Raw genomic sequence first — 268932 nt, 5'->3', positions numbered from 1 at the left:
GTCTCATGGCAGATCTGCTGGAAGGCTCTGAGACTGTGGTGTGTAGAAGGTGAAATGGGGAATGTGCTGGGAAGATCCATCCAGATGGAAGGGCGGGCAGGGCACAGGGCAGGCAGTGGGAGAAGTCATTTCAGAAAGGGAGTTGGCTTGCTTTGCAGCATTATCAGAGACCTGACTGACAGGAAGGCAATGTTGCTAGAAGCAGAGACAGGGGAAAAGTGATATAGCACCTAACAAAAGATGTTCTCAAAACTCTCTACGCATCTTTGATTTTGTTCCTAATGGCTTCTCTGGGCACTGGATACTCCTTTCTCCCCACCCTACCCCCTTTCTCAATAACATAAAAATGGGTGGAATACATGAAGGAATTCCTGGAGGGGTGAAGTTGCTGGGAGGAAGCACCCCAGGCTGCGGCCCCTGCTCAGAACGGAGTGAAATCAGCCTCACAGCCCTCTCATGGCCCGGAATTCCCTCAGCTCCTCTCCTGGTACCAGGACCCTCTCTGTTTCTCAGGTGTGATGTCAGCTAGATGGAGGACAAGAAACATCGATTACTTTTTCAAATCCTTATCATATTTGTGTATTGAGTGTGTTGAGGGGCAGACATGTGGAAGTGAGCGGACAACTTGCAGGACTAGGTTCTCTATCAGGTGGGGTCTGGAGATCCAGTTCATGTTGTCAGGCTTGGTGGCAAGTGCTCTGACCTGATGAGTTGTCTCCTGTGTGTGCAAGTGTGCGTGTGCGTGTGTGACACACACATGTGTAGAAGCCAGAGGATGTATTGGATATCCTGCTTGGTCACTCTCTACCTTGCTTCTTTGAGCATCTTACTGATTCTGGAGCTTAACTGGTGGCCAGCAAACCCCAGCAGTCCACCTTCCACAACCAGCTTTCTACATGGATGCTGGGATCGGAACTCAGGTCCATACACTCACACAGCAGTACTCTTACCCACCGAGTCATCTCTCCAGTTCCTGAAAAACACATTTCTTGTTTGCACTCATCACCATCCCCCACGGGGACCAGGTTCCTACCCAAGAAACTTCCCCTAGTGTCTGCTATGTGTTCCCACGGCCACAAGGGGTCAGTAAAGACCTTAGATGTGGCAGTATCGGGCTGCAGTCAGGAAACAAGCTGGGCTTTGGACCCTTAGATACCCTACCTGGGAGGCTTAGAGGGTAAGGGGCTGTGTTCTCTGCCCTTCATTTCTATTCCAGTTGTTTGTTTTCCTCTGATACACATCAAGCACTGTCATAGCCGCCATGGTTGTGGTCACAAGCCGGAGGAGGCAGTAGACTACTCTCCAGATAGAAATCAACAGCAGCAGCAAAGCTTAGATAACTCAGAAGGTGATAGGAAAATAAACTGAAGTGAAGCATTGGCAGTATTGAGAGAGTCTGGGGGCTAAGGCCTCCGGGAAGGGCCGAAAGAAACACAGCAAGGTTTCCAAGGTCTCCAGGAGCCCTGGGTCCATTCGCCCCATTCTGCAGAAGAGAAAACCGAGGCTCCAAAAGCCAGTGCAGAGCCCAGAGAGGAGCCCAAGTCTCTTCATTTCCAAACGGGTCCCCGAACAGCTCTCCTTCCCATTGTTCCTAGTCTGTTCTGTGCCGTCTTGGACGACGTGCCATCTTAGATGGGGGGGTGGTGGTGAATGTGGATGTGTGTGGATGTGTGTGTGTAAAACTTTCAGATGTCCTAAGAGTAAAAACGACATAAAACCCACACAGTGATGATCAACCCATGGAGTTCTGATTTCGGGTCTTCTGATCCAACTGCAAGTCCTCCCCACATACTACACATTAAATTCTTTCCCAAATTTCAGGGTTGGTGCTTTGCCTATCTGAGGGTGCGGCCCTGGGAAAGTATGTCCTAGGCTCCCTCATCTTTAAATCTGAACCCCAAAGCCACCTCCCTCTCCACACCTCAGGTCATTTGCACAACTGGGTGCTGGGCTGAACCCTGCCGCCTGCTCCTAAACCCAGCCTGCTTGTGCACGCCAGCCCTAAGCCGATCCACACAAATGTCAAACCCAGTCACGCTTGTTTAGACACTCACTGAGACGCTATGATGTAGGCTCGGGTGTGATCATCCTGTTTGCCAACCGGGAACACGCTCCAGCAAGAGAGGACTTGCTCCAATGACACAGCAAGGATTCAGACACATAGTTCCCTTCCATCTCCTCTACTTCAAACTCCATTTAGGATCATGGAAAACACCAAAGCTTCGCTATTTGAGGGAATTAAACTTCATTCCCCTAAAAGTCCATGTAGGTAGTCCAGTAAGTTTCACTTGGTGTGGTACTGCCACCTGCAGAGCAAAGGGTGCTATTGCACCCTACATCAAGCAGGTGTCTTTAGGCCAAACTCAGGTGAATCCATCTACATTTCTTTCATTACTTTCTTTTATTCTCTCTCTCTCTCTCTCTCTCTCTCTCTCTCTCTCTCTCTCTCTCTCTCTCTCGTGTGTGTGTGTGTATGTGTGTGTCTGCACTCCATGGAGCACTCCAGAGACAACTTGTGGAAGTTGCTTTACATGTTTCTAATTCAGGGGATTATTGAGCATAAAACATCAGGCTTGGTGGCAAGTTCCTTTCCCCATCTTGCTGGCCCAAACTTTTCAAATGTTTTTGGTCCAGAGAGCAATCTCAGTAAAGGGACTGGGGTGCAGTTCAGTGGCAAAGAATACACTCAGCATGGAGGTGGCCTTGCTTTGACCCCACTGTTACCTGGGGTGTGTGTGGGGGGGAGGGACGTCTGATGCATGGGCCCCTTACCTCATGAAAGTGTTGAAATACAAATGAGATGCACCCCATAGTCTCAGGTATTTGAATATTTGGCTTTCAGTTGGTGGCTCTGTTTGGGAGGCTTAGGACTGGGGCCTCGCTGGAGGAAGTACAGGCTTTGAGAGCTTAAAGCCTCTCAGAGTTTCTAGTTTGTTCTCTCTGCTTCTTGCTTGCTGTTCAAGATGTGAGCTCTCAGCTGCTGCTCCAGTTGCTCTGCCTGCTGCCTCTGCCCTGCTCTGCTATCTTGGACTCTAGCCCTCTGGAACCATAAGCCCCAATAAACCCTCCCTCCTTATAAGTTGCCAAGGTCACGATGTTTTAACACAGCGATAGAAAAATGACTAATACAAGACAGCCACTTCATTGATCCGATTTCCTCTTTTCTTCTACACCTTGCAAGGCTCTGCCTCTGGCCATCTACACTCTAGTGTCAATAACACATATTATTGTCATCCCAGACCTCACTCCAGAGCCCCCTATACGCACATCTCTTCAATATCAGCCAGGATTAGCCCAACAAATCCATTCTTCTCCAACCTCAGCCAACTCCAAGAGGAGTCATCCTGTCCCCAAAGCCACCCTTCTGTCTCTTTTCTTTCCTGTGGCCTCTACAGCTGAAGATGCATCCTTGGGATCACAGGGTCTGCTTTTTCATAGTGGGCACTGAACTTTCCAGACACAACTTTCCAGAAGAAAGAAAGACCTTATTTCCGAGTCTCTCTCTCTCTCCCTCTCTCTCTCCCCATCTCTCTCTCTCTCTCTCTCTCTCTCTCTCTGTGTGTGTGTGTGTGTGTGTGTGTGTGTGTGTGTGTGTAAGTGAGGGAAGCTTCTGCAAAGTAGCTTTGTCCTTCTCGGTTCTCCTTTTTATGGCTGGAATGTTGATATAGTAGCTAAAGCAGTCTTTGGGACCCATTATGACAGTTTGTTTTAATGTCAACCCAACACAACCTAGGAAGGGAGTCTCAATGAGGGCTTGTGTAGATCAGGCTGGCCTGTGAGTATGTCTGGAGTGGAGACCAGGGGTGGAGGAGATTGTCTTGATTATGTTAACTAACAAGAGAAGACACTTCCCACTGTGGACATCATCATTCCCTAGGCAGGGCAACCCAGACTGTATAAGTTCAGAGAAAAAAATGTGCACTAATAAACATGCATTCATTTATTTCTCTTTGTTTTTGATTATGGATGTGATGTGACTGTTTTAACTTCCTGCCACCTTGACTGCTGCACTACGATATAATCTGAAACAATAAGCTTCTCCAAGTTGGGTATGATGGTTTGAAAGAAAATGTCCTCCAAAGGGAATGGTGCTATTAGGTGGTATGGCCTTGGAGGAAGTGTGTCACTATGCAGGAAGGCTTTGAGTGCTCATATATGCTCAAGCCACACCAGTGTCTCAGACCACTTCCTTGCTTGCCAATCAAGATGTACAACTCTCAACTCCAGCACCATGTCTGCCTACATGCTGCCATGTCCCACCATGATGATAACGGACTAACCCTCTGAAAGAGTAAGCTATCCCCAATTAAATATTTTCCTTTATAAGAGTTTTTGTGGTCATGGTGTCTCTTCACAGCAATAGAAACCCTAACTAAGACACTGGGTTTTTTATTGGTTATTTTATCACAACAATAGAAAATGAAGCTAGAATCCATGAATGCAATCATAAGTAAGGGGACTAGATACTATGACACTATGGATAACACCACCAGTCCTGGACCCTACCTTCTCCATTATATTCAAGCCACTGTACTTTGTCACCGAAAGTCACAAGCCTGTCTAAATAATGTAGATACAGATTTGTGTTCTGCAAAAGAGTACCTGCTTAAATCAGACATTGCATTCTGCCTCTGTCTCTGCTGGCCAAAATTCATTCCAAAATCTTTCTCATTTGTGCTACTCTTCACATACTGCCACTTCCTTTGGGATTTCTTTCCTTCATGCACTTGTGTCTACATTCTACTCCATCCATTCTACGATGTGAGCACCTACTACGTGCCCTGACTTACGGAGCATGCTCCTTATGACTTCTATTTTACAGACAAGAAAACCGAGACTGAAAAAAAAGAAGCTTCCCAAGATGGGTGTTCATAGCAAAGAATACTAAATTTGACAGGAGCAGTGGCATATGCCTTTAATCCTAGCTCTTTGGAGGCAGAGGCAGCTAGATCTTTGTGAGTTCAAGGTCATCCTGGCTTATATAAAGAGTTCCAGGATAGCCAGAGCTACACAGGGAGATCCTGGCTTTAAAAAATATTAAAATATTAAACTCCAACAGTTCTGACTGAAGAAGATGCTTCTGACATCTTCCCAGCCTCACCAAACACCCTGGGGCTTGAGTTTAGTCTCAAGAGAACCATTTATTACCTCTGTCTGTCCAGCAAACTATCCTCTTTCACAATGCCTGAGCTGCTGATAAATATGTGACTGCTACCTAGAAGTCACATTTCCCAGATTCCTTTGCAGCTAAATGTAATTAAATATGGTCATGTGATATGACTGCTAGTCCTCAAAGCCTGTGTGTGCTCACCACCTTACCTTCTTCCTGCCGAGAGCTGGACATGGTGGTGTTCTGTAGCTTCCATGCCACAGAGATAAAAAAGAGATGTGAATGGCTGGTTTGATCTTTGAGCAGTCAGTTGTCTGGGTTCACGGGGTTGGGAGGTCCTGAGCAAGTGATCTAGTTCTGAATGACAGGCAGGGGCCCAGACGAGCCATTTTTTGCTCAATTCACTTAAAACTCTTTCGGCCCTCTTTTCTCATAGTACTTCAGTTAACACTTGGAAGTTGTGTGTGCAAGATTCTACCCCTTCCCCCACTGATTTGCTTTTGTTTATGACATGGGGGTTTCATGTAGCCCAGGCTAGCCTCCAGCTTACTACGTATGCAGTTGAGGATGGAACCTTGAACCTCTAATTCTCCCCTTCCACTTGCCGAGTTCTGGGATTAGAGGCCTGTATCACCATGCCTACTTTATGTGGTGAAAGGCACTGAAGCCAGAGCTCAGTTCTGTGAGGCAAGCACTCCACCAACAGAACCACATACCCAGCCCACCATCCTTTCTTTCCTGAGACAGGGTCTTGATATATAGCCCAGAATGGTTCGCCATGTAGTCCAGGCTGGCCTTAAATTTGTGGCAATCCCCCTGCGTATGACTTGGAAATGCTGAGATTACAGGTGTGTGCCACCATGCCTAGCATAAGGTTCTATCATAAGTAAATTAAGTGTTTGAACTCCGTAAGTTAAATTACTAGGTGTGTGCTCATGGGCAAGTCAGCACACCTTTGCAAAGCGAAGCTCCTTATCTAGAGTGACAATGCGCTGGCTTAGGTTCCTGGGAGGCAGCTGAGATGATCTGAGTCAGTCCTGGCTGACCTAACAAGCAGAGGGTGCATGTCTGGGGAGCGCTGGATGAATCTGTTGGTGTTTGGGAGGGTTTTTGTTGGTTGTTGGTGGTGGGGTTTTGGACTTTGTTTTTGTTTGTTTTGAGGCAAAGTCTCTTTATACATCGTAGGTAGACCTCAAACTAGTAATTCCCCTGCCTTAGCCTGCCAATTACTAGATTACATATGTGTGCTAGCAAGCCCAACATCATCTGTAAATTTGAAAAAGTGTTATTTTAAAATTGTTTTTAAATTTTATTTATCTTTTTGTGTGTATATACCTGTGTGTGTGTGTGTGTGCGCGCGCGTGTGTGCACGCACGCGCACACACACATGCGTGCACACATGCATGCATGCATACCTGTTGTGGAGGGTAGAGGACAACTTTCCATAACTAATTCCCTTCTTTCACCATGTGGGTTCTGAGAGTCGATCTCAGGACGTTGGGTTTTCAGGCAAGCCCCTTTACCCACAGAGCCATCTTGCTGGCCCTCAATAGACAATTTGTTTGTTTGTTTGGTTGGTTGGCTTCGGTTTTTTGAGACAGGGTTTCTCTGTGGCTTTGCAAGCTGTCCTGGAACTAGCTCTTTTAGACCAGGCTGGCCTCGAACTCACAGAGATCTACCTGCCTCTGTCTCCCGAGTGCTGGGATTAAAGTTGTGTGCTACCGCCGCCCGGCTCCTCAATAGACTTTTATACAAAGAAGAAAGGGGGAAGCAGATGAAGCATCACCATTTCAAACCATACGTGGGAAAAATCGAGAATATGGGGATGGGTCTTTCTTCTCCTAACTTTAGAACTCAGCATTATTTTACTTCAAACAACACATAGAGGACAAGGCACACTTACTCAAACCACATGGGATAAAATGATGGAGAAGTGGTTCCTCAGTGGCAATTTGGGGACACCTTCTTGCAGGGGAAAGGACTAGACCTTGAAGGATGAAGGCAGATATCCCTTCTCAAGAACTGAAGGGCCATCTGTATGCGGTGTGGTTTGAAGTCATCTCTCCCATTCCCAGAACCTCTTCTCTAAATGTGAAAGCAGCCCCTGCTCACTCAGTGCAGGCTATTAAGCTGGAAGCTGCTATCACACACAAGGTGCTTATCACATGCCAGGCCCTGTGCTGAGCGCACAGCAGCCGATAGCACACGTGAACCATCGGTTGAGTTTATCTGTATCAAACATACTTCAGATTAAAGAGAAAAGAAAAACCCAGAAGTTCAGAGAACAGCAAAGTGGCAGAGTGGCCAAATACCACACATAGCATTAGGAACCAGAATTTCAACCTGGGTCTGAATGACACCAAGACTCAAGTTTGTCCTTCAACCCCAGCTGTATGTGTTGTTCTCTGAAACAAAGTCTGGGCAGAGACAAATCCCTGCAGGTGACCATGGTGACCCTGAGGCTGAAAGACTACCATCCCTGTCTTTAATTCAAAGAAGCTCTTAAGGGGGGCTGGGACCGTGACTCTGGGTAAAGTGTCTGCCACAGAAACATGAGGACCTCAGTTCAGATTGTTGACACTCATATAAAAAGCCAAGCATGGCCACAAGCATCTGCAATCCCAACAGGGGGAGACAGAGATGAGGGATCCCTAGAGTTTGTGGGCCAGTTAATCTAAACTAAATGGTGAGCTCCAGGTTTAAGGAAGAAAAAACTAAGGTGGGGAGTAACTGAGGAAGAAATCCTACGGAGACTTCCTCTTCCACAGATGAACACACGGGCATGTCCTCCTTCACATGCTCGAGCACATACATAAATGCATATCACACACACACACACACACACACACACACATGCACACACACAAGTGAAGAAAATTAATAACTTCCAAAAGGCAAAAGATACCAGATATAAACTTAAATAACCAGCAATAGTTGTGGAAAGAATATCTAAACATCCCCCAAAGGGTTTTACTGTCTGGTCCAGTCAACTTATCCAGTCTGTGCTGGAAAGGAGGAGTGTGGGTTGAGGAAAGAATAAAAAACAGAAGATAGAGTGGGAGGCATACAGTAAATATTGTGATCAACTCCAAGGTTATTGTTCCCAGTTCTTATATACTCCAATCAAAAGTGGCAAAGGCAAAAGACTTCCTTACCATGACACAAGGGACAGACAAATGCAATCACCTTGTTAATACCCAAAACATCAAGTAATCACACCCTAAACCAAATATCCTGTTGTTTAGGTAAGACATCCATTGGCTATACCTTAGGCCAAGCATTCTGTGGCTTAACCTTGAAGGAGCAATAAGCTCAAACTCTCTGAGCTTAAGTCAAGACAGAACAGAGTCACTTCTGTGGACATCCCCCTTTTACTTGCAAATTAGTTTTTTAATGATTTTTTTATTTCATTTTATGTGCATGGATATTTGCTTATGTAAATTTATATGTACCATGTGTGTGCCTGATGCCATCGGGTGTCATAAGAAGGAGTCAGATCTCCTGAAACTGGAATTACTGTTGGTTGTGAAAATGGGGTGGGTGCTGGGAATCAAGCCTGAGTCACCTGCAAGAGCAAGTGCTCTTAACTACTGAGCCCTCTCTCTCCAGGCCCAAGACCTTGGTATTTACAATATATGAGGATTTCTGAGGTGGCAGGGTCTGGTGACACAGACCTGCTATCTAACTACTCAAGAGTGAGGCAGGAGGAAGGACCAGAAGTTGAAGGCCTGCCTGGGCTGCAGAGACAAGACATGGTCAACCTGAAGAACTTAGTGAGCTCTCAGAGAGAGAGAGAGAGAGAGAGAGAGAGAGAGAGAGAGAGGGAGGGAGGGAGGGAGGGAGAGAGAGGGAGAGGGAGGGAGGGAGAGAGAGAGAGAGGGAGAGAGAGAGAGAGAGAGAATGATGTTGGAGCTATAGCTCTGTAGATGGAAATGTCTTTGGGTTGTCAGCTCACAAGACATGACACAAAGACTTATTATTAATTATGAATGCTTGGCCTCAGCTTAGGCTAGTTCCACTAGCTCTTATAACTTGAATTAACCCATTTATATCATTCTACATTTTATCTTGTGGCTTTTTACCTCTATTCCATCTTGTACCTCCTATTTCTTCTCTGTGTCTTCTGGCATCTTTCCCATGCCTAGATTCATCTCCCATTCTTCTCTCTCTGCCTGGAAGTCACCTAACCTCTTCCTGCCTACCTATTGGATGTTCAGCTCTTTATTAAACCAATCAGAAGGTGCGCCTTGACAAAAACACATCTTCACAGCATACAAAACATTTATTCCACAACACAGCTCAGTGTCAGAACCTATCATGGGGGAGACAGTAGGTCCAATCTCCAGCACTGAGTATAAAGTTCGTACAAACTATTAAGAAAAAGCCACACAATTCCAGCAGAACCCCCCCCAGACAATGGTACAAACACTAATTCACAGAGAAAGAAATACAAATAGACAATATCTTTATCAATGATGAAATAAATGGAAACTGGCTTTGAAATGTTCCTAGGGTTTCTTACACAGAACTGGCAGAGGCTGAGATGGAATTAGTCACTTTACTCCAGGGAATAATTTATTTGCACATATCATCAAGTAATTTCCCTTCTAGGAATTCACACACACACCCCTCACCAAGCCCTTCCCACATGCATGCAAGGTAAATAGCCTTCTAGTAGCATTGTTTCTTACCTCAGATTTAGGAAACATCACTGGGGGCTGGAGAGGCCGATTGCACACAATGCAGCCATTCAAAACAGAAGTTGTCTGGCGTGGTGACACATTCCTATAACCCCAGCATTCAGGGGCCGAGGCAGGAGGATCTCTGTAAATCCAGGTAACCCTGGCTATATAATGAGTTCCAGGTCAGCTGTATGTTACAGTATGAGACCCTGTCTCAAAACAACAAGAATAGACAAAAGACAAGATAAGAGCTATATTTACTGATTTAGAAAGAGTATGAAAACATGCTTGGGGGGGCAGTTAAAGGAAATATTAGTTCAGTTAGTAAAGTGCTTGCCTAATAGGCACAAAATCCTGGGTTTGATCATGTAGCCCAGGCTGGCTTTAAACTAACTCAGTATGCAGTCTAGGCTGGTCTTGAATTCCTGATCTTGCTTCCAGTTCCCAAGTACTGGAATTACAGCCACATGCTATAGCATTGTTACCATAAACTCTTAACCTTCCAGACTCCAAACTGCTCAGCAGGGCCTGCCAGGAGTCCATCCTATTTGACTCTTGCTTTGTGTGGCAGCAGATCTTGAAGTTCAAAGTGTGCAGTCCTCCTTGGTCCAAACCCCAGATGCAGGATAGCTGCTGTTATGGTCCATCCTCAACCCTACCCCAGTCAGACAGTGTTGTAATTTAAGAAAAGCAGCACACACGAGAGAGAGACGCCATGTTCAAGCAGAAGGGTTTTTAATTAGGGAAAGGGATCATAAAAAGGGGAAAGGGTTAGAGGGATACCAGCCTCCGGGGATAGGAGCAGCAGGACAGAGGAGAGAGGGGCAGAGTGGAAGAGGGGCAGAGGGGTAGAGGGAGAAAGAGAGAGAGACAGATGGAGAGAGGGGGGAGAGAGAGGGAGAGAGGAGGAGGATAGGAGGTGAGCAGGGCCCTTTTAAAAGTGAATATGCACTTAGAGGCAGAAGCTGAGGGTGTATCCTGTTAGAACCCCAAGGACAGGACAGGCCCATGCCTGAATACTAATAGGCAGCACTACACCAAATACACACACACACACACACACACACACACACACACACGGTTTATATGGATATCTGTGTACCACATGTGTGCACCATCTGTGAGTCCAGAAGAAGGCATCAGAAATGGAGTTACAGACCCTTGTGAGCCTCCATCTGGGTGCGGGCAATTGAACTCAAGTTCTCTGGAGGAGCAGCCAGAGTTTTTACCTCCTGTGCTTGTCTCCAGCCCCTGACTACATCAATTGCAATATGTTCTCAGGACCCAGCTCATTTGAGTCCTTGTAACATGCAGCTATGTTGGTGTTACTCTTCCCTTGCATGGGAGAAAAGAACCAAGGCCTTGAGAGGCTCAGCCACCTCTGCATCTCACAGGTACGGAGTGGCTCAGGCTGGGGCTCTGGTCTTGTTTCACTTAGATTTAGTTCCTTTGCCAGTCTCAGCCTGGGACAGGCCCTGCAGAGTTAGGGTGTGCCTTGGACTAATTCACTGTTCCTCAGTTTCTTGATCTCTTGAATAGGGACAAACTACCCAGAAAGACTGGAAGACAATGAGCGTTTCCTGGCCTTCCCTGTTAGCTCCTACCATGCTTACACACAGCAGGCACTCACTAGGTGCTGACTGTGTCTTTTAGTTGGCACTAATCCCAGCCCAGCACTTCTAGCATCCAAGTGGCCTGATGAGTTAGGCAAGGGTGGATTAAGGAACTCATGAGGATCACTCAATAATCAGCTAAACCGCTTAAGCTGCCTGGGAAACAGCTGAGATCAACCTGCTCATTAATTTATTGAGCAGTGACTGCTGAGCCCTTAGCTGAGCTGGAAGGGTGACATCCACGATGATAGCACTGCCAGTGAGGTATGTAGAGCCTAACTGTGAGCAGACGTTTGTTATGACCCTGGTGTTTGTCGGGGGACACTGCGATGTGCCACTCAAAGACCCCTTCCATAAAATCATTGCCCTAAGTGGCAGGCTTTTCCTAAACTCCTTCTGGCATGGGGCTTATCTATAGAGGCGTGTCCTACCCAGGGCCATGCCAATTCCAGGCACCCTATATTCCACGATTGATGACAGAAGCATAAAGGAGTGCCGTGGTCTAGCCTGGGTCAACTTTGAAGGGCCCTTCTAGCTTCAGAGCTCTGCCGGGGACTGGCTGGGTCTGCTGTGTAACTTCTGCCCTGTTGGGCTTCCCCCCCTTCTTTGTGTAGTACAGATCTCTTGACAAACAGAACACCTTAGAGTCTGCTTCGTGGGGGGCCCAACCTACAACAGTCTCACTGTAGTGGGATATTCACTTTGTCTCCATCTGTGGCACTGACCATGCCCATTGGGGGGTGGAGACAAGGGCGGAAGTGACCTGTGGAAGGAGGTCTGAGGAGGAGCCAGGAACGCTCTCTTGCTGGCATGACGGAGAGGAGAACATCCGGTGGAACTTGCTGGTGTTTATCTGTCTAGGTTGTAAGTTATTTCTCCCTGAATAAACATATGTTCGGCCTATTTGTTTATCCTGATCCTTTTCTAGGTAGCTAAAACAGCCTCTATCAAGGCTCTAGGATAAAGGCGTCACCCAAAGCCAGGATTCAAGGATAAGAGCATTAAGAACAAACTCTATCATCCTAAACACTTCCTCTACTTTAACTTTGCGTGCGTGCGTGCGTGCGTGCGTGTGTGTGTGTGTGTGTGTGTGTGTGTGTGTGTGTACCTGCCATGTGTGAGGTCACCTGCAGGGGGCAGGAGGGAGTGTTGGAGCCTCTGAAGCTGGAGTTAGGTTGTTGTGAGCCTCCCGATGTGCATGCTGGGAACTCTGGTCCTCAGGAAAGAAACAAGCATTCTTAACCACTGAGCAATCTTTCCAGTTCTTGTTTTGTTTTTTGAGAAAGGGTTTCATGTATTCCAGGCTGGCCTTAACCTCAATATGTAGCCAGCATGACCTTGAACTCCTGATCTCTCTGTGTCCATCTCCCAAGTGCTGGGGTTACAGAAGTGTACCACCTTCAAAACTTGCACCAACCTCTATAACAGCTCTATGGTGGTCGTGCTATTAATTAGGACCCCATTTACAGAGAGGTTCTATTTGTAGAAAACCACAAGGCATTGATAAGAAATGATAAATAAAAATAAGGAGCCAGGTGTTGGCAGTACACCCAGCACTCTGGAGACAGAAGCAGGCAGATCTTTGTGAATTTGAATCCAGCCTGGTCTACAGAGTGAGTTCCAGGACAGGCTCCAAAATAGAGAAACCCTGTCTCAAAAAAAAAAAAAAAAAAGAGTAAAAGAATGTTGATATGGGGAAATGGGAAAAGGCAACAATGATGATTATGAAGAAGACAAGGAAGAGAAGGAGGAAGAGGAGGAGGAGGAACTATCTGGGCCAAGCCTGAGCTGCCAGACTTTAGGAAGACTAAATTTAAACACCGGACCCAAGTAGGGAAGCAAGATACTCAGGACCAAAGGACAACAGTTTGCTTTAAGGGGTTGGCTCCCAGGAAGAGGTGACAGACATCACAGAAAGCTGTGTACTTATACAAAAATTAATACTCAAAGGGTGAGGGGACTTTGTTTGAGGCCAGGAGGCTCCTGGGACTCTTCTTGAACTGATTATATGGCAATGAGACTTCAAATCCATTGCTTCTTCTCCTTCAGCTCCCAGGGCCAGGAGAAGGACCTGGTGAGCGGTCCTAGTCTTACCGTCTTTTGTCCATCTGTCTGCTAACCAGCTTGTCAGTGGTCCCTCTTGGGAGGAAAGCTGGCATTTTTGTTGTTGTTGTTTGTTTTTGTTTTGGTCCTGGGAATTAAACCCAGGACTTTCTACATGCTAGACAGGCACCCTACCATAAAACTGTATCTAGTGTTCCCCCACACCCTGCTTTTTTCCTTTTGATACAGGGATCTTACTAGGTAGCCCAGGCTAGCCTTGAACTCACTCTATAGTGCAGGCTGACTTCAAAGGCAGCCTTCTCTGTGCTGGATTACAGATGTGAGCCACCATGTAGAATTTGCTCTGGTGTCATTGTATTCCCTTCTCCTTGGGAGGGACTGAGAGTTTACCAACTGCTTATTAACTCGTTCCTGAACTGTTCCCCACTTACAGAGAGGGTTGTTGCCTTGTAAAGTAGCAGGGTAAGATTTTTTAGCCTCTTTTTACTGGTGGAAAAGCCAAGGCCTAGGGAAAAGGCAATCAAGGAAGTGTCCAGCCCAGAGTCAAACCTTCCTGTCCCAATTGGATTCCTTGGTTTCTGTCTTGGTCCATCGTCCTAGGCAATGCTAGAACAAACACAAACCACCCTGAGCACAAAGGTCAAGCCAGTCCCTGGCCAGAAGAATCTCTTCCTTTTTCTTTCCATGTGTCCCAGAAGGCCCTGGGATCTAAGAGCAGACCTTTATTCGTCTGCCAAACACTTCCTGTCACCCACTCTTTGCTCATGTTGCTGGCTTCAGAGCTGCTGCCCACACAATGTACCCTGGGATAACTCACAGCTGCTGAAGTCACATGTACAAGCACTTGGCACTAGAGTAAAGGCCCGCCACTTGGAGACAGAAGGGCTCAGTGGTATTGCTCTCTGGTCTCTGGAATTGACTGTCTCCTAGAGAATGCCCCAGTATCTGGCCCTAGCACTGTGGGACTCATGCCTGAGCAGATCTCTTCCTCCTGGCTTTCAGCCTCATTTCCATCCTCTCTCCCACACAACGGGGCATCTTTTCAGAGTCAACAGCAGAGGGTGCACTGGAGGTCTGGACTGGAAGGTCCAATCTTGCCAGGCTTGGGCCAACACCACACCCCTTGCCTGTGGAATGAGGAGTGAGCTGGTCACATAAAGTTGTCAGGAAACCATTAGCTCTTCCTGTCTGTTCTAGATGCTCCTCGCCTTTCCCATAGATCCCATGATCTAGTATGTGGCCCTCCCTTTAATCAAGGTCTTTTCCTGTTCCTTAAACCATTTGTCATTCCACAGTGTTCATCACATCAGATGTCACCTCCTCCCTGAAGCTGGAACAAACCTCCACCCCAACCAGTTGAACATCTCCCATCTGCTTTCTGGACAACTCTTCCATGTCCCAAGAATGTGCACCGATTTTCAGAAAAGCCATCTCTACAGTTTACTGAGTTGACTAACAGTGTGACCGTGTGCGGCTATACTTGTCACATGGATGAAGTGTGTGAGAGGCTCTGGGTTCCATCCCCACCCCCACCCCACCCCACCCCCACGATGGTATCACAACCAAGAACAAGACCACCCCCTCCAAGGAACCCGGAAGGGACAGTGTTGTGGACAAGTGAGAGAGTCTCTGTCCAAAGCTAGGGCTGCCAGGATTTTCAGGTGCCCCCCTCCAGTTCCTGGAGTGGTAGCCGCTGGAAGTCCAATGGGTTAAACTGTCAACTGGCCTGGGCCTCTCAGGTTATGATATGACAATTGCACAACTTCTCAAGACATTTTTAAAAGAAACTGCCAGGCTTCCTGTCCTTTGGGCTGCTGGGACTCATGGCCTCCACCCCACTTTGGGTCTCAAACAGCCTTGGGCTTTTTTGCAAGTTACTCGTACTTGAGAGTAGGGATGAAAAGGAAATGGAAACTCAAAACTGTAAAGCAACCCAGTTTTATTTTGGTTTTAGAGGCTACTGGCCCACTCTGCAGGGGTCAGGTATAAAACCTCCCCTCACCTGGGCCAAAGGCCCAGGGAAGGTGGGGGTTCAGAGAGATGGCTCCGGAGACCCAATCCGGTTAGTGGGCAGCACGAGAAGGTCAGGCAGAGGCCTGCAATGGCTCAGATTGGGGGGAGGGGCGGGGAAAGTGGGCACAGACTTCAAGAACGTGGAATCCAAAGGCTGGTTCAGTCCCCTCCTTTTGTCTTCTGAGGCTTGGGTGAGAGAAGCAAGACCCAATTGTCATCTGGCAGGAGGTAGGGCCTGGAGGCAAGGCAGGCGTCCCCAGTCGGAGCCGTCTGGGCGAGTAAACACGGCGCCTCCACCCTCACGGAGGGTGCGTGTGGGCCGGGCCACCGCTCGCAGAGTCCCTCGTCTCTGGGCGGTCGCGCTCAGCAGCTCACCGAGCCGGCGGGTGTCGCCGACCCCAGGTCCGAGAAGCAGTCGAACTCGCTCTGGCCCAGGAAGAGCTCGGGCAGCTCGCGCACACGGTGCAGCCCGAGCTCGAGCTCCAGCGACTTCAGCGCCTCCTCGTCTATGAGCTCTGCGTCCATGCAGCCCAGGGAGGGCGGCGGCGGCAGGGGGGACGCGGCTCCGGGCGCGGGCTGTAGAGGTGAGGGGCCTCCGGCGGTTCCCGGGGTCGCGGGAATGCGGCCCGGGGATGGCGTGGAGGGGGGCTGCAGGTGCGCGCTACCGGCACCCGGTGGCTGCGTGACGGGGAAGGGCTGGAAGGAGGCCGGCGATCCGAAGGAGCCGTATGCCAGGGTCCCGGGTGGTGGCGATGGTCCCAGCGGAGCTCCCCGCGGCCGCAGACCGCTGTCCAGGCCGGGGCTTGCGTATGGCTGGAGAGTCCGCGGAGCGTGCGGGCCGTGGGCGTGCGGCGGCACCTGCAGCAGGCAGTAGCCCTCGGTGAGCATCAGGTGGTCGGCCATGGCAGCGGGCGGACGGTCAGCGCGCGCCCCGGGTCCCAACCAGCGGCTCCTCTTGGACTGGAGACCGGGACACCGTGCTGTCCCTGCAACTTAGCCAGGCAAAGGAAGACCGAATCGGATTCGTCCACTGTCTCACCTGGGTCTTCCGGATCTCCTTTCTCCTCCACTGTCCTACGGCCGCGCCTGCAGGCCGCAAGAAAATGAGACACTCTAGGGTCGAGCTCCGCAGACGTGCGCACGGCGCCACGGAACCCGGAGACTTCTTATACCAAGAGGCGGGATCACTACGCCCTCTGTCTGTCATTGGCTGGATGAATCCCTTCTGGGCGGGGCACGCGGCCCTCCAACAACTCCTCGGCCCCGCCCCTACCAGAGCCCCTCCCTTTGAGCCCCCAGCGGCGTCCCAGGTTGCCAGTGCTTTGAAGGGGCGGAGTGGTTGACATTTCTCTGGTGCTGTCAGGCCTTCGAGGCTCTGGCTAGCGGGGAATGGGGGGAGGGGGAGAAGGTAGCTTGAATTTGCCAGAAGATGAAGTAGGAAGACCAGTTCCAGGAGCTGCAGGATCTTGAGGTCCATTCAACTTAATTCTCCAGACCAATGCTTACACTGAAGATTTCCTGGAAACACACAGTAAAGCCTTCAGGGTTCAAACCCAGGCCTTTGTATGGCACTCCAGCGAAGCAGGGTCGTTTGGAGAGGTCAGCTCTCTGTCCCTACAATCCCCAGGGAGCCAGTTACTCCTTCTCTGGCTCTCACTGTGCTCTGTCTGTTGAAGCATGTCCCGAGTTGTTATTAAAGTAATTTATGGGCATGTCTCCTGAAGGACTCGTTCATCTCCTTACTCTCAGCACTTGGCCCACAGCCTGGTCCAGGCTGGCTTTCTGTAAAATGGAATGAATGAGCAAATGATGGCGTGAATTGCAGCTCATTCACCACTCTGTGGCTTCTTCCTTTCTAGGAGGCTGGCAAGAGCAGCAGAGACCACACGCGCTTATGGTGAGGGTTAGCGGAGGATGTTTGTGCGGAAGAGAGCCCTCCTTAATGCCTGGCACATACATATGCAAATATTCATCAACTGGATATGAGGTTGGTTCTGATGATTTTCCAAAGGGCGATTTTCACACCTTCTTTGGATAACAATAACCCTAATTTGACCTTTTAGAGGGCTTTACATTCTACAAGCATTTTCCTGGAAGTAGAGTATAAATTTCTAGCACTGTCTAGCAGATAAGACGACTAAGGAACCCAAAAGTGGCTGTGCAGGGGTCCTGTGCAAAAAATTAATTAATTAATTAATTAATTAATTAATTAATTAATTAAAAGTTTCCTACATACTCCAAACTTCACAGGCAGGCCAGGAGACAGGTTTCTTGAATCTTGACTACCACATGCTGGTTTTTCCCTCTCCTGGCTCCCCTCCCCTGCAGCTGCCTCTGGACTTCCTGGAACTTTGGTTTATCTAGCTGGTGTAGAGGGGAGAAGCTTAGCTGGGGTGTTCAGAGGGGCCCAAGTTCTAATCATAGCTCTGGCACCTGCAGGCATGTGACCCTTGGCTGATGGGTGGGGGTGGGAACAACACTGGATTCCACAGGGCCTCTGCTTTCTGCATGTGGGAAGGTCAAATCTTCCCCCTTCCCCAGCCTAGTGTAGTGAAAGCCCTGGGCTATCTTTTCTCTCTGAATAAAGCTCCACACAGAGATTCCTAACCCTGACTGGACCTCTGTCTCATCTGGAGGTGTGCGTGGTTGGAGCCCTGGCCTTCTGACTCCGACACTGAGAGTTCATTTGTTTGTTATTTATTTATTTTAGGCGGGGCCTTGCTATGGAACCCAAGGCAGCACATTTGACAGCAGCAAGCAGGACTGTTAGGACCCAGCAACCACCCAGGGCCTTGGCCCTGCTCTTGTGCTTGTGCCTGCCTCGTGCTTGGGCTGTGGGTGGTTTTGAATCATGAGACCATGTTTTAAAACAATCACCCTGACATAGCTGGTCTAAGGACCCTAGTGTTTGCATCACAAGACAGTTTCCCTTTTAAATAAATGTGTGTGAATAATGCTTTAAAGAGTTCTTTAATCTGGGGCTGAAGAAATGGCTCAGCACTTAAGAGAGCTTGCAGTTCTTCCAGAGACCTAAGTTCGAGTCCCACTGTCCACATTGGGTAGCTCACAACCAATTCCAGATCCAGATGGTTCGATACCCTCTTTTCACTTTTGTGGGTACCCACAGACAACACACAAACACACACACACACACATACACACTTCAAATAAGTCTTCTTTAAAGTTCTTAATTTGGTAAACTAATACCAAATGGTTACCCTACATCAGACATTAATCAATTTGTGACTTTCAAACTTTCAAGGTCATGAAAATTTCTGAGAATCTAATGGAAGCTGCAGACATTGTGGCCACAATATAACTGAACATATATTTGGTGCATTAAGTGATGGAGTTGGGGGATAATACTCATTAGGGTGACTGGGGAATTCTAGCAGTAAAGTGCTTGCTATGCAAACTTGGAGGCTTGAGTTTGGATTCCCAGCACCCACATAAAAACCAGAGAGTGGTGGCATGTGCTTGTAAGTGTGGTACAATGGAGGTGGGATGAGGAGGACCTTGGAGCTTGCTGGCCTGCCAGGTTCAGGGGAGACCTTGTCTTACAAACCAATGTGGGCCAGTGAGACAGCTCAGCAGATAAAGGTGTCTGGGACCAAGCCTGACAAACTGAGTTCAGTTCCTGGGAATCATGGGATAGAAGGAGAGAATCAGCTTCCAAAAGTTGTTGTTTGACTTCTACCTAAACACCATGGCATATATACACATGCATACACACACAGAAGTAAATAAATCGATATAAAAATAAGCTGGAGAATGTTGGGAGGAGACACCAGAAAACCTCTGGCTTCTGCATGTGTTGTATGCACATGAGCACACACTTAAACAAAGATGCACATATGCAAGACATCCATGCACTTAGCTACTTGGAGACATACAGTAAACAACAAAATAAGTAAAATTTTATGCTAAGAAGTGATAGGATGGGAATAGAGAGAATATAAGGGGAAACAGGAGTGCAGGAGAGGTGCAGGCAGGTTGCAGATTCTATGTGGAAGTCAGCAGGAGTGAGGCTAAGCCTCACTGAGACTTCGAAGTTGGGACAGAGGTTAGAAGAAGAGTCAGGAGCATTCATGGCTGCAATCCTGTCACACAGAAGCTGAGAATGGTTGCTGAGTGTTCAAGGTCAGCATGGGCTATAATGTAAGAAAGACCTTGTCTCAACAAAACTAAAGAAGAGGAAATGAAGAAAAGAAAAGGTAAGAGGAAGACCATTAGCCAAGTGGTTTCTAGGGGAGGAGCTACCCAACAGCCATGGTGATGTCATTTCCAGCAAGTTATAGATTTTAGAGCATTTTGGAGTTGTGTGTGTGTGTGTGTGTGTGTGTGTGTGTAGGTCAGAGGTCCATGTTTAGTGTCTTCTTCAGTTTGCTCAGGGTTTCCCACTGAACCTGGAGCTCTCTGATTGTACTAGACTGGCTGGTCAATAAGCCCCAGGGAGCCCCTCCCTGCCCAGTCTCTCTCCTCCCAGCACTGGGATTATAGGCTTGTACCATTACCTTCAGCATTTTTTTCTGGTGTTGAGGATCTGAAGTCTCGGGTTACCATGTTTGCTTGTATGTATACATGCCTGGTGCTCTTGGAAGTCAGAAAAGGGCTTCAGATGCCCTAGATCTGGAGTTAAAGATGGTTATGAAACACCACATGGGTGCTGAGAATTGTGAGGTCCTCTGCAAGAACAACAACTTCTCTTAACCACTGAGCCATTTCTACAGCCCCAACTTTTAAAATTTGAAGTTAATTATGCTCAAGTCTGTGCAAATATTTTAAAATCCAATAAGCTCACAAATACGGAGCAATTCTGATCCCAAGCATGTTATATAGGCAACAGGTGCTACCGTTTCCATTCCACAGAGGAGGAGAAAGAGAATCAAGCATCTGACATCACTCAGCTACTGATGGAGGAGGGAGTGTGGTGCCCCTATCCCCAACACACTGCCTCCGGGGGGGAGGGGGAGGGGGCACTCTCTTTCCCTTTGTTGCCAGCATGCCTGAAGGTCTGGGTCCACTGTTTTGGTGGCTTACTGTCTTAGTTAGGGTTTCTATTGCTGTGAAGAGACACTATGACCTTGACAACTCTTAAAAGGAAACACTTAATTGGGGCGGTCTTACAGTTCAGAGGTTTAGTCCATTGTTGTGGTGGCAATTTGAATGTAGTTGGCTGTAGTGGGATATTCACTTTGTCTCCTTTTGTGGCACTGACCACGCCCATTGGGGGGTGGAGCCAGAGGCGGAAGTGACCAGTGGAACTGGGGGGGGGGGGAGAGAAAGCTCTCTTGCTGGCAGCACGGGGACAGGAGGACTTCTGGAGGCATCCTTGGGAGCAGGAACCTGCTGGTGTGCACCTGTCTATGTTGTGAGTTATTTCTCCCTGAATAAACATCTTTTCGGCCTAATTGTTTCTCCTGATCCTTATTAAACCACAATAGTTGTCCCCAAAAGCTTGTAGGGAATGGCACTATTTAAAGGTGTGGCTTTGCTGGAATAGGTATGCCTTGTTGAGGAAGTGTGTCACTGTGTATGGGGAGGTGTTTTGAGGTCTCATATCCTCAAGATACATCCAGTGTCTCAGTTCACTTCCTGTTGCCTATGCAAGATGTAGAACTCTCAGCTACCTTAACAGGACCATGTCTGCCTGCATGCCACCATGTACCATCATGATGATAATGGACTGAACCTGTGCACTGATTATTGTTGTTGCTGTTGTTATTATTATTATTATTATTATTATTATTATTATTATTATTATTTTGGTTTTTTGAGATTGGGTTTCTCTGTGTAGCCTCTGGCTGTCCTGTAGACCAGGCTGTCCCTTGAACTCACAAAGATCTACCTGCCTCTGCCTCCTGAGTGTTGGGATTAAAGGTATGCTGACATTTTATTTCTTAAAGCATTATATCTGAACACAGTACACAATTCCCTATTTATTGTTTAATTGTTTCTATCCCCACCACATAAAGGCAGGGTATTAGCTATTTCATTTAGACATCTAAAAGAGTGCCAGACATTTCATTAAATATGAACTATTACTAACATATGACCTTACCCTCAAAAATATCTGTGAAAAAAGAATCTATGTGTCTTTAAATGAATAAAATATAGTTATAAGTACTCTGAGTTTTCCAATACAGAACAAGAAAAATTAACCTAGCGTAGTGACTCACATTTGTGAGCCTCAGCTCTCAGGATGCTGAGTCAGGTTCAAGAGTCAGGCCAGCCTGAGCTGCAGAGTGAGACTATACATTAAAAAAAAAAGTTGATTTTGTTCGGGGCAGCAGTGTGCTCAGCTAAACGTGAGACACATGACTGGACAATGAGGTGTGAGCAGAGAAGCCTGTTTAAGCATCCTGGAAGGCTCTTTAAAGGAAGATGGAATCAGGGCTGGGAGGTGGAAGAATGAGGAGTAACTGGTGGGAATAAGTGTCTCTTTTAGCATGGAAAATGTTTTGCTGCTTAGGTATGGATGCTGGTTGCAGGACAGGGTGAATATGTTAAATATCATGGAATTGTTCTCTCTAAAACGGGTCATTTCAATGTCATGCAACTTCCATCTTAACTGGGAAACAGAACATACTACCGCCCAACAAACCCTGTATGGATTCAGCCAGCTCTCACCACCTTCTTTTGAACTTCCTCTTTTCTCATCTGGGGAGGGAGATGTATCAGAGACCCAGTCCCTGATAGTCCTGGGGACTCGGTGTGAACCTGGCTCGGAGGCAGGGAGTGCTCCAGAGTTCCCTGACAGTCAGACTGGAACCAAAACCTTGGTTTTCATTTCCCCTCCCTCTTCCTGCTTCCAGGAAGCTGACCTAAGACACTCATGTGATGGGGTGACTGCTGATGGGAGACTGATGCACACTGTCCCGCTCCACCCACATGAGAACCATGCAGGGGGACCCCTCTTGATGATGGTGATGCTTTCCTTTCTTATTTCATTCCTGGTACTCCTAGTTGCACAGTGACCCACTTTTTCTGGCCATAGCCCTCTATGCCCTAGCCCATCAGACTAGAGTGGAACACAGGCTCAAGTGGGGCTAAATTCTTTCCCTCTGGAATAATGCCTGAAGGGCAGCAGCTAGTGTGAATGTGGCTAAGACAACTCCTCCTCGACTCCCCAAAGGACACCCAGCTTTTGCCACAAGTAGCAGATAAATGGACGATGCTTGTCTATGAAGGCAGAAGGATGAAGTAATGAGTGGAGAGAAGAGGAATGGGTGGGGCAGAGAGGGAGTATAGCTGGATTCTTGATGGCTTACCAGCCACTGCCCAGTCCCTCCTGTGGCCTACTGTCCTGGAGTCAATGATGATCCTAGGCTCCTCCTGGTGCAGCCCTGGCATGCTTCGGCTGGCCAAAGATGCACAAGAAGGAGCCCTAAGATGCAGACATCCATCCTCATTCTACAGATAAGGAGCCTGCTCCTCAGCTCCCAGGAACCACAGAAAAGGATGGAATGAGAATTTGCACAGGGACAAGTTAGTTGCAAGGTCAGCCTCCTTCCACTCCTCCGCCTATGTCTCCAGCACCCAGGCCTTCCACAGGGTATATGTCTGCTGCATCTTTTGGCATCTCTGCTCTGAACTGGCAGAAACTGCTTCCCCAGACCCAGGAGTTTCAGATCTGCTTTTGAATGGCACAAGCATGTCACCTGCCCTTGGAAACTGTTACTTCTAGCCTGGCATCCAGAGTTGTACTGTGAACAGATTCAGTGCCCAGCTTGGTAGCCAGGCTCGAAGAATGCCTCAGAATCCTCGACTCTTCCCTAATGATGGCCTTGACATCTGTTGCTGTGGGTAGAGGAGTCTGCTCCAAGAGAATCAAGCTGATAAATATGTCAATGGAGAGCCCAAACCAGATATGTCTCTTTACCTCCCCCATGCCACAGGAGCTACTGCCTCCCCAATCTGAGTCATATCTATGTCCCTAGTACCTGCTTTGATAACAAGCACAGAATAGATAAAAGAGGCATTGACTGAATAGCTGTCATGCAATCTTGTGCTATGTCCATTCTGTTGCCATGGCAACACTTTGAGCAGGACAAGATTAATGGAGTCACATTTTGCTGTTTTATGTGAGAAGGGTTGGGACAGTGCAGTGCAAGAGTATGGGCTCTAGGAGCATTCTGGAGTCATAGGTTTAAATCTTACCTCAGGGTGTAGGAAGATGAGAGGGCTGGAGTGCTGGCTCAGTGGTTAGGATCATGCACGGCCCCTGTAAAGGACACAAGTTTGATTCCCAGATCCCATATCAGGCGGCTCATAACTGTAACCCCAATGCTAGGGGATCAAATACCTCTGGCCTCTGTGGGCATCTGCACTCTCGTGCACATATCCACACACAGACGCATACACGTGGTTAAAAACAATACAAACAAGTATTTTGTTGTTTATTTGAGACAGGGTATCTCTGTGTACCCTGGCAGTCCTAGAATTCCTTCTGTAGGCCAGGCTAGCCTCCAACTCATAGAGATCCTCCTGCCTCTGCTTCTGGAGTGCTGGGATTAAAGGTGTGTGCCACCACCACCCAGCAAAACAAATCTTTTATAAAAAGAAATATTAGGGAAGTTGTTCCTTCTCTTTGAGCCTCAGTTTCTTCATCTATACAATGGGAGTAATATTAATAACTATCTGATGGAGTAACCAGGGAGATTAAATGCCATACACAGCACTTAGTATTTCTATCCTACAAACTAAGAACTCAGTAAAAAATTTCACCACACTTATATTTTCCATAGTTCCTGGCACAGGACAAAAGCACTCAGAGAAATGCTAGATCAGTTCAGGCTATCCTGAATGGTCCAGCCTCGATCAAGCTCCCCCTGGACTGAAACTGCATGAATAAGTCCAGCAAAGCCAGGTAGATGAAGGTCCTTGCTGAGCCCAGATAAGGTAAACACAGCATACAGAGCTGTCACCTAACCAGTAGCTGGTTCCTGCTTTAAGGTACCAAGATGTTCACCATTGTCAGACAGCAGTAGCTAGCTGATTTTAAACCACAAAGTTAAAGGACACATTGTATGATGGTTAGTTTTCATTGTTGACATGACTGTGTTTGGGATCACCCTGTAAGCGCAACTCTGGGTGTGTCTGTGAAGATGTTTCTAGAGAAGTTTATCCGAGGAGGGGAAGCCCACCCTGTGAACTGGAGACACTGCCCCATGTGCTGGAGGAAGTGAGCAGAGCACCAGCATCCATCTCTCTCTGCTTCCTGACTGTGGTCAGTGTGACCACCTCTCTCATGTCCTCCTGCCACGCCTTCCAGTTGTGATGGGTCATACCTGGTCTCGAACTCTGAAACCAAACAAGCTCTGCCTTCTTTTAATTCCTTCTGCCAGGTTTTTTGGTTTGTTTGTTTGTTTTTACAATAATGAGAAAGATAAAAAGAACTAACATAGGCCAGAATGGAGCTGGTCCTCAGGGGCCAGTGGAATCAGGGTGTTCTTGATGTGTCCCTTGTCTTTGATTCACATACTGTAGAAAACTTTGCCTTCTGTATCTTGCAACTTCAGCTAATGATGAGAACCCAGGTTTTCTTTATATCCCATTGTCTAAGACATCCTTGTGAAGAAACTCACTGGCTCATCTTAGGTCAAGCACCTTGTTGGAAAATTAATGGGTGATGAGATGAGACAGAAGCCAGGTGACACAGGCCAGGTTCTGTGCTGAACTTAATGTATTTTAACTGGCTTTAGCCTCATAACACAACAGGTCAATCAGAGCTGTTATCCTTGCTTCTTAAGAAAATCGAGGCACAGAGAGTTGAAGCATCTTCTCCCAGATCACACAGCTAGAAGACAGTGCATCTAGGACCCTTCCCAAGGCTGCCTGACTCCAGAGCCCACACCTCTCATAAGCATATTACTCTATTTTTCTCTTCTGGGAAGATCCAAAGGGCTGAGGGCTGGGCAGGATGGAAGTGCTCTACAGCACTGGATACTAGCCCAGAGATGGACAGAGTCTAGGGGCTCATAATCAAACTACATTCAGATCGCTGAATGTCTGTCACATGGTGATGGCTTTGGGGGGGGGGGTGGAAGGATCTAGGTGGACATTAGCAGGAAATGATTTCAACTCAATGGAAGGAATTTCCTCAGTCAGAGAGGTGAATGTTCAAGGTTACCCAACAAGCCACTAGCAGATCATGATTTTAACCCTCTGTTGAAGGACTTTTCCTCGGGTTACACTATTAACTATAGGGCCCAAGCTTAATTTCCTTCTAAAAGTGTGGAGAGAGATGCTGGTGGGTGAGTGGTGGGGAGAAACGGCACCCTATCTCTGTGCCCCACCTCTCTGAGGGCCCACTCTCACCCAGCAGAAACGGGCAGGCTGTGTGATCACCTCTAGCTGTCTTATGGATGGGACCACAACTGTCTTCCACAAACGTGCCGATTCCCAGAGGGAGAACCCTGTGCTCTCTCGATGTCCAGCCCAGAGCAGTACTGGTTGGGCTGTAAAAGATGGGCAGAGGACTCCATGTGGTTTGAGTCCTGCTCCCTCGCCTGGCTTAGACTACTAAAGGGAACAGGATTGGACAGTGATGTAGTAGTTTTGTTCTTTGGAGGCCTGCCACCCAGCTCCCAAATAGATACACAGAGACTTGCTCTTACTTATGAAAGCCTGGCCTTAGCTTGGCTTGTTTCTAGCCAGCTTTCCTAAGTTAAATAACCCATTTCTCTTTAACTGTGATTTGCCTCTGGACTTTTTACCTTTCTTTGTTTTATATGTCTGTCTTTCCTCCTCACTCAGTGCTTGACTGTGTGGCTGGGCGGCTGCCCCTGATATCCTTCTCCCCTTTTCCTCTTCTCTCCCCTAGCTTCTCTTTTTAGACCTCTCCTTCTATCTCTTACCATTTATTCTCTCTGCCTGAAAGCATCCACCGTTTCCCTGTCCTGCCTAGCTGTCGACTGACTGACTGTTCAGCTCTTTATTAGACCAATCAGATGTATTAGGCAGGCAAAGTAACACAGCTTCACAGAGTTAAACAAATGCACCCTAAAAGGATGCAACATATCTTTGTACCATTAAACAAATATTCCACAGCATAAACAGATATAACAATCTTAAACTAATATCCTCAGTGGTCGCTTACTGTATAGTGGATATTAGTTCTGAGTCTGCTAGGGGCTACCCTGAGGAGGGATGTCCCGGGTACATCTTTATCAGTTCCTGAAAAAAGACTGCCAATGGAAGATGGTCGCCTTGGGGGGGGGGGATAGGCAAAACTGGGGTAGAATCATTTTGGGGAAGGAAATAGCACTTTCCTACAAGGTGCACCCCCATTAGAAAGTGTTCATGGTGACCGGGGAAGAAGTCTTGGCTCAGCAGGATGACTCCCAGCTCTTTAATCAGAGCTGTATAATAGAAATTTAAATGTGAGTCATATATGCAATTGGAAATGTTCATATGGCCACATCCTACTAGGCACGTGCTTTAGCCAGCTAAGCAAGGAGGCCCTACTGGTAGCTACATCTTAAAAGGAAAAGAGAAATGACTGGAATGGATTTCATTGGCATGTTTAGTTTAACCCCTTCCATCCAAAATATAACTTTATTATAATATATAATTAATATAAAAATAATAATAGTGTAGTGCTGGTGTTCGAACCCAGGACCTTGTGCATGCTAGGCAAGCACTCTACCACTCAGCCACATTCTGGCTCCAGTATATAAAGCTATCATGGGTTTTCGTAATAAGTCTGGAGAGCAGTTGTGTGTTTAGTACTTAGACCACAATTTTTAAGAACATTTATTTGTGTGTGTGTGCACATGTGTCTATGTGTGTGCATGCACATTCACAGATGTGTGGCAGTCAGAGGACAACTTTCACCTTCCACTAAGCAGGTCCCAGAGATTGAACTCAGGTTGTCAGGCTTGATGGTAATCATCTTTTCACTCAGTGAGTCACTCCCCCACCCCCAACACTGCCCCAGACCCATTACACTACAGTTTTGACTCCCCACCTGTCAGATACTCACCACGTGGGGTGGATGGCTGCCACACTGGATGGAGAGATTTTTAGAGCATGCATTCTGGATGTGAAGACCCAGAAGCTTCAGAGTTTTCTCCTTTTAGGGGCTGATCTTGGGAGGACTTCAAGGCCATGTGGTCAAGCTCCTTAGGCACAAGGAATCAATGGCTTTCCTCAAGGAGTTATCTACAATCCTGTGTCCCGTCTCCCCAAAACACCGCTATGCCAGCGGCCTCCTGTTGGGTGGGGTTGTTTGCGGACAGCCACCATCATAAGTTAAAGTGTTAGAGAAGTGGCAGAAGGCTGTGGAAAGGGGCAGACTGGACTGTACCCGGCAGATGCCCTCTCCTCTGTCAATTTCTCCATCCTTGGAAGGAGTGCCATTGCCTGGGCATAGAGTTGTCTGGAAATTTTAGGGTGACTCTCTAGACATGATGGGAGATGGACTAATGGCCCCACCACAATCACCATGCTTTGATGACTCCTGTTTCCATGGCTGTTACTGCCTACGATGAGCTAGCCCCAGCTTAGGAGCTACAGGTCTGAAGATGAAAGCAGGAGGCCCTGGGAAGCTGGGCTATGCTTATATTTCCTGGGCAAGGAGTAGCCCAGGAAATGTCTGGGGAAATGTGACAGTTCTTAAGAGGACCCAACAAGCCTTTTCCAGATACATGGAGGAGAGCAAGGAAAGCAGGTGAATGGAACATTGCCGAGGCTGGGCCATCTGGGGCATCCGAGGCAGGGGTAGAGGAGAGGGTAGATGTGTCTTAACCACCTGGTTTGTCCTCTCATCTGCAGACTCTCACTCCTTTCCCAGCAGCTGGAGGTAGGCAATGGTATCTATATTCAGCAGAGAAGAAAATGAAGGCGGGGGAACTCTGGTGACCTTCTGGGTTCAGGGCCCATTCAATCTGATGTCAAAGGCTGGTCTTTCTAGGTGCTTGTTGACATGTCCTCATGAGGCTATTGCTCAGCATGACCAGGTCCTTGACTGGCACTGTTGCACTTGGGAAGGGGGGATGGGTCCCCTTCACTAGAGTTCCTGGAAAAGCCTCCTCTAGCAGAAGCCACCACTCCGAGGGACTTGAAACTCATATTCTCTCTCTCTCTCTCTCTCTCTCTCTCTCTCTCTCTCTCTCTCTCCTTTCTCTCTCTCATTCTAGATAAGGATGAAAGATGCTCCCAGAGGCCCATGTCTTGCTCAGAGTCCCAGGGAACCTGGGGAGTTTCAGGTAGTTCTTAGCACTCTGTTTCTGGGCAGCTGTGGAAAGCCATGGCCAAACCTGCAGCTTTGCTTTTCCAGCCAGGCAATGGGTAGAACCAGTCTGGTATATTAACCTAGGCCTGGAGCGAGGGGGGCTGGGATAAAGCTGAGAGCAGCATATGTCCAGGACTTCTCCCTTTCCCTATTCCCAGGGCCAATAGTAAGCATAGTACACACCTCGCTGCAGGTTAGTTCCCAGAAGGACCAGGCCAGGATCTGATGTGACCAAAATCTCCAGAGACTTTGGCTTCAACACTCCAAGTCTTACATCCTGAAGATCCCTCAGTGCTGGGTAAACACCATGGCCAGTTACCTGTACCCTAGCACTGAATTCATTAATTAGTTGATGGTTAAGAAACAATGGTTCAGCAGTTAATAGCACTGGTTGCTCTTGCAAAGGACCTGGTTTGGATTCCCAGCACCCACATGGCAGCTCGCATTCATCTGTAACTCTAGTTCCAGGGGCTGGGATGCCCTCTTCTGACCTCCTTGGGCATCAGGCATGCACATTGTGTACATGCAGGCAAAACACCATATACATAAAATAATAAAATTAATAAATCTTTAAATGTAAAGAAATAATGAATGAATGAAATCATGAACTAAATAACAGCAAATGAGCAAGGATGTGGCAAGGGAGGCAGATGGGGATGGTGTTAGGGTTAACATCGCTATGATAAAACACCATGACCAAAGTAAGTTGGGGAGAAAAGGGTTTATTTGGCTCACACTTCCACATCACTGTTCATCACTGAAGGAAGTCAGGACAGGAACTCAAACAGGGCAGGGAGGACCTGGACCCAGGAGCTGATGCAGAGGCCATGGAGGATGCTGCTTACTGACTCGCTCTTCGTGGTTTGCTCAGCCTGCTTTCTTATAGAACCCAGGACCTCCAGCCCAGGGATGGCACCACCCACAATGGGCTGGGCTGCCTCCCATCAACCACTAATGAAGAAAATGCTCTACAGGCTTGTGTACAGCCTAATCTTATGGAGGCATTTTCTTAATTGGGGTTCCTGCCACTCAGATTACTCAAGCTGACATAAAACTATCCAGCTTGAGGACCTCTGTACCCCTCTTATAGAGGAGAAACTGAGGCCCAGAGAAGTTTTGCTTCCAGGTTGAACTTCCCTTTCTCCTGCCTTTCTGTAGTACCAAATTTTTGGAAATTTCCCACTGGATTCCCCCACCCCCAGTTGTCTGTTTTGCAACACTGGAGTAGAATGCCTTGTGCATTCTATGCAAGCGCCATACCATCGAGTTTTCATTCTCAACCTTCAACTTTTTCTTTTGAGACAGGGTCCCACTAAGTTGTCCAGGCTGTCCTTGAACTCACTTCCTTTAAGACTCCCCAGTAGCTGGGATTCCACCTAAACTCTTATAATAATGTTATCATTCCCATTTACAGAAGAGCAAACAATCGTTAGAAGGGACGCAGAAAACGTTTGTTTAGTGAATAAATGAATGAGTGGGCGTGTGAATGGAGGAGCAGGCAAGAGAGGTGCTGAGCAGATGTGGGATGCAGCCCGGCAGCAGGGCGCCTCATCTCTCCTGGGAACCTCCTGACCTGCGCAGCCACTCGGCTTTGCCTGGCAACTGGGGCTAGGGCCTGCCGCTGCTCTCCACCCAGTGTGGGGGCTGGGGAGTTAAAGGGCGCGGGGCGCTTGGGGACCTGCTGATGAAAGGGGCCGCGCTCCCAGAGAGGCCCAGTCATTAGCCCGGCGGGAGCGGCGGGGCGGGCTTATCGCGCTTCGCGGCCTCCCCAGCGGGCGGGCCCCGGACGCTGCTGCCACCGCAGCCGCCCTAGGCGGAGGGCACGGAGGTTCCCACGCTCCGGCCGGGTTCGGGGGCGTTCTCAGGCCGGCGTGGCCGCGCTCTCCACCGCCGCCGAGGCCAGGCTGTAATTAGGGTAATTGCGCGGCTCCGCGCCTAGGGCAGTGCAGGACCCTAGAAGCGCAGCACTGGCCCGGGATGGGCAGGGACTGGGGATGGGGGAAGCTTATTGGGAGTGTCACAGCCTGGTCCTCCAGACAGGTGAGTCAGAACACCTGGGTGGTCCCAATGGGAAGGGGCTTTGTGGGGGAAATGAGGGCAAAGAGAGAGCCTGCCTGGACGGAGCACCTACTGTGTGCTCACCTACTGTGTGCTCAGAGGTGGTGCTGAGGGGCAGCGTAGCTTGGGGAAGTCTGTGAGCAGAAGGGGACATCTATCCTGACCCATGGAGTCCCACCAGAGAGGTGCCCACAGCACAGACAAGCATCCCAAACTGGCAGTTTAACTGTTGGGCATCGGGATGCTCAGAAGGATCAGACCGCTGATATGTCTCAACAGGTATTGGTTTTGCCTCTTTGAGCATCCCAGAGTCACTGCACTAGACAGTCCACTTCTGATCCTTAGGTTCTGGATTGGCCTGTTAAAAACCAGGCCCTAACCTTACTTGTTGAGCATATGTCTTGCATTTAAGATGTGGAGGAAGGAATCCAGCATGGGAGATATGAACTGTCATAGAAGACTACCATCGCCCACAAGAAGAAAGGTGGGGGAGGGGCACGGGAGGAGGGAGAATGTATGGATCTGGACCCTTCACAGTGGCACACATTTGTAATCTGGGCACTTGGGAGGCTGAGACAGGAGGATTACCTAGAGTTTGAAGCCAGCCTCGTGCACACAGTAAGAATAGATCTCAACAAACAAACAAAAACACAAATAAGTACACAAACGAAAGACTTTCAATGGGAAAAAAGAGAATTCTATCTCAAGATCTAAACCTGGGCACCATATCTAACTCCTGAATTAATCTTGCCCTTGACTCCTGCAGTCCCCAGATTGCTCTGGCATGGTCCTTACTCTTCCTCCTTCCCAGACAGCCTCCTATCTGCAGCTGTTGCAAGCTGTTCTTTGAGAATGTGCACACTCGGTTCAGAATATCCCATTTCCAAAGCCACTAGCAAACCCCTTTCACCCTCCAAAGTCAACCGCAAGCCCTTTGTGTTCTGTTCCCTCCCTGAGTGCCTCATCCCCAGACCAGGTCCAGGCTCTCAAGTTGTATATAAGTTAGGGATGGAGTCTAGGAGCAAAATTCTAAGCACAGTTACTCAGTGTGAATGAGTGGGTGAATGAATAGAAGAATGAGGAAGTAAATGAATGAGAAAATAAGAGAGTGAATGAATTATTAAATAAGCCAATGAATAGCTGTGTTATGAGGGTAAATTTTAATGCCCAGTCTGGATCCCTTCCCAAACAGGAAACAATTAGAAAGATCAAGATTTCTCTACCCCCAAATGCCTTGAGATTGGTGTGCTTGCGTGTACGGGCGTGTGCGCGCAAGACGCGTGCGCATGTACGTGTGTGTGTGTGTGTGTGTGTGTGTGTGTGTGTGTGTATGTGTGTGTGTGTGTCTATACCTCAACCCAGAATCAGAAAGGCCTGGAGTCTGATTGTCACAGTTTTTGTCAGCTACAATCAGAGCAAGATCTTTAACCCATGCTGGTCCTTGTGAACCAAGACATGCTAACAATAATGAAGTCTGTTGTGGCACATCCGCCTTGCCTGTGACAGGCTTACTGTTAGATGCTGTATCAACAATGGTGGGAAGACCCCTCCTGACCATGGTGAAGCAGGAAGCAGATCTGTAGGGGAGGGTGCAGCCAGGGCAGGCAGGGAGGCTTCACAGAGCTTGTGAGAATCACAGGGGATTGCTGCTGGACAAGTCAAGGCAGAGGCTGCCACATGTTCAAAGACAACAAGCTGGGAACCAAGGGTTTCCTATGACTGCTGGGGAGCGGGTAGAGTGGGAAGCAGGGGCTGGCATGGGTGGCAGTCACTGCATCAGGAAGGGCCTTCAGGGCAGTCTGTGACGCTTAAATTTCATCCTGCCAGCAACACAGTCACTGCAGCTGTGGGCAGCAGCTAAACCTGAGGCTTCAGGAAATCAATCCTACAGACAGTGGGGAGGACGGCATGGGGGCTGGCCATGGCAGGAAGCTGGAGGTGAGTACAAGAGCCATAAATGACACTGATGACAGCCAACCGTATTGAGTGCCTACTGTGCGAGGCACTATTTAAACACTTGGATATTTCAAATCTGAATCTTTTTAATCCCCATACAGAGTAGGCGTTCTCATGAGTTCCTCCTAGAAACTCACCTTTGCACCAAGTCTGCATGTCTGTCTCCCGCATGGACCTCCCTGCTGAGCCACACACTCAAAAGCCCTTTGGCTTCTCTACCAGGTAGTCAGTAGCATCTCTACCCGCACAGGTCTTAAAAAGGTCCTCCCACACCAGCGACTCCCTCCAGCATCCCCATCTCAGCCCATGGCAACCGTTTTCTTCCACTTGTACTAACATCTCTCTGGCCCTCTCCCCCTACCCCAGCCCCTTCTTCCCTCTGCTTCCTCTGCTGTGGCTCTTTCGTTGCTAGGTTACTATAGTGGCCCTTCCCTACACTGCCTCCAGCCTCCGCTCACACTTGCTCTCCTGTCTGTGGAGTCGCTCAGGGTCTTGGCTGTAGCAGACAAATCATTGCTGCTTTTACCCCTCTTTCCCCCAGTCCCTCATCAGATCTTTCCTTACTCACTCTGCCCCAGCCACACAAACTTGTTGCCATTTCTCAAACTCTCCAAGTATACATTAGCTTCAGAATTATTTTCCTAAAAATATTTGTTTATTTATTTTGTGGGTATGGGTGTTTTGTGTGCATCTGTGTCTGTGCACCACATGTGTGTCTGGTGCCCTTGGAAACCAGAAGAGAGCATCAAATCTCCTAGAATTAGAGTTACAGATGATCATGACACACCATGTGGGTGATGAGAATCGAACCCGGGTCTACTGAAAACATAGCAGTGCTTTTAACCACTGTGCTATCTTCCCAGCCCCAGCCTCAGAAACCAATGCCTGCTATTTCCCATTGGGAATGCTATCTTCCAAGAAAGTCATATAACTTTCTCCTTCAAATATTTTTCAACTCCAGCATCACCCAGTAGCACCTTTTCCTATTTATACCTCAAGCACTTAAAACAGTCTGCGTTTTAGTTAGCATTGCATTTACTGTCCTGTTCTCTTCCTCAACCACAAAGTATGCCAGCTCCCTGAGGAGGGGGGGGGGCTTCTTTCTTTGCTTCATATCCCAGGACATGGGCTGGAGGCACAGCTTAGCAGTAAAGGGTACTTGTTACTCTTATGGTGGACTAGGGTTCAGTTCCTGGCACCCACACGATAACTCACAACCATTGACAACTCCAATCTCAGGGGATCTACCTTAAGACCAGGCATGGAGATGGTTTCTCAGGATGGCCTTTCCCTTGGCTGTAGCCACACTGTCATCCAGAGTTCTCAGATGTCCTGACCTGAGTATTGGAGGCCAGAAAGTAGAATCCCTAGACTAGGAAGAGGGGAAGAGGTCTCCCCACAACAAAGTGCAGCATTGCCTTTGGAATTTGGTGTCAGGGACTGTAAAAGGTACTGCTGTCTGGACATCTGGAACCCACCAGTCAAGATAAGGGACCTTGATTGTCTTGCTACTCCCAGGACACTGAGACTTTGATGGCACTATATAGATAAGATCAAAACCTGGTGAGCAGGAAGTAGCAGGGTCCTAAGTCCCTGTTAAGAAACACAGAGTGGAGATAGAAGATAAGACCATGGAGATGTAAGGATGGGTACCCAAGCAATGTTTCTGGGGGCTCAAAGGTCAGTAGCATGTTACACTGCTTCCTCCAACATGGAAGGAGGTAAATGCACTGTAAGCCCCTCCCACTAAGAGAGACGTATAACTGAAGAGGATGGTAGGACATGGGGTATTGTGTTCCACACTTGGGTGTATAGTCCAGCACGTTTTCCAAGGTATTCAAGAGGCCTCTGCTCAGAGCTGGGTCCAGGTGGTACACTATGCAGAGCAGGCAGCTCAACCCTGCTGGGCCTTCTGACCCTGAAAAGCAGGTTTCAGCCTGATGGGTGTGCAGAATGTTGTGCATCAGGCCACAAACAGCAAAATTATAGGGAAGACCCAGGGCTGGTTTGTTTAAAAAAAAAAAGCTGATAGAAATATAAACTAATATAGTCACTTAGGAATACAGTATGGAAGTTCTTCAAGACACTAGAAAGAAAACCACCAGGTGAACCAGTAGTTTTCTTCCAGGAACATATCCAAGGGAAAGGAAACCATCATATGAAGGGGACATGTATGTGCCCCTCTTTACTACAACCATTCACAATGGGTCAGCATGGATCCAACTGGATACTCACCACTGCATGACAGATGAAGGAGGTGTGGCTACACACGCACACAGGGTCGTATTCAGTCATGAAAAGCCCCAAAGTGGACAGAACCAGAGGACATTATGTTCCGTGAAATAGCTCAGACACAGAAAGACACACATCACAGTTCTCTTTGATATGTGTAAGTGAAAAGAGGCAATCTGGGCCCAGGGAGATGACTCAGTGGTTAAGAGTGTTTTCCATACAGACATGAGGACCTGGGTTCAAATCCACAAAACCCATGTAAGAAGCAGCGTGGCATGCACCTGTCAAAGACAGGAGGACCCTGGGGCTTGCTGGTTGGTGGCCTCACTCCAGGTTCCGAGAGAGACTATGCAATGTTCAGACACTATGCAATGTCTTCCTTTGGTCTCTTGACGTATGCCCACATGTGTGCATTCCTGCATACACATCCACATACAAGACACACACACACACACACACACACACACACACACACAGCATGCTGTTTGCCTTGATGAGATCATTTAACAGCTCATATGGGTGTCAGGTCATTATACTCTGCCGCAGGCAACCGAACATTAAGGGTGACATGGGTCTGTTTCACCTTCTTTCTCCTCCTCCACGTCCTTGGAAATTTGTCACCAGAGGGATTTTAGTTACTCAACAATTCAGCTCCTTTTTGTATGCTGTGATGCAGAGGCTTCTAAAACAGTGACTTTAGCTTGACTTTGGTGTCTGAGTTTTAAAAAACTATTTTCTAATTAATATTTTGTCATTTTTTTCCTTGCAGTGAAGTGGATCTATTTCAAAGCAAGGCATGTGGGAAGAAAATGTACAATTCTTTGATGAAAATTATTTTCTATTTAACAAGTTTGAGTGTTTCACAGAAAAAAAAAGACTTCTATGTTAAGGGGAAATATCAAACAGGTTTCTTGTGGCGTCATATTCTCTATAAAAAGAACTTCATGTATTCAAATAATAGATTTTTTTCTAGGTTTTGATGAATGTAATAGCTATAGAACTAGCACCACACTCAGGAATATGGACACCCCTGTGCTGACTAGTTTAATGCCAACCTGACACAAGATACAGTCACTTGGGAAGAGGGAACCTTAGTTGACAAACGCCCCACCAGACAGACCTGTGGGCAAGCCTGAGGTACTTTTTCTTGATTGATGATTAATCTGTGGTGTCCTGCTTACTGTAGGTTATGCTGTACCTGGGCTAGTGGTCCTGTCCTGGATGCTAAAAGAAGTGGGCTGATCTGCATAGCAAGATCCAGACTAGCCAAGGCTATAGAGTGAGACCCTACCTTAAAAAATAAGGGGGGGGGGAGAAAGTCACTTGCTGAATGGTAGGCAGGTATCACCAGCATGCTACCCTTCTGCAGCTCTGCAATAAGCTTTTTTAAAGCACATATTTTAAAAACTGAAACAGAATCTCATCTATCCCAGGCTGGCCTCAAATTTGCTAATGTACCAGAGGATGGCCTTTTACTTCTGTGTCTGTCACTTCCTCTTCCAGAAGGTAAGAATTACAGGCCCACACCACCATGCCTGGTTTATGTAGAGCTGGAGACCGAACTCAGGGGTTTGTGCATACAAAGCACGCACTCTACCAACTGAACTTCTTCCCAGACAAAAAGAAACATGTGTTTTGTGAAAAATCACTTGGTAGCCTCAGGTTCTGCCTCACTGACCTGTTTATTAATCTTTCCATCAGTTCGGCCCTGCCCAAATCTTGAGAGGAGAAAGGTTTATCTATATCTCATTCTTTTGTTCACATGAGCACACTTGCCAAGAACAAAATTTTATTGTCATTGAAAAATTAAGAGGTTTTGAAGCAAGGGTAGTGACCCATGCCTTTCATCCCAGCACTTAGGAGGCAGAGGCAGGCAGATTTTTGTGAATCTGAGGCTGCCTGGTCTACATATTGTGCTCCAGGACAGCCAGGGCTACATAGGTACATAGAGAAACCCTGTCTCAAAAAAACAAAACAAAACAACAATAAAGAATGAAAGAATGTCCTCTTTTGAGGCCCTATGCCTTCCCATTCCTTATCTAGACATTGTCTGATTAGGGGGAATGATGGGGGACTGGGCTCTCTGCCTCCTGTCTTCTAGAGACAATGCTTTTCTTACTATAGCCTGAGATAGCTTTGTGCCAGCTTTTGTTTGTTGTTGAGTCACTCAAAGCTTGCAGTTCCTAAGACTCCTTTGTTTCACACACAATCCTGCTGAGCATGTCCAGCCAAACCCTCTACACTAACCCTTGTGCACCAATTTATAATACATGCTTTTTTATTAGTAATTATGTGTGTGGCCTCACGCTAGGTATTTTACATGGCAGATTATTATCCTGGCTGCCACCCACTGAGCACTTTTACTGTGGGCTGGCATTGCGCTAAACTGTCTGCATTCTTCATTCAGGCCTTAAAACAACTACTTAAAGCAGGCTTTATTGGCCCCCACTTCACTTGTGAGACACTGAGGTTTTCAGGAGTGATGTCATTTCCCAAGTCCATCAGTCAAGAGGGTAGAGCCAGAAGCTGACCTCAGGGCCCACTCTATCCTGCGTTTCAGTCAGTAGAAATGAGGAAGTAAAGCCAGGCATGATGCCGCACATCCATAAAGTCAATATTAAGGAAGCAGAGGCAGGAGGATCAGGGGTTCAAGGCTACCTGGGATATTTGAGACTTATCTCAAAAAAAAAAAAAAAAAAAAAAGTGACTGAGGACATGGCTTAGGTGGTAGAGTGCTTGCCTACCATGCACAAAAACCTAGGTTCAATGCCCAGCACTATATAACTAGGCATGGTAGCTAACATGTCTATAATACTGGCACTCAGGAGCTGGAGGCAGGAGGATCAGGAATTTGAGGCCAGTCTGGTCTACATGAGACTCTGTCAGAAGAAAATCAATCAATCAATTAGGAGGCTGGAGGAAAGGACAAATAGATGAGAGGAAGCAAGTGTCAGAGAGGTCAAATATTGCTTAAGGTCATCCTGACAGGAAGGAATGAGTATGTGAAGACTCAGGTTTGCCTGACAGGAAGCTGGGCCAGTCCCTCTGAAGACTTGGGAGAGGATTCCCCTAAGTTGATCTTGGGCTTGTACAGGTCTGGGGCAAGTCATGCCAGGCGGGGCTGATGATGCCTATGTTAGGGATGTGTTATACTTGTTTGAGGCAGAATCTCACTATGGAGCCTAGGCTAGCTTTGAACTCTCAGAACTCCTGCTTAACTTTCCTAAATTCTGAGATTGCCAGTACCACTGTGTTGGGCTCTGTTAGAGCCATGGCTCTCAACCTTCCTAAAAGCTGTGACTCTTTTGTTGAAGTGACCCCAACCATAAAATTATTTTCATTGCTACTCCGTACCTGTAATTTTGTTACTGTTATGAAACATAATGCATGTTTTCCAGTGGTCTTAGGTAACAACACCCCCCCTCCCCCCCGTGAAAGGTTCTCAGGTTGAAAACCGCTGTGTTAGAGACTTTTGAATCATAAAGCACTAGTCAGTGTAAGAAGGTGGCGTTGCTGTCGTCGGCCACTCTAGCTTGCCAAGTCTAATTTGGGAGACTGAAGGATGGGCTTCACTGCATGTGCCATTGATTTGCTTACACACAGCAGACATCCACTCCAGCCAGTCTCAGCAAAGTGTCATTCAATATGTGGAGTCAAGGCCATCTTACAGAGCTCAAGGGCAGGCAGGGTACACACAATCTTCCTGGTGGGGGCAGGAAGGGAGTCCTCAGAACAGCCAGCTTCCGGCAAATGCCCACCTTCCCCTGGACTTCTCTAGCATACTGGATCCTTCCTCAATTTAAATGGGGGTCCCATTGGATCTTCTCCCAAACAAGTTCACATGCTCCTTCCTTGCTTGGACCCACAGGTGACTTCCTGGGCTCTGCTTGTCTTAATTCAAAGTTCAGGAGTTGAATGGCAAGCATGGCTGTTGCTGTGGCCCTTTGTGGTCAGATGGCCACATCTAGCTCTGACATCAGAGCAGGAAGGCAGGGGCTGCAGAGAATAGACAGGGTCCCAGAAGCCCGCTCTTGGGGCAAAAAAAGAAGCTTATGGGCTGAGCAGGGACCCAAGAAGGAAGGACTTGAGTGTCTAAAACCTGGGTGGTTGGAAGCCATTTAGCTGCTCTATCTGGCCCAGTCCTCAGTACAGTTTCATTGGGAGTAAAATGCTTTTAGCTGGAATTTTAGTGCCTCTGGAAGTGCGGAATGATTCTGAGAGTTCAATGGAGAGTATGTGGCTCCTGCTTTAAGGGTTGTCTACACCCCTGGGACATGGTTCCTTGTTTGTTATGCTGCCTGCTGCAGGGTTCTTTAACAGACCAACCCTAGGGAATGGCCCACCTCCCCTTCCTGAGTAATCACCAGCTCTGGAAACAGGATGGACACATTTGGTGCTGTTTAATATCCAATACCAGTTCTTTGAGTCTGTCCAGCCTCTTTGTCCCTTACTGTTGTCTCTGGGCCTCAGACTTCTTACAGGGTTAGGAGTGGAAGATCATTCCTGCCAAACCTTGTCCTTTTCTCAAAAGCAGTGATTGGGATGTGGAAAGAAGAGATGAAGGAAAGCAGCTATGCATCTGGGTGACCCAGGCAAATGTGTTCCTTTTAGTGTAGCTGCACTTAAACAAACTGAACTCGTGCTCAGGCTAAATTCATTTACGTAAAACAGTCAAACATGGGGACTAGAGAGATGGCTCAGAGGTTTAAAGTATTGCTTTCTCTTGCAGAAGACCCAGATTTGATTCCCAGCACCTACAAAGTGGCTAATAACTATCTGTTATCTCTAGTTTCAGGGGATCTGAACTGGCTCTTTTCTAGCCTCTGCAGGTGTACACATGTGGTACATGGGCATACATAGACATGAAACACCTTATACATAGAATAATAAGATCTTTAAAAAGTGAAACACAAAAGCAGGAGGTAAAAATCTTTTAGTTTGCAATGTATAAGGCATAATGTTTAAATTTTATAATACTCCAGCAACATAAAAAAAGAAATTTTATAGGAACGACTGACATTTAGGAAACTATACTGATTAATGAGTGAGCAAATAAATAAGTACAGCGGAGTGGGGGGGGCATGGTGGCGCAGGAGGATCAAGGCCAGCCTGGACTACATAAGAACCTGTCTCAAAAAAGCCTTCAAGCAAACAAACAAAAAACACCCAATACCAAACATACCAGGCAAGGTAATGGTGGTGCCCACCTGTGATCCTAGTACTGGGGAGGCAGGAGATTGCTGGAAGTTCAAGACCAGCCTAATCTACACAGCAAGTTTCAGGCCAGCCAGGGCTACAGGAAACAAAACTAAAACTCAATTGTCAGTCTCTTTCTTCCAAGTCAAAGCCATCAAGGCACAACACCCTGGACCTTAGTCCTCCTCCACAGGCAGTGCACTCCCTATATACAAAACAAACACCTCGTATCATGTGCGGGCCTCTTCCCCCAGGTCAGTCAATTCTAGCCTTAGGGATTCTCTCTCTCTCTCTCTCTCTCTCTCTCTCTCTCTCTCTCTCTCTCTCTCTCTCTCTCTCTCTCTCTCTTCCTGAGGCAGGGTTTCTCTTTGTAGCCTTAGGCTGTCCTGGAATTCACTCTGTAGATCAGGCTGACCCCAAGTGCTGGGATTAAAGGTGTGTGCCGCCAATGCCTGGCTTAGAATCTATCTTTAAAGTGAGTACCTAGCGTAGGGATCTGGTTGACCTTCCTCCTTTGGGTTGCTTTAACCTTACCCTCTGTCCTACAGCAAAGAGGGACTTAGGGGACTACTTGGGGTCTATTCCTTTAGCCTGAGATGTACCCCTTCTTCCTGACAAAGCTGTGGGTGTTGACAAGGCAGAGAGGGAATCCCCTGGGTGGGTGTGGAGAAGGCTAAGTCAGTCACCTTGGGTCAGACTCCTTCTCGGGGGCATTCAGAGGTGTCTTGTACTAGAGATCTTCACTCTGTCTCACCAGGGACAGTCATTGTGTACAGGCTTCTGAGCTCCCACACCTTTTTTGGTCTTTGTTTGGTATGTGAGCAGATAAGCAGAGGAATTCAGAGCCTGGAATAACCAGAGAGGAGAGAAGGACACAGCAACATGCCAGGTGACAGACAATTCTTGTCAGATCTGAGATCCTAGAATGTACACAGGTGATTTGACAAGGCTACAAGCTGCATCCCAAAATATTTTGATCTTGAAGTCAGAGCATTCCAGATTCTTCCTCCATCCCATGGTAGAGCAAACATGGGTTTTGGAGCCAGGGATTGACTCTGAGCAGTCATTAACTCCAGCCAGAAGTTTTACCCACTGAACCTCTGTTCCTATAGAAGAAGGATCAGACCTTAGACTCCCAGTACTTGCGAGAGTTCCATAAGATCAGGAGTGACCAGAGCTTGCCCTAGGGCTTTGTGCACTGTGTAGGCCCACTTGTCTCCCTTGTTTGGCCTATTCTTGCTAAGGGACTTTGCACCTAAGAAATCCCACCTAAGCCCTTTGAGTGGGCTTGCATTCTCCCAGGACAAAGCCCTCCTCAGAGTATATCTCTGACTTTTAACTTGTTACACAGCAAGACAGAGAAAGGACTTGTGGGCGGGGGCCACATGTGAGACTCTGGAGAAGCCTGCCAGTGTTGAGAGCCAGCGCTGGAGCTGGCCTCTCTTGCCTAATAACATGCCCAAGATTAGGTGACGTCCTTCCTCCCTTCTTGGACACAGAACTGGGTGGCTTTCCAAAAAGGTTGGCATTGTTCAACATTAGATGCACCAACCAGCAGAGGAAAAAATATCATCGGCAAGGGTTACAGGACAGGACTGAGGCCTGAAGCAGCAGCAGCAGAGAGAACAGGTTTGCTCACATTCTTGCCAGGCCAGGATTCCAAAACTTTTTTTTTTTTTTTTTTTTTTTCTGTTTGTATCACCATCCTGTCAGTCACAAGGTCTATCAGGACGGTTCTACTGTGGGCTCTTCTCAGCACCATGCTTCTCTCCTGCCCTCCTCCCTCCTCACCATCCAGGGGTGGCTACCACTGGCTGCCTTTTGCAGATGAAGAAGCAAGCTTAGAGAGGAAGCCTTGAATGCCTAGAAGGGCTGACAGGAGGGAGTGAAGCCTGCAATGAGAGCCTGCCAGGCCCAGTTCCTACAAACATGCCTCTGCTCCATAGCACAGCAAGGTCCATTGCACATCCAGAGACAGCAAGCAGAACCCCCTGGAAGCTCCTGCTCAGGGCCCAGAGTGATATGGAGCCAAGGCGTGAGTGAGCAGGCCTGTTGGGGTCAGGACCTGCTGTGCTGAGCTGTCAGTCATGGGGAAGAGACTCAGAGATGCTCAGACTCCTAAGAGCCAGCACCACCAGCTCACTGCAAAGCTGGGTTTCTGTCTAACTTGAAAACATCTGCCTTTTCCACTGGACTTCGTTTTCTCCTTGTTTTCTGGTATGGCTAGCTGATAGGGAATGACTAATCAGAATTTGCAAAGAGATAAAGGGGCCTGAACCATTATTGACTGTTTTTCTGGTTTTGTTTGTTTTTTAAAGATAGATAGGGTCTCTAACAGTCAGGTTGACCCGTCCAGTTTGCTGTGTAGCCAAGCATAGTCTTGAACTTCCCATCCTCTTCCCTCTTCCTTCCATCATCTAGTGTTGTGGTTACTGGCCAGTATCTAGTCTATGTGGTGATGAGGATGGGACCCAGGTTAGGGCATGCTAAGTGAGCACCCTACGAACCAAGCTACATCCCAGCCCTGTTACTGTTACTGTTACTGTGGTTCACACTTGTACAGTCACTTACACAGTGGGGCAGCCCTCACTTTGTGCTTATAGAGATAAAATGCAGTCAAAACTCCTCCCCCAGGTCTATTTGTGAGTCAAAATTTATTGTTTGTGACATTTAAATGCAACAAATAATCTTGCATTTGTTCCTTGTTTGTTTTGAAGGACATATGAGGACCATTGGTAAAATTTGAAATAAACTTATAGATTTATTATATTATATAATTCCTAATTATCTGATTTTTTTTTTCTTTTTGAGATGGGGTCTCTCCATGTAGTTTCGCTTGTCCTAGAACTCATTGTGTTCATTAGGCTGGTCTGGTCCAAAGTTCAAGGGTCAAATGGCAAGTGTGGCTGTTGCCTCTGCCTCTTGAGTGCTGGGATTAAGGCACGTGCCACCACACTTGGCTAATTCTTTCTTCTTCAAATGTATTTATTGTTGTTTCATGTGTGACGTGTGAGTGCAGGTGAGTACAAACTACAGCATGTGAGTGGAGGTCAGGCGACAATTTTGTGCAATTATTCTCCTTCCCCCTTTCCTTGGGTGAAGTCAGGTCAGGCTTGGCAGCAAGTGCTTGGCCTGCAGAGCAGTCCAGCTGTCTCAGACTCTCTAGTTTTGATGCTTGTATTGTGGTTATGTCTTTGGGGGCCAATACATATGGAACTATCTTTTTAACTAAAAATATTTTTTTAGATTTATTCATTGTATGTGTATGGATGTTTTCCTAAATGTGTATGTCTGCACCATCTCTGTTCCCAGTACCTTGGGAGGTCAGAAGAGGACATCCAATGGCCTGGAACTGCATCTACTGATGGCTGTGAACTACCATGTAGGTGTTGGGATCTGAACCTGGGTCCTCTGAAGGAGCAACAAGTGCTCTTAATGCTGACCCATCTCTCTAGCCCCCCATACTGAGTTATATGTTAATAACTTTTGTTTTGTTTTGTTTTTGAGACAGGCTCTGTGTAGCCCTGGCTGTCCTGGAACTCACTCTGTAGACTAGGCTGGCCTGTAACTCAGAGATCCGCCTGTCTCTGCCTCCTGAGTGCTGGGACCAACACCCGGCTATGTTAACAACTTTTAAATCTTTCAGGAAGGGCTGGCAGGATGGCTCAGCAAGGCAGAGGAGCTTGCTGTCAAACCTGATGACCCAAGTTTGATCCTCAGGATGAGCTCACATGGAGGAGGGAGAGAAACAGTCCCAAGTGGTTTTCTGACCTCTACATGTGAGTGGGATCCCCACCACAACAAACATAATGAAATACCTATTTCTGGAAAACCTGCACTCATACATAGGAATGATGCAAAGGCAACAAAGTGATACTTTGGGGCAACTGGAAGGAAGGGGAGTTTGGAATTCTTTGCACTATTCTTACAACTCTTCTGTCAATCTGAAATTACATCAAAACAACAAAAATTAGATGACAATATTATTGACTTTTATTTGGAACATTGATCAACTCAGGACTGGAGGTCATCATTAGGCTTTTCATTTGTCACCCCTACTCCAAGGTGATTCCACTGGTCTCTGAGGGGTATTACACATCGTGGATGGTCTGGGGCTTCTGGGCTTCAAGGCCCTGCTGGCTGCCTCACCTTATTCTGTCTTTTGCACCAACTTTTCCTAATGTCACTTTACTGCCGGTGTAACTGGTCCAGACCAGCTTTGTTTGAGCTCTAGTGTGTTTCATAGCTGAAGATTACAATACAGTCACATTGTCAAGGCTGTAGCTAAGCCTCCCTCATGACCCCAGGTCTCTCACGGTCATGTCTTCTCTGGTGATGATGCCCCTGCCAGAAGCTTCCCATATTTAATCATGACCCACTAAGGTCTCAGGGGAACCAGACACTTGAGCAGGTCACAGTTACACCAAGAAAACAAATGACACTGGTTGATTTGTTTATTGAGGCAGGGTCTCCCCCATGCAACCCAGGATGGACTCCAACTCAGGATCCTTCTGCATCAGGCTTCCATGTGCTGGGTTAAAGGAGTTTGCCACCATGGCCAGCTAAGACAGAGGATTTGCCATAAGGAACTGGCAAAATAGCGCTGGGCAACTGGAAAAGACAATGAGATAGCCAGAGGTAGTGCTGTAGGAGACATGCCACTCCAAAGGATGGGAAGCCAAAGAAGCAGGGACTCGGGGGCCCGGAAGGCAGCTGCCAGGCTGGTTTGGCAATATGGGGGTAAACCTGGCACAGAAACCAACGATCATAGTCAGGACAAAAGGCTGCTGCTAACAGTAAAGAGGCCTCCGTCCTCCTCCAGCCTGGCCAGCTCTAGTGCCCACTGTAGGCAGAGGCTACTATGGACTTGGCTGGCAAATGGAGACAGGCTTGATTGAATGCAGAGTTATCTGAAAGTATAGAGAAGGGGTTTGGGGTTGAGAGTTAGTAGTTAATGGGGAAAAGAGAGGGTTGGGCACAGAAAGGTAAACTCTTCACTCTCTAGTTTAGCCACCTTGTCATTCTGCCTCCTTCCAGGTCAGGGCCTCTTTGAGGTGTTAGCTTTTCATGGGCCAGACCCAAATGTCTTTGCTCTGGGGTCCTCTTTCTGTTTCCCTTGGGTATTCTGAATCAGTGAAAGAGGGGAGAGGCAGCCTTAAAGCAGTAGCCACTGCCCAGATGTTCTCCCCTGCCTTAGTTCTCAAGAACTCCTTGTCTGACAGGAACTGCCTCTTGCTTGTCATCAGCTGAACTTTGTCTCCATGAGTGACCAAATTTCATTTCTTGATATACAAAGAGAAGATCAAAATACTTGTTACTCTCTACCTCTTGATTCTTATATTTGAATGACTCTTCAAAGGCAATTTTGGTATCCCTTAAGAGTCTAGTTTGGGGGCTGGAGAGAAGGCTCAGTGGTTAAGAGCACTAGCTGGTCTTCCAGAGGTCCTGAGTCCAATTCCCAGCAACCACATGATGGCTCACAGCCATCTGCAATGAGATCTGGTGCCCTCTTCTGGCCTGCAAGGATTCATGCAGACAGAACACTGTATACATAACAAATAAATCTTTTTAAAAAGAGTATAGTCTAATAACCACAAATAATTAAAATACAAGCCAGTAAGCAGAGGCAGGTAGGTCTCAGAGTTCAAGGCCAGCCTTGGGTCGACATAATGAATTCTAGGCTAGCTAGGGATTTATAGTAAGACCCTGGCTCAAAAAAAGAAAACAAAACAAAAACAAGCATGTGAGAGAACAGATTTTGTTGTTGTTGTTGTTAGCCTGAATTAATAATTCCACATCATAACTGCTCAATCAAACAGAGCATTGTGACCCATAAATGTATACAGTTATTTATACATTAAAATAAAAACTTGCTGGGCAGTGGTGGTGCATGCCTTTAATCCCAACACTCAGGAGGAGACAGAGGCAGGTGGATTTCTGTGAGTTTAAGGCCAGCCTGGTCTACAAAATGAGTTCCAGGAAATCCAGGACTACACAGAGAAACCATGTCAAAAAAACAAAACAAAACAAAAAACAAAAGCACATAAACAAACAAACAAGCAAATGAATACATAACAAATAAAAATAAAATTTAAAGGCTTGAGGGTGCAAGTCCTTAATCTCAGCACTTGGGTGTTTGAGGCCAGCCTACTTTACATAATGAATTCCAGGACAGCCTGGATGACATGGGAAGACCTTGTCTCAAAAAATAAATAAACAAATATAATTGAACAAGAGGGCTGGAGAGAGAGTACAGTGGATGTAGTACTTGCTACCTAACATTAGGACCTGAGTTCTGATCTCCACACCCACACAAAAGATCTTGCATGTAACCTCAGGGGTGGGGATGGAGACAGCAGATTTCAGGGCCTTTGCAGTTATCTAGTCTAACCAAGAGTGGGAACTGCGGTTACAGTGAGAGGCACTGTCTCAGAAAATATGGACTCCTAATGCCAGCCCCTGGCCTCCACACATGCACTCTTAGGCACACACACTGGCACACCACACACACACACACACACACACACCAAAATGAGATTTAACAAAAAGAAAAGAAAAAATAAAAAGAATTGCCAGTGAGTCGGGGTGGGGTATGCCACTGAGCCCAAATAACGGCCATTAAACAGCAGAAACATTTTGGTTGAACCTGTCATGGTAGCTCATGCAGGTAAACCCAAGTGGGAGGTGGGAGGTAGAGAGAGAAGGATCAGGAGCCCAAGGCATAAGAAGTTCAAGGTCAGCCTTGGTTGCAGGAGGCCATGCCTATCAATTTCCTTCCTTCCTTCCTGTCTTAGTTTTATTTGTAATTTTTAAAAATTTATCTGTATGTTTGTCTGTATATATGTGAGTATGTCACCAAATGTGTGCTGATGCCTGCAGCCAGAGGAAGGTGCTGGATTCCCCACCCCCACCCCACCCTACCCCCACCCCTAACCCCCCCCCACACCTCACCCCCACCCCCTAGCTGGAGTTACTGGTGGCTATGAGCCTGGAGACATTAGTGTTGGGAACCCAACTCAGGTCCTGTGGAAGAACAGCAAGCACCCATAACTAATGAGCCTCTATGCCTCCCTTTTCTCTCTCTCTTTCTTTCTTCCTTCTTTCCTTCCTTTCTTCCTTCCCTCCCTCCATCCCTCTCTTCCTCCCTCCTTCCTTCCTTCCTTCCTTCCTTCCTTCCTTCCTTCCTTCCTTTCTTTCTTTCTTTCGTTCCTTCCTTTCTTTCTTGTGAATGGGGGAAAAAAGTAAAACCAAGGGGTAGGGAGTCATGGATGTGATAGGGCACTAAATTATAGCTAGATAAGAGAAGCAAGTGTGGTGCTCAGCTGCAGTAGGGTTATTGTAAATAATAATGTGCTTATATTTCAAAAACTGAGAAGACATGATGTGTGAGACCCTGGGCTTTGTCCTATCTATAATAGTTTCTCAGTCGTGTGTGTGTGTGTGTGTGTGTGTGTGTGTGTGTGTGTGTGTGTTATGATCCTGACATTTCTTTTGTTTGTCTTTTGAGAAAAGGCCTCACTCTGCAGATCAGGTTAACTTTGAACTTATGGCCATTTGTATGGTTTAGTTTCCCAAGTTCTGGCATTACAGGTTGTGAACCACTAGGCCCAGCAACCTTGGCCCTGTGAAGAGCACTGCTTAGGTATTTTTGTAGAATGTCTCCCGAGGCTTTATCTAATGTTTCTCTAAATCAGACTGCGGTTATTGGTTTGAAGAAAGAAGGTCACAGGATGACGTACTCCTCTCCTTGAGTCATGTTGTTGATACATGATAGCAATATCCCTTGTGGCCGTGATGTTAACCTTAGTCACATGGTTCCAAGGTCATGTCTGCTGTCAGGTTTCTTTACTGTAAAATTACTCTTCTTTTCCTTTCTTGAGAATTGAGCCTCTGAGTCCAATCCCCATTCAAGGGTAAGAGAATTGGGTTCTGCTTCCCAGGAGAGGGGTATCAAAGAGGGGACAACTATTAACTACAGTGCTTCAATTAAGGGTTCCAAGAAGATACTTTGAGGTTTATATTCTGTTTCACTGTAACATTTCGTTCTCTTTTTGAGTATTGGTCAGTGAATCTTGCCTACAGCAATTCTTCAAGTACAAGAGAACACTTTTCAACTGGAAACACCACATTATCCATTGTTTGAGGAAGCATGCAATGTCAATAAGACATTATGAAACCAGCCTTTGTATTATATTAACCACAATCAAATCTATACTCTCTAGATGAACTTAAATGTTTTCAGAACTGGGACCCACTGCTGTGACCATATTCAGTCTGAATGAGTGAAATCTTACCTTTTTGCTAAATAGTTCTTGCTCCTGCCCTGCTCAGAGAAACCCAAGCTGCCCTCAGGCTTGGCAACCCTCTTCCTGTCACCCCATAGCTGGAAAAAAAAATAATTTAAAAAAGGAAGAAAGAAAGCTTCAGACTTTTTATTTGTGGCTACATTACCAACTAGCTGTAAGTGACAAGGTCTCTAGCAGGCTAAGCCAATTCAGATTCTCTCCCAGAAGGGACATTTTTATGGGGAAGTAGCATGGCTTGAAAAATTAATTAGCTTCTCTCTCTCTGTGTGTGTGTGTGTGTGTGTGTGTGTGTGTGTGTGTGTGTGTGTGTGTGTGTGTGACAGCATGCTTGTGAAGGTCAGAAGACATTTCAGGAATGGGTTCCTTACCAAGTAGGTTCTGGGGACTAAATTCAGGTTGTCAGGCTTGGCAGCAAGTGCCTTTACCCACAATGATGTCTCTTCAGCACAAAATCTTAATTTTAGATTTGTAGGAAAAAGAGAATTTTGTTGTGTTTATCAGAGAGGTGAGGTCATAAGCTTTGGGATATTGTGCTTCTAGACACACACACACACACACACACACACACAAATACCTTCCTCACCCCTCCCTGCTTGGGGAAAGGGTGTTGTCTACTCTGACAGCAGTCATGAGATGGTGCTAAATTACTTTGGATAGTATCCAAGCTTTGTGTGGACACACAAGACATACTAAGTATCAGTTGACAAGTGGGTTCCGGTATGGATGCATCAGCTCTAAGAAAGCAGGAGTTAGAGCCAGAAAGAGCTGGCTTTGAAATTATATTAAATATAAGTTTTCTTATAGCCTAGGTTCACTTTAGACAACTAGAAGCATTATGATGATTTGAAATAATGGTGGAATGTTTTGAAATATTATCTATCTGGAAAATAACATGTATTCATAAATGGTAATAATAACAACCTAATAATAGTAATAAAAATAAGCCAGGCATAATGGAGTGCTTTTAATTCCAGCATTAAGGAGGTAGAGGAGTATCTTTGTGAGTTTCAGACCAGACAGGGCTATACAATAAGACAAGCAAACAAACAAACATCTGAGGCTGGAGAGATGGCTCAACATTTAAGAGCACTGGCTATTCTTCCAGAGGGCATAGGTTTGATTGCCAGCACCTACAACTTCAGGGACTCCAGTTCAAGAGGATCCAGCCTCCATAGGTATTGTGCACGCAATGTGGTACACAGACGTATATGCAGGCAAAATGTCTGTACACACAAAAACAAATACATAAATCATTAAAAAAAATAGTAACCTCTATTTGCTGGTAACTATATTGGGCACAGAGTAGTCATTGTATGTATTTATTTATCTTTTTGTTTTAGATAAGGCCCCATGTTGCTCAGGCTTGTCTTCAGTTCATTTGTAGCTAAGGATGACCTTCAACCCCTGGAGATGCTCCAGCCCTCACCCTCCAAACATCACAGGCCTTCACCACCACACTTGGTTACCTGTGGTAATTATTTTAATCTTCGCCTAAATGCTGTGAGTTGGGTGCCCTTTGTATTGCCCTCACTCTGCAATAATGAAATTGAAGTTCAAAATTCAGTAACACATTTTGAGCTCACACGGGTGGCTCATAGGTGGGGCTGAGATCTGGATCCAGGTAGCTTGATAACAACATCTTGTTGATAAACACACTGGACTCTTGATCCCCTCTACTGTTTGAAGCCAGCATTGTGGTGCACTCCTGTAATTCCAGTGTTTGGGAGGTAGAAGCAGAGGGTCAGAAGTTCAAAGTCAAGGCCAGCCTTAAAACGCCTGCCCAAAAACAGGGCTACAGCCTTCCAGGATACAATAGCCTATGCATGGCCTGCAGATCAGCTCAGAGACCCAGTCCAGATCTGCTTTACTGTTGAATGAAATATTTGTGATGTCAGTGCCATGGAGAGTTATTTTCATTTATTTGTTTTTAATTTTAAGATTGGGATCTGGAGAGATGGCTCAACACTTAAGATCATTGTTAGCACCCATGATGGTTCCAGGAGAATCTGACACCTTCTTTTGACCTCCAATGTGCATATCCATGCAGATACACAGACATACTCATAAATTTAAAAATCTAAAAAGTTAAAATTGTATTTATTTATTTGCTTAATGTGTGTATGCGCGTGCGTGTGTGTGTGTGTGTGTGTGTGTGTGTGTGTGTGTGTGCCCATGTGTACACCCATGTGTGTGTGTGTGTGTGTGTGTGTGTGTGTGTGTAACTTGCAGAAACTGGTTCTTTTCTTCCACCACATGGGTGCCAGGGGTTGAATTCATGTTGTCCAGGTTGGCAGCAAGCACTTTAGTCCCTGAGCCATATGGATGGCCCAAAAGTTGTGTTTGTTTGTTTGCTTGGTTGGTTGCTCGGTTGGTTGGTTGGTTTTTCAAGGCAGGGTTTCTGTGTGTAGCAGAGCCCTGATCGGTATAGAACTCACTTTGTAGACAGGCTGGCCTCAAACTCATAGAGATCTGTCTGCCTCTGCCTCCTGAGTACTGAGATTAAAGGCCTAGGGCACCACTCCCTGAAAGATTTGTTTTTATAACTCTGAAGAGTAAGACAGGTCAAAAGAAAAAAATCCTGAGCATCTAAAGATTCAGGACAGACAGGGTTTGACTTGGTAGAAATGAGTTAATGAGTAACACTGAATCCTTTCACAATGTCCCTGGATCCCCATTTGAGAGAAATGTCCTCTTTCCGAGATGTCACAACATGCCCTAGAGTCTGTATTTACTATTTATTTATTTTATTATTTATCTTTAGACAGGGCCTCACACTGTAGCTCAGGATGACCTCCAATTGAGACGTTTCTGCCTCCATCGTAGGGCATGACCACAGCCTGTTTAACCTGTCCTAAAGGTCTGAAAGTAGGAAGCTGCATGCAAGAATAAATCAGGCTTTCTTGTTAACAAATAATATGAGTGAGTTAAGACTGGGGTGTAGCTAGGCTGGCAGAGCACATGCCTCGAATCCATGAAGCCCTGGGTTTGATCCCTACCACAGTGTAAAATAGATGTGAGGCCGGAAAAATTATGATATCAGTACTGGGAGTGTAAAGGCAGTAGGATTAGAAGCTCAAGGTCATTCTTGGCTGCAAAGAAAATTTAAGACTAGCTTGGGGTACATGAGGAAATAAACAAGCAAATAAAAGTTATGTGGAATATCCCCTGTGTACACTGATTGGCTGATAGCCAGGCAAAAAGTATAGGTAGGGCAATCCAACTGAGGATGCTGGGAGGAAGAAGGGTGGAGTCAGGAGAGTCACCAGCCAGCCACTGAGAAAGCAGAACAAGTAGAAAATGAGATAACAGCCGGACGATGGTGGCACACGCCTTTAATCTCAGCACTCGGGAGACAGAGACAGGTGGATCTCTGTGAGTTCAAGGCCAGCCTGATCTACAGAGAGAGTTCTAGGACCACCTCCAAAGCTACAGAGAAACCCTGTCTCAAAAAAACAAAAGAAAAGGAAGAAAATGAGATAACAATCATGAACCATCTGACAAAGCATAGATAAGAAAAATGGGTTAATTTAAATGTAAGAGATAGTTAGTAACAAGCCTGAGCTATTGACCAAGCATCTATGACTTATGTTAAGTCTCTGAGTCAGTTACTTGGGAAATGGCTGCTGCTTATTTGTGAGCAGGCAGTCAGGACAGGAAAACTCTGCCTACAAAAAGTAACTCGAGTGAAGTTTTACAATCAATGGTTTTTCCAGAGAGTGAGATGGCATTGGAGGCACATTCTCCATAGCTTACCCTTCCCCATCCCTCACCCTGCCCCTCATCATTGAAGTTCTGGGTTCTGATTAGGGACAGCTCATGGTTTATTGTTTAAAAGGAGTCTCCTCAGTCTTTAGGGCTTGGGATTGAGAATTAAAGTGGTTTACTCCGAGTGTGGATGATCTAGGGCACTAGGAGGCACAGCTGAAAGGTGACCAGGGCCTGGCCAGGTGCCCTAGCAGAGAGACAACCATAGCGTCTTTCTAGCTGGAGCAGGAACTGGACAGTCTATGGGACCGAGGCACGGCATACGGCAGCAACAGCAAAGATAGTGTGTTGTGAGATATTTGATTATACTGTGTAAAGGTATATCACTCTGATTGGCTTAAGAAAATGCTGAATGGCCAATAGTGAGGCCGGATTTCCAGGCACAGAGGATGCTGGGAGGCCGGGATAAGGGCAGAGACGCAAGGAGACGTGGAGGAAGCAGGAAAACAGGATGGACAGTACATAGATGGGGTAAACAAGCCTTGGGGCAGCATATAGATTAATAGAAATGAGTTAATTTAAGCTATAACAGCTAGCTAAAGTCAATCCTAAGCTATTGCCAAAGCTTTCATAATTAATAAGTCTCCATGTCTGATTTGGGAGCTGGCTTGAAGGACAGAGACTCACTACTGTAGTATCAGATGGCTTCATGGCATTTAACTCTTTTGCTCACTTCGGACACAAAAGTCAAATATGTTCCCATCTTTTGGAGTTTAGAAGGCCCGGCTGTACTTGACTGACCCATGATTAAAATGGGGAGATTGGGCATTACCCATAAAAATGGCCTGCTCAATCCAACACCGCACAAATACTTTCCTGGGGCCTAGAGAGATGGCTCCGTGGTTAGATCATTTTCAGAGGACCTGAGTTAGGATCCCAGCACCCACGTCAGGCAGCTCCAGGCCTAGGGGGATCCAACACCTCTGGCCTCTGTGGGCGTCTACAGTCGTGTGTGTGCATACTGATGCCTACACACACACACACACACACACACACACACACACACACACACACACGATAAAAATAAAATAAAATTTAGCATTTTTTTTCCATCATTGAAGTTAATGGTGGTTTCCTGCCACATCACGTCCTGCAGGGGACGGTGATTGCTGGAATGGGAACTCATATAGTCTCCTCTCCATCATGGGGAACCCACAAAGCCCCTTTGTGTATGCCAGGCTGGAGCGCCTTGAAGGCTGGAAGGATCTAGGAAGGACTGGTGTTGTCCTTGGAGGGCCCAGTGAGAGCTACTTCCATCTCTGAGACAAGAGCCAGGACAAACAGAGCCAGGAGGAAAAGTAACCTTGCCACTACAAAGCTCCAGTCTTTTGGAAAAGCGGTGTCACACATGACCGTTGCTCATGCCACACAACGGGGTGTCCATTATTCATTGTGTTTCCAAACAAAAGGGCTTTCTGTTTCCATCTTAAGTCAGGCTATTATGTACCACCTGAGGATGGAAACCAATGTTGAGAGCCCCAAGCTCTGTCAGCCACCTGCACCCACCCTACAGATGACCTAGTACTTCATAGGAGCCAATGGAGATCAGAAACCCTTTTCACAGATACTCCGGGGCAGGTGGAAGTCAGCCATTGTACCCCATAGACCAAAGCTGAACAGGAGTTCTGTTTTCTCCTCCTACCCTCAAGGAATTAGTGGAGACCTTCCCATAGTTCTGTCCACATCTGTGCCCCCTCCCACCTCACATGCTCTCACCCTCCTTCCACAATCCCAAGATCCTTTCAAGGAGACAAATCTCTCCTTGGTTTGTCTATGGTAGATGGAATGGAATATTCTCCTCACAGAGGCTTTTATATTTTGTGACAGGAACTCCTGTAGCTCAGGCTGGCCTTGAACTCACTGCATAGTTTAGGATGATGCTAGACCCATGCTATCTCTACTCCTCAAACACTGGGATTACAGGTGTGCTCCACCACACCTGACCCTGGGGGTGAGGGGGAGCAGTCGTAGCTCTTGAACTTTTGTTCTCAAAGTCATCCAACACAAACTCTGTCTCTAGTATTTGAAAGCAGAAGATGAACAAAAAGACAAGCCTGGGAATTGGTTGACATCTAGAGGGATAAGGCAGGGACAGACAGAACCCTAAACAGTACACGGAGGTCATTTCTGAGGAATTAGCTCTTGGGTCTGGTCTGGTGACTGTGGGGTAAGCCTTGGGTCAGGCCTCCCTGAACTGGTACCTGATCAGGTATCAGCAAATGACTGATAGAGGAATGTCCTTGGGCAGGCCATCTGGCTGCCTGTCAGCCTCTGTTTCTTCACTTGTAGAATGGGGACAGTATTCTCTTGAGTCTCTGGTGGAACCAGTTTGACAGGCAGTGTGGAGAAGGACAACTCTCTTAGAGACTTATGGCAAGGCTGCAAAGGAAGTTAGCCAGCTTGGATGTAACTGTCTTTCTTTCGTTCGGAGTTTGCATGTATGCATGCATGTGCATGTATGTATTTTAAGGCAGAATTTTAAAAATTTACTTAATTAGCTTTTTTTTCCATTTATTTTACATACCAATCACAGTTTCCCTTCCCTCTTCTCCTCTGTGCCCTCCCCCTGACTCCCATCTACCCCTCTCCCCATCCACTCCTCCTCAGTCTCCATTCAGAAAAAGGCAGGCCTCCCACGGGCTTAACAAAGTTGAGGTAGGACCGAACTCCTCCCCCTGCATCAAGGCTGAGCATAGAAGGCCTCTTTTAGCAGCCATGTTCACAGTGAATTTGCAGACGAGGGAGGCTATGTAGATAGCCTAGTGCAGTCGTCCTCAACCTTCCTAATACTGCAACCCTCGAGTATAATTCCTCATGGTGTGGTGACCCCCAACCATAAAAATATTTTTGTTGTTACTTCATGACAATAATTTTGCTACTGTTACAAATCATAATGTAATATCTAATACACAGGATATCTGACATATGAATCCCTAAAGGGGTCAAGGCCCATAGGCTGAGAACTGCTAGCTTAGAAGTTTGGAGAATAGATAGGATGTTATTGGCTGGGAGGGCAACTGGGCCAGACATTCATTGCCAGGCTCATCAGGGCTTGCTGGAATGAATGGGTATGGATTATACTGGGATAGAACCATCACAAGGAGTCCGGCCACCTCTTGGACCCCTCCATCTGGACATGTAGGACAGAATGCCACCTAGGTAAGACCAATCTGCAGCAAGCAGAGAGTCAGGCAAAGTCCTCTTCAGACCCCCATCCCTGTCTATATGCTCTGTGGACGTGCTGACTAGGGCTGTGGTCCTTTCTCCTCCCTCGTCTGTCCCATCACAAAAACAGCCACATCTATTTCCAAGGAACCAGTTTTGGCTCTAACTCAGAAGAGCTAAGCCAAGCTGTCCTAGAGATGGGCCAGCCTCTCTCCCTAGAGGTATACGGCCCACACCCCCAGAAGGATTAGCAACAGCTGGGATAGGGAGCTTTGGAGAGAGGAACACATTTAGTACTGTGTCTTGACTGTGGATTCTGCAGATCCATGTGTGACTTGGGCCTCAGCCACTCTCTAGGTGGATGGCGTCACCAAGTGTACCTGTGTCTTTGAGCCTCAGTTTCCTAATCTGTAAAGTGGTTGCTGGGGACCCAGGGTGGACAGGCTCATGTGCTCAGCACGGGGAACTGGTGGCAGAGGTCAACATTGCTGTGTCCCTGCAGCCCTGTGATATCTCAGGCCAGGACAGGAAGGAAGCAGGGAAAGGTCACAGGAGCTGGACTGATATGGCTACCTTCCTGGGGAGATGAAGGTAAGACCCCTTTCCTAAATCCATGGCCTCTTCCAGTGGGCCATACCCATACATGGTCCTGTCCTGACACATGGCGGCCTCACCCACCCCTGTGGCAGGGTACTCACCCTTTCTGCACAGTGGGTGGTGGAGAACATCTTTCTTATATCCACATACGCACACAAGACAAGCATTCTGCATGCAGATGTGCGTGTGTGCACGCACGCACACACACACACTGACCAGATTCTTGCCAGCAATGAGAATTCGGTCCCCATGTTTCAGATGATTCTCATACGAGGAAACAGAACTTCAGCTCAGGCTGGGACTGAGGCTGGGGCATTCCTTACCTGCCTCATTCAGGGCTCTGTTCTCATAGCCACATACCATTATTATTATTTTCTTCTTCTTCTTCTTCTTTCTCCTCCTCCTCTTCTTCTTCTTCTTCTTCTTTTGATTATTTGAGACAGAATTTCTCTGTGTAACAGTCCTGGCTGTCCTGGAACTCACTCTGTAGTAGATCAGAGATCTGTCTGCCTCTTCCTCCCGAGTGCTAGTATTAAAAGCATGTACCACTAATGCCTGGCTTTATCATTTTTTTTATTTAAATCTCTCTCTCTCTTTCTGTGTGTGTGTGTGTGTGTATATATATATGCATGTGTATGCGTGCCCCCACACACGCAGATGCCTGCAGAGGGACAGAAGAGGGTGTTGCATCTCTTGGAGCTGGGGTTACAGGAAGTCGCATCATTCAGTGTGGGTCTGGGCACTGAGCTCAGGTCTCAGAAGAGCTGTGTCAGCCCTTCACCGTTGAGCCTTTAAAAATAAGATGTTGGAGTGACAGTGTGGCATTCTATGCCTTAGCTAGGGTAGAATTGGGAAACATTTCTCCAGTCCCTCACAGGGCTCTCAGGAAGGCCCTGAAGCGGAGATCGGGAGGGACACTGTTCTTCCCAAGCAGCCTCAGGCCACCAGCTTGTGTGCTCAGGGCCACAGGTGTGGCTCCCCTGGAGCCAAAACAATGCTTCAGGCTTGCCTAGCCCAGGACTCTGTGTTCCCACCTGCTGCCCAGGTCCCCACCCCAGCATGCCTGGCTGCTCCCCAGGAAACAGGGCAAACAAGCTTCCATTGATTCCTGTCACGGCTGGGAGAATACTCCTTTGTTGAGTTCCACACCTCTTCCCCCAGTGCCCATGCCCACAGGACAGGTGTTCAGGGTAAGAGGCAGCCAGGTCAGGAGCCTCTCCTAGGTATCCAAGAGGGATGCAAAGGCCTAGAATGCCCCACCTCCAAGGTGGCATCTGTGCCCTGTGTTCTTTTCTGTCATTTCTCAAGCCTGGCATCTTTCTGTACCCTGCTCTTGGGTAGTGGACCCCCTGGCTGTTCAAAGTTAAACCCCTCCCCATAGCTTGACACCCTGCTGCTCCACCAAGCCCTATCAGGACAGGAGCTATTTTGGTGAGGAAGAACTGTATATTCTTTTTTTTTTTTTTTTTTTTTTTTTTTCTGTTTTTTCCTAATAGCCAGATCTTGGGGAAAAATCTAGATGCCCCTCAACTGAAGAGTAGATTAAAAAAAAATGTGGTATATTTACACAATGGAGTACTGCTCAGCAATTAGAAACAATGACACCCTAAAATTCGCAGGCAAATGGACAGAACTAGAAAAAAAAAAAAAAAACATTCTGTGTAAGGTAACCCAGACTCATAAAGACAAGTACAGTATGTACTCACTTGTAAGCAAAAGATACCCAACCTACAATCCACAACCCCAGAGAAGCTAGAACTCTCTTCCAGAAACCGATGGAAACAGATGCAGAAATCCACAACTAACCAATGGGCCGAGCTCCTGGAGTACAATCAAAGTGAAGGAGGAGGAACAATAATATGAACAAAGGAGTCAAGACCATGATGGGGAAACCCACAGAATCAGTCCAAGCTAGTGAGAGATCACTGACTCAGGTCTGACAAATGGGGAACCTGCATAAGACCGAACTAGACCCCCTTAATATAGGTGACAATGGTGTGACTGGGACAATATATGAAGCCACTGGCAGTGGGTCAAAGAGCTAACACTAAAGCACAAACTGACTTAGTGGAGCCTATTCTATATGGAGAGATACCTTGCCCGCCTAGACATAGGGAGGTGGAGATGGAGAGGTGCCTTGGTCCTGCCTCAACAAGATGATGCGACAGACTTAGTAGACTTCCTAGGGGAGGCCTTACCCTCTCTGAGGAGCAGATGGGAGGTGGGGACCGGAATGGGGGGGGGAGCGGGAGGAGAGGAGGGAGGGGGAACTGGGATAGGAATGTAAAAAAAAACCAAAAACAGAGAGACAGAGCAGTCTGGGAGAACAAACTAAATCCTACTTAGGTCTTGAAAGCTACCCTGGTCTATCACCCACCTCCCAACCCCCACTTGCTCCCTCTCTGTCACTGTGTAGCCCAGGCTGGCCTGAACTCCTGGGCTCCAGCCATCTTTCCCTCCCCAGCCTTCTGAAAAGCTAGGATTATACACACAAAGAACCATGCTTGGGTTTTCAGGGTTTTTGTTTGTTTGTTTTTAATTTTGGGGGGGTGGTGCATGAGTGCCTGTGTGTGAAGGTCAGAGCAACGTTATGTAGTCAGTTCTTTCCTTCTACCTTTATGACACTCTGGGTACCAAACTAGGTTCGTCAGGCTCAGAAAGCCCTTTATTCTCTGAGCCACCTCTGGCCCTCATGAGATCTTTTGGTTCTTAGAAATCACTCAATCGCCTTAGCTTGGACTTTGAAGTACTCCCTAATTTGGGCATAAACCATCTCTTACATGCCTCCTCCTGCTGGCCGTGATACTCCATAGCCTAGCCAAGCACGGCTTCATCTCTATTTACCAAGTGTGCACTGTGTACCACCATTGCTCAAGGGCTCAGGGAACCTGGCCCAGTTCCATCCTTCAAGATCCTCCCAGACGGTAAACTCCCACACGGAGTGCTGTGAGGAAAACCCCAAGGTCAGGGGTCAGGGAGTGAGCAGGAGCATGCATGCAGGGGACAGGGAGGAGGGGACACAGGGAGGAGGGGACACAGGAGGAGGGGAGGTTCAGCAGTGAATTACATCATTTTCCTCCTTCCCCTCCCATGTTTTTGTTTTTGTTTTCAAGACAGTTTCTCTGTTAAGCTCTGGCTGTCTAGGAACTCACTATGTAGACCAGGCTGGCCTCAAACTCACAGAGATTTGCCTGCCTCTGCCTCCCGAGTACTGGGATTAAAGGTGTGCACCACCACTGCCCAGCCCCATGAAATTAAGTAGTCTCTTTTTCTTTAATATCCCAAATGTATGAATACCGCCTGCTTAGTCTGTGGAATGTTACTTGTGTGTTATGGTTTCAGGGCTGACGATTTTGTATTGGTAACCAATTGGGGGCTTTTCCCTAGGGAGGAAGGACTATATCTCCCACTCTCAACATTCCTTTGCTGTCTATAGTTCCTTGTCTAGGTTTGGGGCCACGTAGGACTTCCCCTTTCCATGTTAGCATGTCTGGTGCATCCCCTTTGCTCGTCTTGTTTAGGCAGCCACGTTGATGAGACTTCATGGGTTTAGCTTCTCTGATGTGTCTAAGAGATGCAACCCCACAGCCAATTTCCTGTTGCTTTGCCTCTTACCATCTTTTTGACCTTTCTTCCACCATGGGACTTAGGTGAGAGAGTTGTGTTGTAGACATATCAATTGGAGCTGGGAGCCACACGGCCACTTGTTCTCCGCAGTTTGGTCTGTTGTGGTTTTCTATAATGGTCTCTGTCTGTTGCAAAGAGATGTTTCTTTGATGAGGGGTGAGAACTACACTTTTCTGTGGGTATGAGAGCAAGTGTTTCAAACGAAGTTAGGAATTACGCTGACTTGGTAAAGTGGCAGTTGTAGGTTCTCCTCCAAGATTGGTGTCTTTGCTAGCCCTGGGTAGTCAGCTTTGTTACCAATACCAGGCATGACTTCCCTCTTACTGAGCAGGCCTTGAGTCCAGTTAGAGAGCTTCTTGACCAGAGGTAGCAGGTGGATAGGGAGGCTTAGGAACCCCTGCCTCTTAGGAAAGGGTTTGCTCTCAGGAAACTCAGGGCACAGCAAAGTCACTAATCTCTGTATCAGGAGCTTGGGCGCAGTGTAGGGTCCGCCTTCTTATCGGCTATGCATGTCTGCTCACATTGCTTGCTCTCTCTGTGTCATCATGGTGTCAACCATGTAACGGAGCAATAGTCCCTTCTCTTGGGCCTGCTCTGACAAGGATGTACAGTGATGTTTGTGGACATGCTTTGAAGCCACAGTGTATTATTATCTATTCCTGGGACAGCATGGGTGGGGGAATGCTGGGCTGGACTTACTCTAGGTAGAGAGAGGCAAGTGAACCTATTGCCCAGACAAGCTCACATGACAAGACAGACCCACTAAGTAGGTCAGCTTTTGGCAGGAAAAGCTATTCCTGGACCTGCCTGTCAGTGCAGCGCAGGGGCTGGGAGCAGAGCCCAGCTATTTCAGGGCCGCCAGAGACCACTGCTCAACAGCTTTCTCTTGGATCCTGGCCCTGCCTTTGTGGCTTGGGCCTGAGAGGCCAGGAGGCCCTTGTGAGCTCAGGACCAGTGTTCTGAGGGTAGTCTAGGGCAGAGGCTGTGACCTAGGAGTAACTCAGCATAGCTTTCCATCCCCTAGGTACCACTGCCTAGTAGCTGTGAATGAGTCTGAATGACTGCCCTACAACCAATGACCTCTTGTATAGGCCTGGCTTCCTTACATAAAGTGTGTGTGGTATATGTATGGTGTGTGTATGTATGTGTATATGTGTAGTGTATGTATGGTGTGTTATGATACTTACTGTGTATGGATGTATATGGTGCTTGTGTATAGGGCATATATATGGTGTGTGTGGTATTGTGTGTATATATCCTGTGTGTGTAACATGTATATGATATATGCATGCATAGTATGTTTATGTGTGGTGCTGTGTATGTGATATGTCATATGTGGTATGATGTGATGTGTATGTGGTATGTGATATATGGTATGTATATATACCAATATAGTTTGTGTGTATTGTGTGTATTATGTTGTATATTTTGGGAGTGAGTATGTATGTGTGTGCACTGAGATTAAAAGTGTGCACCACCATTCCCCAGCAGGGTTTTACATTTCACTAACTACTGATCGCACCATGTGCAATGGTACCCATTCACACTTGCGCTTCTAGGACGAGACCTTCCAGGTCATAACGACGACGGTGGGGAGGACAAGTGCTAACACAGGGTAGCAGAAGAGGCTTTACTGGGGAAGCTGGGCTTTAACCTGGTAAAGAGTGCTCTGAAGAGTGTCGCATCTCAGCACTGAGAGTGGAGGCAGGAAATACTGAGAGTGGAGGCAGGAAATGCTGAGAGTTCAAGGCCAGTCCGGGCTCTCCAAACAATAACAAAACTGAAGAATCCCTCAGGCACACAGTGACCTTGAGGTCAGCCTGGCCATGTGAGACTTGCTCAGCTCTTGCAGCTTTGGAGCTGGCAGATTGCCTCAGGTGTTCTGTCTGCACAATGCCCCAGTGAGAAGTGAGACAATTAATACCACACCTGTTATCGTTACCTTATTTAACCCTAACAGCAACCCAGTGAGGAAAACATAAGGCCCCATTTTATAGATGAGATAATGGAGGCTCAGGGGGGCTGAGAATGTGTGCATGGTCTTATAGATGAGAAGCAATTTTACTGAGATGTAAGTTCAATTTGACTCCAAGATTTGCTACTTTAACTTCCATTCACTATGCCGTGTGTGTGTGTGTGTGTGTGTGTGTGTGTGCTCAAGTGTGCAAATGTGTGTGTGCGTATGTATGTATGTATGTGTGTGCACGCATGTGTGAAAAGTGCCTAGCACAGCCTGTTACACAATTAATGGTGAGCAGCTTCTGTGTTTACTGTACTCATTTTTATAACACATATTTCTCAGAATTTACCCAGAAGCGATGAAACTTCAGCACGGCTGGTAAAAGTAGAGGGTTTTCTAAGCTATTAGAAAAATATAACAGTCTCATTCCCAACTGCTGTCAAAAAGAGGAGATACCCATAGGTAATTCCTGGTAGAATTCCCTATAATTATGAAACCTGGAGAAATGTATGTAGCAAACGGTAAAGGAATGGTTATATAAATTATGGTTGATTTCTTTCCTGGAAAATTACACACCCACTTAGAACAATGGTAATATGACTTAATGGAAAGTGTTTGTTATATAATTATTGTTACAGAAAAAGATGCTGGATATGAAAATTCTATTTTTGTTCTAATTACTCCTCTATTAAAAGTATCATTTGCATGTCAAGGAGAGCAGAAAGGGAATATGTAGACAGTTGATGTGTTAAATGCCAGATTGAGGGTTTCTCTTTTTGTAATTGATTCAATAATTCAACCATAACTTATTGAGAACTTACCAAGTGTCAGTCATTAAGTCAGGCATAATTATTAGTATGGGTTATATTAGGCTGCAAGAAAACTTGAAGAGTTAAGAAGGGTTTATTGCCTCCAGAAAGCAGTTCAAAACTGATATGGCATCCTTAACGTACCAAAATCCTCGGCTCTACCAGGTGATGCTGGTGGGCCACACCCACACTCCTGATGGGCAGGCCATGCCCCTTCCCAGGGAAGGTCTGGCGGAAGGTTGAAAGTACTTCACCACCTGTATGCCAATGCACCAGCCCATTCTTGGTTATGTAGTCACCCCAGCTGCAAGTTAGAGAAGGACATTTAATTTCTTTAGCCAGGCTAAAGAGCAGGGCTTTGCTGATGTGGGAGAGAGGGGAGGACTTGGTGTGTGACTTTTTCTGGGAGAGACGTGAACAAAGGTCTCTTCACCCCAGAAAGGAGTCTGATGACAAAGAAGGGTTTCTACTCAACTTCAGATTGGTGAACCAATGAGTTCACTGGTGTTTCTTTGCTGGAGCAGGAGTGAAGAGCATGGACAGTTGAAACCTACCCCATTCCAGGTGACAACTCACCAAGGCTGTTGTACCTCTAAAGTGTACACAACTCCACCAAAGATAGTCTCCTCCTCCTGCCACTCAGCAGCTGTCTAATGCTTTTATAGCCATGTGCATCTGGTGATGTATTGAGTTTCTGAATCTGTTAAGTTTCATGAGTTTTTGAAAAAAATCATCATGATGTGTGTGTGTGCATATGTGTGTGTACATTCATGTGTGTGCATGCATGTGTGTGTATGTGTGTATATGGTGTGTGTGCATGTGTGCGTTCATGAGTGTATGTGTGTGCATGTATGCGTGCATGTGTATGTGTGTGTTTATGGTGTGTGTGTGTGTGTGTGTGTGTGTGCATGCAATTGCATGGGACAGGCATGTGAATAGCACAGTATATATATGGAAGTCAGAGGATAATTTGGGGGAGTTGGTTTGGCGAGTCGGTTCTTTCCTCTTTTCACTAAGCCATCTCACTGGCCTGAGTATGATGTTCCCTATCCCTCCAAGAGACAGTGTATCTGTTTGGAGGAAATAGATATACAACACAACACTCTGGGGACCAAATGTAAATTGAGGCCACATCTTTGAAGAGAGACTGTATCAAGGAGTAACTGTGGACCACCTCTGGAGTGCTGTGCTGGGGTTGTGGGACCCCAGGGTATGAGATGGGGAACTCTGCCTGGTTCCCATGACTGAGCCCCTCCTTCCCTGCTCATACCCAGTGGTACCATGCTCTTTAGAACCTGACTGAGTTCATGTGGGCAGAGGTGAGAGGTCCTTTTGGCCCAACCTGGGACTGGCCAGTGCTTCTGGGAGCTGAGTGGAGTGGCAGTGTCTAGAGCCATGCTCTGACTAGCCTGTCATACTGACAGTTCATCCAGCACCCCCAGCTTTTATCTACCTGTTGTACCCCAAGAAATTCGTAGCTAGCACTCCAGTCCTCACCATCTATTTTTGGCTTAAGGTGGCTAGTGAGACCAAAATAAACTGAGCTAATTCAAGGGCTGAGGTAAGTTAACAAGGCTTCGATTTTCCCAGTGTGATGAGAAGCCAGGAGGGTTTGAAGGAGGGCAGGGCAGGGTTTCCAGGCAGGGAGTCAGCAGTGTATAAATCTGGAAATCTTTTATTTCTGTGAGTGGTTTATTGATTGTACAACAAAATGACCACCAAGAGGAGAAAATACTTAACAAGGCATTAGAGGGCAGGGAGCAGGAGGCTGATGATGGCCCCTGGGGGAAGGGCTGGGAGGCCTGCCATCCAAAAAGAGGTTTGGCTGTGTGGTCCCAGGCATGCCAGCAACCTTTCTGGGACTGTGTCTTCAATTCAGTGAGTTAGAGGCTGGAGGATCAGGTGCTAAAACTTATCTTTGGCTTTTGAGTTCCAAGATAGCTTGGGTTATACGAGATGCTGTCTCATACAAACAAGAAAACAAAACACACACACACACACACACACACACACACAAATACCACCAGTATAACTGAGCTGGGCATGGTGATGCATACCTTTAGTCCCAGCACTTGGGAGGCAGAAACAGGCAGATGTCTGTGAGTTCAAAGCCAACCTAATCTAAATAGTGAGTTCTTGGCCAGCCAGGGCTAAATAGTGAGTCTCTGTTTCAAAACAAACAAACACACAAACAAACACAAACCAAAATAAACCTTGCCTAAATATCTAGGAAGACTTTAATATGCTGTTCTCTCCAGGCCTGGCTCAACCCCATGTCACACTGACCCTTATTCTATCACGATCTCTGTGCAATCTATCTGCCAGCAGCTCCCAGAAGCTCAGCCTGACTGTGTTCCCATTTTCTCGCACTACTCTGGCCAAGCACATTGATAGCCCCTGGAGGCTGTCTCCACTCCTCACCAGCCTTCCTGCCTCCTTCTGCTTGTTATCTCCAGAACAGATACCATGACCTTAAAAACAAATTCAGAGCAAGGGACAGAAGTGAATCTGAAAAGATGACCTGTATCGGTTACTTGCTGTTGCTGGGACCAAACACCAGAGAAACTGAAGAGAGAGTTTATATTGGCTTATGGTCCCAGATGGGAAGCGTAGCAGCAAGGGACCAGCAGGAGGAGGAAGCTGAGAGGTCACATTTTTTTTCACTTCAGATGTGAAGGCGAGAGAGAGAGAGAGAGAGAGAGAGAGAGAGAGAGAGAGAGAGAGAGAGAGAGAGAGAGAGATCGTGCAAACGGAAGCAAGGCACTGCTCTAACCTCTCAGTGACTCCTAAACCTCCTCAAGTAGCACCACCAACCACAGACCAAGTGTTTTCAAACACTGTGATTCTGTGCTGTATATTTTTTACTTAAACCACCATAATCTGTGACTCCATCTATTGGCTGTTCTGGAAAAAGCAAAAAATGATGGAGCCGGCTGAAGGGTCAGCAGTTGCCAGGATCTGATGGGGAAGTGATAGAGAGTATGAGACGTGGGGAGGGCAGTGAAACTTCTTGTCTCACTCTGGCTGCAAACCCACGTCCTACAGCATTAGAACCCATGCACAGCATGAAGAGTAGACCACGGTGCAACTGTGGACTTCAGTCGATAACGGTATCATGTTGGGAGTGATGGGCCACGTCAGTTCAAGATATTGAAATAGTGTGTGTGTGTGTAGTAGTGAGAGACAGACAGATATGAACAAATGTCAGTATTGTGAGAGTGGGTGATTAGGTGTGAGCGGGAACTCTGATTTTACGTTAAAAATTTCCACAAATATAAAACTACCCTGGAAATGGAGTCCTAATAAATGTCAGATCGTATCATTTCTCTGGAAACCCTCCCTGCCCCCTGTTGCACCCATTGCTCAGGAAGTCTCTGTGATGTGGCCCCTGCCTGCTGTCTTCACACAGGGATTCCTTCTGTTGCTACATTGCTCTCATTTCCAGACCTTTGAATAACCTTCGCTTCTGCCAGGACACTTCCTGTAAGCAGCTGGCTGAGAGGCCCCTGACCATTGACCAAGAGCTGCTCCCTGGCCTTCCCAAGCCTCTTCTCACCCACTGTAGCTCCTTCTGTCCTGATCTGCATCAAAGAGCACATTCCCTAAGAACCTTTTCTGCATGCTTGGGTGGGAAAGGAGTCATTTTTTTCCGCAAGTCTTTTGAGAGAAATCTTGGTAGTGGAGGACAGGGTCCAGGTGTTTTCCCACTCCACAGCATCAGAGTTTTTTTGTTTTGCTTTGTGTTTTGTTTTTAAGTGCATTGATGTTCTTGCCATGGTGCCGGCCCCCCTGAAACTGGAGTTACAGACAGATATGAGCTGCTATGTGGGTACTTAGGGTCACTGGAAGAGCAGTCAGGGCTCCTAACCCCTGAGCCATCTCTTCAGCCCCAGCATCAGGTTCTTAGAATGCACTGACTACAAAACACAAGGAGGCAGATTCATGAGTCCAGTCCATCCTGAGCACCTGTCATGGTCCAGACCTGAGAGACAAGGATATAACAGGGAGCAGAGAGCAAAATGGAAAGTAGTTAGGACAATGAGAACTCTTCACTTAAGAGCTGTGCATCCCTTGACTACTCTCCCTGTCTCCTTGTCCATGCAGCAGTGAACGGGGACGTATGTCTTACAGGGTTCCTCTGAGGAGTAGTACCTCGCCTGTACCAAGGGCCATCAGTTAGATGTTATGGTTGTAGTAGATGGCTTTGCCACACAATGGGGAAGATGGGCAATGAGTTGACAAATGTAGAAATAATTAGTTCACTGTGTTTCCAACAAGTGTCAAAGGGGAAGAGCCAGGGTTGGATGTCGTGACACAAGCCTGTCTGGGCCCTCCAGAAGGGAAGGCAGGAGGAGTAGAAGCTCAAAGCTAGCCTGGGGTATATTAGGAGACCTCGTCTCAGGGCATTGTACCGTGGGAGCAAAAAGCAGATGAGCCAGGTTTGACCAGGGGTTCGTAGAAGGGTTCTCAGTGATGAGGAATGAGCAGCTGTGTCCTGGGCAAGGGGGATGCAAAGGCATTCCCTGCAGTAGGAACAGCAGAGATGCTGGGCTCCACGAAGGGAATGTGGAGAAGTGGGAATAGAGAGCAGGACAGGAGGTGAGTTTTCGGGAAGGCAGATGGGGAGGGGCATGGTGAGGACTGGAAGTGACTAGGAAGTCAAAGAAATAGGAGGAAGTGACGACTGGCGTGTGCAGAGGTGAGAAAGGAGCAGTGATGGGGTGTGTCCTGTGCCCACACCACAGTCAGAGCCATCTAGGATGTCTGCTGAGTAGCAGCTGCTCCACAGCGGGTGTTGTCATCCATCTGGGACATGCTGAGCCTGAGGTTACAGATGGGGTTAATCACTTAAGAGAAGTAAAAATAACACACAGAGCCAGATCATACTATATTAAGGATGTCAAAGTAGGTGAGGTAATTATAGGTTGAACTGAGACTTTGGGTTGTGTGTGGGGGGAGGGGAGGCATCATCTGAGTTACATCAAAAAGGGCTGGGTGGGGGATGGGTTAGCACATTTTTTTTTTTTTTTTTTTTTTTATGATGAAGAGATTCGAGTGGAGACCAGTTTTAGTACAAAGGAGATAGAGGCCACAGTGGATTCCTACACTGCCTTTCATGGGTTCTGGTGGGTGGTAAAATAAGTTGATAGATGCCTCTGTTTTCCAGACACTGTGATGCCTCAGAAGATTCATCTATCCACACAAAAATAAACAAATATTTCCTGGTCACTGTTCTTCAGGGCATAATTATGATATGAATCCAAGTCCTTTGTCTGCCTCTGGGAAACACAGACAGCAAGTGTGCCAGTTTATAATTTGACAACAGATCAATTTAGGAAATGATTAAAGAGTCTAGATTGGACAGTGATAAGAAGGCTCTGCTTGGAGTTGTCCTCTAAAGGAGTAACATTGGACTCATATGCAGGTGTGTGTGTGTCTATGCATGCATTCTCATGAGGTAGCATGTATATGTGTGTCTATGCATGCATTCTCATGAGGTAGCATGTATGTGTGCGTCTATGCATGCATACTCATGTATGTGTGTGTCTATGCATGTAACATGGCATTCATATAAGTCAGACATCAACCGCAAACATCATTTCTCGGTGTTGTCTATACTTATATTTGAGGGCTATGTGAGGGATATAGATGTGTGCCATGCAGGCTTGCTATATGCGGAAGTCAGAGGACAGCCTCAGATCCCCTTGCCTTCCAGCTTACTTAAGCTGGTTTCTCATTTGCTGACATTAGCTGGTCAGTGAGTTTCTGGGAATTCTCCTGATTCCACTTCCCTTCACAGCACAGGAGCACTGGATTAAATGTGTGCTACATCCCTGGCTTTACATGGCTTCTGGGATCTGAGTCCAGGTCTGCATATTTGCACGGCAAGCTCCCTAGCTATCAATCTTGTCTTGGAGATAGGATTTCCCACTGACCTGGAACTCCAGGCTGGGCTGGCTGTCCAGAGAGCCCCCTGGATCCTCTTGTCTGCCTCTGTAGTGCTGGCTTGCAAGTGTGTGCTCCCATTCCCAGCTTTTTGCATGGGTGCTGCGGACTGAACTCAGATCTTCCTGTTTATACATCTCCACAGTCCAAAGAAGACTCTATTTCCAATAAAGCAGTTGAGTGCTTGTTTGTTTCTTTGAGAGAGGGGGGGAGAGGAAGAGGGAGAGGGAGAGAGGGAGAGGAAGAGGCATAGCCTTGAATTTGCTATGTAAGTGAAGATTATTTTGAACTCCATTTCCAAAATGCTAGGATTACAAGAGTGTGTCACCATGCCTAGCTTACAGATTTCTGGTTTGGGAATGGATGTAGGGTTACCTTTCTATTTTTAAATTTTTATTTTATTTCAAATTTTTATTTTATTTCAGTGTGTGTGTCTGTGTGTGTGTGTGTGTGTGTGTGTGTGTTAGTGTGGTGGTTGGAGACCATCTTTTGGGAGATGGTTCTTTCCTTGTACACTGGGTTCTGGGGAATCAAACTTAGGGCATCAGGCTGGAGTAGCAATAGCTTTTACCCTCTGAGCCATCTCATTGGCTACACCTTCCTCTTTGTGTGTGTATACATTAAATACTTGCATAAAATATTTAAGGCAATAGAATACACAATTAAAGCCATGAAGATGAACAAGTAAACCAGTAGGAATCAAGTGAAAATAAAGATCAGGAAATGGCATTGAAAACCTCTCCACAAAGCCTGGAGGCAGAAGCTCATGAAGAGCTCTGGGGGACAGCTTAGTGGGGAAGTGCTTGCTACAGGAGCACTGGACCCAAATTCAATCCCCAGCACCCATGTAAAGGTGCCACATGTCGGGGCCTGTGCTCATAATTCCAGCTCTGGGAAGGCAGAGACAGGACTTGCTGACCATCTAGTCTAGCCACCATGATGAGCTCCAAGCCAGTGAGAGGCCTGACTTAAAGAAGGTGGGTGTTGTTCCTGAGGAACATATGAGGCTGTTCTCTGGTTGCCACACACGCCTCACACAAGAGAACAGGCGTGCATACACATACAGGACAGGCGTGCATACACATACACATTTTTTTTTTAAGGAAAAGAATGATACATCTGAAAAACAGGTATGAGCCAGGCAAAGGTGAATGCCTTTAATCCCAACAGCTGGGAGGCAGAGGCAGGTGGATCTCTGTGAACTTGAGGCCAGCTTGGTCTACAGAGTGAGTTCTAGGAAAGCTAGGGCTAAGCAGAGAAATCCAGTTTCAAAAAAACAACAACGAAACCAAAACAAAACAAAGAAGAAAGAAAGAAAGAAAGGAAAAGAGAGAGGGAAGGAGGGAGAGAGAAAAAGAGGGAGGGAGGGAGGAAGGAAAGAACGAAGGAAAGAAGGGAGAGAGGGGGGAGGGAGGGAAGAAGGAAGGAGGAAGGAAAGAAGGAAGGAAGGTATGAGGAACTTCTGGGAACTTTGATAAAAGAAATAGATGATACTGGTAAAACAAAATGTAAAGGTTTTACTAGTTGGCACAAACTACGGAACTGACTAAGAAAGCAAAGAACTTATGACACACCACTTCAGAAGGGCGCTAATGACAAGTTGGCTAATGAGTTCAATTAAGAGAGGATTCAGGCTTGGTCATTGTGCAAGGACACTGGAGATGTGCTGAAAGAAACTCAGAGGCTTTCCCAAGATCAACAGCAATCCTAAGCATTTTTACAACATGACTAGAGTGTGCTGTGAAGCTAACAGAAACTTCTGGGAAATATCAAGAAAAAAAATTAAATAAGCTATGCTGTAGAGAAGGCAGAGCCATCTCTTCTGTCTTCAGAAGTAAAAATTTATAAAATTGTCATAGATGAAAAGGCAATCAATAACAAAGGAGTCATAAATGTAAGAAATCATACAGGCAAATAAGACAAGCAGTTAATAAGAACATAATGCATTTTCTAAAGTCACTGATTGCCAAGCTATCGGTCAACTGTTAAAAAATTGTGGTTTATCTCATAGTGATTTATTCCCTCATTGCCAATAGGTCTTGACATTTATCCCTGCATTTGTCAACTGTTGCACAATACTGCTGTGTAACACACTGCTCCAGGGTACAGGGGCTCCTAACCTCTAAACCCAATTAAGAATTTGCATAGATCTACAGATCTAACACTTTCTGCAACTCCACTCTGTAACACACTGCCCCAGGGTGCAGAGGCTCCTAAACCCTAACCACAGTTAAGTATTTGCCTAGATCTGCAGATTCACCTGGTAGGCTACAGTAGCTGGGGGTTAGGTTATCTGGACCAGGCCACTGGATGGCTCTTCTCCAAGGGTTATTCAGTGTCCTGCAGGAACCGGTGTGCTCAGAGTAGATGGAGGGAGGAGGAGGAAGAGAAGGAGGGAAAAGGGAGAGTAGGAGGAAGAAGCCCTTGTTATTTTGAAGCTCCCTTCTCTCCCTCTCTCCTTACCTCCTTCTCTCTCTCCCCATTTTCTTTCCTTTACACAACTGTGCTGTGAGGAAGATACAGTTTCTCTCTAGAAGCATAAAATTCCATTCTTCTCCCCCTCCCTCTCTTCCTTCCGTGTGTGTGTGTGTGTGTGTGTGTGTGTGTGTGTGTGTGTGTGTGTGTGTGAGAAACAAGGTCTTGATATGTAGCCAGAGTTGTCCTTTACCTCATTCTTGCCTTAGTCTCCTCGGCCCTGGAATTATAGGCACAGACTACTGCTCACACTCTGCAACCTTTTTCTCAAAGCACCCCTCGATCCTTCAAATTATATAAACCCCAGCTTTCCACACAACTTGTGTCTCTGCCTGGCAGCTCTGTTCTTTTGATGGATGGTACCAGGGATAGCTAGAGGCTGACTTCTCTAACAATAGACTTTTCTCAAATACATGATTTATTTATTAGTATTTTGAAATACTTAATACACAAAGTTCTATTCGAGTTAATGTTTCCTTATATCTTTTCAAGCAATTTCATTCATTTAAGGCAGAAAAGGGAGTGTTATTGGAGTCTTTGAGAAAAACTTCAGTTGTCCTAATTGCTTAAATAGTTGGAAAATATGGTGATAGTCATTGTAGGATAAGTTACTTTATAAAAGTAAATTTGATGAAGAATTTAGTGCAACCATTTAAGATGCAAAATCTGATTTAAAGGTGCATGGTCAAAGGAGCCAGCTAGTGGCATACAAATTATATCACCACAATATGTGTTTTATGGCACACTCTCTGTATTGGTTCATGTAATTTACACTTGTAGTTACTTATAGTAATATATCACCTAAATCCAAAGCTCGAACCTTGACCATAACCATGCCATGCGAGTAATGACTAAAAATCCCTGCATCCCATGTGTAAGGATTCAGGCATGACGCTGGCCTGCCCCTGTCACCTCGCAGGATGCACTCAGGCAGTACTCTGGTCAGCCCAGGGTTCCATGAGTACTCGTCTACAGGCAGGTGTAAAGGACCCCTTTAAAAGTCAGACCCCTGCCCACTTAACGCTCTCTTTTTCTCTCTCTCCTGCTTTCGGTCTTTTGCTCTCTCTCCTGCTTTTGGCCACCAGCTACCCCCTCTTCTTCTCTCCCCCCCTCTCTCCCCCTCTCTCCTCTTCTGTTCCCGGTGCCTCTATGTTTCTTCCCTTCCTCCTCACTCCCCTTTGTAAATAAACTCCTCATTCAAGCTCTATCTGCCTGGCGTGTTATTCCCTCCTGCCTCGATCACCCTCACCTGCTATGGAACCTGCTATGCTCTCCCACGTGGTCCCTTACCTTGGGACCCCACTCACTTGGAACCCTCACCTGGGACCTCCCCCACCCCTTCTCCAGCTTTTATTCTTATAACTGTCACTAAAGAACAACATTTTATAACTATAATAAAAGAACAACACCATGCTCTGCTCCCCGTCCCCAATGGAACATTTTTATTTTATTTTTTAAACTTTTTAGTTATACCCTATGGCTTTCACTTCATGCATCTCAACCCCATTCATATCCCTGTCCCTTTGTATCTAGCCTCTGCCCTTGCAACATCCCCCAAAATAAAATTTAAGAGAAAAGAAAAATAATATAAATAAAAATCTCCCTGTGGTAGATGTATGTCACAGTATATACACCCTCTAGTCCGTATATCTTTACGTGTTCATTGCAGAGTCGTTGGTCTGGTTTGAGATCTCTGGTTTCTACTATCAATATCCGGCCCTCACTGGGGCTCCTCTTGGATATTCTGTTGTTGCCCTGTGTTGTGGAGACCCTGCAGCTTTAAATCAACAGGGCTGGCCCCTTCAGGTGCTCTAGCAGATTATAGATGGGGTGGATGCTGAGGTGGGCCAACTCATAGCCCTGGTTCTGGGCCTTGGTGGTTGTAGGGTTGGTCAGTACACCATCTCTCCCCTGTTGGCAGATGTTTCTTTCCTGCCCACCAGTCCCCAAATAGCAGACATGGAGGCTTACATTAATTATAAATGCTCGGCTGATAGCTCAGGCTTGTTACTAGCTGACTCTTACACTTAAATTAACCCATATTTCATATCTATACTTTGCCATGTGGCTTGGTACCTTTTCTCAGTATGTCATGTCCATCTTGCTTCTCTGCCTCTCTTCACGACTCTCCTGACTCTGCCCTTCCTCATTCCAGCGTCTTTAGTTTGGTTGCCCCCTCCCATATTTCCTGCCTGGCTATGGGCCAATCAGCTTTTTATTAAACCAATTTGAGTGACAGATTCGAGTGTACAAGAGGATTAGTTCACAGCACTCCATCATCCTCACCACCAGGGGGAGCTCTCTCCAGCTCTGCCCCAGCTTGTTCCCCCTGTGCAACAAGGAGCAAGGGACAAATGATTCTCCTGCTTTTGTGCCCTCAGAGCTCGCTCAACTACACCTTCACCACTAAGGTCAGCTCTCCTGTGTTGCCCAGGTGAGTTGCAGGGGCCACTCTCCTGAGAGCTCAGTTAATGAGGGACAGGGCCAGCCCTCCTGACCTAAGGACCAGATCTCCACCTGCTGCAGGCAATGGACAGGGTACATCTCTCCCTTGTCCACACCACCTCATGAAAGACAGGTAGCGGGGCCAGCTCTCCCATGCTCACGTTCTTGGCCAGCCCACCTTCATCCCTGTCAACAGGGTCAGCTCTACTGTGTTGTCCAGGTGAGGTGCAGGCCCCACTCTGCTGAGTGCCGCAGCCAGTGAGGGACTGTACAGCTCTATCCTCTCTGCAGGTGGTCACAGGGGCCGTGGATATCGGTGTAGACTGAAGCTGCATCGGAGCCACAGACTTGGACATGGAGCTTGGGAGCAGCCCAGGCCCGGACATAGTCATGGCTCCAGTGGCAAGTGATCCACCCACCTTAGCTCGCTCGTCACTGCCTTCACCTCTTCAGGTCTGCCTCTCTCCATAGGACGTGAACCATTCTGTTTCTCTCTCCCATACCTCACTCTATATTTACTCACCATAATAGTACCTGATTGGCGCCAGGGGGACCTGTGTTTTCTCCTTGATGCCTGGGTGAAGCTGTCCTGGGCAAGCATCTTAATTTTATTTTATCTATTTTTATGGGTGTTTGCCCATGTAATGGCATCTTTTTCCGCCAGTGGACTTGGGATGGCGGCAGCATCCTAGGGGTGTGGCTTTAGGTGTGCAGAGAAATAAGTCTGTGCACCATTTGCATGCAGTACCAATGGAGGCCAGAAGAGGGCATTGGATCTCCTGGAACTGGCACTACAGAGTCGTGTTCCAGAGTTGTTAGATGCTAGGAATGGAACAGTTGTCCTTTGGAAGAGCAGCCAGTGATCTTTAACAACTGAACCATTTCTCCAGCCCTCTATTCTGATTTCATTAATATCAGACACTTTCATCTTTGTAGACCTTTTCTGGCAATGCATGTACACATTCACATACACAAATATTTGTGTGTGTGTGTGTGTGTGTGTATTTAAATCATAGTACTTAATCAGTAGTATATAAAATACTAATCAGTAGTATATAAAATACATTTATAGATTAAAATAACTATCGAGTAAAACATTTTTCTTTGATCTAAAAGCTTATTCTGCTTATGTTAAATAAATTCAAATGTCTCTGTGGTCCCTTGAAAGTATGGAGGGCCGTAACGTGCCTCCTGTGCCCTGAGAATGAATCAATCCTTTCAGCTCTTCACAGGAAGGGCCATTGTTTTGGATCTTGTGGTCATCATCCTTGTCTTCCTCTTTACATAATAGTTTATTAAGCTGTGTATATTCCTTAGAAGGATACGTTCAAAGTTAGCAATTTTGAACTTCATAAGAGAGGGAATCACATATAATCTTTTGGGACCTGCTTTCTCAATCACTACTAAATTGGCAAGATAAATTCATGTGTTTTTAATTCTTTGACAAATTTGTACATGTGTAAAAATGCATTTTGGTAATTTTCACCCCCATTATCTTTCTCAACTTACTCCCACTCAACAGCTTGTTTTTACCAAGAAGTCCGTGTGTGTGTGTGTGTGTGTGTGTGTGTGTGTGTGTGTGTGTGTGTTGATAAATGCCTATCTGAGGCATGTCTCCACAGTTGGTACATCTGACTGCTGTCTACTGAGCTACACATGTGAGCACATCACAACCTATTCATCAAGCTCCTATTAAAGACACTTTTCATTCTTTTGTATGGGGACAAACAACCTTACTATTTTAATGGCTTAAAGAACCAAATGGGAATATCAAGATCTTATTGTTGTTTAGATTGCAGGTTGTATGTCTATGCACCATGTATGTGTCTGGTCCTGGAGAGGCCATAGAGGACATCAGGTCCCCTAGAACTGGAGCTACAGATGGTTTGAGCCACTGTGTGGGGTGCTGAGATCTGAGCCCAGGTCCTCTGTAAGAGCAGCAAGTGTTCTGTTTGTTTGTTTGTTGTATTTTTGAGTCAGGGTTTCTCTGGAGCCTTGTAGGCTGTCCTGGAACTTGCTCTGTAGACCAAACTGGCCTCAAACTCAGAGATCTGCCTGCCTCTGCCTCCCTAGTGCTGGGATTTAAGGTGTGAGCCACCACTACCTGGCTGAGCAGCAAGTATTCTTAACAACTGAGCATTTTCTCTATCAACATGTCTCTTAATTCTTTCATCTTCAGGGAAAATTAATCTGACCACACACACATGCACACACGCACGCCCGCACGCGCACTCACAACCCAGCTCACCCAGCATGGGTGCTGTTTCCTACTGAGTTACTCTGTTCCAGTTCTCCATAGAACTTGCTGCTTCTGTTTGTCATTGTCTCCTTGCTCTTCTTAACTTACTGGTTCACTTTCTTTGAGGTATCTTCAGTTTAACACAAATTCTTGGGGTGGGATGGGTGTGGGGGATAGGGGAGTGGAAGGGTGGGGTGAGGGTATGGGTGAGGGTGGAGGGGGTGTGGGTGTGGAGAGGGGTTGGAGTGTACACCCTTTTATGTGTATTGGTCAGTGCTTGTGTGAGAAAGTCTGAAAAAGGTGCCAGGGTCCTGCTGTCTGCCTGCCTCTTGCCCTTGGGACAGGGTCTCTCAGTGAACCTGGAGTTAGGTGGTGGCCAGCAAGCCCCAACAATCCTCCTGTCTCTGCCCCTCACTGCACTGGGGTTACAGCATGGCCAGGGCTATGCCTGGCTTTTTCTTTATGTGGGTACTGGGGATTTGAATTTAGGTCTCCTGACTGTGCAGCGTTCTGTGTAGTCCAGAGCTTTCTGTTTGAACCGGTGAGTTTATTAAGAACATTGCAAGCAAAAGTAAAAAAATAAATAGCAAGTCGCCGACAGATAAGTAGTAAAACATCTAGCAGATATCCTGGGGCAGCCCAGTTGAGAACACAAACATAAGAACATCAACCTGGGGGCTTCAATCATCCAGCAGAAATCAGGGAATCTGAGGCTGACAGCTGAAGCCCCTGACTGAGGGGGTCGGGGCTGCAGAGTCCTCTTTGTCCTCTCCGTTGATGAGCTGCGGGGCTCCTGTTCCCACTGCCTGCATTTTTATATTACGGGATAAACAGTGCTGGCAACCTTAATTGGGAATGGTTTACTTTCTAGCTGTTCTCAAAAACAGCTTCACTGCTTTTAATATCTTTATCTGTCTGTCATTTTCCTTTCTCCTTGTGTCAGTGTTAGGGACCAGCCTGTCCTTGGACAGGAAATTTCAGGAGCGACAAGGGATAGCCTCCTTGTTCCCAGAGTCCACTTTTGACAAGCTTAAGCAGCACAGGACAGTTTACCAATATGATGTATGCTATACACAGCAAGCACTTTGCCCCAGACCCAAACCTTCAAACATCCTAGCTTCAATTCAGTCCAGTTTATCAATCTTGTGTTTGATAGTAAATGACTTTTAGACTTTGTTCAAGAAATCTTTCTCTACCTCCACACCCAGAGGCCCCTTCTCTATATTCTGCTATGGTTTTAAAAGCTTTTTCTTCATGTAAATCCTTGCTGCTGGGTGCAGTATCACACCCTTGTAATCCCAGCACTTGGGAGTTGGAGGCAGAAGGGTTGGGAAAGTTAAGTCCTCTGTCATCAAAAGAGGGTTTTGAATATTTGGGAGATATATTTTGCAGTTGCTTCATGCTTTCCCCTTCCCTTGCTATAATACCTTAGCCATGTAGCCACACACCTATGTGTGTGGATCTGATTCTGGTCTCTATTCCCTCTACAGGCCGATTGTGTGTCACTATTGCAGATATCATACTATTTTAGTGTGCCTCCAAAGTGGCTCATGGCTGCCCAGAATGCAGCAAGGCACCCTAAGCCATGGCAGAGCTGTAGCCCACACGCAAACACCTGTAGCGAAGTAGGAAAGGTTAGGGATTGGAGATTCCGATGGCATGCCAGCTCTGCCCCTTCTAAACAAGTGGCCTTGGGCACCAGATTTCTCTCAGCATCTTGGCTCTTATGTTTAAGCCGGGAGGAAAGACACAACTTTTGATGTTCAAGTAAAAGGGTCTGTGAGAGATGCTGTCGGCGCCACACCTATCTGTAGAATCTGTGCTCTCAGAATGGAACCCAGAGAATTTAGGCCACGCACTCAAGGTCACACACCTGGCTGCTCTTTGCTGCTGGAATTTGGAGAATTTCTAGATGTTTTTCTGTTTCCCAAGGTTCTTTCTGCTTTGAATTTCTCTAATCTGATGGGAACAGGATGAGTCAGACAAGGGTGTCTCCCACACTGTTGGAGATGAAGTCAGGTTTGTTTAAAATTCATCTTTTTTTTTTTTTTTGGCTCTGTTATCCCTGACCTCAGCCAAATCAAAGCTTAGGGAAATCCAACAGCTATTGGGTCTGAGCATAGATTCTAGGAGATCCCCTGGGAATGATGGGGAATTTGTTCCTGGAACTTTGGATCCGTGGAACTCACAGTAGCCTTGAGAGTCACTTTTTAAAATCAGCATGTGAGGCAAGGTCATGGCTGTGCTGTCCCTGTATCTTCTGACCCCATGTGGCCCCGAGTCAGGGCAAGTTCTCAGTAAAGAGTTACTGAATGAATGGATGGATGAATGAATGAATGAACATGGTTAGAGAGATGCTGTTCTCCTTGGGGAGACGTTCTGACCTCATTCTAAAGGCATCAACAGGGAGCTGGAGAGACAGCCCAGCAGGGAAAACAATCGCTGTGCAAGTTTGAGGTCCTGAGTTAGGATCTCAGAATTCATGTGGGACAAATAAAAGCTTAGCGCGGATGTGTGCCCCTGAGCCCCAGCGCTGGCAGGGTGGGGGTGGGGCATAGGCCGAGAATTTGCAGGCCATCAACCTAGCCCCAGGTTCAGTGAGCAGGGACTCAAGGCCGTCCTCTGGCCTCTGCACGCAATGCACACAGGCTCACATGCCTGCACACGAAAGCATTCATGCGTTCTCACACACACATGCTCACACACAGACATACAAAGCCAGAGGAAGGCTGTGCAGCTCACCAGACAATCCACGGGCCTTAGAGTGAGAAAGGCTGGGGGAGGAAAAAGCAGAGGAAGAAAGCTGATCGCCAGCATTCAATTCATCTCTCTCCTCTTCCCGACTATACACACACACACACACACACACACACACACACACACACACACACACACACACACGCATGCACGCGCGCGCGCACGCGCACGCACGACCAACCACCTCCTGTTCTCACTGCGGTGCCACTCTTGCCATGATAGACTAAATTCTCTCACATTGTGAGGCAAAATAAACCTTCCCTTAAGTTACTTTGTCTCCTTTTTTTTTTTTTTTTTTTTTTTTTGTTTGTTCACAAGGGGAAAAAAGGCAACTATTACATGTGGGAAAATAGGTTTTACAGAAGATGAAAATACATTTTACCCAGATGGCAGTTCATATGTAATATGTTTCCTTCCTTTCCTATCCCTTCCTTCTCCTTCTCTCTCCTTCCTCCTCCTCACATTTCTTCTCTTTAGCACCAAGGATAGAACCTAGGGACTCTAGCTTGTTAAGCAAGCCCTCTACTACCAAACTATATCCCCAACCATCTTTTTACTTTAACAAAATTAATTTAAGCATGGTGGCACACCCCTTTAATTCTAGCTCTCAGGGGGCAGAGGCAGGTGGATCTCTGTGAGTTTGAAGCTAGCCTGGTCTACATAGTGAGTTCCAGGACAGCCAAGGCTACCCAGTGAGACCCTATCTCAAAACAGACTAGTTTTGTTTATGTGTATTTATGTGTGTGCATGAAGTTATGTGCACTGCATGTGTCCAGGTGCCTGCAGAAGCCAGAAGTGGGTGTCAGATGCCTGGAGCCAGAGGTACAGGTAGTTGTGAGCCTCTTGCTGTAGGTGCTGGGAACTGAACCCAGGTCCCCTGCAAGAATAATACACTCTTATCCACTGGAGTATCTCTTGCGCCCATCTCTTTTTACTTTTATTTTGAGAGACGGTCTCACTAAGCTGCTCAGGCTAGCTACTTAGAGTAGCTGGGATTGAAAATGTGTACACTCAGTCCCAGCAAACATTTTTCAAATATCAAATTTGCAAAAAATAAAAGATACCAAGTGTTGGGAAGAATATCCACAGATGTCTGCACTGCTGGCATGGGTGTAAAGTGGAATGTTATTTTGGGAAAAGAATTGTAAATGCCCATTAAAACTTAATGCTTACAGGGCCTTTGATCAAATCAGTGCCATCTGTAGAAATCTATTTTCTGGAAACCCTAGCAAATGTGAGCAAAGATAAATGTGGATGAATTCTCTGCAGCGTTGCTGGTAGTGAGGAAAGACTGGAGGCTCATGGGAGTCTGAGCAGGATGGGAGTTCATGCTCCTGTGTGGCCGGGGAACAGGATGGCAGAAAGAAAAGACATCTGTCTGTCCACACATGCCATGACTCAGTGTCTCAAATTGAAAAGAAAGCTGAATAACATGCAATATGTGTACATAATAATAAATATAACACATTATAACTTGAAGCAGTTTAAATTTTAATATTTCATCATATTTAAACTTGCATCTTGAAAAATTATCTCTTTACTCTTCATATAGTTATTCATAAACACACATATGTATCTATTTGGATAATATATATATATATATATATCTATCTGGAAACTTACACACAAAAATCATAATAATGATTTGGCCGAAATTCACACTGTTTCTCTGTTTCTATATCAGTTGAGTTTTCCCAGTTGGTTTATGTACTCTTGAAGCAATCTTCAGGATGATTTATATGTGTGCATGTTCTGTGTGTGCAGGTGCACACATATGTGGAAGCCAGAGAACTAACTCAGTGTTGTTCCTTGGGTGCTGTCCATTCTGTTTTAGTTTTGGTTTTTTTGTTTTTGTTTTGTTTTGTTTTTTGAGACAGGGTCTTTTAGAGGCCTGAACTCCCAGAGATCAATCTGCTTCTGCCTCCTGGGAGTAAAGGCATGGGCCACCACACCAGACATGGTCTACGCTTGTAATCTCAGTACTTGGGAAGATTGTGGCAGGAGTTCAAGGCCAGTCTAGACTACATGATAAGTTCCAGGCTGACCTGAGCTATAAGAATAAGATCCTTTCTCAAGCAAAGCACACATGCGCGCACACACACGCACGCACACACGCACACTCACTCCAGGAAAGCTGCTTTATGAACACAAACATAGACTAAGTGAGCTTGCCCACTAGGTTGATGGAGAAAGCTGCTATGAAATTGATGCGAGGGAGACAGAAAGATGGCTAGCAATAATTAGTGGGAGGAGGGCAGGAGAAAGGGCAGATTCAGCACACCAACTTACCAGATGATTTTTTTCTTTTTAACTAATTGATTCTATGTATATAATTTGTGAGTATTTATTTATTTATTGAGACAGGGTTTCTCTGTATAGTGCTGACTGTCTTGGAACTGGCTCTGAAGACCAGGCTAACCTCGAACTTAGAGATCTGCCTGCCTCTGCCTCCCGAGAGCTAGGACTAAAGGTATGCCCTGCCTATGGATGAATGTTTTATTTGCATGTATGTTATCTGTGTACCGTGTGTGTGTGCCTGGTGACTGTGGAGGCCAGAAGAGGACATTGGATCCACTAAGACTGGAATTACAGACAGCTGTGAGCTACTATGTGGGTGCTAGGGCCTGAACCCCAGTTCTCTGGAAGAGCAGGCAGTGCTCTTAACCACTAAGCCATTCTTCCTGCCCCCTTACCAGATGGTTTCTTTGATGAAGAGAGGGGCTAAGGGGGCCAGAGTGTTCCCATCTTAGGAGGAGGGGACTAAGGGGAGTGGGGAGGGGAGATGGACGGAGGGGACCTATGTGCCCATATTCCGTCCTGGTTAGTGTTGCTGCTGACACCTGCTGCAATTCACTTCATGGTGGAGATGACAAGAGACAGAAAGCACAGGGTGAAGCACTCATGTGCTCTTCTGTTCTCAGCACCATGGGCCTGGCACAGAGTAGGAGCTCAGTGAACCCTTGAGAAAGAAAGAAGGCAGAAGAGGGAAGGGAGGAGACGAGACGGGGATGGTGGCCCAAGGCCCCTGGTGTCATGATGCTTTGAGGGAGGTTTTTGGAGGGCTGTTTCCACTACATGGCCCCTCCCCAGGTCTCCACACCTGAAGAGGTGGGGGGAGGGTGCAGAGTGAAGTTTGTACCAGTTCAGTGGTTCTGACCTGGAATCCCAGAACCCTAGGGAACTCCCAAGATAGAAATGTGTCCCGGGAGCTATTTCAGTATTTCTAAATGCATGGAATGAACCAAACATTTGCACAGGGGATGATAGTCAGGTGTCCTTCTCTGGGACTCGGATTCTATCACTCATGAGCCATGGGGAAGCTTATGGCTCATGTTTGCTGGCAGGGAGGGCTGGCTTGGGGTAGACAACATCTAGAGATATGCTTTTGGCAAATGGACGTAGCCTCTTTTGGTGAAGGTTTCTTCGGTAAAATGAGGGCCATAAGTGCACCCCATTTGTGGTGGTCACTGGAGCAGCTAGTCCCCACCAATGTGTGGCAGCCAGCTTGGCAGGCCAAAGCAGCTGGCAGTTGCTATCATTACTAATTCAGAATAGGAAGTCTGGACATCCCGTGCTGATACAAAACTCTGATTGGAGCTCCATAGGTATTGATTAATACGTGGTGGAAATGAATGAATTATTAACTATGGAGAGCTTGTTTGGAAGACAGCCTTCAAAGCAGGAGCGCTGCCTAGAGAAAAGTCCAGAGCTGGCAGGAGGAAGGCCAAGCCTTCTGTTAGGTGCCATGGAGTTGCTATTTGTCAGGATCTAACCTCTCTCTCCATCTTGGAGCAATATCTTTTCTTGGAAGACCCATCTCTTGCCAGGTCTTGCTGTACCCTGCTGCAGCGCTTGCTACATGGTGCTGTTAAATTTTGGAACCAGTGACTCATAATCTCTCCCACGTGTGCATCACACTGAGCTTCCACTATCCCCAAGATCAGTAGGCAATGCTAGGTCCTGAGTCTGCATTTCTCACATACTCCTGACAGTCCTGGATGCTGCTGCCTCCAGAAACAGACCTTGAAAAGCACTGGTTTAGACCCTGACAGCCATCAGTTTCCTGTGTTTCCCACTGCACCCACCTGCCCAACCCCAAGAACTCCCAGTCTCAACGGTTATTACAAGGAAAAAGAAACTCAAAGGCTGAGCGGTGGTGGCACAAGCCTTTAATCCCAGCACTCAGGAGGCAGAAGCAGGCCGATCTCTATGAGTTGGACTACAGAGCAGTTCCAGGACAGGATCCAAAGCCATAGAGAAACCCTGTCCTGAAAAACCAAAAAAGAAAAAAAGAAAAAATTAAAAAGAAGAAGGAGGAGGAGCAGGAGGAGGAGGAGAAAAGAAAAGAAAGAAAAAGAAACTCAGCTGAGCCGATGGGAATCTGTACAAAGATTGCTGAAGGCCCTGTGTGCAGAGTTCCTGTTGGATCACCTATCCCTTTTCTGGCTTCACGAGAGTCCCCCGCAGGATTGTTGGCTCTCTTTTAGAGCTGAGAGCGCCCAAGAAGCTACCTGGTTTGTCCAGGGCTCCTGGGAGGTGTAATGGCAGTTATGAACAGGCTAGAAGCAGGGGTTTGAGAATGCCAGAAGTGCCGTGTCCTAGGCTATAGCGCCCTCTGGTGTCAAGAGCTCAGCTCAGCACTTGGCACTAAAGTGTAGGTGAGTGAGAATGGGTAAAGTAAGGCAGCCCCTAGTTGGCTTCCCACCTCTGGTTCCCCACCACACACACACACACACACACACACACACACACACACACACACACACACACACACACACACACTTTTTTGTTTGTTTGTTTTTTCAAAACAAGATTTCTATGTATAGCCCTAGTTATCCCAGAACTCACTCTATAGAACAGGCTGGCCTCCAAATCAGAGATCGGTCTGCTTCTGCTGAAATTATAAAGGCCAGCACCACCACCACCTGGCTGGCTGGTTTTTCCCTTTTAACCTCACCCTTGTCCTAGCCCTGGTCACAATCCATTTGCCCCTCCCTTGATTTAGGCCCTACCTGTGGCTTTCCATTGCCTCTGAGACAAAAAAAAAAAAAAAAGTTCATCACTAGCTATTTACTGGCCGAGGACACTCCTGTTTCTGCCTCAGTGGCACAAAAAAGTGCCTATTGGAAGAGTCTGAGTTCTCCCTGAGGCAATGAGATTTTGGGAGGTCCTGAATCAACTTGGGGTCTCTATATGTGGCTTACAGAATCTAAAAAGGCTACTTATCCTCCATAAAACAAAAACAAGAGCCTCTTGTGTTCTGTCTTGGTCCCTTTTCAAAGCCTTGCCTGGGCCTTACAGAGTCTTCAACTGTTCATTAATTTAATCATCAGCAAAAATACTTGAAGCAGACACTAACCTCAGTGCGGGGTATATGGGGGGGGGGTAAAGGGGTGTGGGTGGATGAGACAAAGTTCTTAGCCTCTGAGTGCATGCTCTGGTGGATGGGGTAGGATGGGGTGGGGTGAGGCAGGGGGATGGTAATAAGCAGAATACAGTAAGAGCTGTTAAGCTGTGCTAAGTGCAGGAAAGGAATAGAGACCAGTGGAAGAATCTGTCCCAGGCAGGTTTGTTAAGGGAATCCTCACTGGAGAAGTGGTAATTGAGTAAAGACTTGAGCAAAGATTGGGCTCACATGTGCATCTAGGGAAGCCATTGCAGAGAGGCCTGTAAGCTTCACCTACTAGGTCAGAGAAGGGAGGACTCTGTGAGGAATCTGTAGTGAGTGCTCCTTTAAGAATGGTAGTCAGGCTTCGGGAAAGACAAGCAAACTGCTGTATTATTGGAGATAAAATCCTGCTGAGGGTGTGTCTCAGGCTGATCCCACAGGAAGTTCGCAGAAGGGTTTGTCCTACCCCAAGGCAGGGTTAGGGGACTATTCCTCTCCATCTGCCCCTGGTGTGGGGCTATCCCAGCCTCTTGCCAGTGCATGTGGGCATTGGCTGCAGCTAACAAGAATGGGGGATTCCCCCTACGGTGGGCACTGGGCATGGGCAGAACAGGCCCAGGAAGCTGGGACAGGAAGAGGAGGGAAAGAGGAGCGGAGGCTCCTGGTTAACACTTCTGTTCTAGTCTATGAGGTGTAGAGGGATCAAAGACAGACTCATCACAGGAGGGGAGGTCAAAGGTCTCAGAGGCAGCTGGGGGTGGGGGCAAGGCCTGACGTCTCTCTAAGGGGCACCAGGCTGAGCTGCAGGTTGTAAGGGGGTGTCAGCTGGAGGCTCCCAAGAAAGTGTCACTTTCGCATCTTCCTCCTTGTTGTTCATTTCTTACCTGGGATGTGAACCCGAGCCTAGATGTAAAGCAGTCATCTTGTAGCAAGGAGGCCATGGGGGAAGTGAATTGAAAATAGAAGGCCTGTACTAAGCCTGGCAAAAGAGAAAGACAAAAGGGGCCAGAGACCCTCTAGAACCCTCTAGAACTGGCAGCAGCAGCCTGGGATGCCTAGCTCCAGACTTTATTTGTGAAAAAATAATAAATTCCTATTAAGTTATTGGCTTTGGGGCGTACTCCTGCCAAAGTGTCTGTCTGTCCACAAGCTTCCTACCTGAAATGAGGATCTGCTCATATTTGAGTCACTGGATGTTATAAATCTTCTCGTTTGCCAATCCTCTGTGGCACCAGGTCTATCTTGCTCTATTGTACAATTATTTAGTAACGAATGCCATTGAGCATTTTATTTTACTTTATTTTTTATTTTGACAGGGTCTCGTGTAGATGAGGCTGGCCTCACACTCATTCTGTAATGGCAAGGATAGCCTTGAGCTCCTGCTCTTCCTGTCTCTACCTTTCCAGAGCTGGGAAGTATGTATCACTACACCCAGTATATACCACGCCAGGGTCAAACCCAGAGCTCTGAGTTTGAGTGCATGTTGGTCATTCCCAGCTTCTCCCTCAGTTTGATTCATTCAAGATGGCATTTTGTGGGGCCATGTATGGTGGTCTAGTCCTTAATCCCTGCACTTGGGAGGTGGGTGGCACTTCTGTGAGCTCAAGGCCAGCCTGGTCTACAAACTGAGTTCCAGGGCAGCCAAGGCTACACCGTGAGACCTTGTTCCAAAACAAACAAACAAATACACACACAAACAAGCAAACAAACTAAAGGTAGTTTCTTGCTAAATTTGAGCTCAGCATGCAGGTTGGCTTCAACAAACCTGTGACTCTCCTCTACCCCTGGCTCCTTGAATATTTGAGTGCTTGCTGGATAACTGTTTATGTGAACTGTGTGTTTCTGGGCTCTGCCTATTGTTATGTGGAGGTTAAAAAAAAAAAAAAGAATTAGCAGGCATTGGCTTTTTTGTTGTTGTTTTGTTGATTTTTTTGTTTTTGTTTTTTTGAGACAGGGTTTCTCTGTATTGCTTTGGAACCTGTCCTGGAAGTCACTATGGAGACCAGACTGGCCTCAAATTCACAGAGATCCACTGTTTCTGCCTCCCGAGTGCTGGTTTTAAAAGCATGTACAACCAAAGCCTGGCAGGCACTAGCTTCTTAAAGTCTGTGGATATTCCTGCAGAATTGAACCTGCAGTTTAACTTAGCATCAATTCTGAAGTTACTTGACCACAGTGCATTCTTTGTTCTGGAATCCCTATTTCTATTAACTGGGACACAACTTTCCACTGAGTGGGCTGTGAATGAGCCAGAAATGCACTGGCCTGTTCACCCTACTGAGGATTTACCACAGCTGAGGAATATTTGAGTACTATGGGGCAGCTCCCTCTAGAAACTTCCTGAGTCCAGTAATAATTATTTTAACATCTCAGTTTTACTCCAAATCCGCTGCTGGGGAGCCTTTGTCATGATCATGGTCACACAGAGGACAGTCCAGGTTGTAGGCTGACCATCTGGTCACCTGTAACATTTCCTAAGTTATGTAAAATATAGGCATTTCAAGTCACAAGAAAGTTCCAGGCCAGCCAGAGATACACAGAGAAGTCCTTGTTTCAAATAACGACAGCAACAAAAAGCTCAGCTTTCAGAGATATTGCCAATATTGGGTTTAATCTTTCAGATTAATTTTTTTTTTGATTTTGTGGTTATTCTAGAAATACCATAGAATTTAATTAATTGCAGAAATCTCTTTTGTTACATTATAGTAGTCTGTAATAGTATGCCTGTCTGCCTTTTGAATGCCTTGCAATGCTTTGCTGAAATTGAAGTTAGGAAGACTTAGAACTAAACAAAGCCTGCGCCTCACTGTTCTGTCACCAGCAGAGTGAAGACACAAAACAGCCACTTCCCTCCACTCTTTTATCCCCAAATGGGTTGCCTATCCAAAGAACAGTTTTGTCATGTATTTATTAGCTTTAGGAAAAAAATGAGAATTAGGGTTCACTCCCACTTCACAGTTTCCTGAAGCCTCAAAATTGACTTAGGACAATTTTGAATGACTTATTTAAAAAAAAAAAAATTCCCACAACTGTATGAGCAGACATATTTAGTGGAAGGTGAACTCGGGGGCTATGAGTCTTTGCCTCTTCCAGGTGACCTCGCCCTTGATCAGTTCCTGGACACACAACCCTGGCACCTGTGGGCTCTCTTGAAGGTAGAAGATCTTTCTTGTGCCTGAGGCACTGGCCTCTGTGGGTGGTGCTGGGCTGGGGACTCAGTGACCCATGCAGGCCTGCGTTCTTATGTGACAGGCCCTGCGCTCCTATGTGACAGGCCCTGCGCTCCTATGTGACAGGCCCTGCCCTCCTATGTGACGACCCTTGACTAAGCACCCTGACAGTGAGGCTAGGGGTGCTCCTCTGGTTTGCAACACTTTCTCCACGTTTTCACATCCCTGTTTGGAGAAGGACAATGAGACCAGTTTCCTCTGGAGTTACCCAGGCATTTCTCCTTTTCTGACTACAATCTCTCCAATCTCTATGATAACTGTAAGCAAGGTGTCACAAATGTTCTGAACTCTGTACCATTCAGGCAACCATTGGGGCCTGAGATATCTCAGGAACACCACACACACACACACACACACACACACACACAGGGTTAATGTGTGTGCGTAACGGTTACAAAGAAAAAGATGCTTTCTAAAGATGAAGGACAAAATTACAAATGCTAATCTGTGAATCAGCTGGAATTATCTGAAACCTAATGTGTCGCAACTACAGACTGTGTCTGTGTATGAAGAAAATGTCAGCGTGACTTGAACACAATGGAACCAACGTGCCATTGTAGTCTGATGCCTTTTGTATTATTCCAAGCAATACAACATTGCATGTTGTTCATGAAAGGCGGGGCAGAGCTGTTAAGTCAGAGAACAATTGCACTAGGCAGGAGTGCTCCGAAGGACCCTAATTCTATTAAGAAGAAAGCCATTCCTGACAATGGCAGGACATGATGGATGTTGCTGCCATTTGCAGGCTCCACAGGCACAGGTTTTTTTTTTTTTTTTTTTTTTTTTTTTTTTTTTGTCAATGCTCATGGTGACCAAAGAAAGGGTAATTAGAAAAACAGACCCAAGGATTTTGTAGCCATCTCAAGCATAAAATCTAATATAGAAGACATATTTGGGGAAGAAAGCTGATTCCTCATTAAACAAACAAACAAACAAACAAAAACCAACTCTGAAAAGCTATTATTTGGACATTTTACCCTAACTGAATATTTACTGACTTCTGAAATGCTTGTGTTTTGTTTCCTTCTATGTGTACTATAAGGAAAATGTGAGCAGGAACGTCCTTTACAGACTTTGACGACTCTAGGGTTTCTCTAATGTGTCCTAAAATGTTTCCATATTCCACAAGTCGCACCCATGATGTGAGAAACACTGGGGAGTACCTGCTGTAAAAAAAAAAAAAAAAAAAAAAAAAAAAAGCCAAATAACAATGGCTTTAAATGCAGAACTTATTTCCCTCTCTGGTAACAACCATATATGAACTATCCCAGGATGATGGGGGACTCCTTAGGAAGTGTTCAGATTACCCTGCCAACAGGGAGGCAGAGAAGACCTTCTGTGTGGTTTTCTTTATTGCATCCAGCATGCATTGTTAGTTCTTTCCTTAGCTGCCCCTACTCTATGTTTCCTGAAAGAGCAGCAGTGCTCTTAGAGCCACACAAATATGTATTGGATCCCTATCTCTGTTGATCAAAGCTGGGGATCTGCCAAGGTGCCTCCCCTTTCTAAGACTCAGTTTCCACATCTGTGAAATGAGAAGAGAGACAGCAACCTAAAAGGCTCTGTGAGACTTGAACGAGGAGCTGGGGTAAAGCGAGCAAGAGCAGAAGGGAGCTTGGGCTTTTCCTCATTGTCTAGCAGAGTCTGTACCAAGTGAGCAGCATTAGTATTTGCAGAGAACTGAAATGAGTGGGCACAGCAGGCTCCAGTAGCAGTGAACACACACACACACACACACACACACACACACACACACACACACACACACACACACACTGCTGCCGCCACCACTGCCACCACCACCACCAACACGACAAAAACCAACCAGATGAGTGAGTGGATTCCGATCCTGATTTGGAGAGTCCTGGAAGGCTAAGGGCCTGGACAGGGAACTCGAAGTTTCTGCCACACTTACTAATGTTATTTTTCTGGCAACATTAGTGAAAAGCCTCTGGGCAGTTCCTACAGGAGCCTGGGGTGTGGAAGGAAGCAGGGTGGAACGGAACTTAGCGAGAATACTTGCTTCTGGGCTGCTGTGAACTTCTGCAATCTTTAGATACAGAGTTCTCCTGGGGCTTGACTGCCCAGCCAGGCACTGCATTTCCCAGTCTCCACTGACGCTGAACTGTGCCTGTGTCTTCGTGCATGTTGGGGGGTTGCCAAGGTACACATGCTACAGCGGGCGTGTGGAGGTCAGAAGACCATTTTGTGGTGTTGAGTCTCTCCTACCTTCACACAGGTTCTGCGGACTGAACTCAGTTTGCCAGGCTTGCAAGGCCTGTTGCCTCTCAGCCATCTGTCCAGCCCTGGTAGGGGTGTTTTGTAGTGGGTGCATTTGGCCAAAGAAAGCAACCCCTACTTGCAGTAGCCTCAGCAGAGTGGAATTTCTTTCTGTCTGACCTCTTGTCCAAGCCTGAGCAGTCCAGGTCTGGTATGTCTGACTGGAAAAGAAGCCACTTGATGGAGTTGCTGCTGTTGTCCTTTGAAGGGGAGATGTGGCAATAGGACCAGTGGGAGGTGCCTGGTGGCTCCAACTTGTCCTTCTTCTGCCACACGAGGTTCCAACCAAGCCCTCCCTCACACAGGCCGCAGCAATAGTCTTTTCCACTGGTGCCCTTTGCTGGGGCTGCTGGGGCTCAGCTGGTCAGGGCTCCCCACCAGCTCCAGCCAGCTCCTGTGACAGCTCCTCGGGAGGCCTGGGAGGACTGTAGCCACCCTCCTCTTCACTTCCCCAGCTCCCACTTGATTGTATGGGGCCTAACTCCTACACCGCCCTACACCCATCCGTGCAAATCAAATGGATCTCATCTCCCTCATTAGTCCCTTGGCTTTTTGTTGTTTGTTTTGAGACAAATCTACTCAGTTTTTCAGCTGATTTCTTGCTTCTTGAAACTTTCTCTTTCGGGCTCTTCTGTTCTCCCCGCTTGTGTACTTCACTCTAACAACAATGAGGTTTCGATGTGGAGGAAAAGCCCCTTTGTTCAGTCCACTGCCTTAACTCAGTGGTCTCTGCACTGTCCTCATTCATGTGGGATAAGTGTTGTTCCCTAAACGCCCTGGGCCTCCTGCCTCTGTGCCCGAGTACACGAGTACACAGCCCACCTCCCGCCTCACACCCTCAGCCCGCTCTGCACTGGTCACTCTCTGGAATGACCTCTGCCCATCCTTAGAGACTCTGCTCTGGCAGGCTTTTAGACCTGAGGGTAGGTAAGGGGGATTCCTGTGGGTCCCAAGGCTCCACTTCCCCCACCAATGGCTTGACCTCTGGATCCCAAACTGTCTTGTAACTTTGGTGATGTAGGCAGTGCCTGGCCCATGGAGGACACCAGTAAGTGCTTGCTCAATGAATAAACAAAATAGACACCCATTCTACTGACTTCTTTGAATTGTTTGCATAGTGACCATTAAAGAAAGATGATTTGATTACCAAAAAAGGAAGAGAAAGCTGGGCCTAGCGGTGCATTCTTGAAATCTCAGTACTTAGAGGGAGAGGCAGGAGGATCAGGACTTCAAGGCTGCATAGCTAGTTGGAGACTGGCCTGAAAAACACAAAAACTAACTAGCCAACTAAACAACAACAACAACTGAGCAAGTGCACAGGTACAACTTACAGGAGTCTATAAAATGTGAATATTACCATGCTTAAAAAATGATTTTCAGGGACTGGAGAGATGGCTCAGAGGTTGAGAGCACTCGCTGCTCTTCCAGAGGACCTGAGTTCAATTCCTAACACCCACATGGCAGCTCACACCTGTCTTAACTCCAGTTCCAAGGCTTTTGACACCCTCACACAGATATATATGTTGGCAAACACCAATGAACATAAAATAATCAAAAAGTATTTTTCAGAATTTAACATTATTCTAAGTTCAAATTTAAAATGAGCCTTGATGAGTGTACCCCTCACATACACCTGAGCCCAGGAACCCCACCCCTACCCCCACATACACCTGAGCCCAGGAACCCCACCCATATCCCTACCCCCCACATACACCTGAGCCCAGGAACCCCACCCATATCCCTACCCCCCACATACACCTGAACCCCCAGGAACCCCACCCATATCCCCACCCCCACATACACCTGAGCCCAGGAACCCCACCCATATCCTTACCCCCACATACACCTGAGCCCAGAACCCCACCCACATCCCCACCCCCACATACACCTGAGCCCAGGAACCCCACCCATATCCCTACCCCCCTCCCCCCCCCCCCCCCCCCCCCCCCCCCCCCCCCCCCCCCCCCCCCCCCCCCCCCACATACACCTGAGCCCAGGAACCCCACCCATATCCCTACCCCCCACATACACCTGAGCCCAGGAACCCCACCCATATCCCCACATACACCTGAGCCCAGGAACCCCACCCATATCCCTACCCCCACATACACCTGAGCCCAGGAACCCCACCCATTCCCCCCACATACACCTGAGCCCAGGAACCCCACCCATATCCCCCACCCCCACATACACCTGAGCCCAGGAACCCCACCCATATCCCCCACCCCCACATACACCTGAGCCCAGGAACCCCACCCATTCCCCCCACATACACCTGAGCCCAGGAACCCCACCACAAGCACACACAAAGGAGAAGACTGAGAAGTAAAACCTGTGACCTTAGAGCTCAAGGTTGTGGTTATGCTAGAGGGGACAGAGGCAATTTCTAGACTTCGGTTAGTGTTTTTTCGTGGCCTGGTGTCCTAGTTACATTGGTGGGACTAATATGGAGAATTTACCAAGTTGTACATTTACAATTTTTACATCTTTTTAAAAACTTCAGAACAAATTCTTTAAAAACATATCATACATTTTAATCTTTTAATTTTTTTTTAGTTTATTGGTCATATGTTTGGGCTCACTCATGCCATGGCAAACAGGTTCTTTACCTGCTGAGCCATAAACCTGCTCAGCAATAAACTTCATAATATTAAACAAAAAACTCCCAGCTCTAAACTTCCTTCTCCAGATTCTCTTTAGTCTTCAAAGGAATTCAAAGTCACAAACAGATGGGAATTTTTCTGTGTCCCTTTGAGCTTAGATCAGTTAAATATATGTTGAATGCAGTTATTTTAAAAGGTCAAATCATTTAAAACTCTGACGTGAGATAGGTAACTCAAGAGCTTATTATGTATACGTGAGGTTGTCAGATGTCTCATTTTCCACCAGGTGTCAAGTGCGCCTTTCGTTGTGCTAATGACAGCAGTGTGTGTGCTGTTGCTCATGGAGGCAGAACCCATCTCTTAGACAGATCTCGGGTACAGATGTCTGGAGCCTGGCCCAGAATTTGAAATTACAACTACTGAGTTTTATACACATATAATAGCTCCAGTGAGTGCTTGGTGGATGCAGAATCTCTTGATTGTCTCTCCACTTTGCGTCATTAGGTTAGGTCACTTGATGCTGTGGCAGCTGGGGGCGTGCTGGGTGTGTAGTGGGTACCCAGAGCACATAGACATACTGACCCGTGACAATCCCCAGGCCACAAACCACCCTTGGGAAACATTGCCTGGCAACGCTCATGACCCTCAAATTATTGACCTGAGCTGATAGTTTTGTGGTGTTTTTCCAGCAACTGGAATACAGTAATTGGTTTGCTTTCAAGAATGCTTGTTTGTCTTGGTCAGATAGGTGGATAAAAGCCAGACCACAAAGAAGTTTGCAGTCAGGAGGTAATTTCAGAGCTTCATTTAGTTCATAATTGAGGGGCCAATATATGCCCAGCTCTGTGCTGGGAACGGAGGATAGAATGCTGTTTCTAAGGCTGAAAGGTGGCTCAGTTGGCAGAGCACTGGCCTAGCATGCAGAAGTCCTGAGGTTCCATCCCTACCATACTTGTAATCTCAGCACTGGGGAGATGGAGGCAGGAGGATCAGGAGTTCAAGGTCATCCCTGACTAACACAGGAAGTTAGAGGCAAGCCTGGGCTACAAGGACTCTAACTCAAACAAACAAACAAACAAACAAAAGGTTGGAGAGATGGCTCAGCAGTTAAGAGCACTTCTTCCTCTTGCAGAGGACCCAGATTCAGTTCCCAGAACCTACATGGTAGCTTACAACTTTCCAGGGAATTCAGTGTTCCTTTCTGATCTTTGTGGGTACTAAGGACACCCATGGTGAACATTCATACATGCAGGCAAAACATTCAAACACATAACATTAAATAAATAAGTCTAAAAAAATTAAAACAAAAGACCAAATAAAACACCCCAAAACAAAAGCAAAAACAATGCTGTTTCCAGAGCTGTCATATTGACAGGGGGTACCATTTGGTTGGGAGGCCACTGCTGGGCTGAGGTCTGTTGTATAAGGAATATCATTTTATGTAGACTGCATACTTGGGGTGGTTCTGGAGGATGTGTGAAAGTTGTTACCTACCCTTCCTGCAGCTGTGGAGCTAAAAGAAAGCATTTTTGTCTCTTGGTCTAGAAAGTGAAATCCATTTATAATCTCTCATGTTGTGCATGTTGGGATGAAAGGATCCAGAGGCCCAGCAGGTCAGAGCAGGGCTACCTACTGCCCCCAATATCTGCTGTCAGGGTGACAGGTGATAGGATGGACGCACAGACAGGGGTAATAAGTAGCCTCTGCTTATGGGTTGTCCCAGGCAGGAATGGTCTCCTTTCTCATATTTTTTATACCAAGTCAGAGCACATGATGATAAATGTTTGTATTTCCCCTCTTCTTTTCTTTCCCTTCCCTCCCCCATTTCTTTTCATGAGGTCTCATCAACAATTTAGTGATACTTTCACTAAATACAATGATTCCAAGAAATTAGAAATGTCTCCCCATGCCTGGGATATAATAGCAGTACTGATGGAATATTTGCCAACTAAGAATCTACAGTTGATATTTTTCTTTTTAAAGTGAGGGTCTAATGCTGCCTAGGCCATGAACTTTCTATATAACCATAAACTTGTAATCCTTCTGCCTCTACCTCCCAAGTGTTGGGATTACAGGTTTATGTTAGGGATTGAAGTCATGGCTTAATGCATGCTAGGCAAGGGCTCTACCAAAGAGTCACATCTCCTGTCCCAAGAACTTGCTTTTATAAAGTGGCTTTTTCTTTCTCTTTTACTTCATGTCCCCTTAATTATGTTGAATTATGAGCACAATTATACTGTATGATCATAGACTCTGTCAGTGTCCATTATTACATGTCCCACACAGGACAGATATCTCTGCCAGGTTATTCTCACATTTCTTATCACTCTCTTCAAAGGCATCAGTTAACTTGAGGTGGATATAAAGTTCACCCTCCTGACTAACGGCTGATTATATGCCTTCTGCATTTAGCCTGAATACAGAACAACCCCCCACCACCACCTCCATGTAACTCCCAGAGTTAACACTGCCAGAGTTAACACTGGATCCAGTGCGTCTCATTAACCCAACATCTAGGAAGAAGCTTCCTAGAGGAATAGCAGCAAATACTTTATGCCTGTCCCCAGAAAGCCAGCATCAGTGTGTGTACCACCTTTACTTTCTTTTCTTTTTAAATTTACTTATTAAGTATATAGTGTTCTGCCTGCATGTATGTCTGCAGGCCAGGTGAGGGCACCAGATCTCATTACAGATGGTTGTGAGCCACCATGTGGTTGCTGGGAATTGAACTCAGAACCTTTGGAAGAGCAGGTAGTACTCTTAAACACTGAGCCATCTCTCCAGCCCCAGAGACCTTTACTTTCTGTGAACTGTTTTGTCAGACCTTCACATAGTGGCATTGCCATCAGCTTTTATCCCGAGTCATTATGAGGAACAGTTTGGTGACTCTTTCCTCTCCATGAAGACTAGAGGGAGGAATTATTTTCTGAGGTCAGTGGAAGGGATAATGGTCTTTTATTTAGTCTGTAACCATTTCCTGGATGCCTATTATATGCAGACACTATGAGGTAATGTGGACAGACTTACAAATGAAGTGGTGAAGACACGACTCAACTCACTAATTATTTCATCAACTACTACACTTTCGGTAACTGTTACTACAAGAAATCGGAGGAACTTAAGGATGATAGAAAGGGAACCCAAGAGCCAATGAGGGGTTTAGGAAGTTATGTTTCTCCTGAGCAATTACTGAAAGTTTGCTACTCACTCACACTGGTTTTCTTCACTTTGGCTTCTCGGAAGCTTGAAAAGTTGAAAAGTTAAGAAGTTAAGCTTGTAACTCACCCCTGAAGAAGTCTGTGCTCTAATTTCATTTCTGGACTTCATTTGTGAAATAACTATTTACTAAAAGCCTACTACTGTGTGCTGAGGTGGGAGACCCTGAACAAACAAAAGAAGTAAATAGGTCTTTGACATCAAAGAGCCAATAAACAAGCGGGGAGATGTGGATTGGATGAAGAAGTGAATTATTAAAGGGTGATGACCGGTTGCTGTGTTTGGGATGCGCAGGCAGCACAGGCATCAATGATGAACACCACTGGTGTCCAGCTTGAAGACGCTCTTTGGTGCAGTTGTCAGGACTGCTGGGAATCTGTTATTCCTTCTCAGTTTCCTTCTCAGCATGAAGGAAACTCAGGCATAAGATGCATTCATAGCAATTTAAACTTTTTAAAAGCCATGTGTGTATATGTGTATGTGTTTGCCCACCACATTGGGCATTTTTACTTGGGTTCTGAGGATTGAACTTGGGTCCTCATGTTTGCAAGGCAAGTGTTTTTTTCTAGAAGGCAATGAGGTATCACTGGAAAGTAAAGTTCTTTGGAAGGCAGAGACAGCTGTGTGATTTCAAGGCCAAGCTATCTATCTATCTTACCACCATTTGGTGGGGATTTATTGGTGAATGCTGATGGCAAATACTATCCAACAGACCAGATGGGAAAGGTGTTGTAACAAAGGAGCCTGTGAAGTTTATGGGGCCAGAGTAATCTCTTACTGGGTGAGGCATGGGCTCTGGGGATGCTGTTAAGATCACCAGCCATTCTAGGGCTGGAGAGATGGCTCTGTGGTTAAGAGCACTGACTGCTCTCTCAGAGGACCGGGTTCAATTCCCAGCACCCACATGGTAGCTCACAACTGTCTGTAATTCCAGTACCAGGAGTCCTGACACCCATGGCAAAACACAGATACACATAAAAATAAAATAAAATAAATAAATAAATAAATAAATAAATAAATAAAATCACCAGCCGTTCACCACCATCCAGATAACCTTGTTGTCATGGTGGATACTTACACTGTGGTTCTCATACTCTTGACACCAACATCTCCATTTACTCTGCATCACAAAGTGTGACAAGGACATGGCAGACTTGAGGACCCATGACAGTACTATTCCCTTTCTTGTCAAATACCTGAAGGCCTACAACATAATCCTCACAGGTTCTTAACCCTTATGTTTTGATACAATCCACAGGAGGCTCCCAGCTTATCCCAGCGTGCAGCCAAATTTGAAACCCACTGCACTAGGCCATTTTAAAGCAGAATTTGGCTTCTCTCCCATAAGGAATCTAGATTTTAAAAACAAATACAAGACATGAAAGTAGAAGGGGGTTCACACAGTAGGGAACTGGGGCACAGGTGTAGCCTTTGCCTGCATGCCTTGCCTTTTGTTTTCTGAATTTTGTGTCATGTATATGCTTTTTTAAAAGCTCCATTATACTTTTAGAATATTCTCAATCTACGAAAGCTGACAACATATTTGATAATAGCCGTTGTGTCTCTCCTGCTCTGTCTCTCACTGAGGTAATCTATGAGTTTGCCAGGCAGAGTGACCACATGGTGATATGAAAGTCCAGGAAGGGTTCCATGCTGGGCAGAATGAGGGGACAGCACAGAAGGATGATTCAAAGGGAATGACACACTTGCCTTGGAAGGCCATTTGCATTTACTGCAGTCTGGTCTTCATAATCTAGTGCAGTGGTTCTCAACTTTCCAATGCTAACCCATTAATACAGTTCCTCATGTGGTGACCCCCCCAGCCATAAAACAGTTTTATTGCTACATCATAACTATAATTTTGCTAGTTATGAATCATAATGTAAATATCTGTTTCCCAATGGTCTTAGGTGACCCCTGATAATGGGGATATTTCATTTACATTCACTCCATTTTGGTCTTCATCATCCATAAGATAGTGATAATGGTGCTTTCATTAGGGGGTACTAGTGAGAAAGATGTTAGATTCTGCTTATTAAAGAGGGAACAAAATTGTACCTGCTAAATAAATGGAGGCAAAGAAAGGCTAAGTAACCTCAAAGAGATTCCAATCGGGGCAGAGGAGACAGACAAGTAAATAAGCAATGCCAGCACACTGACAAACACCTCGGGCATCATCCAGTAAACTGAGGATGTGTGGGAGGGATGCTGTCTTAATCAAGTCCCCTGGGAACATGGCCTGAGGTGGAGCTCTGGTGTGAGACGAAGAGTTAAACCACGACTGGAAACCTTGGGTGGAGTTGTCTAACTGAATGTGAGTGCTGTGCAAAAAGTTTCTGAATGCACAACCACCAAAATGAATTCAAAATCAAATGGGATTAATCTGAGATAGCTTTTGACAGTGGGCACCTGTGTTGTATCATGTGACTCTACCACAGCCTTGGTTCTAGGCATACAATGTGTACTCACTTTACACTGCACGTGCAAAGCCAGTGACAGTTGCCTGAGACACCTCCGTTCAGATTTAAATCTGTTGCATGTTATGAACTACATGCTGAGGACATGAGGACATGCTGAGGTTTCTGCTCTTATTGAAGCCTTTTAATGACAGAAAACAAAGATTTTCCAATTTTTCCTGCCATCATTTCTTAACATCAAGTTTGTATATATTTGGATTGTATTGTGTTAGAATGAGATGCATATGAGTTGACAGAGTACTTTTTTTGTTATGGAGGAAGCCCTGCATTCAATGCATAATACAAGGCAAAACAAGCACTGTGGTTTAGGTCTGTAATCCTCGAATTTGGGAAGAGGAGGCAGAAGGATCAGAAGTTCAAGGTTGTCCTTGTACTTAAAAAAAGGAAAAGAATATTTGGTTAAGAAATTGTTGTTTGGGGAACTGGAGAGATGGATTAGTGGTTAAGGGCACTGGCTTAGAGGTCTTGAGTTCAATTCCCAGCAACCACATGGTGGCACAACCATCTCTAATGGGATCTGATGAGTCTTCTGGCCTTCAGGGATACATGTAGAACATTCATATAAAAAAAATATAAATAAAGCTGGGCAGTGGTGGCACACACCTTTAATCCCAGCACTTGGGAGGCAGAGGCAGACAAATCTCTGTGAGTTCGAGACCAGCCTGGTCTACCAGAGCTAGTTCCAGGACAGGCTTCAAAACTACAGAGAAACCCTGTCTCGAAAAACAAAAAAACAAAAAACAAAAAACAAAAAATTTTGTTGGGTTGCTGATTTGATTTTAATTTAAGAATCCTTAAATGATTACTAAATGACTTTTGGCTTGGGATTAGGACAGATTTTCAGCAATTTCTGAAGTGGCTATAAACATAGTTCTTATATCTCCCATTACACATTTATTTAGTCTTCTTATCACTGATGATTATAAAATAAAATTCATCAACTCTGGAAAACCTTGATGATACCCTGTGCCTTGCAGTATCAAGTATTCAACCAAGATTGTGTGTGTGTGCGCGTGCACACAAGGTTTCTCTGTGACTTCCGAGGCTGTCCTGGAACTAGCTCTGCAGACCAGGCTGGCCTTGAAATCACAGAGATCCACTTGCCTCTGCCTCCCGAGTGCTGGGATTAGTTTATTTATTTATTATGCATACAGTGTTCTGCCTCCATGAAACCCTGCAGGCTAGAAGAGGGCACCAGATCTCATTACAGATGGTTGTGAGCCAACATGTGGTTGCTGGAAATTGAACCCAGGACCTCTGGAAGAGCAGCCAATGCTCTTAACCTCTGAGCCATCCCTCCAGTCCCTATCTTAAATTTCTTTATGATCTATTATCATTAAATGTTTGTTTTATATATCTGTATGTCCAGGGTTACTTCTTGGGTGAAAAGGGTTTGTGGGTAAAAATGTTTCCTGCTGTAGGCTAAAGCCCATGGAGGAGTGAGGGCAAGGAGGAAGCTAAGCTATATGTATGTTTCATTTAGGGACTTGCAAGCTTTGGCCTTCATACCAATTCTGTACTACTTAAACAAAATTTTATTGAAACAGTTTTCTTGGGACAAGGCACACTTACTTCATTATGCATTGTGGAATAGTCCTTTACACTGTGTAAAGATATGTCACTGTAATTTGTTTAATAAAAGCTCAATGGCCAATAGCTAGGCAGAGGTATAGCAGGGTCTTCTGGACATAGAGCTCTGAGAAGAAAGGAAGAGTCACCAGCCAGAGAGGAAACAGAATGCAGAGAACAGAGTTAAAGGTAACTGAGCCACATAAAAGAGCATTGATTAAAACATATGAGTTAATTTAATTTATAAGAGCTAGTTAGGAACCAGCCTAAGCTAAGGCTGAGCTTTCATAATTAATAATAAGTCTCCATGTCTTTTTGTGTGTCTGTGTGTGTCTGTGTGTGTGTGTGTGAACTGTGCTGGCAGCCCAAAGAAAAATCTGACTACAATTATGTATTATCTGTTTCTGTGCTATGTAGTCAGAGTTCAGTTGTTTATGTCATATCAAGTACCTGCCCTCTATAGAAAGTTTGCCTTGACTTCATTCTCTGAGGAGCTGTCAACCGTGTAAGACATCACAAAGAGCCAGGCATAGTCAGAGGGCAAGGTGCCTAGCTGACTCAAGACTACACTAGGAGGGAATTACTAATGACGTTCAGAACAAGTTCAGGCTGGGAATAGAAACCCCAGAGTAGTCATTTTGAAGATTGTTATTTGGAAGATGATTTTTAGATGGAGACTTTTTGAATGAGCCCTGCAGCAGACCAGTATTCATGGGTCAAGAAGAGAATCTAGGGAGATCCAGAAAGAGACGCTTATAAAATTAGAAAAAAAAATTGAATGGAGTTTCCTAGAACCTAAGGGAAGAACATTTTAGGGAGGGAATGACCAGCTGGGATGTACAGAAGATGTCAGTGTAGGGGGCTGGTTGGGACATACTATGGCTGCACACAGAAGTTTACAGGAAGGTTGAGTCTATAAGGTTAGGGAAACAAGCTGTCCAGGTATGTGCACATTCACACATGTATCCATACCATGTACACATTGTCTTCCTTTGGGGCCTGAGATGGGATTAGAGTCTGGGTGGAATTACAGAACATGAGCTGGGCTGGAGACATGCCTCAGGCTATGGCTTACAACCAATAAAGTCAAGAGTTCAGTTCACAGAATATGAATAATGGTTGATTACAATGTGTATAAGGACAGGAGGGAGAAAACCCAGAGATGGCCAGTGTCAATATTTTTCATGAATTTTGCTGAAAAGTGACAGAAATGGGGGGGGGGCGGTGAACCAAAGATGGATGTAGACCCCAAAATCGGGGCTCTGGGATAACATGGGGGAAATTCTAACATTTCTGCATACGGGCAGTAGAAAGAGGAAACTGATAATGTAGGAGGGAGACATTCCAGACACTGCTGAGTTGACAAGCTTATTTGGCACCTGCAGCAGTGGGGAGAGGCTGACCTCTCCAGTGCAGTCAGTCACCTGAACTCAACAGGAAGGACAATGCTTGCCTATAAATATAAAAGCAGGCTGATAGAAGGAAGTTCTTCTGGTGGCTTCCATTTTCTTGGTGAAATGGGAAGTTGAGAGGGACTATGGGAAGGAGACTGGAAAGGAGTAAAAGGGTTCCCCAGAAGAGTGGCTAGGCGAGGGGTTCATTTTTGTAGCTCTTGTAGAGAGGCTTCTTGATGCTCAACAGTTTGGGTATGCTGTCAGGTTCAGAGCACACTGTTAGTTCAGATTCGGAAGAATGCAGAAGTCTCTGATAACAGTCCCTATAGAGGTCTGTCTCCTAAATGGTTTCTTGGAATTTCCTGTAAAACCAGTGTGGTCATGGCAGGAATACCTTTTCTTCAACTCTTTCTGTGAAGGCTGAAAACGTGGTAAATTGTTTCTAAGGAAGGAAACAGGCCCACTGGAGTTCGGGGTGCAAGTCTGACTTTCCTTGGAAACCCTTGTGTAGTGTTGCGGTGGAGGGTATTAAAAACCCACATGGATTTATACACTTTGCAAAAGACAAAGCCCTCACCTTAGAACAGTGGTTCTCAACCAATGGGACCCAACCCCTTGAGGGTCCATGGACCCCAGGTGTCACCTAGGGCCATTCATTAGAAAACAGATATTTACATTACAATTCATAACAGTAGCAAGCTTGCAGTTATATAGCAATGAAAATGATTTTATGGCTGGAGATCACCACAACATTAGGCACTAAAGGGTCGCAGCATTAAGAAGGTTGAGAAACCCTGCCCAGTGGAATAAAACTTTCCCTCTATAGTGCTTTGCTCGGTCCACTCTGCTAGGCTCTTCTGGGCCTCACCTGGAGTGTGCACACAGACCACAGACCTTTTTTCCTGCCTCGTTTTCTACTACTGCTTCCCTTCTGTTCTTGCCAGTCAACATCCGTCTCCGCTGCTGCAGCCCCCTTTCCGCCCCAATGCCACACACGTGATCACCACCCGCTGAACACGAACTCCCCCAGTCTCAAGCATTTCAGGAGGAGGCATCTGTAAAAATCCCTTTCAATTGCTAGGAGCGGGCCCCTTTGCCTCCCTACACCCTCGGGGTCTACGGGAGTGCGCGAAGCTCTGGGAACATGGGTGCTCGGTACTAATCTCGTGACCGTTGTGAGAAAGGGTAAGCTAACAGCTGCTGAAGCCGAGAGGCCCGGCCTGAGCGGGAGGTGAAGCGGCACCTGGAGGAGGCCGCGCGGGGCGAGACCACGAGATGGTCTGGCCCGCAGGCCGAGGGAAGGCGGACGACGAGAGCGCCCACCGGCTATTGCGGGGCGAGGCGAAGTGGGCCGTGCAGACGTGAGTCTCGCAGCAGCTTCCACACCTCGGGCGGGGAGGTCAGCAAAAAGCCGCCGCATCCGAGACCCACCCGCAGCGACCACACCACACGCCCCGGGGTGGGGAGGAGGGGCGGGGCGCCCACGCATGCGCACCCTAGCCCCGCCCCCGCCCTCTGCGTGCGCACCGCTTCGAGCCCGCCTCTCGGAAAGACGGCTGGCGCATGCGGCCGAGCCGAGCACAGGCTGACCGAACCTTGCCGCGCCCGCGTCGGCTTAGTTGTCGCTGGCGTGAGACTCTGAAGCCGGCCTCAGGTAGGCTGACTCCAGGGATCCCGGAGGAACGGCTCCCGGTGCAGGAGCCTGTGGCGCGGACAGAGCCCCGGCGCGGAGCACGCCGCCGGGGTGATAAACGCCTCTCCTCACCAATCAGGGGAGAGGCGTCCGGGCGTCCTGCCCAATGGGCTGCGTCTCTAACGGGAGTGGGGCGGGCAGTTTCGCAACTCGAGGTGCCGGCTCCCGCGCGCGGGCCGCGTGGCCGATCTTGAGGACAGGGGGCCGGCCCGGGAGGCCCGGGCTGCCGGGTTTGGGGTGGTGGAGGGCGCCGAGGGCCGCCGCGGAGGACCCTCCCTGGGCCTCAGCCTGTGGTGGGGCCGGGCTGGCGGCCTGGTGAAGCCTTCCGGCCCTACCCCGCGGGAGGAGGGGGGCTCGTAGGCTGTCGCTGGGCCTCACGGGCCAGGCCGCCTGGCCGCGGTCGCCCTTTGCAGTCCGGGTCGAAGATGCTGGCGTTCTGGAGTTCGTCTACGTCAGCGTGGGCCACTTGGGTTCACACTCATTATTTTGAATTCTCAGCAGCGCGGTGACGCCAGTGCTGCGGTGGTCCTCGTCCCACTTTTTACGGCAGAGCGAACCCTGGCTGGCAGGCATCAGGCGCCTCCGGGGGCTAGATTGAAATCGTAGCACCATTGGCGGTGGAGTCTGAGCTTACTTTCATAGCTTCAACATTTTTTTTTAAAGCTTTCAAGTTTCTCATCTTTGAATTTCTCTGGTGCGTCTTGATCTATATTGACTCTGTGCTTGAAAACCTTCTGTGCCTTGTCATTTTGCGGAAAAAGTTCATTGTGGGCATTCATCTTTGCCCATGAGCTGACCCTTTGCCCCATCCATCCCTTTGCCCCCATCTTGTTTTCTCGGTGCATCCTCTGGGCTCACCTGCTTGTTCACGCTTTGCCATTCTTTAGCTTGGTTCGGTCAGTCAGCCTTTAAGGCCCATTGCAAGGCAGGGATTCAAAAACAAAAGGGCCTGGGTCCTCCCTGACTCCGGGTCATCCCTCTCTGCCATCTGAAGGACCCCAGTAGTTACCTTGGTCTTGTCACTGAAACGTGGGCTTTCTTATTTCCCTTTTAGAGCCTTGGTGTGTTCTCTGCTTCCTTCCCTCAAACCCTGTTACTTATTTTTAAATGTTTTAACTGACTGGACCGCTAGCAATTTGAAGTGCGGATCCTTATCTGACTTAGTTTTGTGGTGCCCACAGCATGTGAGTAGCTTTCCCATGGTAGATAGTCTGTAAATGTTAGGGAACGGGTCCTCTCCAACTGGATCTTTGTGGTTGTTGGAATATTTTTTGCCAGTCACTGTGACTGGGGCAAGATGAGATTCTTGGAGTAGTAACCTGTTCTGAACTCATTGGGAGTGGCTGAGTGTTTAGGAACTTCAGAAATTTACTCAGTGTGTCTAGTCTATAGACTTAGTAAGGTATTATAGGTTAGGACATATCTAAAATATAGCCAAATTTGGTATACATGAGTTAATAAGGAGTTAGTTGTGAGGTAATGAGTATTTGTCCGAAATAATCATTTAATTTGAGGAAGCTTTGTGCCGTATACTCTTTTTGGTGTTCACAATCTACATTAAGGTATTGAACAGTCCCGAAGGGTTAGAGATTAGTCAGCATTCCTTTTGATTTTTCTGCTCATTGTCTCCTCCCTCTTTTGAGATAGGGTCTCTATGTATGTAGATCAGAGTGTCTTCAAACTTGAGGCATCCTTCCTCATCCCAAGTGCCCCTTTACAGGCACCACACCCAGTCAGACCCTTTTCTGGATAATCCGATTGTATTTTACAGGAACATTTTTGAAACATTGCAGCAGAGGATAGAAAAGCAGGATACCATATTCCTTGCTATTTGATGGGGAAAGGTATTTCAAACATGATTTCCTTGTCAAATGTGTTCATTCCTGTTCCAGGGAGGAGTGGGGCTTGGAAATGATTCCAGAAAAACTCAGTTTTCCTTGTTTCTTAGCTTATTTTGTTTTAATTTAATTTCACACAGAGGGTTTCTAGAGGAGGACAGTGTTTTTTCCAAGCTAAAGTAAGCATTTCCTGCCACTTGGTGACTGCATTTTCTCTTTGGTGGCATTTGGGTTTCCTGATCAATGTGGTCTTTAGGTATGTCACTACTATCTCATTGCTTGTTGACTCTGCTGTCCTTGCATCCATTTTATTACCGTACCTTACTACTCTATGGGTTTAATGTAATCTCTGTGTGCTTCAGACTGGGTTATTTCACAAGTTCTCTTTCCTTCAGCCTTTGTCATCTCTTTAGGGCATACCTGGGAGAGACTGCTGCCAAGAAGCAATTTACTAAATACAGATGAGAACTACATGTAGTTGAAGGAACTGGGGGTTCTTGGGATTTTGTATGCCTTCTTTTAAGTGCTTAGCAGTTTTTTCCTGTTGGTCAGTCTTCTAGAACTTAGAGGAGCTTTGTTCTCTCTGTGTGATAGTTTAGCCAAAAACATTCTTCAAGGAGAATTGGGATGCACTTTCAAGATTGTGATTTCCCCCACGCCACCCCCAATAAGGGAAATATTGAGACACTTGCCTGGTATCTCTGTGTTTGGCAGTGATACTGGCTAACTAGCTATAAAGCTTTATTTGTAAGATATATGTATATAAGTATGTGTATGCTTATATTTAAATTTCTTTTCTAGGTTAAAAAGGAAAATGAAGTACATCCTAGTTACTGGTGGTGTTATATCAGGCATTGGAAAAGGAGTCATTGCGAGTAGTGTGGGTACAATACTCAAGTCATGTGGCTTACATGTAACATCAATTAAAATTGACCCCTACATTAACATTGATGCAGGAACATTCTCTCCTTATGAGCATGGTAAGCAAACTGCATATTTTTCTCTTCTAAATAGTAACTGTTTGTGGAAGAACATGCTAGCTCTTGGGGGATTAGGTGTACATCTTGCAGACTTCCATTTCCTGCCTTCTAGAATGAATGTAATAGAATGATGCCTTTTCTCTCAGAAAAGGAAGCAGCTGTCTTAATAGACAACTTGAAGAGTTTCTATAATAGATGTGAAGTGTGGGGGCCAGGTGGGAGTGGTGGCAGCTGAATGAAAATTTTCCCATTTCATTTGAAAACTGTAACATATTTGAGAAGAGCAAATATGCTGTTTTGTGTCCTGAGTCTTTAGAAATTGCATGGGTAAGTAGAAGCTATAAGAGAGTAGCTTTTGGCCCTGTTATAACAAGTGTCCTTCAAATAGAGCAGGCTGCTTTGTAGGGATGAAAGCAACAAGTACAGACTTAAAGGATGGGTAAGCTTGGGAATTATTTTGTTGCAGGAGTTTGAATGATATTTATAATGAGGATCTTTGGAAGTGAATGAAAGTTGAAACTGAATAAGGGTGAAAGATAACATTTTGCTTCTTTGTTACTAAATTCATATTATGGTGTGATGAATGAGTGGCATATCCAGTATTCTTTGTTTATTTGGAGAAGCAATGTTAAAACATACTTTAAAGCTGGGTCTGGTGTTGTAGGCCTGTATTAGTAATCCTAGCTCTTAAGGAGCCTGAGGAACAAGTTTGAGGCCAGCATGGACTAATTACACAATGAGCACTCAAGGCCAACCTGGGCTACTTGTTTAAGGCTAGCTAGGACCTGTCAAAACATTGGAACTCATTAAGAACTTGTGTGCCTTCTATATGTTTCCTCCTATCTTATAAGGGTATATACTGCTGTTAATAATAACTAGCATCAGAAGAGCCATATACTAGAGGAGTTTTTTGTTGTTCCCTCAGTTAGAGGGGTTTGTGCATGCCAGCACTGCACACTCATCTTTGGAGGGGTTTTAATATAAAGTTCTTGAGCAGAGGATGGGTTTTTCTCTCTGAAGGGTGAGATGAGCTGGTCCCCTATTTTGATGGTGGGAATGAATAATTCTAGGCAGCATTTCCACCATAAAGCTGCAAAGAATAGACATGAAACAAAGGAATGGGGCAACTTGGACTATTGAATAACTGCTTAGAACTAAAATGTAGCTCAAGAAGCTGGCTTTTAAAATCAGTACAGCCTTTCTTTGTATATGTCATAGGAATTTTGAATCATCTTGCTTCTGTTCTTGAACATTTTCTGCTTGGGTAGTTCTATTGCTCAAGATCCTGTATTACTGTAAAGTCCCTTCACCCATAGCTTTCATTGCTGGGTTTTTCTCCCATTCTGTTTAACTATTCCCAATAAAGAGTGAGTTCAGACTGGAAGCATAAAGCATTCTTTTGATGAATAATTGGCAGTTGCTTTTGTGACATTTTATTTTCTAGAAATGATGTCCTTGTTTTGAAATCAGGTTGTGCAGACTTTGTTCCATCTGAATGTTTATATTTCAAGATTGAAATTGCACCATGGCAATTGTGTTTTTCATTTTCTTGAACGTGTTCACTCTTCACTGAAGGAGAAGTCTTTGTGCTGGATGATGGTGGAGAAGTTGACCTTGACTTGGGAAATTATGAAAGGTTCCTTGATATCCGCCTCACCAAGGACAATAATCTGACCACAGGGAAGATATACCAGTATGTCATTAACAAGGAGCGTAAAGGAGATTACTTGGGGAAAACTGTCCAAGGTAAGACTGGATTAACCTTTAAGGCAAAAGCTATTAGCAAATTTTATTTCTTTTGAGTATAAAAATTTATTTTTATGTGATTTCAGTATTTAGTCAACTAAAATACCCTTTTAGTTGGAATTTCAGAAGTGTATGATTGTTCACTCAAAATAACTTGAGAAAGGTGCTGTTCCTCTAGTAATGGCATATATAGATGTTGTCAGTCAGCATGGTGGCATGGTTGTAGTCCAGAGAGCTGTTGTTTTTACATGCTGATCAGGGAAGGCAGTTAACTGAGGCATTATGCCTGGTGGCTTGTGTAAGTGATGAGGAAACGAGATTCCATTGCTTATATTGGGTTTTAGGCTTTTCTGTATCATGTGGGTGCAGGTGGGAGTCTGAGAAGTAGGATTCTGGGCCCTCTTGAGTTTTTACCAGCTCAGCTGATACCTGTAAACTATTGTGGAATTCTCTGTAAGTAGTCATTTGGAAACAGTGTTCCCTGCTTTGAAAAAGTGGCATTGAGACACCATTGATCTAATGGGACGACAGTATTCCGCTTTGGGCTATTGCTTTCCTCTGAGTTATAAGAGCAAATTTGGATTTGATTTGACTTTGCTGCACTGAGAACTAAGGTTCAGCCTGGCTCTGGCCTGGGGCTGCCCTGGCCAGATTCTTGTTTAATTTCATAATTTGGTGCTTGACTCTGTTAATTACTAGCCCTATGAACACAGGAAGGAAAAATCTGTATCCTTTTGAGATGCGATTTTCTCCTGTAAAATGGAGGTGGCAAAGTCTTATGCTTATTGAGCTGTTAAGAATTAAAACTGCATTAATATGGTGCTGCTCCACCTTTCTGACAGAGAGGGTCTATTGTGAAATAAGGTTATGTTGGTTTTGCAGTTTGTAGTTCTAGTGTAATTGTTCCTTTACTTGCCATCATGCAATGCCTACTGTGGTCAGACCCTTACTGGTGCTCAGCATATGTGATGAAGGGATCATTGAGGTCCTCATGTTAGTTGGCCATGGGACAGACAAAACACATTAAATGAGATGTCTGATAAGAGATGGGAAAGGAAATAAAGAGCAAGGCTAGAAAGCATGACTGGGAAAGCCACTCACTCACTCACTCCATAAGGTTGCTAAGGCTCCAGGAGAGACCTTGAGCTTAGGAACTAGTCAAGAAGAGTGAAGGAGGAAGCACAGGTGCACAGGCTCCAAACTGTAGTGGGTCTTGTGTAAGGCTTTCACTGAGTACTGAGGAGTTTATACACGGAGTAGTGAATTCTGATTAGTGTTTGTAGATCACTTGCTGCTGTGTGTGGCATAGATAATGGATATCTATGGTACTTAACCACAGATCATTCCAGTTACCTTTATACTTTAGGGAATGCATTCTTGAGTCCAACAACTGATTCTAAAAAGTATCCCACAGTAGCTGGTTATTACTGAGTCCTGGATGCTGCTATCTTGTAAGATATCCTCACAAGTAGATGTAGCAATTACCTCTACTTGATAGATGGAGAGCCCAACCTTAAAGAGGTAATAGACTGAGTGAGCCACAGCTGGTGAGTGGTAAACTGAGATTTGAACCTAGGTCTTGTGCCCTTTACTACTTTGCTGTGTTGTTATGTCTCTTGCAATGGATTGTCTACACTTTGCCTAAACTGGAAACAAATGGCACAGGGCTCTGGTAGTTGGCTTGCTCCTGGAAACGTGGTCAGGTGTAATGTACCCATTGCGGCCTCAACTGAGAGCTGTAGGGTGGTCACATGGTCTTGTGTCCACGTGTGGCCAGAAGAATAGACTGCACTGGGCAGGTGTTCTGAGGTACTTAGGGAGTTACTCTTCTCATTCTTTTCACATGGCTGTTTTTTATTCTTTTCATATAGCTTCTAGCAGCAACCTAGAAATCTGGAAAGGAGGCCTGGGGAAGTATGAGCCCAAAGACTTATTGAGTCGTTTAAAGGCACATCAAAAGTATTCTTATGATCCTGTTGCTTGTAGTAAGCAAAAAGTACACCTATATCCCATTGCTTGTTTATTTAGGCAGAAAAGTCTGTCAGTTTAATAGTAAATGTATTTACCTTCACAAATGCTGATTGAAAGGCAAATGTAAATTACAGGTTTCTCTTCTTTTTCTTAGTTGTCCCTCATATCACAGATGCAATCCAGGAGTGGGTGATGAGACAGGCGTTAATACCTGTAGATGAAGATGGGTTGGAGCCGCAAGTGTGTGTTATTGAGGTATGATTCTTACCTCTGAACTGGTTCAGTCATTCGTCTCCTTAGCTACCAATAGGATCATGCCCAGTGAAAACCCAACCTTCTATTTCTGTCCATGTAGTGTGCAGCAGCAGGTAGAATGGTATATAGGGGAAGCAACATTTTCCCTAATGATGCTCCCTTTCAGTGTGTGTTGGACCATCTAACACCTACTCAGAGTGGCAGGACACATTTTTGTCCCTTTCTTGATGTTGGCAGCCCTTTGCTTGCCTCTGCCAGAGTTTACCCTACTAGCTTCCTTTAATTTGTTTCTATTCAGTCTGTTCATCCCTGCTCAGAAGTTTCAACAGTTTTGTTGTAACTGGTGGTTTTCACTAGAAAAGTTATTTATACTTAACTAAGAAGACACATCTAGATTTCATTTATTTATTTGATTGTTTATTCTTTGTGGCTCTCAAGTGAATGAACAATACCTAAGAATTACAGTCTAATTCCTGGAACTTCTCCTTTTTTTTTTTTTTTTGGATACATAGTTTCTCTGTGTAGTTCTGGTTGCCCAGGAACCCACTCTATAGATCAGGCTGGTCCTGAACTCATAGAGATCAGCCTGCCTCTGCCTCCTAAATCCTGGGATTAAAGTTATGTACCACCATCACCTGGTTCCTGGTCCCTTTCAAACTCAACTGTTTTCTTAAAATGCTTAGGTAATATTCTTGAGGAAATCAGGAATCCCTAATAGTATCAACTTTGAGCACAAAGCAGGTCTGTGAAGACATTCTACAAGACTAGGAGTTTGCAGTTACACTGTAATTTGGGCACTGAATGGTAGAGATTCAGTGTTAATCTCTGAGATGGTGTGTCTTTTCAGCTTGGTGGCACAGTGGGAGACATTGAAAGCATGCCTTTCATTGAGGCCTTCCGACAGTTCCAGTTCAAGGTCAAGAGGGAAAACTTTTGTAATATCCATGTCAGTCTGGTTCCTCAGGTAAGACATACAGTTTAGGTCTAAGCTTTCAATACTGGAGATATAAGAAATAGGAAATAAAGAACTTCTGTGAGCTTATTAAAATCACATGCTTTATGTTTATTTATTTGGTGGGTGTAGAGGGGTGGATAATATATGTGACCCATACCTGCTAAGCCTTTTTGCCAGTCCATGTTTTGAAAGATTAAATGGAAAAGGTTTGAAATATGAATTAGGACAGTTGTAATAAAGATGGTAGTCTGAATAGGTATGCTTGTCTTTGCTGTCTGTCAAAATCAGAGTGAAATAATTTTTTTAAGACGGAAATTCAAGAAAGCATGGAGATGAGTTGGCAGTGATTAAAAATAAGAAATTCACAAAACACACTAATACATAAAAACTGAGCAGCCTTGGGTGTGCACCTGTGGCAGGAAGAGCTGAGAAGCCATCCTTTTTGCCCCGTGGGCCCTCCAGAGGCACATGGTGGGCAGTGTTAAGTTCTTCTGGGAGTAGGATGAGGATAAGATTGACTGCAAAGGCTACCCATACTTGTTTGCTTTTGTGCCCAGTCAGGCATCTGTGTTTCTTTCTTGCTATAAGATAGTTCTGGAAAAGGTTTCTTGACAGCAGACATTGTGGGCAGTTGAGAGCTATGTTGCTGAGGTGCTTGCCGTTTTCTGCCTATTGGTTCTCAGAGTCTTCAGAGCCAGGCTAGGTCCCTCCACATGGGAAGTCTGAGACTTCTGTTATGTGTGACTAGCTAGGAAAAGACACTGTCCCTCAGGCTAACCAATCACCAGCCTGTCCCTTACAGAGAACTTGTAGTTTGCTTTTAGATAGGAGCTAGTAACTTCATGTGCTCAGCAGGAACTGAATGCTGTAAGACAGGAAGATGAGATAGGAAAGAATTGAATGTAAGAATTAGATAAAACAGATGAAAGTAAGAAGGAGGGAAGCTGAAGAAATACTCAGGAAGTAGGACAAAGACAGAATAGGAGAGAATTGGTGTAGATCTGTTATGTATAGCAGGATATCCTAAAAATTAGAACAAAGAAATGAAGAGGAAAATGTCGTTTGAACCACTGACTGTCAGGTTGTACTGGGGCTAAGGTGTTTGGCTTTTTTTCTTTCTGTTTTTTTGGTTTTTCGAGACAGGGTTTTTCTGTATCCCTTTGGAGCCTATCCTGGAACTTGCTCTGTAGACTAGGCTGGCCTCGAACTCACAGAGATCCACCTGCCTCTGCCTCCTGAGTGCTGGGATTAAAGGCATGCACAGTAAGATTTATTTATTTATTTCGTATGTAGTGGTCTGTCTGCATGTTTGCGCAGGCCAGAAGACATTAGATCTCATTATAGATGTTGTGAGCCACCATGTTGTTGCTGGGAATTGAATTCAGGGCCTCAGGAAGAATAGTTAATGCTCTTAACTTCCGAGCCCCTGATTGGCTATTTTTAAAAAGTCTTGTTTTATGGAAATAGATCTATATTCCTTGGTTGATGTGTCTTTTATGCTGAAACTACAAAGTTGAGTTTATATGACAAGCCATATGGTCCACAAAGGTCAAAATAATGACAGTAGTAATAATAATGGGCTTTGAGATAGATGTGTCATAATGTAGCTCAAAGTGGTCTAGACCTGTGTAGTCTAGATTGCTGGCTGGCCTTGAAATTAAAATCCTCCTTAAGTGTTCAGGTAATGGGCATGAGCCATGGTGCAAGGCTGACCCCTAAAATAGTTATTATCTGGCTCCTTACAGAATTTTCTGACCTCTGATCTGAACAAGGAAACTTCAAGACACAGTTTCTAGATGGGAAGAGCCCATTGAGTGCTTGGTATATTAAGTGTAAAATGGACAGTACTAAGGTTCATAGCTTTGAGAGTATAGAATAATTGAACAGAAAGCCTCAAAAGCCCTACGTGAGGGAAAATGAAGTCAGTAGGGCCGAACTGGAACTAGAAGAAAGTGAAACTATTGCATTAAACATTGTTGAGACAATGATTCTTAACCTGTCTAATGCTGCAGCCCTTTAATACAGTTCCTTATGTTATAGTGATCCCCAATTATAAAATTACTGTTGTTGCTACTTTATAACTGTAATTTTGCTGCTGTTATGAATTGTAATAGAAATACCTGTTTTGTGATGGTCTTAAGTGACTCCTTTGGAAAGGTCATATGACTTCCAAGGGGTCATGACCCACAGGTTGAGAACCACCATTCTAAAGGAAGGTTCTTTACAACTGAGAACTCTAAACCTAGAAGATCTGTCTTAAGTGTGGGAAGAAACTAAAGATACTTTACAATAGACAAAAGTATGGTACATGGCTTCATTGACTACTGTAAATATTGAAAAGTGCCCAGTGCTATGGGGCAGAAGGGAGAGAGATCAACAGAGCATTCCTTAGACAAGTGCTGATATGTACCAATAAAATATGGCAGTAGACTTGGGAATTGTCATGGACTGGGGCCAGAGCTCAACAGCAACCCTTGTCTTTAGTGTGGACCACACCCTGGTTTAGTTCTGCCCTAAATATAGTTAGAAAAAAAAAACCATTATTTGTAGAGTTTGGAGAGTGGGAGGAAGGCTGTGTAATACTGTCTCTTAAGCCAAATTCCACAGAACTATTAGACTCTAAAATATATGCATGTGTAACTTCAGTAAAAATCAAGGCTGAATTGTACAATCAAATTTTCCATTTAGAGATTTAGAGAAAAGTCATACTTGGAAACTGTCAGAGAAATGAACCACTTTTTTTTTTCTTTTGTAAAACAGCCAAGTTCAACGGGGGAACAAAAGACAAAACCCACCCAAAACAGTGTTCGGGAGCTTAGAGGACTTGGGCTCTCCCCAGACTTGGTAAGGTTTCCCTCAGTGCCTGGTGTTAGTTTCATTGCTCACATTTAATTAAAGTCTGGCCTCTGTGGCAGGCTGGACATTAGTCAGCAGGTGTGTAGATGGAGAAAATGGTGCTTTGAGTGGGACCAGAGTTTGTTATTTTTCTTGTTGTCATGTGTGAAACCTTGTACTTACTGTGTCTTCTTATAGTTCTTCATTCCTCCCAAGGACATTAAGGAGGAGGAGAAAACCAGTTAGCCCCTGTAGTTCACTATGTCCCCCTGTTTCTCATGCTCTATTTGGGATGTAGGAGTTTTAGTTTTGAAAACAAAGTGGTGCATCATGTGCACTGTGCTTAGAACTGACATTTTCATCCATCTCAGAGCGTTACTTCTATTTAATGCCAGTTGTGGAAAGCCCTACTTTGACCCTTCTTTCTGCTCCAACCAAGTTCCTTGTTTTCTTAATTGCTAGGTGGTGTGCAGGTGCTCAAATCCTCTTGACACATCTGTGAAAGAGAAAATATCAATGTTCTGCCATGTGGAACCTGAACAAGTACGTACATTTCACTTCTGAAATGGCTTTTTACTTCTAATTGTGTAAAGCCTTGACTGTGATCCACTTGTCAAGATTTCTTACTGTGTCAGTTAGTGACAGAAGACTGTTCCCTAGATCTTAATACAACCTTTTCCTCTCTTTTCCAATTCCTTTTTGTTTTTGTTGTTGTTCAAGACAGCATTTCTCTGTGTAGCTCTGGCTGTCCTGGAGCTCACTCTGTAGACTTGGCTGTCCTGGAGCTCACAGATATGTCTGCCTCCGCCTCTTGAGTGCTGGGATTAAAGGTGTGCACCACCATTGTATGACCCTGTTTCCTTGTTCTTTATTCCCCATCTGGGGTGAACGTCTTTGTTTCTCTAGGGTCCCACTTTATTTCTTGGTATCCAGGACCTTGTGCATGCTAGTCAAATACTCTTATTATTGAGCATCCTGAGCCCTTTGTTTTTTGAGATGAAGTCATGCTTTGTGGTTTATTCTGGCCTTGACTTTATGTTTGTCTAGCCTTAATTTTTCAGATGATGGCATGTGTCTCCATTGCTTTGCTTTTGTGATTGGTAATTCCTATTCAGGAACCAGGATCCCCTATTTTTGTTTGCCCAGCATTTCCTCTTGTTCATTTTATTACTAAGAGTCTAGCTAGGACAGTGTTACCTGCCAGTGTTCAGGGTCTGTGCCAGATGTTTTTAGGTTTTTGTCCTCTTACCAAAAAATTGGAATAAAGTCTTACATAGGTTTGCACAGGAAGCAAGCCAACTTTAGAGCTAAATGGTTGAAGATTGACCATGTGCCACATGAGTGAGAGTACTCAAGGACCTAATTATTGCTCAGAGCTTCCTTTTGTGGAGTTTAAGATAAGGAGAAGTTAGATACAAAAGGGTTTATTTTGGATTGATAGATAAATCATATACTTTCTCTTGGTTTGCATGTCTCTTCCCACTGTGCATCTGATTTTAATCATATGTAAATCCAGTTATACATACTTATAAGGTGGTAAATAGGGGATTCTCCCAAAAAGAATGCTAGAGGATACAGTTTTGTCTTAAGCATGCACATTCCAAACCAGTTCAGGCCAGATCAGTCCTTCTGTTTTTCATACCCACATATGTTAGGAGTTTTTTTCAATATAAATGGTATAAATTTGGTTGTTATAACTTCACTGGCAGGGAAATTTCCAAAATTGCTCAGAGATGATAGTACATGTAGCCTGGTACAGATTTGGGGTTGAGGGAATTGGAGGTTACTGGGTACATTGTTAGAAGATGGGTGTGTATGCATAATGTGTGCAAGTGAAGGAACAAGGTTGTCAAATACCTGTGTGTGTGTGTGTGGGGTACATAACCCAAAATCAAATATGGGTTCTAGGCTAAACCCTCTCTTGTATTTGCCTAAGTCCTTTTCTTTTCTTTTTTTTTGGGGGGGGGGGTTTCGAGACAGGATTTCCCTGTGTCGCTTTGGAGCCTGTCCTGGAACTAGCTCTTGTAGACCAGGCTGGTCTCGGACTCAGAGATCTAACTGCCTCTGCTTCCCAAGTGCTGGGATTAAAGATGTATGCCACCACCACCTGGCCCTTGCCTAAGTACTTATGAAAAACTTTTACCACATCGTTCTTAACCCTTGAGGCTAATCACTTCCCTCTCTGGGTTGCTCGTATGTCTCAGATATTCTGGTGGTGAGTCTATTGTATTCCCCTTGATGTATGTGTACACATGCATCCATTTTACGTTTCTGGTGTCCAGTGTCTGGGATATTGTGGCTCTCATGTGCATTTTAATCTGTTGCTATGTTAATGGATCCTGTGATGTCTAAGTATGGTGCTTATTTATGGAAACTCTAGTGGGTATAAATGGAGATTAGGGCATTGGTCAGTGCGTTGGGATTTTTTAAAAAATTTATTAAAATTTTTGTTTTGTTTGCATGTATTTCTGTATACTGTATGCATGCCTGGTATCTGCAGAGGCCAGAAGTGGGCATTGGATCTGGGAGCTGCAGTTGCAGATGATTGTGAGGTACCTTGTGGATGTTGGGACTTGAACGTAGGTCTTCTGGAAGAATAGCAATGTTCTTAACAGCCAAGTGATCTCTTTTAGCTTTTCATTCTTACAGTGGAATACCTGAGGCAACTAATTTAATAAAGAAAGAAGGTTTATTATAGTTTGGAGACTGAGTTTAAACAGTTTAGTACAGATATGGGAAGGTTCCATGGTGGCAGCTAGTAGAGTGCAGAGGTTGCAAAGATCAACTTTTTGTCCAGGCCGCAGAGAGGTGTAGGGACCAGGTTCCTTGTCGGAATTCAAGGGTTATAGGAAGATTGTCTTAATTCCTTCTAGGGGAGGATTTCCAATGAGTCAAGGATTTCCTAGACCTGAGTTTCACAGCACCTTCCAGTTATGACAGTTTGGGCCCAATCCTCCAGCCATATTGGGCGCTTGAGAGGCCTCAAACCAACCCTGTGGAAATCATAACACTCAGAATTGGCTGAAGGAGATCAGAAGAAAGGTACAGGCAAGGAGTTTTCAGATGAGCATATGTAGAGTTTGTTTTACTGCCCCATGACTGAGGGTTAGAGCAAGTAGTAGAGCCCAGCTAACCTGGTTGGGGACAGCAAAATGGGCTTTAAAATGAGAGCAGTACACTTAATGAGACTTATAGAATTTGGTTAAAGGGGCAGTTCAGATCATTGGCTCAACATAGTCATGCATGGAGCCAGAGGAAATTTCCTTGACTTTTACCGAGGACCTCTCAGGCCTTGGGGTAAAGGTATCTGGGGCTAGAGTCAGGTTCCTTGTGTGACTCCTAAGCTAGGGGTCTCCTACTTAGGTTCTGCTTCACATTCAACCCATGGCACACAGAATGATTTTCATTTTTTTTTTCCCACTGTGGTCCTTTATTGAATACTTTATTTATTTTAGGTGTTTCTTCACAAGTGAAGAGGAGGGAGATTCCTGTATTTAGCAGAATTGACTTTCATAAGAATTATTCTTTGGGCATGGCAATGTACTTACTCCTTTAATCCCAGTATTTGGGAGGCTGAGGCAGGTGTATCTGTTTGAAGCCAGCCTGCCTAAATAGCTAGTTCTAGGACATGTCCCCCCCACCCCCACAAAAAACAAAACAAAACAAAACAAAAAAAACCCCAAAAAACCCAAAACAAAAAAAGAAAAGCTGTGAAAACTCCTTACTGTTATTCACTGAGGAATATTCCACATTTATCAAAGATTTGAATATAAACAACATTGGGTTGTTTATATCAAGTTGTAGGAAGTTAATACGAATGTAGTCTTTTGTCAGGTATGATGTGCAGTGTTTTTCAGCCTCTGGCTTGCTTTTAATACTCTTAGTGGAGCACAGAAACTTGTAAATGTTCAGGGTTTTCTTTTGTGCGTTGTGCTGCTTTCTGGCTATTGAAAAATTGCTTAATTATGGTCTTGAAGATTTTCCTCAATTTTCTCAAAGTTTTATATTATACCAGACCCATTTTGAATCAGTATTTGTGTATAGTGTCAGATAAGGAGTGACAAACTATCTTTTCTTGTAGACCAGGCTGATCTCATAAACTTTTTTTTTCTTCGAGACAGGGTCTCTCTGTGGCTTTGGAGGCTGTCCTAGAACTAGCTCTTGTAGAACAGGCTGGTCTCGAATCTATAGAGATCCACCTGCCTCTGCCTCCCAAGTGCTGGGATTAAAGGCGTGTACCACCAACGCCTGGCTAAACTATCTTTTCATGTATGGGTATCTAGGTTTCCAGCCCTGTTGAAAGGGCTATCTTGTGATCATCATTTTTTATATTATGTGTAAGATTTGCTTTATAAGCTTTAGGATTATGTATGACTTCATAATTTTTATTACTATAGTGAATAATATTTTTAAAAATTGTATTCTTTATTTAAATGACTCACATGTGGGGCACCATGGTGATTTCTTTGGATCTATAATCTAGCATCCTACTAAACTGTGCGTCTTATTTTTTTATGGACGCACACAGGCAGTCGTGATGCATGCATGTAGTAGCAGTTCCTTTTAGATTTTCAAGACATTGTGTTTTTTGTTTGACTATAATCAGTGACATCACCAGGATCTCTGAATAGTGACAAGGACCATTTTCCCTTGTTCTTTTAACAGTAAGCAGGAGTTTTAAGAGTTAGACTGTGGGTATTTTATATTTTCAAAATGTTTTTCCTAGTATTCTTTTTTTTTTTTTTTTTTTTTTTTTTTTCCCTTAAACTTTATTTTATCCACATTGGTGTGAAGGTGTCAGATCCACGGAACTGGAGTTACAGGCAGTTGTGAGCTGCCATGTGGGTGCTGGGAACTGAACCTGGGTCCTCTGGAAGAGCAGTCAGTGTTCTTAACCACTGAGCCATTTCTGCAGCCCCTTTTCCTAGTATTCTTATTTATATTTTTGTTTTTTTTTGAGACAGTTTCTCTGTGTATCGGTCCTGGCTGTCTTGAAACTAGCTCTGTAGACTGGGCTTGCTTTGAACTCACAGAGATCCACTTACCTCTGTCTCTCAAGTGCTGGGATTAAAGGCATGTGCCACCACCGTCTGGCTAATATTCTTAATTTACCTCAATTTTATCATGCACAGGTTCTGAATTTTTATTGCCTATATCCACTGACATCTTATTCTCCTCTTTAATGTGTTCATGTAGCATGTTCAGTATTGCTCTAATTATAGGCATATACTCATTGTACAGAAGGATCAGTTTCTTTATAACATTTCCACAGTATATATCATGAACTTTGACTGAATTTATTTATTATTTGCTTAGTTTTGGTGTTTTGAGGCAGTTTCTTTGTGTAGCCCTGGCTGTCCTGTAACTAGCTCTGTAGACCAGGCTGGCCTTGAATGCAGAGATGGGTCTGCTTCATCTTCCCCAGTGCTGGCATTAATGGCATGTGTCGCCACCACCTGGCTTGAATTATCCCTTCCTCCTCCACTTTTTAAAAATGTCTTGTTTCCCACTTCCTGTTGGTTTTCTGTCTTTTCCCTACTATGTGAACCCCCTTCTATTTTCATGTCTTGTATTTGTTTTTAAAATCTAGATTCCTTATGGTAGAGAAGCCAAATTCTGCTTTAAAATGGCCCTAGTGCAGTGGGTTTCAAATTTGGCTGCACGCTGGGATAAGCTGGAAGCCTCCTACCTACCTCTTCCAGAGACTTGGACCTGTGTGGTCATGGGTACAGTATAAACTTAGAAATTCTTATAAATTCCCTCAGATTCTTCTGTACAGCTGAGTTTGAAAACCATAGATTTAAGCTATCAGGGTTCAGGAATGGTCCTCTGTGGGCATATTTTTGTTGTTTTGAGATAACCTATGCTGGTCTTCAATTTATGCTTCACCTGTCTTAGCGTCCTGAGTGCAGGCATTACAGGTATGTACCACATCTGGCTTTTTAAAAAAAGGATTTTGTATCCATGTTCATAATAGTCTCCACTTATTTTCTATTCTTGAATCAGTTGAAAGGTTATCTTTTTCTAGAAAAATCACCGGGGTTTTTTTTCTTTTTTTTTGGTTTCAAATTAAAGTTTTTCCCCCCCTTAAGATCATGTAGATGTAACTGTATTTAGTTATTTTTATTAAATTCTCTCCCCCCCCTTTTAAAAACAGGTTATCTGTGTTCATGATGTTTCATCCATCTACCGGGTACCTTTGCTGTTAGAAGAGCAAGGGGTTGTAGACTATTTTCTTCGGAGACTTGACCTTCCTATTGAGAGACAGTCACGAAAAATGCTGATGAAATGGAAAGAGATGGCAGACAGGTTTGTCATAAGTTGTTTTGTATGCATGCCTTAGTCTTTTGTGGGGGCTCTATCTACCATAGGAAGAGATGTTCAGAAGGCTAACAAAGGAGCAGAGGAGGGGACCCGTCTAGGCTGGTACTAGGACTCCAGGTAATGAGCTCAGATTACAACATTGTGCCATACTCACTCTCATCAGCTCAACAGCAGTCTAGTGGCCAAGGGGCACATATATTCCCAGAGTCTACAGGAATGCTAGCCTTGGCTGCTGCACTCCTGAGTCATATCACTGATATCTAAGCTGTGTTTGGGAACATGCCATTCACTCAATTAGAAAGGGCTGAGCATGGGTGGATTGCTGCCACCTTGTCCTAAAGCTCTGAGGGTGTCTCATTTCTGAGATTGCCTAGAGCAGGGTTAGTCAAACTGTAGTTGGAAAATAACTGTGATGACATTGTATGTACGCACAACATAGTCTGTAATAGCTGGTTTTACTTGCACAGTTTCCTTTTTGGTTTTTGGCCATCTATATGGATATCTTTTGTGTTCATTTGCATATAGGTATAAAAATAGCCTATAGTTTTTAATGGTCTTTTTTCATAAAGCATGAAACATTGTCAGTCTGTTATTGTCTTAGCAATAGAATGCTGTTAAGAGACACCATGACCACAGCAACTCTTAACATTTGTTTGGGACTGGTGTACAGTTCAGAGGTTTATTTTATTGTAATCATGGTGGGAAGCATTGTGGCACACAGGCATTCTTGGGTGCTGGAGAGCCTCTACAAAGGCAGCAGGAAGAGACTGAGACACTGGGCCTAGCTTTAGCATCTGAAAAACTTGCCCCCAGTGATATACTTCATCTAACAGTGCCACATCTACTTTAACAAGGCCATATTTCCTAGTAGTGTGACTCCCTGTGAGCCTGTGGGGACCATTTTCTTTCAAACTACCACAGTTACAATGTTTTAAAATGGAATATTTTAAGGAATATGGACAGGCATCTTTGTGACTGCACCATAATTTATTTGACTTATCACATTAACACTTATGAATTGTTATGTAGATTTTATTTGCTCTTTGGGGTTGACTTTTTTAAAATTACATTTATTTATTTTCGTTATGTTTGTGTGCTGAGTGTATGCATGCCACAGTGTATATGGAGGAGGTCAAAGGACAACTTGTGGGGGGTCTGTTTTTCTTTACACTGTGGATGGATCTCAGATCATCAGGCTTGTGAGGCTTGTGTGACAAAGTGCTTTTATCCACTGAGCTATCTCATTCACTCTAATCCTATTTTTTCCAAGACTGCCCTTTTGATCTGAGGGTCCTTTTCTGCAAATAGTACTAAGGTGATACTCTCTATCATCTTCCCAGGCATGTTTCCTCCTGCAGAAGTAATTTCAGCCTCATGATGGTGTAGATGTTGCAAATAACTGTCTTGATCCTTATTTGCTAGATATGATCGCTTGCTGGAGACCTGTTCTATTGCTCTTGTTGGTAAATACACCAAATTCTCAGACTCGTATGCCTCTGTCATTAAAGCTCTAGAGCATTCTGCATTGGCTATTAACCACAAGTTGGAGATCAAGGTAAGGAAGGGTGTGTAGGTACAACTAAGGAGTAAATTGAAATAGCTTGTGTGTGTGTGTGTGTGTGTGTGTGTGTGTGTGTGTGTGTGTGTGTGTGTGTTTTACACATTGAAAACATTTATTGAGTGTCAGTCCCTATGGAATGGGAGGGCTTGGTGGACATGGGTGAAGTGCACAGCTGCTGGTGCTTGCGCCTAAGACCCCATTCCCAGTAGCTGCTCTGGTGCAGTGTCAGTACATGTTCCCATCAAGTATTGTAGTTAAAGGCACAGATTTAAGAGCTGGTGGTCAGACTTGGGGTGCTGGTTCTGTTGCCCACATGCTGTGTGATCTTGGATATATTAATCATCTCCTGCCTAGGTTTGCTTTAAAAGGGGATTGTGATAGCCCTTTCTTCTGTGATTAAGAGCTAAATAAATGGGAACTGTCAAGATTGAGTCTGCTATATAGTAACTGCTGGATTAGTCACTTCCTTTGGAAGTTAGCTGATCCATTTAGAACTTTTGTTGTTCTTGCATTGGCTGGAGCTTTTCAAGGAGATGGAGGAGAAGTGAATAAGAGCTTGGTGCCCAGGACCCATGAAGGCAGATAGGTTCCCACTACAGAGTGATACCTTGTGGCCACCATGTGTTCAATGGTGGAGGCTGAGAGAAAATAATTAAAAGCCCCAGCTTTTTAAGAATATTCAAGCTCTCAGACATGGAACACCTAGGAAAGAGGATCACTTGCCTTGGTAGATATCTGAGAGAGGAAGGCCCCTGAGGAGGTTGAAAAGGGCTTGGGAAGGCAGAGGGAAAGAAGGGTGTCCAAGGGCCTGGGGATGTAGAACTATTGAATTCACTGTGAACTAGAGAGGGTCTATAGATGATGGGGAGGACATGAACAACACAGATGTTGTCCTGAGATTTGGGAAAGTAACTGCATTAAATGGGAGATTAGGAACAATAGCTTCCTCACCCCCCCCCCCCAAAAAAAAATCCAAAAGATTTGAAGGGAGGATTCTGTAAGAAATAAACTGGTATAATCTGAGCAGTTTTTAGGTCAAGCAAAATTGGGATGGATCAAGCAAGGTAAGATCAGAACTTCAAGGTCATTTTCAGCCACATTGTATTAGAACCTAGAACTGCTAAAATGCTCATACTTTGATTTGGGTTTGAATCCAGCTTGGAATATATATGACTTGCCAAAAAGGGAGAGGTAGAGGCAAGGAAAGAAATTGTAAAATAACATGCATGTGGATAGATGTTTAGCACTTGGTTTTCACAGAAGTAATTGCAAATGAATTCCAGTGGGCTGGCTGCACATACCCACAAGGGTGGCTGAGAGGACAGGTGACCTTGTGCATGCTGCCAGGAAGGTGTTAAAGATGCACTGCTTTAGAAAGTAGCCTGACAGTTTCATATCAGAGTAGAATAGTATGGCCTTATGCTTTCATACCCTGGTATTTACTCAAGAGAAGTGGAAATGTTGTGGGTTGAGGAGATTGCTCAGTTGGTAGAGTGTTTGTTTACCTGGCATTCAATGAATCTCTGTTTAGTTCTCAGCACCTCATAAAACTTGGCATGGTGCTGTATGCCTATAATCTCAGCACTTGGGAAGTAGAGACAGGAGGATCAGAAGTTCAGGGTCATTCTCAGCTACATAAGATAGGTAGAGGCTAGCCTAGGGTATGAAAAACAAAACTAAAAACAATACTAAAAGATTTTATGCCAGCTCAAGTCTAGAAACAACTCAAATGTCTAAAGCAGTTCAGTGGGTAGAGTGTGATGTATTTATGCAGTGGAAATTGATTCTGTAATACAAAGGAACAGACATTCATAGTGTTTGTGTGCAGCTTTGATGGATGTCAGATAGCCCGAGCAAAAGAAGCCAGACTCAAGACTACAAGTGTGTAGTCTTGACTGACGCTTTATAAAAAGCAGCACACTAGAAAAAGATGCCATGCAATAGGGTTCAAGTAGAGGGTTTTTGTTTGGTTTGGTTTTTAAATTAGGGAAAGGGATCATAAAAAGGGGAAAGAAGAGGGGGAGACCAGCCTCTGAGGACAGGAGCAGCAGGAGAGGAAAAAGGGAGAGGAGGTAAGGAAGAGAGGAAGAGACACAGAGGGAGAGAAAGAGAAGGATGGGAGGTAGGCAGGACTCGTTTAAAAGGGAATATAGTGAATATGCACTTAGTGGCTGCAGCTGAGAGCATATTGTGTCAGAACCCCCAAGGACAAACAGGCCAGTACAGTTGCCTGAGAGTTTTAAAAAAGATAGAGTTATAGAAGAGGCAAGGCCAACCTTTGGTGACAGAATCAGTCCTGTGGTTGTCTGGAATTGAGAAGCAAGGAGCAGCTGTCCTCAGGGTGAAAGGGTGTTTCAGGACAATGACACTGTATCTTTAACTGGGTGATAGTCTTCATGGGGTGTCTTCTGTTTTCAGGGGAATATACCATCTTCATGGGGTATGCCTGTGTATGGGTTATGTCTTAGGGTTATTATTGCTGTGATGAAACCATGACCAAAGCAACTTGGAGAGAAGTGATTATTTGGTTTATGCTGCCACATCACAGTTCATTATCAAACTCAAGATACGAATTCAATTAAGGGAGGAACCTGGAGGCAGGAACTGATGTAGAGGCCATGGGAGGGTGTTGCTTACTGCCTTGTTCTCAATGGCTTGCTCGTTCTGTGTTTTATATAGAACTTAGGACCACCAGCCCAGGGATGGCACCACCCACAATGGACTGGTTCCTCCCCTATCAATGACCAATCAAGAATATTTTCCATAGGGTTTTCTACAGTCTGATCTCAAGAGGCATTTTCTCAACTGAGGCTTCCTCCCCTTGCTTGTGTCAAGTTGACATAAAACTAGCCATTAAAGGGTACATTGGACAAATATTTATTGTTTCTAAGTCATACTTTGATTCAGATGGGAAAAAATGGAAAAACCTCAGTGGAGATGGCTTGTGGAGACTGCCTTTTGAACAGAGGATAGAGTCTCTCCTAGTGGCTTATTTGCAAGATCTAAATACTCTGGAGTGTGTAGAATGGGATTTGACGGTTAAATAATTTTAAAGGGGATCCTTAATTAAAATATTTATTAAATTATTAAATACTGAATTATTGGATTTAGTTATGTTCACTTTAGAACTGAAATTAAGGAAGATGGAACATAGTTAATGTTACTTGAAAGTTAGTATGGTTGGATTCATAACTTCTGTTCTCTCCCTGCCTGGTGCTCCAGTACATTGATTCCACAGACCTGGAGCCCAGCACCCTGCAGGAGGAACCTGTACGTTACCATGAGGCATGGCAGAAGCTCTGCAGTGCTCAGTAAGTAGCCTTCTCTGCCATGGTGTTTATTCCAATCAAGATAGACCTGTGCATCCAGTGCCTAGTGAGGTCATTTGTCCGCTAAAATGTCTTTTAATGGTTAGACTGCCTAGTAAAAGTGCAACATTATGGTTGGATCTGAAGATGTATGTCCTCATTTTACTGGGAAGTTTGAATGTACTAGAGCACTCAGTGTTATGAGACTCTGAGCTGCTGCTCAAATGCCTGGTCAGTGAGGCACAGTGCTGAGGAGGAAAAGGCCCCTATGGAAAATGAGGAGCAGTGAAACCCTGAGGAATGTGATGCTTAGGAAATAGTTTGGTACTTACGAGGCTTGTGAGTTTTAAGCCAGCCTGGGCTATACTGAAAAGAAATATAAATAATGAACTAGGGTCAAGGGCAGTACCAGCACCATCATGATAGACCATTATCTATTCATATGATGGAGCCCATGAACAAAGTTCATCCTGTTTATAAGCACAGAAATTGTACCCATAATCTTCCAGTTACAGACTCAGACCCTGGGGGCATAGCTCAGTGTTTTGTCAGTCTTTGGTATGACTGAGGGCTGGATTAGTGGAAAAGGGAAGTTGCTTTGTGTCCTCTCTGCAGTGGAGTGCTGGTTCCAGGGGGATTTGGTGTTCGGGGAACAGAAGGAAAAATTCAAGCAATTGCTTGGGCTCGGAAACAGAAGAAGCCTTTTTTGGGTAAGGAGCTCTACTGTACCCTCTTCTCGTAGGAGAAAGAAAAGCAAGATTGCAATTTTTTCTAGAGAGGAGAGGAATTTTCTGGGGGAAATTCAATTACATTTATTTATGTGTATGTGTTTAGATGCATGCCATGGCATACATATAGAGGTCAGAGGACAACTTGCCAGGGTCTGTTCTCTCCTCTTACCATTCAGGTTATCAGGCTTGGTGGCAAGTACCTTTACTTGCTGAGCCATCTCGTTGGCTCTCAGATTTGTAATATGGACTTGAGCTGCATGTAGATGACAAGGAATTTTGAAAAAGTGGACTTTGGGTAGGAAATGCTGTTTGCAGTGCATGTAAGGCTGGGCTATATGTCCTCTCACTTGGCAAACCATCCAATAATTGGGCCAAGTGATTTTTTTGATGCTTCCTGTTGCTGCAGATGTAGGTAGGTTTGTTTTTTTTTTTTTTTTTTTTTTTTTCAAGACAGGGTTTCTGCTTTGGAGGCTGTCCTGGAACTAGCTCTGTAGTTCGAGGCCAGGCTGGTCTCGAACTTACAGAGATCCACCTGCTTCTGCCTCTGCTGGGATTAAAAACGTGCGCCACCAATGCCTGGCTATGTAGGCAGTTTCAACTTGATCAACCTGTAAAAGAGAAAGGATTAGGAGCTTGGATTGAGATACTGAGTGAAGTTTTGTTTAACTGAGAAGCTCTACAGGACCCTGGTTTTAATTCAGTACAGTTGTGGGTGTTTCTGATGTGATCTTAAGCATGTGCTTTTCACTCTGGACACAAAGACACTGACAGGCTGGGGAACCTTAGGAGTTTCCCTCCTAAGATTGATAATGTTTTTCCTTCTCTTGGAAGGTGTGTGCTTAGGAATGCAGCTAGCAGTGGTAGAATTCTCAAGAAATGTGCTGGGATGGCAAGGTAAGTATATATTTAGCAACCGATTCTTGAAGGGCTTGACAACCATTGTGTGCTGCTGGTGGTTGAGAGCTGTGAGCATGATGCCTGCTTTTTCAGCAAATCTCAGTGTTCTGAGAAGTAGGCACCTTGTTCATAGTGATGCATGAATCCTTCTATATATGCATGAGGGAGCTCCTGAGTGAGCATGTCTTTGGCTGTTGCCCATGCCTTTGTCTCAGAATTCTCAATTTGAACACACTGACCACTACCCATATGGTGCCCAGCAAGAAACCACTGACCTCCCGAAGGGTTGTGCAGTTATAGACTTGGGATCAAATTCTGGCTTTATACTAAATCAGGTGGTTTTGGCAATTTAATATTTCTGGCTTCTGTTGGCCTGTAAAATAGGCATTGAGTGGATCCTACTTGAAAAAATTAGGTAAAGCTGGGTGGTGATGGTGGCAGCGGCGGCAGCACATGCCTTTAATCCCAGCACTCAGGAGGCAGAGGTAGGTGGATCTCTTGAGTTCAAGGTCAGCCTGGTCTACAGAGTGAGTTCCAGGTCAGCCAAGGCTATACAAAGAAACCAGGTCTTGAAAAAATAACAACAAAAGTAGGTGAAATACTAAGTCCCTAGCAGTTCTTGGCAGATGGAAAGTATTCAGATACCTCTGAGTGCATGGTCATGGGAGACAATCTGAACATTACTGGCTTCTCACAGCTCAAACTTATTTTTGAGATTGCTACAAAATTAAGCAGCATATGGGTATAAAAAAGCTGTCTGGCTTATGTAGTATAAGAGAACTTGGGCAGCTGGCTTGTGGCCAAGGCTGGGTTTCACCTCACAACCCTAGGGACCATGGCCTAGTGGGATAAGCAGCTTGTCCTTTATTTCTAGTGTCTTGGTCTTTACAAGGACTGTCTGCCCATCACCCAGAGCTGGCTTCTAGGATTCCTGGGGTGCTTTAACAGTTCAAGCTCAAGCTCCTGCCTCCCCCTGGGGTTTCCAATTGGCATGTGGCCTGATGATATGCTTAGCCTGGTGTTGGGCCCAGGCAGGGAACAAACAGTACCTTACATTCATACAGAAAGAACAGTGCTAGGGACTTTACCTTTCTACCTTTTTGACTAGTGGCTTGGCTTATGGTTATGATACATTTCATAAAGTATAGAAAGTTTATGTTGAAATCAGTTAACTTCCCAGCTATTTTAGAGACTGAGATAGGATCACAGATAGAAGAAGCCTGCATACAGAGCAAGTTCCATGACCTGGACTGTACAGCAAGACCCTGTCTCAAACTAAAATTGAAAAAGGGCTGGATATGTTCAAGACATTGAATTCAGCTCCAGTGCTGCAAAGAAAAATAATAAAGCAGCTAATTACTAACTTAGCTGAGGATGACAGCATAATAGATGCTGTGGATGGAAGAAAGGTAGGGGGAGCAGTTCTTGTTCATCGTAGAGAATCTATAACAGAAGTAAGAACTGTTTGACTTCCCAGAAAGTTAAAGATTTGATAGGGCAAATTCACCTGTGTTAAGTCTTATTTTAAAAAATGCTATCCCTTGAAGAGGAAACACCATGTGATCATATTTTAACTAAAATTCTTAGTTCTCTCTTTTTTTTCTTTCCTTTTTTGAGACAAAGTCTCACTGTGTAACTCAAGTTGGCTTAACTCTATGTAGATCAGGACTTTAACTCAGAGATCCACCTGCCTTTGCTTCCTGAGTGCTGGGATTAAAGACATGTACTATCACACCTATCTATTGGTGTTCTATAGTTTTCTAATTACTTTTTTATTTCGTGCATATGAGTGTTTGCCTGCATGTATGTAAGTGCACTCTGCTTGCTTGGTTTCTGTGGTGGTCAGAAGGCACTGGATTTGGAACTGGAGTTATGGATGGGTCAGTCGCTATGTGGGTGCTGGGAATCAAACCTAGGTTGTCTGGAAGTGCTCTTAAATACATGGCCATTCTTCCCAGCCTGTAATCATTAACTTTAAACTGAGAGAGAGATTGTCATTTGATGCTTAGCATGTAACTAGTAACAGGTTTTGTTTATAGCTATTTTCATAACTCAATTATTTTAACATTTCAGATGCCAATTCTACAGAATTTGACCCTAAGACTAGTCATCCTGTGGTGAGTCAAGCATTTGAACCTCTCAGGACTTAAAAAGGGTGGAAGGACAACTGTGAAGCAGGGGATGGCAGACAGGTAGTGAGGCCACTGTGTCCCAAAGACCCCTCAGACCTCATGACAAAGACTTTTGAGTTTTCACTTAATTCCCCAGATTACCATGAAACCTGTAATAGACAGGTATGATCCTTGCTAGCAAGAGGAGATAGTTCTCCTACCTCCTCGTTCCTGGAGGGAAATGTGGATAGAGGCTTGTTGCATGGTAGTCACTATTCTCAGAGTTCCATATAACAGTTCGTGTTCTCCCTGGTGCTGGTCCTGGAAGGTAGACAGGCTCATGGTTGATAAACTCAGGGGTGGTGATTTCTTTAGTGATAAGTGAAGTTTTTCCAGGCTGTAATCCTGCTGCTGTTGAACACCTGGGGACATGTGGCCTAGTCAGCCTGTGATGATACTAAGGAAGTGTCTTTGTCTTTGAATCCCTAGCCCATGAGTGACAGGCATATTAAGCATTTTTTTTTTTTTTTCAGTATTCAACAAATGATGAGCATTGGTTGTGTGTGAGGGACTGTTTTGACACTGAGAACACTGACAGGGTAGACAAGTTTTTTTTTTTTATCTCAGTGACTTAGCATCTGCATATTTGTTGATCTGAAGTTTGAGTTTTGTTAATGTAAGACAATGGGATGAGGGAGTGGAGCATAGGGAAGCCTGAGTTTATAAGATGCTGAGGCATGCTGTCCCAGAGGTGAGTTATATCAGACCCCTCTGGGGTGCCACAGTCTACCTGTTCATAGACTTTTCTTGGTATTGTACCCTTTTCTCTGGCCCACAGAATAGCTGTGTCTGATTAGTTAGTCTTGTGTCCATATTTCTGTGCCACAGCACACAGCCTTTAGCATCCCAAGTGCTAGGGCAGGGAACAGCATCATGAGGCAGGCTGAAGCACTGAACTCCTGCCCAGGAGTACTCCACTTGGGGAACAAGGTCTGACTGTAATAGCATCAGAGTGTGGTAGTCAGATTTGTTTTCTGAACATCTCTAGGTCATAGACATGCCAGAACATAACCCTGGGCAGATGGGTGGAACCATGAGGCTGGGCAAGAGGAGAACCCTGTTCCAGACCAAGAACTCAGTCATGAGTAAGTTGTTTCACATGAGTCTGACTGTCCTGGTCTATACAGGACATGAGCTAGGTGGTGCTGTAGCTCCAAAGAGCCAGGCTAGCCTTTTCTTGGCTTTGTTCCTGCTTTTGCAATTCTTTCCTCCTCCTTCTCATGCTTGTTTAGGATGTACTGTGTTAGCTAGACAGTCTTTGGCATTGCACCTGGGCCCTTGGATATGGGCACCTGAACAAGACAGGCCATTAGGTTAAATCTATTGCAATCTGCCATTACTTTCTTGTACTAGTAAATAAAACTGTGTGGAATTTGATAGTTAAAAGCAAAATCACATAGTTTAATCTAAATACACTTTATTCTAACAAATCATAGTTAAAAACTTACGGGAATTGGAGGAGAAAAATATCTAATTATTTGACATTGCCTTGTCCAATGGAAATATTACTTTAACCATTAGTAGAGGTACCTTATGTCTGTCTGGGGTTCCCAGTGGCAGATTAGTTTGAGAATCACTTGAACCATTTTCAAGTTCTATTGCTGTGCTGTTCTATGGGTTTGGGGGTCTCAGTAGGCAGCGAGGAATGAGTCAGTAAGCACCCCATTTACACACACTGTGTCTGTTCATCCACAGTCACCAGGTGCCAGCCAGCTTTTCATTTTCCTTCCAGACTGTTCTCAGGGAGCTGGCTTTCTAGGCCTGTTCTTATGGTGGTTCCCAGTAGCATAGTGCTTTGTATTTAGCAATGGTGTGTTCAAGGGAGGTCGTGAAAGTTTGTTCCTGTTATGGTACTTGGTTTGGGCAGAGACAGAGAGAGCCCCAGGAATTATTTGTCTGAATTATATTAAGAGCAGGTGAACATGGCTAGCAGAATTTTGGTAACCTGATTTAGCTATGTAAGAGTGAATTGGGAAGTTAGTATTTTGTGTAGACTGTTGTATAGGCAGAAGTCATACAAATTACCTGGTTTTCTGCAGGGAAACTCTATGGAGACACAGACTATTTGGAAGAGAGGCACCGCCACCGATTTGAGGTGAGAATGTGAGCCTGCTCCTTCTGTTATTCTTCAAAGAAAGGAGTGGAGAGGCCAACACAATAAGTTTTCCTGCCCCACCAGGTGAATCCAGTCTTGAAAAAGTGCTTGGAAGAGCAAGGCTTGAAGTTTGTTGGCCAAGATGTTGAAGGCGAGAGGATGGAGATTGTTGAGTTGGAAGGTGACTGTCTGGGTAGTGATAACTCCTTTGTGTGTGGGAAAATAGAAAAATGTGTTACCCAGGTGTGGTGGTGTCACATACCTGCAATTCCCATTCTTGGAGAGCTGGGGGAGGAGGATAATGTGTTCCAGGCCAGCTGGGGCTAGAGCTAGACCTTGTCTCAAGAAAAACAAAGCTCTTGCTACTGACGATGAGGCAGCAGTGTCTGGGGCGCAGCTTCTGACACAGCTCTAGAAATGGGAGATGCATCCTTAACTATGGCTTCCATAACAGCCATATAGCCCTGGCCTTGGTTCTTCCCACAGCATGAAGAGCTGCACTTGTGCTAAATCCCTTTCAGCTTTCATGTGAACTGTGGGGCTCAGCCTGTGCAAGTCATAGGATACTCAGATGGGACTCTAGAGAGAGCAGGAGCCTCAGCCATGAGGTATACAGTGTTGAGCAAAGTGTCAGCTCAGCTCACTCCTGCTTTGGAGTTCCTTTTACCCAAAACTGGGTGATAGTTACTTTCAAACACTCTTAGGGTTTGTTTGTCTCATCATTGGATGCACAGAATACTAACTGTTCCTTCTGAATTTGTGTTGCAGATCACCCATTCTTTATTGGGGTACAGTACCACCCCGAGTTCCTGTCACGGCCTATAAAGCCCTCCCCGCCCTACTTTGGCCTCCTTCTGGCCTCTGTTGGGAGGCTCCCACACTACCTACAGAAAGGTTGCCGGCTCTCACCCAGGTAGGGGATACTAATCACAGTGAGGCTCTACACAGTCCTAAGAAAAAGCCAGGTGGCAGGCCTGGTCCTTGTGTAGGTGAAGTTCCCATCCTTTCCCTGGGGTTTTGCTACGCTTCTCCTGTTCTTACTGGCCAGGCCTCATCTCTAGTTTCTGGGTCTGGTAATGCTCCTGGGTATATCCTGTCCATGGCAAGTGGGTCAAGACCAAATGAGCTTATGCCTGATTACTTTTATCTGGAACTGGTTTCTCTGAGTAGGTGACTAGTATATCAGTACTGAAGTATTCAGGAGCAGGGGTGTATATCTTGGAATTAGAGGAAGGAAATTCTTCCACAGCCTGTCATGTGTGGACACACACTGCTGTATACAAAGATGGGGAAATGAGTGTTTGTTGGGAGATGAGTAACCCTTCTGAATTCATTCCACAGGGATACTTACAGTGACAGAAGCGGGAGCAGCTCCCCCGATTCTGAAATCACAGAGCTGAAGTTTCCATCAATAAATCAGGACTGACCTGGTAAGTGACACTTTTAAGGTTTATTAAAAGAAAAAGTGGTAACACACGACTGTTTCTAAGAGCTCACTGGCCAGCCAGTGAGCTGTATCGGTGAGCTGTAGAGTCTGAGAAATTGTCTCAAAAAGTAAGCTGATAGTGACAGGAAGACACTCGTCAACCTCTGTTCTTCACATAGAAGCATATGCACAGCGTGCGTGTGCACACACAGACAGACAGAGACATGCCAGTCATTGGGAATTGCCTGCTCCTCAGCAGCTTTGAAACAGGCTGCTGCCATGGACAGAGTGCTTGCATCTGGCTGAGCACAGCATAGAGGTTGCTCGGGCCTTGGTGTTGCGTGGTTCTGTGGAATTGCAAATGTAGGCTTCTGCAGTTCCCATAGGAACGCCTGTGATGGCTGGCCGCTGACCAAGTTTTGACACTTCTCTAATAAACATGTAATTCTAGCCTTTTTTTTTTTTTAAACAGGATGATTCTTCAAGAAAGCCTTTGACCTGATAGTTTACAACTATGATTTTACACTCTGCTTTTGACACTTCCTTTAAATTATGTTTTTATTAAGATTATTTTATTATGGGGAAAAGGTATTTGGAAACTTTGTCACTTGCATGTCCTATCATTTATATTGGATCCTGCAACATACCTGTTTGTGAGACAGTTCCTTTGCAGTTTGTTTCTGACATGGGAAGTAGGACTCTGGATGTGACCTGATGGTGGCCAGCGGCTGGTTGAAGGCCATCAATCTCATTTTTCCAGCTACTGGAGGCATCCAAGTGCATTGCTGTTATTTCCCTGGGGTGCCAGTACTTCAGTCCTGGCTTGCTAACTGGGTATTGCTGAAATCTCAGTGCTGCTGAGTTGTTGGGAACTCTTGATGCCAGCTGTGGTTGGCCCTGGACATCCAGAGGGATGTTTGGTTCTTTGGTACATCAGACAAGGTCTATGAAGTGTCACATAAAAACCCTGGGGCTCTGGCTGCACTTCCTGTTCTTGGGGCTGAAAACACTCCTTGTATCAAGGGGTCAAGAAACAAGGAATCTTGGAAACTAGTTCTGAAGCCCTCTTGTGTATGCAGCATTGATTTGGGGGTACCTTTTTCTTCCAGAACATGTCATTGCAGTTGAAATGCAATTTGAAAAGTTATTTTCTTAATTTGACACAGCAATGGGCATGGCCACATGCCCACACTATGGTGGCTGGCTCAGTGTTTGCTCCTAAGTTAATAAATAAATAATGTAGAAAGAACCATTGGTGTGTGTTCTCATTCTGTCACTCACTGGGGTGCTTTTTCATGGGCACTGAGCTTCAATGCTGGGCTGCTCCTAAGCATCAATCAAGCTTCAAGCCTTCTTAGCAACCAGAATTACTCAGCAAGGCTTGTTTGTCATACATATCATGTGCCAAGGAATTAAGAGCCAATTGCTTCTGTGTGCTACTAGAGTTGAGGCTCAGAAGTTTAAGGTTACAGGGACAGGATTCTTTTCAAAGTCAATTGTTGGTGATGGTGACATTAGCATTCACTCTCTCAGGCTATAGGCCTGGCAATGTATAGGTGGTAACATTCTTGACTTGCTACAAGTTGAGACACGGAGCCTTGAGGAGGAATATGTGTCTCACCAGTTAACCCAGCTCCTACCTCAGACTCCCCTCTCTTTCCCTAGTCCAATGCCACTGTCATCTTTGAGGCTTGATCAAAAGCATCCAGTCTTTCCCTTATTTCTCAGTGAGCTCACATGTTCACTTCTGTATAGATCCTGCTTGAGTTTGATTCTACTTCTAACTTCCCCACCCAGTGTTCTCATCATTACCCATGCTGAGGCAGTGTGTCCCAGAGGGGCCACTGCTGTTACTGCAGTAGTGAGGGTTTGGCTGGGTGTGGAGTGGTTTGGAAGATGGCCTCACTATTGACCAGTTGCCACATGCCAGCTACCCTTATAACCTGTTAGCAAAAGGAATCCCCACATGGCTCCCCATAGTTTATCCTGGATGATGCTGGAAGGCAGCCCTTCATGTCCAATGACTACTGGGGCTCAGAGGCTTCTCCCTAGCGGAGGAAACCTGCTAGGCTTTTGTCCTTAGTGTGCTCACTTTAGACCTGGGGGACAAGGGCAGGTAGCAGCTGTGTTCTCTGTGACTGCCTGCCTTAGCAGAAACCAGCTTCCAGAGAAAGTACTTCTGAGGATGCTGCTACCTGGACTAAAATCTAGCATGGTGCTTGGCACATGAGTTGGTGATACCCAGAAACATTCTCTGCCTTCTCAAGCAATAACATTATCTTTACATTCATTTGACTATCCTGGGGCTAGAACCTGTGGCTTTATTCAGTCTAGTAAGTGAAATGCTCTACCACTGAGTCACAATTCTGGCTCAGCCGTGCATTCTTTGTAGTCCTGTGTACATCAAAGTGTGGGTAAATGGAATCTGGTTATCTGTCTTGAGCTTTTATGATCATGTTGGGTCCCTGGCAGCATTGTGAGTCCTGGCATAGAATGTATCCTGTTTGATACTTGGGCAAGTCTGGTCTTGAGTGGTGAGTGGTCCAGGGAGTGTCCAGTAGCTGGTGAGTGGGGCATGGGAACTGAATTTTCAAAATTTGTGTATGTGCACAGGTATCAAAGAGGATACAACTCAACAGTGCTTTCCTCTTTAGTGCCTACTCTGAATGTAGCTAAGGACCTCAAGAAAGGGAGAGCCAGTAACTGTATACTTTCATGGGAATTCTTGTCTTATGAAATGCTATTTGTCAGTACTTTATCTGGTAACCAAGAGCCCAAATTTAAGATTATCCTTGATTATGTCATTAGGGATTACTAAGAACCTACCACATGCCTGTGTATGTTCTGAATACAGACCGTATCATAACCCTTACTTGGAGTATGTACTTTAGTGAGAGAAACTATGGCATTGCTGTGTGTGTGTATGTGTGTGTGTGTGTGGGGGGGATGTAAGCTGAACATAGTTGCTCCTTCCTGTAATCCCAGCACCTTGGCAGTGGCAGGGGTGCCGGGTGTATGGAAGCAAAAGGAGTGCCGTAAGTCCAAGGCCAGCCTGGAGGGGAAGCTAAGTTCTGCAGCTCTGAGAGAAGAGGTTCTAGGCAGGGGAACACCCAATGTAGAGGGGTGGTTGCTGCTGCATGCATGGATGGTGTAAGGGGAAGCAGGAGGAGCTAGCACAGGTGGCTTTCTTTTGATGAAATGGGTGTGGACAGGCAAGGGGGCAGGATCAAGCTTTGGATTTAGTGCGAGTTAGTGGGAAGGCAGTAACCCTGTGGCTAGACTCCTGTTAATGGCTGTTCTGCCACAGCCAGCAGATACCAGGTACTACATGATGGTGATGAAAATGCCCCTTGCCCACTGTCACTGTCTCACTGGTGACAAGACTGAGGCACAGAGGTAAGCACCGTTGCCCCAAGTGCTGACCGAGTCTTAGGGCAGAGCTGTAGTGGGTGCTGAGTGGCTGCAGTGCTGTGGTATCTCAGAATGGGCTCTGCCTCCTGAGCAGATGAGGGCTGGGCATGAGACTTGTGACGCAGCAGCCTCTGGCTGGCTGACCAAGTGTGTTAGTAGACATAACTAAGCGTTCTTGTGTCTGCAATGTATAAGGAGCAATGACAAGCAAGTTAGGGGTAAGAGCTGCAGGGTGGCCCATGCCCTCTCATGAGTTAGCTAATAGGTCTTGCTAGCTGCAAGTGGCCTTTCCAAGTTGACAAATTTCCTAGCCTGCTAAAGTGGTAAAGGGTGCATTTGGTTGGGATTCGAGTTACAGTCCCTTGGAGCTCAGTTCTAGAATGACTAGCCAAGTTTTCTAAAAGCAGGGCTCCTTGGGGCTGTGCCAAGAGCTGTTTATCAGCCTGCTCTGCTGCACATGCAATGCTGAAGGAGAGGTGCAGTAGCACATGCATGTTTATTCCAGGCCTTAGCCCACATCTTCCTCATTCTCACAGGACACAGCAGCTGCAGGACAGGGACCGGCGCTGCCTCAGCTGCTGGCTCAGCTGCTCCTTTTCCACCGTCAGCACCTTCACCTTCTCCTCCAGCTTGCCCAGCTCCATTGTCCATTTCTGAGAGGACAGTGTGGCAGTGGATATCAGGCTGCCATTGTCCCAGGCCATCCTCTTTCCTGGTGTGGGCCATATAACCTGGGGGCCCTGATCATGCTGCTGCCTCTGACCAAGGGTCTTGGAGTTGCCTGTAACTACTGGGATGGAGTCACCTTTGCAGCGTCCCAAGGACTGGCAAGGGACCTGATCACCACCCTGACCATGTCTCTAATGTCAGCAGCCCCTTGCCCTTCTACCATCCATCTGGTGGTTCCATCATAGAAAAGACTTCTTGGGACTCAGTCCAGCCAGCCCTGCCCCATCCCCTCACCAGGTACAGTGCATACTTCTTGTTATTTCCTTATAACACCTCAGTAGTCTGATCTCCCTGATTCCCTGGCCCTTCAACAGCATAATGACTGAACTGCTGAGGCAAGGTGGGTGGGGCTGTGTACTTTGTGATGGGGTACAGGTTTTAAAATGACTGCTGGGACTCTGGCTGATGAGGTGTGAAATTTGGGAAGAGGCAGAGTTCCTTCTATCAAAGTCCTCCCTTCTCCAGGCTTGCCCATCATCTTGGGGTGAATGGTTGGAGGGGTCTGGGTCTGAGTCAACTTGACTCTAGCTCACCTTGGCCAGAGCCTCCTCACCTGCCTGCACCAGTCCTGGATGGCACCAACAGACAGTGGGCCCTGGATGCTTCCATCACGCCGTAGGAATACTTCCCCCTGGTCTGTCTCATATAGCTGTGGCTCACCCTGGGCCTTGGGGGTGTGCACAGTCAGACGGAGTACCTTAGCAGGGGCAATGGCAGCTCAGAGAGTGCCACACTTGATGGTGGCAGCCCCAGTTCCACTTGGGTAGCCCCACACTTTAGCTCCCAGAAGCCTGGTGGGCTCACTGCTACCCACCCCTAGGCCATTGAGCAATGTCACAAGGCAGTCCCACTGTCCTGAGTGACAACATATACCAGTAGCTCACCTTGAGAGGTATGTTGGTCTTGGAAGTGCTTATGACGGGGATGAAGGTGAGGGTGTACGCATTAGGGAAGACCTGGGGTTTGAAGCCCTGCAGGATGGAGTCTACCAGCAGGCGTGTACGGTCCTCATCACGGTGGCTACAGTGAATGCCCTGTACCAGGCCACTGTCCTCGACACCTACCAGCAGGCTGCCACCCTCACTGTTGAGAAAGGCACACACGTAGCGACGTACATGGTGCTTGAAAGCCAGGCTCAGGTACTCACCGCTGCCTCGCTTAAACTCTACATTCCGCGTCTCGCTGCCAAGGAAAGCACCCTGGAATAGCTGCTCCTGACCCACTATCTCCTGGTGCACAATGGCACTGTCAGATCGCACGCCACTGGGTCGGTTGTGAGAGATCTGCCGACGCCCAGCCCAGCCCCAGTTAGGGGAAGGGTCTGGCAGTTGGGGCAGCTGCTGGCGCCTGAAGCCTGGGCTGGGGCCAGGACTAGGGCTCGGGCTTGGGCCGCTGTCATCCTGCTGGGGTGGGGGATCAAGAGTGGTGTATAGGCAAAGACAGGCAGGGAGCCCTAACCCAAGAGACTGCCAGTCCCCCATCACACTCCCAGGCTGAGGGCCCAATTCTGCATGTGTGCAAAAGCCAGGGCCCAAGCCAGCTCTTGGGTTGGGATCTTCCTTGGCACCTGTTGTAGGATGTCTGGGTGGGTAAAGGGATTGCCTTCTGGAGCTGGGAGACAACACACCTATGGGCCATTCTTTTTTCCAGTTGGAGTGTGTAATAGGCCTAGATGTTCCCAGGATGCATCATGTTACCCTGCATTCCTCTGGGCGGAGCTGCAGGTCTCTGAACTGAGGGACCCTACCCTCTTTGCTCTCAGTGGAATGTCTGCCAGTTACTTCCTGGCCCTTGAATCTTAGCTTTCTTCTGCCCTGCCTAAATCCCTCGGTGGTTCCTAGGTCTCTGGCGTTTTGTTTCTTCCTCTTCCCATCCTCTCAGTAGCTTAAATACCAATCCAAGGGCCACTCCCATTTCCCAGCAGCCTTCATCTCTACAGGGCTGGAGACTCAGCTGGGCTGGTAGTGGAGATGGACAGAAGCTAGCAGCCCAGCAACTTGCCAGAGAAGATGAACTTAGCCTCAGAAACGTAATGGACCTGACACAGAGGCAGGTACACATGCATCAAAGGTATCACATGGGCTTGCCCTCTGGACAGAAGATCAGGGACATTGGTAGCATAAGCTTTCAGCCCTAACAAAACTGGCCAGGACCCTGCTATGCTATAAATCATTACAGCTGTAGTAATCTGGACCTACCCTCAGGCCCAGCTTCTTCCTTAGCTACCTCTGTGGCCTCCAGACCCAGCTCCAGAGACCCCAAACAGCCTGTCCTACATCGCTACCTGAACATCTTATCTTGGAGTGCCTTCTGCACTCTCTAAGTCCTAAGCTTGGATTTCCCCCATAAATTTGTCCCCAGTGGGAAGTGAGGGCTTGCCTGTTCTCCCACAGCCACTCCAACTTTGGGACTGGCAGAGTTAGTTCTGCTCTTGGAGACGTCTTGACAAGATGGCATAGGTTGTATGCATCAGCCTTGCTTCTGGTACAATATAGGTATTGGTGTTTGTCAACCGAACAAATGAGGGCCAAGGAGAAAAATCAGGACTTGGTATGTCCTGGGCCTTCCAAACCTGACTGTATTGTCTCCCTCTGAGAAGAGGGGCGTTCCTTTGAGTCACATACCCAGGGTGTGCATTTCCTCATGCCATTCACACTAGTCTTTTTCTTTGCATGCCTTTCAGGGCGCACTTACCTCCCTGTGGCTTAGGGACTCGAAGCCCTCACTCAACACCAGCTCCTTGCCACGGGCTGTGAGCTCTTTGAGGATTAGCTGCTCCTCCAAGGCCATCTGCAGGCGCCAGGGGAGTGAGGCCAGGACATCCTTGGGGGCAGCCACCCGTACCAGTGCATAAGTGTTTCGTGGCCGCCTCACTACCTCAATGTGTTCACGGGCCACTGGAAGTTCCAGCCGCTCTAGGGTGTCTCTTAGCAGGCAGGCAAGCACAGGAACAGAGAACTGGGGGTTCAGGTGGCCCACATAAAGAGTATGTGTGCTGGGAACTGCCTTGAGGCCAGAGTCCTCGTGTGAGGAGGATTCCTTTAGAGGCAGCTCTGGCAGGAGCTGCTTGCCCTGGGACTCCACAGTGGACTCCCACATCTGTGTCTGTGCTGACTTCTTCCTGAGGGTCATGGAGGTCTTCCTCAGAAGGGATTTTGGTAGTCCTCACTGCTGAATGCTCTTCCTGGGCCTGGCTCTTCGACTGGCCAGGTCTTCCCAATGGACTCACAGGTGCTGAGGCTTCTGGAGGCTTCTAGACTGGCAGAGGCTAGGCAGGGTCAGAAAGAAAAGAGGGCAGAGGGCCAGTAACTCCCCCTTGGTGCCCAGGAAAGAACCCTACAGGCCTGAGCCTGGGCTTTGGGCCTTGGGAGTGGTAGATAAGGGACTTGTCTGGAGGGTTAGGTGGGATCTTTCAGTCCTCCATACTCTCTAGTACCTCCCTTGTCATGACTCCTCAACCTCTGTGTTGGGCCTCCTAGCTGTCACTGGGGAATTCTCACATCTAGAAGGTTCTTAAAGTATCTGGGCCCTTGCAAGGAGGTTATAGTGGGCCTCAGAGAAGAGACCATTGTTCCAAACTCTCAGGCCATCTTCTGCACTCCCCCATCACTGTCTCTCTCATCTACTCTAAAACCTGCCGGGAAGCTAGTATGGGTCACTGGGATTGGGTTGGCAGGTTCTTGGGGTTTTGACACAGTGACAACAGTTATAGTCTCTCCTTGTAAAAAGGGCCTTTGCATATACACATAAAACTTGAAGCCAGGCAGTGCTGGCACACACCTTTAATCCCTTGGAAGCTTGGAAGGCAGAGGCAGGAGGATCTCTGAGTTCTAGGCTAGCCTGGTCTACAGAGCTAGTTCCAGGACAGCCAGGACTACGAAGAGATCCTTGGAAAACCAAATACAAACAAGCTCAATTTGAGGTGCCTCAGGAACTAGAACTTAGTTGCATGCCACCCTAGGCTTGGGAGCTCATTTACAAGTGGTGCCATAGGCCCTCCACTCACCCCCATGCCCCCAGCCTCCAACTCGAGTGGCAGGTACCACCAGCTTGCATCATTCCAGATTGGATTCTTGAGGTGGTCAGTGTCTGAGAGCCACCACAGCTGCAGTGGGGGCATTCAGGGCAAGCAGGAAGAGGAGGGAAGAGGAGGCCTATGATCTTCATGTCCTGCTAGCTCCTGTGCGGGCATGGGAGATGCTAGCTCTGAGCTTCCACAGCTCCATGGCCCAGGATACTTAGGACTTGGCATGGAGGCAGACAGAACCAAGGTCTAGGAAGTGGGTGGGGCTTGCACACCAGCCTCTGTGATCTCACGAAGGCCAACAATGCCTTCTGGTTCAAGAGCAGGCAACAAGCAGGGTTGGGGGATGCAGAGCAAGGATGGTCCTCAACTACCACAGGCTCTGCTAGACACTAAGCAGACAGCTTGACCACGGTGGTCCTTGCAGCAGCTGCTTCCCTGTTTCACCTCTTCGGATCCCAGCACTCACACAACCCACTAGTTACTACTTTTTTGGCTCTGCTGTCTAAAGTGTCCACCTCCTTGATCTCCAACCCTAAGCCCCACTGAGTGCTGGCAGGACCTCATTGCTCCCAGGATGAACCAAAATGAACAGGGTGGGGTCCAGGCTCCCTTGATACAGGAGCACTTTCCCTGCCAAACATTGACATTTCTTGTCAGAGATTATCTAGAAGGGACTGAAAACCAGCTAGGCTCGGGTGACATGTAGCCTCTGCCAACAAGGCCAGTTCCTTGAGGGCAGGACTCAGCTTAGGTAATTTTTTTTTCCCCCTTTTCCTGTATGAGGGTGTCAGATCCTCCTGGAATGGGAGTTACAGATAGTTGTGAACTCCTGTGTAGGTGCTGGGAATTGAACCTGGATCCTTTTAAAGAGCAGCCAGTGCTCTTAACTGCTAGAGCCATTTCTCCAGCCCCAAGTACCTTTTATCATTATTAAAAAAGTGATTTATTACTGTGTGTGCTGTTGGGGGAGGGAGCACATGTCATGGCACACATGTGAAGGTCAGAGGACAACTCTGGAACTGGCTCTCTCCTTCCTCCTGTGAGTTTCGGGGACCAAATGCAGGTCTCAATACTTGCACAGAAACACCTTTACTGACTGAGCCTTCTTGATGGCTCTCAGGTAAAGAATTCCTTACACACTCTCTACTCCTAGTAGCCCTTACTACTGGGAGCAAGGGGGAGACCTCCACTCAAGTGGCTGTTTGCCTTCCTGTGGGCCATTTTGAAGGCATGCCTGAACTTTTGTTGCATGTAGGATTGGAGGCAGACGCTTGGGCAGGGAACTTGAGAGAAATAAGACAATGGTGTACAGACATAAAGGAAGAGGCCCAGCCCCATAGGGTGGCTGAATGAGGCTCTATGAAGTCCAGGCAGGTGCTAAATCTCTCACCCCAGCAGTCCCATAGCTCTTGAGTCACCCAGTGAAGCTCAGTGTGCTCCCTGATGTTGTCTCAGGTTGTCCTGTCCTATACTGTGGCTCCAGACAGCCTTCTCCACCTCCTGTAAACCTGTTCCCATTGTAAGCCAACAGGCTGTGTGACCCTGGTCAGTGCAATGGGGACCATGAAGGCTTGTACTACCTCTCTTCACACCTCACTCACAAGGAGGAGGATAAAGCAGCCTACTGAGGCTTCTGGCTTGATGAAGCTGCAGTGCTGTCTAACCAACAAAGGCAAGCAGCCTGGGCAGAGACTGGTCCTGCAAGGTGCTGGGTGCTGTGGGCACCTGAGACTGGGACTAGAAGAGTTCCTAGGGATATTCTGGTGAAGGCTCCTTGTTTTACATGTGTGAACACAGACTAAGTTAAGTGAAGGGACAACCTTCTTGCTGAGTAATATGGATGCCAGTTGGCTAAAGAGACACAGGCATTTGTACTGTTTTTTATTTATAAACAAACGGACATAAAATAGCTCAGGTGGCAGTGGGGGCACCAGTGCTGCTGCCGTGCTTAGGAGGAAGCACAGGCGCTGGCAGAGAGCAAACCCCCTGCCTGGAGGCCCTCCCTCCCACCGCAGGGGCCTCGGCCTCAAGGCATTAGGCCCCATCTTTTGCAGCAATTCTGACCAGGGCAGGGAGCTGTGATGGGCTGGGTGGTGGGAAAACTCCATCAGAGATAGAGCCTGGGGCTACAGAGGGCCTGGTGTAGGAAGAGGGAGCCTCACCTCTCCATGCCCAGTGAGCCATATACCTCTCTGTCCATCCCACAGAGAAAGCCCTAAGGCAGCTGTCCTCTGAAACAGGGCCATACTTCTCTGGAGAGGCCCTCTCTGAACCACAGAGGGTGGACTCCTTCTTCCCAAAAATGTCTGGTGCAAGAAAAGCATTAAGTCCAAGTGCCAGAAGCAATAAATTAGCAACAAGAAAAGATCTTTTTAGAAAGGTCTGCACCATAAGTTCAGAGTCTGGGGATCTGGTGAGAAGGCATGGCTGGGGCCATGGACACTATACCAAGCCCAGGAGGTGGTAAGGGGCCTGGGTTCCAGGGCCTTTCCAGGCCCTAGAGTTGGCCTCTTCCTCCATCTCTTTGCAAGGTGCTCAGTCTAAACTTCCCGTGAGAGGCTTGGCTAGCCTTGAGAAATAAATACAAGGGCCTGGGAGGAGCCACAGCAGGCTAAGGGGGGAAGAGCAGCACCAGCCCTGGACCCACATTCTTCCCTCCTCAGTCCTTCATGGAAGGACACATCATGGCAGGAAGGGTAGCAATGGTGGTTCTCCAGCCTCCTGGAGTCCTGAGGTCACCCAGAGCCCTACAGAGGTGCCTGGGAGCTGGCTGGTGGCTTCCGGGGAGAAGAATGCCTGCTGTTCAGAACTTGCCCTGCTTCAGCCGGTCAATGTGAAAGGAGAGCTTGAGGGCGGGCCCCAGCTTCAGGCCCATGTACTTCATCATCATGTCACTGCGCAGCAGGAGCAGGGCCTTGCCATCGATCTCCTGGGGGTGGGGAGGAGCCATCAGATGCCTGGTTGGTCTGACTGCCTCGGGTGCCATCAGAGCACCCAGAGCAGTGAGGGTACACAGTGCAGTCAGGCTGCTGGGATCCTGAAGCCTGCCAGCCCGTTCCCCTGGCATTCTGAGCACTTAGGACATGTCCTCCCACCTTGCTTTTCTCTGCTGCTTTCCTGTGCTAACCCTCTGAGGAGCCTTGCAGTGAGTGTGCAGGCTGTGTTGACATCTGCCCTCAAGATGTACTGCACACTGACCCCAAAGTGGGCCTTTTGGGGGCAGTGGTGACCTTAAGCCTGCTTTGAAGCCCTTTCAAATCCACCTATGTAAAAGATTTCCACTGTCAGTGATGACGGGGTGGGGTGGGGTGGAGGGACAGACTTTGTAACCACAGGAAGATGGCACCAAGCAGCACAGAGGCAGGGAAATGGGTTTGAACCCTGAAGTTGAGGTGTGGTCAGCAGGAGGGCAAGAGCAATGCCTAGCCATGGGACAGAATGGTCTCTTGAAGGGAGCACTGGGCTCACAGATAGGTCAGCAGAGGAGGGGGACTGGTGAGAAGGAGGCAGAGGCTACTTGTGAAGGATTCTTTAACTTGGGCTGAAATCCTTGAATCTTACACCAAAGCAGATGGGGTAAAGCACCCTTGGGAGACATAGATGGACCTCTGTAACCTAGAACTGAGCCCAGACCACAAACCAGCAGGAATCTGGCTCAGTGAGAGCCTGTACTAAGAGAGCGAGGTAAACACAGTGCCCAAAGGTGTCTGCTTGAGATGGCATTATTTATGTTGTTTCAATGGACACAACAGATAGCCAGGCCCTCTAAGATTGAGAGATTGCCACACACACAGGAGGTCAGACACCTACGTGTTTCCGGAAGAGGTCAACATGGGGTCCAAGCTGAGGATCTGCTTCCCGGACAAACTGCATCACATCCTCCACCGTCCATGAAGAAGGGTCCCGGCCACTCAGGCGAGTGGCATCTCGGCTCTCCCGATACCGATCTGACCCTGAAGGACAGAAGGACAACTACCATAATGCATGAAATGACTGCTGGTCCATCCCCACTAATCTCTTTGCACACTCCATGGCCTCAGAGATGATGCCAACAGCAACCCTGAAGTGGTAGGAGATGACTGGAGCTTGTCTGGGGAATGAAGATTTTTTTCCATGAGAGAATTCACACTTCATGCTGCAATGCAGGTCTGGCTTTTGGGAATTATACACTGGGGTAGTGAATTACCCTGAACCCGGGGGAGGCACCTGGGTTTGGTAGCAGGGCAGGAAGGAGTAGGTATTTATTTTTACCTTGGCTTTGGGGACCAAATAAATAGTGGTACTTGAGTGAAACTAGAGCCAATTCTTTGGGGACTAGAGATAAAAGTGATAAAGCATATTCTGGTCCTCTTCTAAGGCTTGGAGAATAATTGGCTTCCTTATAGTCTCATGTTCTAGGGCAAAAACTGTTTTTGCCTTGGCTACCAGGAATCTCAGTATTAATTTAGGGCCTGTTCCTGTTTATAGTTTTTGTTTTGTTTTTATCTCAATTGTGGTTGAAATGCAGCTCTTCGGTTTTCCCTGTGTGATTTGGGATCTGATTATTTTGGTCATCCACCATTGTAGATCCCTTGCACGTGTTTTCCCTCTGCCTTCCTTCCATTCTCTTCCTCCAATTTCTCCATTTCTTCAGGCAAACTCCAGCATAACTAAGGAGGTTTTGGTTTCAAGGACCAGATTCTTTCTGTTTCAATGCTGAAATGAACCGTCCCTCAAAGCTTTTCTTGTAGTGGTTACAACCTGTTCTGTAGATAGTTGGTTGCTCCAACTGTGTGAGAGAGGGCTTGCTTCCACAGTCTTGTGGAAATAGGTGTTTAGGACAAGGGGAGAATCTTGGTAATAGTTTAGGCAACAGACAACCACAAAATGCACCACAGAGGTATTTAGAAAAGCAGATGGACAGTGCAGTACTTTACAAGTTAGAAGACCTCTAAAGCAGCCCTTGAAAGAGGCAGGAACTGAGGCCAGGGAGGTGAAGTGACTAAGACTACCCATCCAGGGAGGGAGGAGTTAGTGCCTTATCCTTGACTTGTCCTGTCCTCTTTCAGTAGAGATTGGACCCCAGAATCCCCATCTCTATACTCAGGGAAGGCAGACTGTCTTCGGTCTGAGGATGGGTGAATGGGTCAGGCAGACAGCACTGACAAGAAGCCATGTTAGCACACTCATACCTGGTCCTCTGGATTAAAGAAATAAGAAGGGGCATAGACTCAAATTCTTGAGTTTATGAACCAAGCAATCTAGAGCTCATCAAATAGATTCCTCTAGCCTTAGAGGTTCTTCATGGACAAGGGAGCTTTGAGTATGACCTGGCACAGAGACTCATGATGTGTTTAAAGAGGGGAGAGCTGAGACTCCAGAGCCAGTAGGAGAGGCTCATCACAGTGCATCCCTACCAGAACCAGACCTTGCCTTGGCAGAGATGGAAATCACAAGAATTCCCCACATACCTGGGGAATGATTTCGTTTCCAAAATGATTCCATATCCCTTCTTTCATTTGTTCCTTTTAACACTCCTGTGGAAAGACCAGGTGGAGATGAGAACTTCCATTCTTCATGAGGAACACTTTGCATGTGGGAGACCTGAGGTGAGACAACTTATTCCAGTCTCAAGGCTAGGAAATCTGCTACAACTCTTCTTGACAGCTTTCTACTTCATTTAGCCTCTCTCCTGTGCTCTTCCTTTGTCTCAGTCTTTATGAAAGCTCTCCTCAAAGTCATCTTTCACTTACTTCACAGACTCTGGGCTAGGGGAGATCAGGCTAGGCTATGAGGATAGAACCTTCCTGCTTCCTGTTGGTGTTTCTAGACCATCCTTCTATGAAACTCACATTTCAGAGGCTAAACCTGTATCTAACCACCTGTTCTTTCTGACCACTGCTACTTATCAGTAAGTCTCTATTGTGTTCCTTAGTATATGAAGACGTTTTTGGTACTTAGCTCACCACTTTCTGTTCCACCCCAGTCTCTGCTGCTGTCTGTGGGTCAATCCATTCTCACTGTTGGTCTGGCCCATTCTTTTGACCTGGTCTTTCAGTCCAGCACTCAGTAGTACTCAAACAGTTCTGTTTGTACCTTGCTTCTGACTGGATGCCACTGGTAGCTTAACTCTGCCAGAATGATCAACTCCAAACTCCTGACCTTTCCAGGCTTTCTCTGAGAAGCCCCAGCATGGCATTATGTTTCAGAAACACCAAAGCACATACATATCCATTCTACTCTCTACCTTTTGCCCACCCTTTCTTCCTCGGAAGCTTTCCTCTTCCCCAGTCTCATCTAGACAAGGTGTCATTCTCCAAGAAAGAGGGCCTTGGAGGCACAGCTGGGATTAGGTATCCCTTCCTTCAATTTCATATTATCAATTATATATCTTTATTGTTTTACAAGTATCTTTTAAAAGTATCTTATGTATAAGACATTTTAAAAAAGGTAATTTGTATTCTTGGCTAAAGGCTGGGAGAACAAACCCTACCTGCCCTTTTAGCTCTAGGTCTTTGGCTCCCAAATTTATGTTGTTGTTTCAAACTAGGCTGAGAACATCAACACCAATTACATTTCAGATGGCTGGGCAAGGCACAATAGTGAGCATAGCTTCAGTCCCAACACCACACAGTAGGGCAGCATAACTAGTTTCCTTTTATACTCTTTGAGCCCTGAGACAAAGGGAGGAGAAAGAACACAGAGTCCTAAGGACCCCAGCACCCTGATGAGCTTACCTCTGGAGCACAGCCTACGCACAGCTGAGGCAGTGCTCAATGGGAGGCCACACGAGGGAAGCAGGGGCCGATAACCCGGAGCTCGAAGGTTTTGGGAAGTGCTGACAAGGTTGGCAGGCTTCAATGCAGAGTCCATCAAGTCTGAGTGTGTTTCCAAGGACCGGGCCAGGCTATTTCCAAGGACAAAGGATTCACCTGGGAAATAATAAAACCAGGGTTAAAGCCAGGACTGGCTTGGAAAGACTGGCAGAGTGCTGCTGGCTTCAGGTACCAGCCTGAGTTGAACTAGAGGCAGCAAGACATAAAGCCCTACAGGGATTCAGGATGCCTGTGTATCAATCATGGCTCCTGGCTCCCACTAGGAGCTCAAGACTTGGGTTCCTCTCTGGACTCTGGTTTCTCTAGACGTTCCTCTTGGCCTTTTCTGTATAAGGACAACTTAAAAAAGAAACTAGAGCTACTTTAGGTGGAAGGTGATTCCTTAGTTCTAAGATGCTAAAAAGAGGGTTGAGGTGGTGGGAAGGGATGCATATGCTCAGAGGAGGGTTCTGTATGCACCCATACACACACATGTGGAGGCCAGAGGATACTAAGTGCCTTCCCTCTATCACTTTCTACCTAATTCTGTGAGACAAGGTCTCTCATTGAACCTGAAAGTCACTGTTTTGGCTAGTCTGGATGGTTAGTGAGATTGCAAGAACTGCCTGTCCTTGCCTCACAGTGTTGGAGTTATAGGCACATACAGCCATATCTAACTTCTATGTGGGTACCAAGGATTCAAACTCAAACCCTCACAGTTTCAGAGCAAGTGCTCTTAGTTACTGAGCTGTCTCCCAGGCCTCAGATGAGGATTCTTTAGAAGCAGATGTTGAGCTATCAGCGGGACTTCTCAGAATGACTCCATGACACCTGGTTAAAGGCCTGTCTGCAGAGAACTGGCTCCTTCAATGTCTCTAGTCATCTGTATTGATTCTGTTCTACAGAAGCATTCCAGGGAAGCTGGGGGAGCTCAGGCACAGGAATCAGGATCAGGGTTAGAACTTGACTCTGCCACTCAGGAGAGTGCTTCTTACTCCATCGTGGGAAATCCAGAAGTTCATCCATACTACAGGAAGCCTTCTGAGGGGCTGGTGAACATTCCACTGTGAAGGGAATCTCATGCCAATTCTACACCTCTATGGCCAATACCAAGTAGCAGAACCCACATTATGGTTCTAGTACATCACCACATCATGGAACCTAAAGCTGAGACCGTCTTAGGATGGCATGCTAGCTAGTATATGTCAACTTGACACAAGCTAGAATTATCTGGAGGGAACCTCAATTGAGAAAATGCCTCCATAAAATCTAGCTGTAAGACATTTTCTTGAAGTATGAAATTTCAGGAAGGGACACCTAATCCCAGTTGTTCCATGCCTTGTTCCATGCCCTCTTCCTTAGAGAGTGATGCCTTATCTAGATGAGGAATGGCCATGTCCTGGCTGGGGAAGGATGGGGTTCAAAGTAGAGAGTAGAATAGATAGTGCCAGGACTGTATGTGCTTTGGTTTTAGTGATTAATGAATGGGGGAGGGCTCAGCCTGTTGTGAGTGGTGCCATTCTGGGCTGACGGTCCTGGGTTGTATAAAAAAGCAGCCTAAGTAAGTCATGTAACAACCAGTAAGCACAAACCATGGCCTCTGAATCAGTCTCTGCCTCCAGGTTCCTTCCCTATTTGAGTTCCTGTCCTGGCTTCTTTGGTGATAGACTACAATGTGGAAGTGTAAGCCCAACAAACCTTTTTCTCCCAATTTGCTTTTTTGGTCATAGTGTTTTGTCACAGCAATAGAAACCCTAACTTAGACAGATGGTTCTACCTAAACTAAATCAGTTTCCTGGCCTTGGCCAAGCATTGTCTGTACATGTGTGAGGGACTTAAGTATCAGAAGATCTTACTGTTCTAGTGTTTATCTTTGAGATTATGTGATTAAATATAAATTTATTGTCTGGCTAAAAGAGACCCTCAGTGGTAAGATGCCCCAGGGTTTTAGGACTATTTCTGTTACCTAAATTAGTTTAGCAAGCTTGAACCCAAAGTCAAATCTATCTTTAGGTAACTACTCATCCTCTGCAGGCAGTTAGTTGTGGAAGCATTTTCCTAGAAATGATTTGAAAAGAGATTTGCAAGAGGCTCCAGGTATACCTAACCCATGTACCCACACTCCTTCTGTAGCTGACGTTCCCAATTCCTGCTTTCCAGGGGAGATGGCATGACAATAGTAAGCATGTCCCATTTTGAGACATGAGGAGAAAGCCAGTCTCCAACTTCGAGACCTGGTTCTACATCTGGCTTCCCCCTTTTATAAGGCAAAGGAGTTTATCTTCTCTGAGGACCTGCTCTTTTGAATAAAAATGGAGAGTACCAACTGAGATGATGAATCTGAGAAACTCTTGTTTTGTTTTTGTTCAGAGTTACAACAGCAAGCTCGAGGTCTCTGCCATAGAGCAGAGTCAGCTCACTTTCCAGCTCATGTTTACTTAGCCATGGCTGAGGATCTGTTTCTTGGAGGTAAGAGATGTGAGGAAAATTATGACAGCAGTGCTACCAATCACCAGAGTTAATACAGACCAGTGAGTCTCTTCCTTTCAACAATGCTAAGGAGGTCACTTAGGCTTGGGTTCTGTGTTGAGGGATCTGAAAGCCTGGATTGGTGATGTTTGAAACTAGGTATGGCTATTAGGTCTTGTTCTGAGGAGGTGTACTAGGAAAATGAGACATCGTGCCCATACTCTACGAGGCACTAGTTCTTGTAGGGCTGGTAAGATGGGGTCCTGGCTGCCTCTGGTGGGGCAAAGCCTGGATAAGACCACAGGCCTTTCCAATTGTGCTCCACAGAGCCCCAAGGTCCTATATAGGGAAGCCCTTGGCTTTATTCCACCATCAGTCAAAACATCTCTTGCTTTAAATTCTCAACATTGGCAATTTAAAAAATCCTACTTCTGTGCAAAAATAATTTTTGCTAGTAACAATGAAATTTCCTTATGCTTTTCTCTTTAGCTGCCTTCTAGTCTTCAGTTTGTCACAAAGTGATTCCATTTTTCACAATCCTGTAGCTCACAGAAGTAAGAACAGTAGTTTCTGAGGATACACATCATGAGCACACAGCTTTCTTCATGGGACCATCAGAGTTTTGGGTAACTAATGTGTTAACTGTTCTGCAGACCAGCTTAAACATCCAATTGCTAGGGACACCTCATCTGAGAGGGCGATGTAAACACTGTTTCTTTTGTTTGTAATATTTGCAACTCCACTACTTTTTAATCTGTTTGTATTTTGTGTGCTTCCCATTAAGCTCAGATGTCTCAAATCCCAGCATGGATAAGAGGAAGTTCCATCAGTTGCTATTTGCAACTGATACTTCCTGGGGAAGAGAGAATCAGTTTTCTCCAATGGAGTGTTACTGCCCCAAACCACTAAACAGATTCTCATTTGTGTGTGTGCTTTTTGTCTTGTTTTTTTTTTTTTTTTCCTGGGGGGGGTCTGTTTTCACCTTTGTTTCTTATTTATTCATTTATTTGAGAGAGTGGGTGTATGAAGTTTGGTGGGCAGGGCTGTGGGAAGGATCTGGGAGAGGTTGGAAAAGAATATGATCAAAGTATATGCTATGTAGAAAATTTTAAAAGATAAAAAATTTAAAAGATTGCCTCATGAAGACTAAGCCAATCTCTTGTGCCATTCTCATTGTCAGCAGCCCAAGTGCTACATGAAATCTGATAGCTCTTTATCAGAGGATATAGGATGTGAGCCAGAAAAGGATGTTCTTTAGCATGGATATGCCATCAGCGTTTACCCGGCCTGCACTTGCATCTGTGTTCTGTGCTGGAGTGAGAATGTTCCCACAGCTCTAGCTCCATGTTCGCTCAATTCCCCCTGCAAGGAACCCTGGGACCCTGGATGGATAATATTCTCTATGCCCAGTGATTGTCTTGATTTCTGCTAGATAAAGACCCCAAAGAATGGTTCTCTTGGGGGAGTTTTGGCTATCATTTTATTGAGAGGTCTGATGGATAAAATGCCCTTTTTTCTTTTTTTTTGGCTAAAATCTGTCTTCTTACAAATCCTTCCTCATGTTCTATTCTTTGTACTCCAAAAGAACAACTCTTGAGTCCTCCCTGTCTTCCTAGACTGCCCTGGGAGTATTTGTTACCTGGGACTTTTCTCCAGGCTCCTTCCTCACCCTTTCTCTTTTCCTTGCACTGGGAATGTTTGCAGGGCAGCTTTGCAGTAAGATCCTCAGAGCAGCTGCCTCCTATTGAACGTGTGAGCCCTGGACGAGGCCTCACCTCTGCCCACTGACATTCAGTAGAGCAGTAACACACCCTCATTCGCCAGTATCAACAGAAAAGTTAACTTACATTAGCCCTATATGGTTAGAGATTTCCACTCTATCTTAATATAGATGAGCAGGCTGACACCCAAGACAAAGCTCAGTGGAGATGGAAGAATGGTCATTCCAGCAACAGAACTCAAGTCTTTGAGTCCTGGAACAATGTCATTATTTCCCCTAGCAGGTAACAGACAGGAAATCTCAAAACAGCAGGTGGAAGTTAGTGCTAGGCAGATTTTCAATTATAGCTACTGTTAATATCCACAACAGATAGCTGAAAAAAATGTCCTGCCTCATATTACCAATTTTTTAGGGAGTCCAAAGGAGCTCCTTACTGTAGCTTCCACGAGCCTGGCATGGCACTTGACTCAGAACATATGTGGCCCTGTAGAAGGGGCTCTGCTCTTAGACGCTGCCTAGTCCCGCAATCCTCTCATCCACTTTCTCTCACTTATTCTTTCTTATCACAAGTGGCTAAGCTGGACCATTTCTCTTCCATGCTCTTAACCGCATACCCCTTCCATCTTAGCTTTCAGAGTGCAGGGGTTCAGCCTGTCTGACCTCTGTCTCCCGAAATTCAGTATAAATTCTGGTAAACAGTGAGAATTTTAAAAATGTTTGATGATCTAAAGCCAAAATGCCTGGATTGGGCCCTTCAAAATGCCCATGCAGTCAGAGAAGACAGGAAGAGTAGAGAATAGCTCTAGAGAAAGGAAGCTTAAGAGTCAGGGCAATGAAATGCACAAAATGTTCTTTTATTTGACTCTAAATTAGAGAAAACAAAACAAAAAACAGCTATAAAGGACAACAACTTGGGAAATTCTGATCTGGGCAGTATAGTAGCTCAAGTATTTTATTTGCACTAAATTTAACACAGAAATATTATCCTTCCCGTTGCCCTCCTACTCTTCTCACCCATTCTCCTCCCTTCCTTCCTTCTCCCTCTTCTTTCTCTTTCTCACAGAGGGTTTCTCTGTGCAGCCCAGGCTACCATTAACTTGTGAACTTCCTGCCTCAAATTCCTGAGGGCTGGGATTACAGGTATGTGCCTTTGTTCTGTGCTCTTTATATATAATACACTTATATATATTATAATATATATTTCACTAACAGTTAACTCTAGTGTGCTAAACAAAAAGCCACATATACACATACATATTAAATATATAGCTACAAATACATCTGCAAACAAAGAGACAGAACAAATATTGCATAAAGCTAAAAGTGACTTGGGGAAGGAATTATTTTATATTTGTTGTTGTTACCATTTTTCTGTAGGTTTTAAAGTTTCTAAAATAAAGCAGTGAAAAAAAGCAACAGTCTAACTTTAGGTAAAGAAGCTTTAAGGGATATGGACGTTTTGATGGCTCTGAAGTGCACAGTCAGCTGGGCGAAGTCAAGAGAGGGAGGGAATGTGGTGGCAAGGCAGGAGTGAGGAAAGGGCTCCAGGAAGCAGCCCAGTCAATACAGATGGGACCCACGGATGCCACATCAGTAGAAGTGTGTGACTGTGCAGATGGGCAGGAATGGCAAAAAACAGGTTCAAAGAAAAAGCCAAAGAAAGCTGTTGGTACTGGAGTTCTTTGCAGGGGGTCGATAAGTAATCAGAATAATATAGGTGCTGATGAGGTATCAGAGGTCAGTAAGACAGCAGGCAGGCAGGGAAGACAAGCTACAGAGCGGAGAGGACTCAGAAGTCCAGACAAGGCCCTGGCTTGTCTGGGCACAGTTGAAATACTGCTTCTGAGAAGCCAACAGCAGCCAGGATGAAGCAGACAGTGTGCTGAAAGCTTCCTTGAGCAACTGAGTTTGGTGCAGTCTGTCTGGAAGTGCACTAGAGAAAGGACACAGTCAACAGCTGAAAGTGACACCCCTGTTTTTGTCTTTGTTTTAGATGGCAAGGCAGGAAGAGAGTCTGGATGGAGCTTGCTTCATCTACAGGGTATTGAATTAGAGAGATACAAACCAGAACAGAGGTCCCAGGAAAGGCTGTGGCATGTGCCAATCTCCACCTTCCCTGACTAGAAGCCCAATGTGGGCCTGTCCCCAGCAGCCTCTGAATCCATTGCTAATGTACTTTCCCTAGTTCCTGAAGGGCAGTGTTCTGTTTAAGAATTCTGAGTGTCTGTTTCTTTGAGCAGCTAGATGCCCTATTGGACATGCACCTTCTCTTTCAGACTTCCAGTTAGGCCTTTAATTAGGGAAACAGAGCCCAGGGCTCCTGAATGGCAATAGCTGAGACTATTTAACACTTTGTCTTTGTCTGTACCAACTCCATCCTATCCAGTACAACACCATAAGTGCAGGGCTGTTCTTATAATTTTGGTTGTGAGCCTAGCCTTTAATGGCTAAGCCATCTTTCCAGCCCAAAGGTTGTTCTTATAGGTTCTGATGTCAAAGAAAGCAATCTAGAGCAGGTAGTTTAAGACATTCCCTCTGAAGAAAAGAACCAGCCGAGGGGCATGGGACAGCTCAGGGACTAGGTGTCTGGTTTGCTTGCCAGCATAGGAGGAATTTAGGTATCTTTTCACCCCAAATCACACCAGCAATTCTCATGTGGTTGCAGAGGTACAGAGGGGTTGGAGGAGGAGACTGGGTGTGGGTGGGGTCACTTCCCCAAGCACACTCTCCAGAAGTCATCTGTTAAGAGTTTGATGAAAAGACAACAAGGGAATGTGACACTCATGTACAAGATCCCAGACTCATGCACCCCACAGCAAGCAGAACAGATGTGCCTCCTCTCTGCTCAGGTTTCCTGTAAAGAGCAATTCCTCCCTCTTAACAGCAACCTACCTCTCTATGTTTGGGACCAAGCTTTCCTCCCTCCCTCGATTCTGCGTCCTGTACTCCAGGTCAGAGATGCCGAGCTCCACTCACTCTTCCTCTCTTGGAAGTGCTTAGTCACCCACCCAGCCACGTGGCATCCGCTTTTTCATTGTGGGTCTGGTCTGTTAACTAAAAAAGTTATTTTCCAGCCTAGTTGGAAATAGCAGGAACTTGAACTGACTTGTTAGACTGGCAACGCTAGAAGAGTTAGGGCCATGTGCCAAAGAAAAGAATGGGGTGGCCAATCAACATGGAGCAACTTCCTTAATCTCTACCTAAGACTAAACCTTGTTTCTGGCAAAGGAGAGCTATATGAGGCCTCTGATGCTCGATTCACACTGGGAGATGTGTTGGGACTTCATGTAGAGCCCAGATGGGAATCAGAGACAGGGGTCCTGGGGAAAGAGAAATTCTAGAGTGACAACAAAATCCTGAAGAGTTAGGATGACAGAAGACCCAAAGCCCTAGATGTGACCCAGATATGGCAAGGTCAGTAAAGAGCAGAAAACCAGATCTCTGGACAGTGGGTACTAGGCTCTCGGGCCTGAGGGCTGCCCCTGAGCCTTTGCAGATGCTGCTGGCTGCCCAGCCCCCTTGCAGCCCAGGCCCCATCCCAGCTCCTACCTGGTAGGTACCTGTCGTGGCTGTGGCTGTACTCTGTGGCAGTGAGTGGTAAGTGAGTCTGTGTAAAGGGTTGGTTGCCGAATAGATTATCACTCCGAAGGTTGTGGCAGAGTTTCTCCAGGAAGCGGAGGACATAGGTGATGCTGTTGACTGCTGGGAGGTTGAGGGTGTGCTGTTCCCGGTCAAACAAGGCTGTGGAGTTAAGAAAACAAAGCAAGTCAGTTGTGCAGTGCAGTGAAGTGCAGGTTAGAGAAGTCCAGCTCACTGCTTGTCTTGGGATTGGCTGGTTACATAAAGGCAGTGCCCAGGCTGCTTGCCCATTTGTCTTCTTCCTGCTGCCCTCCCTTGCTCAAGGGCTTTGATTTTTGCTTCTAACTCCAAAGGGTGTGCAACCAGGGGAGTGGCCAGGCCAAGTCTGTTGCACCCTCAGGGCTCTGGAATGATTTCACTCAACCTGTGAAAACAACTACCAACATAATGCTATCTGCTTCGTTCATTACCTGGCTTTGCTTCCTTCAGGAAATGTGGTCACCTAGGGTGCTGTTTTTGTAAGAAAACTGCCCAAGAACAGATAAGCTGCACTGAAGGGAATACACTGTTGGTAGCAAGGACTTAGGTAAACAATTTCCAACCTATATATGGACACTAGATTTGGGTCATATTTGGAAATGTTTCATGCTTGTTTTTATTTCATGTTCTATCAAAATACTGGCATAATTTTTAAAAAGCAAAAAGGCTCATACAATAAATAGTCTTTGAGAAAAGTGAGGAAATGGAGATCTTGGGAGATAAATCCTTCTTAGAAAAGTTTTGAAGAGGAAGAACTCTAGGCAGGTAGAGGTGAAGGCAACTCTAGGCACTACCCCGCAGACTGCAGCAAGGGAGAGGCCAGAGAGCGGTCTGGGCTCAAAAGGATAGATTTAATGTGTCAGCAGTTCCATTCTCCATGCAGCCAGCTATTGCCTAGACTTGGTTCCCTCTCATTTTTCTGTTGTCACTATTCCACAGACTGTTTAGATTTTCTTTTTCACCAGTGCAGACCTGAGTTCTGTTTCCCCATTTCCTGGCCAAAGTATGGCAGAAACTTTAGATACACAGTAAAAGATCAGTAGGTATTTGCTAAAAGAACAGTTTGGCTACTTATGCTCCCTGTTAGCTGGTTTCCTGAAGCTAGTTACAAGCTAGCTAAGGAGAAAGGGAGGAGGCAGTAAGGTGGCTTTACAATAAAGACTGGAAGGCTGCATGCAGGTTAAGCCTCTGTAAGCTTGGTGGGTAAAAATAAAATTATGAACTTAATTGAAACAGAAACAGGGCACAGCAACAAAGTATTTTCAGTTACAGCAAAAAAGACCTCACTGTTAAACTCTCATTTTCCCCTTTGTCCTGGGAGTCAGTTATCTTGTATGGGTCCTATAAACACAGAAGCTAAGGAGGCAGAGGAATGAGAGCAGGCAGAGGTCCTCTGAAGCCACTTGGGGAAATTCTCTTGTGGCAACAACATAGCCCCTGTGTATCCTTCCTCTGGAATGGCTTTAAGCCACACACTTATATATTCTGTGGGACAGGAGAGGACTCTGTGAAAAGGCTGTGCAAGGCATCTGTTTGGCTGTTCTTGGCAGAGATGTATGGCATATACCATATATGGCACATGGTTCAGAAGAGTGTGGAGCCAGAAGTGAAGACTCTTGAGGAATAGGATACTTTTACATTCTCCAGAGTCAATAAGTATGAACTTGGAACTAGGATCCCCATCAGAATGAAGGCCTGCCCCGCTGGCTAGGAGGACAAACTGGCCGGGAAGTGTTTACCTGAGATGACCTCACCACCGTGGCCCTGTTTGAGGAAGCTGAAGACAGTTTTCTGGTGATAAGCACAGTCAATGCAAGCCTGGACAGCCTGCTGCAACACCACGGAAGCACGGGCTGGCCCAAAATGGTCAGGAAGTCGTTGGATCTTCTTCTTATCCAAGTGGGGGCCTGTGCTGCCGCTCTTGTTCAAGTAGATACAAACTATAGGAAACAAACAACCCAAGAACCTTACAGTGTTCAGAGAGAAGTCAGAGTGCAGCTCTCTTCTATCTGCTAAAGTCTGGACTTGGCTCCACTGTGATTCCCCACACCTACACAGCAAAACACTGTGGGTGATAAAGGGAGGTTTGGAAAATCTCCTGCCTAGTTGCCACCAGCCCAAGCTGCATGAGCAAGGTCTCTGGGGATATGGCCTGTTAGGAGAACAACACAGAACAGAAAACAAGGCACAGAGCTTGGGTTTTGTCTTCTGGGCCCTGAAAAGATACTGTAAGTTCTTTTCCCCCAGAACTCTCTAAGGTAAGTTGGAAGACAAGCAAAGAGACAACCAATAGCATTGTGGAAAGTAGACGACAAACTGGAGAAGTAGCCACTGACTTAGCAGACCCCCAAGAAGCTGTGTCTTAAAGCAGGAAGGAGACTGACTGGAAGACACCTGGCAGAATAAAGGTGACTATGGGGTCAATCTATGAAAAAAAGGATCAGTCTAGGTCTGCTAAGAAATAGGGTTTGGGGGACTATGGAGATGTTAGTGGATAAAGTGCTTGTACACAAGCCTGTGGAGTTAGGACCCCAAGAACCCATGTAAATGCTACATAGTCATGGTAGACCACCTATAATCCTAACACTTGCAAGACAGAGACAGGAGATTGTTGGAGCTAGCCAGCTAAGTAGACTATCCCATATTGGTGAGCTTTGGGTTCAACTGAGAGACCCTGCCTCAGTGAATGAGGTAGAAAGATATCAAAGAAGACTATTGGCCTCTACATGTGCACACATATAAGCACACATATTACACAAATATACATGAAAAAGTAATCAGGACATGGCAGTGAACATCTGTAATCCCAGCACTTAGGATGCTGAGGCACACTATTCTCAGTCCAAATTTAAGGGGGAAAAAAAAAAAAAAAAAAAGAAAAGCAAAAGGTTAAAATAAAAAAGAAAGAAAGAGATTTTCATGTTTGGTGGTGTGGCCCTGGTACTGAAATCACTAAGAATGGAGGAACTCAGAGACAAGACACTTAACACAAATGATCAGAGCAACTTACTTACAATAATCTCAAATTCGAACCAGCTCAAGTGTCTATCAGCAGGAAAATGAACACACAAATTATGGTATGTTCATTTAATGGAATACCACTTGGCAAAAGAAAACCTTGACCTATGCATAGGTATAACAATGTAAGTGTCTTTCAAAAAATTTTTTGAGTGAAAGAAACCAAAATCAAGAGTACATATAGACAGCATGGCTAATTTATATTAAATTCAAGATCTGTAAAATCTAATTTATGATAAAAATATTTCAGTCACAGTGGAGACAGAGACTGACTGCAAGGAGCCTGCTGGAACTTCGGGCTATCAGAAGTATTCTATGTCTTGACCACATGAGGGTTGCTAGAGTTACACAGGTGCTGATAGTTATTAAAATTCAGCAAATTGGCCGGGCGGTAGTAGTGTCTTAATCCCAGGACTTGGGAGGCAGAGGCATGCAGATGTCTGTGAGTTTGAGGCTAGCCTGGTCTACATAGTTAATTCTAGAGCAATTAAGGCTATGCAAAGAAATCTTGTCTCAAAAATAAAAATAAAAAAATTCAGCAAGTTGTATATGAGTGTACAATATATTTGCAACTAAGATTTTGTATATTTCACAGACGTGAGTCTGATATGATTATTCTAATGGCGATTTTAAAATTAATTTTACATAGTTCATATAGTGATACACCAAAGTCCAAACCATGCAACCTTTAGAAGAGTGTCAGTTTTAGAACATGGCTCTGAAAGTCTTTGACACACCTCCTATTGTTCTCCGTCACACTTGACAGCAGTAGGTATGACACAGCGCCAGTTTCTGGGCCTAGGACTGAGAAACCAGCAGCTTCTAATTCTGATTTCTTAGTATATTTACTCTTGAATCCCAACTGTTTGTTATGTGTGAGAAACAAATCATCTTGTGGAGAGGTTCACATGGAGAAACAGGCAGAGTCAATATGCCAGCCATGTGGGAAAAGTGGATCCCCAAACCTGGTCGGGTCCATTCCCCATCTGGCACTGTATACAGTACATGAGCTGTCTGCACATAGTCTGCCCTTAGTGTTTCAAACTATAAAGTTTTATAGTAATTTGTTATATAGCAAAAGCTTATCAGAATAGATTCTGGATCAAGATGCTTCAGGAACAAATGCCAAACACAGGGCACTAGCTTTGGAATTGAGTGGCAGATGGCACAATAAGCAAAGTATCTGTGGGAACTCAAGCCTTGGGGTAGCTGTTATTATTATTTTTTCTTTAGTGCTTGGGATCAAAGCCAGGGCTTCATCCAAGCTAAGCAAGTGCTCTATCACTGAGCTGCATTCCCAGGCCCTTTAAGAGTTTTAATGGAAGCCTAAAGTTGGAAAATGAAGGCATAACTGCAAGATGGAGGATGGGGCACATGTGCTCGTAAGGGACTGAAAGTTTGACAGGACTGTTGCCCATAAAAGCATAAAACAGGAAATGTACTTGATGAACTCAATGAAATGGCTAAGATTTTTAAAGCAGTCAAAGTGCTACCTACCTTCTTGCTGCTTATGATAAAATGTAAGATAAGAGATAAAATCCTTTTTAAGAGTTAAGAAAAGAAGATGGGGTGTAGCAGCATATATCTTTAATCCCAGCATTCATAACAGAGACGGGTGGATCTCTGAGTCTGGGGCCAGTCTGGTCTATATGTGAGTACCAGGCCAGCCAGAAGACCTTATCTTCTCAAAACCCCAAAACTTTTAAAACCCAACAAAACAAAACAAACAAAAAGAATCAGAAAGGTTAAGAATATGCTTCATAGATTTCTTTCAGACCAAAGATTTCCATAGGAATTTGCTAAGGGTAGTTCTTACAGATTCTTTTCTTTATACAAGATTTTCTCTTTAAAAATATTTTAATTAGCCGGGTATTGGTGGCACATGTCTTTAATCCCAGCACTGGGGAGGCAGAGGCAGGTGAATCTCTGTGAGTTTGAGACCAGTCTGGTCTACAGAGCTAGTTCCAGGACAGCATCCAAAACAATACAGAAAAACCCTGTCTCGAAAAACAAACTCTCTCTCTCTCTCTCTCTCTCTCTCTCTCTCTCTCTCTCTCTCTCTCTCTCTCTTTCTCTCTCAACATAATTAACCCCCTCACACAAATCCCTCCCATGTCCCCCTCCTTCCATTCCCTCTCAAATTCACGGCTTCTTTTTCTTTGTTAAGATTCTCTAGGGTGCATTTAGCCGAGCTGCAGAGGAAGTGAACCCTGAGCTACTCAGAGAAACCCCTTGAACGTTTTTTCTTTTTTTTTTTTTTATTTTATTTTGGAGACAGGGTTTCTTTGTGTAGCTTTGGAGCCTGTCCTGTCCTGGCACTCACTCTGCAGACCAAGCTGGCTTTGAACTCACAGAGATCTGCCTGCCTCTGCCTCCCGAGTGCTGGGATTAAAGGCGTGCACCACCACTGCCTCCTGGAACTGTTAAGATAGTCATTTTGTTAGAATGACTGCCAGCATCTTAGAAGGCTCAGAGACAGCACAAAATGGGAAACATCTGTTCCTCTGCTTCCACTTTGTCACTGTCTTTTATTCTTCTCTCATATATTATATCCCAACTAGTTTCCACTCCCTCCTCTTCTCCCAGCACCACCCCCCAACCCTACCCCAGATCCATCCCTTTGTCTTCCTTCAAAAAAGGGCAGGTCTCCCAGAGGTATCAACCACACATGACATATCAAGTTGCAATAAGACTACAGTTCTAGAGGACCTGACACACTCTTCTAACCTCTGTAGGAACCATACATACATGCAATACACAGACACATATTTGCAGGCAAAATACCCATATACATAAAATATATATAAAACCTGCCTTCACTTCTTAATCTCTTTGGATTCCCAACCTTTCTTAGGCAAAGAGAAAGGAGAAGACTACTAGGTACCTCATGCAAAGGACAAAACAGAACTACGAAATGTCTAGGCAGCAGCACTGGACCTAATTAAGGAACTGGCTCGTGCTCATTTGAATTCTGGAATTTCTGTGATTAGTGACTGCTGCCCACTATAATTCATCCTAATTCTGGCCCACAGACACATGTTCACCATGTGATTCTTTAGTTCATGGGTCTTCTGATGGAGAGGAACAACACTCACATCCTGTGGCTGAGGAACGTCATTCTGGACATGTTGCCTCATGTTGTAAAGAGATGAGAGTTTTTACGAAAAGTCTTGTGAGGGAAGAACTAACTTCTCAAGCAGGAAAAATGTAAATAATTTATATTTAGAGAGTTGTCTGAAGCAGTTTTAAAATACAGCTCATGATTCTTTAACCCTCCTCCACTGGCAGGTGAGGTCTGCTCACGGGTTTCCTATTCTTGAATTTAGGTTCCGTGGATGACTGATAGAATATGGTTGAAATAATGCTATGCTGAGTTTGGGGCTTTGGCATTAGTGTCTTCCTAACCATATTCTATTGATAGTGGTTACTGCAGCTAGGAGAAGTTGGAGTTACCTGGGAAGAGGCATCTCGATTGAGAAAATGCCTCCACATGATTGGTCTATAGGCAAGTCTGCAGAGCATTTTCCTGATTGATGATTGGTGTGGTAGGACCCAGATCACTGTGGGTGGTGCTAACCCTGAGCAGGTGGTCCTGGATGCTATAAGAAAGCAGACACTGAGCCAAACTAGAATCCAGATGCAAAGAGGGAGGACAAGACCACCCTGCAGAAACACATAGACACAGCTGACCTGAACAAGGAGGAGCTAACGGGCCCCCAGACTGATCTCTGGGAATCCAGCATGGGACTGATTCAGGCCCCCCCTGAACATGGGTCTCAACTAGAAGGCCTGAGCAGCCTACGGGATCTCAGACAGTGGAACCAGGATGTATTCCTGGTGCACAAAAGGACATTGTGGGCACATCCCCCATGGAGGAATACTCCCTTAACCTAGAGACAGGAGAAAAGTCCTAGTCTCTACTCCAAATGACTTCAGATTTAGATGACCCCTCCTGGATGGCATCACCCTACATGTGGAGTGGGGGAGTTGGGAGGGGAGGGTGGTCGGGGTGCATGTGAAGGGAGGAAAGAGGGAAAGAGGAAGGGAGGGAGGGAGGAAAAGAGAAGGGAGGGAAAGGAAACTGGGATTGATATGTAAAATAAAAATAAAATAATAAAAAAAAGAGAGGGGAAAAAAAAAAAGAAAAAGAAAGAAAGAAAGCAGACTGAGTAAGCCATGAGGAGCAATGCACTAAGCAGCAGACCTATGTGGCCTCTGCTTCAGTTCCTGCCTTCAGGTTGCTGCCTTGACTTCTTTGAGGGTAGAATGTGATATGAAAGTGTAAACCAAATAAACCCTTTCCTCACCAAGTTTCTTTTGGTCATGCAGGTTTGTTTGTTTGTTTTTTTAGACAGGGTTTCTATGTATAGCCCCGGCTGTCCTGGAATTTGCTATGGACCAGGCTGGCCTTGAACTTAAGAGATCTGCCTGCCTCTGTTTCCTGAGTGCTGGAATTAAAGGAGTGCACCATTACCACTGGGCTTGGTCATGCCATGTTATCTCAGCAATATAAATTCTAAGTTAGGATGATCAAAAAAATCAGTGGATTCTCTAGACATAAAGAGTTTAAGATCAACTTGGACAATACTGAAAGACTGTTTCAAAACAAAATACCAAAAAAAAAAAGAAAAATCAAAAAACAAACAAACAAAAACCCATCAACAAAACCAAGACAACAAATATGAAAAGAAGTTAGGTGGGCAGGGCATTGATGGTGCATGCCTTTAGTTCCAGCACTTGGGAGACAGAGGCAGGCAGATCTCTGTGAGTTCGAGGTCAGCTTGGTCTACAGAGTGAGTTCCAGGACAGGCTCCAAAACAATACAGAGAAAGAAACCCTGTCTTGAAAAACAAAAACAAAAACAAAACAAACAAACAAAAAAAGAAGTCATGTTGAAAAATTATCTTACTAGGATAGTATCTCAGAAATCATACAAGCATAGAGAAAAATATAATGAAATACCTCAATTATTATGAGAAAAACACTGACCAACCTAGACTTCTGAACCTCATGAAATTCTCCTTCAAATGTAAAGGAGAAATAAAGAAAAAGAAAAGTTGGAATAGTATCTTTCAAGAAATGTTAAGTTCATTAGTAAGAAATAGAACAGATCAGAAACCTAGATTTTGTTTTTTTTTTTTTTTTTTTTTTTTAAAAGGAAGGACTAGGGAGTATAGCTCAGTGGTAGAATACTTGCCTAGGACAAGACCCTAGGCTTGACTACCATTACTATTAAATAAATAAATAAGTGAATAAATGAACAAAAGAAAGGAAAAATAGGAGAAAGACTAAATGAAGACAAAAATGAATAAAAAATTTTATTCTCAATCTGCTAAAGTTAAATCTAGATAATAATTATCAATAATATATTTGATTACCTGTGCTTATATGTACATATATATGCTTAAATATAAGTGAAATGAATAGTATCAATGTGTTAGTTACTGTTCTATTGCTGTGAAGAGAAACCATGACCAACACAACTCTTTGTGTGCTTCGACAGGGTCTCTCTACATAGCCCTGGCTATCCTGGAACTCACTATGTAGACCAGCCTGGCCTCACACTCAGAGATATGCCTACTTCTGCCTTCTGAGTGCTAGGATTAAAGGAATATGTCATTATGCATGGCTACAAAGTCAACTCTGATTTAAAAAAAAAAAACATTTAATTGGGGACTTGCTTACAGTTTCAGAGGTTTAGTCTGTTTTAATCATTGTGGCACACAGTGCTGGAGCAGTTTCTGAGAGCCATGTCCTGATCCACAGGCAGAAGGGAGAAGGGAGAGGTGGAGGGGCGCGCGCACACACACACACACACACACACACACACACACACACACACACACACCCCACCCCACCCCACCCCACCCCACCCCACAGAGGGCCTGAGTTTAGACAACCTGAGTTCAATATCTAGGACCCACGAAGTGGAAGGAAAGCACAGAGTCTCCTTCTGCAAAATTGTCCTCTGATCTCCACACATGCACTGTGGCACATGCCAACCTCAAGTATATAAACCCCCAGAAAACCAGATAAATAAATCAATTATTGTACCAAGGTTCAAGAGGCATACGGCATACAGAATATCAAACAGACAAGACCAGAAAAGAAAATCCCATGGCACATGATAATCAAAACACCAAATGCTGCAAGGAAGGAAGACCAAGTCATATATACAGGCATATAACCTAGATAACACCTAGATTTCAATGGAGACTAGGGAAGGCAGAGGGGCCTGGATATATTTTTCTACAAACTGAGAGACTACAGAGCTAACCCAGACTACCAATCAAATACCCAGAAAAATTATCAATCACAACGAAGGAGAAAGAAAAATATTTCAGGATTAAAAACAAGTTTGAACAATTTTTGCCTACCAATCTAGCTCTACAGAAAGCCCTAGAAGGAAAACTCCAGTCTGAAGGGAAGGTTAACTAACTACATCAACAAGAACACAAGGATTAAATAATCCTAGAATAGTCAATTAAAAGGGTAGATTATAAAGCATACTGTAACAACAAAATAATAGGAATTAATAAACATTGCTCAATAGTATCTCTCACTATCAATAGTCTCATTTTCTCAATAAAAAATTGGATTAGAAAACAGGACCCAAAAAACACACCTCACCATCAAGGACAGATAAAGGGTAAAGGGATGGAAAACAATATTCCAAACAAATGGAACCAATAAGCAAGCTGTGGCGCTTGGTTGGGCACCAGTTGTGGGTGGATTAAGGAAGTTCATGAGCACTCTTGTAAAAGAATAACAAATATTTATTTAGAGAACACTCACACACTGAAGGTAAGGAGCTGTCATGGTCTTCTGCCCTTGGAGGAGCAGGATGCTGCCATGCAGGATGATGATCAGGTCTCAGACCATCACCCCAAGAGAGAGCCAGCATGACTCCTCCTCTTCCTTATAAGGGATCATGTCTGCACACCAAAACCATATACCCCAAGACCCCAAAACTACTGGTGGAAATTGAATTTCCACTACAGAATAAAGCTTCTGAAAGGTGGAAGGGATCATTAAGGGAATGATCCAACTGAGCAAGATGAGCATTACTTTAAACTGGGCCAGCAAGCTCTGAATGTTTTCCTATTCCTTGCAAATGGACCCAGTTTCCCAGCTTTAAATACACAGAACAATTACCCCAGTGTGTGTGTGTGTGTGTGTGTGTGTGTGTGTGTGTGTGTGTGATTGCTCTGACAAAATGAAATTTCTATGACACCATTTCAAACACTGTAGAAAAGTCTTTAACTTAGGTTCTACATATGTTTACACGTGGACAGGGCTAGTTGTTGGTAGAAAACAAGAAGATATGTAGACACTATGCCTCAGGGGCAAACTATAGTTAGCTTTGTGCTCTGCTCTTACCTGTGGGGGCCTGCATGGCTGAACTGGGGATGGTGGCAGCATCTTGGGGAACAGTGCTGGTATCCGGTTCAGGAGTGCTGGTTGTTGGTGAGGTGGGTGGTAGGCTCAGCAAAGTCCGAGGTTTCCTCTGTTAAAATGGATGGGGAAAAGTTTGCTACCCATGAAAGGTAACTTCCTTTTCATCCCTCTATTCCTAGCAGTCACATCATTAAAACAAATTTATGAATGGAACCACACTTTATTTTCTGCTGAGTAAATGGCCCCAAAGTTGTACATATTGAAAGTACTTAGTAAACATTTTCTCAATGTATGTATATGATTTTGCTCTTCCACAGAGAAAGAGCTTAATGCACTTATATGCTAGATTCAGTATCATAAGAACTCCAAATCCTTTATAAATCGGGCAGATAAAGGCAGAAAGCATGCGATGGCTTACTGTTATTACTTTGTTTCTTTCTTTAAATGGAAATGGACCTTCTGACTCTACAAGCTGCTTTCCTCTGCCTCCTCTCTTCAGCTCATTACCTCGTGGTATTCCTTCCCTTAGTAATCTAACCATCCCTGATTACACGACTTCTCTAACACCCTACACTTTTATCTGGCTCACATCTTTACAATTTTAAGCTTTCTCTTTAACAGAAAATATTCTTTCTTGTTCACATTATAAATTTATGCCCATCTAGGAAGCTTTCTTTCTTTTCCTCTTCACTCCATACTGTGTATTGTCCATGTACTATTATTACCTGTTTGCACACTGATGCTCTCCTTTAACCTAGACCTCCATGAAGGTCTGAGTGTCATTCCTCACATGGCACTAGACATATAGTATTAATAAATGTTTATCATGAAGCATACAATATAGATTACCAATAAACAGGTAATTGAGATCTGAGAGACAACTATTATTTGTAGTGGGATATTCACTTTGTCTCCTTCTGTGGCACTGACCACACCCATCGTGGGGGGTAGAGGAAGGGGAGGAAGTGACCTGTGAACGAGGTCTGAGGAGGAGCCGTGGAATGCTCTCTTGCTGGCAGGACACGGAGAGGAGAACATCCGGTGGAACTTGCTGGTGTTCATCTGTCTAGGTTGTAAGTTATTTCTCCCTGAATAAACATCTATTCAGCCTATTTGTTTATCCTGATCTTTATTAAACCGCAATAATAATTATTATTATTTTTTGCTGGAACTCAATGTTTCCAGAAACAGTTTCTAAAATCTTTCGGTATAGAAGGAAAACAACCACTACGGAGATCCAAAAATCTTTTACAAAGTGCTTGTGTAAGGTACACTACTTCTAGGGGCATATAATCTAAAGAGACCATCACATGAGGAAGCCATTATGCAAAACCCTCACTAGAAATGAACATATGCTCACATTATCAGGTATTTTTGAAAGTAGAATTCCATGTAAGTAGTAAGTCATGGTTTAAGGGAAATAAATACTAGTTCAGCTTCAATGAGTTGGTGCAGCTTAGCTATGATTTCAAGGGTCCCTCAGAGAGCTGCCCAAATGTTGAGTACCCAAATGTTGTTGTAGAAGAAAGCACAAAGATGGAAGGTATCATTAGCATTTTAGATAGGTGTAATCAGATGATTCACACAGATTCATGCATTAGCTTAGCTCCATTTCAAAGGGGAGAAGGGGGCTCAGTACTCCACTAAAAGAAAGCTTTTCCAAAGTCACATAGGTGACCATAAATGGGGATGAGATCAAAGCCTACATGTGTCTGGTTTCTAAGACTTCCTTTTTGTTTCAAAAGAATTTATGTCATCACATGGAAAGCACATATTTTAGCAGAATTATGCAAGAGAATAAAAGGGGGAATTAGGGTCAGATACTAGGACAAAAATCATAGGATATCATGATAACTTTTACTTTCAAGAGGATGGAAAGAGGACATTAGCTACTATGTTTTTGACTTCCTGAAGGGGACAGAACAGAGCAATCATAGTATCTGAGGTCTTAGTTTTCAACAGATATTAATGGCCCTTTAATATATTCATCTTCAAAAACAAAAAAAAAAAAATAAACAAACAAACCCACTTCTCTCCTCCATCTTCCCCCCCCCCCTCTCCATTTGTCTTAGTGGCACTGGGAGCTGCTGTGTATTGTGCAGTATATCCTTCTGTCTAAACAGCTTTACTTGCAAATGCTCATTGTGTAATGTGTTTTTGGTCTGGTTCAAGGCCTCTGGCATCTGGTACACCATCAATACTGGACCCTCACCAATGCTGCTCTTGGCTATCCTGCTGCTTCCTTGAGTCAGTTTTCTTGGTTTTGTTTTGGTCTTTTTTTTTAAAAAATTAATATTCTTATTTGTATTTTTAATTTTTATTCTATTTGTATTATTTCTTTTTAAGGTTTCCCTGGGGAGACATTACAAGAGTGAAGGGTGAATATGGAGGGGCTGGGAAATGAGTGGGGTTGGAGTGAATGATGTGAAATTCCCAAAGAATCAATAAAAATTATGATAAAAGATTGAAGATTATAGTAATTTTAATATTGAGCATTCTGATTCTATGATTTCTATGTATTTTTCCTACTTATGTTTTATTTTGAAGAGAAATTCTAGAATAAATATATTTAAATGGATTATATTTTGTTAACTACCAAAATGTATGCTAAGATAAATTAAAAAAGATTTAGTAACAAATTAACAGATAAAATGCATTTAAAGTATTTTCTGAAAAAAAAAAATCATCTTCTGCCTTCCTTTTCCTGAAACGGATCCCTGGCAGAGCTACCTAGTCCCCTAGAAAACAATTAAAACAACAGAAACTTACTACTATTTGAGATTGCTCCTTATATATTGAAACAAAGCCCTTCTGTTTGAATTTTCATTTACTAGCTCTCATTTTTGTTTTGGAGTCTCTCAGATACATACATTTCCTCTCTTGTCTATCTCAAGATATGCCCACATAATCAAAACCATGCCTCTCTGGCCTTGGCATCATTAAGGCCTTCATTCAGCCTCCCTCTCCTCTATAACACGAGAAAGAGAAGAGTGAATAGAGTAATGGTGTAATAAAATAACAGTAGTAGTCATTAGTAGCAGTAGTAGTGATAACAGTGTAGTAGGGTTAGGTATTTGTAGCATGGATGAGAAATAGCATTGAATGTTACACAGAAAGATTCAATGGTGACATTGAAGATTCAAATCCAATAAAAAAGAGACAATTAAGAGTAGTAATGTCATGACTAAAATCACCCATCCATCCACCCACCCACCCACACATCCACCCATGCATCCATCTGTTTATCCATCCATCCACCCATCCATTTTGCATATACAGAACAGTTCCCAAGAGACAAGACACTGCAGGAGGAAAAGAGAAGAGAAAGACTAGGTGCTTGACCTTGAGGAGCTTATATTCTATAAGGACTAATGTTAGCTAGAATTACTAACAGGCATAGCAAATCAACCAAGTAACTCTGGAGAAAATATGGGACTGCAGTGGAGGTCCACAGAGAACAGGACATCATTTCCACTGGGTGATTCAAGTAATCAAATTCAGGAGGGAGACTGAGAAATCCTTGATCACTGGTAAGTGATGGAGGTAAGATGCTTAGGGTCCTAGAGAAGCTTTTTTACACCAATGCTTCTGCTAGGGAAGCTATCATTGAAAATGTTGAATGACTTAAGAGGTAGTACTTTCAGTAACCATGCTCAGTGAAGTTTGACTTGATCTTTTCTCACATTAGAGGAAAAGTATACAGCCTTTCTCACATCTAAGTTTTAATTTACTCCATAATGAAGTAATGCTAATAGTATCTCCCAGGGCTCTGTGGTGATCATGATATGGATGCAATGACATATAATATAGTCTATCATCAAATAATCAAATGTTCTTAAAAGAAATAGTAGCAATAGCAAAAGAAATACATTTATAGAATTAAGATAGTCTGTTTACATGTTGGGCATCTATTTTGGGAAGGTTGTAGAGGCAGGATATTTTACCTATGGAAGGTGTTGGATAGAATTTCTCAAAAACTAAAATTGGTTTCCTACCCCTACTATCCTATCTTAAACATAGTAAACTTCAGATTAGTGTGAAATAGGGATGGCAATCTAGGTTTCTCTTAAAAACCACCAACTAGGTAGACAGGATGACTAGATGTGCTTCTTTTTTAGATGAACTGTGTAGATGCATTGCCTCTTTGCTGTCCTTTACCTATTTCTGGGAAGCTCACGTTTTTACCTACCTTACTGCCGGGCTTGGGACCCCTCTTCTTTGGGAATTTCAAAGGTTCAGCTGACTTGGATGGGGTAGAGGTGGGATGGGGAATAAGGATCTTGGGTGTTCGGCCCCGCTTCTTTCCTGGTTTGCGCCCCCTCTGCCCTGGTTGATGCTCCAAGACAGTTTTGGTGCTGTGGATGCTGGGCTTCTCGGTGTTCACATCAGATGCAGGGGAAGGATTCTTTGGAATCACAACTGTAAGAAAAAGACTCATTCCATTATCCCTCCTCCTGTATTCCCATCTGTTTTAGTTGGAGTTTCTATTGCTGCTACAAAACATGATGACCAAAAAGGAAGTTGGGGAGGAAAGGGTTTATTGGGCTTACACTTTCACATTGTAGTTCAGCACTGAAGGAAGCCAGGACAGGAACTAAACTGGGCAGGAACCTGGAGGCAGGGGCTGATGCAGAGGCCATAAAGGGGTGTTGCCTACTGTCTTGTTCCTCACGACTTGCTCAGGCCTACTTTCTTATGGAACCCATGATCACAGCCCAGGGATGGCCCCACCCACAGTGGACTGGGCTCTCCCCCATAAATCACTAATCAAGAAAATGCCTTATAACCAGATCTTATGGAGGCATTGATCAACTGAGGTTCCTTCCTTTCAGATAACTCTAGCTAGTGTCAAGTTTACATAAGATAAGCCAGCATAACATCCCAGGCAGAAGGAAAAATAACTTGCATTTCTGTCCAGAGAGTTTGCCCAGAAACCTAGTTTCTTGGCATTTGTCATAGGTGTTTAGAAAATTACAAAATAAACTGAATTTTGGCTACAATACAAGGTTTTTAATTATTTCTAGTAGATGCAGGAAAATAATAAAAATTTCCTTAAGCATCTCAGAGAGGCACTGTGACCAAGTTTAAGGTGAAGCTTGTGGCTAGAACCAGAGACTCAAAACTGGGATAGATCTCAGGCATCTACATCCTTCTTCTGATGAGAATAAAGATCTAATAGAAGAGGAAATAGTGTCTCTCCTAGGCTACTCAGAGAGGCAAGAGCTTTTGTTTTCAAACTGAGCCCTGATTGCCAAGACTACATCAACATAGTTGAGGTTTTAGCATGATTAGTACAGTGAGAGGAATGAAACATGAAAATGGAAATCCTTTCTCCTTAACTTAAAATGTTTGCTGTTTATTAACTTAAGGTAAAGTCTAAATTCTTTATCATGATTCTCAAGAAGTTTGGGCTTTTGCTTTTGTCTTACATTCTAGTTATGCCTGATGTCATACTACATCATCTCATCTCATCTACCTTTATATCCTAGTTGCCCTATATATTGAGCTCTTATATTATATTGGTTGGACATGTATCGATACTTAGTTTTCAAAGCTTAATATAGGACCACATTCTCATTGAAGTCTCTGACAGGCTACCACTAAGTCAGCACATCTGAAGTATTCTGTGGACATCAGTGTTATAGGACTACTCTATGCCATTCATTCATCTTCTCTTTAAATTGAGAATATTTAGAGATAAAGAACCCCAATTCATTACAAAAACAGTTACTGAGCACTTGGTATAGGTTATATACTGTTTTGAGTCCCGGGGATAGAACAGTGAACAGAGCAGATATAGTTTCCACTCAAAGCTTATCTCTTACTGGGAGAAGTAGAAGGGGGACAAATATATAACAAAATAATAGGTAGTAAAAAATGCTATGATGCATGTAGGATAAGGATACTGCATTGTTTGGGAAGCCTTCTTTTAAGAGACAATATTTATGCATTGTTCCAAGGAACAAGTCTATGAAGACCCCAATGAAAAAGTCTTCAGCGTCTATTTTGTAAGTCTAATATGTAATAAATACAAATTCTGAAGTGGGAACATGTTAGTGTGTTTGAAGTTAGCATAGCTGGACATAAGTTAGCAATGTTGGGAATAGGTTAGAGAAAAATACCAGTAAGACTGCTGGGTAGATAACCACTACTACTTGCTATGCAAGCCCAAAGACTTAAGTCTGAACCCAGAATCGATCTAAAAAAGTGAGTGTGGTGGTGTGTGACTGTAATCCCAGCTTTGAAGAGGCAGAGATAGGAAGACAGCTGGGACTCCTTGGCTAGCCAGCACAAACTACCTAGTGAAGTGGGACAATGAGAGACCCCAACTCAAAAAACAAGGTGTGTGCTGGGCGATGGTGCAGGTCAGTAGAGTGCCTGCTTACAAGCAAGAGCATCTGAATTCAAACCTTCAGCACTCACAAGCACCAACATAAATATAGTACACAAAGACATACAAGTACTTGAAACTACTATATCCCAACAAAAACAAAGCTAAAAGGGTTGAATTCCATCTCTAACAATGGTGAAGGATGTGAAGGAATTAGAATTAAACATGTCTAGTCTGATTATAAACCATTTTTTAAAATTGCTTAGTTGTATACCTCATAACCGAACAAAATAAATAATGTGGTCACCAACAGACATGTGTTAGGATATGTATTATTGCAGCATTTTCATGAGTTAAATGCTATAAACAACCCAAATGACAAACAGAAGAACAGGATGTAGTATATTCATACAGAACACCACAAGAAGCACAAAAGAACTACTGCTAACCATTTTTATATGCAACAACATAGCTGAATTTCACAGAAATATGCTATATGGAAGAGGCCAAATAAAAATTAAATGACAAAAAGCCAAAGTATACAATTTGTGAAGTTTGAAAATAGAAAAAAGTAATCTAGATTGATAAGATGTTAGGTATGTTTGAGGGACTTAGATACTATGAAGGACCCTTCCGGATGCTTAAAATGAACTACACCAGAATAAAAGAAACAGAGAACACAGAATAGGGCTGAGGAGAAGGCTCAGCACTTGCTGCACAAGAATGAGGACTTGAGTTAAGATCCCTAGCACTCACAGAAACACCTGTAACATTAGTGGATACCAGAGGCTCATTAATCAACTAGTCTAGCCTAAAAGGCAAGCTCCAGGTTGAGTGAGAGAATTTGTCTCCAAAGGGGGCAGGTAGAAAGCAATAGAGGAAGACACCTGACCTCTGGCCTCCACATGTGCATGCATGGGTGAGGGTACTCTTATACACATATGAATACATGGACACACAAATGTATGCACACCCCACACACACACCAAAGTGCATTGAAATCTTGGTATTATTAGAGAAGAAGTAATTGGATTCAGAGTACATTTGAAGGAAGAATTGACTTGATTGGATGCCAGTGAGCCAAAAATTAGCAAGCAAACCACAAAAGCATATTGAACACATTCAATTAAAAATCATATCTAATGAAAAAGAGAAGTCATACATGAAACAAAGTTATTATCTGGATCAGCTGGGAGAGTGGTGCCTTTTATTGAGATGGAAAACACTATAGAGAAAGATCTGGGATCGAGTTTCTAAACTTGTTTCTTGTGAGCTGCCCACCAGATATTAAACTATGAAAATGTTAATTAGGAAGTTATGTATCTGAGTCTGGATTCCAAAGGAGATGTTAGAACTGAAGATAAAAATTTGAAAATCATCAGTGTGTTTATTGGGATATAAAATCAAATTTGACTAAATGAGATTTTGTTGAGTATGAATACATACTCAAGAAAAGATAGAAGATAGTTTCTAAGTCATATTAATATGCATCAGTTATAGAGAAGAACTAGCAAAGAGATTAAAGATTGGCCCAAAAGTGAATCCAAAATTAGTGCGAAGTCCTAGAAGCCAAGTGAAAGAAGTGTTCTAGAAAGGGGGAAAGGCAGCTTCAAATCAATTACCTTTAGGGTCAGACACACCAAAACTGAGGTTCAGTTAACAAAATAACTAGCCTTATCAATGTTACAGAGAGAAAAATACAAGAACTATTCTAGATTCTGAAGGTGAATGTGACATACAGTTAATGCAATATATGGATTGGTTTAGAGCCTGGAGGTATACACATTTTGAAAAGGGATAGGAGCTCAACTGATAAGATTTACATACTGATTCTGGTAACATCTGATGTCAAGTGTGACTTGCTGAGTCACTAGGGCAAGGGCATCTTATGCATTACTGAATAAATGAGAGGATGCATTTACCCTATGATTTAGCAGTTCCAACCATAACCCCAGGGAGGTTCTTGCATATGTATATAAGCATATGCATAAAAATGCTCATAGTAGTATTATTTTTTTTAATGACAGACAAGTTAAAATGATCCAAATGTGCACTATTAGTAAAACGGATTTAGGCTGGGGAATAGCTCACTAGCATAGAATGTGCTATGAGCATCATGAATCCTGGGTTTAATCTGCAGCGCACACACATTAAAAAGAGGAAGGGGAGAATATTTTATATGGTGTATAAGCTAAGAATGGTGGCTCTCATCTATAACACAAGCACTTGGGAAGCCACAGCAGGTGGTGAGTTCAAGATCAGCCTGAGTTACAGAATGAGACTCTGTCTCAAAAAAAAAGTTCTGAATATAGTAGTTCTCAGAGTGTGGTCTGGAGATTTAAAGGGAGACCGCTTAGTTAGTAAACTGCTTGCTGCCCAAACATGAAGATATGAGTTTGATCTCTGGAATGTACATAAAAAGCCAGGCATGTTGATATATGCTTCTATCATAGTGTTGAGGAGACAGAAGCCAACGAATCCCTGGGGCTGGCTGATAAGCCAGCCTAGGTTAATCAGATAAGCCCTAAACCAGGAAGAGACCTTGTCTCTAAAAACCAGAAGATGAATGGTACCCAAGTTTGTCCTCTGGCCTCCAAACTCCTGTGCACACATGTATATGCTTAGCTGTACACATGAACATGCACAGAGATACAAAAAGAAAAAAAATAAAGGAAAACATCCTTTATGAGGGTCTATAAAGTCCAAATTGTTTCTAATGGTGGTCAGTATTTTCCCTTTTCACATTCATTCTTTCATGGTGGACTTTTCCAGAAGCTACTCTGTGGACTTCATTGTTCTGACAGGCAACAAAATGTATACTTGTGTATATTTTTTCTTGAACTATTTACTCATTATTAAATACTTTAAAAAGCAGTTTTATGGGGGATAGAAAGATTGCTCAGTGGTTAAAAGCACTGGATGCTCTTCCAGAGGACTCAGATTTGATTCTTAGTATATATGTGGCAGCTCACAACCATATGTTACTCCAGTTCCAGGGGGTACAATGCCCTCTTCTGACCTGTGGACATGAGGCATGTATGTGATGTATAGACACATACATGTATGCAAAACATAAGAACAAAGACATCTTTCTTTTGCATATAAATACACACATTTAATGAACACTGCTTGATGAGTTTGGATACATGCACATATTTATGGTACCATAATCAAAGTAAAAAACATAGTCATCACCTCCAAAAGTTTTCTTATGTCTCATGAGTTTCTTTTGTTAGTGTATGATAAGAACATTTAGCATGATGTGTTGGTTTGAAAGAAAATGGCCCCCGAAGGGAGTGACACTGTTAGGAGGTGTGATCTTGTTGGAGAAGTGTGTCACTGTGGGGGTGGGCTTTGAGGTCTCTTGTTCTCAAGCTTCTCTTAGTGTGACTTTTAGTCAACTTCCTGTTGCCTGCAAGATGTAGCACTCAGTTCCAGTACCATGTCTACCTGCATACCACCTTGCTCCCTGCCAGGATGTTAATGGACTGAACCTTTGAAACTGTAAGCCATCACCTCAATTAAATGTTTTCCTTATAAGAGTCGCTATGGTCATGGTGTCTCTTTACAGCAATAAAAACCCTAACTAAGACACATGAGAACAACATTTCTAACAAAATCTTAAGCATAGAGTATACATATGCATTATGTTGTACACTAGGTCTTGAACTGGAACTTATCATGCATCACTGAAACTTTATACCCACTGAGTAACAATTCAGCATTACTCTCTCACTTACCCTTTGGCAACTGCCATCCTAGTTTGTTCCTATACATTTGGCTACTTTAGATACTTCATATGAGTATTATTATCCTTTTATGTTTGGCTTATTTTACTTAGCAAAAAGCCCTCTGGGTTTGTCCATATTGAAACAAATGACATTCATATTTATATTCTTACCCATCCTTTTTTCTGTCTTCCATCATCTTAGTCGTTTAATATTTAGTTTCACTGTCTGCATATAACATAATTTCTCAATCTGTTTATCTGTTCACAGATACCTGGTTTGTTTCCATGGAATATGTTCTTGTTCCTGTTTTAAAAAGTTTGATTTGGGTCTGGAGAGATAGCTTAGCAGCTAAAAAACACTGGCTGCTCTTCCATAAGACCTGCTGGAAATTGTTCCAGCACTGACAGAGCAATTCACAACTGTTACAACTCTAGTCCCAAGGGAGCCAAACCCTATCCTGATCCCCTGGGCATCAGGCACACATGGTATAGAGATAAATGCAGGCAAAACATTCACACAATAAAATAAAACAAATGGAAAAAATGTATTTTAAAAGTTCCATGTTTTAATTTCTACTATAGTGACATGAAGATGTAACTTTCATAAACTTTCTCTGAATTCTTTAAAAATGTATTTGATAGTTAATCATGTCTACTTGATGATTTAGAATCATTCAGAAGACAAATATCTACATGTATCTGTGAGGGCATTTCTAGAGTTTTAAAGAGATGAGAAGACCTACCTCAAATGTAGGTGGTACCACTCCAGTGGAGTACCAGCATTCATTTCTCTCTGCTTTCTGACTGCTAGTGTAATGAGCCTCACAATCTTGCCAAAAGCTAAAATCATCTGTCACTACACTTTCCTTGCCCTGATTGACTACTGTGCCCTCAAACTGTGAGGCAAGAGAAACCTTCCCTTCTTTGAATTGCTTTTGTCAGGTATTTGGTCACAACAACAGGAAAAGTAACACAATATAAATAGCTACAAAACAGCCCAGAACATATCAACAGCAATACTTTGAGAAAGTTTTAACACATTTGCATAGAAAGAACTTAACTCTCATTAAATTCAGCATTCTATTTATTTTATACCTTAGCCTGAGTAATTAAATAAACCAAAATGGCCTCACTTTAAACTATTACCATGAGTCCCAAGACAGTGATAGCCCAGGAACCTAGGTAGGGTAGGGAAGTAATGAAATCACTGGAATTGCTGCTGTGACCTGACAAACAAGGTTCTTAGTTGTTACCTAATACATGGATATAGATTAGAAATGAAGGCAGATAACAAAACAACAGTTATTTGTTCCAGTTCTTTCCAGCAATTCTAATAGCTTGCTTCTCTTTTTCCCTGAAGGCTAAGCATAGTGTAGTGTACAACTATGAACTGGGGAGGAAGATGCCTTCACTGGACTGAAAGATATAGACAGAAGAAAACAACTTATTCTATTGGACAGTTATTAAAAAACCAGGTTATGCATGTCTTTTGTGAGAACACTGAGATGAGACTTCAAGAGAATTTAATGGCTTAATAACTAGATTTGAAGGAGCTATCCTGAGGGAAGATCTGGAAGTTCTTCCTATTAAGAAGCCCTGATCTGTCTTGCCACTTTCTAACTTAATTATCCTGATTGAAAAGGGAGGGAGAGAGGGAAAGAGGGAAAAAAGGAAGAAAGAAAAAGAAAGATGGTATTAAGGGTCCAGGGACCTAATTCTAGTTCGGTCCCTTATGGTGTGACCTTGAATTTGTCACGATCCTTTCTCACTTTTCCAGATATAAATGATTAACCAATTTAATGATTTAATAGAAAGATGAAGGACATGAATATAATCCAATACGTTTTGGTGTACTAAGGTGGGAAGAATTAACCCCCTAATCAACAATACTTAAGTTCTTACACACTTGGGGTTCCACTTGACCTTCATGACAATCTTGTAAGACTGACAGTATTCCTCTAACAAATGAGGAAAGCAAGCTTCATCAAAGTTAAACTGGTAGAACTGGGTATGATCCTAGTCTTTAGTAGTGTCATGCAGCCTAGAAGAAAGCAATCTCTCTGTGACTAAAAGGGAGAGAGCTGGTGAGCAAGCGCATTCACCTCTCTGCTCCTGACTACTGAGGCAATGGACCTCACACTCCAACCAATAGCTAGAACTGTTCTCACATCATACCTTTCTCAAGGAAGCCCTGGGAGCAGCAATTCATGTGCTAATTAATTCCACCATATTAACTATTGAGAATGTGGTAAAAGCTGTCAAGGATCTATACTGGAGGACAAAACAAAACAAAATCAGCGTGTCGCTAAAGGAGCACAGTCTCAAGAGGATTGGTAGAATTTTGCTGCATAACAATTTGGTAGATGTGGAAGATACAAGTTGGTGTGGACACCTAGATCAGAAAGTAATGGGATCTAGAAGAAGGGTGGGGCCATGCTCCAAGAACTCCTGAGTACATTACAGGAGGCTTTCACTTATTAAGTGGAGGACACTCTAAACATCTAAACATGACAGTAACAAATTACAACCAGTTAAATAAGAATCCATGAGTTCACACTATATAACTAAATAACTACTAAATAGAGAAATGAAAAAGCTCTTATTGAATAATTCAGGTTAATGAACTATGGTAATGTTATCCTTCCTAATTCAATTTTGTGCCTGCATGGTTTACTTCTTAGCCTTCTACCCCTAACAGCCACATTCGCCTTGGCAACCCTTCTGGGACTGTCCATGGCCCAAATGTTTTATGTAGTATCTGGAAAATACCTGTAAGTTTTACAAAAAAAGAAGCTGTTACTAGTTGCCCCCCCCCGCAACCCCCTCTCCTGTTAGGAACTAGCAGCCAGCTGACCCCTCCCGACTATGGATGAGATGCTCATGGCCATGACATCCCTATGTCAGCCTTACCTGGCGGCTCAAGCTTTACCTGGCGGCCAGAAGACTCAGTTATGCATACACAAGCCCCCCCCCCTTTTAAAGCAAGCGCCCCCTCCTCTCCTGCTTTTGGTTGGCCACCAGCTACCCCCCCTTTCTCTCCCCTCTCTCAATAAACTCCATGTGGGCGCTGAGTCTCGTGTTTGTGTTTTATAGGCATTAGCTGCAGCAAAAGAATATTATTCTCTAATCCCCCACTTCAAACACTGATGTAACTGGGAATTTGTCTTTAAAAACACCATACCTCTGAGTTTGGATACCAAGAGGCTTTTCAGGGGTCTGAGCCAACTCTTGGTCTGGCTATTAATAAAAGAATTAATTTTTTTTTCTTTTTGGTTTTTCGAGACAGGGTTTCTCTTTATTGCTTTGGAACCTGTCCTGGAACTAGCTCTGTAGACCAGGCTTGCCTTGAATTCACAGAGATCTGCCTGCCTCTGCCTCCCAAGTGCTGGGATTAAAGGCGTTTACCACCAACATCCAAGAACTAAAATTTTAATTGCCTTAATTAGTATGGTTGTCAACAACTTTTCTTGTGGGGATCATTTTAGGTACTAAATATGAATAAAATGAGAAAATTAAAAATTAGGAAATAATTAAATGATTGATTCAAGCAATAGATGCTCAAACTATAGGGTGGAAATTTGATGAAAAATGAGGTATTGGGGAAAGACATATTGCATGCTCTCTCTCATATGTGGCATTCAGATTTAAACCTAGGTTTAAAATATATGTACATGAAAATGTCATCTTGGGATTTACTATTCTGCATGCTAACTAAAAATTAAAAAAATAATGAAAAAGAAAAGCAGAACATTTATTATTTCTAAGTATTTTCTTATAAGACAGTTATAAGGGGGAAAAAACCCTCTATGGTAAAGAAACCTGAGAGATAAGACTGAACCACATAATTAAAGTTACTTAATGAATATTAAGAAAAATATGCATTATATATTGAGAGGCTGATACAACACTAATTTGGGGGGATCTTAATAAAGACATAGGGAAATCTTTTTATTTCTGCTGTAAATTGATGGGAGATGTCATTCTGTAAATATGTTTCTCTTATTGGTTAATGAATAAGGCACTGTTGGCTAATATGGAAGCAAGATAGGAGGGACTAGGAGAGGTAGGACTGAGTGTTGATGTGATCTCAGGAGGAGAGGATGTGTGTGTGAGTCTGGCGTTCTTGGTAAGATAAGACCATGTAGAAATACATATATTAGTAATTATGGGTTAACAATTAAGATAGAGCTAGCCAATAAGAAATGCTAGTAACCAGCCAATAGTTTCATAATTGGTACAGTATCTCTGTGTATTATTTGGGGCTGATGTGGCTGTGAAACCAGGCTGGCAGGAAAGTGCTCTTAACAGTAAATTTTTTGTTAAGGTAGAATTCTGTTAAAAAGCTTTTTATTCTGAAAATACAGTGCTACTGAGAGTATCAAGAGAAATAGATGAACATATGAGGAGTAGAAAAAGAAAACAGAGTTTGGCCTACTCAGTTTACCAGAAAACTCCTAAGATCAAAAGAGCAGAAAAGGACAGACATTATTCAAACCAACAAAATTACAGGAATACAAGATTACCTCTCAGCAATAATCTTAAATTCTTCAATTAAGAGATTCAGGATAGCTGACTGAAGTAAAAACAAGATCTAAACTCTTTGTTGTCTGCACAAAACATACCTTATTGGAAAAGACGTTCCCAGATTGAAAGTGAAATAATGTATCAAGTCAATCAGTTTGAAATGAACAAAAAAAAGTTAATGTATTTTATGAAAATTGCTGAATTTATTTTCCCCAAGTATTGTTGTGTAACAGTTTCCTCAGAGATTGAAATACTCCCCCTACCAGGAAGTTTTTTAAGCAGGGAGCTAAACAACTCAAAATAGTTTCAGGAAGTCTCTGAAACTGACCAGATTCTCTCCCAGAATAAGCAACAGAGTGCTGAGAGTTACTTTACCTATTGTAGGTGTTAGTTAACTATAATTTATAATCCAGTATTTCACTATGTCTGGGTTTTGCTGATGCTTTTCAGTGCCTTTTAAATTAATTAATTAATTAATTTGTTTTGTTTTTTTGAGACAGAGTTTCTCTGTGTAGCTCTGGCAGTCTTAAAACTTATTCTTATAGATCAGGCTGGCTTCAAACTCAAGAGATCTGAGTGCCTCTGTCTCAGAGTGCTGGGATTGAAGGAATGTGCCACCACCACCTGGCTAGTGCTTTTTAAAAAATTTTCTTCAAATTGGTACAGGATACCACTTCCTGAACATAACACCAGCAGCACAAACACTGAGATTGACAAGTAATAAATGGGACCTCCTCAAAATGAGAAGCTTCTATAAACCAAAGGACACAGACAACAATACAAAACAGCAGCCCACAGACTGGGAAAAGATATTCACCAACCCCATATCTGACTGAGGGCTGATCTCCAAAATATACAAAGAACTCAAGAAGCTAGTCACTAAAACACCAAATAACCCAATTAAAAAATGGGATACAGAACTAAATAGAGAATTCTCAATAGAGGAATCTAAAATGGCTGAAAGACACTTAAGAAAGTACTCAACATCCTTAGCCATCAGGGAAATACAAATCAAAACAACTCTGAGATACCATCTTACTCCTGTCAGAATGGCTAAAATAAAAAACACCAATAACAGTTTATACTAGAGAGGATGTGGAGAAAGGTGAATACTCCTCCACTGCTGGTGGGAGTGCAAACTGGTACAGCCACTTTGGAAATCAGTATGGCAGTTCCTCAGGAAAATGGGAATCAGTTTAACATAAGATCCAGCAATTCTACTCTTAGGCATATACCCAAAAGATGCACATTCATACAGTAAGGACACTTGTTCAGCTACATTATTTGCTTCCAGGACCAGGAAGCAACGTAGATGCCCCTCAACTGAAGAATGGATAAAGAAAATTTGGTACATTTACACAATGGAATATTACTCAGCCGGAAAAAAACAATGGAATCTTGAAATTCACAGGCAAATGGATGGAATTAGAAAAAAACCTTCCTGAGTGAGGTAACCCAGTCACAAAAAGACAAACATGGTATGTACTCACTCATATGGATTTTAGAGACAGAGAAAAGGATTTCCAGCCTACAATCCACACTACCAGAGAAGCTAGGAGGAAACAAGGAGGATCCTAAGAGAGACATACATGGTCTCTTGGAGAAGGGGAAAGGGACAAGATCTCCTGAGCAAATTGAAAGCATGGGGGGGGGGAGGGGAAGAGGGAGTTAGGAGAAAGAGAAGGGGATAAGAGGAGGGGAGAGGAGGACATGAGGGAGCAGGAAGATTGAGTCAGGAGAAGAATAGAGGAGAGCAAGAAAAGAGGTACCATAATAGAGGGAGCATTATAGGTTTAAAGAGAAATCTTGCACTGGGGAAACATCCAGAGATCTACAAGGATGACCCCAACTAACAATCTGAGCAGTAGTGGAGAGGCTACCTTAAATGCCCTTCCTCAATAATGAGACTGATGACTACCTTATATGCCATCCTAGAGCCTTCAACCAGTAGCTGATGGAAACAGAAGCAGACACCCACAGCTAAACACTGAGCTGAACTCCTGGAATCCAGTTGCAGAGAGGGAGGAGTGATGAGTAAAGTGGTCAAAACCAGGCTGTGGAAACTCACAGAAACAGCTGACCTGAACAAGGTCAGCTCATGGACCCCAGTCTGATAGCTGGGAAACCAGCATAGGACCTACCCAGACCCCCTGAACGTGGGTGTCAGTTAGGAGGCCTGGGCATTCTGTGGAGCCTCTGGTAGTGGATCAGTATTTATCCCTAGTATGTGAATGGATTTTGGGAGTCCATTCCACATAGTGGGATACCTTCTCAGCCTAGACACATGGGGAAGGGCCTACCTAGGCTCTGCTCCAAATGATATGACAGACTTTGAAGATCCCCCATAGAAAGCCCCACCCTTCCTGGGGAGCAAAAAGGGGATGGGATAGAGAGTTGGTCGGGAGCAGGGGAGGAGGGGAGAGAAAGGAAACTAGGATTGACATGTAAAACAAGTTTGTTTCTCATTTAAATTTAAAAAGGAAAAAAATGTTCTTAAAGGTTAGCCTACATTGCATAGTTGCTAAACCATTAGGCACAAGCTTTGGACAGATTACATGCATTCTCCTTCTTAGGGAATACTTTTGAGCTTCAAGTCAATTCCAGATAAAGCCTGTTTCTGAATAATAGCATACATATTAGAATAGTAGAAAATTGGTAACAAACAAAATAACAAACAACTTAATTCCATACTGCTGACTCTCATCCCTGTGGCCTGGGGAGAGGACATTTGCAACTACAAAGACACCACATTTTCCTAGAGGTTCCCAGGTGGGGAAGTAGAAAGATAACTAAAATCATACATGATGGGATCACAAGCCAGCTTCAAAAGCCTCAATTACCAAAACTCAAAGGTATGGCAGACTTAGCTGACCAAAGTTAAAAGTAAAAAAAGAGCAACCCAGAAAGAAAAGGGCTATATCTTCTAAGATGGGCTGCTAACATGTTTGGCCAAGTTCATCCAGGCTACTCTGAGAGATGCTATGACAGAACACTGTGATGAAGCATCTGTTGATCAGCCACTGTCACATTCCAGCTTTCCTTAGCCTAACAATATTTTTTTTTTTTTAAATTTGGAGCTAAAAAAAAAAAAATCAAAAACACCAATGACAGCTTATGCTGGAAAGGTTGTGGAGAAAGGGGAAAAACACTCCTTCATTGCTGGTGGGAGTGTAAACTTGTACAGCCACTGTGGAAATCAGTATGGTGATTTCTCAGAAAATTAGGGATCAACCTACTTCAAGACCCTGCAATACCACTGTTGGACATGTACCCAAAGGAGGCACATTCACACCACAAGGACATTTGCTCAACTATGTTCATAGCAGCATTATTTGTAATAGCCAGATCTTGGAAACAGCCTAGATTCTCCTCAACTGAAGAATGGATAAAGAAAATGTGGTATATTTACACAATGGAGTACTACTCAGCAGTAAGAAACAATGACATCCTAAAATTCACAGGCAGTCCTAAGTGAGGTAACCCAAAACCAGAAAGATAAATTATAGTATGTACTCACTCATAAGTGGATACCAGACATAAAGCAAAAGATAGCCATCCTACAATCCAAAACCCCAGAGAAGCTATTGAATGCTTCCTTAAGCGACCCAGAGGAGCATCCTAGCTATGAGAAGTTTCCTGCAGAGACCATCTCTCAGAATCAGAAAGTGACTACAGAATTGTGTGGTTTGAATAAGAATGATTCCTATAGGCTTATATATTTGAATGCTTACTTACCAGGAGTGGCACTGTTTGAAAGGATTAGAAGGATTAGGAGGTGTGGCCTTGTTAGAGGAAGTGTATTACTGGGATGGGCTTTCAGGTTTCAAAAGCCCATGCCAGGCCCAGTCTGGCACTGCCCCCCCCACCCCTCCCCGCCTTCTGCCTACTGGTCAGGGGATCAAGATGTAGCTAACTCTTAGCTACTTCTCCAGCACCACATCTTCCTGCTGCTATTCTCCCTGGGACCATGCTCCTTGCCATAATGATAATGGATTAAGCCACTGAAATCTGTACGCAAGACCCCAATTAAATTCTTTCTTTTGTAAGAGTTGCCTTGGTCTTGTGTCTCTTTACAGCAATAAAACAGTGACTAAGACACATTGCTTGCTATTGAGTTTTACAAAAACAACAGAGAAAATACTTTAAAGAAAAAAGTAAGATACATACTGATGGACTGATCTGTAAACTATCAACTGCTTACCATCCAGATGAAGTAGTTTTCTCTTTGCATAGTGAAACCTGTCATGTCACAGGTAGAAAGGGGAAATAAAGATGGCAGAAGCCTGGCTAACCATGCAGGTATGCTCAAGAGTGCTGTCTCCACTGCACACTGAACCTGAGACACAATTCCAATTAACAGAATAATGTGTGGTAAAATCCAGGATAGCAATATTCTGGATTTACTAAATAAAAATATGAGTATCATGTAGGATGTTTCTTCATCTTATAAAAGAACTTAAGAAGCTAAGGTATATTGAAACTGGCATCAAATCAAAGCAAGGGGAAGTTAAATGATTTAGGATGACTGAAGGCCTGATTAGCATCACAGTATGCCAAGTGGGATGCACTATTTTAGTTTTGAGTTGGTTAAAATGAATTAAACTGAAAAACTAAATAAAAGCCTTTGCTTTTTGTTTGGTTGGAACCTTCAGTTCACCCCTGCATTACCTGGAAAGCCCCATTCTCATCTCTTGCTCTTTCTCCAAACCAGAGTCTTTAAACAAAGGAAAGGAGCCAAAAAAGCCCAGCTCCACATTCATGGCAGCTACTACAGATTCCTACCCTGAAGGTGCCAGCTGTTCAAGTCCACACCTAAACCATTCGGCTTTTGGCCATACGTGGGCGCAAACCCAGCTCGTGGCAGACACATCATCACCCTTCTCCTATAGCCTTAAAGTCTCCCTGCTTTCATTCGTGGGCACACATTCTGCAGCCTCAATCTCTGGGACTGGAGAACTTGCCCTGGAGCTGCTTTGCTCAAATAAACCTGTTGTTATACTTGATCTGGCTTACTGCATTTGTGGAGAAACTTATTATGGGGTGGAGGTAGGGCAGCAGAAAACTTAACCAAGAACCCTGAATTAGTTAGTTACTTGATAGCTGCAGCTAATAGGCACATGTCTGGCTTAGTAAAGGAGAGAAGAGGTTGTGAATGAACAGCATGCAGGATTCTCTTTATGTAGGCAGAGTTGAGCATTAGGTGAACTGACTCTCTGGAATTAAGTAGGGCACAAAGTCATGAATCACTTGCTACTTGCTCCCAAGATCATTAATGGTGCTTTTAAAGACTATGGCTCTTCAAAGTCCTAGTTAAGCCTTCCTCATTCAGAATGATGTGTTCAAAGACAAAACAGGTTTGTGATCTCTGAGCCTAGAACCCACTTTAGAACCTACTGTTAGTGTAAACACTGTCTCTTTGCAGTTTTCCTGCCAGGATCTGGAAGGCCAAATTAGTATCTCAAATGAAGCTTTGAAAAGTATAGGCCTCAATTGTCACCAGAGAAGCTTCACCTAGCAACAGATGGAAACAGATGTGGAGACCCACAACCAAAACCTTAGGCAGACCTCCGGTAATACAATGGAAGAAGAGGAGGAAGGAGCCAGAGGGGTGAAGGACACCCCAAGAAAACCCACAGAATCAACTAACCTGAGTTCATAGGGGCCCACAGAGAATGAACAGCCAACTAGAGAGCATACAGAGAGACTGACCTAGGCTCTCTGTATGTATGCTACAGTTGTATAGCTTGGTCTTATTGTGGGACTCGCCATTTAGGGGCTGTCTCTGACTCTGTTACCTGCTTTTGGGACCCTTGTCCTCATACTGAGTTGCTTCATCCAGCCTTAATAGGAGAGGAGGCACCTAGTCTTAATGCAACTTGATAATGCCATGGCTGGCTGATACACAAGGAAGGCCTGCCCTTTCCTAAAGAGAAAAGAGTAGTGGATGGGGGAGGGGGAGAGGTTGTCGGGATAGACTGGGAGGAGAGGATGGGAAGAGGAAACTGTGATTGGGCTGGGAAAAATTAATTAATTACTTAATAATTAAAAAAAAAGTACAAGCTTGTGGAGGAGAATTGAGTATGGGGTGACATGTGGGCTAATGTATAAGGGCAGTGTAGCTCAGTGTACTGGCCTGACAGTTGTCTCTCCATATATCGCATACCAAGTCACTTTAAGATTCAGTTTAAGGTAAGTAAAATGTATCTGAAAATAATCATGTCTAATTTAGAGTTACAGGGAAAATAAAATAAAACAATATGTGGGAAAGAACATTAAATAAATACTACTTTTTCTTACCATAACAAGAAACATTCCTATTACTTTGAATTTTTAAACATTTGCATACTAATGACCAGAAGGTAGGAAAGATAGAGGAGATATTATAATCAGAAAGGGAGCAAACAGGCTTACATACAGGAAACACCTTTTTTCTGGAAGACTGCATAATCACATTCCTTCCACATTATGTCACTTGCTTCCTGGTCAGGGCAGGACCCCTAAACCTCTTACTTTGGGACCTACTGAGGCAGGAAGGAGACAGAAGTGTTACTGGAGGGAAAGAGGAATGATAAAGGCTGGAAATGCTGTGGAAGGCTTCTGCCTCTGTCAGTGAAATTCTCTGGCTTTCTGAAAGACACATAAGCGCACACAGCAGATAGCACACTCCTCTGGAAGCACCAACCATGCAGGGAGTCATGTTTCTCATCAGCATGGAAGCAGTCAATAGGGATGTGTGGCTAGCAGTCACCTATTACAGCCTCTCAACTATTCTGGCTCTATGGCCTGCATGGCTGGTCTAGATTTCCCAGTAACAGACGAGAACTTTCGAGGCAAGGTATGAAATCATTCTACTCTACTTCTGAACAAAATCTGGAGAAAAGAAATGTCTGGTTTAAGTAATCAAAAGTGAGTCCACTACCAGTTCCAAGGCACTTGCTGCTTCCCAGAGCCTTGCAGGCAAGTAGGGGGATGGCAATACATTTCCTACACACTTCTTGCAGCATACAGAGGAGTGGCACTTTCCTGAGATAAGAAGCCTGTTTCCTCTCACCTTGTCCCAAGATCCCTTTACCTCAGCATCACTAACTGAAACCAAGCCATCCTCATCTCACTTAGCCCAACTCTGCCATAGCTGTGCTATATAACATGATCAGCAATTTTGTTGCCAAATAATATCTTTTTAAGTGGATACACTGAATTTTATTTATCTGTTCCTTCTCCCCAAAGAAACTTTGGGGGATGAATACAACAAGTCACTATTTTGATTATGGTAATGGTACCATGGATACATATTTATGTTGAAACTTTTTAAAAAATGTATTAAAGTTGTTTCAACTTTTGAGCTATAATAAACAGTGCTGCCAAAACACTCATGTTTTATAGGGATGTGCTTTCTGTTTTTGGGGGGGGTAGTATATACCTAAGAGTGGAAAGTCTAGATCTTACAGTAAGTATATCTAGCTATTGTAACTTCCAAGCTATTTTCTAATGTGTTTGTGGCATTTTACCACCTTACCAGCAATGCATGAAGAGCCCAGTTGTTCTATATCTTCTATAATGTTCATCACTATCCATGTTTTGATTGCAGGTGTATGAGTAGGTGTCAAGTGGCATCCACTGATTCAGTTAGCATTTTCCTAATGACAAATGATGCTGAGCCTTATGGCCATTTGCATATCTGGAGAAATATCTACCCAAATAATTTGCCTATTTATAAGCTAGCATACACTGTACATAATAGATTTCAGTACAACGTTTTTACACATGTATATAATTATACTTTGTTCTTATTCACTTCCCTCCCTGAGTACTCCCACATTTTCTATTGCTGGTTTTCTTAACCTTGCTAGAGAGCATACCTTTTGTTTTAATGTTGTATGTAATTCATTATTGCCATTTTCCCTTATTTCCTTCCCTCAAGAACTTTTCCTTACTTCTGACCTACACACACACACCCACACTCAAACACAAATCCAGAGTCCACATATAAAACATGTTTATTTGTCTTTTTGAGTCTGCTTTATTTTGTTTACCATCATTAATCCCGGTTATATCCATTTTTCTACAAATATAATTTCATTTTTTTATGGAGGAATAAAATTCCATAGTATGTGAATAATTACACACGCACACACACACATTTCTATTTATCCATATATTTATTAATGGACATCTTGCCTATTTTAAAATTGGATTATTTGTCTTTTCTATAGCTGAGCTATAAGTGTTCCTTTACATTCTAGAAAGTGATTTCAAACAATAATTCAAATGTCTTCACTCCTTGCAGGCATATCTGACCAGTGGCCAGGCTGCATTGTATCCCACAGTAGCTATGAATGCAACCCAGCACATTTTTAGACAACAATTTGAAAACATTGACATCCCAATGTTGTTCTCAAATTAATTTAGAACAAAGCCTCAAACTGCCACTCTGGCTTTCAAAGTCCCGTATTATTAGGCTGCTGTCTCCCTCTACAGCACCTGCTAATAGCATCTTCTTCCTCAGCCTTCATGCTCCCTACATCTTCATTTTGTTGATGCATGTTAGCAGCACTGTGTCAGTGGTTCTGTCTGCATGCGTGTACTCTCTTTCCCTAGATGGCTCCTTATCCCTCAGGTTTCAATGTAAATAGCGACTTTACAGACAGATTATTCTGAAAAGAAATTCTGAGAAGTTCCTTCTTCCCAAAGAAACTTTGGGGGAGGTGAATAGACCAAGTCACTAATTTGATTATGGTAATGGTACCATGGATACATATTTATGTTGAAACTTTTTTAAAAATGTACATTTAAAATATGACCTTCTTTGCATGTGTTGAAGACTGAGCCAGGACCTCACTTATGCTAAGGCACATAATCTACCACTGAACTAGTGACATCTCTAGCCATTGAAATGACCTTATCACCTGATTTTACTATAAATGTTTATGTCTGTCTCACATCACTCGAACACAAGTGCCCTGAACGTGGGAGGACTTTCCATTTGTGTCACTGCTAAACCCTCAGCTTGGCTTACAGTTAGGTATTAAATAATTTGATTAATTAATGAATGCATTCTATAAATATTTAAAAAAGAAATTCTGAGACAATAGGGTAATTTTCCATTCTTTTAGACTCACTGGTAAGCTTTAGATTTGAGAGAATGGGATTATTATTTTTGTTGCTAATAGTATTTATTTCACAATCTCTCTTGGGTGGGATTAACCAGCCTGCCTCCATGTTGGGCTTGAAAGCTATCTTACAGTAAAGACAAACTAGGCTCATTCCTGTTTCTGATTAAATCTTTGTTTCTTAAGGATGGGGCTATGCTTCACCTTAACTGCAAATGGTTCTGTACTGTCTGTTCCAGGAAATGGCCATCATGTCTTTGTTTCAAAAAGTTGTTTATAACCATCTTACAACCCTACCTCCCCCCCACCACAAAAGTTGTTATGACCACCTTGCAACCATGTCTTCATTTCAAGAGGTCATTATGACCAACTTATTATGTGTATGTTCTGCTTCTGTAACCCTGCCTATTTGCCTGCCAAATCTCCTATTTGAAAATCTTTTACTCCTGAACTATAAAAACCCTTATCTACTCCATGCCCAACGCTGGTCTCTTAAACTCTATCTTAGGGAGAGATAGCCCATGTGCAGGAATTAAAAAGAAAGCTTGCTTTAATTAATTTGGTCATGTGGTCTTTCTCCTCACATTTGTGGGATTAACAGGTGATCTCCACTATCATGTTTTAGCTGGGCATTGGTGGCACATGCCTTTAATCCCAGCACTCAGGAGGCGGATCTCTGTGAGTTTGAGGCCAGCCTGGTCTACACAGTAAGTTCCATGATAGGCTCCAAAGCTACAAAGAAACACTGTCTTGAAAAAACAAACAAAGAAACAAACAAATAACAAAACAAAAAAAACCCAAAAATGCAAAAGAAATATTTGTATTTCATTTAGTCTGACACTACTGTAGTGCTGTATATATACACTCCCCCATTTGTGGTGGTTAATTTTATAGTAATAGTATTATAATAATGGGGATATAGTACAGTAATAGTCTAATATAACATGTATAATAATGATAATACAGCATATACCTGTGTTATAAAACAGCCACAGAAATACAACAGAAATTGTCTTAGAGTTTGCTATTTCCAAGACATGTGATTTCATTTATTCTGCCCCCAACCAATTTTTTGATGTAGGTATTTCCTTATACATGGGAATTTGAGGTTTAGAGAGGTGAATTAACTGCTGTTCAAGGGCTGAGTTACAGTCAACCCTCAATGGCTTTATATCAAAGGCTCTACTTTGTCCATCCTGTTCATTATTTTCAGAATGTTCATCAACAGTGTCACCCAGCTCATTATACAACTGTCAAGGCTCGGGGGGAGACATTTGTCCTGAGAATGACACTTCCAAACTTTGAAAAGGGTTAGGGGCAAAAATAGGAGTTGGTTGAGAACAAGCTGTGATATTTAGCAGAGAGAATATTTTACTCTATTCCAAATTTCATGTCTAGCTTCATTTGATTTTACTTCTGAGCTGTTAGTATATTCTCTGGCAGCCTTGGGTTTGTACCCAAGGAGCCAGCCCTGCTTCTTCCCCTGCCTATAGTGAAGTTTGCTAGTAAAGACACATTGACCACATCAGACCCAGGGGATTTCTCACACCATTTGAGTTCTGGTTTTAGAGGACTTCTGGGGGGCTCTTTACCTTTGGTGCCAGGTGGCTGCAGGTTATCTCCAGTCAAAGAACACCAGCCCACAGGAAAGATGTCCCGGGAGTCAAAGCGGCACCAGTAGTCAAATGCCCCTCTCCACCCATCAAAAGTGACAAGCACCTCCGAGCCTCGAACTTCTCCAATAGTGGCTGGGCAAATGAAATGAGGGTTCTTTCTGTCTACAGCTTCTAACTTCATTCCCATTTTGAAGAAGTTGTGGGAAGGTGATGGTGGTTCCTAGATGAGAAACATAAATATTCAGACTGACTTCTAATTTGTAAGATAGCTTACACAGATCAAACATCAAATATATTCATCGTCCACTCTATTTTCTCCTAGTAAATGAATACCTGGTTGGAAGTGTTCTTCTACCTTGTCATTCTTCAGCATTATTTTGAGTTGTTCTTTTTCTTTAAGCTTTCAAATTAATCAATCAGGTTTTCAGGTTAGACAGAAAAACCTTATTTGGATCTCAACTGGAACTGCAATGCATTTATGGATTGATTTGAAAAGAAATAACCTTTATTACTGGTAACATTAAACTTTATCTATGAACATGATAGCCTTTTCCATTTAAAATGCCTTTAATATAGATTTCTCCTCTATACAAAATTTAAATTTCCTTTATAAATATATCATACTTTAAATTTTTTGTTACATTTATTTAGTATGTGGATATGTGGGGGGTGTATGTGCTATAGTACACATGTAGTTAAAATACAATTTGTGGGAGTTGATTTTTTTCCTACCACATGGGTCCCAGGGATAAGACTTGTATTGTCAGACTTGGCAGCTAGCACCCTTGCCCATTGAGCCATCTTGCCAGTTCCTCATGCTTTTTTTTTAACTAACATTTTTCTAGGTATATTAATATTTCATTTTAACCATGGTTTCAAAAAATTTTTAATCAAACTATTAGTTTCTATAAAGTAGGAATAAATGATGCTTTAAAAGTTGATCAATGATACTAATTGACTGATATGAAATCTCTGCCTGCTTTACCAATCACTGAGAGATACACATTGAAATATTTCCTACTGAAGCAGGCTTTCCAGTTTTGTTGTGTGTTGTAGAATGGAACCCTCTAAGCAAAATAGCTGCCTTATTCTTACAATATATATTTGATTGTATTACACATGCTGGAAAACTTATGGTCTTTTCAAATACTACTCCCTTTTCACTCTTTGTAACTAGTCTTCCTGGATTCATGATCTCCATGTATGAAGAATCCTTATATTCTCCTTGTTTTATTTTTCCTTGGTATGTATTTCCTATTTCCTTTCCTTCCTTCTTTCTTCCTTCCTTCCTTTCTTTCTCATTTTATAGTCTGAGGAGGAAACTCTTTATATCCTACATATTTTAGTGGATGTTTTTTTAAGTTACATATGTGCTATTAATCTTTAATATCAAAGGTTAAAATTTCTCAGTTTTATTTTCACATGTTCAGTTTGGTCCTTTTTAAAACTGTGACATTTAAAAATGGTGTTTTGAGCCAGTGAGAGGTTTCAGTGGTTAAAGACACTTGCTGACAAGCCTGATTATTCAAGTCCCATTTGGAACCCAAGTTTCATCCCCAGGACCCAGAGTGGAAGGAGAGAACCCACTCCTGTAAGTTGTCCTCTGATCTCCATATATGTATGCTATGGCATTTACCCCTTCCATAAAATAAATGTGTAACTATGAAATTAAAAAATAAATGTTGTTTTGTATTTTTCTAGTTCTTAGGCATTTTCAAATACTTAGGTGATACCCTGTAGCTGATATCTGTATTGTCTGAAACTACTTGAGGTGTGTGATGTTTGTTATATCTCTATCATGTGAAGTCCCTAGACAACCCAACCACAAAGGAGAAGACTATTTAATCAGAAATGGCTGCACCCCACTCCTTCCCAGAGTTTCTTCTTTAGAATTGTCATCTTTTCCACTAAGGGCTTAAAAAATTAGGGATCTGGCCAGGCCAGATCTACTTTCTTCCTTGCATGGGTCCAAACTACAATTTATGTTTTACCAAGATTCTAGAAATATGATTGGTGAACTCCCAAGACAACTATGCATTTAGCACATAATACTGTTTTTTTTTTTTTTTTAACTTTCTAGTAAGCTCCACAAAGCATGGAAGAGGATTTTGTTGGCTCTTCGCCATATACCCACCTCTCATTAAAAGAGATTTCAAGTAGCTCAATATCTTATATTTGGAAACCTGAATGTTCTCATGATTTGGATTTAACTATCAGCACAGGCAAACCTAACTCAGTAATTTCTACAGTAATTCACCTCACTGGAGAAGTTAACTCGAGGTACAGAAAGAATAAACACAGGTTACTCATCCCTGTTCGGTTCCTTCCTAGCTTTGTTATTCTGAGCAAGTTTCTTACTCAGAAGCATGCTTTCTAGGAGCTGGAGAGCTGCCTCAGTAGGTAAGTAGGTACTCTTGCAGAGGACCCAAGTTTGGCTTCCAGCACCTACAGGCTGGTTTACAACCACCCCTAACTCCAGTTCCAGGGAATCTGACATCCTCTTCTGGCCTTCATGGGCACCAGCCATGCATGTGGTACAAATGTATTAATACAGGCAAAACACCCATACACATAAATAAATAAGTAAATGCAATTAAAAACTTCAACTTCCTTGATGATTGAGTTGAATAATTCTTAGTACATATAAGCCAGATGTGGGTATTAAAGGTGATAATATGTATAAGGCTACAAATATATTACAGATAATTAAAAACATTTTTCCTATTTAGAACAGACTAAATCTGTAACAATTATTCCTTTAGGTTTGTACTATATTTCATAGTTCTCCCATTCAAGTACTAACCAGGCCCGACCCTGCTTAGCTTCCGAGATCAGATGAGATTGGGTACATTTAGGGTGGTATGGCTGTAGACTATATTTCATAGTTCTAATAAATATATCTTCGTTTCTTAACAACTCTGTAAGGCAGATAGAGTTCACTCTGCAGATGCAGCTAGAAACCCCAAACCTGAAATCCTGTCTCATTCTTATAGTCTAACATAATTCTTTGAAGATAACTGCTCCATAGATTTTTTAATCTTCTACTGAACTATTTTCTGAGAAGCACCCTCATGCCATAGAAATAAAAAAGAGATGGCAGAGACTCAGTAATTGAAAGAAGGCAAATATCTGACTCTTTTTTTCTTAAGACAGGGTTTCTCCACGCAGTAGACCAGGCTGGTATCAAACTCAGAGATGCACCTGCCTTTGCCTTCCAAGTGCTGGGATTAAAGGAGGCACTGCCTGGCTGGTTATTTGAGTTTAAGATGTTTGCAGACGGCAATAGCTAAAGAACAGTATACCTTATGGAAAATCTTGATGGGAGCCATCTCTGCTCCATTCAGTGTCTTCAAAAGGAACATGGGCCAAGAGGAGGCATTCAGCCGAAATCCTGCAGAAAATACAAAGGGGAACAGGTTTAAAAAATGTTCTCAAAGGGCAAGGTGATACTAGATTCTCCCTCTGGAATCTAGCTACTCCTGTTACACCTATGCTGTGACAGCCATAGAACCATAGGCCTCAGAAAAGGGTTTAAAAACTGGACAAGAGAAATAGCTCATTAGAGAGATGAAGGAAAGGAGGCCCATTGGAGGGAATGGAAATTTATCCTAGTTAATACAAAAAATAAGTAGTACAACAGGATCTCCAAACCAATGTTTAGACTCTGAGACAAATATTTCCATAATTCCTCAATTACTTCCTTCATAAATCCAAGACAGATATAAAATAGGATAAACAGATACTTGGAAGCAATCTAAACAGTAGACTATAAAATTGGATTTAACAATCTCTTAAGAAAAAAAAGTTGACTAAGTCAGCTTATAGGTCTAACACACAAGTAAGTCAATCACTATAAATTAATACACTATTCTCCCGTGGCTCTCTGAAGACAGTCACATGTACACACATACTTTTTTACTTCTTTCTCTTCTTAAATAACTGAGAACAATGAATGATGAAACTGAAGATCATTCTACCCCAAATTATTCATTTTCCCCAAAAATAAAAAGCCTAAAAATTTAATTGGCCATTGAAATCCACCAAGTCAGTAAGAATGTAATAAATTAGTGAATTGTAAAAATTAAGATCATTATTAAATTTGGTCTTCTAATTTGATCCCCAATTTCTCCTTTCAGTTTGGCTTCATCTGTCCTGAAATGGTTTTAAAATTGTCTCCCAACCTCAGCCTTCTCATCATAGTCAGCCAATGCTCAACATATGGAACTAAAAACAGAAAGTGCAAGTGAGTGTGAAGCTCTGTGCCAATCACTTTCCTCTGACTGCTGAATCCTTAAGACAGCCTCAAAACATAGATATTATCTTCATGTTATAGACAAGGAAGGAGGGACAGAAAACTACTTAAGTTTTCAAAAATGTGCAAATGAATCAATCTGAGTAAACAATCTGAGACCTAAGGCTACACCCTTACCCACTATGTTGAAATCAATATTCAAGTAAAAAACGAAAAATCACCTTTTGGGAATAGCATTAAAAATTATAGTTAAATTCAGGAGGAGGAGAAATGAAAATGAAAGATAAGAAGGTACTATACCTCCATATGATTTACATTTTCTGTCACAATCTGACTTCTGCTAAGCCAACCTTCCTAAGATGAAGTAGGCTCTGGGGAGAGTTCATCCCTATCAACAATAGCAAAAGCAAGGTGGGCACTTTATCACTCACTTTATCTCTTACTTCTTTGATTGCTTAGCTATTTTCTCTCATGAAAAACAAAACAGAAACAATACTCTAACTCTACATGATTTGGTGGCTATCTCAATCAGGTTGCTCTACCTACTTGACTACAAGGTGGAAAATAATGTCATGTTAGAATATCAAGACTTTTTAGATAAAAATTTTATGTGTAAATGTGGGCCAATTATTTTTGTGTCATTAAGAGTATGCTAAGAGGGATAATAGCTGTAAGAGTATGTATAAATTCAGCATTTCTGCATGGAAAACATACCCAAATAAGACCAATGTAGGCCTGGGATGGAGAGAACTATAACACGTAAAACAATTCAGACATCAAGTTCCATCCATTTGCCTGAGAATTTCAAGATTCCATTGTTTTTTTTTTTTTTCCTTGCTGAGTAGTATTCCATTGTGTAAATGTTCCATATCTTCTTTACCCATTCTTCAGTTGAGGGGCATCTAGGTTGCTTCCAGATTCTGGCTATTACAAACAATGCTGCTATGAACATAGTTGAACAGACATCTTTGTTGCATGGATGTGGATCATTTTGGTATATGCCTAAGAGTGGAACTGCTGGGTTCTGTGGTAGACTGATTCCCATTTTCTTGGGGAACTGCCATACTGATTTCTAAAATGGCTGTGCAAGTTTGCACTCCCACCAGCAGTGGAGGAGTGTTCCCCTTTCTCCACATCCTCTCCAGCATGTCATTGGTGTTTCTAATTTTAGCCATTCTGACAGAAGTAAGATGGTATCTCACAGAGTTGTTTTCATTTACATTTCCCTGATAGCTAAGGATGTTGAGCACTTTAGTGTCTTTCAGCCAATTTGGATTCCTCTATTGAGAATTGTCTATTCAGTTCTGTACCCCATTTTTAATAGGGCTGTTTGGTGTTTTGGTGACTAGTTTCTTGAGTTCTCTGTGTATTTTGGAGATCAGCCCTCTGTCAGGATGTGGGGCTGGTGAAGATCTTTTTTCCAGTTTGTGGGTTGCCGTTTGGTCTTGTCGACTATGTCCTTTGCCTTACAGAAGCTTCTCAGTTTGAGGAGGTCCCATTTATTAATTGTCGATCTCAGTGTCTGTGCTACTGGGGTTATGTTCAGGAAGTGGTCTCCTGTACCAATCTGTTCAAGGGTACCTCCCACTTTCTCTTCTAAGAGGTTCAGTGTGGCTGGATTTTTGTTGAGGTGTTTGATCCATCTGGACTTAAGTTTTGTGCATGGTGATAGACATGGGTCTACCCAGTCACAAAAAGAGGGACATGGCATGCACTTACTCATATGAGCAAAGGATCACCAGCCTATAACTCACACTGCCAGAGAAACTAGGATACAATGATGAACCTAAGCGATTCATACAAGTTCCCTCATAGAAGGGGAAAGGAACAAGATCTCCTGAGCATATTGGGAGTGGGGGGATGGGGAGCAGTGAGTGGAGAGGGAGTTAGAGAAAGAGAAGGGGAGGAGAGAGGAAAGCATGTGGGACTAGGAGGACTGAGTAGGGGGATGAATAGACGAGAGCCAAAAAAAAAAAAAAAAAAAAAAAAAAAAAAAGATAGCATAATAGAGGGAGCCATAATAGGTTTGAAGAGAAAACTGAGACTTACAAGGATGTCCCCAACTAACAATCTGAGCCTTAAATGCCCTTCCCTGATAATAAGATTGATAATTAACTTATATGCCATCATAGAGCCCTCATCTAGTAGCTGATGGAAACAGAAGCAGACACCCGAAGCTAAACACTGAACTGAACTCCTGGAATCCAGTTTCAGAGAGGAAGGAGTGATAAGAAAAGGGGTCACGACCAGGCTACAGAAACACACAGAGACAGCTGACCTGAACAAGGGGTAGTTCATGGACCCCCAGACTGATAGCTGGACCCCCTGAATGCGGATCTCGGTTAGAAGGCCTGGACAGTCTAAAGGACCTCTGACAGTGGAACCAGGAGGTATCCCTGGTGCACAAAGGGTCTTTGGGAGCACATTCCCCATGGAGGGATACTCCCTTAGCCTAGAGGCAGGAGGAAGGTCCTAGTCCCTACTCAAATGACTTGACAGATTTTGATGATTCCTCCTAGAAGGCATCACCCTCTCTGTGGAGTGGGGTGGTGGATGGGATGGGAGTGGGGTTGGGGGGTATGGGAGGGAGAGGGAACTGGGATCGATATGTAAAATAAGAAAAAAATATATATGGATAAAAAAAAATTCAGACATAATACCAGATGATTTCTTAGCCTTCTTGGCTGTAAATAATTCTCGCCTCCCGTTTTTCCTTCTCTAATCTGCCTTGAATTAGGTTTTTGACTACTACACTTGGCTTGATCATAGTTTTTGTTTGTTTTGTTTTTTATTTCAAAGTCCTCCAGAAATTCAGGACTGGTGTGTGTGTGTGTGTGTGTGTGTGTGTGTGTGTGTGTGTGTGTGTGTGTGTGTAAGAGGGAGAGAGTATAGAGGCATCTCAATCAGACGCCTACACAATTAGGAAATTCAGGTTTCATGCCCTCAATTTCTAGTGACTAGTGTGTCCAGCCAGACAATTCAACTCCACTTTTAAAGGAAGGGTCACTGAGAGTCTTCCATTTCATTTGGAACTTGTACTGAATGTACTGTCCACTTTACATGCCATTTCTTACTTAACATTCAAAATGACACCATAAGGCAGATACAATTACCTGCAGTTTATAGAAGATGGAACGGAGGTAGAGTGGTAGGTTGTCCAATGTCACATTAGTGTGGTGGGGACAGATTTCAATATAGTGATTGTTTATCCCTACATCTTATAGTTCTTTATTACCTCCTAGCAAGCATCTTTAGGGACAGAAGGGCAAGATACACATGCTAGCAAGGCAATACTAAGGAGCCTTATTCCATGGCATCCAAGGTGATATGGATTTCTTTCCCCATCCAAATTCAAGAGAATAGGTAATTTGTTTAATGTTCTTGGAAGTCATAGATCTGAGTTTTACATTGAAAAGGAGCTTGGAGGTGAATTACTCAAAGATTTCATATGCAGAAGACAAAGCTAAAGTAAAGTAAAGGCAAGAAACTCTTCATAGTCACTCAAGCTGATCTGTAGTCAGGCTGGAATCCTAGGACCTATTTTAATGTGTGTTTATGTGCATGGGAGTGTAGGTGGCTTCAGTGCATATGAAGGCTGGAACTGCTTCTCCCCCTTATTTTTTGACTCAGGGACTTTTGAACCTGGAGCTTACTAATTGGATATACTGTTTATCCTGGAAGCTCCAAGGATTCCCCCTGCCACCCCTCCCCAACACAGATCTGTATCTCTAGCCAGACATCTGCTCTGAGCTTCATATTCTCAGGTCCAACTGCCTTCTTCAGTAACTTCTGGATGCATAAAAGGGGTTACAATGAGTAAATCTAATATAGCACTCTTTTTTTTTAAAAAATATTTATTTATTATGTATAGTGTTTTTCCTGCATGTGTGCCTGCAGACCAGAAGAGGGCATAAGATCTTATTATAGATGGTTGTGAGCCATTATGTGGTTGCTGGGAATTGAACTCAGGACCTCTAGTCCTACCGCCCTTCAGTCCCAAATAAACATGCAGAGGCGTATATGAATTAGAAACTGTTTGGCCTATGGCTGAGGCTTTGCCTTGGCTAGTTCTCTCTTAATTATTAACTCATTTTCTATTAGTCTATGTATCTCCACATGGTCTTGGCTTACCAGAGGATGCATGAATGTCCTGTCTTCCCAGTAGATATATGGCATCCTTTGACTCTGCCTACTACCTTTCTCTATCCCTGTTTGGATTTACTGCCTGGCTAAATCCTGCCTATCCATTGGCCGAAACAGCTTTATTCATCAACCAATAAGAGAAACGTATATTCGCAGCATACAGAAGGACACCCTCATCAGATAGGTGCTAAGGAGTAGACTATACGCCTGCTCTCATTTGGGAAGGGCTTCTCGGTTTCCTCCTGGTTCTGGCAAGGCTCTACCACCACTTCCCTCTTGTACATGCAACTCTGATTTCACTGGCATAGGAGGTGTGAGTGGTCTTGACATAGGCAAAGGTGCAGATGTGGCTGTACAACTTTTCTTGCATCTATAGTGCCAGTGCCAGGAGCCTTGCTTTAGAGGTCAGTGAAAACTTTAAAAATTACCTTTATAAAATAAGCACTTAAGGTACCATAGTAAGGCTTCTTCTAAAATTTTGATTGTTTTGTCCAACAAAATTTTACAAATGTCTACAAAGTTTAAAAGATAATATGTGTATCTTAAAAAAGAAATCTCTCTACTGATCCTGAAAGCTACCTAGTAAATGAAAAGATTGCCCAGTGATATAGAACACACAAAGTATTCCTTTCAAATCAGCAAAGCACACATCTATCAGGTGGTAACTAATGTTGGAGTGGCTCATAGCTAAAGCAGTGAGAGGATGAGGCAGCTGCTTACGTCCACTGGTTGTCAGGTAGCAGGGAGCTTGGGCAGGAATTGGGACTGGGCTAACACCCGAGGCCTGCCTCTCCTACTCCAGTGACCAATTTCTTCCAACTAGGCCCACCTCCTAAATGTTCCAGAAACTCCAAAACTAGAATCACAAGCTGGTATGCCAAATAAGCAACAGGATTCTTTGTGAGAAAGTAGCCCTGGGAGCTGCTAGAGAGACCGCTCAGTAGCTAAGAGCATTTGCTACTCTTGTAGAAGACCTGAGTTCCATTCCAGGCACTCACATGGAGGTTCACAACCATCTGTAACCCCAGTTCCTGGGAATCCAGTACCCCTTTTTGGCATTTACAGGTACCACACACTCATAACACACACACACACACACACACACACACACACACACACACACACACACACACACAGAGACATGCACACAAACAGAAAACATTCATACACATAAATAAGTTTTAAAAAGAATAGAGTGAGTGGCTTCTAGTCCTGTTCCCAACAGAATACTTGTTCCCTTCTGAAAGCTTGTGAGCACAGCCTTTACTGTCTGCATTCCTACTGACATTCTGGTCTTTCCCACCTAGTAGACATTGTTGGTCATGGCCCAGGCCAGAGCTGAGCCAGGCTCTCTTAATGTGTCTGAGAGTATGTATTTCAAGCCAAGTTCAGGAAGATTTTGCAGCTGCAAGCCTGAGAGACTCTACTAGGTTATAAAACAAGGAACCACCAACAGACTGCCATTTGTGAGATATGTGTTGGGGGGGAAAAGAAAAACAAACAAACAAACAAACAAAACAACCTGAACCCGAGTCTGATCAAACCTCTAGATCTAGAGACTGATTTCTAGGAAACAGGAGTTCGGACAGGAGAGCATCGGAATGGAGAAAAACATTAAATGACACTAATAGATACAATCAGCAACATATAATTATGGGAAAATTTAAAGACTTGGGGTTTGCAACAAGTAAGTTTCAAAGGAAGAATAAGAGATAAGGAAATCCCACACTAAGAGGCGTAGCATACATACCAATCAACTTTATTCAAAGAAATTCAAGTCATGAGAGAGAATAGAAGAGAAAAAGACGAGATGGAGAAAGTGGAAGAGGAGGGGAATGATAGGGAAGAGGAGAAAAGGATGGAAAGAAGAGAGGAGGTAAGAGGAAAGGGAGGAAAAAGACAAGCAGGAGAGGAGAGCAAAGGAGAGGGAAAGGAAAGGAGAAAGACAAGGAAGAAAGGAGTAAAGGTGGCATGATGATGAGAAAGTTAATTAAGAAATTATAAATTTATTCAGATGTGGTATGATTATGCTTTTAAAATATCCTTGCCTATGAGAGAGACATTCTATTTCATGGTAAAGTGATACTATTTTTGTACTTTAAGGCAGACATTGTCAAATACAATAAAATAATATTGAGTATATGCTGATAATTATAACAGTAGAGGATAGACAGACATAACTGTGTTGTCATCTTTACTTTTGTACATATTTGAAGTTTTCCCATATAATTTTTACATGCAAGAAAATGTTAAACTCTTTCAAATGATATATATCCCCTAAGCACAATTAATATAGCTCAGCATCCTGAAGGGAACTTGGCCCTTATCACTCCCTTTCTCTCATGAAGACTCACTGCAATCAACAGAAACTGTCAGTAATTGATGAGGTGGCCTGATTTTCTCAGATGTTGAGGCAGAAAAAAAGGATGACTATGATGTAAAAGAAATGTGTGATTATTAGTTTAACCAAAAGAATAGATTTCTTTAATAATGGATTCTTAATAAGAAAATTCCAGGACCAAGGAAGAACTGGAAGAGAAGAACTTCGGGAGAGGACATGAAAGAATTAACATAACAAGTATCCTTTCTTCCAGGTGAATCAATTGGGAAAGAGTAGGGTTTCTCATAAGTTAAAATAGAGTATACGAGGACTAGATACCCTATACTAATGTAAAGATAACTAGCTTTATATTAGGTGGGGCTTTTAGGAAACTACTCTGAAAAAGAAAGGGTAGTCATGTGTCCCAGAGCTTTCCCGTAACGGAATGTATAATTTTTGGAACCTAACTGATTGGCCAGGGAGAACAAGGTCTAGTTACTCACCTAGAGGGGGCTGCAGCATTCCACCACTCTTCTCACAGTTTCCAATTGGCTGGATTTCGGAGGAGTCAACCAGTCTCCAGAAGTCATTCTTGTTGTCACTGCCATCAAGGCGCAGGCGGAGTCGGGCACCTGTCAGTCCAACTACTGTAGCAATACAGGTGGATGTGGTGTTCCTGGGGTCCTGTGCTTCCAATTTCATGCTGATCTTGAACTCATTGCTTGGAGGTGTGTAGGACTGAGGAGAACAAGCCAAGGGAATTAGGTAGACTAAGTATAAACTACATCAACAGGAATGTTAAAGAAATGGAACTTGAAAAATGTATGCATTGGATTCAAATTGGTTATAGATGGCCAAGGACAGCCAGTGTGGCTTATTCCCTAATGTTTAGGAAAGGTTTTATACAAATGAAGCATTAAAAGTAAGATGAAGTAAAAGATTCCTTTCCTCTGAAGTATCAAATATTGTCTCATACCAGTACAAGAAAGAGTAGGAGTGTCTGATGATGTCTGCTGCTCATTTCCTTTTTCTATATCTACTATACAGACTATTAGGATTTGACATTTTTTTCTTATTTTAATATTAACTCATAAAACAACTAACATAATTGACACACATTAAACTGTGCATTTTGGTAAGCCTTGACATATGACACCACATGAACTCTATCTAGCTCTGAAAGTACCATTATGATCAAAATAATGAACATGCTATCATCTTGAAGCTCTCACATGCTTCTTTGTAATTTACTTCTCTAGCTCCTCTCCTTCTAGTTTTAGACAGAATCATGGAGGAACACTATTTTTTATTGTCTAGATTTTCCAGCCATGTTAAGTATTATGATACTCTCAATATTGCTGACCTTATCAGTGCAAGTGAAGTATATCTAATCTGAAATTATGAAATTCAAAATGAGAAGCTTTGTCACTGACATGCTGGTACAAGAAAATTCTGTATTTGGCATTATATGATGTGTTGAAGTAAAAATACCATTAAAAATATTGTATAATTACCTTCAGACCATGGGCATAAGGCATGTAAGAAACAATAATAAATTGCATGCTTAGATTGGTCATATACATATGATACTTTACTATATAGGAAATATTCCAAAATATGAAATCTAAAACACTTCTGATTTCAAAAGTTTAATGTTCCTGAATCTGAAATGCATTTCTTTTTGTTGCCTAGTAGTAGGCCATTTGGTTTAGTTCTAGCTTTGGCTCTTATAAACATGTGGCATAGCCAGGCAGTGATGGCACATGCCTTTAATCCCAGTACTCGGGGCAGAGGCAGGTGGAGGTCTGTGAGTTCAAGGACAGCCTGGTCTATAGGGCAAGTTCCAGGACAGGCTCCAAAGTTACACAGAGAAACCCTGTCTCAAAAAAACAAAAACCAAACAAACGAAAACAACAGTCCAACCCCCCAAAAACCACCCATGTGGTTGTGCACATGCATAAACAAATCTTTGTAGGAAATACACAATAGTACAGTGGAAAATACCCTCTGTATATGTTAGTATAGAAACCCTTTTACCTACCCACCCCATTTTTTTGAGGTAGGTGTCTCAACCATATTCTAGCTGTACCTGGATCTCACCATGTTGTTCAGATAGGCCTCTAATACTGTGGTCCTGCCGCCTCAGTCTCCAAAGTGCTGGGCTTATAGATGTGCACTACCACACCTGTTGATTAAATCTAAAGATACAGAAGCCACAGACAGCAGCTTTCTTTTATCTTGCATAAACTTCTAATAGTAGAATGGGTAGATCTGTGTGTAACACATACACCAAAAGTTAACTGCTTTGGAGTATATAACTTGGTACGTTTTAGCATATTCACTGTTGAATAAATATCACACCTATCCATTTTATAACATTTTTATCATTATCCTAAAAGAAAACCCATCATTGTTGGAGTTACTTTCCAATTTCCTCCCTGCAGAGACCTCCCAGGAACTATTAATTAACCTTGTATGGGCACTCCATTTTGCTTACTTATCATTGATGGATATTTGCATTGATTTCTCTTTGGATATTACATATGACTAATATTAAAAAAATTAATTACAACTTTCCCTTGGGAAGTCCATATGCCTACTTCAGTTTGTCTCATACATAAAGACTAGATTAGACTATATTTAGTAATAAAAATATACAACTATTACATAAAATTCTAAAATTATTTTCTGAATCAAAATTTGAATCACAGTTTGTCTTGAATTGAGGTCCTTAAAGGATTAGGGGAACTCCTCAGGTTGCTGAGAGTTGACAGTGCAGAGTTACGCCTCTGTCCTCTCACCATTGGCAGAATATCATTTGTAAAGAGTGATAATTTGACTTTTTTTTTCCTTTTTCTTGCCTAACTGCTCTAGTTAAAATTTCTAATATTATACTAAATAAGAATTGTGGCTGGATGGGGTGGCACACGCCTTTAATTCTAGCACTCAGGAGGCAGAGGCAGGCGGATCTTTTTGAGTTCGAGGCCAGCCTGGTGTACAGAGCTAGTTCCAAGACAGCTAGGGCTGTTACATAGAGAAACCCTGTCTCAAAACAAAAACAAAAAAACCCCAAACAAACAAACAAACAAAACCAAACAAACAAAACAAAAAAAGAACTGTGACAATATAAAATTTCAAGACACACTAGGAGCTATACTAACCACAATGCAAGATATTTTCTGATTCTTACCTGGGAGAAAATGTTTTGAGTTTCCTCATTCAGTAGAATGCTGCCTAAATGTCTGTCATATACAGGCTTTATTATGTTAAGGTACAATCCCTTATATACATAATATGTTCAGACTTTTATCATGAACAACACTGAATGTTATTACTACTGTTTCTGCATCTAATTGAGATAATCAAGATTTTTATAATTCATTCAATTTATGCAAGTTACTATGTATACATTACGCAATGTGTATTTGATTTGCATACTCTGTAACATTCTTGCACCCCTACAATGAAACCAACTTGAACATGATGTATGATTTTCTGACAAGCTCGATTTTAATTTGCAAGAATTTTCTTGAGGATATTTGCCTTTCAGCACACAGGTGCTAGATAACAATATAATGTTTTTCAAACTGAGTACGCTTTTGCTCTTTTTCCCATCTCACCCTTGTTCCTCTGTTGTAGCCACACCCACCCACACCCAATACAATGACTTTTGTCTTCCTATATAGTTTGAGAAGCATTAGTACTAGTTCTTTAAAGGTTTGGATAAATTCAGGAACTTGGGATGTGGTTCAGTTGGTAGGATGTTTGGCTACTGTGCACAAAGACCTGGGGTTCAACTCCCAACACTGCATAAACTAGGATGTGGATGTAAGAGGATCCAAAGTTCAAGGTCAACCTCAGCTATATAGAGTGCTTGAGGTCACCTTGAAATATAAGACCATCCCCCCCCCAAAAAAAAAAAGGAAAGAAAGAAGTAAAGGAAGAAGGAAGGAAGGGAAGAAGGAAGGAAGAAGAAACAAAGAAAGAAAGAAAATAAAAGTTGCATCAAATTCAGCAATGTAACAATCTGGTCCTATGCTTTTATTTAGTGAGACTTTTTTTTATTACTGATTCAGTCTTTCAATATTATTATTCACTATAGACCTATATTTTTGTATATGTACAGGTATGCCTGTGGTGTAGGTGGACATGTGTAAGCATACATCCATGCAGAAGCCAGAAGAGGCCAGTGAGTGTCCTGTTGCGTCATTTTCCACCTTATTTTTTTGAGACAGTCTCACTGAATCTGAGGCTAAGCTGGGAGCCAGCAAGCTACAATGTCTTCTTTTAAATCACAGCCATTAAAAATACATGGTACTATCTTTGCCATCATTACTTCATATACTCCTTTCTCTTTCTTCTCTTCAGGAACTCCAATTACACATCTATCTGGCAAGCAGAAGCTATGGTTTGCTGTTCCCTTTTCGAGCTGCTTTCTCTTTGAGATTCATTTTGGGTAGTTTCTGTTCTTGTGTTTCAGAACTTAGCACAATTTTCTTGTAACATTAATATTTTCCAGTGAATTTTTAATTTTACACAGTTGAGAGTCTTGACAACTTTCATTTTTCTGCTTATATTTTGAACATATCAAATAATTTAAAATAATAGTTTAAGGCATTTGTCTTCTGTGTTCTGTATAGGTCCTGAGTTAATTCAAACTAATTGATTATTCTCTTTTACTATTGACAGCATTCTTCTGCCTCTTGCATGCCCACACATGTTTGACTAGAAGTTAGGTACTATGGATTTTATCTCTGGGTACTGGATATTTTTGCACTTCTGTATATTTTCTTGGGATTCATTTCTAGATGAAGTTTCCTGAGGACAATTTGAATCCTTCAAGTATTACTCTCATGAGTTTTCTGTGCAAATCTGGAGCAGTGCTCAGTGTATGATTATTTCCTATTATCAAAAAGATTTTCCCAAGTATTCTCCCAATGCCCAATTGAAGAGATTTTCCAGGAAATATGATCAGTCTTGTGTGAGTATCAGGCTCTCTTCTAATATTTTCAGATGGATTTTTCCATTGGCCATAAGTAGTTTCCTTATTACTCAACAGTACTTTCCTGAATAATTAGAGATGATCCTCTGTAGACCTTTTGGATTTTGTTGTGTTAAATGTCCATCTTCTCTGACAGAGTGACCTGTAAATTCTAGCTACTTTAATGAGTCTGGACTCTCAGTTCCATATCCTTGAGTTAGGGAGTCTGATGGCTCAAGCTAAGGTGCACTTTCCTTGGAACATGATCTGGATCTAGTGGATAAGCTAGCAAATCACACAGGCTTAACTAATTTGTTTCCCATTTCTCAGGTCACTGTTTAGTTTCCTGATCTTTGGTACCTTGAGAGCTATTATTTAGTATATTCAAATTAAGAATGTTTTAGTTAAAAATATGAATTTAGACTATATTATTTCAAATAAACAGAAATACTTTTTACTTAGCATGTAGATAAAACGTAAACGTTGATAATGATTGAGAACTAAAGGAAGAGTGCTATAAAGAGCCTGTGGCACGCTGTTCTGTGTAGCAACAGTGCACTGCTTAGCTTAGCCGGCTTAACTACACACTGACAAGGCAACATCACACACTGTCTGGGACACTTAATGCTACGTAAGGAGCTCTCAAAAAACATCCCCCAGTAAGACTGGGTTCAGTGTTCTTAAATACAGGCAAGATTGTGGCAGGTGTTGGAAACAGGAAATGGAACACTGTGGCACATGTAAAACCACCTAAGACCCACAATTCTCTCTCCTATATCTCTGAATTAAGAGCTCCACAAAAAAAAAAAAAAAAAAAAAAAGGTAATTTTTTTTCAGTAACAGAATAGCTTTGGAGAAAAGAAGGTAGATGTTCCTTGGAATGAAGTTGGGGAAATGCTTGATGCTAAGACCAACTTTTACTTGAGTTCCAATCATACAAATTTATTTTGGGGTCCTCAGGTGAGAAATCGAAGGGCTCCTACCTCATGTTCTGATTACTCAAGCACCAGAAAACACTGTCTCCCACCTACTAACCATGCTGAAAATCAATTACCTGCTTGAAGCAATGCACAGGCGCTGGGACTGAACATGTTTCTTTTAGGTATTTGTCCCAGGTAAAATGACCTGTAAAGAAAATAGAAATCTCTATCACAGTCAACTTCCTTAAAAAAAAAAAAAAAAGCTCTTAGGATGTACTCTACACTAAACATCAAGCAAGTCATTAATGGGCTGGTTTAAAGTGTTGTTTTTTTGTTTTTTGTTTTTTTTATCCCATTTGATCTTAATCAAAGGTAATCTTGGAAGAATCCAAGTGCCCTGGATGAATCTTTTTATATTAATGCTTTAAAATCAGTCATAAGATGACTTAAGCTGTTTGACATGTTTGTCCCTAGACTGACTAAAAATTCTAGAGTAGGGTATACTAGATCTCAAAGAAGTGCCAAGAAGCTCATGGAAAGCAGAAGAGGCAGAAGGCAGTGGAGGAATTATTCTTGAACAATCTGACTCCCGGAGAGGCCCTGCATTGCAGTCATGTAACACAATTTGGCATACAATATAGTTTTATCCCCACACCTCAGCTTAAGAAGTAGAGACTATCTAGAGACATGGGCAAGACGATTTCAGGGGAGGGAAAGCAACATGAGTGAGAAAAATATACTCTAAATTGCCACTCCAGGTACAGAATGCTGTACTGAGGTACAAAATGATGGGTATGTGATAATCTAACCCAAAGTAGGGCCTGAAGAAGCAATTCTGATGGCAACAAGGAAGAACAAACTGGCTTGTCTACAGAATCTTTTAGTTCCTTGATGTTGTCTCAAGTATCTCAAAGTATAAAGAACAATGAAATAGAAGAGCGGTCTTTAAGGTGACATTATTCTGGGGCCAGGACAACATGGAAAGTCATAGGCTGTTACATACGAGTATCACTGGACCACAAAAGATTACAAGGTTCTTTGTTTCAAAGTTAAAGCAACTTACATTTTCCACCTAATACCCACCTAGAGGTGACCCCATGATGGAGCAGGGAAGGTCCCAGAAACTCTCACAAGCTAAAACACTGTAGCAAACCAGCATTTCTTGAAGTTTCCTCTGTAGTGGAGCAGCACAGGACCCCTTTGGGCCATGTAAAAAGCACTAGCTGCTGGGAATAAAAATGAATCACTGAATAATAATATCTAAATCACTACAAACATGATGCCAACACTTTACACTCTACTGACTTTATAGCTTCTGTTTTAAAATTGGTTCCTTTCCCACCATCCTTAACCAAACAAATAGGTTTGGCCAGAAATCCCAATCAGTTCGGGAATATTTCACAAGCCAGTTGATGATTAAACAACATGACCAGACAGTTCAGAGATCTATTTCCTGGAGTGAAGATTTAAAGAGGCTGTCAAACTTTAATAATGAATTTGCTTGCTATTAGTTGAGAAGGTCTTAAATTAAGAACTGAATAAATGTTATTATCATTTTCTATAAGATAAAGAAAACATTGCAATTACTACATTTTTACAAATGAAAGACTGAGTCAAATTTTAAGTCTTGGATTTCACTGGCCCAAGGCCCTTAAGCTTAAGTTTTCTACCATGTAGAGCAACAAGTCCAATTCAACTTTTCTATATTGACAAAAATGAACTGTGTATCTGTGCTACCCAATAAGATAGCACTAGCATATAATTTTTGAGCATTTTAAATGTGACTATTGTAAGGAACTAAATTTTAAATTTTATTTAACTTCAAATAATTTTAAAATGTACATATGAGTCATAGTTAATATATTAGGAAACAAGGTCTAAAAGCTTGGCCAATTCTGGGTAATTGCTTTTATTAACTTGAGTTCTGATCAAAAATACCCAAGAGACTTTGATTTTAAGAATTATGGCAGCATTAATTACAGTTGCTTATTATACATATCAACCATGCTAATCAACTCTTGTGCTATAAGGTAAAAGGGCAAGAAATCTCAGGCATATACTATGCAGGAACTCTCCTATTACTGACTAAAGAGACTTATGTTAAAAGCAATCCAAATACATTGATGATTGATTTGAACCATACTCATTTTATTCTATTTGATTGCTGGGTTATCATCAGGTAAATTTAAAAATAAGATACTTTTTATTAACCCAATCAGATTACTTAAACACATTCTTTCATGTATACCATAAAGTCAGATATATGACTTTTGAATCTGCAAGTATTAAAATAATCACAAAAGAAATGGAAGCCAGTAAGGTATGTATCAAGAGTTAGTTTTAAGCCGGGTGGTGGTAGTTCATGCCTTTAACCCCAGCATTCAGGAGGCAGAGACAGGTGGATCTCTGTGAGTTCGAGGCTAGGCTGGTCTACTAAGTGAGTTCCAGAACAGCCTCCAAATCTACGGAGAAACCCTACCTCAAAAAACAAAAAACAAAAACAAAAGTTAGTTTTAAAAAAGAGATAAAAACTATTGTTTTGTAAGCCACATAGTCCATATCATAGCTGTTAAACTCAGTCATTCTGGTAGTGGGCTAGAAGGTACAGACAATGAAAAGTGTTACGAGAAGAGAAAGCTTGTATTCTATGAGACCTTGACAAAAGCAGGTAACAGGCTTAGTGTGGCCCTCGAACAATAGTGTTACAACATAGGGTCTAAATTGTTGATTCTAAAACCATATTCCTAAGTGTTTTCATTTCTTCAAAGTTCATGGGACCACCTTTAAATGTTTTCACCCAGTAGCTTCAAGTTAAATCTGTGACTACGGATTACTGGTATTTTTAAAAGTTATGTTGAAAGTCAAAAGATGTCGCTTAAGTCTATTTTTATAGCAAATATCTTGGGCAAATTTAACCTTCCAAGCCTCAGTTACTCATCTGAAAGATGGAGATAATTGTATATATAATGCATACACAATTGTATATAAATTCATTTGATAAATATGTAATATCCTTCCAAGTGTAAAGAACTAGAATCCAGATACAGAGAGGGAGAGGACAAGACCACGCTGCAGAAACACATAGAGACAGCTGACCTGAACAAGGATGAGCTAACGGGCCCCCCCAGACTGATAGCTGGGAATCCAGCATGGGACTGACTCAGACCCCCTGAACATGGGTCTCAGCTAGAAGGCCTGAGCAGTCTAAGGGTCCTCATACAGTGGAACCAGGATGTATTCCTGGTGCACAAACGGACCTTGCAGGAGAGAAGGTCTAGTCCCCACTTCAAATGACTTGACAGATTTAGATGACCCCTCCTGGATGGCATCACCCTACATGTGGAGTGGGGGGAGATAGGAGGGGAGGGTTGTCAGGGTGCATATGAGGGTGGGAGAGAGGGGAAGCGGGGAGGGAGGGGGAACTGGGATCGATATGTTAAAAAAAAAGAACTGTGTTAAATGTTGGTGGACCAAGACACACACAGTTCCTATATCAAGACACTTTCAGTGACTAGACAAGCAGAAATATTAAAACTTTCATAAATAATATTGAAATTAAAATAAGTTTAAGTTAACAAGGAAGTACAGATCACCAGGAGAATGTAGTATAGAAAAATTAAAATATTTCATTTTTGTTATTTTAAATTGTATGTATGTATGCATGTATGTATGTCAGTGTTTGAGTGGACTTTGTGGGTATCCATAAAGTCCAAAAGAGGGCACCAGATCCCTTAGAGTTAGAGTAACAGGTGAGCCACCTGACCTGGGTGCTGGTGCTCTTAATTGTTGAGCCATCTCTTGACTCCCAGTATAGGGAAATTTAGTTCATACTTGGGGATCTTACTAACAAACATATAATGTTTTATAATCTAAGCACACATAAAGCAAACATTTTAAACTATTTACATTCAAATTAAACATTAAAACATTATAATTTGAATTGTCAATTATTTATTCAACACATTTACTGAGCATCTTCCTCTAGGAGGCAGTTTAACGGGGATCCCTTACCTTAATGGAATTTACATTGCATTCTGTATATGATAATACACAATTAACATAGAAATAAGAAAGGTGATAAGCATTTGAAAGGAATGAAAAAAGATAAAACAAAGAAGCAAGCTTATTTATTTCCACATCAGCTACCTTAGCTGGTCCTTTAAGAACTCTACTTTGTTCTACTTAGATGTGGAAAGAAAAATCCTGAGGACCAAAAATAATGATCCATGTCTTTAGATTAGAAATTCTACTCCAAGATTACTGTCTAAACATTGTTTTATCATACATATATAAGTTTGTGATGGTCATTTAAGTATTGCCTAATTCTTAAATTCTTATCTTTGTGTATACATCTTTGAGTACCTTTAAAATGAGCTCTGTGATAGTTAATACCTTAGTTGGATTGAGAAACTGAGATTATTAAAGCATCCTCTGGGGTTTCTGTGAGGATGTTCCCACAGAAGAACACATCATGAGGGCTCTGATCTAATCAATGGTTTAATCTATTGATAGATTCAAAATGTCAACAAATTCCTGGGAGGTGGTCAAACTGGAAGGTAGGATCTAGTTGAAAGAAGCTGGTTACTTGATGTGGGCTTTGAAGGGTTTATCTTGTCTTTGGCCCCTTTCTATTACTTCTTTTTGCCTTGATTACAATGACATAATCCGTTTTCTCCCTTCACAATACATCTGTTTTCCCATAGACCTAAAAGCAAGCTGACCTTGGAACAAATCCTCTGAATCAACAACCCAAAACAAATCAATCCTCCCTTAATATGTTTCTTTCGGGTATTTGTCTATCATTTATTTAACTGTTTATGCTTTTATTAGTATATTAATTATATATTATATACTTTGTTATAATGCTTCCAATATGCATATAAAGTATTTTGGTCATATTCACACCATGGCCCTTTCTTGCCTCCTCCTATTCTCTCAGGGTTTAGTTAGTGATAAAAATCTGACTAACACAGTCTCCCTGGAGTATATACTAAAGAGTAGGATTAACAAACTGGGTATTTTAGGTTTCAACACAATCTACATTGCTGAAATATCCTCTAGAAAGTGTGTGCCAATGTTTATTAGTATCAAAAGCATATGAATGAAGAGGGGGTAGATATGACCAAAACACATTGTATACATGTATGGAATTCTCAAAGAATAGATAAAATGAAAAGTAAAGTATATAAGTATGTATTTCATGCCTTTGCTAAAGTTGTATTTTGACAATTTCTAGGTTTTGATTTTTTTTTTTTGGTGAGACAGTGTCTCATTTATATATAGCCCAGTCTGGCTTGCAACTTGACTGACCTCAAACTATCAATTCTGCTGCCTTTAGCTCCCCAAGTGCTGGGAATTTTGATAAATCTGACAGTAAACACACAAACAAAAACCCCCACTTATACACACTTTTGGACAGTTCTTTGATTACTGATAAAGTTGAAGAGTTTGGAAGCTTATTAACTAGTTTTTATTTTTTGCCCTTTTTATGCTAACATAAACTTCCATTCCATACAGATTCTAAGGTCTTTGCAAATTAATAAGCCCTTCATGTATATGATTAAGATGCTTGTCTCATTTGGTAGGGTTATCCCTCATGTTTCTCTGCCATTCCTTTTATGATTTCTCGCTTTTCATTCCCTACTTTCTCCCTTTTATGGCTTCTCACTTTTCTCTTTGTTTGTTTGTTTGTTTTGAGACAGGGTTTCTCTGTATTGTTTTGGAGTCTGTCCTGGAACTAGCTCTGTACACCAGGCTGGCCTCGAACTTGCAGAGATTTGCCTGCCTCTGCCTTGCTGGGATTAAAGGCATGTGCCACCAACACCTGGATGGATTCTCACTCTTCATACCACACTTTTTTCATTTAAATATTATAAAAATATTAACCCAAGTTTTGTTTAAGAATGTCTTTGGTTTCGTTTTTTATATATAGATTATGAAATGAATGAAGCAAATGTCTAGCTATTTTCACATTTTTTTCAATAAATGTGCACCAACACCATCTATTGAATAGATCATCTTCTCTCCATGATCTTGTATTAATTTTTTATACATTCTTAGATCTATTTCTGAACTCTATTCTGTTCTTCTCATTAGTCTGTCTATCCCAGAGTGAGGGACAGTGTTTCATGTAATTTCATAATCAATTTAAATAATGTGCTTGAGTGAATTCATAACTCATACTTTCTACACTATGTTTTCTTGGCATTTTTCAGATGATTAGTAAATGGTAGCATATATAGCTCTAAAACAATTTAGTTATTCTAAAATGTCTAGTGTTAAATAGTATTCTCAAAACATCACCCAGAACCCTTTAAAATTATTAGATTGATATTTTATGTGTCAGCTAAAAATAAAAATCAAACCCAAAAATAATTTCTGAAAACAAGTAACAGGAACTGAATTATATTTTTAGTGTCCTTTCTGTACCACAAAGAAACCTCTTAGCTAAAAGCAAGAGCTCATCAAATACCCCAGTTAAACAGGGGGTTTCAAGTGGAAGCTCAGTTCCCACAATCAATACAATAAAAATTTATTAATACACATTCTAACCATCTGGTTTGAGGTTTTAAAAAATTCATGGCCAGACAAGTATGTGTGACTTAATATATAGTCTTTCATGAAATGCCTGAAGACTAGAGCAGAAGGTTGGGCAAAATAAAAGACAAACATCCAAACCAAATCCCCAAAACAACAACAAAATTTCAAACAAACCAAAATCAACCCAAACAAACAAACAAACAAACCAAAACCAGTTTCAGCTATGATACTAACAATTTTCATGTAGTTTCTTCACTGAGGGAAAAAAAAATGAAAAGGAAAAGTCACTTGAGGTATTGTTACTTAATAGAAATAAAGCATCTAAAGCAACATCACTGTTCTTGAAGCAATGAGGAAAAGATAGACTTTCTGGAGAGTTCAGGCAGACAATCTGGAATGAAAAAGTTTTGGGTTGGGAGGCTTCATAGGCCCAGAATCATGACAATCAGGCTATCAGACAATCAGCTTCTTCAAACAAACTTTTAGATTACTTGGCTTAGCCTTGTACCTTTGCCCAAACCACCTATATACATTAACAGACACTCAAAAAACAAAACAAAAAAAACAACAACCCTATTTTCTATGCAAAGCCTTCTGGTTTTTCCTTTCCCCTCTAAGACGCTTTAATACTCATTCCTTTGTATCATTGTGATGAGCTATTTAAACTCTCTATGTATAGGGATTAGTTATTTCTTTTCAACATTTGCTCTTTAACATAGTGCCTTGAAGTTTGGTACAGGCTCAATTAAAAGCAAGAAGAAGCACACAAGTGCTGCTTCTATCTGGACTATTAATATCACATGTGGGCATTAAGTTTTCTCTGACTCTGAGAGAGATACAGCACACAAGAATAAAAATGGTGACTTTGTGGTAAAGAGATCCAAAAGCATGTCACCTGTGAACCAATTGAAGGAACAATCCATTAGCATTAATCACAAGTAAGAAAGCAAAATCTCAGAGCCATTTCCTCACCCATTCTTCCAAGAATTATTTACAGTATTGTGCTGGGTACTGGAGATACAACCATGATCAAAATATTGCCCTTGTTCTTGTGAGCTTCAGTCTAGGGAGGGACAGAAACTAAATGATCCATGGCAGAATGGTGTGGTGAGGGCTGCACTTGCAGAGGTGGAGGGTGCTGTAGGAGCACGCAGAAGGTTTGTGGAAGGCTTCCCAGAGGCAATAACATTCGGGTTCCTAAGTATAAAAGGATAAGATAAGCAGGAGTCAAAGCAAAAGCAAACTTTTTCAGAGAAAAGTTTAAAAAAGAGGTTGAAGACAGAAAAAGTGTTTGGGTATCAAAGCACCCTTTACACCACATGGTAAGTATAGTCAACCCAACAGGACCTAGAAGCACCATAGAAACAAATTTCTGGGCATGTCTGCAAAGGTTTATCTGGATTAGGTTCACTGAGGCAGAAAGATCCACACTAAACGTGTATGGCACCATCCAATGAGTTCCAGACTACACAAGATGGAGAAAGTTAGCAGAGTACAGGCACTCAACTCCCTCTGCTTCCTGGTTGTGGACATGGCCAGTTGTCTCAGGCTCCTGACACCACTACTGCCTGCTGGTCTCTACATGCCCTGTTCCTGAGTATCAAGTAACTATATGGCTGTAAAAATTATGAAATGGCTCACAGAATACAAAGAAACATATATGCCTGAATATATATCTGTCTAATATAATGTAATTTGCCTGAGAGTTTATTTAATTCTTAACAATTTGAAGTACTCAAGAATTCAATAAGCAATTTGTTACACCAAAGCAAATAATGATTATTACTATTATTATCAAGCCCAGGGCCTTAAGCATGCTAGGCAAACACTCCACCACTGAGCCCCAGCCCTCAAAAGCAGATTATTTTCAGGTCCTACACAAAATGAAGGTTCCAGAAGTCTTTTACTCTTGATTCTCATTGGAAAAAAATAGAGCATGAAGCCTTAATGTATGCCACCAATTACTCTCATGAGGAAAATTGTACTTTTAAATGATAAACTCCCTTGCTAACTGATATATTTCATGAAAAATGAGTAACTAAACTCCCTGTCAACAAACATATTGTTGACAACATGCCCAAGGCTGTCAAGTGAGCTATACTGTTATCATTATTCACATTAGCAACAAGACCAAAAAGCAACTAACTGTGCCAGTTTTGCCTATTCAGGTCAGATTAGCTCAGTATTTCAGTTTCATGTTCATTTTAAAGATGAGGAATTATGCCAGAAAGATTAATTAGCTTGAAGTTATAAAACTGATGAGTGGGAATAGGAATTGATCCAAGCCTGTCCTGTCTGCTCATGATTTTCTCATTTACACATTAGAACTATAAAAGCTTGAGGAAAAATATAAAGTATATCTATCATTGTTTACCAAGTCCCAGGTACTTTGCCCTTCATCATTTCACTTCATTTATTTGTTCAGCTCACATGTATAATGCTTCACTTAAAAAAAAATGTCAGATTGGATTTAAAGTGTAAGCTCAGTGGCAGATAAGAATGAAAAGCATGGTAATTCTCCAGTTCAAAGGCAAATGCAAGTTTTATGGTGTTTTCACATTCGTTAGCTTATGTGATCTCCCCAATCCTGTGAAGCAGACAGGGTGAGATTATTATTCCCATTTAACTCATGGTAAGATTAAGGATCACAGTCACAAAGTGACTCAATGGCAGAGCCAGCTCTCAACAACACAGGAATTCTGTTGGACTCCTCCTCTAGTTTTCTACTTTGCTATTTTCTGCTTCAGGATTGACAAAAAAAAAAAAAAAAAAAAAAAAATCTTATAGGAAGAAAAGAGGAATGAAGTAAGTAGATAATGACTATAATACTGTTGAACACATGAAATTATGGTAACAAAATATATCAAAATATTTGAGCAAAATTTGGTAGAGATATGATGATGTGAGCACTTTTGTGATATACAACACAGGACTCTTTAAAAAAAAATGACTAGTTTTTATGCAGAAACCTTAAAAGCTGGCTGAGAACTGTAAGTATTAGTTTTATTCTGCAAATGTTAGTCCTGAAATATACTATGTAGATGAAAACCAAATGTAGTATCAGTTTGACTTGTTACTTAAATTAGTATTCTTGTGTTTTTCTGTAGTTTATAAATGAAGGATATCTTTATATTTCATTATGGTTCAACCTATCTTGTAAATAATTTCTTTTAGAAAAAATATATTATCAAGAATGAAGGTTTGTTTTAGCTTGGACTTGGTAGATTAAGAAATTACTTCCAGTTTGGTTAGTTTCTTTTCTAACCTATACTTCTATATAATTAACCATATCACTTCTTTCTTTGTTAACTTGGTCTGTGTACTCCTGATAAGAAGAGCTTGATATGACATCTAAGCTAATTACATGCTAATTAGGCAGTGATTCCCTGGATTATGAAACAAAGACACATGGAGTTCTTTTCCTAGTGGATTAAAACTGCTTACAATCAAATCCCTGGTCTAGTAAGTCCCCTTATTTAACAGAAAAAGAAAAATATCTTACCTAGCTCCAGGATGTCAGCAGGTTCTATTAAAGAAAACAAATATAAAACCATAGGTCATCATGACAATTGTTGACAGAATGATAGAAAGGTAAAGTTCTGACACAAAACAGAGGTTTGAAAATTTATCTAGTACAATTTTCTCATTTTAAAAGAGTTTATTAATAACTGTAGAAGTATATGTAGCATTTGTGGTGCTTTGAAAGAAAATGATCCCCCAAAGGGAGTAGCACTCTTAGGAGGTGTGGTCTTGTGGGAGAAAGTATGTCACTGTGGGGGTGGGCTTTGAGGTTTCTTTTTCTCAAGTTTCCTTAGTGTGACAGTCAGTTGCTTTCTGTCATCTGCAAGATATAGGGCACTTGGTTATTTCTCCAGCACCATGCCTGCCTACATGCCACCATATTCCCCACCATAATGGGCTGAACCTCTGAACTGTAAGCAAGCCCCCTCAAATTAAATGTTTTCTTTATAAGAGTTGTCATGTCATGGTGTCTACCCACAGCAATAATAAACTCTAACTAAGATAGCATTCAATTTTGCCTTCCTTTTGAGCCTAAAGAAATAAAAATGGGAATTCAGAGGCTGAGCAACTATGCCTAGAGCAATGACACCAATTTGGGATTATTTATATTCAGGATCTAGGTTCCCAGATTAAAAGAAAATATATTGCTTTTGACACCAGTGAATTAATTGCAAATGCAGACCTCTAAGAGTAACAGTTTTATGGAAAGAGATATTGAATACAAATTTTCATGCTAAATCATTTTTTTCTTACCTTGATAATGAGATGCAGACTCTGACAAGTGACCATATTTATGTTTTCTCACATCATTCCAGTCTATTGTTATAGAAAGAGATAAGGATAAGTCATGAGGGAAGAAAAGACAAGATTCAATACTTAAGGCAGTATACATTAATAGTTCTTAATAAAGAAATGCACCTTGGAGTTTTCATTCTAAGAAAATAATACAAATATAGAAAAAAAAAGGTTTATTTGAAAAGGTTCAGCATTGTTTCTAGTAACAGAAGAAGACAAGAGTTTCAGGATTTGGTATTGCCCCTAGGTTCAGGCTTGCTTTAGTTGGCTCTTTCTTTGGTATGCTCCTATTTCCTCCTTTTGGAATGGAAGTATTTATTCTGTGCCACTGAATAGTGGAATGCTATAAGCTGTTCTTGGTGTTCAGAGAATGCATGAGTCTCCTTTGAACAGCTTTAGATCTGTTAAAGATTGGAGGATTTTTCTGAAGTTGGACTGAATGCATTCTGCCTCATCAGATTGCCTTGAGCCTACAGGACAGGCTTAAAGCAGTACACTGGATGTTAAGTTGGCAAAGGGTAGACTGTGAATGATTATTATTGTCAACTTGATTAGGTCTAGGATCACTAAAATACCAGGAATGTCTTTCTAGTTTCTAGATTGGGTTAAGGTGAGAAGAGTCTTCATCACCAGAAACAAATGTGGGTGGCACCATTCCATGGACTGGTTTCCCAGACTGAATAAAAAGGAGAAAACAAACACTGGCAGATGTACACTGCTCATGGTTCAGGCCATGCCAGTCAGAACAGGTAAGAGCCCCACCTACACTTGGAACCCTCCCACACTCATGATTCGGATCTCAAAGACCCACCCTGCAGACCCACCTTTCTACCCCACCGCCCACTGCTACTGCTGTGCCCCCAACCTACCCCAGCTCTGGCAGATATCCACTGCTCAGGTACAGGCCACACCAGCTAGAACAGGTAAGAGCCCCACCTGCAGTATGAACCCTTCTACTCCTTAGGTTTTGAGCCAGATCAAAGGCCCAGAAAATATTTTCAACAAAATAATAGAAGAAAAATTTCCTAACCTAAAGTAGAAGAAGCCTATAAAAGTACAAGAAGCTTATAGAATACAAAAAAGATTGCACCAGAAAAGAAAGTTCCCCTGCCACATAATAAGACACTAAACATACAGAACAAAGAACAAGTATTAAAATATACAAGGGGGAAAGGTCAAATAACATATAAAGGCAGAGAATTACACCTGACTTCTCAATGTAGACTCTGAAAGCCAGAAGGGCCCAGACAGATGTCTTGCAGACTCTAAGAGACCACAGATGCCAACCCACACTAATATATTCAGCAAACTTTTAATAACCATAGATTGAGAAAACAAGATATTTCATGAAAAAGTCAAATTTAAACAATATCTATCCTCAAACCCAGCCCTACAGAAGGAAAACTCCAATCCAAAGAGGTTAACTACATCCATGAAAACACAGAAACCAAAAGGGAAGAACACACACACACACACACACACACACACACACACACACACACCAGGAATTAACAATCACTGGTCATTACTCTAAATATCAATGGACTAAATTCCAGAATAAAAAGACACAGGCTAACAGAAAGGATGCAAAAATAGGATTCACCATTCTGCTGCATATAAGAAACATATCTCAACTTCAAAGATAGACATTACCTCAGAGTAAAGGGTGGAAAAAGATTTCCAAGCAAATGGACCCAAGAAACAAGTTTGCAGTGAGATATTCACCCCTCCCGCACTTGTTGCACTGACCACGCCCATTGGGGGGTGGTGACTGGGGTAGACATGATGTGGAAGAACTAGGTCTTCCTAGGTTGGGAACCCTGGAGCTCTCTCTTGCTTCCTGGACAGAGACAGAGAACATCCAGAGGCATCTTGGGACTGGAACCTGCTGGTGTTCATCTGTCTCTGTTGTAAGTTATTTCTCCCTGAATAAACATCTATTTAGCCTGTTTTCCCCGATCCTTATTTTTCCATATTACAATACTGAATAAAATAAACTTCCAACCAAAATTAATTGAAAGAGACTGGGGAAAGGTACTTCATATTCATCAAAGAAAAAATCCACAAAGATGATGTCTCATTTCTGAGTATCTATGCCCCAAATGCAAAGGCACCCACATTTGTGAAAGAAATATTACTAAAGTTTAAGTCACACATTGGATTCCATACAGTAATAGTGGGAAACTTCAATACCCCATTCTCATCAATAGACAGGTCATCTGGACAAAAACACAACAGAAAAATGGAGCTAACAGACATTATAACTCAAATGGACCTAACAAATATCTACAGAACATTTTACCTGAACACCAAAGAATATACCTTCTTTTCAGCACCTCACAGAACATTCTCCCAAATTGATCGCATACTTTATCACGAAACAAGCCTCAACAGATAAAAGAAAATTGAAATAAACCCCTGCATCCTACCAGACCACCAAGGATTAAAGCTAGATTTCAACAACAGAAACAACAAAAAGCTTACAAATTCATGGAAACTGATTGACTACTGGGTCAAGGCAGAAATAGAGAAAGAAATTTAAGACTTCCTAAAATTCAATGAAAATGAGTGTATAACCTACCCAAACTTATGGGACACAATGAAATTGGTGCTAAGAGGAAAGTTCCTAGCACTAAGTGCATTCATAAAGAAAACAGATCTCATATTAGCAACTTATTAGTACACCTGGAAGCTCTAGAACAAAAAGAAGCAAAAAACACCCAAGGGGAGCAGACAGCAGGAAATAATCACACTGAGGGCTGACATCAATAAAATAGACACAAAGAGAAAATACAAAGAATCAATGAAACAAAAGAGTTGGTTCTTTGAGGAAACCAACAAGATAGACAAACCTTTATCCAAACTAACTAATTGGCAGAGAGAATATCCAAAATACCAAAATCAGAAACAAAAAGGGAGACATAACAGACACTGAGGAAATCCAAAGAATCATTAGGTCATACTTTAAAAATCTGTATTCTACAAAATTGGAAAACCTAAAAGAAATGGACAATTTTCTTGATAGATACCAAAGTTAAATCAAAGTTAACCAAAGCTGAATAAAAATCAGATAAATAATTTAAACAGACCTAAAACTCCTTAAGGAAATAAAAGCAGTCATTAAAGGTTTCTCAATCAATCAATCAATAAATAAATAAAATTAAAAGCCCAGGCCCAGAAGTTTTCAGTGCAGAATTCTACCAGACTTTTAAAGAAAAGCTAAAATCAATACTCCTCAAATTATTCTATAAAACAGAAACAGAAGGAACACTAATAAATTCATTTTATGAGGCCACAGTCACCCTGATACCCAAATTACTCAAAGACTCAACAAAGAGAGAGAGAGAATTACAGATCAATATCCCTCATGAACATTGACACTCTCAAACAAAATCCAAGAACACATCAAAAGATCATCCACTATGATCAAATAGGCTTCATTCCAGAGATGCAAGGATGGTTCAATAAAAAAAAAAAAAAAAAAAAAAAAAACACAACTCAATGTAATCCACTATATAAACAAATGGAAAGAAAAAAAAGAATCATCTCATTAGATGCTAAAAAAAAAAAAAAAAAAAAAAAAAAAAAAAAGCCCTTGACAAAATCTTGGATTGATCATGTATACAAGGGACATAACTAAACATAATAAAGGCAATTTACAGCAAGCTGATAGCCAACATCAAATTAAATGGAGAGAAATTCATAGCAATTTGGCACTGCCATATCTGATGGGAACGGCAAAAGTCATAAAGCCAGTACAGCTGCTTGACAAAGATCCAGCAAAGCTGAGCCTCATTATGGCCACCATGCCACTTTTGGTTTTTATCTTTGCATGTTGCACACTTGGGGAGCATTTAATATTTGTACAACTTGGATTGATGGGAAATTTCTTATGAATCATTTATGCCTCTTCCCAGGAGTACTGCTTCTCAGCTTCCCCAGGAAAGTCTTGAGCATACTACCCCTCCTGCTTTCAGGGAGATACCCTTATCTACTTGACTTCCTTATGCATTGGAGATTGTGATGCATATAAAAAAGCCAAAGGTTCCTCTATAAGACTCTCGATATTCTTAAAACATCTGCCCCTGCACTTACTCAGGAACAAGACAATCAAAACAAAGTAAACTTTAAAAGGTCAACAAGATTTGGTAGGCTAGTGGAGTTGGCCGCAGATCAGATTACAAGCCTCTTCCCACTATACACTCAGGCGATTACATGTCATATAAAAAAACAAAGTTAAGATGAGCTGAACTTACCTCTTCCCTACACAGAGACTTACACTGATGAACAATGAATGGTGTGGAAAGATGATAAAAGAATGAGGTGTCAGGACCTCCCTTTCTTAGAAAAGTTAGTCTGTGAAGAGTCACTACAGTGTCATAAGATCAAGGAACAAAAGAATGCCAGGATTACACATATAAACAAATTCTATAAAGATATAAAAATATCTTTTATTGTGCCATAAACTGGATAATAACTGTAGCAGCTTTGGCCTGAGGATTTTTCTTGGGCACTTTGACCATTAAGAGTTAATAATACATTGCTCAGGACATGGCAATCTGCCTAGGCTGGCTTGGACATTTTCTGTCTACTGTCCTTAAAACCATAAGAGCTGTCCAAAAGTTGGGTTATGGGGTTGATGAGTTAAAAATGATTGTTTTATCATGGTTTATCAATGATGACTAAAAGATATGCAAAAGGAGGTTGAACACGTGTCCAAGAACAGAAATTATATAATCTATGTTTTGGAACAACATAGATCTATCCTTGAATACTGAATTTTGTGTAAATAAATATTCAGACTGCCAGTCAGTCAGGCTGCAAGATTCTCCCTGACAAACCAAATGGCCTGACTTAACCCTTCCTTACCAACTCCTTTTTTTTTTTTTAATATAAATTTGAAACAAGGTTTTTTTCTTTTACATGCCAATCCCAGTTCCCTCACTCTCCCATCCTCCCCTATCACCCATACCAAATCCCAGCCCATTCCCTTTCTGCTTATCTCATCTCTGGGACCAGGCCACAGCTGGGGTTCCCCAGCAGCCATTCCACTAAAATCTGGAACAGGACATATCTCTCCTTGTCTATTCAATATAGTAATTGGAGTGCTAGCTAAAGCAATGAGACAACTAAAGGAGATCAAAGGGATACAAATTGGAAAGGAAGAAGTCAAAGTGTCATTATTTGCAGATTTTATTATAGTATACATAAGCATCCAAAAATTTTGCCAGGGAACTCCTACAGCTGATAAACACCTTCAGTGAAGTAGCTGAATATAACATTAACTAAAAAAAAAAAAATCAGTAGCCTTCCTATATACAAATAACAAACAGGTGGGCTGAGAATTAGGGATATAACATCCTTCACAATAACCACAAGTAAAATAAAACATTTTGGGGTAACTCTAACCAAGCAAATGAAATACTTGTATGACAAGAACTTCAAGTGTTTAAGAAACTGAAGAAGATATCAGGGAATGGATAGATATCCCATGCTCTTGGCACTAGTAATAATATGGTAAAAATGGTCATCTTACCAAAAGCAATCTATAGATTCAATGCAATCTCCATCAAGATTCCAACACAATTCTTTAAGACTTTGAAAGAACAATACTCAACATGGAAAGAAAAATCAGGTACCCAAAAGAATCCTGTACAATAAAATAACTTCCAGAGGTATCATCATCATTCTTGACTTCAAACTCTACTACAGAACTACAGTAATTAAAGCTACATGATATTGGCATAAAAATGGGTTGATCAATGGAATCAAGTTGAAGACCCAGAAGATCTACACACCTATGGGCACCTGACTTATAAAGAAGTCAGAATTATAGAATGGAAAAAATAAAACATCTTCAACAAATGGTACTGGTCTAACTGGATATCTGCATGTAGAAGAATGCAAATTGATCCATATCTATCACCATGCACAAAACTCAAGTCCAAGTGGATCAAAGATAAAACTAGATACACTGAATGTGACAGATGAGAAAGTGGAGTAGCCTTGAACACACTGGCACAGAAGACAACTTTCTGAACAGAACACCAATAACACAGACACTAAAACTGACAATAACTGGGACATCATGAAACTGAAAAGCTTCTATAAGGCAAAAGAAACTGTCAATATAACAAAATGGCAGCCTACAGAATTGAAAAAGATTTTCACCAACTCCACATCTGACTGAGTGCTAATTTCTAAAATATATAAAGCGGGGAATAGCCTTGAACACAACTGCACAGGAGACAACTTCCTGAACAGAACATCAATAACCCCAATAACATAATACCAATAACTCAAGGAACTAGACAGCAGCAAACCAAATAATCCAATTAGAAAATGGAGTACATATCTAAACAGAATTCTCAACAGAGGAATCTCAAATGGCTGAAAAACACTTAACCACTTAACATCTTCAGTCATCAGGGAAATTAAAATCAAAACGACTTTGAGATTCCATCATAAATCTGTCAGAATGGCTAAGATTAAAAACACAAGTAACAGCTCATGATGGAGAGGATGTGGAGCAAGGAGAATACTTCTCCATTGCTGGTAGGAGTGCAAAGTTGTATAGTTACTTTGGAAATCAATATGGTGGTTCCTCAGAAAATTGGGAATTGATTTACCTTAACCTCACTCCTGGGCATATACTTAAAGTACGCCTCCATCCTACCACAAAGACATTTGTTCAATTATGTTCATAGCAGCTTTATTTGTAATAGCCAGAAACTGGAAACAATCTAGATGTCTATCAACTAAAAAATGAATAAAGAAAATGTGGTACATTTATACAATGGAGTACTCAGCTATTAAAAAAAAATAACATCATGAAATTTTTTAGGCAAATGGAAAGAACTAGAAAAATTCATCATAACCCAGACCCGGAAAACCAAACATGGTATGTGCTTACTTACAAGTGAATAGTAGCTGTAAAGTAAAGGACAGTCATGCTATAGTCTGGGTTCATAAACCCAGAGAAAGGATAAGTAACAAGGAGGGCTCATTGGGGATGCATGGACTGGGGGTGGCTGGAGATGGAAATAGGAGGGATCAGGTTGGGGGAAAATGGAGAGAGTACTGGAAGAGACAACTAGAACTGGGGGGCATTTTGAGGGTGAGGCAGAACCTAGTGCAATGAAAACACTCAGGAATCTACAAGGGTGACCCTAGCTAAAACTCCTAGTAAGGGGAGATAAAGAGCCTTAATTGGCCGTCTCCTATAAACAGTCAAGTTTTCCAGTGGAGGGACTGTGACACCAACCCAGCTACAAAACCCTTTGACCTAAAATTCGTCCAGCCTACAAGATGTGCTGTGATAAAGGTGGAACAGAAATTGTGGGTGTGGACAACCAATGACTGGTCCAGCTTGAGACCTATGCGATGAGAGGGAGATTATCCCAGCACTGCTGGAGGGCCAGGAACCAGAGGCTAGATAGACCTGAGACCTAGGATAGAACCAAACACAACTAGCAGGGGAAAAGCCAATGAAATGATTCCTAATGATACTCTGCTATGCTGGTAGACAGGTACCTAACATAGTCATCATCAGAGAGGCCTCATCCAGCAACTGATGGGAACAGAGGAACAGAGGTAGAGACCCACATCCAAAAATCAGATGGAGCTTGGGGAGTCTTGTGGGAGAGGGGAAGAAAGGATTGTAGGAGCCAGAGGTATCAAGGACACAAGAAAATCCACAGAACCAACTAACCAGGGCTCATAGGGACTCATAGAGACTGAACCAACAATCAGGAAGCCTGCATGGGTCTGACCTAAGTGAGACAATTTGAATTTACCTAACATATTCTATAAATATGTTATAGTTGTCTAGCTTGGTCTTCTTGTGGTTACTCCTAACAGAGGCCATCTCTTGACTCTCTTGTCTGCTTTTGGGATGAACCCTTTACCTCCTACTGGGCTGCCTCATCCAGCCTTAATATGGGGAGGGTGCTCAGTCTTATTGCAACCTGATATGCCATGCTTGGTTAATATCCCTGGAAGGTCTATCCTTTTCTGAAGGGAAACAGGAGTGACAGGGGTAAGGTGGAGTGGAGGAGTGTGGTCGGGACGTAAGACGTAAGAAGAATGATATTTAAAAAAAAAAAAAGGAGAAAACAAACTGAGCTTCCTATAATAATGAAAACGTTCAAATTGAGAGCTTCCAGGTAAGATGATAGATTAGAAGCTGTATCTGCATGAGCAGTTGAATAGAATATAGTAGACAGAATAATAACTAGGGTTCCTAGGTTATTGCTCTAAGATGTTTCTGCAAACTCCCTCACTGACCAGTGTTTTCTATACACACCAGCAAATGTCTACTAATGGATCCATGTGCTCTGTGAGCCTTGACTGTACCTGCAGTAAGCAGGCTCCCAAAGCTACCAGCAGATCAGTATTAACTGTCTGCCAGGGAACTGTTAACAGGAGCAGCACAGGAGTTCCAGAGAGAAGATCCAGACTGAGAACCAGAACCCAAGCCAGCCAGCCAGAGGAAACAACCTTTCCCCAACACCCTTTTCAGAAAACAACCTACACAGGATCATAGGAAGTGTTCTGTGGAACCTAGCACAGTAGTCAGTACATGAAAACACTCAGATGGGCTAGTGGTCCATGTCCTTTCAAAGCCTGCCTCACAGAATGCCCTACTTATGGTGAATTCAATCCCCAATTCATGAGTTATGAGACTGTCAACTTGCTTGGGAAGGAGATAGGGGGCATGTCTCGATGAAGGAATGCTTAGAGGGCTGTATTAATAATTTCATTTCAGATTAAACTAACATCTGCCTCACAGAATGCCCTACTTATGGTGAATTCAATCCCCAATTCATGAGTTATGAGACTGTCAACTTGCTTGGGAAGGAGATAGGGGGCATATCTCGATGAAGGAATGCTTAGAGGTCTGTATTATTAATTTCATTTCAGATTAAACTAACATCTACTATACTGTAAGGAGTATGGGTTTTTCTGCCCACCGCCTGGTCTTGTCCTGCCGCCATGCCGCCAGCCCCAAATAATGCACAGAGACTATGTATTTGATACAATGCTATTGGCCAGGTGCTACTTTCTTATCGGCTAGCTCTGTCTTAATTATTAACCCATTTCTATGTTTTTCCACGTGGTCTTACCGAGAGTGGAGGAATGGCGGTTCTGTCCTTTCCAGGCTCTCCATCCTGACTCCTCCTTACTACTTCCTATTTCCTCCTTGTCTCCTAGTCCCTCCTATCTTCCTTTCCTATTGGCCAGCAGTGCTTTATTATTAACCAGTATGAGAAACATATATACATAATGGCATCTCCCATCATCTCCTCTTTTCTGTCTAAATAAAAAGAAGGGTTTTAACCTTAACATAGTAAAATATATAACACAACAGTTATCAAATAAGAATCACAGTTAACAAAATTTAGTCCATTAACATTTAGCAAGATTTAAGAAAATATTCTATCATCTATTCTATCTTTGTGTGTCTAAAGTCTATACCATAACTATCTGTCTTTAACTCCTTTAAAGACCACAGAAGGATAATATATAAACTCTAGAAATGACTGAGACATCTCACTGCCTGGCCACCCGAAGTTCTTTTGTAATCTTCCATCTTTAGTCCATAGGCCATAGTGTGTCTGGCAGACTCTTTAGCAAAGCAGGAAACTTTAAACTGTCTTTTCATATTGGCAGTTTGTCAATCACTTTTCTCTGTGTCCTGTAGACTCTTTCATGAAGCAGGAACTCTGTAGCAATGTCCATTTTGAATCAGCAGTCACTTTTCTGTGGGTCCTGCATGTCCAGTTTATACAGCATAAAGTCAAACAGTCCAGACAAGAGCAGTATCTTGTCCACATGGCTAGTCTTGTTATATTGGAGGCAAACTCCATAACGAGTTTCTTTAATGTCCATCTTCCTTTTTGATGCAGGTGGTGTTGCCAGGAGCATTTATGTCTCACTGTCAAGAAAAACCCTAAACTATTTTAAATGCCTTATTCTGTAAGTCTTTGAAAGGTTTGAAGAATGTCTATCTATCTCAAATACATCTCTGTGTATCTTGAAAACCTAGCTAACTTAATTCTAAGCTTTGACTATTATAGGTAATTATCTATAATCTGTACTACATTATACAATACATTTTTAAATGAGCTATATAAACACAATACCTAAACAAAAGGAAAAATATACATCTCACAAATTGACATTAAATTATATCAATAAATGAAAATCACACACATTTTGGAAGAGAGGGTAGAAAGAATATAAGAGCCAGAGGATGAGGAAGTGTGCTGTAATTAAAAGTCTTAAGAATACAACATAGCCAGTGAACTGAAGAACCCATAGCAGCCATGGATACCTGCACAAGATCAGCCAAGATTGGGCCAGTCAACATGGATAGAGAAATGAGGCCCCACCCTTTATCTAAGGAACTACTGGCGATGTAATGGCTGCTGGTGAGGGAGTGTCATTTTCTTCAGAGGAAAGTTGCCCATATTGCAGTAAATAACCCTTTGCTTACACTCATGCTAGCATGAAAGACATGAAAGTAGGAGGGATACTCCTTGGGAAGAAGAAATGATTCAGCTGAAGGGGGAATAAGGGTAAGTGGGATAAAAATAATTAAAATTAATTATATACATGTATGAAACTTTCAAAGAGTAAGAAAAATAGAAACAACACCTGTAACATTGTTTATGTAGGGTTATTAACAAATATTTACCAGCTACTATTTATCAGTCACTACTGTAAATAAATATTGAGATTTATTCCTGAATAAAGCAGACAAAGACCCTTGCTATATTCACCAGGAATTAAAAAAAAAAAAAAAAAGAAAGAAACCTTTTTTTTTTAATTAGAGGCATCTTTTCTTAAAGATTTTACTATTTATTTATACACATGTGTTTGCCTGTGCATGCAGGATTACATGAATATGTGTGTGTGTGTGTGTGTGTGTGTGTGTGTGTGTTCTGTATACATGTGTATGAGGCTGCCTACAAAGGTCAAAAGAGGGCATCAGATCCCCTGGATCTGGAGTTACATGTGGCTATGAGTCACACAACATAGGTTTGGGATTCAAATTGCAGTCCTTTGGAAGAGCAGCAAGTGCTCTTAACTGCTAAGCCATCTCCCCAGACTCTTATTTGAGGCATCTTTTTTAATTAATTAATTTTTTCATTTATTTTATATCCAGACTGCAGTTTCCCCTCCCTGCTCTTCTCTCCTTCCCTCCCCTCTTCACCATCCTTCCTTAGCCACCCCCACCACCCATTCCTCTGTTTCTGTTTAGAAAGGGGCAGGCCTACCATGGGCATCAACAAAAGCATGGCATATCAAGTTGAGGTAATACCAAGCTCCTCCCTTTGTATCAAGGCTGGGTGAGACAACCTAGTATGGGGAATCGGTTCCCAAAAGCCAGCTTAAGTGGTTTGAGGCATCTTAAAGAATATTCATTGCAAGGAGTACAGGTCAGAAACTTTTAGATCATGAGACTTTCCCTGTATTTATTTGTAACCTAAAATGAACAAGCAGAAAAGCTGGGTGAGCACTTATTACCAAAGAGAGGGAAAACCTTCCAAGCTGAGAAGGAATCTATGGGTTGGACAAGGGAAGTAACTAGATAAACCATTAAATCCTAGTAAACCTTGGAATTCTCTTTCATTAAGAACCAAAGAACACTTGGGAGGGCAGAGGTAGGCAGATTCCTTAAATTCACTCTTTGTTTGGTCTCCTTAATTCTACTTACTGCTAGGACAAATAAATGAATACTTACCACTAGGCTGCATAGTCAATGGACAAAAAAACTAAGCAAGGAGAGAAGAGGCTTGGGACTTATTCCTCTATGCACCTACACCTTGCTTTGACCTCTGACAAGTCAGTTTCTTTGTATATTAATTTCTCCATCTGTAAAGAAAGGGTGTGGAGAGAAGACAGTTAAAATCCTATGGTGAGACCTTTAAGCACTAATATTGGGCTGCACTATTAAGAAAAACAATGCATTTCAATACATACTTTTGCTACTAGAGTATCTCAGAGTTGGAAAGTACCGTATTGTAAGTACAAGTACAATAATAAATACAAATAATTTTTATATTTGTCCCTATAAAAATATTTGTTCCTATAAAGTTTCCAATTAACCAAATAAAGTAAAAAAGAAATCTAAAAGTCACAAAAACCCATTATATTTATTATGAACTAACTCAACCATCCATATTTGAAACCCTAGCCCTATAATTTGAATGTATTTAGAGATTGGTTTTGTAAGGGGGTAATTACTGTAAAATGAAATCACAGTGATAGGGGTTAGTGTCCACTGTATTGGACATTGCAGATATATAGAATATAGAATATAAAGACTTTGATATTTTTATATGTTTATTATTTTTTCTTATTTTACATATCAATCCCAGTTCCCTCTCCCTCTCATGCTCCTCAACCTCCCTCCCATTTAACCCCCCCCACTCCACATGGAGGGTGGTGCCTTCCAGTAGGAATCATCAAAATCTGTCAAGTCATTTAGATAGAGAATAGGCCCTCCCTCCTGCCACTAGGCTAAGAGAGTATCCCTCCATGGGGAATGTGCTCCCTGAGGAGTGGTTGAGGGGTGGAATGGTGAGATGTGGGGGGAATGGGAGGATGGGGAAGAGGAGGGAACTGAGATTGGTATATAAAATAAGATTGTTTTAATTTAAATAAAAATTAATTAAAAAAAACTTGGGCCCTTTCCAAAAATAATTAGTATATGGTATTAACCACTGAACCATCTCTCCAGTCCTGTTTTTTATTTTTATTGATATTGTGTGTGTGTGTGTGTGTGCATGCGTGCGTGCGTGCATGTGTGTAGTTTATGAACATGTGCATGGGTACCTGTGGAAGTCAGAAGAAGATAATGGATCCTCTGGAGCTAGAGTTATAGGTGGTTGTGAAATACCTGATATAGGTACTAGGGGCCAAAATCAAGTCTACTGTGGTGGGGGGGGGGAAGCGAGTGCTCTTGATCACTGAGCCATATGTCCAACATCCCTCCAGCCATGTTTAACTATATATAGTACTTCCTATCTCCGTGCTGTCCTACCCCAACAAAGATGATGGAAGGAAACCCTTTAATGCATCTAACATGCTTATTATCTCAATCTGGATACTGAATAAGATGGGTATAGTGAATTCTTTTAAAGGCAAAACTAGATTAAATGCTCATAGGTACCATGTTTCAAATGTTTATAAAGCTTGAAAAATATAAAATAATAGGTTTGAATATACACACAAATGTAAAGAGGTAAGGAAAGAAGTGATACAAAGGATTAGTAAAGAAGGGATGTTCCCTTAGAAAATGAACCTGGAAACAAAGATGCATCAAACACATGTCTGAAGACCCACTTAAAAAAAGACAACTCCTTTGGTTTTGGATAAAACATAATTCTATGCCAGTATATACAGAGCTCAAAATATAAGAGCTGGTAATACAACACCTGTTTGAAACTGCTGGGGAACTAGTGTGGGATGCACAACTGATGAGCTACTCCCATTAGTTGATATTCTTAGTGCCTCTCAGTTGATTCTCTGTCTCCAAAACCTCTTAATTTATATACTTCATTTGAAGACTAGAGTTAGATTAATATTCCTCTGGGATGATGCTCCAGAAGGACAGCAAATCAGCCAATCCTGTTTCCTCTACATAGCAGATGTGAGCAAAAAAGAGAAAGCAGATCTCTCTCACTTGCTTTATAACAAACCATGCATCTCTGTGTGTGCATACAAAGAGAAGAATCCCAAAGAGCATCAACACTTTCTTCAACAAGCAAAGGGAGCTAGTTCATGGAAATGCTGAGAGGACCTAATCCCCTTTTTTTCTATCAAGGGGCCCAAATAACTTCAACATATATAAAACTTACTTTTTCTAACAGCTTCCATAAGTGTGAGCCACAACAAAGGAGAAGCTAATGCTCTTTAGAATTCTGTCTTATGCTTCTTGAACAGATACAATGGTTCTATTATTACCATGTCATACTTCCAGGGAGACAGATGTAGATGTCATGAAATAAGCAGTATTTCACCATCATCATCACAAACCTGGCTAGTGTTTGACTTTCAGTTTGTTGAGATGAAGTCTCAAAATGCAATCTAAGCTAGCTTCAAATGTGCATTCTTCTAAAGTATCTAAGATTTAGAGTTATCACCATGCTCAGGCTCATTAGTACTTGGAATAAAGGAGATGATAGTCCTGTGTGCTCTGCTTTGTGTCAGAATACAACAGCTAGGTACTTTACCTGTAACTCTGAAGTGCTACACCCACATAATCTCATTTCAAATTGACAAGGACAGAAAGCTTTTTTAATTACATATGTATAGATTCTTTGCCCACATGTGTGATCATGTACTATATGGGTGCATGGTACCTGCAGAGGCCAGAAGATGGTATTGGATCCTTTGAAACTGGAGTTACAGATGGTTACGAGCCACCATGTAGGTGCTGGGAATAGAATCTAGGTCCTATGGAAAAGCAGTCTCTGCTCTTAACCACTGAGCCATCTCTTCAGCCCAGGGTGAGAAACTATGGAAGGTTAGGAGGAAAAGAATTGAGAGAAAGAGACAACTCATTTGTAAATATCTGAAGGCCTCTTATGTAGAGGAACAGTGAGGTTTGCTCTTGTTCAATATTACTCCAGGGGGAGAAACTGCCAACTACAGAGTGGAAGTAACAGGTAAGAAGGTGTGAGCACATTATTTAGAAATTTTGGCAGTCAAAAGCATCCAAAAATAAAATAATCTCACTGCAAAGAAAAGGATGAATTTGCCATTATAGAGTATTCAAAAGCAGAAGCAAGACAGTCTTTTGGTGAAGATTTTAAGTCACTAGACAGAAGAGGGGGATTGTACCTGTAGCCTTTAAAGTTCTTTCTAAATCTGATATTCCACATCTAAGTCCCGGTTTTAACTTATGCAATTCTTTACAACTTGAAGTTTTGCACATATATGTATACAGACAATCTGTGATTTATTGTGGTTTGACTTAAGATTTTTCAACTTTACAATGGTGTAAAAGGTACCTGTCTTGGTTACTTTTCTATTACTACGATGAAACATCATGGCCAAAGTTATACAAGAAAGAATTTATTTGGAGTTTATAGTTTCAGAGAGTTAGAGTCCATAACCATCATGGAGAGGAATGTAGCAGCAGGCAAGCAAGTATGGCCCTGGAAATGTATCTGAGAGTTACTATCTTAAGATACAATCAGGAGGCAAAGAAACACTCAAAGCCATCCCCCAATGACGCAACTCTTTCAACAGGATCATACCTCTGAATCCTTCCCAAACACTTCTACCAACTGGAACCAAGTATCAAACATATGATCCTATGGGGGCCTTTCTCATTCAACCACCACAGTACCCAATGCAACCATTCTGTTTTTCACTGACAGTATAATATTTAACAAATTACATGAGATATTCAACTTTATTGCAATTTAGGTTTTGTGTTAGATGTCTAACCGTTTGTTAAATGTAAAGTATTCTATGCATATCTAAAGTACGCTAAGTTAAGCTATGTGTTTGGTAGGCTAGATGTACTTAAGTGTATTTTTGACTAAAGATTTTCAACTTGAAATCAGTTTGGGGGTAAGCTGAGAAGAACATGTGTATGCATTTGCTTGAGCATATTAAGTATGCACACATAATACCAGCTCCCTCAGATGGCTGACTGAACTATGACACAGAGGCAGAAAACCCAGAACCAGCAGAAACAATAGCAGCAGTGAGATGCAGACACAGAGGCTATGGAAGCAGTGGCCGCGGTCTTTTTGCTTCCTGCCTATCCACCTCTCACTGGCACTTTATACACTTTATCTGAGGTCCACTTGGGTTTTTAATCACACTGTGAGTCCCAGGAATAATACCATCAGGACCCAGCTCAATCATTTACCCTTTATTTACCACAATATAACTTACTAAGTAGCTTAAAAAAGAAATAGTGGAAAATGTGAGCCTATTATGCTTTAAAAAGTATGCATAGTATTGAAGAGCTAAGTGTAAATATTTATTAAGAAATTTTTATTAAGAAAGTGTATCTTGGAGACACCAATAGATTAATTTGCAAAAGACACTAAGATGTTGGTATGCTATTTATGCAGGATTTCAATATCATCCCATAGACTGCTATTTTTTTTTTAAACCAGATAGGCATTTTATGTCCATATCTGTTTTGTTGGTGATATTTTACAACTAAAAACTAATTATAATGCTTTTTATAGACTTTATATGTGCTTTTTCTGATGTCCATAAAGCTGGGAAAATGTTCAGTTAATCATGTTGGCTATTATTTGCAATGTATTGGGAATGTAAGATTTAGAGGCAAAAGTGTGACTAAGCCCTCCAACTAAGAGTTATAAGATTCTGAGATAGTCTCTTAATCCATCATTGTCATAACATAAGGATAACAAATACTACTTACTTCATGAAATTATTATGAGGACTATAAGAGATAATTATGTGGAAAGTACTTTACAGGCTATAAATAACTATGTAGTTGGCCCATAGGATTTGTTAAAGCTACAGAATGAGCTGGCAAGAAGGGGTAATTTTTTTTTTTTTTACCTAGTCTGTTTCATAACACAAAACAGAGTATACTCATACTATGTACACTCTGACCTTTTCAAGGATCTGGTTTTGCATAGCACCATCAGCTATACACAATAGGAAATCATTCTTCCTTAGAAAGCTTTGAGGAATCTGGAAGCAACAACATATATATAGAGAAAAATAGAAAAGTGATCTAATGTAGATCAAGAGACTTATGGTGATATTAGGTTTCTCATCACAGGAAGACATTAGACTGGGTACCAGACAGACCTTCCCAAGAGCAATAATTTGATTAGGATTCCAGTTTCTATGGTTCTTTTCTTAGTTTTATGGACTCTAAATACCAATTCTGTTAAAACAAAATAGACTCTATGAGTAAAACTACAAGTTTGTTCACAACAGTGACAAGAAAATTAGGATGACACTTTATTTATAATAAAAAAATAGCCAACCATCCTAAAATTTTCAATGGCATATGACCAAGACTGTTCAATTTAATAATGCATCTATGCCAAAATCCATATGAGAACCAGAAGAATTCTTGAGCAGAACAGAACCAGCTAAAACAGTGACAAATCTGTCCTGTAAAACACTATATAGTAGGATCTAGAGGGATATTCATAAAATAAATTTTTAAAATTATTTTTAAAACATTAGTAATATTTTCAGTTTGAGGAGCTGTGTAGTATCTGCTGAAATAGTTCAGCTCTTTTGTTGTAGTATGAAAGAAGCCACAGGTCACACAGAAATTAATGGGCATGGTTGTGTTCCAATATTTTAATTAAAAAACAGGCAATAGCCCATATAACTATGAATGCAAAATTAATCAATAAAACACTAGCAAACAAAATTTAGCAGCATGGGTCTGAGGGTTATTACATACAAGTTTCAGAAAAAAAATATTTCCAAAATGCAAAGATGGTCAGCATATGAAAACACATCAATGTAATACATGTGACAAATAGGAAAAAAAGTTTTTAAAAAGGCAAAAATTTGAGAATCTCAATTGATATTAAAAAAAAGCATTTGATGGGATCTGTGGGGGGCAAGGGAGGATGGGAGGGGGAGGGGAACTGGGATTGATATGTAAAATAAGAAAATATTAAATAAAAAAGAAAAAAGCATTAAACAAAAATCAACATTTTCATAATAAAATACTCAAGAAAGAATGAATGTATTCAATATAATAAATGTTATACATGAAAAACTCATGGTTAATGGTATAAACAATAGGAAAAGACTGAAAGCTTTTCCCTTAAAATTAAGAACAAGTCATCTCCCACAAACCATTTCTGGATTACTTAAAATACCTATACACACATACAATATATAAATGTGATATAGGTAGTTGCTGTGTTATACTACTCAGGGAATAGTAAAAGAAAAGTTTATATATCATATCAATACAGGTGTGGTTTAAGAAAAATCTTACTCTATGCCTGGCTTGGGGCAACAGATATAGACAGAGCATTCACAACATAGGTCTGACTGTGCTGACTTCCACCCACAGTAATGAGGTATGAAAAGGTGATTAAGGCATCCAGATGTGAAAGGAAGCAGAAAATAATCTTTGTAGCTGACAGGGTCTGTTATATAGAAAACCTTAATAAGTGTATACACACACACACAAACACACATTCCTAGAGCTAATAAACTCAGCATAGTTGCAGGATATAAATGATGGATAATCTGAAAAGGAGATTAAAATAATATGACAAATACATAGAAATTTTTCAATCAAAGAAATGAAAAGAAATAAAAGACTTTACTAAAAATAATCAAACACTTTTGAAATATATTGAAGGCAGTCAGTAAATACTAGTCAATCAATAAAAAGGCAACCCATGTTCATGAATTCTAAAACTAGTATTGTTAGGATTATGATACTACCTAAAGCAATAAACAGAGTCAAATGCAATTCCTATCAAAACCTCAATCATTTTTTTCCATTCATACAGATAGGAAAGTGATTCTAAAATTTACATGGAAGTGCTATAGAGATAGTTCAATAAAGTGTTTGCCATGCACACATGAAAATCTGAGTTCAAACCCTAGAACCCAAATAAAAAGCCAGGTACTGTAATGGTATGTGCCTATAATTCTAATGCTGGGAAGGCAGAATCTAGAGGATTTCTGAGGCTTGTTAGCCAGCCAGTCTAGCTCAGTTGGACAGGAGGGTGCGGGAACTGGGATTGACATGTAAAACAAGTTTGTTTCTAATTTAAGTCTAAAAAATTATTTTAAAAAAGGAAAATGTAATCTTTTGTATATGCTTTAGTTAGAGGTTCTCAATATTGACCATTTTATAGTCTTCTCTTGATTATATATTAATGTAAAGTTGATCACATTATTCTCATTCAAAAACTTTCATCCCCATGGCCTATATAGTACCATGTGATCTGGTCCTGAGCTACCTCATCCCCTAGCTCTCACCATTTACTCTAAGCTCCAGCCATGCAAGTCTTCTCAGCCTCAACAGAGATGCCAAGAATCTCTGCATTACCTGGACTATTTTATCCTTCTATTCACATCTGGCTAACTTTTTATTTTTCCAGATCTCAGTTTAAATGTAAGTCCCTCACAGGAACCTTCTCTGATCTCTCACTCAAAAGTTGTCACTCAAACCTTCTCTACTATATTATTCTTTAGTTTTCTACATAGTAATTAGATTGAATATTTTCTACATTTGTCTCTCCCAACAAGGCCTTATCTTTGTTATTTATTCAGCCCTAGATCTCAACACCTGAATATGCCTTGCACAGAGACAGTATTTATGAATTAAATGAAAATATGCCAATAATTAAGAAAAATAGTACATTTAAAAAACAGGATAAGAAATAACACAGTAATCACACTTTAATTCTTAAAAATATTTTACTTGGAAGGATTGTAATTAGACCCCATGAGTAGATTTCTAAGAGAAAAATAGTTAATGAAAACCTCCTAAAATTAAACAAAAATAAGCTGAATAATATCTATCTGTAAGTCACTGAAACTTGATAGGATCATTATTTAAAGATACCTTCATGATGGAGGGAATTGAGTAACATAATCATGATTATAATTCAGCTTTACAAGAACTTCTAAATACAGTTTTCAAAACTTATTAAGGAAATCTACAAGGCAAACGCTGATTAAAAAGCCATTTAAAAGCCATGCATTGAAATGATGAAAGAGTTTAAAAATATATTACACAGCTGCTTAGCACTGGTAATAGGACATGTCACCAAAGAAGCAGAAACAGAAGAAGTTTTGTAATATAAAACACAGACAGATTTTTGAAGAAAATCATTCAAAGCTGAGTCTCTAAACAAAATCTGTTTATTACTTGGATACCCTAAAAGGTCTAATTTTCCTGAGGAGAGAGGATGGGAAGAACTAAGATCCCAAACTCCATGCTAGCACCCTACCCTGCCCGGAAGTTCTAGCCACACAGTTGGTCATGAGGCTACTAGGCCCAAATTGTATAGTATTGTCTTATTAACTTTAAAGGTTCTTTAAAGGAGGAAAAGGCAAAGAGTAGAGTTTAAAACACCTATTCTAAATGTGACATCCCAAAAAGACCATCTAAAGGTGTTCTACAGAGAAGTACAATCATTTCAGGATACAGGACTCCCCCCCCCCATAGCAAAAAATCAATGACAACAGAGTTTTGCTGTGTAGCTTTTGGCCATCTTAGAACTTGCTCTGTACACTAGGCTGGCCTTGAACTCACAGAGATCCATCTGCCTCTGCTTCTCAAGTCCTGTAATTAAATGTGTGTACTACCACTGCCTGGCTCCAAAAATATTTTAAGCTGAAAGACTGGGGAAACGCAGCAGAAGCCACTCTAATCTTTCCTATTCTCCTCAGAGCTGGTCAAAAACCTGAGAAAGGTTTTCCCACTCTCTCTCAACACAAGTCCTAAGACCCTCACAGTAAAAGGTGCTTCCTGTACCAGAGATTGAGTAACCAATGGCAGAGATGCCAGGACAAATCTGAACAGAGTGCCTGGGACTAGTTGCTGAAGCCTCTGGGTTATTACCATTATACCACATCCCTTTTGTTCAATTTTATTTCTCCCTACTTCACTAAACCTAATATAAAAACACACAAGCCATTGATTAGCATATCCTTACAAAGGCTCACATGTCATCGTAAACTTACATAAGTTAAATAAATGCTTTTCTCTTGTTAATAGGTCTCTCATTATGTGGAGACTCAGAGTAACTTAACCAGATTATCTGGGTATCAATATTAAGCCTGACAGTGCTGGAAATCAAAATGCATGCATAGACTTAAAAACATGAACTCTTAAATCATCTTTATCATTTTATCTTTTGATGGTTTGGTTGTAAGCCCAATCTTTAATGACTGAGCCATCTCCCCAGGCCTTTTGTCAGTTATTTTTGAAAGGTGTCCAACAAAGTTACTTGGAGAGGCACTTTAAATAATGAGAATAATAAAGTACATTTACAAAATCTATCTATATAAATATATCATCCAGTTTCAAAATCCTTTATAATTTTCAGCCATCTGACTCACATATTGACTTATTTGTATTAGTTATTTATATATTTGTACACACCAAACTTAAAGTTTTAAGATTTGATTCAATACTGCTCCAACTCATCTTCTCCTCTTTCCTTTCTTTCTCAAGTTGTTCTAAAAGATTCACAACACTTTCTCATCTGCTACACACTGAACTCTTGCTAACTTACAACTCATCCTTTAAAATTTAACTGAAAAAAAAAAAACTGTGAAACCTCTCTCTTTCAGCTTTCCTGACTCTTTCCCCTTGGTAAACAATTCCTTTTTTATACTACATTTATAGTGGGTTCAAACTTAGAACATTTAAATCACATTCAATTCTCTCTCACACACATTATATTTTTAAATAAAATTTAAAATACACTCTAAGTTAGAAAGCACATAGTGTTGAGATCTTGCAAAGTCTGTATTTAAAAGAGAATAAAACAGAAACCTCAAACCTTTTAACTAAGTTGTGCACAACAATAGCGGTTGCCTTGAAGGTCCCTGTTAGTACTCCGTGCACCAGCTGGCCTCTAGAAGGTTCACTGCTTTCATATTACCACTGTGGCAATTTATAAATGTGCTTAATGCAAATAAAATAAATTAAAATGACAGTCCCAACAAACAATATTTCTTATCACTAGAGCATTCTCTCCACCAGTAGTACCATGGATAAGTCTTAATGTAAAACAATTTTTATATAGTTTTCTAAGAGTCCTTCAACATTGATGTTAGCACTAAAAAGAATAAAAAACACACAATAACTACAGGTCCTCATGAAAACAGACATAGGAACCAGTCATAGAAGCACATGCCTGTCATCCTAGGACAAAGGAAGCTGAAAGCCCTCTAAATAGATAGCTAGTTGGTACCCACTGCCTTGCACTGATGAACACACTCCTATTTGCTTTTCCCCGAGCTGCTATACTCTACAGCAGCTAAGGAGTACATCATGCTACAAAGGCTAATGTCTATGGTCAAGCTATTGGCAGGCCTGTGTCCTTTCTAAAGCCTGCAGGTGAAGAGACTTCCTTGCCTTTCAGTTCTAGCAGCCCTAGGAAACTGATAATGATCTTTGTACCTAAAATGGAATGTTGTCCTAACAAACAGTTAAAAATGAGAACTTGATCCTGGAATTAAGTTATGAGAAGGAGTTGGAAGAAGTTTAAGGCCCTCAATAAAAACACCTTGACTTATGATACAGGTAGTTAAAAAATGTGAGCACTAAAGGCATTTCTGGTGGGACCTTGGAAGGAAATAAAGTACACGTTTGTTGGACATCTTTGAGAAATCTGATATAATAAAGTGGCAAAAACAAAACAAAAACAAAACCCTTGCGTTTAGCAGCTGAGTTTTTCTAGAAAGTAAAAGTGATTAACTGAGATGTTTACTTATATTGCTAATTAAAATGTGAAAGGGCCTAGAGTCTTCTTGGTGCTTGAAGTAAAATGTAGAAGATAAATTGAAAGGGCTGGGGCTGGCAAAACTCAATGGATTGCATCCTGGGCTTCCTAGCCCAGGCTCCCTAGGGGTCTCCAGCAATACCCCTGCCCCACACCATGGGAATGGGTCAACAGAACTCAATGGACCACAGCCAGGGTGGTTGGGCACTATTATGATCTCTTTGTGATAAGGAAGCATGGTTTTGCCCAGGACCATGATTACTCTAAACAGGACAAGGACACCCACATGTGGGTCTTGGGCATCTGCCCTAGGCTTCAAGGAGAAAACACTGGCCCACCTGACACCTTGCAGCACCAAGCAGATGGGCACTAGTTTGGTGAGTAAATGTATGGAGTGATATGGGTATGGGAGAGAAAGAGAGGAACAACATGGTTCATGTCCAATGGACAAAGGCTATATGAAGAGGGGAAAGAGATGAGGAGTGGGCTGAGGTGGTTGGCTTCATTGCCACCTAGGTGATGTCTGGGCCTGGGCTTTTCTGCTGGGGCTCATGTCTGGGTTTAGGCTCTCTCTGTTGATGTCTGTGGCTCCTAACACCACCAAAGGCAGAGAGGATAGGACTGTACAGAGTTGGCTACACCCTTCACAGGCTGTAATGCTAGGAAGAACTGGTTCTGCCCTTCACTGGCAGCACCACTCAGGAGAGAGAATCTATACCTCTCCTGGGCAGCACAATAGAGTTAACCCTGTTCACAAGGGCATAGGCAAGCTGGCCCTGAGGGCATGAGAATGGGAGAGCAGGTTGCACCCCTCTAGTCTGCAATGTGGTGGCATTGGTGAGGGAAAGATTCCCTCCTCCTCTTGTCCCTTGCCACCTGCAGCAGGGGGTGGGGTGGGCAGACCGAACCCCTTACCAGCTGCAGAACTCAGGAGAGCAGGCCCTGCACCTCACCCTGGGCAGCACAATAGAACCAACACTACTGGCAGAGGTGTGGGTGAGCCAGTCCCAAAGTTATGAGGATGGGAGAGTTGTCCCCACTACTCATCTGTCTTGTGGCAGTGCGGGCAGGGGAGAGAAGCCCCCACCCCCTGCCCATCTTCAGGTGTTGGCCTGAAGACAGGTGGGATAGCTGGCCTTGAGGTCTTAAGAGTGGGAGAGCTGTCCCTGCCCTTCGTCAGCTGCAACACTTGTGAGAGTGACCTCTACACCTCGCCTGAGCAACACAGTAGAGCTGGCCCTGAAGGTGTAGGTGTGTGAGAACCCACCCTGAGGAACTGAAAGCAGGAGAACTGGGAGAACTGGCACCACCCCTTGCTCACAGCTGCAAGGGATGAACTAGCCAGGGCAATGCTGGAGAGCCCACCATGGTGGCAAAGACGGGAGAGCTGGTGGGCTGACCAACCCTGCAAATACTCAGTCCCAGAAACAGGGCTATGTGTTGGCTCAACTCAACATCCCCTCCATCTGTGATCTGCTGGAGCACAGGATGGGGTGGGGTGGGGAGGTAGTCAGTCCTGTACACCCATGGCTGCAGGACTGCCACAACACAGGGCAGCAATAGGATATCTAGAAAGAGTCCCAATGATGTCCCAGTGTCAATGATGCAGCAGAGACCAGGGGCCTCAAACCAGACCAGTAAGTCTTTCTGGTAAACACCTGCATGTAAAAATATAAACAATATCACCACAACACTGTAGCTTCCATGATGAGATTTTCCCCTTCTTTCTTTTATCTTAAATTTTGTTTTTATTTATTTTGGGGTGGGGTGGGAGATGGGTGGGATCTGGAGGCATAATGTGAAAGAGAAGGAATAAATAAATTTTAAAAACTGAGAAAACAGAGCCGGGCAGTGGTGACACATGCCTTTAATCCCAGCACCCGGGAGGGAGAGGCAGGCAGATCTCTGTGAATTTGAGACCAGCTTGGTCTATAAGAGCTAGTTCCAGGACAGCCTCCAAAGCCACAGCGAAACCCTGTCTCGTCTCAAAAAACCAAAAGAACTGAGAAAACAGTGAACAAAAAGAAACTTGGAAAATTCTCTGTTCATCTAGACAGTGTATTCTGAAAACAAGGTAAAAAAAAAATGAGGCTGGACAATCATTTGTGTATGATTCATTCAAGCATCTCAGCAAAGGCAGGTACAGGATTACAAAGGAAAATATATGGAGACATTTCTTGTTGGGTGGCTTGTGTACTAGCACACAGCATGGGAAGACTGACAAGGTTTTGAGAATTTCATACCAGCATAAATTCCTACAGACGGAACCAAAGGGACAGAAATATAACAATATAAAAGTATACACAGATACAAAGGCAGTATAATGACAGCTTCTTGGGATGAAAGGATAGGACTATTTTAGCACTCAGAAGACATACTTTAACCACAAAGGGCTATTCTCATATCTTGGAATTGAATTTAATGTCTCTTGCAGAATTGTAAACTTATTCTAAACCAGTGATATCTTTATCACCAGGTCCTGGGAATTTATCCTAATGCCTTGAGTATGTTCTATGCAGGTGCTCTATCACTGAACAGTATAACCAAGTCCCCAAACAAGTGGCTCTTTTATCCTTACAAAAAACGTCTCCCTTTTTTTATGGAACTCTTTCTCCTGTGACTGCTCTATTATTGTATCATGGAAGCAGGTAACTTGCCTTCTAGTCTTCACACACAGAATCAATTCTGTCAGGATAGGCCATATCCAGGGCTTACTCATGCCTGATTCAGATAATTAGAAAAGATTTGTAATTTTATTTAGGAAAGATCCTGTCTCAAAGAGAGAGAGAGAGAGAGAGAGAGAGAGAGAGAGAGAGAGAGAGAGAGAGAGGGATGGGGATGGACAGTTCCTGAGAAACACACCTGAGGATATATTCTGGCCTACACACACACACACACACACACACACACACACACACACACACACACACACACACACACACGCACGCAATTTAGAGAAAAGCAACTCTACACATGGTTAGTAGACACATGCACAAGTATAACTATTATGGGCTGTAAAAAAAAAGTACAGTCAAATGATGTAACTTCTTTATTCTTCACAGATGAAAAAATCCATTATGTATAAATGCCACATTTTCTTTATTCATTCCTTTCTTGATAGACACCATTGCCAGTATATTGAAATGTTTTCTGTACTTTTTCCTCTAACAGTTTCAAAGTTTTAAGGTTTACATTAAGGTCTTCAATTCATTTGAAGTTGAGAAACATGGATCTATTTTCATCCATGTGATTAACTTTTCTTTTTCTTTTGAAACAGTCTCACTCTATCTCCCTGGTTGACCTGAAATTCTCATCATGCTAAGTGAATAAGTGAGATACAGAAATACACGTATCACATATTCTCTCTCATATACAGAATATCTAGAGTTTTAAGAAGACATGAAAGGAGGAGGAGGACATTTTTGGCAGAGGGAGGAGACCAGCACAAAGGGGGAATATATAATGGGGATGAAAATCAAAGTACATAAAAAATACATATAAAAAATGTCATAACCTATGTATTATTTCCTACAATGAATGTGTACTTTCTTTTAAGTAGATCTATCGTACAAGACAGCTGTCCTAATTCTGGATATGCACTGGAAAGAAATATGATTAGTAAACACAGAGATACTTCTATATTCACTGAGGCTCTCTCTATTCATAATAGCAAACACAGAATCAACCTGGATGCCCATCAAATGAGTGAGTAAAGAAAAATATGGTATCCGTTATCTGTGCTGGCTAATTTTTGTCAATTTTACATAAGCTAGAGTCACCTGAGGAAATGGAACCTCAGCTGAGGAATTGACTTTATCAGATTTGGTCTGCAGGCAAGTCTGGGGGACATTTTCCTCATTAATGATTAATGTGGAGGGCCCAGCCCACCCTTGGGCAGGTGGTCTTAAGTTATGTAAGAAGGCAAGTTAACCAGTGAGCAGCATTCCTCTGTGGTCTCTCTGTTTCAGTTCTTTACCTTCAGGTTCTACCCTTGAGCTCCTGCACTTGCTTCCTCAAAGATGGAGCTGTAACCTATAAACTTAAATACACCCTTTCCTTCCCTAAGTTGCTTTTGATTAGTGTTTCATCACAGTACCAGAGAATCAAACAGGAAAGTAGCTTATTTATCCATCCATCCATCCATCCACCTATCCACCTATCTCTCTCTCTCTCTTTGTGTGTGTGTGTGTGTGTGTGTGTGAGAGAGAGAGAGAGAGAGAGAGAGAGAGAGAGAGAGAGAGAGAGAGAGAGAGAGAGAGAGAGAGAATAGATTGATAACTTTCAAGCAATGAAAAAGGATGAAATCATGTCGTCTCCATCAAGGTAGATGAGACTAGAAGATAATTAGTGAAATAAGGCAAGCACAGAAAGATAAGTATCACATGTTCTCTCTCATCTGTGGGAGGTTAAAAAAGAATAAAGGGGGGAAACATTGTGGTGATATATTATTTATGATTTATTAAAGGTTGCCTGAGGATTCAGAAAGCAAAGTCAGCCACAAGCCCTAGAAGCCAGGCACACAACTTTAATCCCAGCAGCCATAAACTAGGAGGTGGTCTACCCAAGACTGATCCAGTCCTAAAAAGATGATCTCAGCCTTTAGTCCCAGCACTAGGGAGGTGTATAAGACAAGAGCAAGGTCTCAGTATCAGGCATTTATTCTCCAACCACACTGAGGATTCACAGGATTCTACAGCCCATTCAGTCTGAGGTAGTGATGAGAGCTAGTAGTTGGCTACTTTGCTTTTCTGACCTTCAGCTTCAAGTATGAACCCCAATATCAGTCTCTGGGTCATTCTTTTTTTTCATGCTACAAAATATAGTCTTGACTATAGAATAGAGATTTCTGGAGGGCGAGGAAAGGGATCAGCTAGACAAAGAAGGCTGGAAATATCCCACTGAATACCATCAATGTGTAAAATCAATGTATGCCAATAAATAAAATAAAGCCAATTGTTTTAATTTCAAAATAAATATATTCAAAAATTTTAATGAATTTAAAAAAACTTGTGTTGATTTAATTTTTACCTCATCTTTCATTTCAACCATTTTTTTATTCATTCATTCTAGAAATCAAATTCAGGGGCTCAAACATACTAAGTAAGTTAGGCTATACAGTCCCTGTCTTGTCTTTAAATTAAGCAAGTGAAATAAAATAAAGGTAGGATAGAATAAAGACACATTTCAAAAATTCAACTAGCAGTTCTCAAGAAGTCAGTGTAATAACTAAGTATCAAGGTCAACATAAAAACAACCCTACCCATTGGTTCAACAGTAAGATTTTCCCAGGCTTAACATACTTGCTTTGTCATGAATTAAAACTGCTTTAAGTCAGCTGCAGGTGTGATGGAAATCTGAGCGTTCAGAGTTGGAGGATTTGGTGAATATGTTGTTGAACAAGAAAGAAACAAGATAATTCTAACTCTATAGATATTTGTTTAGCAATAGTTTTCTAAAGTAAGAAGACCTCTGAGGTCATTAAATAATATTTACAGAATATACTGAGAGATTTCCACAAATGATTTTCACTACATAATCATAACTGATGATGAAAATACTTTAGTAGAACTACAAACTCTTTTGAAATTTCTCAAAGAGCTTTAATCTTTCACATGTTTGTGTGCGCTTGTGTGTGTGGTACATGCATGTGTGTGCTCATGTGAACTGGGATGTGTGTATGTGTGCACAGGCAAAGGCAGATGTCAAAAATCTTACTCTATGGTTTCTATTTTATTTTTTCACACAGGGTCTCTCACTGGCTGGGCTATACTGGCTGACTGGCCTGTCTACCTCCCAGAACTGGCATTATAGGTGCGCACCACCATGTCCAATTTTTCCTACGGGTAGTGTGGATCTGAACTCAGGTCCTCATGCTTATACAACAAGCATTTTACCTATTGAGCCATCTCCCTCGTCCCTCAAAAGCTTGTATTTTTAAAAGTAATTATAGGACTTCTAAGTTTATCTCATACTTCTCATATGGCCAAAGTCATAACTAGTCAACTGACAATGATATTCAAAGGTAGTAAGTATTAACATCTTTTTTAAAACCACCACACAAACAACTAACATAAAAAAACACATCCGTATGAGAGATCATTCTTGTTCACAAAGCCAATGTGGGGACATGTTCATAATCCTGCCAAATAATGGCACTATGTTTTCAATTAAGAAGCAATATTATATGGTAAGAATTTTTTACATTTGTCTGAATGCTATTGGCCTGCACTTGGCATAGTTTTGATAGCTACATGCATGACACAGATGTGAGATATATATATATATATATATATATATATATATATATATGAATGACACCCAGTTAACATATACTCTGGGACATAAATTTATCTATAGACTGAAGTCTGTCAGACCCATAAAATGAGTCAACCACTTGGCTTATCATTTATGAAGAAATGTTTTCATTAAATCTCAAATAAATAGCATATAATCCTTTATTTGAACAGTTTTAGATTTGTGGGAAATTGTACATATAGCTCAACATGTACTTTGCACTCAGTTTCCTGGTTATTAATATCTTGTATTATAACATGCATATCTGTTACAATTAATAAACTAATGCCAATACCCTGTTACTTATAAAGCCAATACCTGAGTTAACACTTCCTTAGCTTTTACCTAACACACTCTTTTTGTTTCAAGATGACATCCAAGTGATTACAATGCATCTAGTTGTTACATGGCTTCTCAGACTTCCCTTATTTGATAATGTACACATTTCTGAGGAGAATTGAAAAGCTACTGTGCAAACTGGTCTTCAGCTAGGATGTGTTTGGTGCTCTTGTCATGAGGAGACTAGAGTTATAGGCTTGGTAAGGAAGAACACTGAAGAGAAGCTCCTCTTACTTGAATAAAAAGCTGAGACAGATAAGGGAAATCCACCTCTTTGGAGCACCAGGCAAGTTGTTAAGCACTGTTAAAGTACTGTGGAAACTGGTAAAAGCTGGGAACTAAAGAGATAGCTTAGTCTATAAAGAGATTACTACAGAAGCACCAGCTCCTGAATTTGATCCCTAGCATTCACATAAAAGCCAGGTATGGTGGTATGTATCTGTAATCCCAGTGATGGGAAGGTAGAGAGGGGAGAATCCTTAGAGTTTGGTGCCTAGCCAGTCAGTCTAACCAAATCTGTGAGTTTTGGGCTCAGTGAGAGACTGTCTCAAAAAATAAGGTGGAGGGACAACTGAAGAACACACACAGATTAATTTCTGGCCTATAAACATGCACACACTTTCCAATACATACAAATGAATAGGTATGCACATAAAAGTATCTGCTAAAGTCACTATTAGTGTTGGTAGTTCTTTAAAATTTTATTGCAGGGGCTAGAGAGATGGTTCAGTGATTAAGAATACTGGTTGCTTTTCCAGAGGACCAGAATTCCAGAGGACCAGTACCTATATGGCAGCTTAAAATGGTCTACAACTCTAGTTCCTGGTGATTCAAAGCTGCCTTCTGGCATTTGATGGCATCAAACACACATGAATCACATAATACACTCAGGCAAAAACCCATACACTTAAAATTAATTTTTTAAAAAAAGATCTTACTGTAAGCCTCCCTGATGCACACTGCTGTAAATGAACAAAGATATTAAGGAATGATGCAAGGTGAACCTCTAATTGAACTCTCCTTGCTTCCCTGGCTGCTGAAAAGGGCTCAAACAGCCAGACTACTCTTAAAGAACACTAGCTTTTTCCAACACTCCATGGATACTTTGAAGAAAAAAAAAAAAAAAAACTGCATAAAGACTGAAGCTGATTGCTCTGGCTCCTGAAGGTGCAGCTTTAGCCAGAACTATTTCAATTTGTATCTGTCCTTTTGCCATTACAAGCCTCAGTGAACTCCAGATGACCCTGTAACCATTTCCAACAAAAGCAAAAGAGGGAGCATTTTTCTTGATGGGACTGCTGTGACAGGTGCTAAAAAGACAGTGCTGTAATTGGTGTACACAAACCGTTCTCTGAATGCCAGGTTTGTGATGATTGGTACAAACACCAGTTCTCTAGTTATATAAGCAAGGAGTTTGATTACTTGGTAAATTGGCTGACGTTGCAAACATTAGGTGCAATTATAAGTTTCTTTGATGGCCTTTTCTTGCTACTTTTAGTGGTGAGGACTGAGCTAGTAACAGAAAGAAGCAGCAGAGAAAGTCCAGCAGTAACAGTAAGACAGCAGAAAGGCAGCCAGAGGCACAGCCAGGACTTTGAGAGGCAAAAGGAGATCAGCTGTCTGTATAGAGACAGGACCACAAGACTGTTGTCCAAGTGCAGCAAAAGCAGCAACAGCAACGACAACAGCAGAAAAGCAGAGGTAGTCACCTTCTGAACAGTAGCAACTGGTAAAGGGGTCATAGTAACAAGAGAGAGCTGAAAATTCAAGAGCCCATCTAGGGCAGAAACCAGGAGAATGGCAGACATAAAAATAGGACAGAATTGAGGCTGACAAAGAACAGGTTATAAGGAGCCAGAGAAGAGAAGCTACAGATCCTCTAGTCACTTGAAGAGCTCTTGAACTGGCAAGCCCTTGGGGACAAGCCAGAGGTCTCAGATACCCCAGACCAGGATCTCTAACACCAATCATGCTAAGGGCTAAGGGATCTCAACTTCCTTAGCCTAGGCAGGAGCTGGAACACTATAGGCTGGTTTCCTGGAGCCTGCAGTTAAGTGGGAACACTAGAAGGCACTGTCTGCTGCCTTTCCACTTGCCTACTGCCATGCCCTCTGCTGTCAAATGTCAAGAGATACCAGAGTTGCCAAAAACAAGCACTTCAGCTTTGCTTTGCCTAACCACTATGTCTATCCAACTAGAGCAAAAGGAAGACCCCAGTCAGCAAATTGGTAACAAAGTCACTACTGGAAGAAGACATCTAATCTTCCTTTGTATCATCAGGAAACAGTTTGAAAATAACTGGTTGAGATGGGGAAGTGGATGCAGGCTGAAGGCTGAAAGGGAACAGAAATTTTGGAACTTGTTAAAACATGAGCACTGATTCTTTTAAAAAGGAATAAATCATACATTTTCTCAAATTCAAAATCATCCTCAAGCTAAGGAAATGACTAAGTTGGTATAGTGCTTGCCATGAAGCAAGTTCTAATCTCAACAACCCACATTAAAAAAAAAAAAAAAAGCTAGACATGGTACGTGAATTTATAACCTCAGCACCAGAAGGCAAAGAAAGGTGGATCCATAGGTTAGCCAGTCAGATGACCACCCAGGCTAGCCTAACAGGTGAACTCCAGACTACTGAAAGACCCTGTCTCAGAAATAAGATGGACAAACAGTATTCCTGCAGTTTTCCTCTGGCCTCCACATGCATGCATACCACCTTGCATGGGACCACCACACAAACACAATGAATCTTGATTGATTCACTATTGATTCACTGAAGTATTTCATTCTTCTATTTAGATGTTAATCAATTTTCTGTCAATCTAACAAATACCTGAGTTAATCTACTAATGAAGAGAAAATATTTATTTTGGCTTAATTTTAGAGACTTCAACCCATATTCAATTGGCTCTGTCTATCTGGGCCCATAGATCAGCATGGTGGAAGTGCAAAGCCGTCCACTTCATGGCAGGAAGCAGGAAAAAAAAATGGAAGAAGACATTGAGGTCCCATTATTGCTTTTGAGGGTATGCCCCCAATAGTCCAGAGACCTCCCATTTGGCCCATATTTTAAAGATTCCAGCAGCTTTCAAAAGCATCAATATGGGAACCAAGTCTTTAACAAATGGGCTTTTTGGTGGGAGGCATTTAAGATCCAAACTATAGCATCAGGATTCTAGTTTGCCTGTACTGATTGATGAAATAATACATACTCAATAAACATGCATATGCTAACTCTCATAAATGGACTGATAAAGTCATAAAATTATAAAGCACTGCTGGGAGTAGTGTACATGGTAAATGGGAAAGGCAATGGGGTTAAGTCAGGCTGGCTTGTGTTTGAAACTGTGTCCTACCCATACATTTCTTGATTGTGGCCAAATATCAGAGTCTCTGAGTCTTTTTGTCATTGTTGTTTTACAATAGCCAATTAAATACCTGATTATTCATTTACCAAATTTTGGGTCAAGAGTCAATAGAATAAGATTCTAGATCTCATGCCCTTGCCAAGCTATTCCTTTCTTTGGGAACAGTTTTGTCACTGAACAACTGATTTAACAGTTCCAGAACTTGAGTTAGAAGAAATCTTAGATATCATCATTTTAATGTCCTTGACTAAATCACAGATCCAGCAAATAGAAGACTAAGATTGAAGAGGGACTTTCTAACCATCAAGCCATACAACAATTTCCAGATTGTTGAGCTTTTGCTTTTTAATTGAGTGTATGGGAGTGAGCAGTGCACACCATTGCAGAAGCCAGAGAGGCATTGAATCCTCCAGGAGCTGGAGTTACAGGAGGCTATAATTGACCCAATGTGGATTCTGGGAACTGAGTTCAAGTCTTCTGTAAAAGCAATACACACTCTTAATCACTGAATCATCTCCCCAGACCCCAACTTCCAGATTATTAAACTCTGCTTCTAAGTTCTCTTCCATCCTCTCTGCTGTGAAGTATTTAAGGCTGAAATGCTGGAGAGTATCTAGAAACCCCTTACTTGGTCTTGAAGTCCACTAAAAACAACAGGATAAGTTCTATTTCTGTTTAAAAACACACACACACACACACACACACAGAAGGTACAGACAGAACAAACAAAATTGTCAATATCAATTCTGGTTAACTAAGAGGAACTATGATTATAGACTGCAAAGGATAAAAATTCCTTCATGTTGACCTACCAAAATTTAAATATAGAGACCCATTTTGAATAATATCTGACTCCATCATCTTCTCAATTAAATTGAATTACACTCACCAATCCAGAGAACTGGAAGGTTGGATAATTAGTATTCTGAGAGAGCTTAACTACCATCTTGGCATCCTGTACTTAAAGCACATGGCTTTTTTTTTTTTTTAAGTCAATACTGTCTTTTTAATAGTTCTGATTTGACCACCTTGGGATTTTCACATTGATGACTATTCTCTTTTAACTCACTGTTGTTCCCTTGACATTCAAAACCAATTTTGCTTATAAGCTTATTGACTGGGTGCATAGCTATGGTTCCTGGTTGCCAAAGTTCAAATCTCAGTTTTATCATTAGCCAACCTTGTGACCTTGGGCAGATTATGTTCTCTACAGCTGTTCAGTGCTATACAGGTAAGTGCTGTTATACCTGTTACTCTTAATCCTTCCTCCAAGGCATTTTGTTGGCTCCACTATTCCATTCAAAGGGGTCTTTACCTCTTCCTATCTGAGAGTTCATATGCTATGAAGCCTCACACACTTTGGAGCCTCTTGCTACTGCAAAGGTCCTCTTCCTCTTCTGCCTGAGCAGAACCTTCGTTGCATTTAAATGCATTTCAACCAGTGCATTTGTTATGCTAGACTCAGAGTTTAGGTCATTTAAAGCAGCCTGTATTAGGCTACTTTAGACCTACAAAACCAGAAATTTTATATGATTCAACTTAATTATATCTTTTTATACTTCTGTTATCTTCTTCCTGTGCTACACTCATAAAAGGGCTGTTACATTGTTGCTTAAAATACAAATGGTAAGACCAGATTTTTAAAGTATAATGAATAGGTACATATATTCACTATTCAGTTAAAACACAACTTAAGTTTTATATACTTATTTTCTGAAATTTACTCTGTATTCAAACTTTTATGATATTTACTCAAGTTCATTCATTTTAATTATATGTAATTATATTAAGTAAAGTGTCAACATTTTCATTCTTTTATTGAAAGACATTTGAACTATTTTTTGTTTGTTTTTTGAGACAAGATCTCTCTATGTAGCCCTGGTTGTCCTGGAGTTTGCTATGTAGACCAGGCTGGTCTTGAACTCACAGAGATCCACCTGCCTCTGCCTCCCAAGTGCTGGGATTAAAGTTGCACACCACCATGCCTGGTTTACTTACACTCTATTTAATTTTGTTCTTCACTCTGGATATTTTCTCCTGATTTATCTTCTCATTCTTTACAACCCTCTCCAGTTATACCTAATCAGTTATCAAACTTATCTCTTATATTTTAGGTTTTAGGTTGTGAGCCTAGCCTTTAATGGCTGAGCCACCTCTCCAGCCCTCAAGCTTATCTCTTAAGTTTTTAATTTTAGTTATAAATTTTTTTAGTTCCATATTATTCTCCTACTAGGTTGCCTCCTTACTCCCTTTCAAGCTCATGGCCTTTCTTCAGGTCATAGCAGTGTCTGAACACAAATGAATTTTTATTTGTGTCTAATAATATTTGTTGATTAGTGAACAAATGAATCTTGGAAAAATAAAAAAAATAAAATAATGTGTCAAAGCTCAAATACTCTCTTGCTTTGGGATTATTACTGTATGTAAGGTTTTATACTCCTAAAAAAATTTTTTTTGACAGAATTTCACAGAAATTAGAATTCTAAACTTCTAAATTATTTGTTCAAGAATGAATATATTGGCTCTTCTGTTTTTTTTCTATAATACTGAACAGGGTACAATGGTTAAAATAGTCTTATTTCCACCATGTTAGAATGTTCCAGAGGAAACGTTTATGTAAGTGTTTTAGTTAGGGTTTCTACTGTTGTGATAAAAGCAATTTGGGGAGGTTAGGGTTTACTTCATCCTACACTTCCTTATCACGGGCTATTATCAATAAGTCAGGGCAGGGACCTGAAGGCAGAGACTGATAGAGAGACCATGGAGGGATGCTGCTTGTTGGCTTGCTCACTATAACTTGCTTACCGCTCTCTTATACCACTCAGGACCAACTGCCTAGTGGTGACACTGCCCATAGTCAGCTGAGGTTCCCTCTTCCCAAATGATTCTCTCTAGGTTGTGTCAAGTTGACATAAAACTAGCCAGAACAATAAACATGGTGAAAGCAACTCTAATAAAACATTCTACAAAAGCACCTGGGAATGTGGCTATAATAAGCCAAGCATCAAAAACCACTGTGGATAAAATGAAAATATGTGTATATGTTTTCATTTTTAAAAAATGAATAATATTTATAAATAAACACAGAGGGTAAAAATAGTAGAGCAGCCTTTATAGCATCAGAAATTTAAGAAAATTAATTCATGATGACTTTCACAAGAACCACCAAGTATATCAAGTTTTTAGAAAGGTCAAAAGAGGCAATGAGTCACTCTGGACAAAGTGTAGAGTATAGTAAGACCTGGTTTTGAGGAGTCATTCTGACACTTCCTAGCTGTTCGAAATTGGGCATATCATTTCTTCCATCTGCTTCCGTGTTTTCTCAGAAAATGCTGTTGACAATGTCTGGCACCCCATTGACAGAATTAGTACACACTTCAAATTTTAAAAAAAAATGTATACAACATCTGTCAATATTCTGGAGTCACCTGTCCTTCCCTACCTTCTTCCTTCCTACCATAACCTGCAGAAACCCTGTAACTCCTAGGCAGAACTGGACACTAACTGCTCTGAGGTGGGTATTAATTTGCTTGTGCTATTGTAACAAATGCTGAAAAGAAGGTGGCTTACCTACTGAGGGAGATATGGCTGACAGCTGTTTGTGAAGCACATATGGGTAGCTAAACATAGGCTAACACTCAGAAGAAATAGCAGGACTGCAGTTGCTTGTTAGGAGAATGTGGTGGAGGGCAGGCAAGGGGAGAAAAGTTCTCACCCAAACACTACATGCAGTGATGTAGCCAGCCAGGTACCCAAACACCAAAGGGCACTGAAACCCAAGGGGAAAAGAAAATGTTTTATGAAAGGGGATAATCATGAAAGTAAAATGCTGCCAAGGTTGGAATGTGCTGCTTTTAATACCTTTGCCCACTTTAGCACTAAGGAGGAAACTGATGACCTTGACTAGAGCAGTTCCAGAGTCTCTGCCGCTTTACTGTGGTAACTGAGACAAATTCCTAAACCTTTAAATCTGTTTCTTTTATTTTTGAAGTAAGAAGACTATTATCTCATGAATACTTGAGAAATTGATATAAGCAGCAATAATTACTATATCCATGAATGTAATTTATGACAGTCCTACAACGTACCAGACACTGTACAGAGCTCCTTCATACAGATTATGAAAAAAATTAAAACTAACAGAAATCTTGAGATGCTATAGCACCTAATAGGTACTCTATTATCCTCATTTTCAGACAAGGAAACTGAACCTTACTAAGTTAAGGAACAGTAAAAACATAAAGGTGGAGGGCCTTCAAGATGGCTCAGCATGTAAAAGTGCTTGCTGACAAACCTGATGACATGAGTTCAAATCCCAGGATCTCTGACCTTCATGTGTGCACTAACCCCCCACACACACTTAAAATAAAATGTAATAAAGAGGAATAATAAGAAAGTTTATAACTTATATACAACTTAAGTTCATAACGGATAAGCAATTTACAAGATTTATTTCATTGATAAGTTGTGTGTGTGTGTGTGTGTGTGTGTGTGTGTGTGTGTGTGTGTAGAGAGAGAGAGAGAAGAGAAAGAGGTTAAGGATTAAGAAAAGAGAGGGATCAGAGATTTTAGCTTAGACAAACAGGAAAATACAGATATATAGTTTAAAGCAACTTCGTTAAAAGAATATGAGACAACTACCTTTTTTTAAGCAGTTGGCCTATATAGGTAGAGATTAAGAATTAAGGAGATCAGAAGCCTGAAAAGACAGTATTTTTTACATATAACATCACAGAATATAAGACAATATAGCAAAGGCCCAGTGTCAACAATACATGTAAACAGTGTGGTTTGTCTCAGGTTCAGTAAAACAGATGCAGACTTTGCGTCAAAAAGGTTTATGACTTCAGCCAGACAGGGACACACACACATACACACACACACACACACACACACACACACACACACACACACACACACACAAAATGGAGCATGGTACTAAAGGGTAATGGCAAGAGAGTGAATAAAAAAGTATATGAAAGAAAATTGAGCTGGAAAGGGAAGGGAGTGAAAAGATCAAGGAACAGATCTAATGAGAATAACCAACAGCCAGGTAAAGCAGAAATTCTACGAAGCGGCACACCTTCATTTATCATTTTAGAGGTGGGCCAGCTCTAGGTGATATAAGGTGACACAGGGAAATGGATTACATATAGAGATAATCTCTTGAATAGAAGAAGCCAGTGTATAAGAGGAAAATTAACCCACGAATACCAAAGTCACTCGGAATGAGGAAAATATCAGAGATGGTTAGGAGACAGTGTATGCCTAGGCATAAATGATAAAGAGCTAACCAGGGCATTTTAACAAGAAAGAAAAGACATGGTGTGGAAATTGTGGTAACAGAAAAATTAGGTATCCTAAACTCTCCCACAGAGATGGTTTAGGAAAAAGAACTGTAGTAGTTAAAAGGGTTACAGAACAATTAACTGTGGTCCCGGCCAGAACTACAGGTGTACACACAGCACCATCAGTGAAATAAATGGTCAACAATACAAGAAACATGCGTTCAGAAGAACATGTACAAATGTTTGAGAAGAAAAGAATATGGCTTAGGAGAGAGAGGCAGTCAGGCCGGATGAGAATAAGAATACCAAAGATGACAAATGATTGAAGAGGCTGGGAGACCAAGAGTTGCTGGATTGATCTGACCATGAAGTTTCAGAGCAATTAACTCTAGAACGTCCCTGATAGCTAGAGTTAGCACTAAAGCTTTGACCAAGGTTATCAATTACAGATGAGGAAAGAGGGACCCAACATTTCACTGCCTTAAGTGACCAATGATTGACAAGAACTTTACACTAATTCTTTTAGTTCAACCGTAATTATACCTTCCCTCATTTTATAAAGAAGCTGAGTATCTGAAAATCAAAGTAATGTGCCTCTATGCAGGATTTAATGGCAAGATTCTAGTCTTAGCAACACTGGGAGATCTGAGCTTTGTTTTTAACTCTAAATCAGTACAGTGGGAAAGAATCTTGCCAATAAAATTCAGAGTTTGACTGAGCCTATCTACCAAATAGGGTTATTGCAAGGATTAAACGATAGCTCCAAAACAAAATATAATACTTTGTTAACCTGAAATTGGCCTACTTGAGAACTTATTTTCAAATGTGGAATTTATTTACTTCAAACAAAAACCTAAACTTCTAAATTAATGTCTATATGAACACATAGTAAACTGAGGTAGGTGGAGACAATGTACAACCCATTGCTCACTAATATATCAGAAAGCAATTCCAAACTTGATAGTGTCAAGGCTTTCACAGAATAGTCCAAGTAAGTCCATAGATATAGTCACATATCTCATTTTTTTAATTACATACCAAAGTTATGTCAAAACTAATGATTTTAAACAAAAATACTCTATATTTGAAATACTTGGTAGCTAGACATAATTATTATTTAATCTACTGAAATTTGATCTCCAGGAACCAAATTTATTTTGAATGTAAAGACTAACTTTTTTCCAAATATTGAAAAAATGATTGCTCTCTTCTCTGAACTGTTACTCTACTTTTACCTCCCTAATGTAAAAGAAATAGTATTCTGTCTAATAATTCCAGTATGTGTGGATGAAGAAAACTTTATTTCTGCAAGCAGAACATAAGTCCATTAAAAGTAGGGGTAAGAAAATTAACATTTACTTCATATCTATGAAGAGTCAATTGTTTTTCTAGTGACTGTTTTTCATGTAAACATTGTGAAACTCTATGAAAATAAGAATTTGTTTATTTTTTTTTTTTTTTTATAGCTCAGGGATTTGCAGTCATAAGGCTAAAAACACCTAGATAAGAATCTTGGTTTTTCTAAATCCAAAACCTGGACTTTTTCTACTAAACTGTCCCAAACCATGGTTAAATCTCACTGCTTTATCTAATTGTTTCCTACTCACCTACTAATCATCAGAGAAAAACCCCTTGTCATTATATATGGGAAGAAAGGATTCAATACAGGGTATCTGCCCTTACTTTCAAGACTCAAGAAAAAAAGCAAACAATAATTGATGTGAGTCCTGAATAAAAATAAAGAGATCAGAACCTTGTATGTAAGAAGGAAAAAGTAAAATAAAAAAAAAAAAAAACATTACTTATCCACTCCTGTGTTTTAAAACTCCTCCTTGGAGGTTTGTACCATCTGGCTATACCGATTTCTGCTAGACTGCCTCATGTGTCATCTACTACCTCAATTATTCCTTTATCTTTATTGCACCTGGGTCACAATTTTCCTCTTTTCCCCATCCCATCATCCTAAATCACTCTGCTTTCCACACAAGATGAATTAAATATATACTATCCTCACAGCTCCTTGTCATACTCCACTTCACTGACCTTCGCGTCTGTTGTATTTTAGTTACTCACCCCCCCACCCATTCCTAGTTGTTACCTAGAACAGCTTCATACTCCATATCAGACAACTCTATTTTTAATAATAAACCAATATTTCATTTTCTGACCACAATCTCTTCCACATTTTATTTGTTCCCTGCTCTAACTCAAGAAATTGCTAAATATAAAAATAAATAAAGTTAAAAATTCTCTTCTTCAAATGTTTCCTGTTTAAGTTAATACCACCATTGCTTGGTCATCCTAGCCAAAGGTCTGAGTACATCACTAGTCATTCCCTCTTTCTTTTCCTCTCTATTTTTAATATTACTTTGACTATGTCTAGTTTTTTTCTATAAGCCTTTCAGTTATTAAAGAACATCACCTACTAAATTAACATATACATACATACATACATACATACATACATACATACATATTCCACCATGACACGGCTTCTGTCTGGCTGAAGCCTCATAATTTACTGTTTTATCTTTATTCTTATTGGCGTCACAGAATGCTGTGGTTTTTGTGTGGGTCATTTCTTTTCTCACACTTTTCCTTTACTTATGCATATTCTACTCTTCTTGGCCCCCTTATAATTGAGCCTGGGCTCCTCAGACCTTTCTTCAATGCCTGTCTAGTTCAAGGGCTCTCACTTTCAGACAACCAAAACATTCTCTGCATAGTTCTTAACTTTTACTGAGATAACCTATGTAAGCACCACATTGACCCAGCTCCACAATGATTAGGAATGTCTTATCTTTGTGTAGCCTGCTTAGCACCATATGCAACACAATGCCTGGCATATGGTAGTTTTAAATATAACGGTTAATAAGGCAGCAAGTTTGAACATCATTGTAATGGTCACACCAGTGTTTTCTGATCTACGCAGTTCTAAACAGAATGGTGCTACAATTTTTTTAACCAATTTATACAAAAGTAAAACAGCATTTGTGCAAACATGCCAGAAATTAACATCTGACATATGCATGGGGCTAGAGAGATGACTCTGTGGTTAAGATCATGTACCTCTCTTCCAGAGGACCCAAGCTCAGCTCCTAGCACCCATCTTTCAGTCAGCTGATAAGTGCTTGCAACTCCAACTGTAGGGTACTAATTCCTCTGCTTTTCATGGGCAACACACAAACACAAACACACACACAAAAATAAATCTTTTAAAATTTTTTGACATCTGTGCTACAAACTTTAAAACCACCAACCAACTCAAGAAACAAGGACATAAGAACAAGGATGAAGACAGTTCTGACTGCTGGTAGTTCCTGCCTCAGTGCTCCCTTGGATCTTGAACAAGGCCCCAGACACAAGAGTTTAGCATTTTATCTACAAGGCCATCACTTCTCTAATGGGCTTAAGAAATTACTCATTTGCAGGTTGCTTAGGCAAGGGTTTGAGAAATTGATAAAAAGATCATTTTAAAGTACTTTAACCCTGTTTGCCACCAAGGCTAAGTGACTTTTTAAAAAGGAATGATTTAAAATGAGCAACAAAAAGTGTTGTTTTTCATAGCAGGTTAAGGCCTTCTGTTGGCAGAAAAAAAAAAAAGCACAGAGTTCATTGTAATAAGGCAGTCCTCTCTCCAAGCAAATATTAAATTGTAGTTTGGCACCAAACTAGGTCTCAGGCCTTTTTAGAGCAAAAATAACATGCTCTTTATTTCCATGATATAGTACACTATAAAATCTCTTGATATATACATTAGCTCACTTGATGAAATGTTCAGACATTTTTTAAAAAGTTATTTTAAAGGAAGAGAAACCACAAAACAGGATGAGAATTTCTTTTAGCTTGGGTGAACACATGCTACTAGACAGCTTTCCCTCACCCCCACCCCCTTATGTTCAACACAGCACAGAAATGAGGAACGGAGTGCACTTTCTATTTATTTAAGAAGGTCAGTCCTTGAGGGTCAAAGAGCTTCCTTCAGAAATGATCGAGTTTGTTCTCTCTGCTCACAATAAGCTCTACTATGAGGGCGATATGGGCAAACTAGCTCTCATCAAAGGAGCGGATCAAAGACCAGAGTAAGAGACACGACTAAAAGAATTGGGAGTTAGCCAAAACAAGACTCAGGGGACTGGATTGCTATCTTCACTCTTAACAGCTGCCCACAGGGGAAACGAAGCAGAAAGACGGGGCACAGCTGTTTCTTTCCACTTATAGCCAAATCTATCCAGGAGCTGACTAAGTTACCTTGGAACGGTATTAGGACAGAGAGCCGTCCTAATAGGTTCGCCAAATTATTGAGGTATTATTTGGGATTTTTAAAGATACTTCCGTTCCTAATAGGCGGAGAGTGGAAGAACCTGGATGACTGTTCTCTTTGCGTTCGGGATGCTAAGGGGCTCACCCATCTGCTTGGGGACCCCTTTTCCTGCTGTGCTCCCTGGCTGTCAGCCGTTCCCCGTCTCAGGTTCGAGACCGCCAGGTGCGGGCCAGGCTCCCGGCACAGGCAGGTGGCACACACTGAGTTCTCTCAGGCCCGAGACGCAAGCACACAGACCGCTCCAAACCCTCCCTGCGCCCTCGACCCTCGGTCCTCCGCCGCCGGGACCCAGGCGATTCTCTCCCGCGACGCGTCCCGCCAGCCTGAGAGAGGCTCCGCTCCGCACGCGGCCCGAGCCAGGCTCCCGGATCCGCCCCAGTCCCGCTGTCCCTTCGGAAGGGGCCCTGGGCCAGCACCGGCGCGCCGCGCCCCCAGCCGACCCCGGCGCGTCGGGCCGCGGCCGGACACTGGGCCCGAGCGGATGTCGCGCAGGCCGCCGGGGCTCGGGCCGGGTTGACACAGCCGCCCGAGGGCCGCGGGGTCACCGGGCGGGGGCTCCCTCTGGCCAGTCGCCGTAGGCGTCTCCTCGGGGCACGGGCTCTGCCGGCGGCGGCTGCGAGGCGCTTACCTGAGGGCGACAGCGGCGCGGGGCGCGGGGTGCGGGGGCGCGGGCGGCTCACTCCTTTCCAGCCGCCATGTTTCCGCTGTGCAGGGAGCGAGCGAGGACGCCGGCAGGGGCGGGCGGCGGCTCAGGAGAGCGGCGCGGATGAGGCGGCGGGCGGCGGGCGGCGGGCGGCGGGGGCTCCACCGAGGCGGCGGCGGCCGAGGGGCGGGGGCGAGAGCTGCGCGGCCCCGCCCGCCAGAGACTCCCGCCGCGAGGTGGCGCGCGCCGGGGCCGTTGGGCTCGCGCGCGCGGGGCGGCGGGAAGGAGCGACCCCGCTCGCGCCTCGCTCCTGGCTCCTCGCGCCTCGCGCCTCCCGCCTCGCGCCCGCCGGCCCTAGGCGCCCGGCCCCATTGTATTGCTCCGGTCTCCCGGACGAATGACGTCTTCTGAGATCCCGCTTTCGAATCCCGTCGGCCTTCAGCCCCCTACCCGGCCGCTGGCCGACGATGGAGTGACCTTCTCCCAATGCCCCGGCGAGAAAGGTTTGATGTGAGGAGCAAGTGTGCCCGGAGACTGCAACAGCGTTAACGAAAGCAGACGTTCTCTTTTGCGCTGGAATGGGCTTTGCACCTTGGTGTGCCAGACATGGTGACCCCGGGGTCAGTCTTCCAGCGGTACCCTGCCCCCACACACCATTGTGCTTCGTGGACATGATGTTTTAGCTGCGTGGAAACTGTAGTTCAAAGAGGTGAAGTTACTCACCCAAGGTCACACAGCTTCAAAGGCAGTGCTGCTGCTGACTGAGGGCCAGGGCTAGCGGGGTGTGTGTGTGTGTGTGTGTGTGTGTGTGTGTGTGTGTGTGTGTGTGTGTGTGTGTGCAGTGCTGCTGCTGACTGAGGGCCAGGGCTAGCGGTGTGTGTGTGTGTGTGTGTGTGTGTGTGTGCAGTGCTGCTGCTGACTGAGGGCCAGGGCTAGCGGGGTGTGTGTGTGTGTGTGTGTGTGTGTGTGTGTGTGTGTGTGTGTGTGTGTGTGTACGCTGTCAACTTGAAACAAATCTGGACATACCTCAGAAGAGGGAATCCCAACTGAGGAATTATCTCCATCAGATTGGCGTGTCAGCAGTCTGTGTGGGGCTCTTTCTTGACTAATGATTGATGTGGGAGATGCTGCCCTTGGACAGTGGTCCTAGGTGGTATAAGGCAAGCAGGCTAAGAGCGCCATGGCAAGCAATCGAATAAAGCAGTGCTCCTCCATGAGGCCTCCTTCAGTTCCTGTCTCTCCAGGTCACTGCCCTGACTTCCCTCCACGATGGATGGTGCTGGGGAAGTGGAACCCAAATGAACCCTTTCCTCCCTGAGCTGCTTTCTGTCCTGGTCTTTATCTCAGCGATGGAACCAAAAGTAGCAACCGAGGGTTCCAAGAAAGCAGTGCTTGGGCCCAAACGCGTTCAAGCTGGCTCCCAAAGAAGCTGCAAGGGAGTGCATCTCGTTCAGGAAAAGGGATGGCTGAGGGCAAAGGTGTCAAGATGTAGCAGGGATGGCTCTCAGGGGTATGAGAGGCTCCAGGAATCTGGTGGTGATGCCCTTAAAAGTTAGAGAGGGAAGGGAAGCCTAAACACACCTTGCACATCTGAATTAGAGCTTTGAATTGTTTATGTTTTGTTTTGTTTTAAAGTCCATGGTAATGTGTGGTCTTGAGACTCAGGGTGTCCCTGAGGCCTTTTCAGGGGTCAGTGAACTGAGATGTCTTTTTCCTAATAATGCTTTCTTGGGAGGACAGCATGCAGGATCCCTGTGCCCACAGAGCTCCAGGAAAACCAGAAATGTTAAGCAGGTAAACAGCATCCCTCCATGGCCTCTGCATCAGTTCCTGCCTCCAGGTTCCTGCCTTGCTTGAGTTCTTGACCTAACTTTCCTCAGTAGTGAAATTGAAGTGTAAGCAAAATAAAACCCTTTCCTTCCCCCAGTTGCTTCTGGCCATTGTGTTTCATCACAGCAATAGAAACCTTAACTAAGTGTAAGCAATCCAAATTTACCAGGATCTCATTGAATAGCCTCTGAACTAGGGTCTCAGGGGCTATGTATGTGAGGCTAGCCAGGGTGGCAGCTGAGCAGGGTGGTTGGAGCTAACCTTACCATCCCTGGCTTCTGTTTCCTTCTCTTTCAAATGTGGTGGCACTCCCAACACTTGAGCCAGAAAATCACCAGTTCAAATCCAGCCTGGCTACATAGTGAGACCCTGCCTCAAAAGCAAAACAATAAAAAACAAAGAGCAGAGAGTGCTTTAGAATGGGGGTAGGTATCAGATGCCTGTCTCACATCGTTACTGAAAGGATTAACTCAAGGCATTTGACATTTATCATCAGCCCTCTGCTCAGACTTGCTTGTTTTAGGCTCCCGTTTTAGTAAACAGTTCTGAATGGAGCCCTTCAGATTCACGGGTTAAGAAGTAGTGACTTCATAAACTACCTCCATCTTTGCCAGTCATCTAGGGGTAGAACTATGGTAGTTGTGTTAGTCTGTTTTCTGGCATTGTGACAGAGTACTTGAGAGAAGTCAAAAGAACAAAGGTTTATTGGGGCTTGCAATTTCAGAGGTTTCCATGCACTGTTACTTCACCTGGTTGCTATCTGTTAAATGCATGTATGTATTTATATATGTATGTGTGTGTATATATTATATGCATGCATATGTTTATATATATGTGTACATGCCTGTGCATGCACCAATAGAGGCCAGAGGCTGAGATCCAGTGTCATTTTCTATTGCTTTCTATCTTATTATTGAACTTAGAGCTCGCTGACTAACTCGGCTGGGTTGCCTGTCTTCACCCCTAAGGTGTTGGGGAGATGTGTGCCACTGTGCTGAGCTTTCACATGGGTGCCTTGTGCTTTCACAGAAAGCACTTTGCCCACTAAGCCATCTCCCAAGCCACTGCCCATTTGCTTTTATGTGTGTGGTAAGGAAGCAATAAGAGAGCTGACTTTTATAGCAAAGCCCTCCTCCCCAGACCCATTAAGTTTTGAATCTGTTGATTTATCCACTCATGGGGTTAGATCATTCATGATCCAATCACTTCCCAAAGTCCCACCTCTGAACATTGCTTCACTGAGGACCAAGCCTTCCACACATTAACTTTTAGGAGGCATTTAAGATCCAAATCATAATGGTGGTTTTGAAATGACTTCCTGTCCTTATCCAGATCCAATAAAGTAACTATAGGGGTTGTAACCCAACTCCAGACCGTGTTCTCTCCAACTTGCCTCCCACAGCTACCAGATCCTGGCAGCATGTCTCCTAGTTCATAAAACTTAATAAGACCTCATTAGCAATGGGACACAATCCAAACTTCTCAGCCTGGCATCCAAGGCTCTCCATGGTATAACCACAGGCTTCCCTTCTAAATTTATTACCCACTATCCTTCTCTCTTCATCTTTGATTGACTTGTTTTCTACGTCTAGGCTTGTCCATATACTTTCCATCTTAGAATGCTTTTCTCCCTGTCTCCGTGTATCTGAGTCTTCCCTAGAGCTTAAGCCCCCAACTTAATACTGCCTTCACACAGTCTTCCATGTCTTTCCATGATCTTGAGTATCAAAGCATTTACAGTGTTTACTATGAGCCAGGGACTCATTAGTTGCTTCCCATATTCTGTCTTCACTCATTCATGGGGTGCTGACCTTTTGCAACAAACCTGTGTACTAAGCAGTGTTGTGATTTATATTTTATAGTTAAGAAAACTGAAGCACAAAATAAGTGAATTGTCCCCAGGTCAGGCCAGTAAGTAGTGGGCACCACAAAGGAACCCAAGCATTCTGTTTAGCCCTCTCTCAACCACTGTTTAAGTGCGAAATCATCTTTCCTATCCCCCAATAGCACTCACAGCTTGCCATGCAATATTCTCTAAGGGCAATTCAATACTTTATGTCTCATTGCTAGGTTACATGATTTATTTTGCCTGCATACACAGTAAGTTTCTTAAAAGCATAATCAATGCTTAATCTGGCAGACCATTTGTAAATATTTCTAAACGAACGCATATACAATAGAAGACTAGTATGGAAAAATATGAGTGATCTGTAGCAAGATCAACCAGCAATTGTCCTTGGGTTAAATCTGACCCCTCCTATTTGTGTTTGGACAGAAACTAAAAATGGCTTGACATTTGAAATTTTATAGTTTATTTGTTGTGTATAGGGAAGAAAGAAGAAGAAACAATAAAAGGAGGAGGAGAGAGCGGGCACATACGATACGTGTCATGGTGCACATGTGGAGGTCAGAGGTTAATTTTTAGGGAGCTGGTACTCTCCTTCCAACTTTTATGAGGCGGGGTCTCTGCTACTGTTTCTATTGCTGTGTCTGCTGTATACTCACAGCTAGCTGGCCTGAGCTCCCAGATCACTGTCCTGTCTCTGCCTCCCATCTTCTAGTGGGGGTGCTGAGATTACTGAGGTCATCACCACATCAACATTTTGCCTGGTTTGGAGGTTTGAGCTCAGGTTGTCAGGCTTGCACAGCAAATGCTTTGACCTGTTGATCCATGTCCCCAGCTTTGCTCTTACATTCTGAATCACTGAAAGAAAAAGGAAATCATGCTGGATGTGACAGTACACATCTGTTAGCCCAGTACTTAGGAGCTGCAGACAGGAGGGTTAGGAGTTCAAGGGTATCTTTGGCTACATAATGAGGTCTAGGCCAGTTTGTCTCAAAATAACAGCTGAACAGACAGAAGGAATCAAGAGAAGAGAAGAAGCCAAGCAGTGGTCACTCCTGCCTCTAATCCCAGCACTCGGGAGGCAGAGGCAGGCTGATCTCTGTGAGTTCAAGGACAGCCTGGTCTACAAAGCTACACAGAGAAACTCTGTCTCCAAAAAAAAAAAAAAAAAAAAAAAAAAGAGAGGGAGGGAGAGAGAGAAGAGTACATCTCACAGCATAGGAAACTCATGTGACAACATTTTGTCATAGTCCAACTAGGCTTCCGGTGGAAGCCTTTGTGCTGCAATGGGTCTTATGACCTACAGAGCCTAAAGAGAGCCTTGATCTTGAACTGCAACATATCTTAACATGAAACATCTCAGAAACAACTGGACAGAAAGAATAAACAGTATGATGCGCATTAAAGTAAATGCCAGCTTTGTTGAGGGACACACCCATAGTAAAAATACATATAGGGATTTTTCAGGCAAGATCAGGTTGCAAGTAGAAAAAGTTTAATGTCCTAAGAGGTATCCTGATGGTGGTGCCTTGAGAGTAGAGAGTCTTAGAAGTCCTTCTGACCCATGTTTGGGGTACTTGCGTCTGATTACTTGATTCACTCCGGGGTGGCCTGGGAATATACTACTGAAGGGAGTATGGCTGCTTGTTTCTGTCCAGGGATCCTTCTATGTAAGGTCAGTTACTCTCATCCTTGGGAAAGCAAAGTGAACACAATGTGCGCATCCCGAGTCTTACCTACTCTTTTGTTCAGTGGAATTTTAGTTAGGACCTAGCACCTAGGTTGCTAGGGATACTTACAGCCTGAATCTGAGATGTTCCTTACCAGCAATGCTGTTGCTGCATGAGCAGTTAGCACAAACTTGCCAGCTTTAAACAATACCTACCAATTAGTTCTTAGCTCTGGAGGTCAGAACTCCTGGCCAGTGTACATGCATTCTCTGCTCAGTGTGTGCAAGGCTGAAATTAAGGCAACCAGAGCCCCAGTGAGGGAAAGGTCTGCTGTGAGTCCCTTTGGCAGAATTCTTTTTTTTATGTGGTGTCAGCACTGAGGCCCAGTGTTGCGCACTGTTAACTGAGAGCTGCTTTAGGGTCCTTGCCGTGAGGCTTCTTAGCTCATCAATGGAGAACCTCTCACACATTCACTTCCTCTCAGCCTTTGAATCATTTGGCTCTCCAGTCTGAGAATACTCCAACATGATAAATAAGAATCTGGGAAACGATAGGCTGATGGATGTTTATTAGGAGAGAAATCACTTACACCAGAAGCAGATGATTGCTGCAGGTTCCTGTCCCAAAGATGCTTCCGGATGCTCTCTGTCTCTGACCAGGAAGTAAGAGAGGGAGAGCTGGGGTCTGGGACGCCAGAGCTAGTCCCCCCAGGTCACACCTGTATCTGTCCCCACGTCTCAATGGGTATGGTTCATGCAACAGGTACGGGTGGGGTGGATATCTCACTACAATTCTCCTTTTAATATAAGAAAAGATTTAGGCTTGATACAAAACTGTATACAAAGACAATAAATATCAATCTCAAGGAAAGGAAAAATTAAGAAATACACACTTAAGCCCTATTGCCAGTGAGGTAACAGGAGCAAATGACAAGAACTATATATCCAGTTCTAGGGTGAAGGCATAACAGAGATTACTATAGAGTTGTCTTAAGCTAGAAAGTTTAAGTTTTGTTCCTAATATTTCTATCTAGGAAGAGAGAACAATAATTGTGACAGTCTAATGTACAACCCCATCAAAGACCTGAGAAGGAGGATAACAATACTAGGATAGGCAGCAGGTGAGCAGCTTCCAAAAGGTGCAGTGAAGACAGAAACAGCAGGCTACCTGGACAGTCACCTAAAGTCTCACAGTGATGTCAGGACAACCAGTTTTGGCTAAGGCCTAGAGTATCTGACAGACTACTACAGAAGCAGGGAGGTAGAAAGGCTGTCTTACCCTGACTTGGCAAGGTTCAGCAGTCTTCTGTTTGTCTCCTGCAAGCACAGTAGGACAGCACATCCAAAGTCAGTGGTTGAAGTAGGGGCAGTTATTTGCCCAAGAGGCCATTAGCTGAGAAGAGGATGGACATCAGTGCCCAACATACTCTCTGGAATAGCTAGGTGCTGTCAGGAGCAAATGTGTCTCATGTCAACGGAGTACTAATATTAAAACATGCCATATTCTTCAGGTCTATTAAGTGTTTGAAGATCAAACATCTATGTCTGACAAATCTCATAGTTATAAAAAACATGGGTGAAAATAATCTGTAATACTCTGGAACATAGCTATAGGAATGGTTAAAACTTCCCTAAGTAATTTAGCAAGGACAATGATTTTAGCAATATAACTATATGCTACTATATAACTATACTACATCCAACCTTTCAAAAGACCTGTAGCTGGCTCTTTGTAAACTCTCTAGGCTGAAGGGTTCTTGAGTCTGTTCATCTATAAAGGAAGAACAATGTACTTGCATCACAACTTGGTAAATGTTGACCCAATGGTGGCTCTTGAGTATTCTTTGCAGGACCATTAGATTAAATTGTTTTGTTTTGAAATAGTCTCACCATATAGCCTAGGCTGGCCTTGAACTCTGTGTAGCCTAGGTTGCCTTGAACTAATGATCCTCATTATAAGCTTGTGTCACCATAACCCGGATTTTATTTCTTACCAAACCATTAGACTCACAGATGCTTCTTGCACTCCATCTGTACCTGTCAGCTAGCTTCATCCTTAGGCACCTGTCAGAAACGTGTAGGAGGATGTCAAAGGTTAACCAGATTCTGATGCTAGAACTAGAGGTGACTTGGCCTGCCAATATGCATGCTTGAGTTCAGAAAGCAATTACACGACTAACCAAAGAAATATAAAGCAAGGATTCAGGTTGCCCTTAGGTGGTAAATTTCAGCAAATTCATTTAGCCACTCTGTGTGTTCAGAGCCCAGAGCCCACATGTTGACTGAGGAGCTGGTGGTTCTCAGTAACTACCAAGTGGCCCCATGTTTAAGACCATTGGGAGAAATACTGCATGTACTTCTCAAGGCATCTGGAGTCCAGTGGGGACAAACTATGAAATAAGACAGGAAAATGTATGTACCACGAGGGATATATAATCAAAATGCTGTTGTGTGTGGAAGAGACCCGAGAAGGGTTACAAAGGCAAGGCGGGATTTTAAATTGGTCTTCAGCAAGGGGGAAGAAAAGGTGATTAGAGGCTTGGGGTGGGGTTAAAGGAGTGGGGCCTTGTGTAGAGGGGTATAATAATACATGCATATGTGTGTGTATAATATAACACATACACATATATGTATAATATTTAACATAAAACTAAGGGATCAGTTAGAAGATGAGTGGTTTTGTGTGGCCAAAACAGAGGGTCCAAGCAGAGCTATGAGCTAGTTGTAGGGAAGCTGAAACATCAACTGAGAATTCCAAAAGTAGAGCAAGTGAGAAGAGAGGCGGGATAGGTACAGGGAACAGATGTTTGGTTAACTTTGCCAGGCTCTTGCTGTTGCCTTTGCCTGGAACATCCCTCCCTCATCAGTCTCCTGCAATGCTCTGCATCCTATGGCCTACCAAGTGCAGTCCCTTCCAAGAAGCCTTGTCCTGTCCTCTAGCTCTCAGTGACCACAGTGCACCATCTGACTCTTTCCAATGACATTAATCCCAGTGCACCTGCCAGGCAGGAATATGTAATCTACTTTTTTCCCAAGTCCTATACGTGCTATATGCTTGGTAAATAGTTTTAAGCTTTAACAGACTCCTCAAGTACTCTACCTGCATCTTCTGGGTACAAGACCATCGTGGTGCCTAGATATATCATAGGTTTGAATGTCTTTACTCAGGAATACCATGTGTTAAATGGTGCCTTAGAATTTGCTAGTCCTCATTTTACCAGTGTGGCCCAGAGAGGTGCAGTAAGGTCAAATAGTAAGGTTATGTTCAGAAATAAGGCATGTGAGGAGTTCGCCACAAGGTCTAACACTCCCCAGACTCTTGAACTTTCAGCCTTGAGCTGCTTGTAATTCCTCCCACACGAAAGCAAACTCCATTCTGTTCTTGTTTTGTCTTACCTGGAAGTTTTCTTCTTTCAGCTATCTTCACCAGGTTAACACCTACTCATTAATAAGGAGGGCCTTCCCTGGAAATGCTAAATGCATGTTGCATCCTCACCTGGAGTTAGGGCAAATGGCTTTTCTCTTGCTGTCCTGATAGCCTGGACACACACTTCCACTGCTTAACTAAAATGTGGGCTTGTAGTCACTTCTGTTGTCTATGCTCTAGAGAGTGGGAGCTTCAGGTTCACCATGTCCCCAGCATCTCATACCTGGAACAGAACTGCTGCTCCATAGATATTTATGGAATGGAGGTAAGCAGT

The 268932-nt window shown here is 43.0% G+C and overlaps 4 protein-coding genes across 19 annotated transcripts; 1 reads left to right on the top strand and 3 right to left on the bottom strand.

Moving 5' to 3' along the window:
- Positions 1 to 15391: 15391 nt before the first annotated feature.
- Positions 15392 to 16599, bottom strand: Cited4 (Cbp/p300 interacting transactivator with Glu/Asp rich carboxy-terminal domain 4). Its single transcript, XM_051188702.1, has one exon. It carries the CDS (start codon positions 16383 to 16385, stop codon positions 15846 to 15848), a length of 540 nt encoding a protein of 179 aa, XP_051044659.1. The 5' UTR covers positions 16386 to 16599; the 3' UTR covers positions 15392 to 15845.
- An 85350-nt stretch (positions 16600 to 101949) lies between these two features.
- Ctps1 (CTP synthase 1) lies at positions 101950 to 132445 on the top strand. 3 transcript variants are annotated; one of them, XM_051188678.1, is made up of 19 exons: positions 101950 to 102064; positions 104743 to 104921; positions 106497 to 106667; positions 108793 to 108893; positions 109741 to 109857; positions 112609 to 112692; positions 113146 to 113226; positions 118841 to 118992; positions 120430 to 120562; positions 123791 to 123879; positions 124492 to 124586; positions 125439 to 125501; positions 127578 to 127621; positions 128664 to 128760; positions 129715 to 129770; positions 129855 to 129951; positions 130539 to 130683; positions 131112 to 131200; positions 131669 to 132445. In XM_051188678.1, exons 2-18 carry the CDS (start codon positions 104756 to 104758, stop codon positions 131194 to 131196), a joined length of 1776 nt encoding a protein of 591 aa, XP_051044635.1. In that variant the 5' UTR covers positions 101950 to 102064; positions 104743 to 104755; the 3' UTR covers positions 131197 to 131200; positions 131669 to 132445. The 3 variants fall into 3 exon arrangements, with proteins under 3 accessions (XP_051044635.1, XP_051044634.1, XP_051044636.1); XM_051188677.1 differs by lacking the exon at positions 101950 to 102064 and adding an exon at positions 102514 to 102560; XM_051188679.1 differs by lacking the exon at positions 101950 to 102064 and adding an exon at positions 102710 to 102797.
- A 2639-nt stretch (positions 132446 to 135084) lies between these two features.
- Positions 135085 to 139606, bottom strand: Slfnl1 (schlafen like 1). Of its 4 annotated transcripts, none has more exons than XM_051188675.1 (5): positions 139343 to 139606; positions 138031 to 138604; positions 136221 to 136739; positions 135870 to 136033; positions 135085 to 135260 (listed from the first exon to the last, which is right to left on the bottom strand). In XM_051188675.1, exons 2-5 carry the CDS (start codon positions 138466 to 138468, stop codon positions 135221 to 135223), a joined length of 1161 nt encoding a protein of 386 aa, XP_051044632.1. In that variant the 5' UTR covers positions 138469 to 138604; positions 139343 to 139606; the 3' UTR covers positions 135085 to 135220. The 4 variants fall into 4 exon arrangements, with proteins under 4 accessions (XP_051044632.1, XP_051044630.1, XP_051044631.1 ...); XM_051188673.1 differs by having other exon boundaries at positions 135890 to 136033; XM_051188674.1 differs by having other exon boundaries at positions 135890 to 136033; positions 136221 to 136736.
- A 1779-nt stretch (positions 139607 to 141385) lies between these two features.
- Scmh1 (Scm polycomb group protein homolog 1) lies at positions 141386 to 260030 on the bottom strand. Of its 11 annotated transcripts, none has more exons than XM_051188662.1 (18): positions 259872 to 260027; positions 228914 to 229044; positions 217123 to 217185; positions 216350 to 216373; positions 213820 to 214044; positions 207391 to 207533; positions 206442 to 206512; positions 200910 to 201144; positions 192994 to 193082; positions 189668 to 189911; positions 168570 to 168799; positions 164363 to 164489; positions 155704 to 155904; positions 153896 to 154087; positions 146080 to 146274; positions 144814 to 144879; positions 143174 to 143316; positions 141386 to 142292 (listed from the first exon to the last, which is right to left on the bottom strand). In XM_051188662.1, exons 6-18 carry the CDS (start codon positions 207464 to 207466, stop codon positions 142167 to 142169), a joined length of 1995 nt encoding a protein of 664 aa, XP_051044619.1. In that variant the 5' UTR covers positions 207467 to 207533; positions 213820 to 214044; positions 216350 to 216373; positions 217123 to 217185; positions 228914 to 229044; positions 259872 to 260027; the 3' UTR covers positions 141386 to 142166. The 11 variants fall into 11 exon arrangements, with proteins under 11 accessions (XP_051044619.1, XP_051044620.1, XP_051044622.1 ...); XM_051188663.1 differs by having other exon boundaries at positions 207391 to 207530; XM_051188665.1 differs by lacking the exon at positions 213820 to 214044.
- Between the last annotated feature and the right edge of the window lie 8902 nt (positions 260031 to 268932).

Source organism: Phodopus roborovskii, unplaced genomic scaffold (assembly GCF_943737965.1).
Source record: "Phodopus roborovskii unplaced genomic scaffold, PHOROB, whole genome shotgun sequence".
NCBI classification, from domain to species: domain Eukaryota; kingdom Metazoa; phylum Chordata; class Mammalia; order Rodentia; family Cricetidae; genus Phodopus; species Phodopus roborovskii.
The sequence above is the reverse complement of the archived record's forward strand: the minus strand, read 5'-3'. Positions and strand labels throughout refer to the sequence as shown.

Excerpts from the sequence above, each read along its gene's own strand:
- Cited4 (XM_051188702.1), bottom strand. The coding sequence starts at position 16,385 with ATGGCCGACCACCTGATGCTCACCGAGGGCTACTGCCTGCTGCAGGTG.
- Ctps1 (XM_051188677.1), top strand. The coding sequence starts at position 102,529 with ATGCTGGCGTTCTGGAGTTCGTCTACGTCAGC. Across the intron at positions 120,563-123,790 it reads ACCACAAGTTGGAGATCAAG|TACATTGATTCCACAGACCT; the intron begins GTAAGGAAGGGT and ends CTGGTGCTCCAG. Across the intron at positions 130,684-131,111 it reads GGTTGCCGGCTCTCACCCAG|GGATACTTACAGTGACAGAA; the intron begins GTAGGGGATACT and ends TTCATTCCACAG.
- Slfnl1 (XM_051188673.1), bottom strand. The coding sequence starts at position 138,468 with ATGACCCTCAGGAAGAAGTCAGCACAGACACAGATGTGGGAGTCCACT. Across the intron at positions 136,034-136,220 it reads AGACCAACATACCTCTCAAG|GTACTCCGTCTGACTGTGCA; the intron begins GTGAGCTACTGG and ends GCCCCTGCTAAG. Across the intron at positions 135,261-135,889 it reads TCCAGGACTGGTGCAGGCAG|AAATGGACAATGGAGCTGGG; the intron begins GTGAGGAGGCTC and ends CTGTCCTCTCAG.
- Scmh1 (XM_051188672.1), bottom strand. Across the intron at positions 193,083-200,909 it reads AATGCTGCAGCCCCCTCTAG|GATTTCGGCTGAATGCCTCC; the intron begins GTGAGTAACTAG and ends TATTTTCTGCAG. Across the intron at positions 164,490-168,569 it reads GTCCCAAGCCCGGCAGTAAG|AGGAAACCTCGGACTTTGCT; the intron begins GTAGGTAAAAAC and ends CCATTTTAACAG.